Source organism: Falco biarmicus, chromosome 8, assembly GCF_023638135.1.
Source record: "Falco biarmicus isolate bFalBia1 chromosome 8, bFalBia1.pri, whole genome shotgun sequence".
NCBI lineage: Eukaryota > Metazoa > Chordata > Aves > Falconiformes > Falconidae > Falco > Falco biarmicus.
In genome coordinates, this window is record NC_079295.1 from 9,035,836 (window position 1) to 9,301,665 (window position 265,830).

At 46.3% G+C, this 265,830-nt stretch overlaps 2 protein-coding genes and 5 long non-coding RNA genes across 16 annotated transcripts; 6 read left to right on the forward strand and 1 right to left on the reverse strand.

The window, feature by feature from the left end:
- Positions 1 to 11,223: 11,223 nt before the first annotated feature.
- ACKR3 (atypical chemokine receptor 3) lies at positions 11,224 to 46,131 on the forward strand. 6 transcript variants are annotated; one of them, XM_056349927.1, is made up of 3 exons: positions 36,754 to 37,287; positions 37,750 to 37,961; positions 44,130 to 46,131. In XM_056349927.1, the coding sequence occupies exon 3, from the start codon at positions 44,157 to 44,159 to the stop codon at positions 45,249 to 45,251; it is 1,095 nt and encodes a 364-aa protein (XP_056205902.1). In that variant the 5' UTR covers positions 36,754 to 37,287; positions 37,750 to 37,961; positions 44,130 to 44,156; the 3' UTR covers positions 45,252 to 46,131. The 6 variants fall into 6 exon arrangements, with proteins under 6 accessions (XP_056205904.1, XP_056205905.1, XP_056205902.1 ...); XM_056349929.1 differs by lacking the exons at positions 36,754 to 37,287; positions 37,750 to 37,961 and adding an exon at positions 11,224 to 11,247; XM_056349930.1 differs by lacking the exons at positions 36,754 to 37,287; positions 37,750 to 37,961 and adding an exon at positions 12,498 to 12,522.
- A 532-nt stretch (positions 46,132 to 46,663) lies between these two features.
- On the forward strand, positions 46,664 to 48,293 carry LOC130153348 (uncharacterized). Its single transcript, XR_008823336.1, has 3 exons — positions 46,664 to 46,754; positions 47,546 to 47,728; positions 48,186 to 48,293. It is a non-coding gene; the product is annotated as an uncharacterized LOC130153348 (long non-coding RNA).
- Positions 48,294 to 64,402: 16,109 nt separating this feature from the next.
- Positions 64,403 to 66,285, forward strand: LOC130154357 (uncharacterized). Its single transcript, XR_008823715.1, has 3 exons — positions 64,403 to 64,551; positions 65,099 to 65,370; positions 65,502 to 66,285. It is a non-coding gene; the product is annotated as an uncharacterized LOC130154357 (long non-coding RNA).
- A 10-nt stretch (positions 66,286 to 66,295) lies between these two features.
- LOC130154356 (uncharacterized) lies at positions 66,296 to 85,469 on the forward strand. 5 transcript variants are annotated; one of them, XR_008823714.1, is made up of 6 exons: positions 66,296 to 66,451; positions 69,029 to 69,488; positions 71,285 to 71,580; positions 73,211 to 73,507; positions 78,903 to 79,128; positions 84,257 to 85,469. It is a non-coding gene; the product is annotated as an uncharacterized LOC130154356 (long non-coding RNA). The 5 variants fall into 5 exon arrangements; XR_008823712.1 differs by lacking the exon at positions 84,257 to 85,469 and adding an exon at positions 80,294 to 81,038; XR_008823713.1 differs by lacking the exon at positions 84,257 to 85,469 and adding an exon at positions 71,705 to 71,844 and having other exon boundaries at positions 78,903 to 80,284.
- A 6,778-nt stretch (positions 85,470 to 92,247) lies between these two features.
- Positions 92,248 to 172,063, forward strand: LOC130154262 (uncharacterized). The gene is made up of 8 exons (XR_008823663.1): positions 92,248 to 92,488; positions 111,423 to 111,535; positions 112,092 to 112,191; positions 112,304 to 112,445; positions 134,695 to 134,829; positions 135,896 to 136,124; positions 166,958 to 167,065; positions 171,236 to 172,063. It is a non-coding gene; the product is annotated as an uncharacterized LOC130154262 (long non-coding RNA).
- On the reverse strand, positions 159,323 to 166,938 carry LOC130154263 (uncharacterized). The gene is made up of 3 exons (XR_008823664.1): positions 164,454 to 166,938; positions 162,418 to 162,606; positions 159,323 to 160,177 (listed from the first exon to the last, which is right to left on the reverse strand). It is a non-coding gene; the product is annotated as an uncharacterized LOC130154263 (long non-coding RNA).
- Positions 172,064 to 175,539: 3,476 nt separating the features above from the next.
- Positions 175,540 to 186,687, forward strand: COPS8 (COP9 signalosome subunit 8). Its single transcript, XM_056349908.1, has 8 exons — positions 175,540 to 175,691; positions 178,628 to 178,698; positions 180,281 to 180,329; positions 180,928 to 181,060; positions 182,014 to 182,121; positions 182,599 to 182,661; positions 183,824 to 183,865; positions 185,222 to 186,687. Exons 1-8 carry the CDS (start codon positions 175,614 to 175,616, stop codon positions 185,299 to 185,301), a joined length of 624 nt encoding a protein of 207 aa, XP_056205883.1. The 5' UTR covers positions 175,540 to 175,613; the 3' UTR covers positions 185,302 to 186,687.
- Positions 186,688 to 265,830: the final 79,143 nt, after the last annotated feature.

The following is a 265,830-nucleotide window of genomic DNA, read 5'->3' on the forward strand; positions in this document are numbered from 1 at the left end:
CTAAGTCATATTGTTTTTTGAGGCATACGATGGTTATGCCCATTGCATAATTTCTTTTGGAGCATTGGATTGGTGGGGTGTTCTTCGGAGTAAGCGAGCTTGAGTACTTGTTGCTTTTTCTTTGCAGGGGTTGGAAAATCATGTAAATCCAGCTTGTAATTCGCTGTGTTAATATGAAAGTGGTTCTTCATGCTGGTGCGGCTTGCATCAGAAATTTGTCTGCTTCCTTTCAGTGCTTGATTCTCATCCATCTGCAGGTCAAGGGGGTCTGAAAAGCAGTAAGTATCTTCTCTTTTGTTCTTATTTAATACTTAAACTGAGTCTCTGCATTCAGAACCTCACTTTTTTTTTTTCCCCATTAACGCGAGCATTTGTATATCGCTTTTTTTGCCAAACTTTTTTTTTTTTTTTCAGCCAAGAGTTTTACCCACAGAGCCCCAGCAGTACTGTCTCTTTAAGTGCATGTGGTTTTAAGGACTGGTTTGGCCATAACCCCTAAGCAATATACTTTTTCCTGTAGACTTCAAGATACCATTCCCAAATCTCCAAGAGAAAGAGAGTAATGCTTGTGATTCAATAAGTAAAGTCAGGAATTGGAATCAGAATAGAAAATTGCTTTAGTTCTTTTGTTCTGTAATACATCACTCAAAAATAGCTTCTAAAATTAATAGCTGAGAAACCTATTGCATATGTTTGCCACAAAAAAGTAGGCAACTTTCGGAAGCAATTTGAATGAGAGCCACAAGATTGCTTGATACGATGTGGATGTTAATTATTAATCTGAATTTATTGCCCTCTATTAGCACCTCGGTGTCACAGTGCAAAGGATGGTCTTTATTGTACTGGAAACTGTATTAAAGATGAAGTAATGCCCCCTTCTCACTTCCCCTGGGTCTTCTCCACCACCACCACCCTCCACCACCCCCAAAGAAAAGAAAAAAGTAGGAGGAAAGCAAACATCTTCCTTTTAAAACTGAGAAATTAAGCCACAAAAAAAGTGCTGTGTGTGAGAGCATACAGGGAGTGTGTGCATGAGCCGAGGAGCTTTTTATTTTCATCAGTTTGTAGCGAACTTGGAAAAAAATAATGAATTGCATTGCTGGGAAAATTCATGCAGTAAAATTAAGTATGAAATAAGCAGAGTTGATATTTTTTTCCATGGGAAAGGAGCCTGCTTTGTAGCTGAGAAGGGAGTAGCATACGACCAAGAATAAGCAATTGGTTTAGCCTAAGAAAATAGACATAAACACAAACTGGGGGGTGTGAGATGTTCTGGTTTGCTGCGGGTTTCCAGTTGAATTGCTTGAGCTTTCGAATAATTTGAAGTGAGAGGATGCGGGTTTACCTGGGCTGTTCAGCCAGTGCTGTCCTCAGAGGACTTCCCTGTGATCTATTTTCTGCTGTGGCTGCATCTACGCTTTGAGTTAGTCACAGCCACTCTCTGTCCCCATCTCTAGCTGCTGCCTTTTCTTTCCTTTATCTCCCTTCTTGTCTCTTCCCCTGGAGCACTGCAGCCTGAATTGCAACTGAGATCCAGCAAACCACTGGTGGCCATTCAACACCGTGAAGTATCTCAGCCTTTCCAGCCTGGGATCATGCATGTTTGATAAGCCGTACAGGCACCAAAACATCTGAGGTCTGTAGGTACCACCAGAGATTAAAGGGATTTGTAGCTGTTATTCCATACATCATATATTTTTTGTGTAGCATTGATAGCAACTTCTTCATCTAGATCACGTTGTGTTAAAAAATAAAGCTGTTATTTAATTTATCCAGCAGGAATAGGTGATGGGTTTTATACAGCGTGTTCCTTCTGGCATCTGTAATTCCCTAGGCTCTTGCAAACACAAGCTTAAAAGTTCTGCTGCCTTGGAAACTAGGTGCCATCATTTTTCAAAAAAGTCTTTTATTACGAGCTTAAGAGGCGACTAGTGAGCTTACAAGGGGATAACATATAAAACTGGAGAGCCTTGTTCCTCTAAACACAGGTCCCTGGCAAAGAGCTTAGTGCACCTGTCTCTTATTGAGTAGGAGCTTAAGTAAAGCAAGGAACATAATAGGAAAAATGTTCTGCCTTTGCAACTCGTATTTCAAAGCACTTACAAAGGTCTGGGTTGTCCCTGGAGGCGCAGGATGGAAGATGTAGTGAGCTGGGGTTTTTTTGGCGTGTTGCTAGCCCAAGGAGCATGCAAAGGGAAAGGCTGTGGGTCAAGGTTTTCTCCATCACGTGAGGTGGGTGAACTGAGACTTTGGGCAACCGCTTGGGAGTCAAGGATCCTGCTGCTTGCTTGGCCATGGAGACAGGCGTGATATATCTGTGCTGCACCTCCCTGAGGTGTAGGACATGATGTGCTCTCTGAGGTGTCTCTTGCTGACATGAGGGATCGTTGAAGGGGCCAGTTTGCATTCTGCCAACGAGCTTGATGACGCTGGGGTTGTGAAGAAGGGCCAGGAGAGTGGGTTTTTCTGGATGTCTCACACTGAAAAAACACCTGGTTCCATAGCCATACCCCAGAGCGCCAGTGTTCCTCTCATCCTGGAGGGCTCGGTGGAGGAGCTTTCCTGCAAGGGACAGTGGCTGTGACAGCACTTAGAGCTGGACAACTGTTCCCAAACAGGGACCTGGTTGCAATTGAGTTGCACCACAGACCTATGAGTCCAGGAAAGCGAGACACAGGACCTCTGCTGGGCAAGCCTGGGGAGATGTTGCACAGGGCTTCCTTGCCAATGGGTGTTCGGTTTTCCTCGGATTAAAACATGTGAAAGAGCTCTGGGTGGCTCTTCGTGGCAAGCCCGGGGACTTAGGTTTGCCTTGTGGCTCCAGTGCTGGCTTCCAGCTCACGCTGACCCCCAGGAGGGATGGCTGCACCAGCTGGGCTGTGCTGACCAGTCTGTTTAGCCTTGTGGTCCGTCGCTGAGCTATTTTGCCAGTTAATGTTAACTACTGGATCTATGGGAGGTTTGCTGCCTACTTCAAGGCTAAGTGAAGGGGATTTGTCGGCAGTCGGGTCTGTTAGACTTTGATATAGCACCAGCACGTTCATCAAGCCCAAGCGTGGTACATGGAGGAGGAGGAGCAGAGCAGAATTAGAAGGTATAAAGTTCAAATCTAATTTGAAGAATTTTCCCTCTATCACTTAAATGTGGGAAATGTTCCTGTGGTTTCAGGTATAAAATGTCATACTTCATAAGGAGCGTGCGTTTTAAATCTCAGCCAGATATTAAATGCCATGCCACACTCCACTTCTCTTTGTTAAAAAGTAAAACCCCAAATCATCTCTCCTGAAATAATGTTGTTCAATAAATCTAGAGCTTTCAAAAGAAGCTGGTTCAAATAGCGTCAGCTCTCTATCATTAGAAAACATCAGGGAGTATATTGATTTTATTCTGTATTGACAATTGTTCGTCGGCATTCAGCTATTTAATTATCTAGGATGCTGTTCTTGAAGATGCCTACCAGCATAAATTAGCAGTCAATACAGATTGATAATTAACATAGACCAGATGTTATTTTTTTTGGTGAGAAAGAAACAGAAAGGGATCAGATTCTGGCAATTATCCAAGTAATTTGTTAGCAGAGGTTTTAGAAAACTGGTTGGCTTGAAGACTGGGCTTCAGCTAGCAAGTTTTTAATAAATTAACAGAAACACTGTGTCAAGCTTTAGTCACTTAGGGGTGCAAAGGTCACTTCTATTTTGTGCTGCAAAACAAATATTGGAAAGAAGTAGCATTTCTTTTGGTTGTGTAATGTGAAGATGTATGCAGTCTCCTGTGTGAAACGGCACTGCTGGACACACCCGTTTCAGTTCTTTTAGGATATACAGATCCTCTAGCCATGTTGTCACTTTATAGGCTCCCCAGTCAGCAATTTGAAATGCTGTATATGCTTCTCTCATAATTATGATGGAAAAATGACAAAAAGTTTAACTGTTAATATTGGCTGTGGGTGCACATCAATCCCGGAAAGCTTAAAAAATCCTCATGTTTTCAAGCAAACGAGCAAACACCGCACAATGTAAGCTGCTATCTGCTTCTTCCAGTTGCAGTGGGATTTGAACTGACCTGGACCCCCATGTCTCATGCTGTGGTAAACAGGCAGGAGGTCTGTGGGACCAACCTGTGGGGAGGCCCTGGGACGGTAAGAACTTGGAACAGCAACGTGCCGCTTGCTTTCCATAGCAGGAGGGGCATGAAGATACTGGTCTCCGATGTGGTCAGTTTATATGTGCACTGTTTGGTCTTCCTGTTTGTGGAAAAAAGTAGCTGTGAAGCATTGTCATCAATTTATGGGGCAGCAGTCCTGGCTTCAGCTGTCCTACTCAATGTGTAAGACATAGAGGCTTTTGGAAAGTCCTTTGTGGTCCAGCTGGAAAGCTGCTGTTTCAGAGGATGCCCAGGGTAGAGAAGACCATGAGTAAGGGGCAGGGGAGACAGTTTAACCCTTCAGGCGTCAAGCATGGATCAGGAAAATCCCCTTCTAGACCCACTGTCTGATTAAAGGGAAGCGTTTGAGCTCTGGGACTTGATATCTTTAAAGCCAGCAACGGGGAGTGACTTGGGTCTAACGGAGAAGGGGATGTTAGCAATCTGTTTTAGCAGTCCCTTGCCCAGAAGAGGAGGAATTCATCTGCTATTTGTGCACGTAGGCTGTTGTTTCATTGTGTTTTGTTTTGTTTTCCCTCCCACTCTCCAGTGAAGCACCTGTTGAGTTAATCTGCTTTCGTTCAACTCAAAAGCAAGAAAGTCAAACTCCTTGAGAGGCTGAGAAGCTCAGCGCTCACTTCCCCAGGTTTCTGGGGCAGGGGGGAGGCTGTAGCTGGCATGTTTTGAAGGCTTCCAGAAGCAAAACTATTAAAGCAAGGGAGGGAGGATATGAAGGGAGGGAATACTTAATTTTCCTGGATATAAGGATGACCCAAGCCTTGAAAAACGTTAGTCTGGAAGGGGGAGATAACTTGGAGCTTCCCAAGACGTTCTTGAGGATGGTGAGTAATGTTCTAAACACTCCGTTTTTGTGCATCTTCAGTGAAAACTAATTTGGTTTAAGCAAACAAGCAAAGTCTCTTACTAAATTGGATGCATCCTGCTTCATTTGTGCTGAAAAGTTAAAAGGAAGTAGAACAAAACATCAGCAGAAAGTAACCCCAGAATACAGTGATTTTGTGGGGAGCCAGAAGCCATCAGCAGCTGAAATTTGGTGGCAACTTTTGGTTCTGCAGATGTGCTTTTGATGCGTTGTGCAGGGAAAGAGGTTCCTCTAGAGGATGTCTTGGGAGGGGACCCTCTGTGTCCTCTCTGAGCTCTGGAAGAGCCTGTCTTATCCTGTTGGCCATCAGGATCCAGCCTTAAGTGCTGAAGGCTAAGGCAGATGAGCAGTTTCCATGATCCCTCCCCCATAATTGCTCATCCTTGTGTTTAGGCTCTAGGAACATTACGTCCAGTATGTGGTGACTCAGTTTCCATCTGGAGTGTCCCAGAATGAGTTAGGTTTAATTGACAGGGTTGCATCAATGAAGCAACAACTTATGCACAACTAATTAATTTAGTGACAGCAAGAGCTCAGGGGTTAATCGTGGCCCACCTAGAGCTGAAGGAACAATACAAGCCAAGCGCCTGGTTGTCCATGCCTTCCACATTGCACGTGCGTCACTTCTGCGTGGAAGTGAGTGTGAAACTTCTTTTTTTTTTTCTCTCTCCTCCTGGTTCAGCTTCTCGTGCTATAAATAGACCGGTGAAGTGTGAGAGAAAAATGAATAACAAGAGGCTGTAGTTTTTTAGGTGCCTGTGGCAGGATGTTTTCTTGATTATCCTGTTTCTTGTAAACACAGAGATGGCTTTTGTAGCCCAGATGTAGAGGCAGCCTGGGTTCATTGTTCGAACACCTGCTGCCCTTTCAAATGGACCTAATGCAGCCCATTGATAAAATTCAGACTCAGTAAACCTGCAGCACCAGGCTGAGCTCCTGTAGATAGCTCAGAAAAAAAAAAAATCCTTGAGGATCTGACATCCGCCCTGGTTTTTTTTGGGTTTTTTTTTTCTCCTCTATTATATTTGATTGGGAGGGGAAGGGAAGCTTAGGATTATTTTTTTCCCCTGCTCTTGTTCTCACAATAGCAATAAAAACAATACTCCCTGGCTTCAAGGTGGTGAATGGTGAGAAATAACAACAGATCGCTTTGCAAACATGCAGCCAAATTTATGAATGAAACTGGTGGCTGCAATTTAATTTCCAGGCCTGCCTCTGCTTTTGGTATGGTGAAATGAAGTAAAAAGGCCAGAGGAGAAGTAGCTCAGAATTATTGTGGGGTTGTAGCTGGGAGTGAGCACAGGGAAAGATTTTGTCTGAGTTGGAGAGGGGTCGTGCGGGGGTTTTCTGCTTCCTGCATCAAGATTAAAGCGGGAAGCAGGTGAATTTGCTCAGTTAAACAGGTTTTGCAGAATTTCCTTTATCTGACACTAGTGTATGGTGGTGTAGCACCTTTGAGACTGCAGTTACAGCTCTTCCCAAGTTGGCTACGTGGGGTAAATGAAGTCAGGTAGACCCTTGCTGGAACAAAACTGCTTTACAAAGTGTACAATAATGCCACCGGCCCTTGGAAGAAAGGAGTAAGATTTAGACCAAAGGCACTGAGTACACTTGTTTCTGCAAGCACAGGCCAGTTTTGCGCTTTCTATGCACCTGAGTGTTTCTTTGGTTGGAACTTGAGGTCTAAACCCTGCTTTTTGGGGAAAGGAGACCCTCCCAGGCTCTGGAGCAAGACATCAGATTGTTGAGGTAGTCAGTCAGGGCAACGGGTGATTTAGCAGCCTCTTCTCAGGTAGGAGAATTGTTTTCCATGGTGTTGTTCAGAGCAGGAGATATTTTTTTTTGTGTGGAGGTCTCTTGCATACTTCCCTGCCCCTCATGCGTCCCCCACCTGTGCCGTTGGCTGCATGAGCAGAGGAGACGTGCTGCGATTTATTTACTGCTGCTTTGAGCAGGGGGTTGGACCAAGTGGCCTCCAAAGGTCCCTTCCAACCTAAACGACTGTATATTTATCTTGCTGAGAGAGTCAGATGCCAACAGCGAGTCCTTTACAAAGACACTTAATAGATCGAAGGCTTTCTCCCCCGGCCTCTGAAAATGAGATCTGGGACTATAAAGGAAGCAGTCCAGCCCCAATATAATCGTTTTGTCTGAGACAGGTGAAATCGGGTGGCCTGCGTATGCCGTGGCTTCAGCCTGCTTGCCCAGATGTGAACAGCCCCTTGGCAGCCCCAGATGTTGTGCAGAGCAGAGGGCAGGGTTTGAAGGACTCCTTGCTCCAAGCTGCCTACATGTCCTCCTGCACACCCCACGAGTGGGTGCCAGGGAGGGAAGCACCTAAGGATAAACATTCATGCAAACCGTCCTCTGCACCTGCCTTTAATTAAGCCACACGCACAAATCGCAGAGCAGGGTGCTGGCGTGTGTCGGTGTCTGCCTGCGAGAGGAGCATGCGCTGTCTCTGGACTGCAGAGTGAGCAGCACGTGGCGTGTGTGCCGTTATCTGGCTGCAGGAGGGTGCCACCAAGTAGGCACCGTGGGCAGGAGAGCTGGCAGAAGCCAGCCTTTGCTGGAGCACAGGATGCACGGGGACACTCCAGGGCTGAAGGTGGGAGGAATTTGGCTCTTAAATCCGATTATATTTGCACACTGAAGTCTTTTGTACTCACTTCAGAACATGTCTTGGTCAGTGTGAAGTCCTGCGTGTGCAGCCTTTCCTTTTTATCCAGTGTTTTCAACTTTCTGTTTAATGGCTGTGTTTAAGAGCAAGATAGCAAGGAATTGGAAAGTAGATAATGTCCTCAGCTTTCTTATGCATGTGCTTTCTGAGAAAGATGCCTGTTTGCTGATATCATCTCATACGGCTCAATGTCAGAGCTTTGCTACATTTACCAAAAAAGCTGAACTAGCCACGTGAAATGCTTACAGGAACTTTTCTAGCTTGCATAGGGAGGTGTCCTTGATGACCTTTCACAGTAATTACAGCAGTTAGGAGATGTTTACCCCAGGCTAAACCTCTCTCTAGGTCTTCAGCATTGTGTTCGTAGTAGTTTTGGATTTTCCCTTCCACGTTATTCTGCAAAACAGCGTTGTGGCCACGAATACTTTCCTTTTCCCCCGACATCTATCAGTTGCTGTTGGGAGACAGTGAAAGCTGCTGATAATTTCACAAACAAACAATATGCTTTTGAGGAAGTGTTTATATTTTCTATTTATGTTTTGCTTTTAGACCCTGCCTTCTAGAAACTCTTTTTGCCTAAGAAAAACAAGACATAATCAGACTAGTATTTCTTTTAAAACGGGTCAAAGATGAAGGATGAACATGCGTGAGCGGCAAGTTTCCTTTCAAGCTATTCTGAGCAAAACTGAAGCCTTTTTGAAGTGGTTGACTGCAATTGTAGTTTGCCTTGCTTCCTGCTCATGCTTTCGGCAGTTCATTTCTTGGGCCCACCTCCTGGCATGTTGTGTGTGGTTACAAGCAGTGGGGGAAGTCGGAGGACCAACAAAATGTGAGGGGGCTTTAAAATCTTACTTCTGTATTTTTCTGTTTAGAATGCTCGTAATGAGACATTGCATTTTGTTCTGTCCTATCATCAAGGCACAAAAAATCCCCCAGCATCAGCACCGATGGAGGCAGGGAGGGGTGTGAAAGAATTGCAGATAGGAGATTTCATGCTGGATGAGTGTCCAGTTAGGGGTCCAGGCTGCGGGCAGTGTAAAAATAGCTTTGTTTAGTCTGCAGATGGTAGCTGGTGGTTGCTTTTAGCATGGGCCCTGGGCGCTGAGCTGGGAAGCAGGGTGTCCTTCTCAAACTGGTGTGATTTACAGTGTTGGGATATAGCTTTAGCACAGTTACAGGATCAATGGAGCCAAAGCAGAGGGAAACGTGTACTGGAGAACTTGTCTCAGTGCCAGAGGGTGAGATGCAGAGCTGCTCCTTCCCCTCACCCATGCTTGCAGGGACGTTTCTCTTGACGTCCTTCCTTCCTGCCAGGTCCTTCCTTCCTGCCACCCTCTGCGATACCTGGACCGTTTGCCACCCCATGGTTGTGTTGATGGAGCTGTCTGCAGGACATTGGGTGAGGATGAAGGAAAATTAAGATGGCTTTGAAGCCACTGGGGCACTGCTGGATGGTTAGAACGTAGTGAGTGATGAAGGCTGAAGACGTAGCTGCCCCACCAGCTGTTTGGCTGCATCTGTGAGAGCAGGAAGCACCTATGGAGCCCCTCCTGGCATAATTTCTTTAATAAATAAGATGTGTTGTCAGAGCAGGACTCTGCCAGCTCAGTGAAAAGCTGTGACTTGCAGCAAGGCTGTGGCTTTGTGTCACCACGGTCAGTCACCTCCTCCAGTGGTGCAGACTAATTCGTTGCCTTTGGTGCCATCAGTTTACACCAGCAAAGGAGCTGAATGCCTGAATTTTGCTTGGTGACTGTTTCAGAGCGAGATGCCATTGTCTCAGCTCAGTCAGTGTGCGTGTTAACCTATCTGTTAATTATGTTACTGTAATCTGGCACTAGGCTCTTGCAAAGGCCACCTCCTGCTGTTGAAGGTGGTGATGGACCATGCAAAACTCACTGGATGGTGAAGATCTATCAGCTCTCTGATGTCCTCATGTGTGTGTGTAGTCACGTTTGTGCTGGTGGTCTCATACTAGGCTCACATTGCCTTGCTGCAAGGCTCCTTGTGCAGGTCCTCACCCTCCCACAGCAGAGTGCCTTGGTCCTTGGCTTGTGTAGCATGTGGACAGGCTGTGGACCATCTCATTCCTGCACTGCTGGGGAGGAGGCCCCATAACAAGAGAAGAGAATACCACAAATGGCAAATGTGTAAATCTTGGGTGCTGCATCACAGAGAAGGGAGACTGGGCTGAGGTGGTTGTGCCTCCCTCTTGATGTGTGAAATGCGGGTTTGTCTCAGTAGCATGGGTTTCTGGCTCTTTTGAGCTATAGCTCGGTTAGATGTGGTTCCTTCACTGAATCACCTGTCTTCTGAGCAAGGTCCTGGGTTTAGTTAGAGCCTTAGTTCAGCTTTGAACCATTTAAACGCACTGATAAAGAGCAGCCTTGATGCTAGTTTTCCCATTGGTTTGTGGTGTTGTGTGCTGTTTCCATGCGGATGGTACCTCCAGGCTCCACTGTTGGTGTGAGGGTCTCTCCCATCCCAGCACGAAAGGACCACTTGTGTCCTGAAAGCCTCACGCATTAAGCGAACAGGCTTTGGCTCCAAAGTCGCAGGTAAATGAAGAGCATACAGTCCCTAAGGGGTGCAGCTTGTATTGCTAAAAATGTCTGGAAAACTGGATAGCAGTCTTTCCCTTTTACTAGTGCCTGGCCTGAGGAGGAGCAGGATTTAAGCACGTACTTAAATTTCAGCGTGTGTTTGAGTGTTGTCCTGAATGGAGACCCTCTCGAGCTTTTGCTGAAGTGCTGTTCTGAACAGTGGCCAGCAAGCTATGAAAGTCGCCTCTTGGTTGTTTCTACCCCATGAGCATATATGCTCATTGTGTATGCTGGCTGTTTACCACAAGGAGAAAACCACTTTATTTAGTTGTAGCTGAGTAACTGAGAGCAGGCAGGTTAGGAGAGCTGCACATGAGCTGGGAGCGAGACGTCTGACCTTGTCTCTTGTCCGCCTGGTTTCTATGATCCTGATTCTGCTCTAAATTAATTCTTTTGTTTAGCTGCTGGGTTGTTTTTTTTCTTCCTTTTTGTTTTCGCATGAATGCTTGTCTCTATATTTAGGTCTGCTGGGGCGGGATGTTATGAATAATTGTTGATTGATATTATTAAACACTAACACGCTTGGCTGTGTTGCACTAATGATGGGGCTTTGGGGATATGCAAATCAATTAATTGCAGTGATTGCTGTAATAGCTGTTTTGGAGGATGCTGTTGAAGAACTCTTGAGAGGGCGGACAAAGAGGGAGACATTTGGAAGCGGGAAGGAAAAAGGGTGCTTGAGAGCCACTGGAGGTGGCTCATTGAAGCTGTTGATTTGTAAAGTTGGGTTTGTTTTGCTCTCCAAAACCCACTCAAGCCAAATCCTCTCTTGCTTTGTTTCAGAGTTACCCCAGGGTGGCTACTCCTGGACTTTTCCCAGGTCCCTTTCTGCTGAGATGGACCTGAAGAATCTCACAAATGAGATAGAGCCTTTTCCAGGTAACCTTTTGGCTTAGAAATCTGGGAGACCTCTTTGGAAAACACCTGAGGAAAAAAAGGTATTTCCAATACCAGACCTCTGTATCACCTCGCACTGAACGGTTTTGGTTTGCCAGCTGATTCTCACTCATGAAAAAGCACTTTTTTCCCCTTCTGCAGCAACATTGTGGGGCCTCACAGTGGGCACAGAAGTGACGTGAGATGTCTCAGGAACCATTGTGGGGAGGTTGTGAAGGGAATGGGTTTTCAGCTATTGTGAGGATGGGCAGGAAAAAGGCTCTTCTGGCTTCTTCCCCATCCTATACGTGCTCTCCCTGCCTTTGTGTATGATTGTGTATTCTTTTGTCTGGGTTTCCATATGCAATGTGCTTTAGTCTCCACGCTCTGGGCTGAGTGTTCAATGTGGTGCACAGATGGTGCTCCCAGAAATCCCGTTATTTGCTAATGGGATTTCGTGCAAAGCGTTTCCACTGTTCTTTTCAAAAGTCTGCATGTTTGTGTAAACATACCCAGACCCTCATCTTGCTGAGACTCCCTCTCCTGTGCAGCAGAGAACATGGCTTTATTTTTTATTTATCTGGTTTTTTAATCCCCGAGAAGGATGTCAGGCCAACTTCTGTGGGATGTAGCAGTTGCAGGATCCAGGCAGTGCCGAGGTCGGTACCTTCGCGTTGCATGGTGAAAGAGGGTCAGTCCCTACCGGCTCTGCCAGATGTCACAGCCCTGCTAGGTGGCCTGGCCAGATAGGCTGGGGCACTCCGCTCTCATGTCCTTGCCTCCTTGCTGGTGGTCTTGTCCTTACGTTTTGCACTGAGGTATGGCTGAGATCTGCTTATCTATTTGGCAGCTTCCCCTCAGGTGCTGCAACATTTCTGTAATGAAATGTTCAGCTATTATGCAGCTGTTCCCCTCTGTGCCCTCCATTCTCCAAGTACTGCTCAAAATCACGATATATATAGCAAAAGCCTAGAATATGCTGCTTTTATTACTGGAGGCCTTTCAGAATAGGTTAGACGTGCGCCTGATGGGGATCATACAGCGCTGACTTTTCCATGTTGTGCAGAGCTGGACTAGGTGACCTCCCGAGGTCTTTTCCAACCCTTATTTTTCCGTTGCTTGGTGACGTTTTGCTGCTGGTGTTGAAATCTGTAAGTGGAGCTTTGTTTTGCGTCATGCTTACTGGAGGGAGGTCAGGGCTCAGCAGCCATCGTGACTAACAGACAGTTATAGGCTGTGTGTCAGGAAGTTCCCTGGTCGTCTGCGTGCTTGTGTGCTCCTCATCCTGCAAAATGCGCTTCTCCTAAATGCTTCTCAGGCTCTCCTGCGATGGGAAGGTGAGTCATATGAGGGCAGAGGTTCTCCTTTAGCTGGCCAAGGGCTCCAGGTGGTTCCTCTGGAGCTGACCTTAACTAGAAAAATCTTATCGCAACTGCGGTTCAGAGAGTACAGGCAGCCCAAGGCAGGCAACCTGCCAAGGGCTGTTCCCGTTGTGGTGCGGTGCCGCTGAGCTGGCTGGTTCAGGACTGGGGCTGGCGATGGCTTGCTGGCCAGGCAAAGGAGAACCAGCTGCGGGATACTGCTACATGCAGATAGAGGGTTGACACTTCCAGCCCTATTGTGCTTCTCTGAACATCCAAGACTGTATTGTCCTCTAGAGTGGGGTCCCAGCCTCAGAAAACCCTCACCTCCAGCTGAACGCCTGTGCCAGGGTCCTGGGGGAGGTGTGCAAGCAAAATAAGACTTGCGGTCACCTCCCCAGCACCAGCATCTGTCTCTGGTTTTTAATCTGGACATCACTGCACCTGTTAAGCATGGCCGGCTTGGTATCAGTCTATCTGTGGTCGGTTTGTGACCACTTTGACCAAAGTGTAGGAGCCACAGGGCATTCTGGAACACAGCCCTCTGTGTCTTGTACCCTCTTCCAGCAGCAGAGTATGGGAAATAACATTTTTTTAGAACCGCAAAAGACGGCAGAGAACCTGCACAGATGCTTGATTTTCAGCAGTGCCCCACTGTGATCTGATGCTCTCTGTGGGGCAAGATCGCTATGGGAAAACAGCTCTTCAGAGGTGTTGACTTTCTGTACCTATCGTGAAATACCTCCCTGGTGGCTTGCGTTTTTGTAGCCCCTCAGTGTTGCTGATTTTATCGCCCTTGTGATAAGGGTGATTAGATCTGATTTGTTTGAATTGCAGCCTGACGGCTTTCAGCTCTACAGACACAACACCGCGCAGTGCAGCGCTGGGTCCGCACCTTGGGGGAAGTGAGGAGGGGAGAGCCTTTCTCCTCTTCTGATAATAGTTAGCAGATGTGATACGGTTACCAGGTCAAGGATCTGAAAGCATCAAGCAGCGGGAAAAAAGCTGTGCTCGAATGGCTCTTTAAAGCTGTAAAGGGGAGGATGTGGCAGAGGCTGAATCATCCCGCGCTCAGCAGCAGGTCTGAGCGCTGCTCGGTGAGGTTTCACAAGCTCTGGCATAGTTAAGTAGTCCTGGTTTGGTGGTTTGGCCCCAGGAGCTATTTCTTTAGGTCTGCACTAAACCATTACCCATTTCTTCCTAAAAATCAAGTCTGCCCATGGCTTGTTTATGTTTTGGGAGCCGTGTGCAGTCACTTTGCTAATGTGCCTTGTTTTTCTGGAGGTGTGGTGCCCCCCCCCCTTTTTTTTTCCTTTCCCTTTTTAGAGGCTCCTGGGCCACTACAAAGACTTTCCCCCTCTAACCAGGTTTTGTCCGAGGTTAGTGACCTGCTGTGAGCCAGACCATGATGCACACAATATTAAAACCTGGCTCTTCGATGTTATTGGGAGTGTTGTATTTTTTCCTAAAGCCCTTGCAGTAGCTTTCCAGGGTAGTTAAAAAAATCTGGGGCAGGTCAGGCTGCAGGTTATTACTGTATCCTTGTGCCTTCATCCTTTGATCTAGTGGCTGAAAATCTGAAATAAGACACGATTCAGCTGTGGGTTTGGTGCCGTTTCAGGCTCTGGGAGGAGGCTGAGTTCTGCCTGTAGGTGCATCTTTTCTGCAGGGCCTGGCCAAGTGCATCCCTGGGTCTTGCCCTCCTCATTCCCCCAGTGCCCTCTGCCAGGTGATTTAGATCACAGTAGCAGATCCTTGTAGGATTGCTATTTAGCAAACAGACTGCTTTAACTTTGGCTAGTGGTCTCAGGGAAAGCAGTATGCTTTAAAAGCCGTGTTGCAGTCCTGATCTCTATACAGCCCTCGGAAAAAGAGCTTCTCAGGTTTTGGCCAAACGTGGTTGTCAGAAGGTAAGTGGTCACTCCTAGCATGAGGCTGGAGAGCTGCAGGAGTTTTAAAGAGAGAACTGAGTGTGCCTACAGCATCCCAACAAAGAACAAAATATTTAAAAGTGGAGGGAAGGGTCTTGAGGAGCTGCTGTGGGTAAGAGAGGGCTGAGCTTTACCTGAAGGTGGATGAGTTGCATCTTTGGGGGTTTCTGTGGAGGGGAGGTATGGGACTGCAAGGGAGGATGTGGCAGCTTCATCTTAGCATGGAGGTGTGTGTTGGGGAGGAACAGCTCAACCTAGGCTGTCTTTTCATTACTGCAGCGAGTGGCTCTTACATGCTCTAGTGGTAGCTTCATTGCAAAAATTTTGTTCCTTTCTCATTCCTCTCCTTCCCCCACCTACTCCTCTCACCTTCAACAAGGTGTCCTCCAAGTTAACTTTAGGACAAGAGAAGGAAATTCTGTGTGTTTAACTTAATGGCTGGTTTCAGTACATGCTGTGTGAATGCAAAACCAGGGGTTGCAAGTGCAGCCAAGAAAATACTGTGGGGACACAAGTGTGTGTATGCGTGGGAGAGGCTATAAATAGCATATAGATATCCATTATATTACATTGTAGTTTGCTTTTCTCTTATGCTGGTGGATATTTTCTGGAAGTGTGGATGGCAAGCCCTTCTGTGTGATATTTGCCAATATTGAGAGCACTCGTGAACTTTTATGCCACTGCTATTTGCTGCCCAATGGACATGGGAAGAAAACTGCAACGCTTCCAGTGCGCTTGCTCTCTCCCACCTCCCCCTACATCTTCTTCCCCAGCTGATTTGACCAGGTCACTCCCTATCTTTGATTCTTTCCTCTTATTTAAAGACCTCCTGTGGCTGCATTGTCTGGAAAAGCTCTAGTAGAGGCTTCAGAGCCGTACTTCCACCTAACTAGAGAACACGCTCTCATTAACAGCCCTCGAGGAGGGTGAATATCACTGCTACCTTCAAAGGAGAGCCGGAGGTGCAGAGCAAACTCCTGGCCCTCAGACGGATGGAGCTCTGCTGAAGACATCAGCAAGATCAAAACGTCAGCTGGTGAGAACAGAAGTGATGCAGGTATTCCTCTATGATGCAGGAGCTGCGGTGGCTTTGTGGTTCGTGGAGACATGAGGTGAACTGGCTTTAACTAGCTTTGGTACCGATAAAAGTGCAGCAGCCACCTGGGCAAATGGCCCAACTACTTGCTTAGCCTCTCGGGAGGGTTTCGGCGCACGTTCTGAACTCTGCCGCCGCTGTCAGCAGTGACTGCTAGTTATCTCAAAGTCAGCTTAGGACTGCCTGCACCATCTGCAGCTGCACCATCTGCAGAAGAGATGTACCCTCAGTTGCTGTCGAGTGAAACTGCACTGAAGCTCGGGAGCCAAAACCCTCTTCCCAGCTGCTCTCTGAACACCTTTGCCAGGCGCTCAGTCTCCTTCCTCAAAGTTGCACCTTGATGGATGAGCTCCAGATGGTTGAGTGGGAACCTTGCCAGGCATGGAGGGCTATCAGCAGTGTCATGGATGACTGTAGGCTTCCTGCTGGGAAGAATGTAAAGTTCTGTTGGCTTCTTATTTTAGTTCCCTAAAAGAGCACTCTCATAACTACTTTTGGCTTTCATTTTAGCCTAATGAGTTCTTCTCCCTTTTCCAGAAAGTCTGAGGCGAGTGAGTCCTAAGCTATCCACAGCATCTATTTGTCTGGTTCCCCCTGCTCTGGAAGCATATCAGATGAGTGGGGTGGGGTGGAGGTAGGTTGGACTTCAGCCATCCTTTGGCTCCTGCCACGAGCACGTAGACTTTTATCTTTTCAATGTTACCATTAAGGAGGAGGGAAAAAAAAAAAAAAAAAAAGGAAACAAACCACAAACAACTGGATTAAAATAATAATCAAAGCCTCATGAAAGCACACAAAACCCCAGTAAATGCTCTGTTCTTTGAAACCTGAATCTTATCTCCCCCTGTCAAGGTTAATTGTTGCTGGGTTCAAACCATGGACAAGCTTTCATTATGACGGAAGATCTGAGCCATGGCTGGGCCAGGTTCATCTGCCGGGTGGTTTGTAGCAGGGTTGATTTTGGTCCGCTCTGTTAAGGAGGGAGTTTCATCAGTAACTGTGCATTTCATTATATTTGTGGATTTAAATCTGACCGTTAATGTTTTTTGAATGTTTTCTCCCAGGGTTATAATCTGTGGAGCTATTTTAAAGGTGGTCAATTTTCTTTCCTTATTGTGTTGAAGGCTACAACACGGCAGCGTGGTCAGATCTGGAGAGCTTAGGAACAACAGACAGAAAGTTCCCTAACATAAAAGACCCCTTATAGTTTGTGTGATGGGGAACAGTCAGTCTGCTCTTGGAAAGAAGTCCTCCTTATTTCTCAGTCAATTAATCTAGTAGGAGCCAAAGAGTGCTTTTATTTAGGTTTTTTTTTTCTTTTGGACCATTGCAGAGTTGCTGTTGCAGCCTAACCTGTGTGTTCAGAATCCCAGCTCTTCTAGTCATGTGTTTTGCTCCTGCAGCTCATGTGCTTTTGAAGGGGTGCTTGGAGAAGGGCTATTTAGTATTTTTTCATTGTTAATGCTCTTAACTACATCACAGTATTAAAAATGCATTAATGAAATGGGCTTAATGAGTATTGGAAATAGTTTTATACCCCCTTGAGCCAGGAAATATAAATATATGTATACTAAATGACAGTACCCTCCTGCCCCTCCCCAGAGTCACATTTTCAACTGGCAAAGTTAATTTGGGAGACAGTATTTCACATGCAAATAAGTTGGGATTATGGTTCTGCTTGGGTAAATCACAGAAACTATTCAATGCCTCATTTGACTCAACCTTAAAAGGGGGTTATTGGTGTTCTCGTCACCTCTGTGCTGTCTCCTGAGATCCTCAAGCACAAAAGGAGGCTGAGGAGATATTAGAAGAAAAGAAAATGAACTTATTTTCTCATTTTCAGCCATTTTTATGAGGTGGGTAAGAGAACTGATGGAATCTTTCCTGGTGTTTGTTAATGGGGAAAAGCTTGTTTTGGAAACAACAGGTGGTGTTTTTTCTTCTTCTTTTTTTTTTTTTTTTTTTGTTTGTTTGTTTAGGAATTTTCATGACTTTTATTAAACTTTGCAAGTCTTTAATTCCAGACAAAAGTCACTAATTCCTATCTGAACTCCTTTCCCAGAATTGCATAGTAACTTTGCAAAGCGTCTTCGAAAGCATTGAGTTTACAGAGCCAAGCCTTTGGTGGTTTATGGGTTCGGCTAAGTGCAAAGCAATGGAGCCACGGAGCTATGGCACATGTAGCTGCCGATGCTGATGCCTCAAAGAAGCCTGTGTGGGGCAAAAGAGCCCAGGGTGATGCAGGACTGGGCAGGCAGGATTCTTCCTTTGCTACAGAGGTGTTGTTTTGACACGAGGAACCCTCAAACATGGCTAATGTGGCCAGTTGTGACTTGACACGGTTGCTCAGCATTACATCTCTGTCTTTTCCTCCAGCCCACTTCTTCCCTGGGGCCTGTTTTCATTTCTTTGCTAATTCAAGCATGTCTAATGTTAGCATGAGGAATTTTTGTAGGGTGCAAATAGGTCAGGGAGATCTGACTGAGACTGTATTTTACAGGTGACATTCATATATACAGGTGAGTGAGTAGGACAACCGAAAGGTCATGGAGATGGGACCTGTGAGAAATGTTGTATACGATGGGGAAGTCTGGGAAAGCAAAATGCATAAGAATAACTTGCAGCAGTGGGTGAAATGAGGTTAAATCACTTGCAAATGGGTGCAGTCCATGGGAATTTGTATTACTCTTTGCTGTCAGAGAACTAGAAGCGCCGGCTCCCTGTCTGCAGGCACCAGCCTTTGGCACCAGGCACCATCACCTGCTGTCCTTGACCAGGACAGAAGTGCTTGCGATAAGCAGGCATCCCTCACTGGCATGTGGAAAGAAGAGTGAACTTGCCTTGCAAATGCTTTTCTCAAAGACAACTTCAGTCGGTGCAATGGGGCTTAGCCTATTTGCTCTTGGTGTGAATTACAGAAACCAGACCTCTTGTTTTCATATGGACTATATCCACTAGCAACCAGCTGGTGCTGGTATGTGATATCAGCTGGGAACTTGGTCAGGAAGCTTTGATTTATTTGTTTTATTTTTTTATTTTTATTTTTAAAATTTCCACCACCTTCTCAGGCTTGCTCCCCACACCCTGCTTGGTCTGTCTGGTTCACCCACTTACATGTGCCCCAGCAGTATGCTGTGGGTAGGTGTGAGCTTGCTTGGCACGGGTACCTATGCAGTGCCAAGCTATAGGAACTTCCCTGATGTGTCTCACTTTGGGCAGTTTGAACTCAGCATCATTTCTATGAAGCTGAAGAAAAAGGCTGCATATCTCTGGAACAGCTGGTTTTTTGTTTTTCCTTTTTTTTTTTTTTTTTTTTTCTTTTTCCCCCCAGTCCAATGCATTTGCATGGCTGAAAATGGATAGATGTACAATGTATTAAAAATGATGCTTAGAAAGTTAAGTGCTGTAGCTTTTAAGTTTCTAGTGTGTGTATGAAAACATAAATGCCATGTTACCTCCGTTAATGGATAGTATTTACTTTAGGTACAGCAGAAATCTGATGTTGACCTTCAAATTAAGTAAACCTCCATTTATGCAAACCCTAAGTGCCTTTGTTTCTAGGTCTCTTCACGGTACGTTTAGACTCCATGTCTGTGTTGGAGACTTAAAGCTCAGCAGCCTGAGCCTGGATCTAGCAGGAAGGGATCTAAACGCTAGTCTGACTTGTAGGATGTATTGAAGGCTGGTGCCATAGAGGGGTGTGAAAAGCCTTTCATGTGGCCAGAGGAGGACCCTCCAGAGACAGTCAGAGGCCAGCCTTGGTGAAGGAAACTGCAGGAGCGAGGTGAAGACAGGAATCCAGACCGTTAGAGGCACAAGATAAGGTTTCACTTCTGGGGGCTGGTTCCTTTGCTCTAAAGCAAACAAAAACTTGGTTTTGACTTTGCTCATTTGTTTTTTCATTTTGTGGAAATGCATTGCTTTATCAAGTGGTGCAAGAAGCCTCCAAAAACTTGGTTTGCAATAGGACACTCGAGCAATTTCTTCTCTTTTCAAAAGATTTCCATGCGTCGGATCTGTCAGCTGAGGATGGACAGCTGGATCCTCTTACAGCTTTAGCAGTTGAGGCACTTGGTGTCACCAACGGCATCACCCTTGCAATATGTTTTGCATGGTGCTCATCACTTTACCCAGCAGCGGTGGCATGAGAAAGCTGTTTCACATGTATGTTTGCTGGATCAAAACCACAGTACTTGGCATTTTGCAGGATGGGGATGCTGCTCTCCCTGGTCTTTAGTTTATTAGCAGTCTCCGAGTAATGCAGTTTAAAGGAGAGGTGGCACCTATCTCTGGCACCAGGACCGTTTTGCTTTCTAAGCTTTGTATCCAGCTCAGTGTGACTGCCTTACAGCAAGGATCATTAGCAGATAATTGCCCCCTTCCGAAATCAGGTGAAGCCTTTGGACTTGCCTTTGATTTCTCCAGTGTCAAATGAGTACTGTAAGGTTCTCCCTCCTGTCCAGAGGTGATTAGTTCCCAAGGATCTTTAGATGAGATAATTTTCACAGTTGCTTTTAACCTGTCCTTTTTTTTTTTTTTTTTCCCCTAGCACTTGATGCTGTATTAGGGTGGATGCACTATTTTCAGAAGAGAGGAAAGCAATTGCTCTCTACTTGCACAAGCGGATCTGCTCTGTCTTGCCCTTTTGCAGTATTCTAGTGCTGGTATTTGCTGGTATTATATTAACTATTAAATTACATTAACTAGAACTGGTAATAATAAAACCAAATAAACAGCCAAAAGTTAGCCCAGCCCAAGAAAAGAGGAAAAAAACCCAACCCGAACCAAAAGTTCCAGAAGACATTCACATCTCCCCACCCCTCCCAGTGTTCAAAACGTCACAAAAACCTTCAGTGTATTGTGAGCTCTGGAAAAGCACGTTAGCAAATAAGCACTGCTGCTGTCAGAACATGCCTGGACTTGCATCCAGATGCCACAGGTGATGGTCCCGAGGAGTCTGCCGTCGGTTCTCCTGTGTGGAAGCCTCCCTGCAGCCATCTTCCCTTCCTGGAATCAAGAGGCACATTCCTGCCTAAGCACATCTCATTAATACCACACCTCATCCCCACCTTCTCTGCCAGGCAAAACCCACCCCGAAGTTATAGGCATTAGCATAAGCAAAGCTAAATCACTAACTTATCTCCAGCGTAGGTATAATTGATTTCATCAAATAAAATCTGTGTAATGTAGCTTTCCCTGAACTTCCAGAGCTTTAACTTAATTATAGTTCAGCCAAGAATCAGTTTCTTATTTTCTTTCTTGTTTTATGACAATTTCTGCTTGTTTGTGAGGGCCAGAAAGAATGGAGATTTTATTAATGTTGATATCCTCTGGCATTTCATAACCAGACTAAAAACGAAAGGAGAAATTTGCAGATATTTTTTGGATCAGCTACAGTAGGGAAATGTCTGGGTCAAAATAGTTGTACAGTAATGAAGAGCTTTACCCCTGCATAAAGCTAAATACAGTTTTTATCTGTAAATGTTTGTTTTAGTTCTTCATGTAGTTTCCCCTGAACACAGTTAGGGAAGAAATGGATTAAGACTAGCTTTTTTTATGATGTCTCCATTTCAGAGACACAATAAAAATTTAAAGCACAGTAAGAAGTTAAAACCTCAGCCCTCTTTTGCTGAGTGAAGATGTTTAGGAAATGTTTTGGATAAAACTTCTGCAGTATTTGAAGCTGAAAGATATTTAGCTTTTCTTTGTTTTCAGTTTAGAATAAATGCTGTATCCCAGAGGAAAAAAGAAGGATTGGACCACATTTTCTGGGATGCCTGGGTAGCTGGAGCAGTGATGGATGGATGGTCCAGGTGAACAGCTGTTGCATAGGCATATTCCCCGTGAAAATATATGCTGTAGGACTCCAGCCCATCTAAAATGCAACGTGTAACTTTTTCTCTAGATGGAACTGTTCTTTTCTGGGTGTTTTTTTTAGGAGCGGCTTGGATCTATCCAGTGGGTATGTCAGCTGCAACTTTGGAAAGCTTTATGAGGCTGATTCTCTCAGAAAACTTCTATTCTACTCCATCTCTCAATTTGTTGCTGCTTTTCATGACTGGAGCAAATACAAGATATGTTTTGGCCAGATAATAAATCTTAGGCTTTTCAGAGGAAGATGCTAAGGGGAGTGGTGAAATGAGAACTAGCGTCTCCTCTCCCTAATCTTGTCAGCCTTGGGATTTTGGCACTGGCTAAGTGGTGGCTGCTTAAGTGGAAGCATTATCTCCATTCAGATGGTAAGTCTTGCTGGGGCACCAGTTCCTATCCAGGTAGGCTGGGCATGCTAGGTGCAGCAGCCTGGGCTCAGTAGGGTTTATTTAAAGCAGTCGTAGCATTGCAGGCTTTTTATTTTGGGGATGTCTGATGCTTGTACTGCAAGCTGAAAGATTGCACAGATCAGGGATGGTCAAAAACAGAAGGAGCAGGAAAACTGAGGGCACTATCCAGAACCTCAGACTTTCTTTATACACCATCCACCTTGTTCTTGAGCTGACCTCCAGCCTGCATGCTGCAGAACTTTACCAGAGATGCTTCTCCTTACCCACTTTGCTTACACAGCTGTTTTTTAAGTATGCTCTTGAAAAACATACATTCAGTACAAATATTATCCCTATACATCCTCCCCTTGTTATTTCTTGCACGCAGTATCAGCAGTTTGCAGTGTGTGCCTCGAATCCCATAAGACACTAGAGCTACCCTGAGAAATATTGCCTACACTCACACACACAAAATTATATATATATATATATATTTATATATATATAAAATATCCTTCACCAGGCCAGCTCAGAGGAAAAAGCACATGTTGGCTGAAAGGTACGGTGTCCCTGGGATGGGCTGTGTTTAGCTGGGTTGTAAAAAGGCGATGGATCCTGAGAGACGTGTTGGACTGTGGGGAGAAATAGCGAGGTGTGAGCTGCTGGCTTTGTGCAGCTCATTACGCTCCTGGTGCCGATTTCTAAATGGAGTCCTGTCGCTGAGAGAGACCAGGTTTGCTTTTACTAAAAACATAGGGGTGGGTTTTTTATTTTTCTTGTGCCGAGGCATGTAACTTTAGATGGCCATCTCTGTGCCTGGTCACCTCTGAGATTTTTTTTCCACTGACATTCACCTTGGCGAGCTACAAAGAGGTAAAAACTACAGTGGCTTGCCGTGTCTTGACTAGCGTCTTGCTTTGATATAAATCCTCAGGGTAAAAAAAACCCACCTTGTGCAGTGAAAGCAAAGGTTGAAATAGCTTTCATGAGGCAGGCTTAGTTCCTCTGGAGGACTGACATCCCCATTTTTGAGGCCTAATTGCATGAAGTCTCCTGTGATAATTTCTTAGACAGGGATGAAAAGTGGCTTGAGCCAGCCTCCAGCATTGAGGGGTACAAGCCCAGCAGGGTGGCATAGCGTCTTGATGGGGCAACAAAGAGATCCAAAGACCTGGACAAGAGTGATCCTGTCGGATGTGGTTAAAGCCTTTTTTTTGTCCATTGCTAACGCAGATTCCTCAGGTTGATCAATGTTAAAATGCTTCACTTAAAGGTGCATTTCCCTTGCAACTTGTAATGATGTTTTCATGATAAAGCAATGCTCTTGTATTGAGTTGTGGGGTCTGAGTGGAGGCAGTGCTTGTAAGAGTCATCAGTCTGACACCAGGCTGATGTTGTCAGCTTAGCCACGCAGGGCTATTGCAAATACCCATCAGCAGCACCTGCCTTTGTGCTAGCCTGGAGGGACGGGAGTCCAGGCTCCCTGATGCTACCCAGATCTGCAGCAGTAACCTGGAGGAGATGTGCTGTTGGCTCCCCTCCTTCGCTCCATATTGCAGCATCAACTGGTGCTGTGCTTCCTGACCTGCACGTTATCCCATGCCGAGGGAGAACCATCTATGCCTGGGGCTGCTGACGTATCCCTTCATTCTTCGCTTTGCTGGTGATATAATGTCACGACCCCCTGGCTTAGCTTGTGGCAGTGTGTGGGGTATTGATTTCTGTTTCACAAAACGATAGCCTTCAAAGGATGGCTGGGCATAATGAGTTGGGCAGCTGCCAATAGCTCCGTGTGACCAAAAGCCTGTAACTCTCCATGTGTTAAAGCTTTCCTGCTCCTCAGTAGTTCAGATGGCTTTGTGTCTGTAAGAGCAGGCACGATTTCTCAGGTTCTTGGGGTGTGCCTACACCTTCTGAACCTTTTTTGAAGCTATTTCTGCATTTGATTTGACAGCCTAAAGCCTGCAGAAGGGAAGAACGTAGCTGGTTTGTAGGCTTGCAACCCCCACGTTTAACTTGGACATCATAGCCTGTTTATAAACCTTAAGTAAAAGCACTTTTGAAAGCCCTCTGCAGTATTGATTTATATTTTTCTGTAGCAGCAGCATCACTGTAAAGGACAAGGGATTTTATAATGCAGTTGTAAATTATTCCTATAAGTATCTTAACTGCCTCATGGGAGTGCATGATCACTCAAGATGCTTCATAATTTGTTTCTTTTCATGGTTTTCAGCTGTGCAATAAAACATTTGTAAATACCCAGGAATGAGGGTCCTTACAGATGGCACTGATGTGCATCAGGCTCACATGAAAACCCTCGTATCATCTACAGGAGGGAGAAAAGGAAGATGGGAATGAGTCTGAAAGTTTCCTGAACCTATGTGCCAAATGTGTGCCACTGAAGCTCCTGAAAAGGTTATAAAGGTGGTAATTTTGTTTCTTGAATCCTCTTTCAGGGACCCCCACTGGAATGTCCTCTTGCTGTGTTGTGGCTCATGCGCTGAAGCTAGCTGCTACCCTGGCTGGGTGAAAGTCTAGGCAAGTGCAAGCCAAGCTGTTAAGATTGCAAGCATCAGTGTTCACGTCCCCCAATTTGTGCTAATGTGTGTCCTGATGATGTGGTACAGCTGAAAGATTTGATGGCCCTGCTGTCCCTCTGAAAAGCGGAGGGCTTTGTGGAGAAGACTGTCTTTGCTGAGTCCAACTGCTGCTGGTGGGATTCCTAGCTGGGGAAGTAAAGAGCAGCTCTGGTTTTACTGTGCAAGGCTCAGTGAGCAATTCCTTGTCTCTGTGGGTGCGATCAGTTGTATTTTCAAACTATACAGCTTTACAGTTGCTGATGAGTGTGTTTGTCCAAGTCTAACCTTGGGTGGCTTGGACAGACATAACTTGTATTCTCTTCAGCAGAGCCATGTTTTGACTCTTGGTAGTGTTTTGCCCTCTTTCTGATGGAGTATTTGATAGGCTGTCTCATGTTGAGCTGGTAGCATCAGATCCTAAGGATGTCAAAGGCAACTGTCCCAAAATGTGAGGTGTCAGGTGTAACTCAGAGAGGACCTCAATGACCAAGTGTATGCAGGGGATGAAAAGCCTCAGTTGCCTCTTGCTAGTGAAAGCAGGCATATGTCATCCCAAATAATTTTTGAGAGTGAGTAGATGGCTTTGTTTTACATTATTTGGGAGAAGCCCAGCAGGAAATTTGCTGGAAGAGTGCTCTGTTGACTTCTAAAATGACAGGTGCCTGAAGCGACTTTACTGTGCAACAGCCTCGAAGCTCAACAGCTCTGTGTAACAGCTCCCCAAGATATGACCATCTGAGGCTTTGAATGAGAGCATCTGATGTGCTGTTTTGTCTTCAGTTGTTTTTCTGGATTCCTACTTTGCTTTCCCAGTGTTCCTTATCATCTGTGTTGTGTAACTTGTAACCATAATGACCTTGAAAACACTTGTAGCCACTTAATGTGGCTGCATTCCCCTGCTAAAGTACTGTGTTAATCTGTGTGGATTTGTTATGGGGATGTAAATGCTGGTCGAAATCTTACAAGGGTGTGTTTTTCTTGAGTGGAAAGGCCAAAAGATTCCTGTTTAGTAAGTAAACACGGGGAAATAGTCTTTAGTTCTGCCTTGGTGTCAGGATGTCTAGCTAACTGTTCCTTCAGGCACACTTAATGAACGCCAGCAAATTCTTGTAGGTAAGGCAGGGCATGGTGGTCCTTTGACAAAACAAATCTTGAGGGGTTGAGATATCATCAGCGTACCTCGTCTGCTTATATTAGCTGGTGCAGAACTAGTAGTGGTTGTATCGCTCAGGGCATAAAGTAAATACCAGTCACGGCAGAACATTGATCTCTGTAGCAAAGGAATTGTTCATGGCATGTTGACCTGCCCTGAACTCCTGGGCAATCACAAAGCGTTATTGATAGTTACAGCACAAAATGCAGCGAGCAGTACCTTTTGCTCTGTGCAAACATATTGTGCAGACTTGAGAGACCAATTATGAGTCCCAGTGACTGCCCTAAATTCATTCTTGTTTTGCTTATGACCTCCCAGCACATCCTCGCTCGCACCAGAAGTTGTTCTGAAGTGACTGGTCATGGGCTCCAGATGTTTGACCCGCTGTGGCTGGCTGTCCCAGCTACCCAAACACGTGCCTGTGCTAATAAATACTTCGTGCTCAAATCTTGAAGAATAAAACGTCTGTCTTGAAAAACCAGGAAAGCTCCCAAAGTGCATGTAATGCCTGCTTTGTAAGACCGATCATCCTTGATGTGTGGGCCTCTTGCCTTGAACAGTTAACGGCTCAGTGAAGATCTTGCAGACCTATTGGAAGTGCCTTTTGACCTTGCTTTCATCCATCTGACCATTAATAGCTCATTCGGGGATGCAGGGGATTTAGACCAACGGGCAGAAATTGCAGCTGGCCTGGTGGCAGTCCTGCTGCTCTCAGCTTGGTCTCTTGGTGTCACGTAGTAATTCCTAAGGAACCCTCCCTTGCTGCTGGAGCCAGCTGTGGGTGTATGCTGATTACACCGCTGCGGTTGACATCAGCATCTTGACTCTCATCACTGCAGCCTGGCTCAAAAAACCAAATGTATCTTTGCTTTTTCGTGTCAAGAACATGATTAACTCCTCCTGTTTCTGTGAAAGAAACACGACGGGTCTGTGCAAGAAAAAAGCAATCTGCCTGGAGCAGCTGCCTCCGTTCTCCTCTGGCCGGACTGTGTTTCTCAAGATACAGGAGAGATGCCAACGAAGCAATGTCTCTCCTGGGAGAGAGCTGGATGAATCATGTTAACAGAGCTCCAGCAGAAAACTTCACCCACAAAGGGTGGGGAGTAGTCGTTGATCTAGACCAAATGATCATTTAACCTTGCCTGAAAATGAAGACGTCCTTCCTTCAAATTTTTGGCCTTCTGAAAAACAGAAATATTTCCATGAAACCCAACTTTTTTTTTTTTTTCCTGCAGAAAACTTCTTTTCCTATCCAGGGCCTGCCTGCTGGAAAGCTTCCCTCCATCTCTATTGGTGGGCCAGGGAATTTTCCAGGACTACCCTGAAGTTTCCGTAAGGCAGCACAAGGCATTGTTGGGGTTTTTGTTTGTTTATTTGTTTGCTTTTTTAAGAAAGCCAAGCAAAACAACTGTTGTCAAGAACTTTGGTACCTGATTCATCCTTGTAAAATGCTCTATAAAGTGAGAAGGCATTTTCCAGAGCTATCTGCAACTTGCTTTTAAAACTGAATTTCCTCTAATACCACAAGCAGGAGTTAATAAATGGCTTCAGTCTTTGCTTCATTTTGGGTGCCTAATCAGTTCTCAATTTGTTTCAGATGAGACATTAAACTTATCCCATGACCCTGTAAATACAATCTGTCTTTCCATCCCTTAAATAGCCACCTTCTCCTTTCAAATGTTTTTTTTGTTCACTTTCCTGGCATCCAGTTTGAAGTAAGTATTTCAAACCTGGAGGAGCATGGTTCTCTGCTTTCTGCTCTCCTGGCTTCCACGAGGACAGTGAGAGCTCCACTGATTTACGCTGATAGACTTGAGATGAGTTCCAAATTTCTTTCTGGATTTTCATTTGGAAGCTGTTCCGGTGAACAACTTTTTGCCTGTTTAGAGAATGGAAAGGAGCGTTAGCAATCTGCTTTTTCTCTTTAACAAATGCCAGTAACGTCATGCTTGGGAAATAATTTTCTTTTTCTTTTCCACCTCATGAACTCGGTGCAGCTGAAAGGTGATGGAGCAGACCCTGGAAATGAAAGATCCGGCAGAGGAGGACAGGATGGGCCGTGCTGCTTCAAAGGGTGGAGCAGGGTGGCCTCTGGCTCCCCAGTAAATCACATGAAACACCACCCATCAAGTTCTGTCAATGACTTCACACTGGCTTGGGGATGGAACACCCTGCAAGGCATGATATTTTACTTGCATTTTTAAAGTTCTAGACAGAGTCTCTGCTCCAGATCTGGTTGGTAGCATGTCAGCATGTACTGGGAAGGCTTGTAACCGAGCTCATAACTTTTTATGTTTTTGAGAAGGAATGCTTGGCTTTCACTGCTTCACTAGGGGTTTCTTTGTATGCTTTGAAATGTGACTATCTATGAGGTAGTACTGGGTTTTTTTCCACCCCTTTCTCCTTAGTGACTTCCCTTCCTTGTATTTCTTGTCCTGCTTCAGGTTTAATTGCACCACTGGTCAGGGGAGATGGAGTGGAAATGGCCACAGCTTTAAGCTGAAGACTGTTTGCTGTATTAAAAGAACTGCTTAACTTCTCCATCAGGGTTATGATATTAAACCCAATAATTCTCCCCCTCTTCCAATTAGTTTTATTGGTGCTAGCTGCCACACTGTGCAGAAAGGGCTTGGATACTTTGACCACAACGCACTGGATATCTGAGCAGAGAAGGGGCAGGAAAATGGATAAAAGACACCGCAGGTTTCATCATCACGGAGACCTTGGCTGATCGGTGGAAAATCTCCAGAACTGGTTTTCCTCATGTTTTTGTTGTTCTAGGTGGAACTGACTTTTAAAAAGAAGGGTTAAGTTGATCCTTACAATATGTGTCCCAGGGAGGACAGGGGTTGAGAAATACAGCTACTGTGATGATGGGTACTTTTTGTGAAGGGAAAATGTGTCCGTTTAAAAAATACTTGCACTTCCACCTGTATAACCCCTAGATCTGTCCTCTGCAGAGCATCCCCACTGTGCTGCAGGTTAGATGAGTTGTGATTGTCCCAGAGCTCCCTGAGATAAACGGTGCTTGGACACCTAGCACTTCAGGGAGACTGATCTGTGTCTTTCTTCTCTCATTCCTGATCTGGAGGAGAGACATGGGCTGGGGATGTCTTTACTAGAAAGTGCCTGTTAGATGGCATTGGTTGGCTGTAAATATTCATGTGTGACTTGTTTTTTGAGCAAAAGTGTGAGCAGGGCTGTGGTACTGCTAATTGCAATTGAAAGTGTTAATTTTCACACGGTGGTGAAAGAAATCCCAATTTACGAAGATTTCACTTGAGCCAGGGGTGAAGCTCCTGACAGTTTTAAAGGGTGCAGATGTGAAATGCTGAGTTTGAATATTGCGTCCCTCTTAAAATACTTTATTTCGTCTGAAAGATTCCCAGGCTCTCTCAGCATGTTACTTTGACAAACTCACCTTTTTTTTTCTTGGAGAGGTTGGAGTCTTGACTTATTATTCAACTTTCTATTGCAGCTTTGTTTAGTGGAGTTTATACATTCTTAGATCAAACATCCTACAATCTGACCAGGAATCATGCAACCACAGCGGGAGATGGGAAGAAGCAGCATAATTTATTCTATAAACAAAGGGACCATCTACATTAGAGCGCAAGTTGGTTAATAAAATGGGTTTTAGTGAAATAAAAAAAAATAAATATGCAGCTTTCCCTGAGCTGTGTTTAGAAATAGTTGCACTCATATGGGGAATGTGGCACTTATGTCTTATGGCAGAGACTTCTTTCATCTCCTGAAAGCAGCTACCCTGGTCAGTCATGTCTGGGTTGATGTGTCCGTGGTGAAGCTCCCACACTGTCCATGTTGTCGGGGCTCCAGGGTACAGCCCCATGCATCTCTGTGCTCCAATGAGCTGAGCTGCTCTGCTTCATCCCTGGCAAAGTGTAGAAGGTGTCTGTCCCTTTGCATGTTTGGGAGAAGGGGATGGTGGAAAGACTAGAGGGATTTGACCAGATACTTACCGCAAAATGGGGAGATAATGAATGCAAGCTGAAGGACTGAACTACATTTAATATTTATCGTGAGACGAACCAGCTGTTTCAGGCTGGAAACACAGGCAGGCTTGAGCTGAGGGTAGCCCTGAGGACACTTACAGGCATCTTAAAAGCTGATGTTCAAGGATCATGAGATCTTGTTATTATCCACAGCTTGTTCTGGGGGTGCATGCATTAGATCCTTGTAGGACAGTTTTGCACTCTTAAAGTTTTAACTTTGGTAGAATTATCAAATTACTGTGATTTGGCCACTGGGCGGACAGAGGATCCTCCTGAGCATTTGCTGGACAACCAGCAGCTCCAGCCACGTTGAGAAGCTGGAAAATTTATTAAAATGGGTATGTTATGGGTCTGGGCAAAGGGCTGGTGAGTCAAACTGCTGCTTCTGGATCTGAGGTCTGGGAAGGAGGATAGTTGGGGGAGAGCGATTTTCTACTTTTTTCTGAGGATATATTGCAGCATGGGTAGGGAGCATCTCTCAGCCCCCCTGCAGTACAGACCTGGGAAGTTTCAGCTCGTTGAAAAATTGCTTTATCCAGCAAACATTTTTTTTTCTTTTTAAAAAAAAAAGCTCCTGGAAGAAGAGAAAGGCTAGCTTCAGTGAAGTTAATCATACAACTCCCCTTAGCACAAGCCAGGAGCAGGGTTTCATCTTGGAGCTGCAGCAAGTACAATGAGCATTTCTCCTGGACCATAAACTGAAAGTTGCTGAGAGTTACTACGTACACGTGCACACAATAGCGCTCAGAGCCCGTCCACTGAGATCTTTCCTTGGGGATCCATATAAAATACTTCTCACAAAAGCTTCCCTGTGTGCGAGCAGAGGAACTCCATCTAGTGACGTTAAAAAAGAAAAAAAAAAAGAAAAGCCCACAAAACCTTTTTCACACACATATACGGTCGCGTACCTCTTATCTTACTGCCAGTCTGCTGAAGATATCAGCACAGCTAAACAGCATGCACTTACCATATGGGATGCTAAAAATGCTGCCTGGGAAGCGCTTTCAAGCTCTGAATTCTGCCAATGCAAAAAATGTCCCCTTTGTCATGGTGGTGAATGAATTTTCTTGTTCCCCTTTCTCCTTGGATTTATGTTAACCCTGGGTTTCAGCCGAGTTTGATCTCCTCGCTTTATTGTATTGCAAACAGTAGTCAATAGGTCTTCAGCTTGAGATCGCCTGGATTTATTTTCAGGTCAAGTCAACTCTCCTTGACCTAAGTTTGAACCAAAATACATTCCCAGAAGATTCCCCCACAGGATATCGGATCCAAAGACAGAGTGACATTGTAATGAGTTCAAGGTTTCAACTCAGTACAACGGGATCCCTGTTGGTGTGGAGAAGGCAACCAAGCCATCCTTTTTATTTCTCAGCTGGGTCCTCTCCTGGGGCAACTCACAGCAGATTTTGTCATCCACCAGTCACTTCTTTTACTGAACAATGTCGTACCATAATTATAGAATGGCTTGGGTTGGAAGGGACCTTAAAAATCATCTAATTCCAACCCCTCTGCCATGGGCTGGGACATTTTTCACTCAACTTAGGTTGCTCAAAGCCCACTGCATTCCTGGTGTTTGTGGTCTGAAGGGAAGCCGGTCCTAGCTTCTTATATGTGTGTTTGCATGGCTGTAACGTGCGTGCATGGAATTTGGTGTGCAGGCTTTAAGCAACTGATGAGATGATCTGCATTTGTGCATGCACTCTTTCTCTCCCCTGCCCCTCTCTCTGGATCTCTTGAGGACTGCCTGGCACAGGGGCAGAACCAACTGATATTGCATCGTGAAGTAAAAGCAGCGCTTTGAAGACTTGGGACAAAAATGGAATGAACTCATTAATTTATCCTGGATGATAAATCTTCTTTCAAAAGAAGGCAGCCTTATGTTTAGTACAAAAGACTGTTTATTTCTTCTATGGAAAAAAAAGAAGTAGTGTAATCGGATAGGATTAACTTTCCAGGGGCCCTGGACAGAAGCTAAAGCACAAGCTGCCTCCTTCTTGTGCTCGCATTGGATAATTTGAGTAGTCCAAGACCTCTCTTGCTTCATACAGTATTGAGCTGCGAGCCGCCGCCAATGTGCCTTGCACCTAAAGCCAATTTTAAGGACCCCAGCAACAGAGGTTTCTACAGAAACAAAAATTGTCCAAGTTTTTGGCTAGCATAAACTGCTTGTCTCGACTGGGAACCTGGCCCAGGTATGGAGAAAAATACAGCCTTATTAGTGTTTTTCACCTTGAGCAGGTAGTTGAATACACATATGGCAAACACATAAATAACGTACGACTGACTTAATGTTGCAATAAGAGTCTTTGTGGTTTGTGTGCACTGACTTTGTTGTTTTGGCTGTTTGTGGCTGATGTTTCATCAGCCCTTTTTTATTTTACCTGGTTATTTCATTATCTAGGAACAATCCTGTCTGCAGTTTTGCCAGTGGGAGCAACGATGCCTCAGATTTAATGCCTCATTGGGACGGATGGGAAGGTGTTCAGCGAGATAGCTGGGTTGGCAAAAGGAAGGAGGAAAGTGAGAAGTCTGGCAGGAGTTTGCATGCGTGTGCTCTCTTGTGCAGTGTCCTGCAATTCAGGTGATAAGTGAATCCCGTCTTCTTTGATGGGCCCAGTAGAGTTACTTGTGCCTGAGTTTGTTCAGAGTGCGACGTGGTCAAACTGGCACGAAGTGTATTATGGTGCAAGAGCTGCCCAGCAGCCACCGTTACTTGGTGTGGCAAACTTAAGCTGTCTTCTTCCCTTGTTCCTCTGCAGTAAGCTACTTTGGATGGTGAGTTATCACAGAGGAACGACACAGCCGTGAACAGTAACTTGTATGTTTGCTGAAGACCTTCCCGTAGCTATTAGAAGAGCAGCCATATGGCAGAACAACACTGCTTGGGATGACTGGGATTGGGATTGTGGTGCGGTGTGAAGCTGGGCTGAGCTCAGGTCTGCACGTGTTTTTGTCTGTGATCCGCAGCTTTCTCACGAGGGGAGATCTGCTACAGGAGGCAGTGGGGCTCGATGGGTACTTGTGCACGGGGTGGGTGTCTGGAGAATCTGCACAGTGGGCAGGAGTCCGTCCCAGTGTCCTCCATGCATGGAGCCAAGCTGGAGGAGATTCGAACACTCACCTCAGGTATGGATGGAGAAAGCGGGGAGGGATGCTCTCATTACAAAGGAATACGAAGCTTGTGGGGTCGGGAGAGAGGTGGGAAGCCAAGGGTGACGTGTGACCACAGCTGTGAAAGGGGGCCGTGAGACCAGTGCCGCCCCAGCATTGTGCCGAAGCTGCCTGTGTGCAGAGATCTCCCTCACCTGTGCGCTGTGGCTGGCTGTGTGCAGGGTGCTCCTCAAATGCCAGTCAGATATGGTCCCTCACCGGAGTGAGGAGTGCATTGGCCTCGCTCTGATTGAATTTGGGCAGGAGATAGATGTCGATCTGCTGCAGACGCTTCTGGGTGTGTGCCACAGTAGGGCTGGAGCCTCCTGGAGAACGGAGACCAGGCATGCACGGAGTCCAGATTGGGCAGTGGCCAAGGGAGGGTGTGGGTGAGCCCGTGTTTTGCAGCTGGCCATCTAGTTCTGCCCAAATCCTGAGCGTCTGGCTGGATGAGAGCCAGGAGAGCTTGGCAGTTTCCACCGCCGAGCCAGAAGCAATCCAGAAGGAGATGGACAAATAGCTCCCAACTAATGAACATCAAACTGAATGCAGCTATGATGTCTTTGTCTTCTCACCTTTTGCCTGCTAGCACACAGTGACTGTTCACAATGGGCCTGGTAAAAAATTACCTTTTCTGTTCATTTACTTAACATTTTCAAGGAGCTGTGGCTAAGTGGAGGTGACCTTCGTTCTCAGCTCCCATGCATGGGCTTAGCTCCAACAACTCTAGTCAACTATGCTGACTTTCGGCAGCTGGGTCTTGGGCCTTGCTTTTAATGTCCCTTACTCAGTGCTCATGCAGTTGGTTTTCCTTGCCAAGATTATATTTGCTTTCCTTCCTAAAGGACTGCTCTAAATATCATACTTTAAAACAATATGTCTTTTTCCCCCGCAGAGAACAATATGATATGCCACCGTTGAATTAATATGTCCATGAAAAGCGAATATAATCTCCCCAGTAGATCCCCTTTCCAAAAGATTTATGATTTAATGATTTTTTTATTTCTTACCGGCATGTAGTATTCAGTCTATTACACCTAGCAGGACTCTTTCCCATGGAAGCAAGTGAAGGCGGGGGGGATCCCATCATCCTAATTCAAATTCCTTTCTTTCCTCTCTGTCCTCGGCATGCCACTTGCCAAGTTAGAGTCCAGCTTTCTGCAGCATGGCTTCTGTCAAAGCCTACCCCCGACACGTTAATGTCACCTTGCTAGTTTGAGACAGCAGTGTGCGGAGGGGAGAAGTTTATGGATAGTGTTTATGTAAAAATCAATGTCTCTGAAAAATCCTCACTGCTGGCTGCTTAGCTGCTTCAGGCAGGATTTCTGGCTTAGGGTCCTATTTTATCTTCCTCATGGTCATGCTCCAGCACTCTCTCAAATAAATGGCAATAATGCCTATGACAGTAGATTATGAAGCCGCAAATAACATCCATAAGTAACACCTTTATTTAGTGGAAGGGTAAGATGGAAATGAACTGTGAAGGAGAGAGCCATCTTCGATAATTATTAGCTACATGGGTAATATTCCTAATTACACCACCAATTGATTTCTCCTAAAAGCTCTCATCGCCTTGAAAATAGTAAATTGATTGCTCTGCCAGCCCTTTCTTCAGCAGATCCTGCTGGGATGCACGCAGTACTGGCGCTTGGCTTTTGGGAAGCTTGCTGGTATTGACGGAGAGTGCCCTGCCACACGGCTGATGGGAGCATTAACTTCTCTCCTGCTGCATCTTGCGGGGGAAAAAGACAAAAGAACAGTTAAAATCCTGGGTGGCCCAGCTGATCGAGACCCATGTAAAGTGCTGCGTGCTTTGTGTTGTCTCTCTGAATCAGTGCTGCTCACCATCACTTGTCAAGAGGTCAACACTGATGGCAGCGTCCCCAGGCTGGACAGTCAGCCTGGAAAACAGATTTCTACCAGCCAGTTTTTACAAGGCTTGCAGCGTGTGGCGCTTCAGACTGCAGATGCTGGAGGCCTGTGATATCCCAAGGAGCTCAGCTTTCATGCTCTAAACTTCCTCCTAAATGTGGTCCTTAATTGTTATGGTGGTGAAGTTGAAAATACAGCTTTGGAGCTACAGCATAGATGGAAGCCGGCCCATAAGGGGCTTTCTGCAAAAAATAAAAATATAAATCTCGTCAACCTTTAAACTAACGGGTGGGTGGTATGGAGTGGAAAGGGAAGTCCTGTACTGCAATTTCTCTTCTATTGCTTGATGTAGTGGTTTAGGTTAGGCTAGGGGAAGCAGGAGCCTTGCCCTAGGATGGGTTGTGGTCACTCTGGCAGCCTCTGCCTGCGCATGTCTTCCTTTTCTCTGTAGTTCTAAGAAGTCAACTTCTTTCTGCCAATTTTCCTAGCTGTAAAATAGGGTAACACCGTGTGTTTGCAAGTGTGAGCACAGCATGCCGGGTCATGCTGAGTGTCCCACCCAGCATCGCCACCGTGCCCTGTGCCTCGGCTTTCCCACCCTCTCCTCCTTCAGTTTGGGGCAGCTCTGGCTCGCTCCATCCTTCCGCAGGGGAGGACATGGGTCTCCTTGGAGCTGCCTATGAGTATGAGTGCCTTTCCTGTGCTGCGGCAAATGCAAGTAGTGCTTTTCTGCAGTGCAGCAGTGAGGAGGGTACTTCTGCTCTCTTCCCCTTGGTTTCCTCATCTTGCATCTCTTCCAAACTGGACAGGATGGAGCTGGACAGGAGACCAGCCCTGTGGCTTTCCTGACGGCTGCCGCGGGCTGCTGACGCTGCTTTAGGCATGGTTTGGCGTTACATGACTTGATTGTTTTCTGTTGGTAGGGGAAGTGAAGCTGGGCAGTACCACAGTTGCTGCCTGCTGGAAATTCGCTGCTCGTTTCCTTTCTGCCTGCGATTTCAGAGGTGACTCCTGATGTAGTCATCTATTTATTCCTTTTGTTAGTCCGGTGGCTTGTTCCTCCATCCATCATCCAACCAATGCAGCGAGGAACGTGACCGAGAGAGGACAGAGAACTAGCTGTCTTGGAAGAGGGAGGAAATGAGAGCTGCGTTTTCATCCAGCAGCCGGCTGGCGCTGGCTCCCAGGACTCCAGGAAGCTCTTTTTTACCTTCGTACACTTCACGGATCACAGCCTGATTTCCTCCAGGGCTCTGCCTGGCTTTATCGACTCAATGTGGGTGTTTGCACCCCTGGCCAGCACGTTGTTCTCTGCCTACGCGTGAGGTTGCTGCTTTTGGACACCCGCTTGGTGATGCTGCTCCTGCCTTGCTCTTGCTGCGCCAATCCTCTCTTGTGCGATGCAGAAATGTTTCCCTTTGTCCCTTTTTGATATTTGTTGTGCTATTGAAATGCTCCCTCACCCAACACATACATGCACTTTGCCTTATTGGCTTTCTCTCTCACCCCTCAAAAAATCTTTCCAGCACTTGAAGCTGCCAACTCACTTTTTTTTTTTTTTTCCTTTTAGATTTCTCTGTTGACTTGAGTAGGCAGGGCTGGGTGTTAGCTTCCATCTGCCTCTCAGTTGGAAAGGGAAGCCTTAAGAGAAAATGAGGATGCTTTCAGTTCACATTCCCAATGCCAGCAAGGAGACGCTGTGGGGACTGTGAGAAATTTCTGATTTTTCTTTCCCCCCTATGTTAGTAATAACTTGTGCTTTGGAAGAAAAAAAAAAGAAATACTGTTGTAGTTCAGGCAGTTAAACAAAATGTAAGTGCAAAACAATTGGATAAGTAGTTAAAACAATAATCTGACTTCCAGTGCTGCATTTTGCCCAACACCCTGTGCCTGCCCCTCCTGCTGTACCTATCTCCATGGGTCAGAGCTCACCCTTAGGTGTGTTTATCTGCAGCACTGAGCACAGTGGAGTGAGCCTTGATCTCGTGCAGAGCCCCCACGGTCTGGGGAAAGCAGAGACTCATTGCGGAAGCACCCCAAGAAAAACCCAGTGAGGCGTATCTGCTGCCCTGTGAAGGTGACCGGTCCCTCCCTGGCACGTTGCTACAGACTCAACTGTAGCAGGGTGAATAGCTGTGGAGCTTTGCTTTCCCCCTTTCCTGAATTACAGAATGCTTTGGGCTGGAAGGAACCTTAAAGATGACCTATTTCCACCCCCGTGCCACGGGCAGGGCCACCTTCCACCAGCCCAGGCTGCTCAAAGCCCCATCCAGCCTGGCCTTGAACACTGCCAGGGATGGGGCAGCCACAGCTGCTCTGGGCAACTTGTTCCAGTGCCTTCACAGGAAAGAATTCCTCCCTAATATCTATATCTAAATCTACCCTCTGTCAGTTTAAAGCCATTGCCCCTTGCCCTATCCCCACACGTCCTTGTAAAAAGCCCCCTCCAGCTTCCTCGCCGCCCCTTCAGGCCCTGGCAGGCTGCCGTAAGGTCTCCCCGGAGCCGTCTCATCCCCAGGCTGAACAACCTCAACACTTTCAGCCTGTCTCGTTTCAATGCGCAATGGATCACCTTGCCTGGATAGCTGTATCTACAAGGAGTTTCTGGTCACAGGACTATCAGAGATCACATCTCTTGGGACAGCTGCTTGGACCAGCAGCAGATACCAATTAATCATGGCAAGCAGGTAGCATCTCAACCCTCTGCTGAACTTACCTGGGGTGCCCAGCTCTGCTTGCTGTGCTTTAGGGAAGTGGTTTCTTATCATGTGGGTTTTCCATCTCTGAATGCTGAGCAAAATCTGGCTTTCATAACAGAAGGGGAATGGGCTCTGTCTGTCCTGCGTGAGGAACGTGCTTGCTCTAAAAAGATAGCAGCAGGGAGGAACCTGGAAAGGGCGGCGGGGGCTCTGCTCTCGGCGAATGCAGGAGAGGGGAGGTTGCCTACAACTCCTGGACAATCAGCAGCTTTGCAGTTACAGATACTGGCAGGTATTTTTGGAGAGCTGTGGAAGAGATCGTACTACTTGATGTTATTTTCTGGCACACCGAGTAAGGAAAAACTGCTCTGCTTGCTTTTTTTGCGAAGTGACTCTGGAGTTCTGCTAGAGTGCCTTTTTTTTTTTTAAATTTTATTTTTATTTCTCTAGGATTTTCAGACCCCGATTTAGCCAAGTGCTTCAGTACATGCTTATTTTTAAACCTAACCCTGTCGTTGTCTGAACTCATCGTGCTTCAATTCCACTGACGTCCACAGACTTGGGTGAGCGCTCAGAATTTAAGCGGATGCCGAAACGCTTTGCTCACCAACAGCTGTGAAGCTTGGAGGACCTCCTCCAGGGAGAGCGGGGCTCAGGGCAAGGTACTTTACATCTCAACCTCTTTATTCGTGGGATGGACAGAGAATCCTGTTCCTCTGTTCTCCTCTTTCCCTGGCACCTAAACCCCCAGCAGTGTTGTGAGCATGGTGGTGGATGGGATAGTCCAGGTGGCCTGCTTGGTGGCCTCTTGTGCTCTTCCTGCAGGGTGGCACTTGGAGCTGGTGGCAGCCCAGATCTCAGTGAGGACAGAGGCACCACCACATGCCCGACAGGTCAGGCCTTTCTCCAGCACGTTTTTTGCCACGTGCTCCCCAGGACACCCCAGTGTGATGTCAAGCTGGGAGATGCTGGACATCTCTGGGGATGCACAGGGGCCCAGCTGGGAGACAATACAGGGTGAGCACCGGGCAAGCTTCACTGCAGGCTTGGAGCTGTGTGAGGTGTAGCATCTACAGCTTCATCTTCTCTTTGCTGGCAGCAGAGCTGCGGCTAATTGTGCCTTTACTTGCAGGGGTGTAAATTTGACTCTGCTCCTTGATGGGGGCAGAATTAAGGGCTGAGAAACAGAGCTGTTAAAATAGCAATCTCTTCACCCCTCCAAGAATTAAGACTTCTCTGCTGGCAGCTAGGAGTCCTTTTAACCTCGCACCCTTGCTCTGCCACGGAATAAAATGTCTTGTTTTGCCACGTCCCTGACTTGTTTTGAGCTTGAGAACTTGTGCTAGGCACTTTTGTGGGAAAACATGCTGTCTTTTTAAGCATGCGTTTGCCAGCAGGTTTTAATGCAAGCTTTTAATTGCCTGTTGAAATAGGATTAAGCATCCTTGGGAAAACAAAATATGTGCTTTCCGGGGGTGTTGAAGCCCTCAGGATGCTAGTGCTGAAATGCTGCGTATCTTTCAAAAAGTGCTGGATAAAACGTGTTAGCTAACCGGTTCCTCCTGGCTGGACACTGGCTTGGTAAAGACAAGGTGATTTAGGCTCTTGGAGCCATACACGTGGGTGTGTGTTCAGCGGCTGGGTTTGGGTGGGGGGAGCCAGGCCCCCGCCCCGGGTTATCTGGTGTTTCCGGAGCAACCCGATGGTATGTGTGTCAGATCCCTCAGAGCTGTCAGCACTGTTGTCAGGCTTCAGCAAATTGTACTACTGGCAGGTAGATTATAATCTAATCCCAGCATCTTCCCGAGGACAGGCAGACAGGCTGACCCTGCTGGAGCTGAACGCAGACCTGCCCCTCTCCACCGGCCGGTTTCCTCACCTGCCCCTCCTGTGCGGAGCCGCGGTGTGAAGCAGTGGATTTTCAGCTTTAGTTAGTGAGTTTCTGGCTTCTTGTCACTTTTCCTTGCCGTTAATTTTTCTCGCCCTGGTTGAGGGAGTAGAGGTGAGAATCTGCTGCCTCCCCTTGCCTTGTCTTCTCAGTATTTTACAGTGGTGGTGGGGAAAAATCAAAACAGAAAACAGCTAGAAACCTGCTTGTATTTTGTAATCCCCTCCCCCCTTTTCTTCCCCCCGCCTTTTCTTCCCCCCCTTTCTTCTGCCCCCCTTTTTCTTCTCCCCCCTTTTTCTCCCACCCCTTTTCTCCCCCGCTTTTTCTTCCTTTCTCTTCCCCCCCCCCTTTTCTTCCCTTTTTTTTTTTTCTCTCTCTCCCCCCTTTTTTTTCTTCCTTTTCCTTTTTTCTGCCGACCTTCCCCCCCCAAACCCTCGGCTGCGTGACGCTCCCGTACCCCCCAGCCCTCCAGCCGCGCCCCCGTGAGCGCTCAGAGCCGCCCGCGGGGCCGTGCCGTGCCGGGCCGTGCAGTGCCGTGCCGGGCGGGGCCGTGCCCGCCCCCGAGAGGCGGTCCCCCGCCGCGGATATAGGGGCCGGCGGCGGCGGGCAGCGCTCAGTCGCTCCGCCAGCGCCCGGCGCCCAGGCTGCGGGAGGTAAGGGCGGGGGAAGCCGAGCGGCAGCCGGGCCGGGGGCTGCGGGGCGGGGGTGCGCGGCGCCCCCCGGGCCGGGCGGGACGCAGCAGCGGAGGGGCCGGAGCGGCACGGCCGCCGCAGCTCGGGCCACGCTGCCCCGCCTCGCCTCGCAGCCCCCCTCGGCTGCTTCCCACCCGCTGCGGGGGTCGCGCCCGGGGAGGGGGGGCTCCTCTGGTCGCCCGCCGGCCGTGTTTCCCGAGGCCGCGGTAGGGGCTGGCACAGGCCGCCGTGGCGGGGCTTGTGCCGCGCCGGGAGGCGCCGGGGCCGGGAGCCACCTGCTGCGGGGCGCCGAGCGCGGCGGGCCGGGGAGCCCGTGCCCGGGCGGGCCGGAGCCCTGCCGCACGCCCCTTCCCGCAGCTGCTGCTTTTTATTTCTCCGCTCAGAACTGCGGGAGAGAGTTTAAATGTGCCCCCTGAGGGCACGGGGGTCCTGCGGCGGCCAAGCAGCCTGGCAGGGGCCGCGCTGCCCGCTGCCCCGTGCTGGAGACCCGGGCCGCTCCTTTTGCCACGGGAAGGGCGAAGGTGTGTAGGTGACAACCCGACCAGCTGTCCCAGCTTCTCCTGGTGTAGCTTGTTTCTTTCCCCACTCGGGAAGGGCAGCGCCCCGTTTGCCCACACCCCTGAGCTGCCCCAAGGCAGGTCTGAGTGCAGGCAGGATCTGGCCGCAAGATGCTGTGGGTGGAAGAGGGGGTGCTGAGAAGTTCCCCAAAGTGTCAAGGGCTTGAATGCTGTCGTGTGGTACTGGGCTGGCCTCCTAGGCTGGGATGCTCATGCCTATTTACCTTTTCACAGCCTGCAGCGGGTCCTTGGCGGGAGGTGGGATGGGGAGGGTGCAGTCCTGAAGGCTGCCTTGGCGGCAGGGCCATCTCGGGGTGTCCCGGAGCAGGATTTCGGGTGCATCTCCTTTCCTTCACACGGTAACTCCTGCGAACTAGCAGGGACTGGCTACAGTACACGTGCCTGCCGGGTGACGAGGTGATGGCCTGGAAGAGTTTTGCAGTGTAGCGAACACAAAATGCAGTTGCAGCTGCCTTCCAGCTGCCTTCGCAAGTTTTAAGGATATTGTGCTGTCTGCAGAGAGCGCTAAAGGTACTTTTTTTAGGAGCGCAGAGTGGCTTTACTGAGTTTGTCTGGTGGGTTCCCCCTATACCTCCCAGCTAATCTGGCTGGGGATCGGATCTCGGGTTACAGCAGCTAATCCCAGACTATGGAGAGCCTGGTTTCCTAAAGCTGTAATCTCTGAATGTAGCCACCCTCCCCAGCAGGGCTTTGAGCTGGGGGTGGGGTGGGGGGTTGGTTTCAGTTTTTTATTGTGCTGCTGGGGATGCAAAAGTGCATGGGCGTGTGGGCGGCCCCAGATAGATGGATGGATGCACGTGCATGCAGCGGACCTGTTCTTGGAGCGGAGGCAGGCTGAGGTTCAGGCTGTGTTTGATAACATCCCCAGGGTGGCTGCGTGAGCAGCTGGCATGGTGGTGCCCTCTCCTAGCTGCTGTCCTGGGCTAGTGACTGTGGTGTCCCCAGCACTGGTGTAAGCCCCTGCTTCAAGGGCTTCTTATTGCCCTGTTGCTGCCTCCCTGCTCACTCTTGCTGCCTTTCTGTCAGCACTGGTGATCTGACACCCCACAGCCAGGTCTGAGTTTTTTTCTCCATTAAGGAGAGACGACTCTGCTGGAGGCTTGGCGCTGGGTGGTCACCGAGGGTGAGCAACAGGGGTTGGCTTGAGTTGGGGTCTTGAGATGTGGAATGAGCCCACTCTCCTTGGTCCTTGGTGGACCGTGTGCCTTCCCAGAAGATGCCCAGGCCCACTCATAGTACTTTCGTGTGGTGTTGTGGGGTAGCCTGATGTTCTTCCTGCTCTGCTTGCCTTGCTGTCCACAAACACCAGCAGGAGACGGTGGCCCCTGCCAAGGGGCTGGGAGTTTTATGGCTTTTAGGGAGTTTGCTTTAGTTGCTGTGGGGTTTTGAGATACAGAGATCTCAAATGGGATGGTGCTGCTTCTCCCCACGCTTGAGAGACCTTGAAATGCATTTGTGCTGGGGATGCAGCAGTAGTGGTGGGACTCTGGGTGAGGCCTAGCAGGAGAGCCATACCTCCGTGCCACTTGCAGCCCTGGGCTGAAGCAAGCATCCTGGGGAGCTGCACCTGGGCAGTGTGCATCCCTGCTGCCTGCACCAGCCGGGTGGTACAGGCAGCTTGCAGGTAGCCCACATCCCTGCGAGGGAGCAGGATCAGCCCTTCTGCCCTGTGCATACATAGGTAAATCACCGTCTGCTGTCCTGAGCTGGAGACGGGGGACCGTCTATCCCAGGACAGAAAGCTGCCACTGTCTCTGCTCCCTTAACCAGCGTTATAACAAAATCCATGCTTAATTTGGTTTGAATCTGAACTCTGTCTTTCAGCAGGCCAGCAAGATGAAAGCCTGGAAGGCTCTATAGGTTTGAGGTGGTAGGCTACTTTGCAGGGCCAATTTAGGCCCTGTTTGTGGAGAGATTTGATCTCCCCTGGATGTGTGTATGGCCCCCCTCATTGTTAGTGCCACCAGCTTCCCCTCAGCTGGGACAATAGTGCCTTGAGTCCTTCCTGGTAATCTCCCCACTTATCTCCCTTCTCTTCAGTAGCCTGTATCCCTGGCAGGCAAGGAGGGTGGGAGGTTTGGGAAGAGCCAATTATGCAGATGAAGGAGTGAGAGGTGCTGTGTCAACCAACATCCCCTTTCCGGGGAGCTGGGATGAGAGAGGAGGATGCTCAGCACAGGAGTCTGTCCGAGCTCTTCCCTGCTAGCTGTCCCCTCTGTGCTCCCGTAAGCCCCACCAAGAGGTCCTGTGGTGGGTTCAAGGATGTTCAGGGATGCAGGTGGTCGCAGGAGTTGTTTCCCCCTGTTGCTCTCTCTGGCTGCTTGCTTGTGCTGGCATTGCCCCCAATGTTGGAGCAGCGTCAGGTGCTACCTCTCACTGTGGGGGCTGCGAGTGTGGGGGAGGAGAAGCTGGCCACCGTTCAGGATACTAGAAGTGTCCACAGTGGGGAGTACGGGTGGGCTGGCTGACCCAATGCTCCAGCTCCAGTGAAGCCTTGTGGGAACAAGATGGGGTCCATCCCTTGGAAACCCACCTCTCCATCTTTATTTTCGTGTGCCCCAAGCCAGAGCTTGCGGACACAGGGCTCCAAAAGTTGCTTGGCTGAAGTGTGGTGGTCGTGGGCCAAGGCGGCCGGCTGCTGCTGTGGGTGATAGTTGGCCCTGTGGGGTGGGAGAGCCCCAGCAGGAGAGGCAGCGTAAAAATGCTGCCCCAAAAGCAAAAGGGTAATTAGCAGCCCAGCTTTGGATTTTGAGTAAGCCATGCGGGTCTACTGGGGCCTTTCCTTCTGCTGGCGAGGAAGTTAACAAGCAAGGAGCCCCTTGCTTTGCCTGCTGCTTGTGGATAGAAGGCAGCACTGGAGAGGCAAGGAAAGTAGATGTAGAAAAGCAAAAGGGTGGGAGGAAGCATGTGTTGTGGAGCCAGCTGTGATGGGGGAGTGTTTTGTAAGTCAAAGTGCTCTCCTAAAAAGAAAACTTAAGCCCAGCAAAACTACTCGGTGGTCAAGCTCTGACTTTTTTTTTTTTCTTTTGTCAAAGCTACGTGATAATCGTTAAACACAGGGGATGATTTGTAAAATAGAATTCAAGGGAAGGGGGGGAGGATGAAGCCAGATTTAAGTTTGAGATTGGATGAGGGCACAAAGCCCCTTAGTTCCCCATTTCTGCTTAATGCAGCTGGAGCTGGGCTTGACAAGATGCTGACCAGAGCTTGTGGTAAATGTTTTACGGTACCGTGTATCAGCCAGATCAATTCTACTACGCTTGAGGGAATGCAGATAAAATGGCTTAAAGATTCCCCTGCTGAAAGTGATAGTATCATCATTTATGCTGGAGAAGACAGATTTAGTTGCCTGACATTTATTTGGCCACGGTGTACTTTGCGGATTTCACACCCGGGGATGATAGCCAACCTGATGATGTCAGATGTGAGCTAAAAGAAAAAAAAAAAAATCCCACAAAAAGCTAGTGCTGTTCCTCTTTTGTCGACCAGATGAGTTTGGCTATGTGTCTGTTTTGGTTGTTTTACTCTATGGATCTCTTTCATGGAAAGTGCCTTACGAGAGCAGGGCACTACTAAGGCAACGCACCCTGCACGTGCTTTGTGGTGCAAAGACGAAAGCAGAAATACCTCTGTTAACTTAGGTCGTTTCTTTTGATCCTATTTTGCCTGTAGGTCACTCAAACTCCAAACTGAGCGAACATGAGCGCGCTTGATTTTACTTCCATCCTTGATTTTCTGGAGACAGCCAACTTGACAGAGATCAACTGGACGTGCAACAACGGTGACTGCATCACAGTTGATGCGACAACATGCCCTGGCACGCTCAACAAAAGCGCCCTGCTATACACCCTGTCCTTCTTCTACATTTTCATCTTTGTCATAGGGCTGGTGGCCAACTCTGTTGTAGTGTGGGTCAACCTCCAAGCCAAAATGACTGGCTATGAAACCCACCTCTACATCTTCAATTTGGCTATCGCTGATCTGTGCGTTGTCATCACCCTTCCAGTGTGGGTCGTCTCCCTCGTCCAGCATAACCAGTGGCACATGGGAGAAATCACGTGCAAGATAACTCACCTTATATTTTCCATCAACTTGTACAGCAGCATCTTCTTCCTGGCTTGCATGAGTGTGGACCGCTACCTCTCAGTTGCCTATTTCACCAATTCCAGCAATCGCAAGAAGAAGATAATACGTCGCTGCATCTGCATCTTAGTGTGGCTGCTTGCCTTCTCCGCGTCTCTCCCAGACACCTATTATCTCAAGACTGTTTCTTCCAACAACGAAACCTATTGCCGTCCTGTCTATCCAGAGGAGAGCTTCAAAGAGTGGTTGATTGGCATGGAGCTCATCTCTGTCGTGCTGGGCTTTCTTATCCCTTTTCCCATCATTGCTGTCTTTTATTTCCTTCTTGCGAAGACCATCTCCACCTCCAGTGACCAAGAGAGGAAGAGCAATGGGAAGATCATTTTCTCCTACGTTGTTGTGTTTCTCGTCTGCTGGCTACCCTACCATGTCGCTGTCCTGCTTGACATCTTCTACAGCCTTCATTTCATACCTTTCAGTTGTCAGATGGAGAACTTCTTGTACGCCACTCTGCACATCACTCAGTGTTTCTCTCTGGTCCATTGTTGCGTCAACCCCATCCTGTACAGCTTCATTAACCGCAACTACAGATACGAGCTCATGAAAGCCTTTATTTTCAAGTACTCTGCCAAAACCGGTCTCACTAAACTTATCGATGCTTCCAGAGTGTCGGAAGCAGAATACTCTGCTCTGGAGCAAAATGCCAAATGACTGCAACTCTGTAAAGAAACCTCCTTGACTCTCCGACCTTTGTTTTTTGTGTGTTGTGTTTCATTTTTTGTTTTTAGTTTGTTTTGGTTTTGTTTTTTTACCATCTCCCCTTCCCCCTACCCTTTCCCAGTGCTTTTTATGAACGGGGCATGAATTCCAGCCTACAAAAGAGAAATAGCAAACTGTAATTTAAGAGTAGAATCAGGTGCAGAATGGATGTGGTACCAAAATTAAGCCTTTTCTCCTCCTAGCCCAATCTGGACTTCTTGACAATGCTATGCAAATGGAAATTACTTTCTAGCAGACAAAGCCATTGTGTACCATAGATAAGATGCATTTGCAGGATAAGCTTTTTCTTCCACGTGTAGAATCCCTCTTGTCTCTGTATATATGTTATAAATATAGTGTGTTGTATTTAAAAGCTCGAGACTTTATTTTCTGGCTCTTGGTGTACCTTATACAATTGTATTTGAAAGTGAAATATATTTTTATCATGTATTTGAAGTATATTGCTGATGAGTGTATCCAGAGTGCTGTAGTCTGAGTGTTAGATTGCCGTTTGGTTTCAACTGTCATAGGTGAGAGGGTGCCGATAAATAGCAGAATGAATATGATCTCCTAGGTGCATCCTCCCTGGCTGGCACGCTTTTTTTGGACCGTAGCTTTATGTGGTGGTCATACCCACATGTCTGGAGCATGAAATGTATGTAGTGTAATATAGATACCATCATGTTAAAATTAACAGTGTTGTAAGAGTTGTTAACTCCTACGCCCATACTTCACAAAGCTGTATCCTTATGCACAGAATGAATGATCTTACTTCTGAGAGTTGTCTCTATTTGTAAGTTATTTTTGTAAAATAAAGACCTGGGGAAAAAATGTCCATGCCTACCAGTGGTTTGATTTGCCATCTTCCTCCTCCTCGGGGGTGGGGGGGGGGAAGGAGAGGGGAAAAAAAAAAAAAAGCCCCAAAGAAGAAATCCCAAAGCCACCTTCTCTGGTGCAGGAGCAAACAGGTCAGTCCCTGTTTTCCTGATGTTTGTTGGGTGGCCAAAAAACATTGACCGGAGGAATGTGAGGCCGAAGGAGTTGGTGAGAGGGGAAGGGGTGGGAGGAGTGAGCCTGCGGAAGGCTGCGCTGTTTGGGAAGGTAAAGCTGATGGATTTATAAAGTGAAAGCTGCTGGGAGTGATGAAAGGCTGTGTTTGTACTTAGAAATAAACACACGGAATAAAAATACGGAAGTACACAGATGGAGCGGATATTTGGACTAATCCAGGTTCAGTCCTCTGTGGTTTTTTGCCTGTGATGGAATTTGGGGGTTAGTAGTCCTGACAGCATTAAATCCCTTTTTATCTCTTCTTCTCTTTGTTATGGTTTGCATTGAATTTGCAATGCTGTATCGTCAGAGTGTGAGGAGAGATTCAGCCATGGCAGGATGTATGAAGTGAATCTTTAAGCCGGTGCAGCACCTGAATTGTGGTTGTCTTTGTCTCAGAACAAGGTAACTAATGTTAAATCAGTGGTGCCTCACAGCCATCCCTGACTTGCTGTTGTTGGTTCTTGTGTTTCGCAACTCCGGTGTTGTGTTAACACAGCTTTTCTGTGAAGGCTGCACTTCAATTCTTGTTAAATCAAAGCATGCCCTCATTCCTTTGAGAGCCCAACTGCTAAATAATTTTATAACCACTGTAGTTTGTTTCTAGGTGTTACGTTACTGCCTTTTCAAAGCTGGTCCTACAAAAATAGATGTTTGCCAGCTCTGCGAAGTCTTACCATCCCTTTTTTGTGCTTGGTGTTTCTAAAGAAGCACTGCTTTCTCCCTAAATGGAGGAGCTGGTTGCAGAGAAGGGCTGCCGGTGTAATTGTCACAACATCGCTGCGCAGGTACAGCCTTTTGTGCTGCCATCTCTTACAAGAGATGGGTGTTTTGAGCTTCCCATAAGCCTTGTCTAGGGTATTGTACTGCTGAACTGCAAGGAGAGTGCTCCCCCATGCCGATAGTTAAAATTGGAGGTGATGGTTTAGTACTGAGAAATTCAAGTTCCTCATTTAGCTGGGCATTGCTTCCCCAGCCCTAGCATCTGTACCGCACGTATGTTCTTGCCAAAGGTGCTGGGTGCAGCTCTGGCATCCCGCTCCTGTGTGCCTGCAGCGTGTTCTCAGTTTGTAGCAGCGTAACTATTCCAGTTCAGGTTGTGCCTTGGGCAGTATGTTGTTTTCATGATGCTGTAGCTGGTTTGGAGGTTTGAGTTGGCAGAAGCTCACAAATGTATTTTTCTTCTCTCTCTGCAGTTCGGTACTTGCAGTGTGGCGTCAGCCCTGGAGATACTGTGGGTGGTGCTGAGTGTCGGGGAGGTCCTGTGGACCCGCTGCGTAGATCAGATGGATAAAAGCCTCCAGGCCTCTCTTCCTTGGGGAGGTGAATCGTGGCAGGATGATGCCTGTTCCAATAGCAGGGTCAGACTGAGGGAGCAGGTAAAGGTCGGGACCCTGACCCTCGCTGTCAACAGCTGTAGCGTCACATGTGCGGGTCCTTTCCAGCTCCTCGGATGGGAAGACCTGTGGCTGAGCACCCACCTTGTCTCCTTGGTCCCTGGAAGGACGGGTGGGGCTGGGAGGCAGCACCCCCCTCGCCAGCAGCTCTGGAGCTTGGGAAGGGTGCACGAGGTGCTGTGCGGGGATCAGCACTGTCTGTCTGGAGGCAGGTGGCCCCAAGGTGGCCGTGACTGTGCGAAAGGTGGTGGTGAGCAGATGATTGGAAATCAGTGAAGGGCAGAACAGTACAGAAAGACAGAAGGATAGAGTTTGTCTCTTGGTGTTGCATATTTCTCATTAGGGCTTTTTTTTTTTTTTTTTTTTGTGCAGAAGATTCTCAAAAATCAAACTTTGGCAGAGGTATAATAAGAAAAAATCTATATGTATTATGTTCTAGGAGGCTTTCCTCATGGCTTTCCACGACACAGTACCCCAGCTGGTATTTTCACTGAGACCAAAGAAGCAGATTTGGACCCCTCGGAGTGTGACATTGAGGGAATTTGTCAGCAGATAACAAGTGAGTGAAAATAGGTGTCTTCAGGTAGATGTGGCTGTGACTTACAGTGATGGATGCGATGGCTGGTGTCCCCTTGTTTGGCCAAAGGTCCTGACCCTGGAGATGAGGGTGTTATGAAGGGTCCCTGCTTCTTCCCGCTGCAGGGCTGTAGCTTGGGGCAGGGCTGGTGGGCTGGCTGCCCGTGCCCAGGGATCTCCCTGGCTCCTCTGACAGCTATGGGTGTACACAGGGGTTCGGGTCTTGCCTTTGCAAGGAGGTTGAATTCACTATGTTAAGGCTAAGGTGGAAACATGAGTGAAAATCAAGCATAATCCATGCTAGAGCAAGTCTTCTTGCTTAACTCTTGGGCTTTACGGCTGAAAGCATCCCAGCGCTGTCAGACTCCACGTGCCTCGGAGGCAGACACTGAGCAAATAAAAATACATCTGCTCTGTGAGAAAGGAATTATTTATTTATTTATTTTATATATAGGAAGTGCAGTCCTGCTTTATTGTTACTTAAACACAGATTTCCTTTTATGAGTCATAAATGACATTCAGGTGTAGCACGGTGACTTTAAATCAGCTCCTCTGGCAACCATCTAGGTAATGTATTGCAAGAAACATCTAACTGGCCTGTTTCTCCTTTGGCTAATTCATCGTTTCAGTGCTGCTGACTTTAGACACTAGCCTTTCCTGAGTTCGCTGAGCATAAAAGCCATTTAAAGTTCCTAAGAAGCAAGAAATAACTCGGCTGTGAGCAATATCCAAGCACGTGGTGGTGGCAGTGCTGCCAAGGCTTGCTCTTAATCTTTTTCATAGAGCCTCTGGATGAGAAGAGTTGGGCCAGCACTGTGAGAAGTGGGGTTCTGTGTTGGGTTCTGGTGCTGAGCAGGGCATGCTGCAGCGGGGATGGGTTTGGGGGGAACTGGTGTGTATGGAGCCCAGGGTTTGCTTTTACCTTTCCTGCTCCATTATGATGTGTGGCTGAAGAGCATCTGAGCCAGAGTCTGCTCTGATTTACACCCCGGATTTACAGTAGGATAATGCTGCTGATTTAAAGGGGGCTATCCAGGATTTACAGGGCTTTTTGTAAGTAGGATCAGGAATTTTAGCCATAATCCTGTGCAAATGTATGGGTGTGAGTGCAGACGTGTGCATCTGCATCACTAATGCAATGTAGTACCCACGTACGGCCATAATGCAAAGATGTCATAACAGCAACACAACAGATAATAACAATGTGAGTTTGCTTTTGCAAAAGTACTTGCTTTATAAGGTTATAATGTGATTCAAACCAGGCTCACAAACATCCTGTGATGGATAATCCAGCTGTAACCCTAAAGCACGTGGCTGACTTTTCTAACACCCGCTGTCATGAGAAAAATCAGTCTCTTTCCATTTTGGTAGTCACTGTCTGAAAGCAATTTAGTTTTTGCATGTAAGTTTTGATCTATTTGGTTTTCTGGGTTTATGTAGAATATAAGCAAGGCCTTAGATAAAGGTCTGCGTCCTGGAAATGTTATAACTTCATAGCACCGAAGAGATACCAACATGCCAGTGATGCTGTAAATCCAGGGAGACCACTCAATCCTGAAATATTGAGTCGGATGCTCTTTAGCACTGGTGTGAGAACATAAGAATACGACCTTTCTGGTTATTTACCTTACCGAGCAGGTATAGAGCTTTACAAGAAAGTGCTGGGAAACCAGCTGGAGCCTCTGCAGATGCTGGTGGGCTTAGCTCTGATGCAAAGTATGAAATCAGTGCAACTCAACACGTCCACTTCAACAGAGGTTCTGGGCTGCTGCGCGTCGTACGCTTTTTGACATCATCTGGTTTTAAGCCAGCTCTGATGATGGATGTTTTTGCCTCTCGCCTCTAGGTTAGTGGGGGGAAAACCCAAACCCCTCTCGTGTTTGCTGCCTGTACAGTGCTATTTCCAGACTAAAGAAAAAGAATTAAATTACATTTTAACAGAACAATACCGACAACAGCAAGGGTCAGGAAACTTTTAAGTAAGGTCACCCTATCAATTGCAGCAGTGAAAGGATAGACATCAAATAGTTTGCTGTGAAAGGCTGAAAAGAAGTAAATTCAGCATGATATATTGAAACCCAAGTCTCTTTCATATGTTGCAGAGCCTCTGACGTAGCAGGTTTACTGTTCAAGCTGAGATAAGTTGCCTTGCCAACATATATTCTGAGTTACCCAAGCAGATTTAATGTTTTTGCAGTAGTGACTTTTCCCTTTTTTGGGGGACACTTTTCTTTTTCTTTTCAAAAAATTGTTGCAGAAGATTTCAGACCTACCTAGGAAATGACCATAATCAATTTAGTTCCACCGATGAGTATGAAAACTCAGATCTTTTTTTTTCCTTTTTCTAAACATTGTCTTGCTTGCATTGAGTAGGGTGACCGAGTCACAGCTTGATAGAAAAGTGCGTTTTGTTTGTTGTTTTTTTTTTTATTCCATCCAAGTGGCAGCTCTGTTTTGTCCAGAAGGATTGACGTGACTGACAAGTGTTTTGAATTTCTAAGCTCTGAGGGCTCAAAATGCATGAAAAGCGAATGACATGCACACAAAAATGTAAATCTTTGGAAAACAAGCACCAACTACACACACACACACAAACAACCCCACCCCCCACCCCCCACTCCCCCCAATTCTGCAAAGGAGTGACAGACGCTGCATTCATTCTTTTCTTCCCTTCCTTTTTAATTTTAGTAAGTCAGTGTTTCTGGGCCACCGACAGGCACATTTACGTCTTCTGCAGCAGGGAATCAGGATGCACAATAAGCCAAAGTCACCGCTGTCCTGCGTCAGGGTGGGTCTATAAGCATCTCAGGGTTACAGCTCGCCATCGCCACCAGCTTGCGAGGATCTGTTCCCATCAGCTCCCTATCCATCCGGGTGACACTGTGGGTCTTAGTCTGGTGGACGCACGACACTTGAATATCATCGTTATTTAGGGCTTGGGTTGCAGGAGTCCCAGGAGAGTGAAACAGTCGAGCTGGGCTGTGCAAAGACGGCCGGAGGCGCTGCCTGACTCACGGAGCTCACATCCCAACCCTGTTGAAGGTGGGTAAGGTGGGCTTGGAAATGAGGCAGCCCTGCTGCTCCCAGCACTTGCCTGATGTGGTTGGGTTGGTGGGGCATCCCAGACTGGGGCTACGACGTCCCCTGGGCTGTGTCCAAAAAGGCTTTGCTGGAGGCTGCTTTGTTTTAGGTCTGTGAGATGCTGTTTCCAGAGAGCAGAAGGTGTGAGAGGGAAGGCAAGTCAGATTCCTGGTCTCTGCGAGCTGGCATCTTCCTTCCTCCAGGCACCCCGTTGCAGCCTTGTTGTCGCGCGCTGTCCTGGGTAATGACTGGTGCAAAGTGGATTTTCTCAGTTTGGGATTATCCACGAGAGCCACATGAACCTCCTCTGGAGGACGTTTTAATCATTTTTGCCTCCTTTCATCCGAGACTGGTAAAATATCTGAGACCACACCACCTGCATGCAGTGCGTGACTTCACGGAGCAGCCCGTGAGCCCTCTGCGGCACGGCCATGCTCCCTCCTCGCTCGTTTTCCACGTGGCCTCACTCTAAAACCGGTGCAGGATGAAAGGTATGGGAATCCCGCGCTGTGCAGAGGATGCTGAGCCCTTGAAGATGTGGTCCAATGCTCTTGTCTCTAACCCAGCCGACTTGTTCCAATGGCTGGCTTGAATTTCAGAGTCGCCCTGTTGCTTTGGGTGGGAGGCGGGGGTGGCAGTTTTATAAAGAAGAGTGGTGATGGAGAGAAAGTTTTTCTTCCCGTTTCCCGTCCTGTCTGGCCCGGTGAATGCGGTGTTTTTGGTTGAGGGGTTCGAAGGAGCGAGGGAGGCAGTCAGTTGGAAATGCCGATTCTGCAGGCTCCCGAGAGCCACTGGCTGCTGCTTCCTCTTGGTTCAGCTCGACCGGTTCATCATGGGCCCGAGGTGGCCGCTTCAATGGGAAGTTGGCCAGCGGAGGAGAATCTATACTTTCCCTTTGCAGTGAATCAATAAAAAGCTGGAGTGTTTTGGATTCCTCCTTCCAGGAGAGAATAGCCCTTATTGTAAGCCTGGAGAATGAAATAGCAAAGAGAAAGAGAGGAGGCTCTTCCCCCCGCACGCTCCAACTCTCTTGGCTGAGAGGCAGCTTTGCTCGCTCTGCATATCTCGGCCACGTTTGATTTTGGCATGACTTGAGGCTGTCTAAACCTAGCTTGAGAGTTATGTCTGTGGAGGCGAATGCCAGGCATTGTTTGTTCAATCTAATTATGGGATGAGGGTGATGGAGCGAGCCTAGGAGATCCCTGGGAAAGGATGAAAAGTGGCTGTTTAGAGAGGAAAGCATCAGCAGCCCCCATTGCTTGCTATCAGGAGCTGTTCTCTGGGCACCATCTCAGCTCTGCCTGTCAGCTCCATCACTCCTTTGCACCCGGTGATCTCTTGGTCCTGCTTCTGCAAAAGATGCTTCAGGATGAAAGCCTGTATTTCAGGTTGGAAACTCTCTGACAGGTGAACATCCTGAGTGTCTGAGAGGGGTGGCTGCTTGGCTCAGCCCCTGAAAGTCTGGATGCAAACCTGAGGTGCATTAAACCTTCTCTAGGGAGTCCGGGTATGTGTGTGTGTGTTTCACACTTGGAAAGCTTTGTGAGGTTTCCAGCGTTTTCTGCTTCCAGTCAGGCTGAAATCCAAAAGTGCAAAGGCCCATGAAAATGATTAATAAAGAACAAAAACCAGACCCTGAGACAGGTTCAACTCCGCAGCTCCTCTGAAATTGTAGGCTTGCAGAAGTCTCATGTTTTACTCTGGTAGATTTGCTCTTGTGTAGCCAAAATCCCATTCTTCAAACTGGATTCCTCCCCGAGTGCTGTTTGTATAAAGGTTAAGAGCATCTCTAGGTATTAACTGCCAGTCTCCATCAGCATCAGTAGTTTATGCTCCTTTATGTAGCTGGAAAGTCTGATCCAGGTAGTTTGGTAGAAGTAAATGGGATTTACTTGCATGGGTAATGCTTCTGTACGTGTAGCCTTCTCCCCACAATTTGTTGTTGTTCTTGATGGCAACCTCTTTTATCTTATGTCAGCAAGGAAGTCCCGGATACCTTTTGGCCTGGATTGCTTTATACAAGACTTCTTGTTTTCTCACTGCAAGACCAGCTGCTTGTTCCCTGTGTTGTGTGTTGGACCTGGAAGGTGTTTGGGAGAAAGACAGACTGTTTGCCATTTGGGCCATGTGTGTTGCGTGTAAGAAAATTCTACACAGGCAAAGACACCTTTGGAGATGATACAGCCCCAAAAATGAGTTATTGTCACGTGGAATGTAAAAAGAAGCAAATGCTTGGGATGAGTTAAGCTTTGGTGATGATTTAGCATTGGCTGGAAAGCAGCCTTGGCTTGAAGGGTCCTTCTCTTTGGCCATGCATCTTCTGATCCGCTTCCATGTGTTAAGTATTATTCCAAAGCAGAAATGGCTTGTGTGAATAACGGGACGTCCCGTACATCAGCGGCTCATCTTCTCTGCCAAGGAATGCCCACTCCAGGGTTGCAGGTGGTACTCCTGCACTCATGGCTGATATTCAGGGCAAGAATTCTTGCCCTGGATGAAGCCAGCAGGATGTCAATGTGATCTGATCTCTGCTCTGCTAATTCTGACTTGTAAGAGCAGACCCTGGGGCCTTCAGGAGGCTCCCTGTGACCTCTCATAATCTTCAGCTGTTCAGAAAGTTGGGGCGTCTGGCAAAGGTACAGTGAGCTCTCTTGAGGTTTGTTGTGTGCTTGGCGTAATGAGGTCTCAGTCTGGTGTACTAGGGTAGCAGCAATCATGAATAAGAATTGTATAGTCATCCATAAAGGACACTGCTGGCACTTACGGAAATTGGCTTCATACTGTTTGTACTATATATATATACACACACATACATATTATGCTATATATTTATCTTAATATTGAGCTAGTCCTGGGGGTGGAGAACATGGCAACATGAAATACTACTTGGGATCTCATAAATCCCTTCTTTCCTTAGGTGAGTGACCAGCTGCTTCACTTCACAAGGCATTGGATCACATCCGTGTCGCTTAAGAGCTAAAACTGTTTCAGCTTGCATGGTGATGGAAAAGGGAACTTTCAATGAACTGCAAGTTGTCAGATATGTGTTAGACAAATAGTTTCTTCCTGCATCAAGTCATCGTTAGCTGATTTAGTTGCTTTCCTCCCCTTCCATTGACAGCTGAAGTTAGGCATTGGAGGAAGACAGGTTCAAAACAAGACTCTGAAGTAACCCATCATCCCATGCCTCATAGGAGAAGGCGGCTGGAGACAGCTGATGGGGGAAGAGCAAGGCCATTGCCTGTTGTGGGGACCTGTGGTGCACAGGTGAGGAAAGGTTGGTTTTGTCCTTTGCTGCTGTATGATGTAAGTTAAGCTGCCATCTTAACCAGAAACACCTTCAGTTCTGATTTTGAGTCAGCTGAGGTGGTGTTTGAAGTTTTCCACAGTGCACAGCCTCTCTGTTTTGTTGCTCTTGTTGTTTGTTTGCAGGGGGTGAAGATGAGAGTGTGGGTTTGGGAGAACCAACTTGAACTGGTAGCATTTTGCACCATTTTTAGCAGCAGCATCTGCTCGATAACCAGCACTGTGTTTGTCAGGATAGATAAAACTCATCCAGGTTGTTTTGTTGGGTTGGCTTGATGGTATATTTCCTCTGCTTCATGTGGTTGTCGTCTTCTTCTGCAAACCTGGAGCTGATTCCTGTGTTTCCTTCGGTCCCAGGGGCCTTATCTCTGTCTTACAGCCAGGAGCAGGACTCTGTCCTATCTCTAGCACTGCAGGCACAGCTCCACACAAGCCGGCATGTGAAATCCTTAAGCAGGGCTGGTAGCGAGCACCAGGTTCTCCAGTCATCTCTGGCCTTAACCCTTGCAGGTCCCTTCCTGTTGAGGTCATTTCTCTGGGCCCCTTCAAAAACATGAACAAGTGATGATGCTGTGTCAAAGCTGTTTTGTAGCCATGCGGCTGCGGAAGCAAAAGCGATGTGTGTTTCAAGCCAAGCTCCCTCCCTTACGAACTTGATGGTCTTGCTGCCTGCAGCGCTCTCACAGCCGAGGCTAGGAAGTAATATCTCTTGTTAAATTAATGGATACACTTGGAAAAAAACAGACAAAAGCCGTTCTTCTGTTTTCCTCCAGTTGTATCAGTGCTGTTTTTTCCAATGGTATCTGTGCATCACATGTAGCCAGCTGATGAAAGACATGTGCCGTGGTCCCCGTGCTATCAAACGCTGCGAGACATTGCAGGAGTTGTATGCCTGCTGTTGGCAGCAACCTGCGGTGTGGTGAAGTCAAATTCTTTGCACACCTCTGTCTGAAAGCCCCTTGGTAGATGATCCCTGCTCGGATGAGGATCCGTACTCTGTAATTCAGTTGCTTACAAAGATGCGAGGGTCTCTTCTCTTGGTAGAAAGCATCCCTGGAAGTGCATTCCCCAGGCAGCTTGTGAGAGCCGGGATTGCAGGCAGCCCCCTTCCAATCCACATTTTACAGAACTGTCTTGTTATGAAACTCTTCCAAGATAATACCACAGCTATTTGAAGTCTCTTTTACTTTATAATGTAATCCACTTACTTCCCCCCGCCTCCCCAGCTGCAATAGCAGCCAGTTTCTTCTATACGAGTCTAATATGGGTTGGTAATATATCATGGGGTAAAATTATGGGTTCTTCTCTAGTGCCAGACATTTGGAAGCATCTGGTTAGTTAGAGAAGTACCCAGCATGGATAAATCATGTTTAAAAAGCTTGTAATTTTTTTTTTTTTTTTTACTGCTTTTATTTTTTGTGTGTGTGTGCTTCCACCTCCTTGGGGCATCTCCCCAGCTGGCTGTGAAGGAGTGACTGTCAGTGAAAGCCCAGCCCAGTGGATGTTCTGCTGGAAAGACAAGAAAGTAGTGGAAATGCTCTGAATTCAGTTTCATACCTCATTAATAGGGATTGCCTTTAAAAGTTAATTCTTCAGCTAAAGTGGGTTTCCTTTTACTCTCTTGGCAAAGGAAACATTTCGCACAGGGCTCTTGTCAGAGCATCTGTTCCTCTCATTTAAAACCTGGCTTTTTAAGCTATGCTTTGTAAGTGTGTAGTATAGCAGTGTTTATATAGTAATTCCCTGCTCCTCCTTAACGACAGAATGCCCTTCTCAGTTGCACATACCTTTGCCTGTTGGGACTGGAGTTTTCCAGCTGAGGTGTCTGCCTTGGACTGAGTTCAGGGGAAATACCAGCTCAGAGTGAAACAGTCACTTCTGAGAATAAGACTCTGGAAAACCAAATAATTTGGTCCACGTTGAAGCAAGCCTGGCTCTCCATTGTGGAAAAGGCAAGGGGAGAAGAACAGAAGACATATTAGAGCTTTTTAGTTAATTCCCTCCATATGCCTATGCATGGGGCGTGGTTTATCTTCCCGATGTCTTCCTCTGCACCCAGGCATACAGGGCAGAACCATCCTTATATTTGTGTGAGCCTGAGGGCTTTGACCTGAAAGAGATGGATGACTTGTTGGGGGAACTTGGTCTCCATTTGGTGGTTTCCAGTAGCATGGAAAGCAGCAGTGAACTGGCTGGAAGCATGATCAGTTTGCAGTTTCTGCTTTTATCATGTTTGAGACATTTTTGGGTTTGTGTTTTGTTTTGTGTGTGTGTTGTTTGTTTTTTTGTTTTTTTTTTTAAAAAAACAACAAAACAACAGACCATATAAAAAAATGGAAGGAGTTATATGTTTCCCAGAACACATAAAAATCTGGGACAGTCCATCATCCTAAAACCACTGGGGATGTAAAGTTGCCTACTAGAAGGATGGAGCTGGTTTCATTGAGGCAGCAGTGATCCAGCAGCTCATTACTAGCAAGGAGCAGCACCAGTGAGGAACTAGTGTGGCTGCTGGGGAAGGAACATCCAAGAGTAATAGATGATGGGCAGCTTGGACTGCTGGGCCACCTCCAGCCTGGGACTTGCAGTTTAGGAAGGAGAGGATGGTTCTTCTGTCCATGTCCCCTTTGCTAGTTGCTACTGAGCCAGGCCATCCAGCGTTTGCAGGAAGAAGATCCTCTCTGTCAGTGTCTGTGTTTTGGGTGCATTTTCCTTGGTATTGTAGAAGGAGGGGTCCAACAGCTGATTGTGAGAGACACCATCTCAAACTTCAGTGATCCCGCAGCACACATGTGTCTTTGCATGCAAAATGACCATGGATTGGTCAAACGCAAGGTCAGAGATGAATGTGGTGAGACTCAGAGTATATTTCCTGGTCTGATGTGTTTGGCCAGAGTGGAGTCCAGATGCAAACCACGAGCTTGCCCAGCAGTAAGCTTGTCTCTGGATTGTAGGTGAGCAGCCAGGCAGAACCCAGCCACGCTTCTCTCCTTTTGCATTTGGAGAAGATGCAAAAGGGCAAGTGGCCATGGGAATAGTCCCTCAAGGAGCCATGTCACCCTGCAAATGAGTGCAAGCTGGAATCATGTGCCACGTCTTCCAGCCTCTGATAGCAGCGACAAGGTGGGGCCAACAGCCTGGGGTGCAGTGAGCTGGCTGGCTGCTATCCCAAAAAAGAGACTGTGGCATTTTATTCTCCAGGGTAGCCCTGAAAGTGAAGATATTCAAAGCTAAAAAAAAAAACCCCAAAACAAAACAACCACCAAAAAAGTCAGTCATGTTTACATGAGCTAGAGCCCTGGACCGTTGTCTGTCGGCAGACGGGCAATTAAACTCTCCCAACAGGTGGTCTGCCTGTATGTGATAAGATAGGAGTGTGCGAGCGGGTATTAGTGATAGTTTCTGGATGCACTGTCCTGGGGATTTAGGCTGGGGAGTGATGCAAGGGGACATCTCCCCTGGAACACCCTTTATGTTCAATTCACAACCGATTTGCTTTGAACAAATGAAGACGTGTGTAATCTGCATGAGAAAAGCTTGCAGAGGGGCAGGGGCTCGTCTGGCTTCAGCTGTAAGATCCGATTCGATACCCTATGTGTGCACAGGGTAACTGGGTGGGCTCGCAAGGGCCACCTTGGCAGCAGCCCAGCTTCCAGGGAGAGTGTGAGAGGCAGCTGACTCCCAGAGTGGGTTTGGTAGCTGAGGGTTGAAAAGCTGAGGGTTAGTGGGTCCTGCAAGCCCGACTCGCTAGGCAAAATTTGTCTGAGCTGATTTCTGCAGGGCTTGATCTCAGAGTTTATATATCTTGGTAGAAAGAATGGCCAAAGCCTGCAAAAGCCATCATTGTCACTAGTCATACAGAGCAAAAATGAGCTTCTGCAATGCTGCTCTTCCTGGAACAAAGGCAGGGGTGCTGTTTTGGTGATGCAGAGGATGCCGGGGCAAGGAGGAGATTCCTAAAGTTTATAGGCGTATCTGTAGAAAGGCAAAGAAAATGCCAGAGCTTGTAGAGGCACTATAGTGAGAGATGTTTTTTGAGCAGTGATGTGATGTATGCACCTGGGCCATGAGGACACGGCCATCTCTTCGTTGTGCACTCGCTTTGGTGGGACGAGTTTGTGTGCTGAGCTGCCCACAGTGCTTCACGGATTGAGTCAGTCTTAGGGAGAGAGGTTTGGCCTTTCTTGCCTTGGGAACAGTGATGGAGAGGACCAAGCCAGGGAGGAGGATGAGGGAAGGTTGCGGAGGGTCTTGTTACATTTGAAAGGAGACAGACAGAGGATGGGGGCCTTGGCCACTCTCCCCAGATTTTGCTGTTCTATCCCTTTCCATCACAGCGCCAGATGGGTGCTGATGCTGGCAGGAGAGGCTGGTACCCCAGCTGCCGTTGCCTATGGCAACCCATTGCCCTTGGCAACATCCTCTCCTGCCTGTAGGCTTGTGCCCTTCTGAACAAAGTTTGGTGTGATAGCAGAGCAAAAGAAAGGTGTTCTGCTGGGGTTACTTCACTTCTGTTTCAGCTGACCTTTCCCGGTTCACTCATCTGTTAATTAATCCATTCCCTGCTTCTTTTCAGTCCTGGAAATCTTTGTGTTCAAGGGCGTTACTCAGCAGAGTGTTAAGCCCAAGTAGATTAGGGAAAGGCAGGAAGAGCTTCTGATTGTGCTGTATCTGTATCATAGGTGTTAAAGATGTATTTGTGAGCCAGTCAGAGAAGAATGCTGAGGAAATCCTGTTTGGGTTAATCTTGTTTAATTTTATAATAAAAAACAGATGGCTGGCCATCTGGTGCTTCTTGCAATCAAATATCTCACAATTAACAGTAATTTACTTGCCCTGAGACTTCCAGATCTTCATGTGCCTTTTTTTCCCCCTTCACCCTGAGTATGTGTGGTCCCTTCCTAGAGCAGTGCTGAGCATCAGCCCAGCCCTGGAGCTGTCTGTAGAAAGTCATGATGGAGAGCGGTGTGGGGGTCCCGGGAGGCATCTGCTTTCCTGCTGGTCTTCCACTTACACCCCCGAAAATAGAGGTAGGCAACATATCTTCTGCTTTTCTAACCCTGTAGGACCCACGTTCAGGTTAAGCTAAGTGAATGACTGTACGTACTGACATATTCATCGTTGTAGGGCGTGGAAGGCGACACTTAAGGGGAATATACAAATTAGATCTACATTTTCCACCAGGCTATGGGATTTCTTCAGAGCTCAAAATGATTATGGCTAAAGCAGGTTTTCTCCAACAGTTTAAGTTGCTGAATGTAATTGAACGAGATACAGGCGATCCTCTGCACTAGGAAAGCTTTCCGAGGGGATTAGCAGTAAAATGGGATGCAGAATAAAACCCACAGGGCAAATATGCTGTTCTTCTGTGCAGTCTTTCCTCCAGGAAGTTGAGACACCCCCAGGATTCATCCCACATAAGCTGTTTAGTGGTAATGCCAAGTGTGATGGGCAATTCCCAGCTGCAGAACCAGACACCGCCTTGCTAGCTCATCTTGGTCGATCCCAAGGATGAATTTGGACCTTTGTGACTTGTGGTGTAATAGAGGTGCCTTCTATTTCTGGTAACACTAATGAATTTGTAGACAGGAGGCAGAAGTATCCTGTCTTTCAGGCTGATGGGAGCCATATCTGTTTGATAAACCTGGATTTTTAGGTGGTGCTGGTTTGGTTACATTATTTCCAGAGATGTCAATGGCAGTGGAGACTGGCCCCTTCAGTAACTTCAGGTCTCGTTTGAATATGTACTTCCCCACCACCTCTGTAGTTTAATAGCATCAACAGTGAACATGAATAAATGAATTCCAGATGAGAGATCTGCATGCCAGTAGGTAAGAGCTCTCCCAGGCATTCCTATGTGATTGCTAGCTGTTTACTATCCTAATATTTTTTTTTTTTTTTTTTTGCTAGCAGATGAAGAAAAATAATTGAGCTCTTCCCTTCCTCCTCCACAAAATCACTGGCTCTGTATGCACTCAGTGTGCTGTTGCTAGCTTCATCGGGGAATCAGGTCATGGAGCTAAAAGATATATTCAGATACCAGGGTACATTAGGAGTGCTGCTATGCTCCATCCTCCAAGTTGATTATTTAAATTGTAGAATGGAATCATAGAATTGTTTAGGTTGGAATAGACTTAAGTTCCAGTCCAGCCATTAACCCAGCAATGCCAAGTCTGCTACTAAACCCTGTCCATAAGTGCCACATCTACACGTCTTTTAAATACCTCCAGGGATGGGGACTCAGCTACTTCCCTGGGCAGCCTGTTCCAATGATTGACAAACCTTTTGCTGAATAAATGTTTCCTAATACCCAATCCAAACCTCCCCTGGTGCAGCTTGAGGCTGTTTCCTCTTGTCCTATCACTGGTTCCTTGGGAGAAGAGACAATCTCCTTGCAGGCAGTTGTAGAGAGTGAAAAGGTCCCCCCTCAGCCTCTGCTTCTCCAGGCTAAACACCCCCTGTTCCCTCAGCCGCTCCCCATCAGACTTGTGCTCCAGACCCTTCCCCAGCTCCGTTGCCCGTCTCTGGACATGCTCCAGCACTTCAATGTCTGTCTTGTAGTCAGGGGCACAAAACCAAACACAGTATTTGAAGTGGAGCTATCTGAAGGGCAAGAGCTCATTTTAACAGAGCTCCCAAAGGGGGCTTCAGGCCCTGTTGGTGGGATCTGCAGAGCCAGCAGCTATAGGGTTTCGTGCTGCCCCAGTTGCCAAATGATCTGATCTCAGAGCTGCAGCCTGGGAATGGATCTGACATCCATCTGACATCCATCCAGAGCAGCTCACCATCCAGTCTAGATAACGGCAGTTAGAAAAACAAAGCGATTAGTGGAACAGCATGAACACACAGGTCAATAAAATGGTTGTTATTATTAGAGCAGTGGAAAAATGCTGTGTATGACGATCCAGGACCTGTGTGCATGAACGCTTCTAGACGAGTGCTGCTCAGCTCAGCCCAGAACACATTTTGGAACCTCTCCACCGTGGCTCCCCACTTCTCTTTCTCCCTTTTTCCTGGTGGGACCAGAGCAGATTCTTTTGTCCTTCAATGCTTATTTCCCCCCACCTAGTGCAGCCTGTGTCTACAATGTCTTTTCCAGAAGAAGGGTAAGAATGGATGATTCAACGATTAGGACCTGTATCTGGCAGGTAATCCCACAGAGGGTACTTTCTTTTTTTCTGGGGTATGTATCACTTTGAGATGTCACTAAGGATGCAATTACTTTGGTAATTTTTTTTTGCCAAAAAAACTTTGGTCCAAACTCTGCTTCAGTTCAGGTTTTCCCACCCTCCTGATTATTTATGTTGAATGGATGGAGGCCTTGGGGCTCTCTGGGTGGGATCGCTCCCACCTCAACATCCTCCATCCTTGCTGCTGCTAGCATGGCACGGTCCCACAGCGCTGGTGGAGCTTGGCTCCATCTCCTCGGTGTGCATGCTGCCCCAGGGGTGTGCAGGCCATGGGGCTTGGTCATGCCTGCCTCTTCACCTTACCCCTTGGACTCTTGGAGTCATTGACCCTGCAGGGCTCATCGCCCCATTGCTGCTGCTCCCCAGGCTGGGAGAAAGCCTGAATGTCCAGCGGACCCCGATGCTGCTTTGAAGGGTCTGCACTATCCCAACTAGGCAGGGGAAACTCGAGAGGCACTGGGGACAAATAAAGGATGATGAATCGGCCATGCCAGGAAGAAAACCTTGTTCTTTATGAAAGCTGGATCTTGCCAGCACAATAGCTAGATTACAGAGCCATTTCCTCTAATTACCTTCTCTGTCAAATCTCTGTGTTGTCTGGCACTAGGAAAGCTTGGATCCAAATTCATTGTGAATTGGGGCAACGACACCAGAGATTTCTAAATTAATATCCTGCCAAAAGGAGTTGAGCTTGTTTTTTCCAATCACGTCAGTTCTGATTCCTTTGCTTGTCAAAGAAAACTTTGGCTTGCCATCTGGTTTCAAGGGCACAAGTTAGGGAAATCGTAGGTTGCTCAGCCTGGCATGTTGAGCTTGCTGTGCAGCAGCTGCAAGGAGCTTTGGGGGGTGGGGGTGGGGAAGAGAAAAAGAAAGTAAAGGAAAAACAAAGCTTTTGTGAGCCCTTCTTGGCACCTGGCAAAGAGCAGAAGGGGAGACCAGAGGCACAGGGTGTTGGTGAGAAGGAAAGAGAGAGCACAACCTCTTCCTTGAAACAGCGGGAATGTGCACAGGTTGTGCACAGCAGAGTGGACTGGGATGAACTGCTTCCCTCTTCACATCTTCCCAGTAGAAAACCATCAGCCATTCTGGATGCATTTAAAGACCATGGTGTGTTTGCTCCACACGCTGGATTAGAGATATTCAACTGAACGTCAAAGGACTCCTTTGCACTGCAAAACCCATGGACCTTAGAATTGGCCGTTGGCCAGCTACTGTGCCACCTAACTGGGGTCTGGTAGCTGCATTATGCATTATCTGAAACGCATGCTTTTACAGGCTGGGATGGCTCTGGAACAGAGGTCTCCACAGGTAATGATGGGAATGCTGTGGACCCAGAATGTGAGCTGTGGTGGAGTGGGAGGGAATTGGGAGGGTCTGCGTGTCCTTGCCCCATTGCGGACAGACTGGGACAGCCTTCAGAAAGGGGAGGTGCAGGTCACTGGTGGGGACCATGCAGTGGCAAGGGACAGCTCTGTGCCTGGCACACTTCCTTCTCTAGGAGCGGATCTGGGGTGCTGGTGAGCCAGCTGGCTCCGTTGCCAGAGCGCGCTGGGAAGGGTCAGAGCTGGGGACACAGACCCCAAGTGCCAGCTGCGCTGCTGTGAAGGGGACTGGTGCGTGTGGCTGGGGGAGAGAAGTCCCCAGAGAAGAAATCCTGTAGGAGCCACTAACTTGAGCAACATGTGAAGGGCTTTATAGGGTTGTGAAGCTGATTGCCATGTAGGTGATGGTTTATGTCCCTTCTGTTAGCTTTCTTAATGGGTGAAGGAGCCTCGTGGGATGCACCGGAGCTGAGCCCCCCTTGGCCAGTGCTGCTGGGGATGCACGGACGGCTCCTTTGTCAGGGCATCAGACGTTGGCTGTGGGCACCCAGCCAGCGGGTCGCATCTCTGCAAAGGCACCATCAGCCCTGGGTGCCAGTCCCTGCCCAGCCGTTGGGAAGGGGGCACCTGCTTCCCCTGGGCATCCCTGCTGTCAGCTGCAGCTGCCAGCATGGGGACCATCCCCATGCCCGGGGCTGTGTCCCTCCCCTCCCAGCCCCTTGCAGCTGCAGGCAAAAGCTCTCAGTGCATGCACCGTCTCAGGGCACACGACACTGTCGGTGCCAATTGCCAGCCGGGCGGGGGGAGGCTGCTGCTGTGCTGGCGGGGGATTTGGAGAGATTTCCAGACCTCTCCCCCATGAGCTATTTGTACAAAGCCATCTGCCTGCCCTGGGTACCGAGCTGGGGTCCAGCACAGCCGTGGTGGAGCTGGAAAAAGGCAGCAGTAGCCAATATCCCTCTTCCCTTGATATTAAACCCACGTCCTGCCTGTGGCTGCCTGCACTGCTTGGCTCCTTGCAAAAGGACGAAAAGATGGGCAGCCTCACGCTCTCCAGATGAGCCAGCAGCTGCAGAGGTGTTGGTGGTCAGTACTGGGAGCGCGGGGGCTGTGTGACCCAGCAGCCCATTTATCACCCCCTGCACAGCCAGCAGCACGGCTCCTTATCTCTCTTCCCAGCACTGGCAGGGTCCGTGGCAAAGGCTGGAGCGGAAGAAATTGGTCTCTGTGTCAGCTCCGAAGCCCTCTGAGCTGGTGGAGCACGCTCTGCGTGCCTGCCATGCCGTGCTGCGGGGTGCTGGTGCCTCCCGTGCTGTGCCTGGGTGCTGGGGTGGGTTTGGATGCTGTGCTGGGAAATGCTGCTCACGGCGCCTTCGGCAAGGGGCTGCTGGGGGCTTTCTCAACCCCGGCTTTATAAATTTGAACAGATGTGTTTTTGAAAACTTTGACTTCGAGGCATGCTCTCTTTTTAAATGGTTTAGGGGAAAATCTGCACTTCAGTGGGAAAACGGTGTTTTCAAAGTGAAAATGAAATGAAAACACCAGTCTACCCCCTCCTCCATTGAAACATTATTTGGAAAGTGAGGCCTCTGTTCTGAAATATTTGAAGCACTGAGGCGTCCTTCTTTTTACTTCCTCCACTTTGCTGTTGCTTTCTTTGCTTCTATTTCCCTTATTTTCTTTATGTCTCAAGTGCATTCCCAGCCAGCTCACAGCTCCCCTCACCCTCCTCGTTACTCACAGGGTGTACGGTGCCTTGAAAGCTCTGCTGAAGGGTTGTCTAGTGCATTAAGTCCCTATTTCTTCCTTTTATTTTTGGTGAGAGTAAAATATGCTCAGAACTGAAACTCTCTGTCGAAACTTTGTACCTTTTACAGAAATCAGGCTTTATAATTTATGCCTGCTTCCCTGGGATGGTGTCTGTGAGCCAGCCGCCTCTGGTCCTGCCTGTGCATGGGAAGGAAAGCGGATGGCTTCCCAGGAGCTGGTTTACCTGTGGATGGGGAGCCTCTTTGCACTGGCAGTTTGCTAAAATCCTCGCGTTCCTGCTGCACGTCCTTCCCTCTCTGGCTGGGGAGATGATGCCGTGTGCTGTGGTCCCCTGTCCGCAGGGCAGCTTTACCACAGAGGGGCCGTGCTGCATAAGCTTGTGAGTGTGTCAGCTTGGATGTGGTGTCCTGAGCATCATGTCTGAGAAACCCTTCGTATTCAGAGGTTGTCCCCTTTGCTGGGGCAAGTCTGTGAATGGAAACAGCTGGTACCGGTGCCTAGTTCTTCCAGCTCACTGCTGCGTGGCCGTGCAAGAGGAACAGGCAAGACCTCCAAGGAGGGATGCAGCTGGGGTGATGGAGGCTGCGATGGATGATGCAGTGTCAGCGCTTTCATAGCCATCTAGACAGAGAGGTGTGAAGGGCACGCGGATGCTGGCTGCACATCATGGAGCTGGGCTGGCGGGGCTGAGATCAGAGGGATGCTGCTGGCTGCGGGGGAGGATGGACCCGGCGCTGCGGATCGGTGGCGATGAGACGCTGCGGCTGTCCATTGTACAAGGAGCTGCTCACGTGGTTTCAGGCGAGCCAAAATATTCTTTCAGAAAGAGAACGGACCAGATGTCTTATTATTGCTGCTCACAATGCTGTCCTCCAAGTACAACGATCCATCAGGGGGCTGGGCACAGCCCTACAGAAAAGTCCCTGACACATTTTTACAGCAGGGCCAGGTTCTCACCACTTGTGTGCATTTGTACCCCTTGACAAATAGCTGTTTGACTTCAGTTTTGTTCAAAGTCGCGGCAGTGTCAAGCACAGGGCTCCTATTCAAGTGCCCACCAACGGTGGTCCACAACTCGCTGTTTCCTCTTCTTTTCTTGCTTTGTTTTCCTATGACAGTCACTTGGGAACTTTTTCTTTTTTTATCTCATAGGAGTTTTGAAAGACAGTTTTAAAGGATTTATCCACAGCAAACAGCCCTCTAATAAGGACTGTAAAAATGGCTTGGGAGTATATGGTGTGAGGAATTCCTGTTTGCTGACATGACACTTAATTGCCTTTTTTTTTTTTTTGTAATTTTTCCAGCAAGTTGATTTATAGGATTGGCTGGCAAAGCTTTGCATACAGCTTTTTCTACAGTGGACCAACCAGCTCATCCTTAATGAATGGTTGCTCTTAAAGCTGAGAGATGTGTTCCCAACTGCTCTGAGCACCTTGGGCACGGATGAGAATTAGTACCAGGTAATGAACTGCAGTTCTTATCCTGCTGTATAAACTGGTATAGGTAGGGTGTTGACTTTAAACTGCTTTCTAAGTCATGTGTGTGCCCAAAGTTGTCTGTAGAGAACAGACTCCAGGTGTGTCATGGGCTGTAAAACCACGTAGTGCAAGGATGTCCCAGGCTGCAGCAGCTGGCAGTGCGAGCTCCCTGGGTGCTGGTAAAACCCGTGCAGATCAGTCCACGCAACTCCAGCTGCACAGTGCCGATATGACGTTTCTGTCTACATCTCCTAGTTATTAAAACCTTGGTTTTATAAATGAGGAGTCCTGTGTATTCTCCAGACTGTGACTTTCTCCTGTACTTCTCTAGCTGAAGTTCCCCTTTGACTTCAGTGAGTATTTTGTGTGCTCAGAGAGCATTTTCCATCACTTGAGCCTGAAAGGGAGGAGGATTTATGGAATGGGGAGCATGAGGCACCAGCTCAGCAAATACCAAAGAGTGTATGTAAGTGTTTGTAGGTTAGAGATGTAAGTGCGCAGTGGTCTTGATCTTCTTAAGCCACGCCGTATTGCTGGGTCCAAAGGGTGAGCTGAGAATGTACATCAGTTTGCATATTAGTGTTTTCAGATGTCTTGCCGAAGCAGAGCTTTCCCTCTGCTGTGACCTTGCATCTTCTTCCAATTGCTCCCAGTCTCAGCCTGGTTGATAGACTTACAGCTACTCAGCACATGCTGAGTGTCATGTTGTCAGTGTAGTAGATTCATTATTTTCTTACGGTCTTAGTCTCCATTCTCTTAGAGTTTGGTAAGTACGTTATGATGTATCTGACCTATTATTTTTTCTCTCTGCTTCTGACCTGTTGATAATACCCAGCTATGGGTCATCGTTGTGGAGGTCCTTGGTGGCCCTTCCTATGCTCTTTGCCTAGAGATTCAGCTTTCATTCCAGTCTTTGGAGCCATGTCTCAGCACATGGCAAGTTTCTTTCTAGCCAGGTAAAGCCTGGGGAGGTCTTATGGCAGATAATGTGAGCATCTCAACTGGTAATTGTAAAGTCAGGATCTGTAATTAATTTTTCTATAAAACTCTCAACCTTAAGGTAAGCCTTTATCCATCTATTAATTAGCACAGGGAAGAGATGCTCTTGTCTAGAGGCAGAAGACAAAAATGGGAGCAGGGAGGAAAGAGAATTGGCTGCTTTGTTGGAGTGATAAATATTGTTCCCTTCATGCCTTGAATAAAATGAGAGTTTGGCTAAAACCAGTGAGGTTTTAACTTTCGGAAACAAAGACTTACAAAGGACTGGAGAAAATAGCGCTGGAATAGGCACCAGAGACCCCATCCAGCAGATTCCTCTCATTCCAAGGCAAGCTCAGTGATACCTGTGTGATTCTTCATCAATGTTTGTTTAACCTGTTTCTGGGACCGTTGAAATGTTCTTTTTTGCAAATGCAAGGCTCAGGAGCACACACAATTACTTGAGTTCTGCTGTTTACCCCCATGAGCTGTGGCTTTGGGAAAAGCACCAAATATTGCAAGAGCTGTTAACACTTCATCATTTGCATAAATTATTTATTTTTTGCCCTTTTTTTTTAATAGCAGCTTGGAGGCAGTTTAAAAAATCCTTCTGTGGAAGGCTCTGTCGGAGAATAGATTTTTTTCACAGATCTTCATGTGGAAGTGATTATACAGTCCTATGTACTGGAACCCTCCATGGAAGGAGAACTTGATGTACCTCCATATAAATCTATGGGCAGTAGGACTTGTTCTGCTGGATTCAAAGGGAAGAGAGAAGTCCCCTAGGGATGAGAGTAATAGCTAACAAAAGCAGATAGTGTCTGACAGATTTTATTAACATTGAGGATGCAAAGTCTGCTGAGCTGGAGAACATGGCAATATGCCCCTATATTAATTAGTAAGGATACCTGCTTGAGGACTGTGCAGCTTTCCCAAAGAAGAAATGTGGATTAAATAAATGTTGAAGCAGATAGTTGAAGTGTTTGTTGGTTGGCTGGACTAACTGAACAAACACAGCAATCAATAACCAAAAGCTATTTCAGTTGACCCTATTGAAGGCTTTTGGGAAACTCTTAGCAGAAAAGTTTTAAATGCTTTTGATTCAGTAGCTTTCATTTGCCCTGGAGTGAAGAACTGTATTTTTTTAAGACTAACATGTAAAAAAACCCCTCACCAACGGGTGTTGTTTTGGGTTTTTTTTTAGGCAGAAAGTAGCCCATAGCTGTGTTTGGGGTGACATCTATTGCTAAGCACTGCCTGGGGTGGTAGGCTGACAGCAGCCCATAGAAATGCCATCTCTACAAGTGATGGCAAGCTGACTTTTCACCTTCTGATCTGGGCGGATGGCTACCTCTTGAAGACCCTTGGGGCAACTAAGGGATGCACTGTGATTACATTTCCAAGCCTAAGATACTCACGTATCCTATTAGAAAGCCAAGGGGAGAGTGCCGTGTTGTAATACCATGAACTGCTTTGGGGACATTTCAGTGTAAGTGCCTTAAGACATGATTTATATTCACCGCTGAGCCTTGAAATTTCTTCCAGGAGATCCAAACATGCTTGTATGTCTTGAATCTGTAGGTTACAGGGACGTCGAGAGATAGCTGAGCTATCGTGGGCAGCTGTGATTTGTGGGGTACCTCCAGGCAGGCAGCTTCCCCGGGGGGTATGATTCTTTTTGTTTGTTTGTTTTGCTCGTTACACAGTTCCTTGGCACATCACCTTTTACCTTGTCTCCAAATGACTGTTTTTTCCTCTGCATCCCACTCGGTGACTCAGATTGAGGGCGTCTTATTCAGTACGGTCTGTTTCTTGGTTTGGGGGTTTTTGTTTTTGGTTTTTTTTTTTTCTTCTTCTTCTTTTCCAGATGTATGTGAGCTCTAGGATGATAACTTGAATAGAAACAAGTATTATGAGTGGCTTTGGTGCTGTGCTCAGCTCTAGTTCTCCCAGAAGATGAAAGGGGACAAGGCTTCAACGCACTACAGAGGACCCTCACTTTCCATCCAGCGACAGTTGATGACTGTACCCTTTGGAGCAGGTAATCATTAAGATATTTTATTCTCTAGCAGTGCCAGCGAGCACTTCAGATGAAACCACCACCAAAGCAGCGGCTTCGGTGTATGTTCTGCAAGACACAGTGATTCAGCACAGACCCTCTCTAGAGACAGCCTTATGAAATGAGGGTCTAAAGTCCAAAACTGGAAACTGCCCAGGCCTCCCTACTTATCTCCCAGCTGATGCTGTGAGTACCTCTACTCATCCTGGTTCGTCTTGGAGTCTCTAGGGTGGCTTAAGGTCCTACCTCCGCATTGGTCTCAACATCTTGGAGTCTATCTACTGACCGAGGCTGAACAGGGCAGAGAAATCAGGCTCCTGCATGTCTCCGTTTGAAGGCTAAGCTTCCCCAGTATAAACTCATAGGATGAGACCTCCTTGTAAATCCAGCTGTGGCTCCATCCATAGGCCGTGGAGCTGCAGGACGTGATGAGCCCTCACTCTCCCCGCTCTTGCCCAAGGGAACAGGCAACATAGGCTGCTTGCCTTTTGTTCCCCAGCCTGAAAGATCCCCACCACAACACCTCTGAAACTAGGCTACTGTGGAAAAAAAATAAAAATGTGGTGAGACTGATGGGCAAGAAAAGCAAACAGCACCTCCTCCTCATCCTACCACCTGGAGCACTTGCCTCTCCCAGGGCATTACAAGGGGGCTGCCCGCTGGGTCATGATTCCCCTTTGGAGAGCCCAGCACCATTCATGAACCCCTAGAAGGAGTGTCCAGAATCAAGCCACAGAGACTTCTGGCTTGGACTCTCCACATCGAAAGCAAACCAAACTCTTAAATGCTATTGAACCCATGAAAGACCCTCAAGAATCATCAGCTCCTCTGATGATGAGCCCGGGAATACTTGGCTTACTAGCTGCTAATAACCGTGGAGGTGTGCCGGTGGGGGGAACAGCTCCTGCTGTCATCACAGTGTGGGGCAAAAGGCTGGCTGAGCAGCCCATGTGGGTGCTTCTGAGGAGCTATTCTGCTCAAAACAGGGCTTTAGCTACATGGCTTTTGTGCAGATCCTACTAATTTCTGATCCAGCTCTTGAAACCCTGGCCCATATGCAAGTCAAGCTGGCTTTATTTGCTTTACTCTTTCCTATATGGCTGGCAATGCCTTACTGTGAAGTGGGAAGGAATGTGCCTCTGGTATGCTGAGACTATGGATTTCTGATGATATCTTGTGAAAATGTTTCTGACTGGGGTTCTGGCCTCTTGCTTCCTGGGATACGTTTCACTTTGCAGCGAGAAATATGCAACAGCAGTGTGAAGAATTGTGCTTTCCACCCTGCTACCAAACCAGATGCTTTTTCCCTAGGCAGATCTTTCTTTTTGTATTTTTCGCTCCAAGCTAAGGTTTTTAGCTGCATTCCTACTGGTAGAGTTTCCTCCCTTTCATGTTGTGGAAAGACCTGGCAGTGGGGTCAGGACTTGTAATCTGCAGCTGGCCTGAGGTCTTGTGATCCAAAGCACCATCAAAGAAGCTGGAAACGGGCAGGGGGAATTTCTGTGTGTTTCAGAGGGAGCAGTGTCTGATGTGGAAGCACATATGCTTTTGTCTAAACTGAATTCCATGCAGCCAACCCCCTTCATATTGGAATTATAATGTTAACTAGACCTGAGCAGGGATTTTCAGATGTTGATATATATTGATTTTTGCAGATTGAAATTTCCAGCTGAAAATGCATTGCAAAACTGGAGAGCTTTTGCCAAAGTACGTCTTAAACAAACAAACCCCAAAACCCCTTTTAGCACACATCTGACTTGGCCACATTCTCCTTTAAGTGACGTGCCCAAGGTCCCACAAGAAGTCTGTGGCAGAGCAAGAAGCAGGAGTGCTGCTTTTCTTTTCCTCATACGTGCATCTGGTGTTACAGGATCACTTGTTCCAGCTGGGAATGACCTCAGCCAGAGCCTGGCTTCACTGAAGCAGGGTTAGTGGTGTCCTCACCAGCAGGGCTTCCACCAGCAGAAACAGAGGCGGGGAAACGGAGCTGAGATCGTGCAAAGTGATCACTGCAGGAAAAAGAGACTGAAACCACATCCATTTCTGTCCCTTGTCTGTGACTTTTCAGCTGTTGGTGAGTAACTGGATGGCTGTTGGGAACAGCAGGAACCCGACCGTCATCTCTGCTGCTCTCTATCAAGACAAGGCAGCTCTGAAAGGAATTAGAAGTACATTTTTTTTTATCTTGTTGCTGTAAGAACTTATACAAGGGCCTCTTCTGCGTTCTGACTCCTGACTATTGGTGAGGAGGTCACCATCTCACTGCTCGTCTGGCATATCATTACGGTACAGCTTTGCATAGGTGAGAAGAAACATCCTGGTGACACCTCTTATGGAGGTGAGCCTTAAGGGAACCAAAACATTAAGAAGCCTGAAGGGCTTCCTCAGCTGATCAGCATTTCTAGCTCATTTTACCAAACAAACTGTACCATCTCCCCTCATCCGAGGGTAGACAAGGCTTAATGGGCCTTGCAAATAGCAAGGTGTTATTTGTGTGCTGCAGCATATCTTTAGTGCCAGACACTGGTACTGATGGGTGCTATAAATTGTGTGTAACACCGTTGCTGTAGTTCTTGCTTGTTTCTTAACCATAAGGAGAGCTTTAGACGTTGCATGCAGTTTGATTATAACTGCTGCAGATGTTCATAACCTACAAAACTGACATTTTTGCAACTCTCTGACCTTTAACACATGAATATCAAAGCAATCTTGGCAGCACCTTGCTTTTCTTAGCACTTTGGATGTAATAAAATCACAGAGCAGCCCAGGCATCTCAAGAAAATCTATGTCTTAATTTATTCCATCCTTGAGAGTATTCTTGGGCTGTTTTGCTAATCAGCCCTTCAAAGGACGTGCATGAACCCTCATCCACCCCCTCCCACCGTCTCTAAACCTTGGCTTGGTGAAGGGTGCTTGTCCAATATTCAGCTGTCCTGAGCCTTGAGTTGAATCAATGTTCCTTATCTTCTGTGGATGATGATAATATCTTTGCAGACCATGTCCTCCTAATGTTTCTCACACAGAAAAAAAAAAAAGTCACTGAAGTCTGGAAAGAGTCTCCTTAATGTTTCTATTTATAAGCCCAAATGAATGAGGGCTTTGCAGGGATCATTGCCTCCTGCTGCTTCTCCCAGCTCCAGCCTGTGTATTCCTTGTCTGTCTTTGGCTTTCCTTCCACTTTCTAGAGCAGTTGTCATGCTTCCCTGAAAGTCCTCAGGATCCTGTGTTCAGCCCAACGCAGGTTCTCCTTGAAAGTGTTTGTGCACTTGTGCATTGTTGGTGTTTGTCTTCCCAAGTACCCATAAAGTGTGATGGAGCCCAGCTTTCCTGGGGTTGGCTGGACACCTGCCTGCCGGTGGGAAGTGGTGAGGGGATGCTGCCTTTGGCTTTGCTTGTGTGTGTGGCTTTTGCTTTGCCTGTTAAACTGTCTTTACCTCGACCCTTGAATTATCTCTTTTACTCTTCTGATTCTCCTGCCATCCCACCGGGGGGGGGGTGGGGGGGTGGGGGGTGCGGGGGTGTAGTGAGAGAGCGGCTGTCTTGATTAAATTAAGCTAAGCATTGTGCATGATGAGCAAATGCAAAATTCATGCTGTCAACTTCCCTCAGTGCCTTTTTAGGTCTTTTAATTGTTTTTCACCCTTTTCTGCATGTTGTGTTAAGTGTGCCTAACATCAGGAACTTTGTCTTCCTTTGTACAATAGCTGGTGGTGGGTTGTGACCGGTGGAGTCTCAGCACCAGTCTTCTGCTTGGGGAAATATATCAGACCATCTCCATGAATGAGCCAGAAGAAGTTGGTGATATTGCTTTGCCCAGAGGCTGCTGCAGCAGACGAAGTCTAGGCACAGACTGCAACAGGCTTTGGATCAAGTCTACAACAAAGCTGTTCTAAGATGACAGTGTCAGCATACTGCTGTTTCCTGCAAAGTCAGCCTAGCCTGGAGCAGGAATCACAAGATTTCTCATTCAGAGGGCTCTAACCAGCCCTTCTTCTGGCCTGGTAAGTGGGATGCAACCCAGAAGCTCTATGATTTCAGCCCTTACATGGGTCTTTGATATCTGCTGTATAACTCCTTTAATTTATTTTAAGCATTGTTTCAAGGATGGTCAAAGTACTGCTGGTGGTGGAAGAGCAAAGAACTTACGCCTTTCCACATGAAATGTTGCTTCAGTTTCCAGCTGCTTCCTACTCAGGGAAATATTGTTTGCAGCTGGTGCAGTCACAACACAGTTGTATGCTGCTCCTTTACTAGCAAGATGGATTTATAACTGCAGAGAAGACTTTCTGCTATGTTTTTTCCCTTCATCCCTCTTCTGAGGTTCACTTTCCCCACCAACATGTGGAATGGTTCTGCTCAAAATCCATCCAGTGGCAAGACATGAAAACTCAACATCTATAAACCCGAAAGACTGGTTTGCTGCTGTTTAAATCCCAGCCTAGGCTTGGCATGCTGGACAGAAATGCCTGGAGCTCTTTAGTCCTTTTGAGGCCAGATATGTAGATTTCATTCCTTGCAGGAATAGCAGTTGCCATGGTAGATAGCAACCTTGATGTGAGGTGTGTCGACCTTTGTCACATCACACCTCTCGGAGGAGATGGAAAAGGAAAAATGCTCAGTTTTTTGGAAGGAAGGGAGGTTGAGCTGCAGCAGGTCCCTGACTCTGATTTCTTTGCTCACCTGCTGGCATGAGTTGGTTCATCTGCTTGCCCAGACCTGCTGGTAGAGGGCAATACCAGAGGTAACTGAGGAATTTTTGAGAAATAATAAAGGATATGGATGTTATGGCATGAGGTAGACCAGAGCCAGCAAGAGCTACCTGGAAATCCTAGGGAAGGGCCCTTTCCATCTCATAGTGTGGCCATGCCCAAATGGTGTAAACATCTGGCTATGGTTTTCCTTGAGGCCACCTATGAGGACACCCAGTTTTAGGCTCCTATCAGCCTGCCTTTGAAAGCTGGGGCAGGTCCAAAAGACTGTTCTACATTCAAGCCAGCTGGGACGTCTCACAGGTGAGGTGAATTTCTTTTTGGCCACCATAGTGGGGAAAAGCAAAATTATCCCAGAATGCCATGACCCTGAAACAGCAGTTCTCTTCTTTTTCGCCCAAAGCAGAGATCAGACAAGCAACAGTTACGTAGGGTTAGAGCTCCAGGCTGGGTCATGTAACTCCAGCAGGTTATTTCTGAGCGTGTGCGGGTCTCCATGCCCTGGTTATGCTCTCTTACGTTTCCAAACTTTCTTGGCTAGCAGCAGTACTTTTGAAACAGCATCCACGGAAATTATGTTCTTGCTTCACTGCACACACTTGGATGATAGCTGGTTACGGCTCTTTCTTAGCTGTAGCTCTTTAAATCTATTAGCCTGCAATTAAGTAAGTTTCATTTATTAAAATTAGTTGAAACATGACTCTTTCCATAAACAATCACTGTTTCTCTTAAGACCTGCTCAGTGATTTCATCTTTTTCTTTAATTTAACATTTCAATTCATTTATTTAAAAAAAAAAAAAAAAGGGAATATGTACTAGTTATTTATATGTGTACAGACCATATTTGTGTGGGTTTGGTGCTGATTGGCAGCATGTGTGTTTACAATAGCCCTTGTATTATCCCAGCCGGCAGCCTAAAAACACTTCCAAATTATTCCACATCAGAAGCAAAGAGGGTTTGGATAGACTCCTAGGGGAAAGTCTTGAAGTGGTGCCCAAACCTCAGTCCCAGTGCTGTAAGTCAGGCACGTGGCTGATACTTTATCCACCCCAACTTGGACTTTCACAAGCTGTTCTGTTTGTGGAGGAAATGGGAACTTGGGAGCAATTTTAATCAGTGATTTCTTGGAGATGGGCTTCCTCCATGCCTTTGTCCTCTTTTCCTCTCTTGACACATGTGTGTGTGCTCTGCGCATGTTTTCTAAGAAATAATGGGGAAAACGCACACATAAGTGCAAGGGCTAGGCTGTAGTAAAAGAAACCCCTTGGTGGATAGGGACTGACCTGGTTATAATTTGTGCCTTTGGAGTGACACCGATTTTATGTGTAAAGAACTGGAATGACTGTAGGTGGATGAGCACTAGGGATTTCAAGTCCAGCCCTGTCACCAAGGTTTGGCGTTTGCTGCTAACCTCAGAGTAGGCTGGGAAGTTCATACCTAAACGGTGCTGTAATAAAAAACTGGAAATGCTCTGGTAAATGTTCCAGGCTTTGTCCTCGTTAAGTGTCATGAAGGTAATGATCAAAGTTTTTAGACTGCAACTTGTGTGAAGGAGAAATCGGAGAACTGCTGGTCTTCAGCTGTCAGGTGGCTTTGTTGCATGGCCACCCTGGGATGGAGCACTGATGGACTTCCTAGGTCTGAACTTCCCAGGCAATGTCCTAGGATGTGGCGGCCTAGGTCAGGCGTCTCCCAGCCAAACTGAGCTCTGCAGCTTGGAAAGACAGCTGCCTTTGGGACCAGACAGCCCCGGAAATCAGCTAACCTGAAAACTTTGAAGCCGCCTTCCAGTAGGACAGGTTGTAAGGTAGGAATATAGGACTGCCTTGATGTTTAGGACCTTAAACTGTAATCCCCAAAGTGCAATGCATGGACTAGCCACAGCCAGTGAGGCTTTGGATGCAGCCTTATGCTCTCCTACCATGCAGCTATTTCACTGCAAATGCATTAGTCACCCTGAACCAGGAACAACCCAAAATCTGCAGTGGCCATTCACGAGAACATGAGGCATCAGTTTTGTAGCTGTTTCTTAGGCTGGGTCAGCAATGGGCAAGGATGTTGAGGGGGGAAGATCCTACATCATCTGGAAAAAAGCAGTATTGTCTCAAAACCAAACTTCTACAGTATGATTTCAGTGCTAGAGTTCATTACTTTTGAGCTGGACTAAGGATGACATTGTTTTCCAAAAATGTTGGCATTACTGTGGTTTGGAATCTTGGTAACTGAGCCAGCTCTGGTCGTGGACCTTCAGTTACTAATATAATAGCCCACTTTAATATTGGAGTAAAGATCACTTTTAAAAAATGTAATTTAAAACCAGCACATGCATTGGTTTGGGAATGCAAAATTATTTTATTACTATCTCATCTCAAAACCTTTTCCTTTACTGTCTGCAATTCTGAATTGCAAAATGTATTACAGAAACACATCTGTCATACTTTATAATGTGAGGTAAGGCATTCTATGGTTGTTTGTCTCAATTTTTTTTTTTTTTAAATCCAAAGCAATGCAAGAATAATATATGCAGTATGAAAGCTAAAATCAGATGCATAACATTTTGCCCATCTGAGTGTTGGCTAAAAGCTTGGGAGGAGGATGAGCTTTGGATGGAATGGACGAAGAGGTGTCTTTCTTACTGAAATTGTTAAGTCCTCCAGTTGAATTGCCTTACATAGGTCATGCTCCGAGGCCAAAAGACCTAAACTCCTCCTTCCTAGGTGGTGCAGCAGTTCAGAAGAGTATGCATGATGCATGCGATCACTTGCCTCCAGGATCTGGAACTTTCAAACTCTCATCTTTTCCTCGGCAACCTTATAAGAGAAATTCAGTAATCTGGCGACACTGAATGACCTTACAGAGAAAAGCATTAACCACTCTGGAACTTGGGCCAATCCTTTTCCTCATTAGGGCAATGAAGCTTTTATCGCTCCTGCAGTAATGATGCATTTTTAAAGCATTTCACACCTACTTTAAATCTCAGTAAAGACCATGAAACTTCTTTGGTCATGGCCACATGGTATCTATTGTTAAGCAGACTGTTAAAATGAATCAATCCAGATTAAGCAGCCAAAATTACCACTTGCTATCGCTCGTCTGAATCTGTTCCCTCAGAGACAGCCCCGTAAAGAGGCTGAATGCTGATTAAACACTTCTCCGCCAAGTGGAGTCCGAAAAATTCTGGCAAGAATTGCCTGTAGGAAGCATGGGGAAAAAAAATGTATGAGACGTAAAAGGCTCAATCCATCGGTCTGCTTGAATCCAAACCGTCCCCTGCTGCAAAGCTCTTCGTTAGTGAGCCTTCCATCTGCCTGATGAGAGCTTCTGTATCCTGGCCCTGCATTTCCTTGCGCTCTCCCCAGGGGCGTTATCTTGTGAGTTCATTATTGCTGCTGGCTGTAATTCACAGTGCTATTAGCAAAAAAGATTTAAAAAAAATAAAATTGGTAAATGGCCTTGATTTGCCTTGGAGCTCAGACAGGAGGCTTAAACTCTTCCTTGGAGGCAACCATCCAAGGCAGGACTATGAGAAGGAAGCTCAGCCTATGTACCTTCAAATACATTTGTTGGCAGTGGAGGACAGGAGGATAAGGAGCAACTTGCTTGTGACCTTTCCCACCGAGCTGCTTAAACAAAAGCATCTGCTCCACTTCTAAAAGGTCTGTTTGACCCCCGGGCAGGCTGGATCCTTGAGTGAAAGGGCACCGCTTTGTGCTAGCTGAGTATGTGGCTCCACAGCCTCCAAATAAAGCTTGTCTCTTGTGGAAAGCTGAATGGAGAGTAGCTGTCTTGCTTGCTGGAGAACTTTATGGCTTTAATTTCACCTTCCACCACTGGGCTGGTTGATCTTGAGCCAAGGGATATACCAAATTCCGACAGTCTGCTGGGTTACTGCAACCCAGTTCCAAAAAGAAAATCAATGCTTTGTTTAGATTTTCCTTTTCAACCTCTTTCCTTCTCTCCTTTCCCCTGGTCTTCCCTCTCTGAAAGCATGCACATCAGTGCGTCTTAAAGGAGCAATCATGCTTGTTCACAATGAAGGAATTTAATCTCCTGGTAATTATAGGTGGAAAATCACAACATTGAGAATGTTTTGACTTGAGCAGAAGGGCATTCCTGCCCAGGCTTGGATTGTCTTGGGAGAAGCAGAGTGCTGTAAGGATCACAGGATGCTGAGCTGGAAGATTTTGGGGCCAGATCCTGTGACTGGAGAAAGTGGGTGCAGTGCCACCGACTTCAGCAGAGCTCTGGTTTGTGTCAGCTGGGGATGCAGCTCCTGTGCAGCTGTGCTGGGATCCTGAGAAACGCTGCTGGGTGAAGGAGGCCTGCCTTTCAAAACACAGCAGACGATGTCTGAAACCTAGTGGTCTGTTTAATATCCCGTACAGTTCCCCTCCACCAGCTCTGTGTAGTCTGGCCCTTCAGCTGAAATGACAGCTAGTGTCAATAGCCGCCTTTGACTTTTTTGTAGTTTAGTTAAATGCAAATAACTGTCATGCAGGGCTAGTGGAGGAGCTGCCATCTCAGCGGATGGATGTGTCACGCAGCCCGAAGCTGAAGAAATTGAGTGAAACACAAAAGTGATCACGGACTATAGATCTGCACCTCTAACAAGACCTGCCATATTGCAACTCTCAGTAATGTTCTTTTTTAAATTATTATTATTATTTTTTTATTTCCTCTCCCTAGCAAAAACTCATCCAGAAGCTGCCTTGGGATGGTTGTAAAACCATCTGGTGCCCAGTATGTCGGTCCATGAGATCCACGCTGGCTGCTTCTACCCAGGCGGCTGCCACCAGCTCTGCCCAGCTGCAGCACTTGCACCAGCTTGCCCAGTGGCAGGGACTGGAACGGCCCTGATGCCAAAGTCTGCGGTACTTCTTTGCTTGTGCTTATGCCGGAGTCATTTATTTCGGTAGGTTATGCTTTTTACTGAAAACACGCTCTATTGAAATAGGGACTGCAAGCAACCGTGCCACGGGGGCTGCTGTAGCAGATGTGCAACTGCATGGGTTGCTGTGGGTAAGGTTGTACCCCCTCATGTAGCCGAAGCGGTGCAGTTTGTGTGCTGAGGTGTGCCCAAGCTGAGAATTTATCTGTTTGCCTGGCTTCGTCTGTCCCCTCCAGTAACTGCCTGGAAGGCAACAGCGGGTGAAGGGCACTGCAGCTGTGCAGCGGCTCTCCCCTCCCCGATGAGCCAGCAGCGCTCCTCTCCAGCCTTTGATTGGGATTGCTTAGCTTTCCAAATGAAGTTGAAAAAGCAATTTGAGTGTCTCTTTGGGAGCCATCTCAAATAAAATTGGGATGACTTGGCATGAAAGTGGGTGATGGGTTTCACATGGGGCTTTGCCTCCTTTCAGCTGCTCTGGTACTGCTGCCCTTTCAGTAAAGCTGCTGTGGTTGTGGGGGGAAGGCTTAAAGGAAAAGGGGAAGAAAACCAAAAAAAAGGAAAAGAAAAGGATGGAAACTGCTCTTCTCTAGCATGTTACCCAGCAGAGGAGGACTGAAAAGCTCTGCTCCTGGCAGCCAGTACAGGCCCTGGCTAATAGGTGGGAGCAGGACACCTATCTGAAGACAGAAGGCTTGAGGGGCTTGGTAGTGTTTGAGATATTTTTAATTCCTTTCAACAATTTGCCTCTCCTTTGTTGGCAAAAGCAAGTTGGAGTCTGGAAAGAAAAATATCTCACCACTTGGCAAATTCCCTGAGAGAGCCAGTCCTAGCTTTTTGTCCAAGAACATCTGAAGGCTCCCTTCTTGCTTGCCATCATCTTTTGGCAGGAAAAAGCAGCGATGGAGCCCCAGGAGACAGCGTATTAGCTCCATCGGCGGGGCCAGCAGCAGGTCCCTGCAGCTGGAAGCCAGGGCAGCACTCGGGTCTGTGCCTGCTTTGCATTGCCCTCCCCGAACCTCGGGCCCATTGTTGGCCCTGCAGGGGGGCTGGGGGGCTTCCCCAGCCTGCACGCCAATCCGGAGCGCCTGGTGAGCCATTTCTGGCACTCTCTAGGGCTAATTTGCATTTCTTTTTGTTGCACCAGCCCACCTTAATGAGCAGTTCTGCCTTGCATTTGACTTTTTTCCAGGATGCCAGATTTTGGAGGTTGCAAAGAGGCAGAATATCTGCAAACTTTAATAAAGAGGAAAACATTCAATAAGACCCTAAACCAGCGCATGTTCTGTGGTGCTCTGGGAATGCTCCTGGGATGTCCCGGTGTGATCAAGCAAGGATGGGCTAGCGAACTCTGCTGCACCTGCCAGATGCCATGTTGTCTTCTAACGCCAGATTTTACTAACACAACTTTGCTCCAGGCTGAATATCCCATCAGAGCTATTACCTTATAAATAGAGAGGTAATTCGTATGTTCCAGCTCTCTGCAGCTGAGCTTAGGGAATTATTCAGGGGTGGCTCTGGTCTGCGGTCCCACGACATGGCAGTGACCTGTAGTGAGGAAAACCAGAGCAACACTGCAGTTGGGTAACTCTCCCTAAAAGAGGAAAACAGAGATAAACAGGTGCCCGGTAACAGATATCATTATTTTCCAGATAAATGCCAGTTCTGGCTTTGTTTCTTCCAAGCTCTGCCTCGGTATTTTATAACCTTTGGAACGCACTCTGCTGGTTGTGTGTCATTACATCTTTTTTGTAGTGTTGTTTTTATCTGGTAAAAATAGATTTTTTTTAAAAGCAGATTTTTCTTTGCCTGTGCTTCGCCTCATAAAAGGCTCATTGCAAAATGTTTGAAACCCTGTGTCAATCACCAGGATTTTCTACATATGAAAAGGAGGATAATTTGAATTCAAACGTGACTTCGAAACTTAGAGGTTTGGGTTTTTCCCCCAGGGAAATAGGTATAATTTTAGGAGTATTTCTTATATGTATAAATGTCAAAGTGAATTGTAACTACCTTTTTTTTTTTTAAGTAGAAAGTTGAAATTATTGGTAGTGACACTTTTGAACAACTTCACTTGAAATGTTGATACTTTGAAAGATGTGAAAAATCTGAGAAATGCTGTCAACTTTTTTTAGATGCTTAGTTAAAAAATAATCGTGATTCTGGGAAAGGGCTTACTTATCCCTGCTTCGCATCAGTTCTCTCCTCTAATGCCCTGTATTGTCACTGACGATGAAAACCTATCCCAGGCTCTTCTCCTGGACCTTGCTCAGGACAGGACTTGCTTCTAGAAGTGCTGTCACACGTAACTGAAGCTTGTGGCTCTTATGACTTAGATGGAGCGAGCCAGCCTTGCATTTTTGTCAGCAGGCTAATGCCATACTAGTTATAAAAGCTGCAATGCTGAAAGGCAAACAAAGAAGAGGATTAGATCAAACTAGTTGCAGAGCACACATTGTACATACTAATGTCTTGTTGAAACAGGAGAAGGCTGAAAAAAATACTGCCCATGCTTTAATGGGAATGCAAGCTCGCTTTCTGGAACCTGCCTCCTTTTGCCAATCAGATAGGGGGTGTTCTGCATCACTAAAGGAGCCAAGCTAATGAGATTATGATTTATCACTTTGCAAAATAAAGCTGTATCGCTGGAAGAGTACAATTTATATAGGAATTGTGCTAAACTCTCAGTCTGACCGCTGGACTCTCCTCCTGAGGTTGCTTAGAGGAAAGCACTGAGCTTTGCAAATGTTTCCACATAGATGGCTCTGCATCTCCAAGCAAAAAACCTTGAGCTGCTTTACGGCCTGAGTTTCATCTCAGCTAAGCAATGGCCCGAGCAAAGCTGGGCTTGGTGAGAAACAAGTGTGCAGATACGGTATTTCAAATGTGGCATGTCACAGGTCATCTTGTATTGACCTAGCTGCATACACTGTGCCTGCTGCATGACAGAAAATGTACAGTCCTTAGGATTTTCCCCAAATGCTGCCACCTAATTGCACTGCCAGATGTGGGGCAGCAGGAGCAGACTGTCTGCAAGCAGAAGAGGAAAACCTCTGCAGCAGTCATCTTTAGGAAGAAAACCTCTGCAGCAGTCATCTTGACTGATGCTATGCGCATCTGTAAGAAGAGCTGTAGCATCCACTCGTGTTTCTCCACCTCTGTAGCTCTGTGGTCTCCCTCCTTCCTCCGGGCAGTGACTGCCCTGCCACGCGGCCGCAGCACTGGGACCCCAAAAGGTGTTAAGGGATAGGAAGCTTTTCCCAGCTCCGTGCCTGTTTCTGGCAGGTTTTAAAAGTAGTTTTACAGTTGTATTTCTGTATCTTTGTTCCCTGCAAAATCCCCTGCTATGCAGAGCAGACAGTGGTGCCGGAGAGAGAGCTATCTCTGGAAAGAAAGAGTATTCACCCACTGCAGTCGCTGCAAGGTAGTAGAGGGGCTATCTCAGCAACCCTTAAACTACTACTAGCTCAGTAGCAGTTCAAGTGGGAAGAGCAGCTGTCAGCCTAACGCATCTCTGTGGTGGGCTTGATGGGTGAGGATTTAACGCTCTCCGCTTGGTTTCCCCATTGGTATGCTAAAGGTCTGGCTTACAGGGTCAGGGGATACAGCAGCAAGCTGAACTTAGCCTTTAGCTCCTTTCAACCCCTCTCCCTCCTGTTTTGCTTTTCACCAGCAGGAAAATATTTGCAAGAGGGCATCGGGCAAAAGGTGGCTTGCTTTAGCTGTGACACAGGCCACGTAAACATCTCCTTGGGGCTGGCTTCCAGGACCACCAGAGTCAGTGGCACAAGTCCCACCATCACTTCGGGCTTTGCCAGGGTTGCTCCTAGCTGGTTGTTGGAGAACACGTGGGCTGTAGTTTCTGTGCTAGAAATTCCTTACGTTTATGGACTTCTGACTTAGTTATTTTTGGAAAATGTTAGTGATGGCTTGGCATCCTGCCTAATCACTCCTCCTGGAGTATCGGTAATTTGCTGTTTGGGGAATTCAGAGGCTTCCCCCTCCTGTATCCAATTTTTATTTACAGAACCTTGTACCGATCTAAAAGCTAACTGCGGTGCCAGTTTTCCATTAGAAAGCTAATGGTAATCCCCCCTTCTCACTTTATCCAAACAAACCTGGTGTGCCACATTCCTCCTGTCTGCTGTTACAGTGGAGAAGCAGCCCCAGGAAAGCCTAAGTGTGATGTGAAAAGAAGCGAGATATGAGAGAGGGGGAAAAGATGGAGGTCTTCTGCTTGGAGAAAAGTTGGTGTTCTGGTACAAATACCTGGCGATGTTGGTCCTGCCGCTCCCTTGGGTGGCAGTTTGAGTGCAAATCCTCCAGTGAAGCTCTTGGAAATTCCGTTTGGGGTTCAGGGTTATTTCAAATCAGTTTTGCTTGTTGGTTTGTGGTTGTTTTTTTTTATTTGCGGTGTGCTAAAGCTGAGCCATGAAGCCGTGGGAGTCAGCTTCCCCTTGAGGACTCTCCCCACTTTTAGCTCAGGACCAGTGTTTAATATCCCAGAGTTTTAAATACGAATACATGTGGGTTCTTCATTTTCAGTTCACAGCTTTCAAAGAGGCAGTTTAGAAAGATTCCCTGCTGCCACTTTAACAGAGAAAGCCAGGCTTCTCACCTGCAAGTCAAGAACAGAAAATTTTAAGATACAAGTATCGAAGCAGAGTTTGGGATTTAAAGGCTCGGTGCTCTGCTCTTAGCTTTTCTCCCCCTCACCCCCATCCTCACTAGGCACTTGGGATTTCTCAGCGTCTTCCTAAAGTCTGATGCTCTCAGTGGTTTATCCTTGCCAACCTCACTACAAGCACCACTGTCCTGCTTGAGCTCTCCTGGTGCTTGAATCCCTGGGATCTATGAGGTGGGGATGGGATTGGAGGTGATTAAGTAGTGGGTAGCTGCTAAAACTGAATTTCAGCTAGCAGGAAGCAGATAGGGCTGAAGCATCTTCCCATGTGACCCACAGGCGCCTGCATCAGTTGGACCTGCCATCAGTGAAACCTGCGTCCCGAGGGCTGGTGTTCGCCTTGACATGCACCCCTTCCATCTCCCCCCTAATGAATGGGAGGTTGCAGGGTGCCCGTCAGGGCAGGATTTTCCCTTGAAAGTCAATAACTTTTCTGACGGCCTATTTATGCTTTCATCTCCCGGCTATTAGTGCTGATTTATGCAATTTGTGACACTGAGCGATGCGGCAGCTGCAGGGAGGAGGAGATGAGAACCAGAAACCCCGTCGGCTTCCTAGGAGACATCTTCTCCAGTAATAAATCTGGGATGGAGGAAAGCCTGCTTTGATCCTCTGTGTGTGCTCCAGTGTGTCAGGAAAGGACCGAACACCCGGATGATGCTCTCCAAAAGGAGATGTTGCCTCTTTGTTTCTTTCATCTGCAGCTTTTTGGGATGCTGGAGTCTTACAGCCACGTTGGCTGGAAGATGCCATTGACTCAATGATCTCCTAACGCATTCAGCTGTCAGCGGCTCGCAACATTCTCCCTCCGTCACGCATGAGCACTTGCATGTAGAGCTCCCCAGGCACGGGCTGGAGCCCATGGGGATTACAAAAGGAACGGGGATTATAAAGAAATGTAATATCTGTCAAGCTGGAGACCATGTGGCTCTGATCAGTGATTAGAGCCACACAGTGCAAGGGGCCGTACAAATTGCTACTGATGGAGATGTTCTTTGCCCTACAGATCTCGTGGTGCTTGGCTATTAATCTCACCGTGGGGGCTCCGGGTCGTTTCTGCTGCCGTTGTTGAATGCAAGAGATGTTTACTGACTTATTCCTTGTGTTGCAGGAGTGAGCGTGATGGAAATGATGGGCAGGATGAATTTAGGGTTGATTGCCTGGTGCCTCCTGATGCAGTGCCTAATAAAGGTGAGCTGCTGTCACTTGAGGTGCACCCCAGGTAGATTGACAAGGTGGTGGGACGGTGACCACCTCGCGTTCTCCTCCTACAGCGTGGAAGGGGATGAGGTGCTGTGCCACACAGGCCTTGACAGCTCATCTGTTTTCATTATGTAAATGAAACAGGAGGACAGCAATAATGTCCTTTAATGGAGAAGCACACTGACAGGGCACAGCAGAACTGACACCAAACAAATCAATTGTCACTGTGACAATTCCCTTTCCCATTTTATCTGAAATACCTACTGAGAACTCACTAAATTTGCTTGCATGCTGAAATAACCGAGTAATGAACCTTTTTTCTGCAAGGAAATGTTCTTTTTCTCTAAATTGGAAGGCCTTCTTCCATTTGTGGCTTTCTCTATCAGATTACCAATTTACTTTCCCAAAGGAATTACAAGCTATATAGCAAAACCTCTACTTAGTGCAGCAAATAAACAAATGAAACAGGCAAGTTATGTGAATTTTCAATGGGTTGTAATATGCTGTAGTCAAAAGAAAAAAATAAAGGAAAAAAAAAGGAAGGTAGTTTTTTTCAGGTTTTTGGTTTTGGGGTTTTTTTTTTTGCAAGCTTCTTACTGAGGTCACAATCTGGTTTCTGGCATCTGAACAGTTAATGTGAAAGGTAAAACCTGCAGCTGTTAGCCCACAGCCTGGCAAAGGGCTTGCTTTCTCTGCTTTCCAGTGTTGTAGGTCTCTAATCTCCCAGGGTGAGAGGCTCAGCTCCTCACCCTGTCTCTTCCCCATGGCATTCTCCAATTCTTTCATACAAATGATGAGATTTTTCTCTGAGTGAAAAAGCAGCTTTTTCCAGATGCCAGGTGGACATTTAGACGTTTTAAGCAGGACTGCTCTGGTGAGGTTCGTGGGGAGGGTTTGCTTTCCTTTGACAAGGAACAGCCAAGAGGTCTGACTTCATCTGAAACTGCCTGAAACCATCCAGTGAAGTATGCTGGATTTGGAGCATGTCTTTGGCAGTTCTGGTGATGGTTTTGTGTTGTATGGTGGTCCCAAGGAGACTAGGATAAAACCTGCATCCTAGCCACAAACTGCCTACCTGTGGCTGAACCAGGCAGGGCATCGGTACGCATGTCTGTGGATGGGGTGTAGATGGTCGGCGTGGTGCCCTCGCCTGCTGTCTGGTGAAAACCAGAAGACATTCATTGGGACTGAGACTGAACACCTGCCTTTTGCTCAGGATTGCTCAACCCATGAGCTTTAGACATGGTTACTTGTGGTCTGTCCCCCAGCAAACCGTTCCTGTGCACAAGACGTAGACCTCTGTCAGAGCAAGTCTGAAGACCTTGAGGACACCCTGCTGAGGCGTAGGGCATCCTTCAGGGCGAAAAACCTTCTGCTTGGGCGAAGGCAGGGAAATACATCTTCTGACCCCTGCACGGGTGCTTTGGAGGTTTGGCAGTAAGTTGATAACGTGTTCAACTATAGTCTGTCTATGCTTTTTGTGAGAAAACTGCTGGCGTGGCTTCAGCGCGTGAGTTGAAGTTTAGAGTGAAGCAACCAAGAGGAGTTAGTGCCCTGCTGACTGCTGGTTCCTGAATGCCTGCGGTCCATTAATTTCTGAGGGCGGGAGGGGCAGGAAGAGAAGTGAATTGAAATGAAGAAAGCTGGCGCAATCCTGCCTGAGCCCCATGCCTGGAGAGCCATGTCCCATCTCTTCATGCGATGCCATGAGGCAGATACAGCTCATCCATCACTCTGAGGCATGCGTCCAAGCCTTCTAATTAGTGAATATAACTGGAGGTTTGGAGCTTAAACTAGTTCTGACCTGTATTTTTTAATTAAGGCATTTTTTAATACAACCCCTGCTTCAGGTCATCTGATAATACTAATCTGAATGTAATGCCTAACTTCTTAACCCTGAATGGTTACCTCTGCACTTTAATGCCAGTCTTAAAGAAACATTGTCCCATAAATTAGACGCCAGGTACTAAACAGGAACAGAACCGGCTGCGAATTAAAAGCTCTCAAGGAATAATTAGATGGACCCTGAAGACTGGCTCCCAGCTGACATTCTTTGGCCTCTCATAAAAACACAACATGCTTATGTTCCCCTTGTTAATGCTGCCTTGCTCTCCTTTGGTCTGCTTCTCTGTAGGATCCAAGGGGGTGTCCCATATTCCTATTGCCAACACCACGCCTGATAGTGACTCAGACCAAGCAGGGATCGTGTCTCCCGATACTTTTTGGGATCGTTGTTTTTAGCTGGCTGATGGCCACCTATTCCCCTTGTCTCTTGGAGAGCAGAGATTTTTGGTAAGTGTACGAGCACTGTGGAGGAGACCCTTGTTCCCATCAGTAGATGGAACAACTGATGAAGTCAAGAGATTAAGGAAAGAAACCCAAGCACTGCGCAGTTTTATGAGAGCCTTTTTTATGGGTTTTTACTTATCCTGTATTGTTCTGCACACAGCAATATTACACTGAGAATCACAGGGAGAAATGCTAATTCAGTGTTTTTATATAGGGGAAACAGCATGGTAAGTGCATTCCTTCAGGCAGTCCAGAAACCGCCTTCTGCAAAAATTCATGAAAAGCACATGTAATGCCTTGTCAAGCTTGGCTCCTTTATCTAGGATAGTTAAAATATTTTCACTAGGGGAAGAAAGGTTGCTGAGTCGTTTGTTTGTTTGCCTGTTTATGGATAAAGATCTTCCAAAGGTGGGAAAACACCCGTCTTCCATCTGACAGGCAGAAAGGTGCTCTCCAGGGCAGCCCCTGGCCATGTTCAGGCCAGGATTTCCTAAGGGAGCCATTGTAGAGCCGATGACAAAATAGGTAGAGCCACAATTTTTTTCTTGCTTACTGATTGTGGTAGCCACCTTGTGAGTAACCACTACAGCATACCAGGAGAGTAAGGCAGAGGAAAAGCTCACTCGTCATCTGAAATACAACAAAAAGAAATTGAGGAACGGAAGGAACAAACAATTTGACTGAAGAGCCTCAGAACTCCAAGTCATTCCCACCAGTTCTCCAAAGTACAGTGTTTCAAACGTTCATGGCTCAATTTACCACCTATTTGATGGGGGGAGTGTTTACAACACATTCTCTGCATTCCTTCACCAGAAGTGCTGTAAAATTGGACTTTTCCCCCCATATGTGATGCAGAGAATGACTCACATCTGGAAAACTTACCGTACAGCTCAGCACTGAGCTCTTCCAACAGCAGCTTACCTAAAAGGAAAATCAGACATGACCCTGTGATATTGCTGCCCTGCAAGCATGAGCGTGCAAATGTACCTTTGTATGCTTAGGGTTCAGTCGAGCCACGGTAATAGCAGAAATGGAGAGATACGGGCTGATGGGGAGGATCTATAGGCTCTAAGGGGGACAACTGGTTAAATCAACAGTAGGTCATGCTGAAGGGCGTTTCCATGGTCATGGTTATCTATACTCAGCGTGACAAGAGTGGGAAGGAGAAACTGAATGTTACAGTTGATGAGTTTATCTGGAGGCACGGAAAAAGTTGGAAATGTGGTGATAAGACAAGGAAAAACCACCAAACATGAAATGTTTGGTACCTGGGCTCTGAAGGCATCCAGGGGAAGAGCAGGAAAGCGTGGTTGGTGGCAGTCCTTGAACTACCACTTGGAGGTGGAAAGATCTCAGAGGAGGATGTTGTAGGAGGGAACGGTGCTACTTCTAGATTCACGGGGCACTTAGAAAGTATCTCTGGATGTCCCTGCGCTCATGGCCCCACAAATCTGCTGCCTGGATCAGCGATTTGCATGTCACCGAGTTTTGGCTGTGGTGTCCTCAACCAAGCAGGGGACCTGGCGAGGTACACCGACTGCAAGGTGAAGTCAGAAAACTGGCATTAGGTTAATGCTTTCTAAAGATGAGAGGGGTTTAACCATTGGAATACATGCCCAAAGGATCTTGTGCCTTTTTTCTCAGCTTTGTCTTGAGCTTCTATCTGTCATGCAGTGGCAGATTCCTCCTCAGCCCTGGGTTATTGGACTTGACAAGGAATTTCTGTGTGAAAAGTACAACCTGCTCTAACACAGGAGGCCAGGCTGGGTGTTTCTAATGATTTCTTCCTGCTTTCAAAGCTTCTGATTAAATCTGTGTCTTTTCCCACAAGTTGGGAGCTGAGCCCAGAGGGTGAAATTCCATACGATTCACCGATTAATTCCACCTCCTTCGTTCCTGCATGCCGCTTGATTGCAAGGTCTTAATTGCTACAGAAAGGAGAATCTCTCCTTTCCCAAATACCTTCACGACAGTAGCCCCAGCTTCCCATCAAACCTGCTCCTACGACACGACAGTGCTATAGCTGCTCTTCTCAACTCTGGCGGAGTTGCTACCATCTCTCCTGATGATATACGAGGGTGTCATGACTCGTTATGTCACGTCAGACGATGCAGTGGGATAATAAGAGCTGATCGGATGTGGCAGTAGTCATTTTGAAATTGAAGAAAAAAGGTTCTCTGTGCACCAAAGAACACATCTGTTTTGTGGCATAATTCAAATTAACTTGGGGGAATTCACTACATCTCGTGTGTCTTCCATGGTGACACGCAACATAGAAATGCAGTCTTGGAAAGCTTTTATGAAAGCTCAGCAGCCAAAGCGGTTTTAAATTGCCTTTCTTTTTTTAAATTAAAAAAAAAAAACCTAAAAACTTCTGACGGCCATTTCCTACTCTTGACTGATTCTACCTAATTTGCGCTTGCACTGATTGCAGTTTTATAAACAGGAATTCCAGGGCTATGTATCTCTATACATGGGGAGATGTTTAGCTTTTCACCTTTCTCCCAGATGAGATGTGAATCGCCAGCGTTAAACCTCTGCATAGAGCGATGCTGGGAGACCAGGGAGCAGCCATGCCTGCTGTGCCCAGCTCACATGGAAGCACTCTGGTCCTTACTCAGGGACCTCCTAGAAAATCCGATCTGTTCACTCCCTGTGCTCAGCTCGCGCCCAGGGGAATGTGATCCAGGGGCCAATGTGTGCAAATGGACCTCGGGACCCTCCGGAGGGAGGTGAGCATGCTCTGGTGCAAACTGAACTACATGAACCGGCAGCCAGGCAAGAGGCATCTCCTGGGTGATTAAAACTTTACTCCCTAAGGATGCAGCAAAGAGAGTATTTCCAGGGTGAGGAAACATGAGGTGGCTGCCATTTGGGCTGCAGTGGTATCTTCAAGCCCGGTCCAGATGACACCCATGCTCGCAAAGCTCAGCATCTTCCTCTCAAAGACAAAGATGGATGGAATAAGGTTTCAGTGGGGACCTAAAGGAGAGGGTGTTGCTCTCCAAAAATATGTCCCTCTGCTTGCTGAATACATGGTTGCCCTACCTGTCAGTGGGTACTTTGCTGTTGGGAGCCAAAATTGTTCTGATACATCCCCTATGTCAAGTGTTGATAAAGAGCTCTCTAAGTACGAACCCACCCACTCCCACCTCCCAGTCTTAACTGAAATATCTGACTTCTGGATATAATCTGGAATAAAAGTTTTGAGCTCTCTGAGCTTTGTAGATTGCAAAATCCGACCAATCTTCCTTGCAGGAACATTTGGCAAAGAGGAATCCTCATGGCTTGATCAGGGGCAGTCTGCTCAGAGTGGGTCTCCACCATGGGCTGTTCACTACAGGGAGCTGCAGAAAATGATGGTTTTTTGTCTTGTGGATCTCAGGTTGGACCGTAACTCTGGGAAGATGGATTCTCTGCCATGGGCCAGCTGGATGAGCAGGAATGGTCACATCACCTCCCTGCCTCAGTTTCCCCCGTTGCTGAAACAGCAACAGTGATGTTCTTGCTTATGCGGCGCTTCAAGACCCCTGAGGAAAGGCTGGGAGTTACAACCGTACTCTGCCTTTAGGCTTTCAAGGGGCCTCGCAATTCAATTAAGCGCTGAATCTTGCTAACAGCAGTACAAAACGTGTGACTTCTTGTTGCAATTAATCTCAGACTTTGGTACTACCCAGGGGACTGTGTGGGCATTACTTACTGGAAACTTACCCCGTCTTAACTCAAAACACATGTGGCTGATAGAGCTGACCCAAGGGAAGGGACATTGCCTGTGCTTTTACCTGGCCTGCACACTAGCTGCGTGGGGCTGGGGGAGCCCCATAGTGAGCACCCAGAGCTGCCCCTTCAAGGGGAGTGATGGGGCTGAGCAAGGTGGGACTTCATCCTGACGATGGGGTGGAGCTGCCTCGGGAGAGGATATAGGGCAGGAGCTGAGCCAGCAGTAAGTCTGGGAATGGGGGTAGCAAAGGAGGAGAAGGAGGATTTTTATGGCTGTTTGCATTAGCATGGGGCTACTGAGGACATCAGCTGAGCTTGCTTCTTGCTCTTCCTATCTCTGCCTGTGCTGTCTCAGCTAGGCTATGCCTTGTTTTTTCCTGTCTAGCTTAACAAGCCTAGAGTTGGGAAAGGTAGCAGTAATCTTCAATAGAAGTGAAGCTGTGGTAACTAGCTATGGAAAGCAAACCTCCACGGCTCAGGAGGCAGGCAGAAATCCCTGGCACAGTGGGGACCACCCTATTTATTGCCCAGCCCACCGTGTGTCTGATTGCTTGCATTTAGGAAGGCCCTGTGTATGCACGCAAGGGAAGCCTGAGCTTGGTGTAGGGGCCCTGGGGATCTATATCACTGCGTTAGAAACCAGGGGTCTTTTAGAAATGAGAGGAACCTGTACAGTCCTACACCCACAAGAAAAGGTAACTTTATGGATTGAGTCCTGGTGATATCCAAGCTCCAAGTCAGGAGGTGTTGGTCCAAGAGATGCTCAGTAGTAGCAAATGCAATGGGGCCCCAGGTGCTGGGAGCAGGTGCTTTAAGACCTTTAGCCTGCAGGAGGAGGGTGATGAGAACAAGGCAGGGTGCCTTTTGCCAATAAATAAAGCTTTGGTGCTCCTTGGTCTTGAGCACTGGGGGCACTTCTTGCCTCTGCAGCTGAGGAGGAGCATGGTGAAGGTAGGTACAGGTGAAATGGTGGGAGGCAGGGAGTTAGAGACTGGAAATGTTGGATTTTCTTGCTCTGGAGAAGGGAAGAGGGGGTTTTACAAAATCACAAAGTTGTAAGGAAAAGCAGTTATGGGCCTGTCCTTCACCAGCCCCTGTGTGTGTTAAGTGGGTAGACATGGTGAAACCAGAGGGAGCCAGGTAAGAGACGCAGCTTGCTCCATCTGCTCCAAGAACATTTTTCTTCTGCTTTTCCTACTTAATTTTTCAAGTTATTTCACCATTTCTCAATCATTTTTATTTTGTTCTCTCCTGCTTTACCCATTTCAAATGTCACAGCAAATGCTGTGAATACAGCCCAGCAATTTTTGCTCACAGGAAGAAGCGCTACATGAGAGCATCTTGTCAACGCTTCCCCTAGGAAGACTTATCTATGCAGGTGCCAGCACCTGGAAGAGGAGTAACTGTTGGATTCCTCATTCCCTCCTTGTTCCAGGAGCCTGTGCAAGACCATCTCCATCATGATCATCGGATACCAGCTCTCTGTAACATGTGAGTAGGTGCCTGAGGATGTTTCAAGAAGGTTATTTTAGGGTTTCCTATGTTCTGTCTTTGAGGATCAACCTGAGAAGTGGAAAGAGCCTTTCACCTTCTGCTTCTGAGTGGCTGCTTTCTTCCTCTCCCATGCAGAGTCTAGGCTGGAATTTGGATCTTGATGACAAAGGCAATGGTTCCAGATAGCCCCTTTTTTTTTGTGAATGCATCTGCATGGGCAATCTCTTCTAGCTGGCTTTATCAAGCTCTTAGGCTGCCCAACCCAGAACTTGACTCTTGGGCAGGTTGTGTTTTGCTTCTTTCCCTTATTTTCTTAAATCTCTGCATTTACTGGCTGGTGGTTTTGGTAGCAGCTGGCTGTCTTTTGCTATCCTGGCTCCTTCTTGCCATCCTAGCTCCCAGGGTTTGAGTTTAGGAAGGCAGGTGGAGGCAATCTTACTGTCTAACAAAAGAAAAAGAAGTGAGGTTTCCCTTTTTTATCATCTTTGCTCTAGTCCTGCACGTTCACTCTTTACATTGTGCTGGCTTCAGTGCTTGTTGGACCCTGATTTAAGTCAGTAACCTGGCAAAAAAAGGGATCCAACAAAAACAAACACTGAATTATTTCTTTTTTTTTTTTTTCCCCCTTTTGATGGGTTTGTGACTTAAAACACCTCTGAGTGTCTGGATGAGAAGCCCATTCCGGAGCCTGCTGCATTGTTGGCAAATGTCTTGCTGGCTTCAAGAGGGCCAGGACCCAGGGCAGGACCTGCTGTGCGTGTCCTTTGGCTGCCCCGAATTTACGGTGGGTGGCACTGAGCAAAATGATGCTTGAGCAGAGTCCTAGTGCGTTTGCTGTGTAGGAGCTTCGGTGTGGTGAACCCTTCTGGGTTCATGGCAGTCCCTGCTCCTTTCCCTTGCTCTGTTCCCTCCCTCACATTGCACCCGCTCTTCTCTTCCTGGTTTTTGTGGATTAGGGGGTGAGAGGTCTGACTGCTTTGGATCCGTGTTTAGCCCTAGGGCATTTGCCGTGTGCAGACAAGAGATTTATGTTAACAGCATCTGTGTGGTGCTCAGCTTCACACAAAAGCTGGGCTTTTCTGCAACATCCTTTGCCTCAACTGGGAGAGAAATGTCTTCAGCTTCACCTTGAGCTGGTCTGGAAAGAGATTTCTGTTGACTTATTTATTTTTAACTAACATGTATCTGAGTGGTGCTCTTTGTTTTGTACCATGGAAAAATACCCCTTAATCTTGCACCTATTTCTCAAAATGTGGGCATGTCTCCAGTGGCTGGGTATCTCAATGGTCTGCAGCTCCTGACCCCCACCAAGGGCTTTTCTCAAGCACAAGGAATTTAGTCAAGTTGTTCCAGCTCTTTTCCCCTTTCTGCTGTTACTGCAGCATGGTCAGAGGGATTGAATGAGGGGGGTTAATTAAACTGGGAAAGGTTGCCTTGCAAGGCTTGAGGTCTCCACTGGGCAGCTGGACTTGGAGGCAAGGAAAGGGGTGTGGATGGGTGCAGCTCATGTCTGCAGGGAAAGGATTTTGTGTATGGGTGTGTAAACTGGTGGCATGTGGAGCAGAGTGAAAAAAGGACTCTGATCCTTATGTGGATGACTGTGTAGAGGGCCCCCTCCTCTCAATAAAGAAAGAGGAGGAAAATCTGCAACAAATAGGTTTTATTTTCTTGAGGGCCTTTCCTGGATGGAGTACTTCATAGGACGGGTTGGGTTGGAAAGGGTCTAGTTCCTATTACCCTGCCACGGGCAGGGCCACCTTCCACCAGCCCAGGTTGCTCCAAGCCCCATCCAGCCTGGCCTTGAACACTGCCAGGGATGGGGCAGCCACAGCTGCTCTGGGCAGCCTGGGCCAGACCCTCACAGCAAAGAATTCCTTCCTAATACCTGTATGTAGACCTACCCTCTGTCAGTTTAAAGCCATTGCCCCTTGCCCTATCCCCACACGTCCTTGTAAAAAGCCCCCTCCAGCTTCCTCGCTGCCCCTTCAGGCCCTGGCAGGCTGCCGTAAGGTCTCCCCGGAGCTGTCTCATCCCCAGGCTGAACAACCCCAGCTCCCAGCCTGCCCTCACAGGAGAGCGGCTCCAGCCCTCTGATCATCATTTCAGATTCACCTTCCTCCTGATTGTTGACTTCACTTTTCACAGCCGTCTCCCAAGGCTTGGCCATTCAAGTCTTCCCAAAGAAAAACTTTGCTTTTTCAGGACTACTTTCCCCGTTAAACAAAAGGGATGTTGTCCAGGGAAGGATTTTGATTTTATGCTTTATAAGTCAGAAAACTTATTCTGCAGAAGCTTTCTAGCTGTCTTTCACAGCAAGTTTGCTCTTGCCACCTCACTAGGGGTGCTTGGCAGTGCCCCAAGCACAGCTCACTGCAGTGAGCTATACCCCTGATCCTTCACATTAGTCTAGCTAGCTTGTGAGAGCAAACTGACTGCAAAATAATCCTCAGACTGTAGCATCCACCCTGTCCCTGGTGCATATATCTGATGCCAAGGACTCATGGCACATCCCAGCATATTGTGGGATAATTTGTCTGCCCTTTCTGGGCCTTTGTGAAGAGCTATCCAAAGGCACTGAAGAAGAACCAGCCTTGTAGACAAAACAACTATAACAGCATCTGTTATGTTTGTTCAGCTCATCTTCAGGTCTGTGCTCTTAATAGACCACCCAATATGACTTCATTGTGATGGTTCCCTTAGTCCAAAGGAAGAGGGGCGTTGGGCCAGAATCAAGAGTCAGCTGCAAAGAATGAGTATCCTAAGTAGAGGTAGTGTTTTGGGGGTGGGTTTTTTTTTATCCCCACATTTTTGCCCCATCATATGCCTCTAGGCAGCCTGAAAAGAAAGCCCAAACTTCCCTCAAACGGATAACAGAAGAAAGGAGATCCTGCTTTGTTTTATTCCTAGGAAAATGGCACACATTTTTCATTCTGCAGAAGCCCAGTATAAGTTAAGCTGCCAGACATTTATGATGGGAACTTGCAAAGCATGTATGATTCATGGTTTGGAATGCCACTTAGCCCCGGCAGGGATTTCTGAGCATGGCTTGATGCAAAGGAAGGGTGTGCTTCTATGTGGCTTGGCACCACCTCCAGAGCAAGAGAAGATGTTTGGTATCAATCTTTTCCTGCCATCATGAGAATCTGATCTCCCAAACGAAGTGGTTAGGCTTGAAGTCAAGCTGTGATAGCTCTCCCCTTCTTTGGGTGCAGCACGTACTTGCCTTTGCTAATGTAAGCTCTGTTTCTGGTGGTAGCCCTCTCCCTAGGGCTGATGGCCGTCCACTTAACCTGTCATGCAGCACCAGATGCTGAGATGTTTTCTGAACATATTGAGCTTTATTAAGCTTGATGATCTCCAACTCCCTCCATAAGAGTATTAAAAAAAGATTAAAAGTGAGGTGTCTCCACCCATATTCAGATACAGTCAGGAAATGGTGAGGATGGAGGGAGAGAGATCCAGTGTTGGTGATGAAGCTTACCTTTGGCCAGTTTTGGCCGAGGGGTGTCCCCAACCCTTTAAATCAATGTGGCAAAGGAGCAGCAGACAGAAGCTGCAGGGAATGAGCACAGTTAGCTCTCCTCATCCATCCAAAATCAAGTGAGCACCCTACCAAAGCTCAGCCTTTCTGTGTGGTGCCTGTTTGTACTCGTGAGCCCTTTAGCTTTGCTGGAAGGTCATGGGTGACAGATGTTAGAGATCTTGTCTTGGAGGGAGAAAGGGGGAAACTGTACTCTAAACAAAATCCTCCCTTGTGTCCTGCAGTTTCCTAAAACTGCTCATTTGTGAACTACAGATATTTATCTATCCCCTCCTGTGTGTCTGAGTGTACATCTATAAATATGAGTGTGTGTAAACATATGTATAGAATGCTTTATTCTGTTACCAGTACATTCATGTTATTTCAACAATAACAGCAGTGCTGGGGCCAGAAAATGCATCATTATCAGAGCTCAGCCTCACAAGTATCATAAATTTCTTGATGTCAAAACATTAGTGACTTCTCTAGTGTCTTGTAAGGACACTTGATGCTAACCATCCTTCTTACATCATCCATATGCTTGCCAGCTATCGAATCATTTTACTTTGATTTCGTGCTTTTTAGCCCACGAACAGAAACCACATGCCTACGTCCATTAGAATCACAGGGTGATGTTGCAGGTACTGAAGGCTGGGCCAGCAGACGGGTGGGAGAAGGCAGACCCAGCCTAGCAGTCTGTCTCCAGTGACTCTTGGGACCAGCCTGTGGTCCTGTGGGGCAGCAAACATGGGATGGGGCACAGCAAGGCAGGAGAAGAGTCAAGGGAAGGAAGCTTGGAGTATGGATGAGCAGCAATGAGCTGGAGAGAAACCAGAAAAACCTTTGTAGACCTGTGGGCTTATGGTTTGTGACACTCTGGCCCTCCTCTTTTAGCAAAGAAAATTTGAGGGTTGGCTCAGGGATGTCAAAGCAGATGTCAAATCAAGGTGTTGCCAAGGGCATTTTTCATGTCTGAGCAGCCTCCCTTCTGCTGGGGAAGATGAGGGTATTTTTCCCTGACTTTCCCTCTGGATCTGAGGTTTGTTCTTGTGGATATTGAGGCCAGTTTGTTTATTGCAAGTAATCTAAATATTGTGTTGTATGTGTATTCAAATTTATATGCAAAGTGACAATTGCTTGCCTAGTCTATTTTTTTTCCTGCAGACAATTTGCTTGCTCACTTCAGTGTAAATCAGGAGTACGTTCTCGAACATAGATAAATTCTGGTCTCGTATAACCCCAGTGGGGGAAGAACTGGGCTCTGTGTTTATAAACACTGAAAGAAAATATATATCTCTGCGTACAGCGTTTACATTCCACATGGGCTTTCTTGCCAGGGTGTCCAATAAAAGAAAAGATGCATTTCTTTCCAATGTTGGAAACATCTGGCTGGGTGGCACCATCACTGAGTCCCCTGCATGGAATCCAAAGGAGGTCAAGCATGATGCAGCAGCCCCATTAATGTGGGTGCTTGCTAGGGACTAACAAGCTCTGTGATTAAGTAAAAATCAATCAAAAGCAGGAAAACTGGGCCCTGGGGCTCTCAGGAGAAGGCTTGGTGGTGGAGGAACTTTATTAATTAATTCAGAAGGTGTTGAGAGACCTTTTTTGTCATGGTTGTCTATACACAGTTGTCACCCTATGCAACTCTTAGCTCACTTGGAATAATTTTTGGCAGGTTCCTAATAGTCTGAGATTCAAAGAAATTACTTTAATCATTAAATATTACCACTGTCTGCTTTCCTGTCCCAACATTTTACTGTTCCTTCAGAAGGTGTCAAGGCTGCTGCTTAGCAGTGATCAGAAACTGACTGGAGATGGGGAAAGGGAGCTATTATGTATGAGAATAAGAAAACAAACAAAAAACATAATTGGTGCATGCATTAGCTTCTGCATCTTAGGCTAAAGGTTCTGCAAGATCTTGCTGTGTTTCTGATGTGACAAGTCCTTTTTTGTTGTTTTGTTTTGTTGTTTTTTTTAATGTAACATAAAGGTGGTGTCCACATTGCACTGTAAAATTAGCCAAGTAACCTCTTATTAGATTTGAAGGGTGAAAGGCAGCCAAAAAATCCAATTCTGTGCATAAAGTACCAGGTCCTCTGTAGTCCAGTGTTGAAATGCTCTTTCCAGCAAAAACAGGTATAAGGCCATATAACAGACTTTCCTGAATTATTTTGAGAGCAAGTGTTGGAAAGGGTTGGAAAATGGACATAATATTTAAGCCCCACAAGGAATTTTAAACAGTTGATGATCGGCCGTCTAGAGGACAAACCTCTTGGTGCTCACCCCGAATCATTCCTCTGGCAGGATCATTAAATCCACAAACATCAGAACAACTGACTCTTTTGAATACTTTCTCTAAACAGGCTGGAATCCACCGTCCTTGATTTTGAGATACCTGAGGAACAGAAGCATTGTTAACAGATTTCTAAATATTCAAAGCTAGCAAGCGTATTGGGTCTTTCACTCAGCTTTTTAGGCAATGGGTGAGAGAACCTTTCTGGGTCCTACAGCACTCTCTCTCCGTCAGCACAGTGACAGGTTAATTCACTTGTACCTAACAAGTCTCAAGTCTATTTTTCCTTTTTTTACATTTCTGCAAAATAAAAATAACTGAAGGGGGTGGGTGTACATGTCAGTATTCATCTTTCACCTCTGGGGAATCTTGTTCTCTGTACTCCATCATTTGGCTCGTGCCTCTTCTTGGTTCTTCATTGTACGATGATGTGTGGCAAGTTGGGGTGGCTAGTGATGGACCCTGGAGGTGCTCAGTGGAAGTCTGTTTGACAAACAAATTAGGTGATTGTTCCTCCTTCTCTAATATCCTTGGTTTGGTTTTAACAACAAACGGACGGGAGGCAAAGATGATGCTTCGGCTGGTACACCCTTCCTGCCACCAGCTCCCCCTATAATATCTTTGATAAACGAGCCTCAGGGCCAGCTGCCTACTGTTTAGCCGGGATTGCTGACCTGACCATGCTCTCCCTTTTAGGAATGAGGACAAAAGCAAGATTTAGGGGAAGTCACCAGTCTTGTAATTCTTCCCACGTTTTCCCCATAGCTGTTAAACGTACGTGGGGCATGCTGTCGGTCATGAACCCTACAGGCCAGTCCTTGGCTGCAAAGCTCCCTAAAGGAGGAGTTTTCCCACTGCTAATCTTTTTGGCAAGGAGCATAGCCTCACTTAATGCAATTGTTATTTTTATCCATCACTGAATGCTCTGCAGCTCAAGCTGGGTGGTCTTTAAAATGTTATGCACAATTAACGTGGGCCGAGTCAGGGAGTGGAGAGGTATTCTCAGGGGGGAACGTGTGAGTGTGGGACCAGCCAAATTCCTCTGACGCTGCTGGGACAGTGGTGATGGCTGACAGTGAACTGAAGCTGCTTCTCACATGGTTCAGCAGAGGTGAACTGGAAGGGGCTGTCTTGTTCAGAGGTCCGCATCTACCCGCTGCTCACGTCTTTGAGGAAGAGCTATGTGGATCTCAGTCCTGGCACGACTGCATCAGGTCAGCATGTCTCATTGGACCGATCTTGTCAGAAATGGGGCTGATGGATTTATTCCCAAAAAGCCCATCCAAGTAGTGCTGACTAAACCCATCTGTCATGGGCAGAGCTGACCAGAGAGAGCTTCTGAACCTGTGGGGAACCAAGGGAAGGCTGAAAGGACTGACTGAAGTCAGGGCATGGTCTCTGATGCAAATAACACCATGTCTGGCTGAGAGCCCACCACAGCTCATGCTTCGCTGCTGGGCAAAGCCAAAGGGAGATCTTCTGGTCCTCAAGGGTGGCTCTTTTGCCTGCAGTGGGGTTGTATGTGGCTGGAAGAACAGTGATCCCATAGTCTGGTGACCAGTGGGAAGGGCCAGCAGCAATGGCATTGCTGGAAGGAGTTTGGGAGCCTTCTCTAGCAGAAAACCTAAAGCTGTCATCCATGGGACACACTTTGAGGACTTCCACTTCCCCAGGCATTTCTTCAGAAGAGAATTGAGAGGGAGATGGGGTGGAAATTATCTTCAGCAAGGGATTGCTTTTTTCCCAGCTTTTTTCCCCTGCTAGTGAAGGTATTTTACAAACAACTGATTAAGTTTTGCATCATCCCGTGGCAGCTGTAAATGGTAATAGATTATTGCTTTATTTCCCTCTTCATTAATTCAGTCTGGAAACCTCAGCTAGTCATCAGCAAATCGGGAGGTGCAGACAGTTAATGAAACATGTAATTGAAAAAGAAGGGAAAAATAAAATCTCCATATGCATGAAAAGTTACGGAAATCCCCATACACTGAGAAATAGATTTGTGACAGGTAGGAAAAATCACTCTGTTTGTTTGGTGGTGCCTTGTGGATGGGTGCATTTGCTGCCACCGACCTGGCCCAAGAGCTGTAGGTAGCACTAACTTGTCTGCTGGTGGTGTGGTCTCGGGAGTGTTGCCTTGCCTGAGGTGGGACAGCCCACCCCACTGATGTGCTGGGGTTCAGCTTGATTGAGTTGCGCATCCCATTTTAGGATGAAGGCCTAATTGGATGTGACATAGGAATTTAAGCTGGGCTGATTAGATCTTGCCTGGTCTTGGACTCAGTCCTTCATTTCTTTTGCATGGTCTTCTTTTGGGAAGCTCCCTTACCCTTTAAGGAAAACAAGGGAACATCTGGCATGCACCCAGGGCACCATCTTCACCATGCTGTGGGCTACCGTGCATTGCAAAAGAGGGCTGGCCACCTCTGCCCTTCCTCAGGGATGGCGAGGGCTTGTGCATGTGTCCCATCTCTGGATGCTCTCTCTGCCCAGCAGACGCTGCTAGGACATTCAACAGCTGCCAGCATTTTGGAACAGAGGGTCTGAAGGTTGGATGTTTGCCCATCGTTGGGTGGAGACCACCAGCTCATTTGCTCTGGAGCAATGAGCTGCAAGAGGCTTACAGCCATCCCAGTTTCCAGGAGACAGTATTTATCTTTGGAGGGATCAGATTTGCTCTTTCCTCCCCTTCTTCTGTCTGCAATCTCTGCCTTTTCGGTTTAAATCGTCATACTGCAGGAAAGCCCAAAGGCTGCAGCATGAGCAGGCGTGCAAATATCTGGATCACTGCAGGGTGAGAGGCTTAGAGGGATGAGGTGACCCCAGGAGAAGCATGGCAATTCAGCTCTTTTTGATTAATTTTTTTTTTTTTTTTTTTAGTTTTTCATGCAGAAAAGTATTCTAAATAACACTTTCTCCTTATTTTTCTTCTGCCTCCCATATAATTTTCCATCTCCTCACCAGGGAAAGGGGAAGGGGGATTTGTGAGAAAAGCAAAATAATTTTGCTTTTGGTTTCATTTCATTCTTTAAAAACTGGTTTGGTTTGTTAGTAGAAAACCAGAGAAAATTAGCATGGAAGAGGAAAATACTCTTCTCCCTCAGCTACAGGGATGCTGCATGGCAAAATACTTTTCTCAGAGCAGCCACCGGAGACTGGAGGGTTGCCAAATCCATCCTTTTTGTGAAAATGAAGTCCCTAAACATCCCCATGTGCCAGGAGCTGCCAGGACTGCCCAGAGGCTGCCGAGTGCGTTGGTGCTGTGCTGTTGACCTTCCAGAGGTGACATTTCAATTCCAGCTGTAGGGCTGTGATGAGTGCCGTTAACATGTCCTAAGGACACCCAAAATGGGGGAAACTGGGATCCTTGGTATCTGTGTCTGAGGGCTTGAGGGAGATGGTCGTTTCCCTGTCAACCTTTAACTCTAAACCTGAAAATGATGATCCTGGAGGCAAGTTTTAACTTTTTCACCTCTTCCTCCCATGGCAGAAATGTCCAGCTTTACACTCTAAGTAGAACTGGTTATTCCCAGATGCTGCACTGGGCGGTGGTGCCTGGCTACTGTTCCAGGATGTATTTGACTGAATTAAGTGCTGGAGAGAAATCCTGAGGGTATCTGAATGACATCCTATAAACTGACAGGAGCATTGTCACCTTGGGGGAGCTCTGCTGTGCCCAAGCCAGAGGGTAACGTGATTGGAGTGGGGCTGGCAAAGGCAGGCAGAAACGATGAGGAGCTTGGAAAGTCTTCCACAGGTAGAGGAGGAGGTTAAAAAGATTAGGGCTGTTCAATTTACTGAGGAGCAGAGTAAGAGGTGCCTTGATGGTGTTTATGAAATAGGGATCAGTGCAGAAAAGGTCAAGAAATCACTGTTATCTGCCAGCTTGTATGTTTTACGGGATACCTCATGCTGCTTGAAGGGAGGGGTGGAATATTAAATAATACTTATATTAATACATAACATTAAATCAAGTGTTTAAAGTAAAAAAAAAAAAGCAATGTTTTACAAGTATATGTCAGTGCTCTAGCTGTTCTTGAGTGATGATGTTTGGATGATGGTTGCCAGGCTTTGGTAGGAGCACTTCTCTGGTCCACAAGAGGCTGCAGGATAGCCTCCTGCCTGCTCCGTGAGGCAGCTGGAATTATTTCTGGTGGATATGGGAAGTCAGCCTCTACTTGGCAAGAGTTTTAGGATTTAAGCCTGTCTAAAGGCTGATCCTTGAAAAGATGGTTTAGATGGGTTTTTTTACGCCAACCTGGTAGTGTCGGGACAGGGTGAATGACATATTGAAAAAATGGGGCTCGGGAGTGAGCACCAAGGGTGGCTGGGCACTGAGGGGCTGCTCCCAGGGGACCTGTCCTGGCTGGGGGTTGCCCAAGGGCTCTGGCAGATGAGCCCCAGCAGCGTATGGCCCCCAGGTCAAAGGCAGCAGGTGTCTGCTGCTGTAAAACTGTCATCGTCTTCTGGCCATCGGGAGCTGAAGCAGTGGTTTGCTCTGTAGGCTAAGTAGCATGATTTGCTGTGTGATGCTGATGTTTCAAAGAGACAAATGAGGTTAGGACAAGCCGTGTCACCAGATCAGAAACAAAAAAGTGTGGTTTCACTCACACTTACAAGCTGCACCTATTTACCCCACTGAAGAGCTAGCCAAAAGTATTTGCTGCTTTGGGATGTTTCATGAAAGTGTTTCTGTTGCTGCAGAGTGGTGACCGGGATGTTGCGGATGGTGTAGGGGCTGCTGGCATTGTGAGGGTCCTGCAGCTCTGGGGTGGAGCTCGGACCTCTGCGGACTCCTCTTGGAGGGGATGGATGGAGGCTTCTTGGAGAGGGAAGATGGAAGGAGAGGGGCTTCTTGGGCTGGGTTCCTTTGTTTCAGATGTGGGAGCCAGCGTGTGGTGCGTTGCTTTGCTAATGATGCTGCTTTGACCTCTTCCATTTCCCTGCTGACACCGGCGACCCTCTGCCGTTCTCCTGGCTTTGACTTGATCTTCAGTAATAACAAAAGAAAACAAACTGATGCTTCGCGTTCACCCCGGTCCAAAGATGCTTGTTAGATTGGGGATGAGGGACAGATTTTCTCCAGCCTGTCTCAAATGCCCACGTGCCAAAACTTGTGAAGACTTTGCTGGGTGTTGCTCTAAGATTCGTATCTAATGAGTGCTCCCTGGGGAGGGTTGTTTAAAGTGAATAACCAGGAGCTTCTTGAAAGAGGTTGTTCAGGCAGTGAGTTGGAGCAGCAGGGCTAGGAGAGGAGCACGGGGAAGAGGGATGGGATGGAGGTGGTGGGAACTGCTTGGGGAGGGCAAGCCACCGTGCCATGCCATCCCGTGTCTCTTCCATGCAGCCACCATGCCATCACTGCCTGTCACAGCACCGTGCTGGCATCACTGCGTTTTCCCCCTCTGGGAAATCACCATCTCTGCTGAACCGGGTGTTTTACAGATTACTGAGGCTTAGTGCGAAGCTGTGTAAAACCAGGATGGGATCAGAGGGCCGGGGCTGCTCTCTGAAAGGGTGGAGGTTGCCATGCTTGGGGGCCTGAAGACCCCAGGGAGGGTCTGGCTGGTGCAGCCCTTGAGCTGTAGGGGGAAACTTTACCCCACAAGGTGGGACTTCACATTGCTCCCCTCTGCCTTGCTGTTTCGAGGGGTCACTCTCCATTCAGTCATTCTCATGCCAGGGCAAATATTAAAAAACGGGATAGATAAGATTTAGTGGCTTCTCTGCAGCCCCTGACATTGAAATCTCTCCCTCTTGCTCCTTCCTTCCACAGTATGGCTGGCATCTGCTGGCCTGGCAAGAAGGGATTTCCTTGTGGTCACTGTGCTGCTGTCATTCCCCCAAATACAAGTGACAACAAGGCATCCCACTGGAGCCCCAAATGTGCAGGAACTTTTTTGTAGAGGAGCCAGCTGCAGAGAGCACCTCAGCCACGAGCCAGCCTACTCCGGGTAGCTGCACCCCCCATCAACCCTGGCCACCCTGCACAGCATGGGCCTTAATACCGTGATAAACACGGAACTGAGATTTTGTTTTATAGAGGAACACTAAAGGACCGTTACCAATGCCACAGCGAGTAGGATTGTGCCCATGGGGTTTAGTTAAGCTGTGAGATGGGGGGATCCTCTCCCACAGGACTGGGATGCTCAGACCACATTCCTCTCCTTAGAAAGGACAAGGCAGCAGCAGCATCAAAGGTTTTGGGTGTATATTTTCAACATAGGACAGCTGCAAAAGCTTAAGCCAGGGAAGTTGATCAGAAAGTCAGAGAGCTACTCTCTCCTGTTCTGCTGGGCCAGCCAGGAGCTGGCAGAGCTGGCTGTGCCTCCCCGGCAGCTTGCAGTGAGAGTGGTACCTTGCTTTTAAAGGGAGTCATGGTATGTGACAGAGAATTTCGTGCCCTGTGCATGGAAAAGTGATCATGTCACCAGGAATTTCAGGTACTTTAATGTTTTTTCACCAGTGTTGTGCCCAGCCTCCATAAGAGAGGTGTCCATTTTGGGGGGTAAAAGCATCCTCTTTGCCAGCTGCTCATCAGGAGTTAAGTCCTGTGATGTGACGGTGCATGCACAGCCCTGGATGTAAACAGGGCTATGGTATACAAACCATTAGTGCTGGGAGGGAAGGGTCTGAAGGCAAACATCATAGTTTTTTGTTATTGAATTGAACAGAATTATATTGAGCTCTGATCCCCTGCTGAATACGAGGGGGTGCTGTGTGTGCGCCTCGCTGTGTTGCCAGCTCCGGCAGGTCCCCTCGTCTGCAGCCAGCCTCGCATGTGCCCCCCTTGACTGCGTGTTGTCAGACAAGACTGATCTGATTATCTCTGTAAGGAAGACTTATTCCAGTGCCAGCTCAGTGCTGACGGCTTGCCCTCATTTCACTTTCTGCAGGGCACTTCTCCTGCCTCTCTGTGATTTCAGCCCCAAAACCTGGGGCCAGGCTTGCCTCTGCCGCAAGGATTTGGGTGACATGGGCCTGTGGGGGCAATGGCTTGCAAATCATTGCAGCTGGGTGATGGAGAGCTGAAAGATCCTCTTTGCAGAAGCACACAGTTAACTTGCTTTTTCACCACATTGGTCCAAGAGAAAAATCACATATACGTGTAAGCTGCAGGGAATCGGCAGTGCTAAGACCATTCGGGTTGAGTTAAACTGAGCATGGCATAGCCTGTCATATAATATCTTCTTACAAAAGCCAGACGTAAATCATTTTGATGAACGTATTTTAACCACCTGGCCCTGTTGTTCCCATAGTGCGGTTAATCTAACACTGGAAGTAAATAATTGAGCTGTGTTTCATCTCCATCCCTCGGAAAGCTCTGCTCTTTCCCTCTTCCCCACGGAGTTTTGTCAGGAGCAGAGGTGAAACAACAGGTTTGTCCATAGTAACTGACCGATGATTGATTGATTGTAGAATCATAGATCCTGTGTTTAGGCACAATGTGTTCCATGGCAATGTCTCTTTTTCCTACTTTATTACCCAGAAGGGCTTACCTTTGCTCAGAGGATGCTCAGCCTGCTTGCCTTTCAGCTTAGAAAAACCAAAGATCACACACTACAGTGGCAAATGTGTGTTTCTGTAGGTCAGTTGTTCATCAAAAAGCATTAGGGATAAACTTCTGCTCTAAAAGTAAAAAAATTCTTCCCTTTGGTCATAAATACACAGAGCCAGGTTAGTCCTCTCAATAGTACTCAAGATCTACTGTAGATCATGGGGCAGATGTTGGCTTTTGGTGGCTCCGTCGTCAGTATCCACCTGTCTTCAATAGTAAAACATTAAGTTGGAAGAAAAGATGCACGTTCTTATAGTGACCCATGTTTTGTTTAAAAACAAGAAGCATGTGCAAAGTGCTATTTGTTACGTTAAAACTTAAAAAAAAATAAAAAAATGTAACTGAGCCTTTGAAACCTCGAAAAAGTTTTGGGATTGTTTCTGGCAGGAATTTAAAAAAATTCCTTTTCCTTGATATTTTTGTCTTTTCTTTAATTTTTTTTGTGTTTTTCCAAAGACGATGTAATTTCCTGACTATCCCTAATCTGAGCTGTATAATCAAAAGGTGGGGAAGACAAACTGGGATAGCTCCTTCCTTTAAGGAAATGATTTTCAATCTTTATTTGAATGTGCTATAGCTTTGTATGCCTTATCCTTCAGATATAGCTAGAAGTAGTATTTGGCAGAGGCCCTTGTTGCAGAGATAGGGGCTGGGGCTGGACGATAGGGAGGTAACGGGGTTATATGCAGGCAGCCTTGAGGGTATGTAAGACCCAAAGTTAGAGAGAAGGCTCCAAAGTCAATTTTCCTTTGTTTTATGACACGTTCGTATAATCCAAACAGTGCTTTAGGTTTATTTTTTGAGATCATACCCTGGTTTGTGTATTTGGGAGTATGGTACTCGGAGCAACTGCTCTCATTATCTGATTAATACGGTTGGCTTTTCCCTTCCAGGCAAAATTATGGGAGTAATTAAAACTTGCTCAGTTTGCAAATGGAAAACGTTTTGTAGCTTGCAAAACAGACTGGAACATTTACAGCAGTTACTGGAAGGAGAGCCAAGTATACGAAGAAAATGTTTGCCTCCAAAACCATCTTTCCAAAAGGATACAAAACTTTGGGCTTGAGCTAGCCTCCAAGAAAGCTATGGAAAGCTGTCGTGGGGCAGTTTGGTTGGGAATTAGGTTTCAGAAAGGCTTGTAACCTCATTGAAAATGTGGTCCTAGACTTGACGCTGACAGATTTTGCTAGCAATGCTCATGCTCCTTGGCTCAAACTAGGACTTGCAGCCATTTTGCAAGCAGGAAAACATTGGAAGCTCCGTTGCTCACATGAATTTTTCAGCCACATCTGAAGCGGTATTATGAAACCAATCTGGTTTGGGTTCTCACATCAAAATGGGAGTCAACTGATCCAGATTCAGGGTGTCTCATCCAAACCGCAGCTCAGTTTTTAAAAGGGTTGAATTTGCAGCTCTAGTTCTGGTTTGCTTGTAATAGGAAAATTACTTTTTATTTTGGATGATCCCCAGGAATTTCTCTATCTTGCAAACTGCCGATTTCCAGATTTGTGCATAGCATAGACCTGGGGCGAGGGAAACCTGACAACTTTTCAATTCCTATATATGTTCTGCATAATCCAATTGCTTCTGATTTCGGCAGAGTCAAGTTTACTGCTAGAGAAAATCAGGAAAAGTTGCATGTGTTGTTTGGAAATACAAAGAATTTTGCATATGAACAAAGCCCATCTCTTATGAACTCCCCAAACAGCCCTCCATTCCCAAGCAGAGGGTCCACAGCATCTATCCAAGGTGTAAGGACCATTTCTTCAAACCCTGGTTCTCATTATCACTTTTAGCCACAGAAGTTTCCCCCTGCTGCAAGAGTTATGGCCTGATCTAAAGGAAAGAAAATGTAATGCTTACTCAACTTCTTAACAACATGGTTTTTTGGTCATTTACTTGGTGTTCTGTAGGATAAAAATGAGCAAACACTCGGGAAATGTTTGCTTTAATACCCTTGTGGAACCATGTTCCTGTCCCTGGAAAAAGCCAGCAGCAATTAATACGTGTTGCTTACTTATGAGCACGGGCAGGCTTATTTGAACAGCATGTTCCATATCGGTAGATGCTGTAGAAATATTGTATTTCAGACTAGAATGATTTGACTTGTAAAACTTCAAGAAAATGTTGAAAACCATTCTGAGGTTTGCTTGAGGGGAAAATGGAGTCTTTGAGCATGTATTGGGATTTTTTTTTTCTTTGTTTTTACAACAAATGGCAGCTTCTAATGCAAATATTCATGATTCCTTGGTACTTATCACTGCCTATTGAAAGATCATTTTCAGGTCCTTCGAAAAAGCAGAGAAAAAAACCCCACCAACAGTTTCTGGTTTAAATCAGGGCCTCAGAGTGGCAGCTTTGCACAGGAAGATGTGACAATCTTTTTCCAGCAGAGAAAAGCAGGTCAGTTATCAGTCCTGGGCCCTTTTGCACCAATGTGGCACAAAGAGGTACTGTGAGCAGGGTTCTCCTGAAAAAAAGCAGATGATGGATAAGCCTGCATCCTTGCTGATGTGAATTCCTGACCTAGTTTCCGTAGCAGACTAGCTCAGGAGCATAAAAGAGCTGCTGGGGATGGAGAAAATGCCTTGCAGGCAAGCTGGCCCTTTGGTGCCTGTGAGCATAAGGCAAGCATTGCCATGTTGGAAGGAGCTGCTGGGCACATCACATTGCAGACTAGCCGGCTCAGACCCAGTCCGCCGTGGATCCTGCCCCAAGGCATTGCCACACGGTTTGAGGATGAGTCGATGAAGAAAAATACCATCTAATGCGATAGATGGCAAAGGAAGTCTTGTAGTCACTGGCTGTGGAAGGAAGTGGGGTGGTGTTTTGTAATACTTTCCACCAATTCCACTTTGTTGTTGTTGTTTTGTTTTTGGTGTTTGTTTTCTTTTGTTTTCCCACTATTTTCTAACTGCCAGCCTATCTTCTGCTCTCTACCTGGCCTCTTTCCCTCGTGACAGTCTCCATATACACCCGTTTGTCCCCACGGCTTGCAAAAAGCTGGCACATCCTTCCGCCCATCCCATTTTGGGTTCAGAAAACAGGAGATTGGTGAGATCCCTGCCCTTGCAAAAGGCAGCATATGGCTGCTGGCATCCCCATCCCACCAAAAAAATATCTTGCAGGGTATCAGGCTCCCAGTGTATTCTGTTGCACAGCAGTGGGGAAAAGTGAGCTTGTGTGGATGCCTTAGCTATCCCTGAAGGCTGGGGTGAGGATTCATGGCATCCATAGGAGCTACTACCTCCACAGGAGGGCTGACAGTCTGCTCCAAGCCATGGCATGTGGTGAACTAGGGGATGAGATGAAATGTTTGTGATAGTGTGAGTGTAAATAGCTCCTGAGTCAGCTGCCCTGGGGGCTCGAGGCTGCTCTATCACTTGAGATCACTTGGCTCACTGCTTGATGTGCTCTTCCAAACCTAATTGCTAGCTCAGGGCTGCGTTGTTGGGTTTTGCTGTGTGCGTTTGCGTGGCAGGGAGGATTAATTCTCTCTGCCGCAGGGGTCACTGGATGGGGCCATGCAGAAGGTCTTCTGAGGATGGGGGTTCAGAAAGATGCAGGGGCATCAGACACCTATCTCAAACATGAAAGCAAAAAGGGAAATAAGTGTTTAACCTCCCCGCCCCCGGAGCTGCCACAAAAATTCTGATTTACAGTAATATGTGGATGCCTTTTGGATCTGCAGTGAAAAAATCTATGGTCTCACCAAGGGGAAATACTCCTTCAAGTGCCTGTTTTGTGCTTCGGTTTATCCCATCCAAGTGTATTTCAGTCCCAGCAGCAATCTCTCCCCTGACAAGGATTTAATATTAGGAGGCAGTTGGCCCTAATTCAGCAAAGCACCAGGTCATCGGCAGTGCTCGCACAGTTGTGGCTTGCTCCCTTCTTAATACTGTATTTAGCCTGGGTTCCTTGGGAGACAAATGTTTGGAGCAAGGACACAAGTTGGTTTTGTTCCTGTTTGTTTGCTGTCCAAATTAATAATAGGTTAAAGATGTCCTGCTGATTAGCCGTAACATCCCAGCAGTGTTATTTGTACTGTCACAGTTGAGGTCGGGGTCCTGGGGTGCTAAGGGAAGAAGACACCAACTCTGCCGTGGAGATGGAGAAAGGGGAGGCTTCTGGTCTTAAGGAAAGAAGTGTCAGTGTTCAAGTGGCCTTAAAAAAATGGATTCACAGCTGGTGGTGTGGATTTCCCTGGCTGATGAGAGCGAGATGGCTGAAAAGCAAATATGGGGAAAATTGTGAGTGAATTAGAGGTCTGGAGTTAAAGAAGGAGGTGCGTAAATGCTAATGGTGTTTTTGAAACTAAGCAGAGGCATCCCCAGGCACCCCGTTTCCATTGAAGTGGAGCAGGACAGACTTTGCTGGCCAGAGAGCAGCACTGGCTCTGCTTTGTGGGCATCGGGGCACGGGCTGGTGGATCTGGCTGCATGGCAAAGCATTTGTCTCGCCCATCCCCAGGACCTGCGCTCTGCGTGCAGCTTAGAAAGTTCACATAAACTTATTCAACACTTCACACCAGTCCTTCTGCTTTCTGTCCCAGGTCCTTCCCTGCCAGACTCAGGGGTATCTGGGGTTCCCCTCTGCTCCCCAGCCTCTCGCCATCCAGCAGCATGCAAGGAATAGCACTCCACAATAAATCACTGCTGCCCAGTGGGGCCAAATGAGCTTTGCAAGCTTCAGAAAAGAAAATATTGAAAGCTCTTTCTTGCTCAACGTCTATCTGCGTGTATATATTTACACATATCTATAAAATGGATGTGTATGTGTATATATATAACATATCTATAAAAGAAGGTTGTCTAGAACCACAGCATGCAGCTTTTCTCTGTCAGCAGGCTTTCCACGAGGCTGGGCTTACACATGGGGACCAGATGTGACCATCCAAAAAGGTCTGTTCACTTCTATACCCACTCTTATTTTTCCATCCTACTTAAGTACAGCATGAGACATATGGGCCAACCATCCATCTGAGGTTAAGCGGAAACCAAGAGTGATCTCTTACAATGCCATAAATAGCTAAATAGCCGTTTTCAATAGTAAATAGGGATATGTGAATTAAGAACGAACTCTGAGCAGTTTAGGCATTCCAGTTTCTTGTTTTAATATCTTCATGTGGCTTTTTCCCCCCCTCCCTTCTTCGCTTCTCTTGGTGGGAGGTGACACGTTTAACAATGCTTCCCATGAGCAAGAGGCCCACTCTGGTTATCTAAAGCAGAATAAAAAAAATTAAAAAAATAAAAAGAAAAGAAAGGGCTAGGACTCTTCAAAAGGAGCCTAGCAGAACTGGAGACCTCAGGCGCCTTGGGAACCATATATTCAGTTCTTTGAGGGGACCCTGAAAAATCCCATCCACACGATATTGGCAGTCAGTGCAAGGGTTGGGGGACACATTGCCAGCTTAGAGCCTTTGTATGAACTTTCAAAGCTTTCATGAGCTGTCTCAGCCAGCCACCCTTCTTGACGGCAACAAAAGCTGTCCAGAAAGTCTAATTTCTGTCACATGGAATGAAATTTTCTGATGGTTTTCTATTTGCTTTTGTTCCAGAACAGGAAGAAAAGTTGAATTTTTTCCAGTGAGCGGAAGCTCTTGTGAAACATAGTCAGAAACACGGGGCGACCTCATCGAAGTGGACCATTGAGTTTCAGTCTAAATGCTAGGTAAAATGATATCAGAATGAACGGAAAGGATAGAGTAACCAGCGTGAAAAAGATGAAATAAAGCTTTTGGTTTCAAACTTAAATGTTTCTGAGGTTTTGCTGTCCAACTCCTTCAAAATCAAAATGTTCCCACAAGTCAAAATATTTTGGATGAATCAGGACTTACTGTTGAAAAGCTGCTCTGGGAATTTCAGTGGTCTGCCCAAAATACAGCCTGCTGTCACATCTGTGCTCATCTTTATAGCACACAGTTCATATCCACATGCAAAACTTGGGATCCAGCTTTGAGGTGGCCCTGCTTTGAGCAGGAGGTTGGGCTAGAGACCTCCCGAGGTCCCTTCTGACCTTGGTGATGCCCAAGGTCTTTGTCATGGAAAGTAGTAACCTTGCTAAGAGGTAATGGGGCAGGAAGAAGTGGGGAGGAAAGCAAAACAGAAGAAAAACAGAGGTACAGGAATGTGCTTTTCAAAGCCATTCCTAGAAGGGAAAAAACAGGAGGAATATTTGTATGTTTTCAGGCTGCAAATTTTAAATTTCTTCCCTACTTTTCTTCCAGAACATCCCCGAAGTAATCCCCTCCAGCCACTCTACAGACCTGATCTCAGTTCAGTGGTGGAGAAGGGAATTTCCTAGATGTGTGAAGCGTCTTTGGGAAGGTAACATCTCCCAGCTGCAGGGAGCAGCCATGAATGGGGAAGGCACAGGAGAGCTGGCTACTTAAGCGATAAACAAGTAAGCGTCTTTAACTTTACCCACTTTGCTTTATAGACAGGGGAGAAAATGACAAGCAGAAATATAAAATCATACAGCGGGAGCCATTGCACGAATCAAGAGAGAGGAGCGGTCCTGGTGGCTGAGGGTCAGCACCCTGTGGCAGGGGAAGCACTCACAGACCAAGAGGTTTAGTAAGGTAAGGAGCACTTTGTTTATCTGGTACTGATGTTCTCTGCAAACCTAGGAACTGCATGAAGTCACTTGGTAATTCTTGCTTGTGCTGCTAGCTGTACTGGTCTTCCTGGAACCTGGTCTGCTAAGGAAATTAGAGCCTACAGCCACCCCTGACCCGGTGGGACAGTGGTACAGGAGGGATAGAGTGACTAGTTCAGCCACTGCACCTGAACACCTGGTGTAGTTAGGCTAAGTAATTTTGGTACTAACACGGTGCGAGGTTGACGGCAGAAGTCCTGCTGCAGAGAGCTGCCCCCGAGCCCCGCAGTGGGCTCAATAAATAGGTTGGACATTTGGTGTCGTAATTCCAACAGTGCATGGTATTGGCTCAGCTCCGCTGTATTCAAAGTCAGTGGGAAGCGCTGACGGCGAGCCAGCATGGCTCTTACAATCCCTTTCTCTCACTAATTACTTCTGGCTGCCGTGGAAGCCCTGAGGACTTCAAAGGGATGACACTGGATTTGCAAGAGGCTGTCTCTCTGGATCTTCCATCCCAGTTTCTCAGCCCATGGTGGTCCATAAGGCTTCAGAAGGGGACTCACTAAACAACTGCAGAAAACATTAAAATATATTGTGCGTTCCCACAGATGCACATTCCCACACAGACAAAGGCAAGTTAAATGGAGAGAAATCAAAGTGCTAAATGAACAATTGAAATGCAGCTTTTTTTTCTCTCTTTGGCTGTAAATGAAAAAGTATGCACACAAGATGGAGTTGGGTTCTCCGAAAGGTGAAATGGTTCTTAAATAAAACGTGCAGAAGTGAGTACTCCGCCCCACATCAAGAGCACCATGGGATGCTGCAGAGGTGGTCCAAGGCCGGGGGCACCATCCTTCGGGGCAAGTCCAAGCTTGAGGCCTTGGTGCTTTAGACATCGTTCTTAACTAGCTGCACATCTTCCCTTATGCCAAACACTGTGTACACCCTTCTGGTTGTGTCTTAGGACCTTGTAGCCTTCCTACCTCTCTGTTAGTACAAGTCCAGGGATAGACTGCTCCAAGGAGATTTGTTTCTTAAAATTATTAATGAGTCTCCAAGGAGCTTCATGCACCTCCCACCTAAGCAACTGCATCCCTGTCATTTTGCTACTCCATTCTCAGGGACCAGGTTTTGAAGCACAGCATTGATGCATCAACTTTGCTGCAGTAGTTCTGCCTTGCCTTGGGTGGGCATGTGCTCTGCTTCTCTGTGAGGGAGCAGAGAAACACTGAAGCAATCTGTAACATCCACAGCCATGCCAGGACACCCACCAAATCAGTGCAATCCCTCCCCCTCTCTCAGAGGCTGCATCAAAGAGGAGAAACTTTGGTCCAGGCTGAGCACAAAAGGCATTTTTGGTCTTGGTGGAGGTTTGAAGGAGGTGCTTGTGCCAGGGACGGTGATGCCAGCCCAGGGGGACAGGGGAAAGTAGGTGGGGAAGTGATGGTCTCTGTGCCCTATGAAGGGGCAGCAGAACATGGCACTGAAACCACAGCAGTGAGTGTGTCTTTTCTCTTCTAGAGAGCACTGCCCACCTTCTCAGGCTCTTTTGGGAAAAGCGGTATAATAATAAGGGTTTCTGTAACAAAGGTTGTTGGAGCTATCTCCAGCACCACTGCATATCCTAAAAGAAAAGGAGAAATTGATTTATTTTTTCCCCCCCGCCACTAGAAACAATCAACCCACAGCTCTTCTGGGCAGTTTCCTGCAGGGGGGGAGCAAAGGGAGTGCGGGGCTATTTTTCCCCAGAGCCTCCATCAGCCCTACTCCCAGGAGGCACCCCCCCTTGCCACAGGGAGATTCAGCCCTTGGGACACAGGGCTTTTTCCACCCAACAAGGGGGCCCCGAGCCCTGGAGGGTTTTCCAGTCACAACACTTAAAAAACACATCCCAGGGCTGGATTAACCCTGTCCAACGTGGAGATGAAATATAAGCAGTTTTCATAACACAGGGAAGTTTTATAACTAGTCAGTGAGCTGATGGGACAGCTCTGGACGAAGTAAATAAATAGAATCATCAGACAAACTTAAGTGATTTTGGCCAGGCTCTTCTCCTGGATGAAACCATGTTGGCTCCATTTGCTCCACTCCTGATTTTTGCCCGTTTCAATGAGTGGAGAAACAGAGGTTTCCACTAAACCGTTAAGAAAGTGGTGATTTCAAAATAGCCAGGCAGATCTGACCATACTTATTTGAACGGGCTTTTAGTAACCTTCAGAGACTGGCAATTCGGGTGGTAAACCCACTTTATGATCTGTTATTACCTGTGCTCTGCTCAGAGGCAGCAAAACTCATTACAGGCGTAAATGGCTGGAGCGCTCCTGCATACCCGTGCAGGCAACCTTTAATGCTCTCCCTTTTCCGGCTTCTCAGCGATAAAAATTCATTACTGGTAAAAAACAAAAGCCACGTAGTTAGCTGCCGGCTTGCTTAGTGGTCAGGCTTCTGTGCTTGGGGCTTTATTTCGCTGCTGACGTCCCATGGATGACTGTAGAAAAAGCACTTCGTTTTTAGGAAGTTGGCCAGTACGGTATGCTTTCTGTTTTTTATTTAACTGCACATTAAATGTTCCCCTTTGCCCCAAGTTTTATTAAGGAGAAATTAAAGAGAGCCTTGTTAAGCTGGAAACACAGAAGGAAAACAGTCCGTCCTGCTGGGCCAAAGAAACAGCCTCAGGATCAACCCTACATTAGCCCAGTTCTCCAGACATGATATAATTATGAACATGGCAGTCCGCAAAGGGCATGGGAACTGCAGACATTCCTCTTATAGAAAACTGGGGAGAAATGAAGGCTGAAAGGAACCTCGGAGTTCAGAAAAAATCACAGCTGGTGGATGTTGGTGCAAGCTGACCATGTTGGGTGATGGAGATTCCTCAACAGCTCTGCACAACCTCTCCTTGCTATTACAGCATTTGCCCTAAAGTAGAAAATGTTTCATATCTCTAGCAAGCAGAAATTGCGAAGTCCACTGGTATCCCAGCCAGTTCTTTTGGTTGTGGGGAAATAAATAAAGTTCAAGAAACTGGTCTGTGGAGAAGGTGTTCAAGAAATGATGGACCAGAGGGTTTCCAATGAGCTTACAGGTCCATTGGCATGTGGAATCATTGTCCTGAGTGTTGGGGCATGCTCACGTTCCCCACCACCTTTGCTTCCCTCATCTTTCCCAATGCTTTGGCTCAACATTGTGCTACTGGTAAAGGCCCATATATTGCATTTGGGCTTGAAGGCACGTTCTAGTGCTCGTAACCCACCATCGCCTCCAGATGCTTCAAAAACATGTTTCTGGTTTTTGAACCATGTTCTGCCTGGGATGAAGCTATGCATTCTGGCTGGTGCTCTAGGAAAGTGCAGAAATCTGTTGCTTTTGGTGGTGTTTCTCCACACCCCACCTGTGCTGGAGTTTCTCAGTGGAAGGAAAAGGTGTGGATTAACTCGGTATTAACTAATACCGAGAGCACCATCTGGTGGGCTGCGGGGCTGGATAATGCAGGCAGTAGGAGCCGGGGATGGGCTTGGGGCTTGAAAGCAACCCAGAAGTGCATCTGGTCGGGGCTGTCAAATGGTTGTGGTCCACCTGGTCTGGCTTCCCACAGCCACCAACTGGCAGCTTGAAGGAGATGGAAATAATCCCCATGGTGGTGATGAATAACTGACATTTCTTATTGCCTTTGGATTGATGGAGCTTGACGTGCTCCTTGAAGAGTGGAGAAATCCCTAGCTGGGATGACTAAGTTCCTACCATAAATATCCATCATTTCTTCGAATATGGATAAAATCTTTAAATTGGTTATATTGTGGCAATGAGTTCCGCAGGTCTGTGATCTTTAAATTTATATATGAGTACATATATATTTCTGTTTTGTGCATATATATAAATATATATCTGTTTTAAGTTGGCTGACATTCGATGTTACCATCTGCAGCTTTTGCTTCTCTGAGCTGAACTCCTATCCCCAGGCTCAGGCCATGTGATTTCCCTTAAAATATCCTCTGAGCAAAGGTGAAAGCCGTTTTAGCCCAGCTTCAGCTTTCTGCTTCTCTTGCCTGTGGGGTGCCTTGTTGGGCTGGCAGTCATGGCTGGGTGATGTTAGGTGGTTTGTTTTTTGTTTTTGTTTTTTTTTAGAAAATACACAAATATGTTTGCTATAGTCTGCTCTGCTCCTGCACCTTCAAGAAGTGAAGGAAATGTTGACAGAAGTCTGACTGGAGATGTGACTATAACCCACAAATTTGTTGCTTCTTAATGTGATGGCATTGCTGAGCATGTGCTGTGACTGTCTCTGGGGCTCTGCAGGACAAGTTGGTTGATGTTCTGTAACATGCTTACAGTGAATTTTTTTCTCATTACTTATGTTTCTATACAGCCATCAGATACCTCATAGAATCATAATTGATGTGAATTATTTAATAATGAGGGTAGCTCATGGTATTTTATCCTCAGCATCGGCACTGTTTTTTGTTGTGATGAGATTAGATCAAACATATAGAGAAAAATTAGTACCAGGGGAGTTTGAGTTTGCAGCTGCAGCTCTCTGGGATGCCTTTCTGTTGGTTCTTGGTGCTGGTTGGTTCCCAGGGCTTGCTGCTTCATCGTCTGTTTGTCCTCCTCGTTGCTTACCCTCCATACACTCTTCTTTCATCTGAGGCAGCAGATGAGGACCGGTTCCCACGTTTTCTCAGAAGGAAAAATCTCATAAGAAAACACATGAGATTTTCCTCTAAGTTTTCATGTTGTAGCAGGTGGAAACATGCAAACAATGTGGAAAAAAAAGCCAGCTGGGTGGACCCAACTCTGTTGTCAATGTGTCAAAAGGTAGTTAATAGAAACTCCTACTGTTGCTCTTTTTGAGTAAATACTCCCAAAGGCTCTGCTGCCAATAACAAACAAGTCCCGCTCGAGAAACACTTGTTAGTGTGAGCCTTGGGCAGGTTTCCCAACCAGGAGGTAGATGTGGGCTTTCCCCTTAGGGCTGAGAGTCATGGGAAGCACTAAAAGTGCCTCGTGGAGATTTTCAAGTCTTTCCCCTCTTGCAAGTGAGAACTTGGTGGAGTTCCAACCACTTGCACAACACGCCCCTCCCTGGGTTTGCTTTTTCAAGTGTGAGCCAGTATGCAAACTTTTTCTTGGAGGTATGCCAAGGTCCTCCTTAGGACAGGGGCAAATCTCCTCCTTTTCCCCAAACCCATGCTGGTGTTCTTGGGCTGGCATCACTGTCATTGTCATTCTGGCCTCAACAGCCATGCAAAAGCTCCATGTGCATAGAGCGCCAGCACCATATTTTCCCAGCCATTATGACCCTGTTAAGGTGAACCACCCCTATGCAGCCCTGCTGCTGCAGGTGCTGCTCACCAGCAATCAGGTTTGCTTGCTGCAGCAGGGTGTTGACCCTGCTGTGTTTTGCAACAAATGGAAAAAATCAGAGTTGTGCCCCACACCAGTAATCTCGGCCACAACCCCTTATTTTCTTCCACGCCAACAGTTTGGTATCATCAGCGATGTATGTGGGAAAATGGATGCCTTGGTTAAACCCGCTGGCTGTTGATGCCAGCCTGTTGCAGTTGAAACAGGCATTGATTTCTGGTGGTGTGCCCATGCAGTGCTTCCCCAGCAGCTACTTCCCATCGTCACGGAGGAAACTAGGAGTGTGGGCACAGCACCACTGTGCTGCAATTTAACAAACCAAAATAGTAAAAATCCCTCATGCAGATGAGTTTTTCCTCATGACATTTCCCTTCCCCCTCATCTCCTGCCCTTTTCTGTGGGCTCTGAATTGCAGCACCTGCTTGCTTCAGCTGCTGTGACTAAAACTGGAAAATAAAATGATCAGTGAGGCTTGCTTTCTTCTCCCCAAACAATACCCAAAATCTCCCAAAACTGGCATGCTCTGTGCAAAAACCTCTGCATTAATAAGTGCGCCTTTGGACTCTAAGAAATATCTTTTGTGTGGGGTTCCCCCTGCATTTTAATAAGCCTGGCTTTTTACAAAGACGCCCCCGCAAAAAGAAAAGAGAGAAACAGACACATACACAAAGACAAATTTCATTAGGCTCTAATCTCCTTTCTGACAAATACACTCCTGCCGATCTCTAAGCCCTTTCAGGCCAGCAATGCTTTGCTTTTTTTTTTTTTTTTTTTTTTTTTAAATCTTGTTGTTGTTTTGTTCCCCACCAAAATAAAACTCGTCTCAGGAGGGGACCCTGGTGCAAAACACCGGGTACTAGCATTAAGCTCAGCAATGCTGAAATGGATAACACCACTTTTTTTCTTCTTAAAGGTGTGAAGTTGTTAATGAGGTGCCCCACACGGTAGAAACCCAGCAAATCCTTTGATTAAAACCAGTCCAAGTGGTAGAGGCTGAATTATTTGTACTTGGTCCCTTTGAGGGATGGTAGTGGCAGTGGTTGGGGGGAGAGGAGAAAAAGATGAGAAACAACATATGCTGGACAGTGGGGTTTGCTTAATTTGGCAGTGCAGCTTAAGATAATGTCAGGAAAAGGGAGGGGGTTGTTAAATGGCATCGGTACTTGATACTGTATAAATAAAGATGCTGGCAGGAGGATTTGCTTTGAATTGCAGCATTTTTGGCTGTGGGGGAACTTTTAGCAGAAGATCTCGTGTCTGTATTACGGCAGCAGGACTGTGCTGCTCTCTAGCAGGTCAGATTTTCTATTGGGATGGAGGGAGATCAGTGTGTTAATCCTCACATCTGTACATTTTCTTGAAGTGCTATCTCCTCCCTTGCTGTGGGGTGAGATGTACAGCAAGGGCTCAGTCGTACGCGGTGCCGTGATGGGGCTGATGTGAATTCCCTCGGAAGATTTCTCCCGGTGGCACTCAGGGTCCCACCTTTGAGCTTGGATCCTCAGAGCTAAGGGTTTGGGGTTCTACTGTCATCTTCTATTTCAGTTGGGTCCCCAAATCCTGTGTTTTCCCAGGCTCTCAAGACTTTGGCTGTAAGGTGCCGTACCTATAGTCATGCCAAGGAGCAAAAAAGGGCTGAGCTTTCCCTTGCTCTCTGCTTCGCATCTACTCACCTGCACAATACAAGCTCTTTAACTCTGTTTTATTCCACTTTGATGACTGAAAATATGGCTCCATCATGTGCATATGGGAACTGCAAAGAAGGGGTAAGTACGCTTGGATTACTGAGGTGCAGAACCAAGGCAAAACCAGCACAAAAATAGAGAAATTGCAAGGGAAGGAGCAAAACACCCAATGCAAACTACCTAGTGCTGCATTGCAGGAGGAGTTGACGTTTTTGGCTGGTGGCCCAGCAGAGCATTCCTGGCATAGCTGCTCTGGTCCCGCGGGTATTTAGTTGCTTTGGGGTCCAGGCATATTGGCTGGCTGTGCCAGAGTCCCCGGCTTGCAGCATCCAGGGCATGGTAAGAAGCCAGGTTGTGGGTGTCTGAGCACTTTCGTGGGAGGCAAGATGCTGTGGCTTTGGGATATTGAAGGCTGACGAAGAGTCAGTACCCTGTCTTTAAAGAAATGCCATGCAGGCACCCCGGAACAGGCAGGGCACTGCCTGCCCTGTGGCAGCTGCCAGCCTGAGGCCATCCATGGGGATGGAGTGAGGGGAAAGAGCTAGCAATGACCGGCTGTCCAACGGGAGCAGCTAGGAAAGAAAAACATCTCCTATTTTTCTCGCGTTGGGCTGTTGAGGCTCAAACACACTTAGCAAGTTTCCTAGCCTGCCTGGAGCCGTGGCGGGTGCCGGCAGCTGCCTGTGCTCGTGTGTGTCGTCCCGTTCCCCCCCTGCTACATGTCAGGCTGACAAAAGCTTTTGCAGGGAGCAGCGAAGGGCACGCAGGCAGACGGCTGGCAGGCGGCAACTCATCCGGCTGCCGCAGCTCCGTCATCCCCGTGGGCTCTTGGGTGTAGCACCGCGATCCCCCTGGCTTGATCCCCAGCAGCTCAGCACCATGTAGTTAATGTGGTATGTAAAGGCTTTCCCATCAGCCCTCTCTGGAGCCCAGCCATCAAAACAAGCAGCCCCCCCCCCCCCGGCCAGGGGAGGACAGGAAACGTTGCAACTTCAGCCCCCCCCGGCAGGGCTGGCGTCTGTGTTCCCCAGGGTTTGACAGAAAATGGTCTTTGTGCCCTGCAAAAATGTCGTAATTGCAGACAGTCTGTCCAGCCTGCAAGGAATTCACGGTCTGAGAAATACCCTCTCCCACCCAAAACGTGAGGAAAGGCGTGTCGAGGATGCATGCTCCAGCAGCTGCATTGGTGCCAAGGCTGCGCGCTGGTACGGCTGTGAAGAGCCTGAGTGATGCCAGGGATGGTAACAGGTTGCTTGAAAAGCCAGGCAGCTGGGATGGGTGCTCAGTGCCTTCACTGTGGAGGTTAAAGCACATCCACGGCCCCGCAGGACCTTTCAGTAGAGCCAAGAGCTGTGCAGAGGCAGTTGCAGGTCACTCCTTCACTCTGACAGTGGTGTTCTGATCAGAGAGCTGGGGGGCATAAAAACAGCCGGCTTTTTTCAACATTTGAGAAAACAACCCTCATCGATTCACATGCTGAAAAGAAACCCCATGCACAGGGGGAGCAGATGGCCAAGCTCCTCACCAATGCTGCTCTGCACTGCTGCTTTGCGCTCCCTCCAGCCCCGACGAAAAGCTGCAACAAGGCTCTGACTCTGAGTTACTTTTAGAATTGATTTATTTACAGTTTTTAAAAATAAAAATTTCAAACCCCAGCTAGGGCTGTGAGATTTCCCTTTTCTCAGGGGACAGGTTCAGAGCAGAAGCATGGGGTCCTGCTCCCGGTCCATGTCCAGAGGATGCTCCCGGCTGTTCAGCAGAAGGGGAACACAGCTGCAGCTCTGTGCTCTGCGAGACCTTCCCAGAGGAAACTTCTTGACTACTCACACAGAGAAACATTAGGAAGAAGTCTGATAATTTCAAGTATTTGTGAGTGGGAACTTTTTTGGGGAGAGTTTCATCGGTGCAGTAAATATTTGGTCACCTAAGAGATTTCCTGCACATCATTTGTCTTCTGATTGAATGCTCTGGCTTCATTCCGTAGCTGTTAGTGCACACAGCCAGTTTTCCCTTCTGGGTCAAAAAGGAGTAAAACCAGCCATGCAACTTAATCTTTCTGTGCCACTTTAGGGGTGGGCTTCTGTACAAATCAAATAAATCAGGGGATGCAGCAAGTGGGGAGGTCTTAAAATTTGCCACATTCGCCATAACAGTGACTCCTTCAAATGTGACAACTGACTGCTAGCAAAAATCTCGGCTGAAATCACTTAATCACTGCAAGCAGCTTGAAGCCGGGGAAAAACCCCAAGCAAATAATCCTGTGGTCTTTGGGCAAACAGTCAGATACAAGACTTGCAGAAGCACTGTTGCACTTGGAAGTGCATCTGGTTATTTTACCCAGTGTTATCATTTGGGCTAGTGAAAGCTGTACCCAGCTCTGTAAACGCTCAGTGCTCAGCTATTCAGACTACAGTAATGCTGCTTTAAATGTAGAAGATAGCAAAGACTTCCAAGGAGATCATAGTGAATGCATTTGGAAAATTGCCTACTGCTTACAAAAACAAAAACTCCTCTTGATTCATCTTTAAAAAGAGGAGAAAAGCTGCTGGCTACCTTCTTCACCTCCCTGCAACCCAATAGCATGCTCTCCTTCATGCTATACAGGGAAACAGCAAGTCTGTAAAATGTGAATTAAACATCAGAGATATTTTGGGAGAAAAATCCCAACACCAAACATCTGTTCCTGGGTTTCCCGTGGCCAGAAGGGATAGGTCAAGCTTAGTTGGAGTCAAAGTGCCTTTTGCATCCTGGTCCTCCATGCAGCTCTGCACAAGCTCAGCTCTGAGCGGGTGGATAGCCTGTGCTCTTCAAACTAGATACACGCAGGAGCTCTGCCAGGATCCGTGCACAGGGTTTTGAGCTAAAGCAAATGATGGGTTCTGGACCAGACCTCAAAAACTGAATAAGTAAGCTTCTGCTGCAATGGCTGCCTTTATATTTAAGGTGAAGACAACGTGCAGAAATGGCACATTACTGTGCACAACCGTTGCCATCATGAGAAAATAACTACCTGTCCTTACCCAGCTACCAGGCTCACTTTTAATGGAGCCTGTGTGGGGAGGTCAAAGACTCCCCGTCAGAGAGATTATTACGGAATAAATCAGAGCAGCTTCAAGCGAGCAGCTTTTTTTCATTAGCCAGGGCACAGCAGAGAGATCAGGTATCAGGCACTCCATCCTGGCTCATCCGCAAGGGAGGGTGGAGGAAGAGCACACCAAAACATGTATCTGCTCTGGAAAACTGTAGTGGACACAGTTAAAAAAAATATACATTTTTTTCAGCTAGATAGAATGGAATGATTTACTGAAAGTGGACATTGGATGTAGACTTCTCTCCCGTCTGCCCTGCCTATAAAGTGATCTTTCACATGCTTGTCTTTGGGAAGGTTTTATGAGAGTATGTTGCAGCCTGGGCTTTGCTTGCAAGTCCTTTACTGCCAGGATGATCAGCTTCCCTTCCTCCCCAGGAGGTGTGGTGCAAGGAAGAGAAACAATAATTCCATGGTCCCTGGAGAAGCCAGGGCTGTGCTGTGCCTTGGTCCCTGCCCTGCAACATCATGGGCATTGGGACCCCCTTTTTGGGGGGGAGCGAGGGCAGGCTGGGGGCTCCTAGACAAAGTACCATCCTCAAGTGGATAGATGCCTTTATCGTGGGGTGAATTATCCACTTTAAGGTCTCATTTGGGCTGTGATTCAGGAAAGAGTGATTTGCACTGTCTCTGCCTGGCTGATCACTGGCAATACAACCTCTGCTGCAAGGATGCACGTTGCTTTAGGCAGGACCGAGGTGGTCTGGATGGAGCCGCAGAACCAGTCGCTGCTGCTGAGAGGTGCTGGTTTCCCTGGGAAATCTGAGGTTATGCTGTGGTCCTCGGGAAACTTAACCTAAATTGGAAAAGGAATAAACTGGAAGAACAATAAAAGCGAGGGAATGGAGCGAAGGGTAAACAGAGCAAGAATCATGCGTAATGTTTCCCTAAATCTGGGTCTGAAAGGCATCTAAATATAACAAATATTGAAAACTTTAATCCTGTCCAGTATAAACAACAACAAAGTGTTGGGTTTTTTTTTTCCCCTGCCTGGCAGAGAAATAGGAAAAAATTCCTTTCCAATCCCACAGGCAAATCGAGGACAGGATGAAACCCTGCCCCACGCTGTGGCATAGCCTTTCTTAACCTTTCAGGATGCTCGGGGCAGCGTCTGGGCATGGCCCCATTGAGCCCAGCTTCCCAGTTCACACTGGTTGGGCTGGGAATATCTGAGCATCTGCAGACTGCTCTCGCCAGCACAGCCTTGAAGGAGCACAGAACCAAATCCACCCTATATCATTAAGCAGACCCTTTTACGGCTGCAGCTCAAGCCAGAGTTTTCCCCTTAGTGAAGGAGCACAGGGCTGAGGAAATTTGCGGCAATAACATCTGGCTGCTCTGACCAGCTGTGAGATTTTTAACTGTGTGTGGTTGTCCAAGAGAGCTGGAAAGACCCTGTCCCAAACTGCGTCAGCTCAGAGTTGTAATAAGGGTGGGTTTTTTTTCATTATCTTGAGGAGGGCAGTGGAGGTAGAGCAGATATCAGGAAGGGCAGCCAAAACCATGGAGAGGACAGAGCCCTTCCAGGATGGACTGGAAATGCTGGGGCTACTCAGGCTGGAGGTGGATGATGGAGATCTGCAAAATCGTAATGGCAGTGGGAAAAGCAAATCGGGGAATATTGCTTCCTCGGTGGATGCAGGCAGGAGCTGGAGCTGCTGGAGGCGTCTGAGGGGGAGGGCAGCAGTGCTCATGGATCACCCAAACAAGCATCTCCTATTGCTGTAGAAGACCGAGTGCTGGGCTGGGTGGGCCCTCAGGCTGTCAGGGGCTGGCAGGGTATTTCCCACATTGTTAAGTCCTCAAGCTTGAGATGGCATCTATATTTTTGAATACTGAAGGTCAGAGATCTTTGCACTCGTTTTCCAAACCTTGCTGGTTCTTCTTGTTTTAAAAGCTCACCACGAACCCCTGCAATGTATTCATAGTACCGTGCTGTGGCCAGTTAATCTCCCTGCATTGTATATGGGGGGACAGAGGTAGCAGCTTCCCCAGGCACTCATTCCCCTGAACAAAGCCCTTCTCTGCATATCTCCACTGAGCCAGCTCACTCATTTTAGTAGGTCATCGGCTGGCAAAATGCCTTCCAACCTTTGTAGAATATTTCAGATTGGAAGGGACCATAAGGATCGCCAAGTCCAACTCCATTAAAGGAAAACAAACCTACCTTCTCTTTAACCTCAACCCTTTGTTCTAAAACCATTTGGTTTTGTCTTAGCTCATCCTCTTCCTCATCCCACCACCCCTGAGGCATTGAGCTGAACTCTCTGCACTGGGGCTGGGCTCTGTGACCCCAGTCGATGACTGGGTGTAGGTCCTCTTCACACTGCCGATGACTTCGGGTACTGATGGGTGACACGCTGCCCACCTGCAGAGGGTCCTGCTGGGCAGATCCCCGGGGCTGAGCCTGGCTGACTCATGGTGAATGCAGAGGAGAGGGGCTGATTTGCAGGGTGGAATTCAGCATACAGCTAACCCGCAGCAAATGTTAAACTCCTCATGCTGTGTGGTTAATACAAACTCCCCTGATAGAGGCAGTGCTTAAAACTGTATCGGATTAGGTTGCAAAGACCAAGAGCTAATGCGATACAGCAGAAAAGTGGGGGTGTAGAAGGAGCTCCTTAACTGGTAAAAATGGGGGTGGAGTAGTAAGAGTTTACACCCGAAATCTTTTTCTCCTCTCAGCTCAGAAGTTTTGGCTTTTGCAATAGCCTTCCTCCTCTAAGGCCAAGGGTATGCGAAAGAAGGAGCTGCCAGCAGAAGCTGGTGACCGGCTGTGGACTCAGCTGGGTAAAGAAATCCCTCAAACACGAAAGCCGGAATTTGAGGGTCTTTTCGTGTCATCTATTTCTGATGTCCCAGAGCTGATGGTGGGAACGCTACCTTGATGTTTCCAGCATATCTGGAGGCAGGAAGAGAGTTTTTAGGAGCAGATGAATTGCTGCTGTAAAATACAGAATGTTGTGAATGAATCATGTTTACAGTAGTGCAGATGTTGGCATGTTAATAGCGTTGGAAGAAACTTAGAATGCGTGCAAACTCCTCATTTTGGTAGATTTAATTCAGGCTTAGAATAAACTGCCAGGTAGAGATAAACAGCCAACAACCAAACATAAGCTGGTCTTCGCTGTGCTATGTAGAGTTAGGCTGCAGATTTGTCCTGCGCTGGGCTGCATCGCAGCAGGTTTGGTGCTTAAAATAGATGTGGCTTCTTGGTAGGAGAGAAATTCCCACCTGCAGGTAAAAGCTAATAGCAAGCTCCTAGGCATCAGAAAGAAACCTTCCTGGAAGGGCGGAGTAAGTGGGTTTGTACCCCAGAAATGCACATCACCCTTAGGTTTGGGTTTGAAGGAGCTTATACTGCTGATGGTTAGAGGCAAGGGACTCGCTGTCGCATGGTTTTGGGGGGACAGGAGTGGTTGATGGGTGGTGAAGTGAGAGTTTTTCCAAATATGTGGCCAAGACATTGAAGATAAACAGTGTTAACAAAGCAGTGAATAAACAAAGGATGTCAATATGACCTGATTTCTATCAGTATTCACCAGTATTGAGTCAGTTCCCTGCCATGTGGCCATGGTTTCCTGTTTATACACCGCTTGCAGAGGAGATAGTCACAACAAAAACTGTACCAATCGGTGTCTGTAATTTTCTTATTTCTAGAGCTAAAACCAGCCCCCATTTCTGCAGACATGATGGAGTGGTGAAACTCTTGCTGCCTGCTGTGATCAAGCATGGGTGACTGGGCATCAGTTCTGATTCCCAGGTCCTGTAATCTAGCCACATCTTGTTAAAATCTGAAATAATTCAGTTAATTTAAATAGGGGAGAAAGTGTCATATGCTTGCAAGAAAAAAGACAAGAAATTAATTCTCTGTAATTTTTGTTGTTTCTTGTTTGACATCTGATGACAGGCGTCTCTGGAGTCAATCTTAGGAACATATGTACAAAGCTGTTTAAGGGAAAATTCTGCCTTATCATCTGTAATAATTTATACTCCCAAGGCTGCTTATCTTGTGCTGACTGGTGGGACCTCTGTGTGCAAGCTGAGCTTCTGTAATTAACCTTATTCCAGAAGATGGATACTTCTGGTACCTCCTTTGGTGCTCTTGATGGGAGAAACCTAGATCGATCAGTCATCGCTTCCCTCTCCCGCACGGCATGAGGGAATCTGCACAGGTCTTCAAATTTCCCTGCCAAAAGAAAGTGAAAACCTCACGCAGTTTTGACAGAGGATACTTGAAAGAAAGAAAGAAGAGAGTCTTTGTGGGATTATGGTAATGCAAGGTCTCTCAGAAACACCCAGCCCCAGTCTACACTACCCATGCCAGGCTTGATAGGACTTGTGGGGATGACTGTGAAGGGGTGATGTTACTTTTAAGGCATTATCCCACAGAAACATCTGCTCTGGGTCTGGTAGTTGCTCTGTATTTACTAACCCTCAGTGGAGCCCTCATTGCATGAACCTGTGCAGACCTCACAGCATGACCACCATGGGCTGGAACTGTTTAGTGCTGAGAGACGTAATGGGACATGTGGAGTTAGATGCTCCCCAGGCTCCTCCCAGCTCTGCAGCTGATCCGTCTCCTCCATCTGCTCATGAGCTGTTGTGCAGTCCCTCCCAGTCACACCTTCCCAGGGCAGGAATCGCCAGAAGAGAGTTACGTGCTTACAGCTCCTCTTTTTGGCTTCTGCTGTCTGGAAACTGAGTGACATAGGTGATGAACCAAAGATGGTTACAGAAAGGGAGTGATCACAGAGCTTGCTTTTTCAAAAAATAAGAGATTGTCATATGGGTCCCTTTCTTGGAGATCAGAACTGCCACAAAGTTTGGCAAAGCTTTAATTGGAGCAATGAAGGGCAAAATAAGGAAAGATGAATCTATTTTACTTTTAAAAAAAATAAAAAATTGAGTTACTTGGTGAGGTCTGCAGTAATTTTATTTTTTTTTTACATTGTCCAAGTTTTGTTTACCTTTGTGTCAATCTTGTGAGGATTTTGACTCTATTTTAGTGGCATATGAAGAATTTCCTGTTTGTTTGTATTTTAAGGAACTTGATGAGTATTTCCATATAAAGAAGCAGGTCTGAAAGAGAGGGTTTGTCTCAGGGAGGAGAACATTTTCCATTTTCCAGGATACCCTGAGATGATGCTACATACTCAGCCACAGAGATGTTGGCTTGCAGAAGCACTGGTGGCCAGATATGGAGGCAGGCTAAGATGCTCTCTTTCTGCTGAAGCATGCATGCTGCTGTTCATCTGCACACAGAAAGTCAAACCTTATCCTTGCCAAGTGGCTTTAATACGGTATCATCAATCCATACCGCAAACAATTAGCATTGTGGCAGTGCGAGGCACAGCTTTGACAAGGTCATTTATGAAAGTCTAAATACGGGGAGAGGAAAGCAGCAAAACTGTCAAGCCACCCCATTTCCTCTTTGTTCCACAACAAGAGCCAAGGTTATGGCTTGAACAATGGATTAACTAAAAAATTACAGGCACAGAAAACCCTGGAAAAATGAGGGAGGAAGAAGTTTCACTCCCACCTTAACAACATCTGATGTGGGGCTGCTGGGCGAGGCAGAGGATAGGCAGAAGCCACCTTCATCAAGGAAGGCTTTAAAAAATTGAGGAGTTCTTGTTGGAAGGCTCAAGGAGAGAAAAGAAGAGCCAGAAGAATGCTCATCCTCCGCCTTGGTGGCTTTAGGAGTCACCGGTCCGTGCAGCCAGTAGGTCAGACCAAGTTCAGCAGTTAATGCCTGAACTCTCCCCAAAGTGACTCCTTGCTCTTGCATATGCGTTGGCTTACGATAATCATTTCAGTTTGTTTTTATACACCATAATTACTTTGCTCTGCGGAAACACGCCTGAAACAACTGCAAAAATGCTGGAGTTAAGGCATTTCTGGAGTGGGGGTTTCCGAATCACCTCGATAATCCCTGAATCCCAAGAGATGCGCTTAGTTTTTGAGGCTCACTCTGCTTTTGGCCCCAGGTGAGGATAACACTCAAATCCATCCCTGCTCCTCGCCTCTCAGCCAGCGTTGCTGCTGCATTTCACCTCGCTGAGACCAGATGCAGTGGGGAGGACAAGTCAAAAAGCCAGAGCACCGCTATGAGTTAAGCTGGGGCTCAGCATCCTTGCAGCCGCATGGTTGAATTCCAAAGATCCCTTTTCTTTCTTCGGCGTATGCTGTGTTAATTTGTCAAGTTTTATCTATTTCTGCTACCCTAGCAGCTGCAGCGTGTGTCAAATACTCCCGGCTCCACCAGCCTTGGGCTGGAAAAGCAACAAAAGCGGAGGCCTTCAGCCTTTTTCATGTAAATGGTTTTTTCGGGGTGTAATTGTCTCGCAAACCCAACTGAAGGCACTTAAATTGGTTTAAAGGTTTGCAGTTACATGATTTTGACAGCTCCAGCCATACCCAGCTTGTTCTGGTATTCGTGGGCTCGTCACATGGATTTTTACTGTCAAACGGAGCTTTTTTTTCTATCGCCTAACATCAGTTAATAGGCACTTAAGATGAAGTAATTTCCTTTTTATTTTCTTACTCGGTCTCTGCTGATCAATGTGGGATGAGATCACCTGAATTTTATTTGAGGGGTCAAAGGAAAAATTGGCAACATCTACCTAGGGCTTTCCCGCTCCCCACACCACACACACCCCCCCCTTCTCTTTCAACAGGGTGGGATTTTTGCAGAACAATTAACATTCATTTGCTAAGTGGTTTTGCAAGCATATTTACAAGAAATGCAAAACTCCCAGGACTATGGTGGCTTTGTTTTCTACCCTTCACCTAACTTTAGCCCCTCGATTCTGCAGTTTTTATGTACGTGCCTAAGTCTCAGCTCATGCCAAGGCAACTGAGAGATTGCATGCCTAAAGCGGAACGTATCTGCAAACCTCCCTAAGGTGGAAGTGCTAAGATAAAAGAGATCTTAAGCTTTTTGAAAATGCTGATGTATCACAGCTTAAAAGTAGAGGCTGTTTAGACCTCTCAAGGTGTTGTGCAAGGGAATTTCAGTTGGAGGTGAAGAGCTTGAGAATACCACTGCCCCAGCGGATAAAGTGGGTCTCTGATGTTAGCCTTCCACTAAGATAACCCAAGGAAGCTGACGCCTCCAGGACTGTATTGTTTCACATCAACCCGTCTGCTGGCAGAGCAAAGGCGATAGCAGGGGTGTTGATTTATGAAGTGGTGGCTGAGTTCCCAACCAGAAGCAGCAGAGATGTTTCGTGTGTGAAATATGATGGCTTGGAGGCGTGCGGTCTGCCTTGAGTCCAGATGCGTGTTGAGTTTCTCCAGCCCGGTCAAAGTCACTCACTGATTTGGGAACATCAAAAAAAAAAAAAAAAAAAAAGCCTCTTCCCAGCTGCCTGTTTTTCATGTAACTTGTAGGCACAGAGTGACAACAAGATCTCTTTCTTTCTGTTGGGTTTTGCATGAAGTTGGCCAATACATTCAGTAATGATTAAGGGAGCACAGGCAAATACACATATGCTCTCCCTAGGAAATGAATAAAAATGGAATTACTCCTTCCCAACCAATTCATGGACTTCAAAGAAGAAACCCAGCTGAGGGTTGTGGCTATGGAAAAGATTGACAAGGGATGGTGAGAAGGGATAAATTTAGCAGGATGGGACAAGCCAACCTGAAGACCCCCTCCCACATCATGAATATAGCCCCTTGAGAGCATTCACTGGGAGAGTCTCCACTTAATTACAGCCTAATTGCTGCTCTGGGTGCAGTTCTCATGCCTTTTGAAGATGTCTTGAGACTGGCCAGTGGAAAACTGCTCTAAAACATGGTTTTTTAAGATATCAGGCCAAGTTAAAGGAAATGTGCCAAGGAGTCATGGGTAGGATTGGAGCCTATCAAGATGCAGAGATGAGAAAACGTATTATCTTGCTCCCTCAAGTGGGAATAATTAACTGCATTTGAACACGGGTATTGTGAGTCCTGGAAATAGTCATAGGGACAGAAGCAGCAGAAGCAAACTCAGGTATAATTTAACGCTTCTTCTCCTTTTATCCATCATACTTCAGAGCAAAGGGATTTCCGCTGCAGGAGTAACCAAGTCAGAGGCGTAATACTGGGGTGGTTTAGGAATGACCTTTCATAATATTAAAAAAAAAATAAATGTTTGAAAATTAAATATCAGAAGAATTATGATGCAGAAATTAGAATTTAATGCAGAGTTTTAAACCTGATAGAAATAAAGAACTCATCCAAAGGACCTGGAAGAAATGATAGCTAATAAGAATTATGGTGGATAACTGCTTTAGTAGATCAGCGTGCTCAAGGAGAACATACAGGAGGTGGGCAAAAGCTTCTTTAGTCTGTAGCTGACCACCTAGCGTGTGGAGAAAGAGATCCAAAGGGGAGGAATGGTCAGGGCTGCCCAAGGTCAGGGGCAAGAGGATCCTACCATGACCACCCAAAGCACCACGTGGCCCCGACCAGGGCTGAGGATACTGCAGGTGCCACCCGCGAGGCAGCGGCTTGGGCTCCAGAGTTGGTGCATTAATAAAATCACCCTTGTTCAAGGTTACGGCATGAGTTGATTGCTTCTGATTAGGGATTTGTATTCAGTTGTGACATCCTGCAATTTTTATTACCTTTATGGTAATAATTGCAAATAATAAAATGACAAACTATTGTAATTGAACTTTAATTAATTACAAATCCATTACTTTTAAGTTTATTCATGGTAAGGACAATGATACTGAAAACAATTCATTAAAGCACTTGATATGTAAATTGTGAAGTAAAGCATTAATATCAGGCAGCTCATGTATTCACTTTCTGCATAGCAGTAGAGGATTTGTTTAAGGAAAGACAGCTCCCCTGGCTGATTTTAAGTGCTTGCTTTAGGGAGCAGAGAAATAACCGGATACTCACGAGCTGAAATTATTCCCAAAGTCAGGGTCTGCATCCTCTAAAGCAAAACGCTAAGCAAGCAGAAAAGATATCCCTGCCCAGGCTTGCTACTGTGCATGGCTAATCACTTTAACAGCCGCAGGGAGACGTGGCAATGCTCTAGTGAGGTGGGATGGAGGGCAGTTCTCTCAGTCTGCATGCTTCAGTCCCAACAGGTAACCCTACGTAGGCAGTGCTTAGGGAGAGGGTCAGCATTGCTCTTGTAACACCAGGCAAGCAAAGCACCCTTTTCTTCAGCTATAAACACCTCCCCACCTCCCCCCCAAACCACTACATTTTTATCCTACAGAACTGGTCCTTTTCTGGCAGGGCAGCAAACCTTTTATCCTGGCACTCTAAACTGAAATAATCTCATTTGTGATGGTCTATTTGTCTTCAGCTTTTGCCGACTTAATTCAGTGTAACAAGCTGAGCTGGACTCTGCTTCCCCCAGATAAGCTGAGCACAGACCGCTGTGTGTCACCACAGTAAGTGGTCCGTGTCAGGTACAGGATGCTAATGGTATGATACAAGTCCGTATCATACTATTCACATTCAGAAAGTCTCGTCCTTGGCCCTAAAGGAGTATCTTCTGCAGCAGAAGTGCCCTGTGTACCATCTCCACTGTGGCTCCTTCTCCCCAGGCAGCAGAGACGAGTCATTGCTGCTGGGTCAGGCCATGTGCTGCAGGCAAATGGCACATGGGTATTTTATTTGCCTCCTCTACTCCGTGGGAATGGGCTGCAGTCTTCACACAGAAAAGCAAAAGGATTGAGAAGTGCACAGCAAAATGCTCAGGGATGCTCAGCCCTGGAAGGCGCAGGCTGCACGATACAAAGAGTGCTGGAGGGATGCGTTGCTGCTGAGCGCAGCCTTCCCCGGAAAAGCTGGCTCGGCACCATCTCTCACAGTTAGCAGCTTTGTCCACCTCCTTCCAACAGCCTGCGGCACGCTGGCCTGGTGGAGGTCACTGTAAAGCTCTTTTCTTTCCTCCATTGCTATTTTCAGGTGGAGGCATCAGCACCATGCTGGGAAGCACAAGATAATATTAGAATTCTGCTAAAGGGGTCTGGCATTTTACAGCAGCACCCTCTGTGCTCCTAGTTGTCTGCAGCCCATGTGTAATTCTATCGAACTTTTGCAAGCTAGTGGAAGAAGAAGCTTTTCTGTCAAGGGGGAAGGCAGGAATAAAGGGGAGACGTGATCAGACAGAAAGGCACCTCCAGCTCGGACAAGGAGAGCCTAAAGCAGGGAGGCACACCCAAGGTTAATAACATGTTGCTCCACCAGCTTCTATCTAATCTTGGAAAACGTCCTCTGCTGCAAAGAAAAATGGGAAAGTGATTATGTGACTTGAAATAAGGTCCTGCTCTACTGTCTAGACAGCTTTAAAAAACATCAAGCTAGGGTGTTCCTATTTATGAAAAATGCAGCTGTACTTCTGCCTTCCTCGAGCGAGAGAAGAAAGTGGTGCACTTGAGGTCATTTGGCTGCAGTGCGCTTGCTGAGCCTGTCCATGGGAATTTATTCCTCTCTCTTTCTTTATTTGTTTTATTCCTTGTGCTGCACAGCTTGTGCTTCCAACCTGCCATCTCCAGCCCTCTCGGCCGCTGAGCTCGGTCCTCAGGGAGGCAGAGGGGGGGGCTGCCTGCACCCTGCTGCCAGCCCAGTGGGGCTGCCTGCACTGGGACAACCTGTCAGACCAGCGTCCCTGCGAGGGTCCACAAGCCAGGATGGCTGCTGGGTGCTAACCCAGGCTTTTTTCTTGTTGTACTATCGCAGTAGGGATGGCTGCCCAGAGCAAAATTGAAGGCAGCCTCCAGGTCCTTAATAGAGTCTCTTACAGACTCTCTCTTAAATTGGAAGGATTTCATTTGCCCTAAATGCAACCTCGGCAATTCCCTTCTGCTTTTTTTTTTTTTTTTTCCTTTTTTTTTCCCCCTAGTAAATTATGTGCATAGGGTTTGACCTTTTCTTTTTCTGATGGGATCTAGGCAGGTGGAATCTGATGCCCAAATTGGCTGGGCAGGATTTTCAGCAGTGCCCAGCACCAGCAGGAGGCCTGCTGCTCAGCATCCTCTGTTAATGGGACTCAGCACCACATCACTGCTAAGGCTCAACCTTGGACGGTCTGAAAAAAAACTCTATTGATCATGGGGCTGTGTCCTACAAAAGGGGGAAATGGGTCAGCAGATATGTTAATCCCAGCTTGATCTAAAGTCTTCGGGACAGGTGGCAACCTTCATTTAATGGAACAATGAGATCATTAGGAATTTGTAATGAACTGTACCCGCAGCCATGAAAGTAGGTCACCCTTACCCCAGGAACACTTCAAAATGAGTCTGTCCCCATTCATGTGCAGCAGCAGAGATGGCCGGGGGCAGACTGACAGCTCTGTCTTGGGATTTGCTAACCAGACAATTTTAGGAACAAAACGGGGCAAATGCTAGAGCTGTAAAATGAGTTATAAGTTGACTTAAAAAGTGGGCTGATTCAGTTTGAGGCGTCAAGTCTCACTGGTCACAGGCTGTAGCCCTGCTGCCCTGGAGGGTGGCCAGTTTGGGAAGAGCCAGAGTCCCAGGTCAGGGATGTTAATCACCCAGGAAGAAAAGGGAAGAGATCCTTCCTTTGTCCCCAGGGGAAGCTTCATTCACCTCTGGGCATCATGTAGGTAACCCTATTTCCATGCCCCGAGAGCCTCCCAAAAGGTGCCTCCTCCCTGCAGCACTCTTCAGCTAGAGGTGATGCCTTCGCTGGTGAGCTTGAGGCTTTTGGATACTTTCTCCGCTGCCTTCAGGGCTGAAGTTTGGATGCTTCTGGGATTGATGTGGTACTGCTCCCATGTCAGGACACCTGAGTAGCTAGCTGAGACCCAAGGAAAAGAAGAAATGACCCCTTGACCCTTCTGTTATGATGTCCAGCCCATTCCCAACACAGAACTGGCTGGTAACTGACAGTTACAAACAATGGAGGTCTCCTGTGCCCAGGACTCTTGGAGCAGCCCTTCAGCCCTGCCCAAGGTCACAAGACTTGCAAGTCAAATATGCTGCATGTCAGTAAACCATCTATGAACTTTTCCCTTCTCTTACTGACACTTGTGGATGTAAAACCAAGTGCTTGTGATAGGACTACAAATCTAAAAAGCTTCTTTTCTTCCCTCCACCTTCTTTTGCCCCCAGATCTTGACATTCCTACAGTCCTATGTAACTTATTAACCACCAAGCAAGCAGCCTGCTGCCCTGCAGGAGAACAGGCAGGCTGGGGTACGGGGAGGAGAGAAGTTTGCTCAGCTAGCAGAAGTCCCAAGGCTGAAGGTAGGAAAGGTTAAGAAAATATTTTGCTAAAGATGCAATAAGCAGTAGTGGGGTTTGGAGGGTTATTTCATTTTATATTTTTTTTTTTTAAGAAGGGTATTTAAAGCAAGCATTTTACAATTATTTATACACAAGAAACTGTGCTAGAATAATACTTTGAGGCTGGTTTGAACTCCTCCAGGAAACTGAGGTGGTGCACAGACACCACATGGACCTTGTGTGTTGCTACCAAGGATCCTTATCTTGCACCAAGTTTCCAGGAACAGGGTTCAGCTGTTGCCCATATTAACTACAGCTTTTGCCATTGCACCACCATGGCTGTGTGATGCCAGGTGGTGGTGGGTGCTTGAGTCACCAGCCTCTCCCAGCGCTGCTTAATGTGCCCTGGGCACCCAGTGGGCTGCTCGCCCCACCCACCCCACCAGTGCTTCCCAGCACAGACCTTTAGGCCGGGCTCTGTGCAATGTGCTGGGACACCCTGAAAATGCAACAAAGCTCCCTCTTTTCATGCACACCAGCACTGCCAGCTCACACCAAAGCCGCAGAGCAGAGCAGGGAGGGGAGTTGGCAAGCACCTGTGTTAGTAAGCATTGCTTCCATGGGAGAGGGGAGCTAACGATCCTCACACTCCCCCTAATTAAGGAAAGAGCAGCCCATTTCCCTTCCTAATTGTTTTTTCAGATTCACTGTTTCCACTCCAGCTTGTCTGCACCTGAGATGTTAGTCCCATAAATTTAGCAGAAGGCCCTGTAGTCTTGACTCACAGCCCCATAAGAGGCTATTTAAAACCCAGACCCTACCACTGAGACTGTCATCACTCCCTGTGAGCACATCAGGGGACCAGGCGTGCCATCTCCTTTTGTCCTCCTTTGCTGGGAAATGCTCTACAAACCCTCCCTTCCCTCTGCAGCTGGAGGTGGTTGTCCATGTCCTTTCCTTCTGGACACAGGTGTCCATAGTCTTTACCAATGCACAGAGCTTCAGCAGTCAGGAGGGGAGGGCTCCTTCACCTCCCCTCCTGGTTTTCTATTTTCACTTACATTTTCCATGCCTCTTCTGCACACAGCTCCAGGCCTCCTTTCCATACATGCTCCAGCGCTGTCTGAGTTGCTTCACAAGGACTTTCTGCTCATGCTCTGCCAGACAGTCTGGAGACAGTTTGCTGGAGGAGTGGGAAAGAAACCAGGAAACACTTCAGGTCACCTCCTTCCCCTGCCACCTCCCTGCGAAAAGCTAGAGGATGACCTTGCAGAGAACTGCAAAGATCTGTGGTCCTGGTGAAGCTTGATGAGAAGGTAAGCAGAGGGGTTGAACCAGTCCGCTGGTGGCCCACTCAGCACAGTGAGCCAGGGTCCCCCGTCTCAAGCATCTGGCTTTGGAGGCAAAAGGGGCACTAGTTGGGGAAATGTTTGGGGGAGACACATAGGGATGAAAAGGAAAATAAGTTTGGGAATTCTTGAAGAGAAAGGGATATGATTCCCCTCATTAGAATGGCAGATTTCTTTGTATTATTTGGGAAAAGGCAGCCTCCTGAATCGGTACCCAGTCCAGCCGTGGTTCCTTCATGGCTGAGTTAGTTTTGGGGAAGACTGGAGAAGCTCCTGTGTGTGTGTCCTTGGCTGTGATCAACGCAGGAAGACTGCCCTGTGATAATGCAAGTCCGTGGCCCCAGCCCTTCCTCTCCACTCTTAAAGTTTTGAGGACTTACATAAAATATAATAACCCTCTTGCTATGTAATGCAAACATTACACCATGCCAGGCAGCTGATAAGAAATATGAGGAAACTTGACATAGCTTTAAAGAGTGTGCAGGAAAAAGGAAAACATTTCAAAGGGTGTCTGCAATGGAACATTTCTGGTACTTGAAAAGGCACAAAGCAAGTATGGTTCATGTCAGTAAACATTTTCAGCTTCCTTTTAATGAAAATGTAATGACTATAAAACTTAAATCAAAAGATAAAGGCTTTCTGTAAATGTACAACGACTTAAAGAGCAATTTGGTCTGGAAAAGGAAAATAGTTTTCACCTGCTTTACTAGCAAAGCAACCCCATGTAGGTTGCAAGGGTAAGCAAGCCCTTGGTGGTGTTTCACCTGTTCCAAGGAAAGTCAGTGACATTACCATGGTTCTTCAAGCTCCAGCCAGAAATGCAGGTCCTGATGTTTGTCAGCTGGACACTAGCCATGCTTCAAGGCAGCCATTGTATTGTTGGGTTCCTTCCCACTGTTCTCAACAAACTGTGTGCCCAGCTGGCAGGATGGTATTGTTGGATTACTTAGAGATGTCCTTTTGAAATTCTAATGCCTAAATGGAGGTTTTTATTGAGATAATTAAAATGCCAGCTCGAGCACTGGGGTGCCATGGTTTTGTGGGAGCTCTCCAAGGTCTGTCTGGAACAATGGGGTCCAAACTTCGATCAGCTCTTGACCATGAAGCCCAAGACCCTCACTGGTGCCCCTCATACGCATGAAGAGCTTATACCTGAAAGCAGTAGAATGATGTCAGTCTGCTATTAGATTTATTTTTTTTTTTATTAGAAAAGGAAATAAAACTGAAGGATATTTTCACAAATACGATAAATACACAGCATTGATTCCTTGTGCCTTTCTGCTAGAGTCTTCGGTAACATCTGATTTTTGTCCTATCCTGGTAACATAGTCTCACAGTAATAAAGCTTACACCTTCAGGAGGCAAACAATTTGTGATGGCCTTGTTGGTGGGTCAGAAGGTCTGGATTTGAATCACACCCTGCTAGAAACCTCCTGTGTGGTCCTCAGGAGAAATCTCTTACTTTTCTCTTGATTTTCCACTTGGACAGCCAAATTCTTGTTGCTTCATTTTCAGTGGGGATCCTTGGGACACACAGTGGAGACAAGCTGTTGTTCCACAGCTTTGTCACTCATGGTGGTTGGAAAGACGATAAAACCCCAGTCATACAAAGCTTGAGTAAGATGGGAAGAGTTCTGTAACAGGCAATGCAGTTGCTGTATGTATGTACCACCACTGTATATAGTGCTAAAGCTACTTCCAGAACACACACGTACGGGAGAGTAACTCTAGTTATTTATGTCATGTGAAATTGCCAGGTTCTTAATATTCTTGCTAAAGTGTGTTTCCTCTTTGCATGCACACAGAAATTTTGAGCGATGCTATCTTACCTTCTTTTGCATTCTGGCAGGCCTCTTGCTAAGTCAGCCCCTTTATAAAGATAAAAATTGGCAGCAGACTCCAACAGCTAGTGTGGTGGGAGTGGGGGTTCAGGGCTGTGTTTTCTCATTTCTGTTTGGTTGCCTCAAAGAGTCTAATCTCCTGCAATCACTTAGACTCTCCTCTGACTCAAGAGGGTGTTGGGTTATGCCCATTTTCCTTCATCTAAATGGCTTTCTATCGTTCATCTCGGTCATTTATTCTAATGTTAATCATGAGTAAAAAACCCTTCTTGATGGGGAAAACTGTAGGAGGTGTTGGCAGAGCTGGAGTTACCATTCACTGGGAAGATGGATGTAGTGGACTACCTCGGTAGGTGGCCAAGCCAAACTGGAAATTCCTTAGTTTCTTTGCAAGAAAAGGAGAAAGACAAAACCCTTTCCTTTAAGTAAGTCACTCCAGATTTTCTGTGCAACCTGGAAAAAACCCTTTTCTTTTGATGTTAAGATTAGTCAGTCATCTTCAGTTTTATTTTAATAGGATGTTGGTTTGGGCAGAAAAATGTCCTTTAGAAAAAAACAACCAACAAAAAAACCCAGCAGTGTTTCCACTTCCTCAAGAATGTCTTTCCCTTTATAACAAACAACTGGTTGACAATTTCAACTCAAATGCATAAACAGATTCCATCTCCAAAGCAGACTTTTCCAGCAAAGTTACCATTTTCTGAAAATAGCTTGCCTTATGCCTTGTATTTTGCATATGCTATACATTTCAGAAGCTAGCTTCTCCAATAGCCTCTAGATTTCATCAGATATTGAGCAGTGTACTATACACTCTGGCAGTAGAGCCTGGTTGTATTTCCACAGATAGTGGTAACATCTTCTATAAATTAATAATTTATAGGACTGACAAATAGGACATTTTGTGGTTCTGTTCAATGCTTTTTATGTCAATGGGATTTCTTCCTCCTTGGGCGTACTGGTTGAAAGCCTTAAAGCATTAAAGAGAAACGTATTTTTAAATGTTTACATCTGGGGACGTGTAGTCAAATCTTAGATGTGCGTTTTATTAACCAGATGGTAATGTCTTATTTACATTTCCCATATAAAACCATCTGTGATTGAACTGGGGAGATGCTGTCTCTTGCTACAGTTGGGAGTCTGGCTGCAGGGGGTGTAGTGTTGCTTTTGTTAGCATCCAATTTTCCTCTCTCAGAACAGAATATGTAACACTAGTTTTATTTAACCTTGTTTTAATTAGAGGGTTACAAAACTGCAGTTGGCTCTTTCTGCCTCAGTTAGCTGGCACTCTGGATTTTGCTGCCTTTAAACAAAGCTGAAGTTTCTTGCCTGTTTTCCCTTGATACTGAACTTGCAGTTTGCCTCCTCTATTTTCATCCCATGGTTCCTGCATCTAGACTTTTCCACCACTAAAAAATTCCACTTCCTCCTCAGTGTGAAATCCTGGCTCTGCTGAAGTCAATGAAAGTCTTGACATTGGCTTCAACAAGGTCAGGATTTCTCCCTGGGTGTTTATTTTCTTTAAGCACTCACAGCCTGTTACTCTGTCTAACCTTTCCTTGAGCCAAGTTCAACAGCTCCATCTCCACCATCTCTGTCGCTCTTCTATGAATTCCCTGGAAATTATAGTGTTAGGTGCCCAGAAGGGACCGTGCTATTTCAGGTGTTGTCTAACCTTATGGAAATACTACATTTTTGTTATCTTCCTCACTAGGTTTTGGGGGGTTTCTCTTTTTTTTTTTTTTTTTTTCCTTGTTTTACTGGCATATCATGTTGCATTTTCATGTCATTAGTAAAGATGTTAAAAAAAAAAAAAAAAAAAGTCAGACCTAACACTGACCTCCCAATGGAATCCACCAGCTCTGCCAACAGTATACTCTCTTGGTTGCCTTTTTGCTTTTTCTCCCATCTAGCTCTGGGCCTTCATGGACTGTTCCCATCCAAGCCAATTTGAGTTAATCTTGTGTGATGTGAAGAGACACCATACCGAAGGCTTCATCATGGTAAAAATCAGATACATGTGGGAACCAGATGTTGTCTTCTATGAAAAATTTCATAATTTGAAAAGGAATTTGAAGGAAAATTTGTTTCCCTTCCATGTCAAAGTGGACTGTGAAATTTGCCCACAAAGCAATCTTTTTATCAATGAGGAAAAATAATTCACTGATAAAAATTGTCTGAACTACATTTTTATGTTAATTCAGATTATCTAAGCTTATGCAAAACGTAAATGAAAAAGGCAAAATACTTGGATAAAATTAAGCACGTAAACTCTGGTAAAATCAAGCTGTACTGACACGGTGATCTCAAAAAGCAAGGTAACTCCACAGAACATCATTTCCCAGTAGAAAACTTTCTAACAAGGACAGTATTGACTAGCATCGGTAGCCTACCTTACGTAATTTCTTCCCCCAACCCAACGAGTACCTCTCATTTCCTGGAAAAAAACACATTTGCAGAATTGTGTGGCGTTTCGCATACTAAGGATCTTTTCTGCTACAGAAAATATGAGTGTCTTCAGGAAGGAGGGGGTACAAGCCAGGCTGTGGTTGTCCAGTGTTCAGCACGGAGCACAGTTTCTTGGGGCTTTCCCATCTCATTGACTTTATTTGTATTTCAGGATGATTCAAGTTTCACTGCAGCTTGCTTGTAGAGGGTTGTGCTGAGAATCTCAGCTAGGGTCAAAGCAGCCCGTTTGCTTTGGCAAGCGTGGCGTGAGTGTAGTTAGACAAGCGGCTGAACACCGCCTTCACACCACGTATGGATGGTCCTGGCCATTTACCTTGGGTGATGGCCAGCAGTTCCTGCTAGACTCGTGTTACAGGGCTGTGTTTGAACTCATCTCTGTCATCCCAGGTATCCAGATGTATGACAGACACACACACCATGCTACAGATGCTGTATATTGGCTGCAGCTGAGATAAATATTGTTTCTATATCATGATGAGGATGAAATTCTATCTCTGGAGGATTTGGAAGACAGGCAGAGGAGACTCCGTTTGTCGTGGTCTGCCCTTGGGCTCCTTTTTTCTTTCCTGAAAACCAGAGGAGAAAACCCAGTCTGCTAACGAAAGGGATTTCAACTCTTGCTCGGACCCCAGTCAGGAGGACACAGCACATTGTTTGTGATGGCAGTCTCCACCAAAATGGCTCAGGGGCCAAGTCAAGGCTGAGGAGGAAATTCAGCCTCTCAAAAGATAAAAGGTCTGCACACTTTCTTCCCTTGCCTCCACTTGTTCCCATGCATGCCTTGCTCAGCTTGCTGTGGCCACATTTTCTGTGAAGCAAGGAGAGGCTCCAGGGCTGGTCGCCATCAGTGGTTCAGTGCCAAGTTGTTCATTACCAATGGCAAAATGTCCTTTAGTGGGCATACAGGCTGGGTGCATGTTTGGGTGAGCGCTCCTGAGGAGAGAGCCCAGCACGGGGTGTGACAAGGTTGGGTGGGATGTGAGCCCAGAGAGATGCAATGAAGCCAGTCAGTTGTGCTGGTGAACACAGGGCTGCTCCTCAGAATGGTTTCCCAGGCTGGGTGGCATGGGGCAGATGGGTGGAGAATGAGGAGATGAATTGGAGCCACCACAGTGGACCTTGGGCGAGCTGGGCAGGACTGGCATTGCAGCCCAGGCATCTTTGCAGACCTTGAGCCTTATTCAACACAGCAAAGTGACAGCAGCACAGCTGTGATGCCTTAATTCAGCCAACACGGCAAAGCCCTGCTGTAGTGACCAAAAAGCCCATGAGGTACACGATGCAAACTCTTGTTATTCTCTGTCTCTCTCTGCTGTGGTGGGCCCTTCGGGACAGCATGGTTTCCAATCAGCTAAAGCTGTGGGGAAGAGGGAGGGAAGCAGGCAGGGATGATGTTTCTCAGCAGCCAGTTTAAGACACTCCTCCAACACTTGAAGCCTGCATAGCCCTGTATCAGCTCAGGCCAATGGCCCTGTGTGTTACCGGAATTACTTGTCTCCCTAGCCTGCAATCTTTGAAGAGCACCCCAGCATTATCCCCTTGGGAGGACATGGGACTGTAGGCACGCCAGGCGCTTACAGGACAGGCAAGTAGCTTCTTGCGCACCGAAGCTTGTTCTTGAATCCCACCAAGTAGCTTCTTGCGCACCGAAGCTTGTTCTTGAATCCCACCAAGCTGCTACCCCCCCAGCTCCAAACCAGGATAACATCTCTCTTCTCTCACCCTTGTCTTTGCCATTAGACAGCTGCCTTCCCCCTCCAAAGAGTTTACAGCTGCTCAGCCATGGTTTACAGAGAGCCTGACACGGGAGGTCCTCAGCCTTGAGGGAAGAGCAGGAAAATACAGACTAATTTAATTGGTAAAAAGCTTTCCATGAATTTAAAGTTCAGGCACCCAGCTCAAGTTTTTAAACTCCAAGCACATCTGGTTTCTCTGCTAAAGATTCTCACTCTAGTAGGAGACCTATAGTATGTCAAAATCCCATTTAATAGGGAAAAAGAGAACACGTGGTGAGAGCATGAGGTCGGTTTTGGTCCTATTTCTTTCCCCATACCTGGTACCGCTCCCCATCACTGCTGTGGGATTGCCTGTCACCACCTGGCCTCCGCATACCCCCAGCTCTGCTCCGTGCATGGTGTGCACAGCCTGAGGCATCCCAGCCCTGCGCACGTGGGCAAGACGGTGTGTTGTAGCACAGATGGTGGGGGCTTGATACCCGCTGCAATGACAATGTGCCGGCAGGTCCCTTTCCACTGTCCTTCCTTTGTGTAAACATAATAAATTACGTGTGACATCCCACACTAGGTTTGTAAATAAGGTTTTCTGAAAAAGAGAGGGAGCCTTACTGTGCAGGAATTGCAGCTAGGGTGGACGGGTGGGTGTTTTGTTGTTCTCCCAGCCAGATGCGCTCTTCTCCTCTTTCCAGTGCATCCCTTCTGTGTTAAGTTACCCAGGGTGAGTAATACTACTCCTTACCCACATCTTTCCAAAAAAAACCCCCACAAACCCCAAAAACCTGAAACCTTCCTAGGCTGCTTTAGACATGCTTGTCCTTTAAATAAAGCAGGAGTAAGTCAACTTGCTGTGCTTTCACTCCGTGCTCCTATTTGCACCCATGCTACTGGAGCTGGGACTTTTAGTGCCAAAGGTCTCTCCCAATCCAGGCTGTAAAGCATCCTTGTTTACACCCTCTCTTTCCTGCTTCCCTGAACCTCTAACGCACAAGACAGGCCTTTCCACACCATTTCCCAGGAGTGACATCTTTGTGCTGTGGGGAGGAAGCATTTCTTTAGAGACTTTCCCTTCCAGCGAGATGTTTTTGTGATGAGCTGGCAAGACTCAACAAGCTGTGTGCTTGTGCAGGTGGGCAAGCAATGCTCGATGGGACCCTCTCCTAGCTCCTCTCATTTGATGGCTTGATGTACGTTGTTTTATTTGAAAATATTGCGTTTTGGGGAAGTTTTCAATTCTTTTATTTGAAAGCTTGCACAGATTGTGGAAGAGCTCAAACGTCGGTTTCAAAACTGAGCTGGAAATCCTGCTTTGGGGCAGATCTGGTTCCCACCTTGTTTACTACAGTTAATCTGTCCTTTGTTAACCTTAATCTTAAAGTCTTGGGCAATTTGAGATACCACATTTATGCATGAACCCAAACTGGAAATAGAAGTAGCCAGACACTTCCCACCATAATGATTGCTGCTGGACTAAATTCACTGTCAAAATTTTCTGCCTGTAAATTTTGTTTTTCCCTTTTTAGGTCCCATAGCCCCTTCTGTTTCAAAGGGGTTGGTAGTGCAGTCTGATCCTCAAAGAGCTCAAGAACTCAGGAGCTGGAAGGCTGAAAAGTTCTTCCCTGAACTGTGAGAGCATCTTATCCAGCTTAGGAATTGCTCACAGGCAAAGTGATTTTCACCATGCCCATCAGATGACATTGAAAATCAAGCGCAGAAAAGACATAAGACAGCAACAGGCAGAAATCAGTGTCCCAAAATCCAGCGCCCTCCAGTCTGTGTTTGATCCTGTTACTCACGTGGCTCTTGTGACTGTGGGTTTTATGTCCCTGGAAGCTGTGGCCACAGCTTTGGTGGGCAGGGTCCTGGGCAGCTGCCACGACATCCCGCCCCGGAGAAACCAGCAGAGCCACCCCCATGAGGTCCCCTCCAGCTCTGAGATCATTTGTTTTGCTGGCGTCCAAAGCTGACTCAGTGCTAACACGTGCTGCTTCTTGGCCTTATTTATTACTATTACATGACATCCAAAATAAACAACGCCTGAGGTCCTTCTACCCCTTACCCTGCACAGGGCTTCACAGGAGAGTTGTGCTTGTTCTGGAAGGACCCGTGTTCCCTGGGCTCCATAGATGACCATAAATCACCTGGCACAGCAATGTCTTTCAGCTGAGCCCTAACCTATTTAGTCTAATGGGCAAAGCGAGCCGAAACGAAAGGCTGGTTGGCAGCTCTTGTTTAAGCACCACGACTGAGGCATCCCCCATCCTCCTCCACAAATAAATCAAAGTTCAAAGCAGATGGTGTTGTGGCATCTGGGGTATTTGACTAAATGACGGCATGTGTTTCCAACCTATCTCTCACCACTCTTAAAACACAGAGGGAGAGCACAGAAGCCACTAGAAATGGGTCTCAGCTCTGGGTGGATGTAAGGGCAGGGCTGGGCTGGCAGTGGTGGGTGCAGGGGGATGGAGGGGAGGCAGGAATAAGGAAAGAGTGGTACCACGACTCCAGTTTGCTGTTCTTTAAGTTGCAAATCCGTCCCAAAGGGCAGCTTGATAGGTTTCATTTACAGCTATTCCTGCACTACATAATCTCTGAGAAGTGCCACTTTCAGTTTGTATATCTTTCACTGACATGTATATTTAGCACTTATTAACCACTTACCTTGGGCTAATAATTCAACTGTTGTTCCAAACTCCAAATGTCTTCGTTTGCCTAAGTTCTTGGAGCCAAAGAGACCATTTCTGAAGGATTCATTTCAACTTTGTTTGAAGGTTTGCTGTAGTCTTTTAGTTTATTTGAACAACGTTTTTCATGGTATTTTTTAGATTAGTCATAGTGAAACCATCTCATTGCTTTAAACCTGTAAATGATTCTTATCCATTTCAGGTAAAAGCAAATTCAGAACACTGGTTGCTTTTTACAAGGAAAAAATAGTAATTTGTCATGTCTAGGTGCTTTAGCAAAGCTGATTGCAATTAACAGTGCTGTTTCTGTCCGGATTTTCTCCTGCTCCAGTTTCTGGGTGCTTTCATTATTTTGTTCTAGATTCAATGGCCCCATGGTTTATTTTCCATCTATTGACCCTTTGTCAGCCCATAAACTCCTAAATGACAGGACCTGGAGTCCATAGTTCTTGCACAGTATTTTTTTTTCTGCTCATTTTAACTCAAGTACACCTAAGCACGTACTTAAACCTGACTTCAGTGTGATCTAAGCCTCTGTGTCAAATAAATGCAAGCAGGATTACAGCTGTTCCCTGCAAAAGCACCTGAGGCAGGAGGGGTTATGACCGTGGTGCAGTCGTGGTGGGGAATACCCAAGCATCCAAGTTCAACTCTGTATCACCGCGATTTCCTGCCTATGCAGAAAGTAAAATCGATGCAGTGAGTCAAAGCAAATGCAGACTGCAACGCTGGGTTTTCCCCCCCATAAGTGGAAACTGAACTCAGAGAGGATCACAGCCAAACAACCCAGTCTGCAGCTGAACCCAAACCAGAACCAACCTTTGAAGCACAGTAGTTAAGAGTTTAAGTTGCCTGGTGGTACCCAGATTGGGTGCAGTCCACAGATCTCTTCAGATGGGGAGCTGCAGAGCTCTTGAACATGCAGGGTCCCCAGCGGGGGAGCTGGCATCTCCCCTTCCTGGCTGCTGGGCACGTGCCACCAGACCATTTGGCCAGGAACCTGCCTGGGCTCTGTCAAAATTCCTTCATCCCACCTTGGAGGACTCTTTATTTCAGCAGATCAGCAAATTTCTGCAAGAAGTGCTTTGCTGTTGGGTTTAGTGTTTGTTTGGTTTTTACTATTATTATTATTATTATTATTATTATTTCCACTGCTTAGCTGTAGGATGAGGCATGTTGCACATGCACAAGAAATCCTCCACGGGCTGCAGGAAAACATTAAGCAGCCCAGGCTGAGTAGGAAGCGGATGGAAAGCCAACCCAGAAAAATGAGAAATGAAGCATTCAACTTTGGCTTGACTCTGCACCCAGTGATGCTGACAGCTAGGCTGCCACTGATTGCAGCAGGCTTAGACTAGTCCTGGGGGCTTCTGAAAAACCCAGTCCTAGAGCAATGTAGGGCTTATTCAAGCCCTTTCCAAGCTTCCCCCCCCAGGTTTTTTTCCATTACCCACCCCCCCCCCCCCCTTTTTTTCCAGGCAAATTCCATATGTCTCCTTTCACATAATTCCCATTGTAAATAGCTGTGCCAGTGCCTCCAACGAAGGACTTCTAATTCAGGTCGAAGGTTTTGTCCTCCTTTCCCAGGAGCTCAGTGGCAGGCACTAACATCCTAAAGGCACAGGATGAAGATCTTTTCAAAGTCCTCAGATGCAATAAAAACAACAAAAATATTGATTTCACTTTTTTGACTTGTCTATCCGATGGTGGAACAAAACAGAGCACCAGAGCAAGTGAAGGAGGAGGGAAGATTTCTCCCTCTGGTTCAGGTTATGCCTTGGGCAGAGCTGGCACAGGGGAGGAGAAAAGCTGGAAGCAAAACTCCCTGAGCTCTGAGGGTGGAGACACTAAAAATCAGCCTGCTGGGCTGCTCCACTCCAGCTTCTGGCGAAGATCTCGCCCCCAGGCTCCACAAACACGAGTACCAGTGGGATCCTCTCTGCGGAGCGTGTTTTCAAGCAATGTGCTAATTTGTGTTTTTCAGGAGAAACTGTTGGATAAGAGAGTAGCAGCATGAATCAAAGCCAAACTTGCTAATTTTAGCTGGTCTTCCTTTTTCTGGATTCCAGTTGCTGTTACATTTTTTGTATTTTTGCTTAAAACCATGGAAACTTGGGAATAAGAAAAAACTGAATTAGTTTATGAAGATTTCCATTCACTACTATGACTACATATAACTCAGTTTTGTGTAGCTCTGCAAGGACAGGATATCCCCTTCCTCCTTGCTTTTTTTCTGATACTGAATGATGTTCCATAGTGATGCTGGATTGTAGGGTAAAAATCAAACCTGAGTATTGGACACCTCAAAATATGAGTTTAGTCACATTAAGCCTAAGACTAGTTTCATATTTTGCATGTTTAAAACCAACCTCTACCTGAGGTCAGCTGTCTCTTTATAGGAGAAACCCCAGCATTTTTAAACTCACTTTACATTGACAGGGGGCAGGAAAATATTATTTGTGATTTTTGATGCTGACAAAAGCCCCTATTAAATATAATAACGGCAATCCTCGTAAGCTTTGAGGTGTTTATGGGAGCTGGGGAACTCATGCTCGATGCATCCTTATTTTGGCTATAAGTTACTGATTCTGGTGCAGACTCAGATGCAAAGCTTCCGTTGCCTGAAGCATGGGCTGCTGGATGGATGGTCCAGGCAGTGGGCACCTCGGCCGAGCTGTGGTGGGTAGAGGTCCATGGTGTGGTGCCTGGCAGTGTGGTGCAGCCACTGAGACACAAATTCCACTGCAAAAACACAGCAGCTGAGCGTGGCGTTTGTTGGACTGAGGTTAAGGCTGCATCTGCTCATTGAAAACAGATTTAAGAAGCAGACGAAGGATGCAGCGAGATGGCAGGAATATCAAATCTGTTTGCTCAGGGAAGGGTCATTTTCCATAACACCTGCTTGTTATTGTCTTCTGCTCAGTGTGGAGTCCTTTTACAACCTTGCGTTTAGGGAGCTTGGCTAGGCTGCCAAAAAAAACAGAGGGAATCACTCTTTTATGAGCCATCCCTTCCTCCCTTTTATGTTGTTAGGAATTTCCCCGTGTGTCTCTCTTTCACAAATTCCTTTTAATTATGTTGCATCCAAGCGAAAGTAATCCATCCCGGTTTGGCTTCTCTAACACTAGCAAATGGAGCTCTTGGTCTCCTCTTCTCTGTCATCTTTTTTTAAGGTTTCCGATACATCAGCCCAATGGCCTGCAGAAGAAAAATTATCTCAGGTGAGAACAAATTATCACCGCTGCCCATTCTGGCTGGAAGGTGATGTTCACCCTGAATTCCACTTAGCTGTGAGGTTTCAGTTAGGAAGCAGCAGCACATCTGTTGAACATACACACATGAAAACGTGGGTGAAGTGTTATTGCACCCAGCCTAGGTTAGAGCCTGTCTTCACAGCTAGGAAAGCAGAGACATGGCTTTATGGGTGACATAAGGAGTTGACACAGCAGTGATTTGGCGGTATAATCCTGGCATCTCAGCACTGTGTTGCTGCTGCGTCTGAGATTGCAGTAAACACAGAGCTGAGGAAACAAGAAGCGGTTGAATGCTTTCCAAGGGAATGATTATTTTTGGTTTTTCCCCCCTGTGGTAACCTCCTCTTTGTTAAAATGAAATCTTTCCAGGAGAAAAATCAGCTTACAAAGATTTGGTCAAGTCTTTCATTTGTTTGTTTCTAAATGTCTTTTTAACAAAGTCAAAGAGCCATATCAGATTTTATAAAAGTCAGAATGAAAACAAGATGTATCCATTTCACCATTAAAAACAGAGCTGGAAAGGAAGATTATACAGCCCATTCCCCTGCCCCTTCATGAGTTTGAATATTTTCAGGATACAGATAAAATCCCAAGAAATGTTAACAGAATGTTCCTTTCCCTTTCATCCCTTTCCCCAAACTGCAGTCTTCCTTTTCACATCATTTCGCTACTGCACATTAAACACCCTCTGCTCCCTCTGGATTGTAGCTGACCTGAATTAGAAACTCACAATTATAAATCTGCATTAGAGTATCCCCTCCCGGAGCACAGCCCCTTGCACAAGATGCTGTCCGGCAGTGTTGCCCTGGTCCCTGTCCCAGGCTCTGGCCCTGCTCTGGTCCTGATACCACACAAGATCCTGCCATGACCTTTCCGTGGCACCTTTATCACCCCCTTTCTCACCAGGTTTTTACCAGTCGATCTAAGAAGTGATTTATAGCGATGCTAGAGAAACTCTTTTATATCTATTAGACATTTAAAACAAGCCCACACTGCAGCTACTATTGGACCTGGCCATTTAATGAAATCCAAACATTTGGGGAAAATGTATCAATTTCACCTACAGTTTCAACAGGAAATTATGGAAATGTTTCCATCCCGTATAGTCAAAATGTTTCCGTTTGACCACCACATTGGCTGTTTTTGTATCACAACTATAACATGCAGAGCACTTGATGTTCATATTTCTATCTGACTTTTTTTAGTGTAAAAGACAAACTAAACCAAACATTTCAGTTTCATTGGTAACTTGCTGTCATTTGTATTTGGAAAAAAAAAGAAAGTCACATATTCGTACGCTTGCTTCCCTCAAGACAAATGCTTTTGAGAGTGCTCTTTTCTAACTTTATTGCTCAAAAGTGTCAAGGAAATCTGAGTCACTTGCCTGCTTTGAATTGTAAAGAATAAATGGGCTTCTCAACCCCTTGGGCTGTTTCGAAATCTCAGCCAGAGGCCTCTATTAATAACCCAGTGAGTTCTTGTATGACACTTTCTTATCCACATCTTGCAGATGGGAACGCAGCATGGTAGTGCTTCTCCAAGGTCACTCAGCAGCAGTCACGGCCAGAGCCCAGTCTTTCTCCTGCTGCCCGCTGACCTACTTGAACTGGATAAAATGCATCATCACCTTACACAACAGCTTTTCCCTTAATGCACACCAGAAAACTAGGGATTTTCTCATGGAAATTTCCAGGGGAAACTCTTACTCTCCTGGTCAGAAATGTCTGTCTGAGGAAATTCAGCTTTTTCTGTAAGGAAGCTTGAAAATGCAGGGAAGTGGGGGTTACCTTCCAGTCTCCCCCACATTTCCCAGTTAGAGAGGAAATGTGTACAGCCGTGCAGCTGCAGGAATTTGATAATAGATGGTTTCTGCAAATATATGATCCAAGGCTACAAGACTTACTCGCAAGCCAGCAGCACCGACTAATGCTAGCTGTGCCAAATGAGTGCTAGTAAAACCTTCAGGCTACACCCAGTTGTCATGTGTTGTTGCAAATGCTGTGGCATGTCCTGCAAATCTTCATGGTTTGAGAATCACAGAAAGCACAGTGAAGTCACCCTTTCAAACTCCCTTGCCCAAGAAGTCTGCTTGTTATTGTCTTCTGCTCAGCAAGTTTGCTGGTGATACAAAACTGGGAGGAGTGGCCGATACACCAGAAGGCTGCAGTGCTGTTCAGCGAGACGTGGACAGGCTGGAGAGTTGTGTGGAGAGGAACCTAATAAAGTTCAACCAAGGCAACTGTAAGGTCCTGCACCTGGGGAGGAACAACCCCAGGCGCCAGCACAGACGAGGGCTTGACCTGCTGGAGGGCAGCTCTGCGGAGAAGGACCTGGGAGTGCTGGTGCCCAGCACATGGTGCAGTGCCCGTGAGCCAGCAGTGTGCCCTGTGGCCAAGAAGGCCGATGGCACCCCGGGGGCATGAGGAGGAGCGCGGCCAGCAGGGGAGGGAGGTGATCTCCCCCTCTGCTCTGCCCTGGTGAGGCTCATCTGGAGCGCTGTGCCCGGTGCTGGGCTCCCCGGTTCGGGAGAGACAGGGAACTGCTGCAGAGGGGCCGGCGGAGGCTACAGAGATGGTGGGGGCAGTGGGGCATCTCCCTGGTGAGGAAAGGCTGAGGGAGCCGGGCCTGTTCAGCCTGGAGAAGAGAAGGCTGAGAGGGATCTTATCAATGTACACAAATCCCTTAAGGGCAGCGGCAGGAGGATGGGGCCAGGCTCTTTTCAGCGGTGCCCAGCGGCAGGACAAGGGGCAACGGGCACAAACTGCATCACAAGAAGTTCCATCTGAACGTGAGGAAGAACTTCTTTACCCTGAGGGTGACAGCACACTGGGACAGGCTGCCCAGGGGGGCTGTGGGGTCTCCTTCTCCGGAGACGTTCAAAACCTGCCTGGATGCAACTCTGTGCAACGCACTATAGGACAACCTGCTTTAGCAGGGGGTTGAACTGAATGGTTTCCAGAGGTCCCTTCCAACTCTGACCATCCTGTGGTTCTGTGATTGCTCCAGTGTGTGCATTTCACAGTGACAGTAGATAAAACCAGTCTACTGTGGGTCATCAACACTGGTGTGACTGTGACCTCTGAGCATGGTGGGTCTCTCTTATGAACAGGAACATCCTTGCTTCATGTCTCCAGCTGACCAGTCTCTTGGTGGCCACGAAGAGACTTTGTTTCACAGAGCAGAATGCAGTGTCAAAAGCCCCAAAAGGACCATTGTGAGTGTGTTCAAACATAAGATTGCCAAACAAGCCCCTGGGACACCGGCAATGGTAGTCCTATAGAAACTGTGGAATGAGCAGGGCTCTGAGATAGCGGTTTGACTCAGAAAACCTTAATACAGCAGCAAGGGAAGAGGTGGCTACACCTCACCAGGTGTTCTGCATGAGGGCAGGGCTGGGCAGAGCCAATTCGGCAGCTGCAGCTGCCTATGAAAGCCTGGCTGGGCAGGTAGGCTGGCTGTTTGGATGGGTGCGTAGGCAAGCAAGCAAGCAAGCAAGCATGCATGCATGCATGCATGAACACACAGACAGACAGACGGACGTGCAGATGGACGGATGGAAGTAGGTGGGTAAAGTGAGCTTGGAGCAGTAATTTTCTACTCTATTTTCTGCCATTTGCTTTAGCAAAAAATGCTAGGCAGAATGTGGCCTGATCTGGGGCTTGACCAGATAAGGGTAATTCTCCACTGGCAGAGATTTAGGGAACTTGTAACATGTGCTAAAGGTGATGGGACTGCTGGGGGCGGGTGGTGGCTATTTAATGTATCGACTGCTTACTGCTAGTTAGTACTGAGCGGGCAGTGCTGTGGGCTAGTAGCTGATGAGATTTCTTTTGGTGTGGAGAGAAAAAGCTGCTCTGGATGCAGAAGTGCTCTCTGATCACTTCTTCAGCAAATGCTGTTAATGGAGCAGTTTTTTCCAGAGAGCCTGCAGGACTTCTGCCTCTTGGATTAGGGATATAAACTAGAAGGGAGGGCACTTCTGTGTTGTAGAAAGTTAAACCTGAGTGACTGATGGGTCAGGTGCTGACCCACTCCTTGTTTCACAGAGGGTGGTAGGGAAACAAGTGGCAATTAGAATAGCCATGTAACCTTATATTGGTACTGGGCACCCAGGGATGCCCCCTGGGCTATAAATCAGCGTAACATATATTCCTCACCAAAAGCAGACCTCTCTTCTCTGTTATGCTGGTACCTCGTGTGAGTGGAGTCCCAGGATAGGAATAGAGATTTATTTTAAATCTCTATTCTGAGATCAAACTGAGATCATCTGCATGGAAATAGTTATTTGTATGCCAGGATAAAAGTGTCCGTGTGGGAAGTTACACCACTACATCCAGATCACAAAGAACTATATCCACTGAGCTAACCCAACATAAAACTCCTGTCCTATATCCAGTGAGCTAATAGACAAGTACACAGCGATGACATCCCATGCACTCTGTTGTACACTGAACAAGGCTACCCATACCTGAACAAGTGTCTTATGACTCTTCTTCTTGTTCCTGTTTTTTATATCGTTTAAAACAACGGTTGTTTCCTACTTGGTAGCCAGTGGCCCTGTTGGACTAGTGTGTGATTCCTACAGTGTCGCCATCAACTGATCTAGATAGCCTTTGCAAGGCTGTGGGTCTGGTTAAATACAACAAAATAAGTAAAAACTACCATCAGTCCCATGGGTTGTAGCTCTTTACATCACATCTTCTCATTCTATATCATTTAGCAATTAGGAAATTGGGAGCCTCAGTTTTAAGGGCTCTTTGTATCCCCAATCTGTAGCAGACAAAGGCTTCCAAACCTGACTAAATATCCCCTATACCTCAGATCAGTGGGATATGCTATGTTTGCCATATTTCACAAGGGCCCCAGGTAAACAGAGCTGTGGAAATTATCATGGGAAATGAACCCAGCCTGAATAACAGCTCATGAATGGCACCACAGCAAAATTTTTGCAGATTCTGGTTAATGCCAAACGGGGGAAACTTAGCATCTCTGTTCTTTACTAACTGCAGGGCATTCATCCCAAGGAAACTGAACTGAAATTAAATATTGCTTGGCTTGTGGAGTTGTTGTTTGTTCCCAAGGGAAAATGAATTCTCCAGAATGCTTTCCTACAGAAAACTCAAAGCTTGCAGAATTTGCATTTGCCTACCCAAAAGAGTTATTTCAGTGAAGAACTCCCGGCTGGCTCTGAAGCTTGGTTATTTAGGGCTGAGCCTATGTAGGGACGTCAGCGATGCAGCCAACTATTAGCTAAGTTAGCTGTAGAATTTGATCTCTTACATATTTCTCTTTAATAGAAACAGAGCCATCGACAGACTTCATGGTGATTTATGTTTCAGATAGCTCCCTGCCCTTAGTTTGGGGAAACTTTTGTTGTTACCTTATGCCCACGGAATGATTTCTTTAACATAATAGTCTCTCCGTCTGATAACTACTGTGAAATAGTATGCTGAGGTGGCAGGGACCATATCCATGTCTTAGAAGCCCTCTCCTTGCTGTGCTGTGGGACAGCGTGTGGGCAGCCACCCACCTACCCATCCGTGTGGTCCAGGCTGCTTTCCTGACCCAGTGCTGCCTCTCCTCAAATTCCCCAGTGATGACCTTACTGCAGCTATTTCCATGCCTGTAAATCACCTTGCCCATGTACGGCTATGCTGTTAATTATGTCATGTGAAGACAAATTTACAATGTGGACCAACAGTAAGAAATACTCCTACTTGAAATGATGCAAGATCTATACTCAGCAGGCTCTCTGTAAATCACAGCCAGCTCCATGCACCAGGCGGATGGGCTTTTCCCACCCACTGGCAAAGGTTGTCATTATTGGTTCTGATGGGCCAAAAGAAGGGAGTGCTCCATGACTTTGAGCCAGAGCCTGAAAACTAACCTACGTCACTCCAAGTGGATGGAAAAAGCCTGTTTGTAGATGCCCATGTGCTGAGCGACCTGATTTTCTGTGTGGTTCTGGTGAAAAAAAGAATAATCTTCTATTGGCACCTGAAAACATTACTTATCTGGGAGGAAATTTGCCCCAGATGTGCTGGCTGGGGATGGAGCAATGACTTAAGTGCTTGGTGGTCTCTGGTGCACTGTCCATGTCCCTCTGCACCTCCAGGTACTCATCTGCCTTCAGTCACCCCTTGTCTGGAGAGGACCAGGACAAGTGATGGTGCTGTGGCTTGGACACTGGAGGACCACCTCATAGTCTGGGGACAGAGCTCTCACCTTTTGCAGGTGACCTAGAAAGTTCAGAGGGGAAATAAGAGACATGGAGTGACACTGGCATTTGCTTAACGAAGCCAGTAGCTATGCTCAGACCTTTAACTTCCTGAAGATCAAATGTGCAGGTGAAAGCATCTGTTTAACACAGAGCTGGAGTATTTCAGCATGCATTTCCCATACCAATCTCATTTCTTTCCATAGAAAAGGCAAACTGACCTGAGAGATCTCCTAGGACATCACCAGAGCTGGGCTGGGTTATCCCTGTCCCCGACTGATGGCTTTCCCCTCCCAGTTCCTGCCTCTGTTGACCTTTGCAGTTCAGCTAGAAGAAAAGCCAAAGCAAAGTTTCCAGTTGAGGGGATGTCAGCCAGATGCAGGGGCATCCTGGTGGGACGTGCCCAATATTTGGGCTACTCTTGCCAAGAGGAGGGAAGTCCAAGTTCAGCTGTCTAGGAGCAGCTGTTTATGTCTAAGAGACACTCAGTGTGGGCTCCAAAATTTGGGAACATCTTCCATCCTTTCTGTAAAACTCTTTTGCAATTAATGTTCTCAGTAAGCACTAAGTCTGGGTTGGGTGCCAGGGAAGTGCTGCTAAAGGAAAAACCAACAGTTCATGAATGATCAGTTTAAACAACAAAAATGAAATGCCCACCTTGGCATATAGTCATTTTTCCATTTCCTGGCTTTCCAGTAATTTCCAAGGCCGTTGCCATGTAAATCCACTGAACAAACATCTCACATTACCGCCCACTTGCTCCCTGCGTGGCGTCCCAGAGTCTGGACATCCATCCAGGCACCCCCGTCTTCCTTTCAGGTCCAGCTTTGCTGGCTAACCACCCTATGTGGGTTTTCAGTGCAAACTAAGCATCCCTCACAAAAAAATTATGGCATTTCATCTCTCTGCTGTATCCAGTGTAGTCCTAGGCTTTTCTCACAACAGGAAAGGGCATCTGTGACACCCGCAGGCAGCACACCAGTGGGCAAAAAGCATGCCCGAGTGGGATGATCCTTTTTCTCTCCTTCGTCTCACTGAGAAATGGTGGCAGTCCAAAGTAACGTGGGCCTCCTTCCACCTCTCTTTTGCTAAAACTGTGTTTCTAGCTGACCCTGACTTTTAGCACAATAATTTCACTGCTTTTTCCAGGTGACAAAAAAAAGCTGGGGTCTGCTTCAGCGGGGCTGTCTGCTTTACTGTTCAGTGCTGCTGAGTGGGCGCTCTCTTGGCAAAATGCTGTGTCCCTGATGCAGAGCAAGGGTGGGTTTCAGGGCCTTGAGGTGGTGGGGACAGGTGGGTCACTGCCACTTCCAGGTCAGAGGAGCCCAGAGGACCTGCCTGGATGCAGCAGTTGCTCCTGGAACCACGGTTTAGGTGGAAGCCTTCAGCTTTGCAGGGCTCCCATGGCTTCTCCAAGGAAGGGCAAGTCCAGAGAGTGGTTGCAACTCTTGTCATCATGGTAAAACTTGCCTTGACAGCTCCGGGGCAGCCAGGCAAACACCTGCAAGTGTGGTCCCACAGGTGGTGGGAGGACCTGGCATGTCCTGAGTCCTCCTGCGCACCCCATCTCACTGCTTTGCCAGGGCATGGCATCCCCAAAATCAGAGCTGCCTTACATCATATTGGCTGTGGTGGGCTCATGTGACTGTCTCCCTTCTCGCGCTCCTCCGCATGCCTGACAAGACAGCCCCGGTTAAAATTACGCTGGTGTAATGCCTCAGGGCTTTTATTTTTTGACAGTGCATATGGAAGGCAGCTGTCAATTAGCAGCTGAAAAAATAGCCTGCAGGGCTAATGAGAGCAAACCTAATAGAGACCTCTTCCAAATTGTTTCCATCCATTTTTCAGGGCTTTTAATTGCTGTCATATTAGAAGGATGCCAGAAGGAAAACACGGGAGGGAAAGCCCCGTTTGGAGGTAGATTTCTCTGTGCCAGGACCGACTCAGAGGTAACCGCCTTCCCTGAACTTCATTTACAGGAGTTTCTCAAGTTGTTTCCAAAGCTACGTTTGGAGCTGGGCCCCAGCCAGCTCCTGCAATCCCTTTTTCCCTGCAGTGAGGATGGAACCAGGATGTGATACCAGCCGCCACAGCCGGATCGAAGGCTGGGGACAGATGCTGTCTCCCATGCACCTGCAGCACTTGATTATTTTTTTAAAGGAATATAGTCAAGAAGGGAATAATATGTACTAAAACAGCAATGGTAAAATATTTCATATTTCTAAATTCTTACCAAATAAAAGGCTTCCTATTTATTGTGGGCGAGGGCTGTGATGGAGCCCCACTGCATTAGGTGCTGCAGCAGAAAGTGAGGGGGAAACAAGGCAATGAATGAAACATGGAGAGGGCAGCAAGGACAAGAAAACAAAGTGATTTATGAAACTGTTATATATAGACAGAAAGACTTACCTTTCATCCCTACATGGATTTAGATGAATTCATTTCCGACAGTGGATATATTCACCTGAGGGGCTTTTCTTAGGCTCAGCCTTTGAAACGAGGGGTGAATGGCTGCTGTCTCATGGTTACAGATGCTTTTTTTTTTTTTGTGGTGAGATCAGCCCTCCATGCATGATGTGGGTATCCTAAGAGGTGTTATGTTGCCCAGCATTCATTCTTTTCCTCTCAACAGCTTGTTGCTCTGTAAATACTATCTATCTGCTTGTCTGCCTGGACCGCATCCTGGTTCAAAGGTATCCATCATCCAAGGATCTGCTGCTGCACTGTCTGGTGTTGTACAGCTGTTTGCTTCTGGATCCCAGCTGTGGTGGATGTGCTTTGTCCAGCCCTTAGCTAATACAAAAGCTGCAGAATTGTGGAGGGCAGGAGAGCACATGCACTTGAAGATAATTGAGAAATAAGGATTGAAAGCGTGTGCTAAATGGAAATAAGGGGTTGTACTTACTTGTGGTGTTACCCAAGAGTAGGCTGTAGGAGGTGCTTGACTTGGTAAATAGGCTGATGAAAACACAGATAATACAGGGGTCATCAGAGAAGGCATGTGGCTGGCCTTTTGGATTGATACCTGCTCTTTGTTATTAATCTTTTTCACAGTTAATAAGGTACCCAAGGGTTTGTACAAGCATGTTTGAAGAGAGAACCAAGGGTTCCTCTGGATGAAGGCACTATCAGCCCTATGCACAGGGTTTATAAATTAATATATGCCAGTACCAAAATCTTGAATCAAACCGGCAGATTTTGCAAAAGGTTGGGCTAAGGGTGAGCCAGTCCAGCATGTCCTAACGCGGCCATTAAAAGCACATAAAAAATGACCTGGGAGGCTTGCGACGGCAGCCACAAGACCATGTGCTGCAGGGCGGCCCCGCCATGGGAGCTTCCTGCTGCCTGCAGCAGATAAGGAAGCCCCAAGCAAACAAATTCATCTCCTTGCCAGTGCCACGAGTGCAACGCCTCTGCGAGGCCTCAGCCACCGCCAGGGTCAGCTGCGAGCCCTGAGGGATGCTGCAATCCGTAAAGGGGTTTCCCAGGGTGGATTGTGTTTTGCTCAGCCCCACTCACTGTAAATCACTCGGCAGGAAAGGGACTGGAAGGGAGGGGATGCCATTTCCTGATGTGCCGGAGCCTGCTGGGATCGAGTTACATTAATTAAAGCCTGATGCATGATTTCAACCCGTGGGCCAGTGCACGCTGGTGTCAAAGGGCTGAAGTCCCACCCGGGGAGGCTGCTGCCATGAATTTCCCGGTGCAGCGCTTGTGGTGCTGCCCCTTCCTGGGGACAGGGGCCCAAGCCATCCACGCAGCGGGGCACAGCCCCTGCGGGCAGCTGCTCAGGATGCTGGGACGGGGGCCAGCTGCAAGGCTGTGGGTGATGGGTCAGAGATGCAGCCCTTGTAGCGATGGGGCAGTGCAACTTTTTTGAGGCTTACTAGGCAAAAAAAAAAAAAAAAAGCAAGAATTTCTTCCTGGCTTTGCCGTGATGTTTGACCCATCCTGTGTTTCACCAGCATGGCTTAAATAGGGGCTAATGCACCAAGTGTGCCTTTAATAACCCTGGGACAGTAGCAGCTTAGCAAAATAAACTTTCCCCAGCTGCACTGGTCTGGAAACAAGCCCACTCAGCTGCTTCCCATGCTGGCTCTTCTTTCTGGACCCGCCTTGCAAATCTGGGCCAGACTGGGACAAACCAGGGATGAGCCTGACCCAGGGAACATGCTGTTTGGGGAACACAGTGTCCTGCCTGGGGGCACTGCAGGGACAGTGTAGGATCAGTGGTTTTGTTCTAGCTCACCTGCCCCGGAGCCAGCACGGGGAGTTGCTCGGCACAGCCAAGTGTCAGGCTGGGAAGCCCTGGACATCTGGCCTGAGGATGGATCTTTGCCCAGCTGCAGTTGGATATGCTTGTTACGGGAGAACAAGCTCAACAGTAAAGGGAGAAGGGAGGAGAAAACCGGAGAAGGTGCCATCCATGAACCTGATGCTCTCCAGGACCACCATAAGTACCTTCACCACCTCCTCTTCCCTCTTTGGAGACTCTTCCTGTGTTTGGACACTGACAGCTTTCAGTGCGGGTGTGAAACATACTGGCTAAAACTCTTGCCTTCACATAAAATAAAGATGCAGCATGATGGCTGGTTGCTCACCTATAAGTCCTAGTGAGATGAAGCCCTTTTTGCCCCTCAGATTCATGGAGTGCTGAATGCCTGGCCACCACGTGCAAGGCAGGAAGGACCTGGAGCATCTACCCCATCTATCTATCCATCCATCCTGCTTCCCCAGACCATCTGTGAGGTCATGAACCCCCAGCACTGCTGCAAGCCCGCGTGTGGCGGGGTACGGCAGGGACGCAGTGGTCTGAGCACCGAGCCAGCCATCTGTTTCGTTAAATGCCACGTGTGCACTGTGTTTTTAAAAGGGAACAAGGCAAAACAACCCCTCATGAGATAATGGCTTGCAAAGTCCTACAGGGTCAGCTCCTTCTCTGCAGTGTGTCTGATGGCTGGGTCTGAAAGTCAGCTCTGAAGAGAGCTGGGCACACAAAAAGGGGCTCTGTTTGTCTTTCCAGGACAGGCAAGGCCCTGCACTAGAAGGGAAACAGCAGGAGGAGGCTCCAGGCTTTATTTATGTTCAATAAGTGCTGAGAAGCAGTGAACAGAAACCCAGGGATGGGGGCAGTTCAGGTAGGCAGCGCTTAGGGACAGGGAACCTTAGGAGACAGCTGGGAGCAGAGAAAGGCTTCAGGTATGTGCTGATGTTTTGGGGGTTTTTTTGCATATGATTGTGAAGGTGTTTTTGTAATTGTATTTCCAGTTTTATACTCAGCTGTCTTCTTTCTGAGGTTTTACACCTGTGTGTGGTTGGTGTTTAATGTGGTCTTAGGTGGTACCGATGAGCTAGAGGAGGGGAGACGTTGTCCCTTAGTGCCAGTAAGCAACAGGACAGGTCCTGGTGCAAAAAGGGGATGCCCAGGACATTGCATCCCAAAGGGCATTCCTTACCAGGACTTGAGCACTACATGGGTACGGCCAGTTGCCCACATTTGCAGGGAGAACCAAAACTAGCAGGAGGATGCATAGTAGATGGTTAAGGTCCATCCATCCATCCCCAAAAGGAGCTGGTATGTCAGCCCTGTTAAGGACTCACCATGGGACTACGTTTCCTCTCTCTTCCCTGATGAAGAAGCTGCTGGATTTAGGTGTGAGGTGAGGGCTTCTCACTCCTATTGAACACAGAGTCTAAATCCCTTGTTTTCTCAAACTGAAAGGAAACGTTTTCTTCAGCCAAGCTCTTGGCGGCTTTCCTGGGGGCAGGTGGTCAGAGGCATGGTGTCAGCTCTCACAGTCCTCCTTTGCACGCAGTCTCCTTGCCTGCAGAGATGGAAAACAAGGCAATTATTTCCCTCACTTGGCTGCCTCACCTTCAGTTGACAGGATGCAAGCGAGCTCATCCCCCTGGCCACGCTCTGCCTCGACACCAGGGACTGACATCAGGGTCGAAACATCTCGGGCTCTGTGCAAGCTAAGGCATTCCTGTGATGCCTGGGGCCTGATGCAGTCCGGAGGGGACTGAGACTCACAACAACACAGAGAAGCAGCATCAACTACCCTTTTTCATTGATATGTAAATGCAAACCCATCTTCTCACTTTCCCTCCTGGGGATTTCTGACCTGTGTCTAAATCAGCCTTGGGCTTGGACTAAGCCTAACCCAGCACTCATCTGCAGGCTGAGCTCCTGAGGACTTAGTAAACCCTTAACCTTGCTGGCAAACACGGAGGAATGGGCTACTGTGCCAACCCTATGGAGGAGTCAACAGGAGCACTGCTGGTCCCCTGCAAAAACAACAACCTTGGTGGGCTTCTTTGAAGCAAATGAGGTTTTAGTACATAAAGAACCTGGGCTAGGTGAGCTGCCCCTCAAATTTATATCAGGACTGTCACTGGTCCCATTGGAACAGGTTTGGGGCTTCCATGATTGCCACCACCCACAAAAGCAGACTCCTCTAGAAGTGCTGGAGGGGGCATCTGCCCAGCTTTTTTTCTTCTTTTTTTTTTTGGACAGGCATTATCCAGCAGGTGATGATCTCCCATCATCTGAGAGACCTTTCTCTGCCTTTTAAGATTAATCTTGAAAGAGGCCTGCTCAATATCAGTCACAGGTAGTTTCAGAGGTGATGGAGAAGACTGTAAAAAGACCTGCCCATGGCTTAAGCCCATGGCAAAAATTATGATGTGATGGAGAGACACCTGCGTGGGGAGCAGGACTTGTTGGGAGATGGCTGTGCTGTGATCTCAGGTACGCTCCGTCCTCCCCTCTGCCCGGCAATGGTGCAAGGTGTTCATCCCTCCACCCACCCTCCAGGCTGAAGCCTCTGCAGGTGTTAAAGACATCAAGTGACCACCCTCCTGCTGGCGTTTTTCCATCTGCCTCATAATTTTTGAGCTGTAGGCTGGGTGCAAAAAGTAACGGGGCATTTCTGGGGCACCTGGAGATGAGAATAACCCACAGGTGAGATAGAGCTGGGTCTGGGACTGCACAGCGCTGGGATCTTCCAAGGCATGGGCTTGGAAGTGACAACTCCAATAATGTTAAGTGGGGGGGGGGAAAACACAGCAAGCCCTCTAGGCTTATGTCAGCTGAGCAGCAGGAGAAAAAGTGATTTCTTCCAAGAAACATCCCTTAAACCTCCAGTCCAAAATACTTTCCGTGCCTTTGTTGCTCAACAGCACACCAGCACTCTCCTGGGGAATGTTTTTCTTTAAAAGAAATGCAGTGGTTTCGCAGGGAAGGGAGAGGCATGGGTGACAGCCAGGTTCACTGAGGGGTGGGGGTCTCTGTCCAACCTGAAATCTAGAAACCTCTTTACCTCATCCCACACAAAATAGCCTCCCTTCAATTGTCCCAGGTGCCCTCAAGCTTGTCAGGCCACTGATGAAATAATGTCAGGGAGACGACAGTTTCTTCCACCATCTCCAAGCTCCTGGGCACCGTCACCTCAACCCTACCCATGCAGCAACAGTGCCTCTGCAACCCTTCTGAGCCTGGGTCCAGGCTTGCATGAGTGCCCCTGCATTCAAAAGCGCATGGGCAGAGGTCTAAATCCCTGCACTTCATTAAGGGTCAGGCACATGCTTAAAACTAAGTGATTCTGGATGTTGTCCACCTCCTGCTGTGCCCTTTCACGGCAGGAGAAGGCTCCTTGCATCAACAAGATCTTCTGGAAACACGTTGGGGTTATGTCATCTCCCTTGCCTCCTCTGTGGGTGTAAACTGGCATGACCTCATCGACTTCGAGAGAGCCCTTGGCTCTGGATGCGCTTCTATAATCAGCTCCGTAAATAAAAGAAGAGGGAAAATGATGAATGACACCCAAAGTTATCCAGCCAGCCAGGGCAGATTACTCACAGGCACTGCGCGTAAGTGACCTTGAAAATAAATTCCAGCTAAATTCTTTAAAAAACTTCAAGGGGAGGGTGGGGAGGTGAAGTAAACTGAACTTAAAATTCACACTTTCTGACTTTTTAAGTCCTATCCAGCAGAAAAAGGAGAGATTAGTTCTGTGTGTGTCCTGGGAAAGAGCAGAACATGATGTCAATCAATATACATCACCTGTGAGGGCTTCCAAAGGTGATCGGTGCTAGCCAGCCCTCTGAGGGTGTCTTCCAGCCATTTGGGGAGGGATGCTGCAGCAGACGTAAGGGCTTTGAAAATCCAGCTCTAGAAATGTGCTTCATCAGGACAAAGCAGAACTTAATTAGGGCTGGCTGGAAGTTTTTTTTTCTTTGTGAGGCTGCTCTCCTGCAAAACAGATCTTTTGTCAGAATAGGAATATTATTAGGAATTTTAGAAACAAGGCGGATGCTGTCATCTAAAATGCATTCTTCAAAAAAAATGCTCCTTCGAGGGCTTTGATGTGATTCAGTTATTTGTTCATTTGACTGTCAATGACACATTTTATAACAGAAAACTGCTCTAGAGATGGAGCCTTTCCAGGTGGGGTGATGTATGACTATTTTGGATGAAAACAATTTAAAATTTTTGCAGTCTCCCATTTGAATGGGAAACTTCAATTGCTGGCACAGCAGCTGATCAATTCACCCTTGTGCTCTAAACTCAACAACCTCCAGTAACCTAATAAAGATAAATTTTAAATATAAGTTGCTGGTTAAATGTCAGTAACAAATATATTCCTCCTGGTCCTTTCCCTTACTTTCCACAGAAGACATTTTAACAGCTTGAGTGATGCTGCTTTTATGATGCACAAGTCATTTTGCTAAACAGCATGATAAAAGTTTGTTCAGGCAGGAATTTCATTAACTTCAGGGTGCTTGTTGCACTTAGCGGCATTGGGCTTGGCGTGCAGGAATAATGGGTTCCAGGGCCTGAAATTTCCATTATTTCCCATCCAGATTATTTAAAAATCATTGGATGGATTATAAAAGGCTGCTGAACAATGAATGTACTGTTGTTTCTTATTATTCGTTGCTGTGCCCAGATGTTTGGTGTTTCAGGGTTCCCTAAGAGCACTTCAGGATGCCATAGAGGGAAATACATCCTGTAAAACAATTCCTAAATCTTAGTTTTGTCCTCATAAAGCAAAATTATGAGTGTTTGCGAGTGGGGTGAAACAGCAGTAAGTTCCTGCCAGAGCCAATGGTGCTGCTGAGTGTTTCCATCGCATCTTTTCCTCGATGAGGCTCTGTGCAAAGCAGGACCATCCTGCTTCACAGAGGGGGAAACTGAGGCACGGCAAGGAAAACTGGCATCCTGCAGTGCCATACAAACCTGAACACGGGATCAACCCTTCTTTTCCACCCCCAAGCCAGGGTTTCCCATGTGCCTATGACCAGATCCCTCCTGAGTGATACCCATCATGGAGATGTGCCTGCATCTTTTCTCCCCCAGGTTTGCACACCCTGTGGGAAGAAGGTGATGCGGACCGGCGGTACGCAGTTACTGGCTTTATGCCTCCCAGCTAGCTCCCACTTGTGGGATGTACATTGAAAAAAGACCCACCTAAATCCAATTTGCTCCCAGGCCGCATCTGTCTGGGCCATCCGGAGCACAGGTTTATGGGTGAGGGATGCACAGGACCTTATAAATGGCCATTGTCAGAGCCCATGGGCTGGCTCTGCTCCGCTCACCAGCCTTTTTATGGGTGCCAGCTCCGTGATTAATGCAAATTGGACAAGGCTCCAAAATAAATATCCTGCCTCTGTGCTCACAAGCAGGTTGTGTGCATGGGGAATGCCACGTACTGTAACTAAATTGCTAATAAAAACACCGTGTTCTCACAGAATAAATAGCCCTGTGGCTTAAATTAAATAGTTAAGTGAAATATGGAGATGCTGGGTGCATCCCAAAATATCCCCTCTGAGAAGAGTTCCTGGAGGGTCCCATCCTGAGCAGTGGTGGGCCTGGTCCTCCCTGCCATGTGAGGTTCCCCCCTGCTCTCCGCCCCTGCAGCCATTTGGAAAGGATGGATGAGCTCATAGGGCAGTTTCAGCCGAGTTTTGCATAGTTTTGCGAAAGAAATTCCCTGTTCAGAGCATTTAAGTGTCAGTAACTGTGACGGGAAGGGTGTGAAGAGGGAGGAGAGTGGGATGGGAGGTGCAGAAAGCAATCCCCATCAGGGGAGTACTCACATCTTTCATGGTGGCAGCTTCATTGCCATCTCCACAGGCTTGGTCAGAATTAAGGTGTGATGGGTATGACATTACTAGGCTAAACCACGTCAGTGGCAAAACACAGGCTAAGAGAAGCCTTTCCCAGCACTAGTGACATTCAAAGAAGCTGAGGATGTGAAGATTTAGCAATAATTTGCAAAGCTTATACAAAGGAAGGGAAACAGAACAACTTTCAGTTTCATTTTGAGCGGCTATTTTTCCGCTGGCATTGCTCTCCGGAAGATCTTACAAGTCAAAAAAAAAAACCCCACACCCCAAGGCCTCAGTAGAAATGCTTGCATCAAAAGGTAATTCTGTTTGCAATGTTTGGCAGGTGAAGAAAGGTTTTCATGTCTCAGTTGTCTCTGCTGACGACTGGGAGATGTCTCCTGTGACAACGCAGAGGCTCGGATGGAGTTAGCTGTTTTTTCCAAGGGCAGATGGACTTTTGCATTGAGCTTTTCTGGAGGTTAGGCCTTTCTACAGGGCTCCTGTGGTGTTATGTGCCAGTTCAGAGGTAGAAATGAAAGCTGAATTTAGGGATCTCTTTACTGGTGTCCTGCCTCAGCCATTAGTCTGGAAACCATGTGAGGAAAATGGACTAAATTATATTCTTGATGCTGTTATTGTCATACAGTCTTCCAGTTCTTAATTTATGGAGTGTGGACGTCTCTTTTTTTAGAAAATTATTTCAAAGCTGGCTTCAGTCTTTTAAAGAGCCAACTTTCCTTTACTGTTTATTGTTATATTCCTTTTAAATTTGATGGCCCAGCCTGTGCTAAAAGCCATTCTCCCTATGCTGATGTCACATTGCTGATGTAAAAAGGGCTGTTTCCAGCAAGAAGCAGAGAGCAGGACTGTGGTCTGTATTCCCCAAATCCTGTACACATGTTCTCCCATCAGGCCAATTAGGAAATTATTAAGAAAAGCAAATTCCTGACTTTGGACCAAGGTGAGCCAGCGGCCGTGCCTCAGTTTCCCCTCTGTCAAAGGGCAGTGATGGCAGCAGCCTATTTCACCCCGAGGCAGTGCCATGCACCCAGACTGGGCTGTGTCAGTGTGGGTGATGTGTATGAGTGACGCTAATTGCATGGTGAGCTTTTACTCAGTGCTCTGGGGATTTTTTCCAGCTGGCTATTTCCAGCCTTACTCTTTCCAACACAGAGGCAGATTTACAAGGGGAATTACACTGGCTGCGGCTCACTGCTTCCCTTGCCAGCTCTCTGCTAAAAGCTCCTGTGGGGTATCTCACAGCACTAGCGGGCTCACGTCTGTCTAGTGATGGAAACCCACCCTTAAAGACCTATGTTTAACCTCCTTTTTAATGCCTTTGCTTCTCACCCGCATCTAATGGTGCTTAGTCCATAGATGCATCTGATGATGCTTAGTCCACGTATGAATTGCACTTTTTCCAGCTCAGCCTCCTCTTTAAGGCTCAGGTTTTACTCTCCTCAGGTGACTTGTTTTAGAGATTGGTTTTTGCCTGCTTCAGAGCCCTGTGCCATGATGGCCAGCAGCAGGGAGCTGCTGTAGCGGATGGCAGCAGTTGCCTCCCCACTTGCACAGACTGCAGGTGAGATCCTCTGCACCCTTGAACATCCCTCCCACATCCCACTGCACCCTGGACAGGTCCTCAGTGTTGGCCACCTTGGCAGCAGCATTGTTATTTTGGGACATGGGGAATTTGCTCAGACTGGTGCTCACTGGCACAGCAGTGCAAAATGGAGTGGCTGTGGAGACTACCCAGCTTGGTCAGGGTTCCTTTGATTATTTCTTTTTGGCACATTCAATGTCACAATGAAAATCCTGCAAAAGCCTAAGAGAAAATGTCAGGAGGAATTGGAAGGATGGTCCCGCATTGCCAGCATCAAGGATGCTCCTGCATCAAGGGATGCTCCCATGGTGCTGGCAGTGACTTGTAGAGGCACATCCCCAGCCCTGCTGAGGTGGCTTTGGTTCTCGTGCACATCCGCCAGTGCAGGGTCTGCCCAGCTTGTGGTCTCTGTGTCTGCACCTTTTCCTTTCACTCTCCTTCATCTTTTATTCCCTGAGAAAACATCATTTTACATAAAAGTTTGATCTTACCCAGGACCAGCTGGCCAGCCTGTCCTTCCCAAGAGAAATGAATAAAGAATAAAACCTGACTGTGTGGCAGATAAAGGTACATCCACAACGTTTTCAGCTTTGAGGGGGAGATTTGCACTTGCCTGGGATATTGCAGAGAGCAAGGAAAAATGCCCAGCTCAGCACACAAAACACAACCCCGAAGAGCAGGGCAGCTCGGGGAGATTTCTGGCTCACACCTCCACCCCTCGTAATGGGCAAAGATCCCTGTGGTTTATGGAAGACTTGCTTTTCAGCTAAACAAAATGTCTCCCAGGGTGTATTTGCCCTCCTTGAGATCCAAAATATTTATAAAAACGTATGAAGTTGTTATACATCCCAAACTTCTGTAATGAAAAACTTTTGCTCTCCTCCTGCAGCCAGTGAGGAGCATCACTCCGGGTTAAGGGTGGGCTGCTGGGATGCGTGGGGAGGAGATCCCACCCTTCCTCTGTCCGGGTGCCCAGTGAAAATCATGTTGGATCATGGTAAGAAACATGTTTTTTCCCATGAGTGGAAGGTGTCTTTGTCTTTTCTTCTTGGATTCCCTTTCTTCTGGGTTTTTACATGAAAATAAAAGGGGAAAAAAAGAGAATGGGGTTTGGGTTTTTACCCAGGAAGCAAACTTTAGGGACAATCTGAGCAAACCATGAGCCTTGTGAGAGGGTGCTGGGGAGCTGCGAGGGTCTCGTGGCCACAGCCTTTCCCCTGACACTTATCCCTTTGGAGATGTGCAGCATATCAGGGCTGATCCCCATCCCCACACCCCCATGGAGGTGACAGACTCCCAGCAGCAAGGAAATGGGGCAGGACCCTCTCCAGACCAACACAGGTGCTGAGGAACAGAAGGAGGACCTCCCACCACACATGTCCAGGCTTAAAGCAAAGATGCTGCAAAATTGTGGTCTTCAAAGTGTGTGGGCTCTTCAGGACCTTGCCTTTGGAGGCAAGAGGGGTCACTGAGGACATCCTCTCCTCCCAGCACAGGAAGCCACCGAGTGATGGGAAGCAACCTCTTCACAGGGGCTCAGACTGAAAGCCTGGGGCGTGCCTGCCTGCACCGTGAAATATTTATTCCGTGTGGCATGCTTGATTTCTTTTCCAAGTCCCCCCCCTCCCCCCCTTGTTTTTTATCCATCTCTCTTCCTTTTCAGACCTGCCTTATTCCAGTATTTATGGGCAATACATGGCAAAAGACCAGAAGGGTTTTTTTTCCCCTGGACCCTGTTTTAAGAATTACTTCCCCTCGCCATCCTGCCCAGAAAGACCCATGGAAATTAGGAATGGAAAGGACCTGCAACGTTGGGTTTTGTGCTGCTGCCAAGGCGAGACTTCCCAGAGCGATGCAATCTCTAGCGCTTCGGTTATTTGATGTTTAACAGACCCAGGTGTATTGCTGATGCAGAGATGAAAGCTCACGTTTTCCAGGACAGGCACAGGGCAGTCTGGTGGCCTGGGCTTGGCTTTGGGCTGCCATTCCCTGGTTCCTCAGGGAACACAGTGGCCACCAAAGGGGTTGGCTCAGGCTGAAAGCCACCATGGGAAGCCACAACCTTCCCCCAAAGTGAAATTCTGCTTTACTGATGCTGACATAAAGCCAGAGAAAGTCTCTTTGGATGAAAAATCAAACGTCTTGTCCCGCCATATCCCTCTCTGGCTCTCAGCTTGCAAAACAGAAGTTGGCCACCAGTACCCCAACTCTACTGCTAAACGTGCTAAATATGACTTTAATTTCTGCTCTGCTTTCTTGCCACAGGTTTTGAAAGAGCAACTGCTTGCAGCCCAGGCCAGTGCATTCCTGGATGCAAAGTTGGTATAGTTAATAGGGGAACAAGAAGTCTTTGGCATGATGCACTGTCCCCATGGTAGCCCAGCTGCAAGGCAGGGTTTGCCTCAGGACCCTGTGATGAAAGCCTGGGGTGCTTGGGGGAGCTAAGAGCCCAGGGGGCTGTGATATAACTATATAACCTTGGAAAGGCTTAGAGGGAAAAGCTAGTATTGAAAATGGACAGCAAACTGCTGGTTGCAACAAGGTGTCAGCATCTCACTCTTGCTCCTTCCATACCCAGAGACACCCAGGCTTTGATCTAATCATTTCTACAGCCCCTGGAAGTCAAGGTACCATTTTCTGGCTTTTTGGTCCTGCTCATAGGACACAGGTTTCAGCTGATCCTTGGAAATCAAAGAGCAAACAAGCATTTCCTCTTTCAGTCTCACAAAAGCATCTCTCATCAGAAGCTTTAATACTCAATTTCTTCTAGGTCACCACTTTTGCTGACAGGATCCTTGTGCAGGATGCAGATCAAATGGAGAGGGGCTCTTCTGCCCAAGCAAAATGGGAAGCACCCCTCCCTCAGGGTCCCCAGAGATGCGTATAGGGGGTCCTGTGTGGCGACCCACATCCCGGCTGCCTCCCCGCTCCCTCGCCTGCATCCCAGCACAGCTGGATGGAGAACCCAGCTGTTGGCAGGCGAGGCTGCGGGAACAAAGAGGCCATTGCAACACGGGCTTTGAGTAATCGAGAGCAAAGCCCGGCAGCTCTCAGCAAGCGTCGGGGCCGTGAAATCCGATTCGCGCCCCTCCACTAGCAGCGGTGGGGAAGGGACCCCGAAGGCAGCGCGCTTGGGCGGTGGGGAAGGACAGGTGGCCGCGCACTGGGAAGAAGGACTGTAATGAGGCGTCACGGACACAAGATCTTCTTTGTTAGGATGTTACCAAAGTAGAAGAGTGACTGCAGGAGAGGTTTCGGCACAGCTGCCTGAACTCCTTACCTCCTGGAGATCAAAGCCTGCCTTTCTAATTGCATCTTTTATTACAGTCACCCAAACACTCACCCAGTATCCCGGTGGCTTTGCAGGGGGAACAGGTGTTTTTTAACACGCGTGCGATTACGGGAGATTAACAGATTTAAAAGCGTGCCCCGGGAGACACAGCCATGCATCATGTTCCTGTTAAGATGGGGGATGCTGAGCCGGGCAGGGAGGTTTCTGCAGGAGCACCTCCCTGCCTGGCACCTCGCAGGCAGCCGATGCCATGGAGCAGATTGGGGCAGAGGTGTGTCCCCAGCCAGCCCCAGCACAAGCTGGGAGGCCGAAGGAGGATGGAGGACAGGGTGCCTGAGGAAACCCCCAGGCTCACAGTGCATGTAGCCCCCCTGTGATACCTTGTGCATCCCATCGTGCTGACAGGGGCATCGGTTGAAGAGGGGCTGCAGCCTGCTGAGGGCTCCTGCACAGGGATGCTTCATCCCTCAAATGTCCCAGCTGGACCAGGGACCCCCTATTTTGTTCCCCAAATGCTTCCTACTGCACCAGGGATCACTTCCCCCGCATTTCATACCCTCCAACACCCTGTGTTGGACCAGAGACCCCCCTGCTCCATCCTCCAAATGCTCCATATTAGACCTAGGACCCTCAATTCTATCCCCCACCCACCCTGTGCTTGACCTGGGATCCTCCCACTCCATCCTCCGAAATGTCCCACGATGGATGCTCGAATCCCCCAAACACCCTACACTAGACCAGGGATCCCCTGCCTTTGTTGCCCTAAATTTGGGGGATTTCAGGGATTTTCAAGCAAGGGAGCAGTGTGGTGGAAGACACAGTGAGGAGAAGAGCTGTTACGTTGCTCAAAGGTACCAAAGGTCTTTGCTCTAGAGGATTAAAATTTGCAGAGACCAAGAACTGCTGGCCCAGGAGCCAGGGAGGGGACAGAAACTTGGCTGAGGATCCTGTAGAACAAAGCAAAAACAGGAAAATGCACAGACATGCCTAGAAAGCCATAAAAACAAAGTTTAGGTTAAATACGCACAGGGTCTCTTTTTCCCCTTGGCCAGTTAAGAAAGGGCAATCTTTGCCTTCAGAGCTGCTGGCAGAAGCCATCGCTCTTGCTTGCTCCCAGGGAGGTGGGTAGAGGTGTTCGGGGTGGGCAGGAAGGGGCTCAGCCAACCCCCAAATCTCAGCACTGGGGGGGTTGGGGATTTCCTCTGGAGCAGCAGCAGAAGGACACACAGCCCGATGGGTGAGGACAGCTGGGTGAACAACCCTCAGCACCTCATACCACAGCGGTCACTTTGCCATGGCTCCTGTGGTCTCCTACGCATCCTCCAAGCTCCCCAGCCTCCCTGATTTCAGGATTTTTCCTTTGATTATACCACCGTGCTGTAGTAAAATCCTGTATAACCAAGACCTCAGGTCTGAGTTGATAAAACAAGGATGAGGAAGACGAAATAAAAAGCAATATCCCAGAGAGCTTCTTGTTTATTGGAGTTTAAACCAACGCCCCTAACAAAGTGAAATGATTAAAAGAAAAAAATTGTTTGGGATAAAGAAATGATAATTTCCCATCATCTGCTCACGTTTCCTCTCCGCTGGGCACAGCTCCTGAAAACGAGGCATTTGCCCCCTTTGATGGCTGGTGTAAAACGAGCTTTGATGTCATGGAAGGAAATAATGTATTTAGAAATGGCCTTTGCTCATATCAGGCACAGCTAATATAAATCAGGGCACTGAGGGGATCGGGAAGGGTGTGGAGAGCTTCAACTTGACCCTGTAGCACCGTTTTCTTTAACTTTCACATTAAATTAACTTTCCTGTTGTTCCGTATCACCACTTAACATCTTATTTTCCCCAACATGATTCTTTTGTTCCCCTGAAAAGCTTTTGAAGCAGATGACAAAGGGAAACTTCTTGCAATCATCTTTCCAGAGGGTACCTCCAGATCACAGGCAGCGCATGGAAACAACTGGGAAAATAAAGCCCTGCCACAACAGCTTTGCTAATTTTTCTTGGAAATGCCTTGGTATTGCTTTGAAAACTACTATGAAAACAACCGATGGCTCCTTGGGACTGTCCAGGATGGCAGAACTGGAATCCATTTCCATCACTGCATTAAAATTCATGGAAGGCACAAATGAGTTGCTGAGATTTTCATGCCACTGTCACCAGGAGCTGAATAAAAATCATATTAAATTTACTTTACATTCTGCAACAGCTGGCAGCCATGTCTTGAAGTGTTTTTCAAGCCAGTGGGCTAAAGAATAATCAGGATCCTTTCAAGTCAAGGCGTTTTCCTGTTAATTTAATGTGGTTGGCTTTGCCAGTGGGACAGATTTTCCAACATGCTCAGCTGTTTTCTGAGTCTGGCCTCTTCTTTTGGTGCCTGAGCTGAAGAGAAGTTCCTTAATAAAATAAATGACCCCATGATTTCCTGGGATGCCATCTCAGGCAGTCTCAGTCACTGTCTGGAGGTGCTGGATGATGCCACCACACAGGGACCAAGCTCATCCTGCACCAGCCCAGCACAACCCCAGGAACAGCACCCAAACCTCCCAGATTTGTAATAATCCTGGAAATATGACAGATCTGCTGTATTTTATTTTGGTGATGCAAAAAGTGTAAAGCATGCAAAAAGAAGAGTATTCCTCTCTCTCTGTTTTTCCCCTTTCTTTCCTCCCTGAAAATGTTATCCCAGCCTAAAAAAGCTTTGAAAAAGGGGGAAAAGAGAGAGGGAGGATGCAGCACATGCATGCAAAAGGGCAGGTTTGGGCTGAATTAATCATTTTTTCAAGAAACGTTTGACTTCAACAGAAGCCACGGGGTAAGAACAGTGCCGACAGGGCAATGAGACATCAGCCTGAGCCATGTGATTTGACAAATTCTGCTTGCAGAGGGCTGTTGCTCCTATCTGGAGGAAAACTGTTCAGCAGGGGGTGATGCAATGATGTCAGGGTGCTGGTCTAGTGTTTTAATGTATGCTTTCTGGTCCTGCCATGCTCTGGGCTTTGCAAATCCACACAAGGGTGACCACAGGGATGGATGGAGCCACTCTGTGCCATCTTTGGGATGGGACGGGAGCTGGTCTCTGCGGGAACAAGCAGCTACAGTTTGCCCATGTACCCAGGAGTTTCCTTGTTTGCAAAGGGCTGGCTTTGTTGTAAGTTGGCTGTTTACTATTTTAATCTGTCAGAATTAAAATATACTCAGACTTCTTGGCCCATGACCAGAACAGAAATCTCCACAGTGAAATTTGTCTCTATGAAATTAGATCCTCATGCCGAAACCAACCCGCTGGTGACAGCTCTCCAGGTACAGCTGTGCTGCCTCGCTTTCTGCTGCCTGGGGACCCAGGGCTGGGCTTCCTTATTAACCAGCCCCAGCCCCTCTCAAAGTAAATATTTGGGCTCTTTGAACATCCCTGGCAGATGGCATCTCCTGGCCCACAAGACACTGGTTAAAGCCCTTTGCAACCAGCCTCTGCCCCAGGACTGAGTGAAACCCTGTTGGTGGTGGTGTGGAAATTGCTCTTGCTCAAGACAGGAAGGCAAGAGAGGCTGTTACAGCACCTTGCTCAAAGGGTTGACCTCCCAGCCGTGATGCCAGGTTTCCTTTTTGCTTATGGGGCAAGGAAGGGTCCTGAAGACCCCGCCGAGCTGCTCTGGCAGCATCCCCAGCTCTTGCAATAGCAGGGTTTGCAGCTGATGCACATGGAGGAAACAATATACCAATAAGCCAACACGGAGCACTGAAATTGGTGACACAGAGGAAGTTTCCCCCAGCAGAGGGATTTTTCAGTAGGAAACCCCACAGGGAAGTACATGCCTCTCAGCAGCTGAAGTGTGCAGCTCAGCTCGGTGCATTGCTCTGGCTGAGCCAGGGCAGGCGCGGAGCATGGTGAGCACAGCACCTGGGGCTTGCAGGGAGATGGCCTCTGGGGCATTGCAGAAAGGCGAGCGGAGAGGGATGGAGGGAAGAATAAAAAAAGAGAGAGGAAACAACTTTTCCGGCTGCCCCCACACCGAGGCATTGCTTCCAGAGACGTCCTGGTGGCTTTGGGAGGCTCAGCTAACCAAACTGGAAAGCAACACTTCCTTTGTTGTCCCCAAAGTTTAATGAAATCCTGCAAAAAGAAATATAAAAAAGAGCCTGACCGCCCCAAAATGGGAAGAGTTTCTTGCACAAAAGGGATAGTGGGATGTTTGGAGGTGGCCACAGCCCCGCTCCGGTTGCCTTGGCCTTTTAAGGTTGTTTCTCTTGCAGCTAGTGCCCTCTCGCGGAAAGCTCTCATCTGCTCCATTTTTACTGGGTTTTTTTTCCCCAAAAAATGAAATTGCGTCCCTGCAGAGAGCAGGAGCACACACAGAGGCATCGGCTCTGCCCATGGCCAGCAGTGCCAGCGACCCGCTTGTGCCTTCCCACCTGGCACCGGGAAGGAGGATCACATCGGGATGGAGGATTGCCACCCCATGACATCCCACCACGGTGAAGCTGTCCCGAATCAACGTGCTCCATGGTGGCAATCCAGGATGCTCTGACGCCAGCCCCGCCAGTGCTAAGGGAAGGTCTCCCACTGGCACCATCGCAAGCTGCCACCCGCTTTGCTCCCTTCCTTGCCTCCCGAAAAGCACGAGATAATTGGGAATGGGAGCAAAAGGTGAGGCCAATGTTCCTCTCAGATGTCCGAACGTCAAAGTGACACCAGCGTGGAGCTGGGGGCAACGAAGAGCCGTCGGGATTGATGCGGCTGGTGGGGACGGGAGCGGGATGCGAGGTCAGTGGCTGGGAAAAGCGATGCCTGAGCCGGCGGAGCAGCAGTGCCATCACCTGGAGCCCTCTGCCAACGTGCTCTTCCCCGGGAAAATCCCAAAGAGAACACAAACACACATTATTTTTGTTTTTCGATAGCCAAGACCTCTCCTGGAGCACAAAGCCTCCCCAGCAAAGGGGTCAGGCTTTATGCCAGCCTTCCTTTATGCCACAGCATCAAGAGGCTAAGCATCCATATGCTTTTCTTTTTTCAACCCGAAAGCATGGGTGTTGTGGGGAACACCTCCAGTGGGGTCAGGCTGGCATAGGGCACCCTAATTTTGCATCGGGGTGGTGCAGCTCTTGAGCAGAGTTTGGGGAAACTCTCTTGTAAAGGGCTGGAGGGGTCCCTGGCCGAATGTGAAGAATAAATGGTTTTGGGGATGGTGTTTGGGGCAGTGCTGGGGATGGAAGGTGACGGGGCAGTGCTGGGGTCAGGCTTTGTTCAAGGGATATGGGGCTGTGGGGGGTAGTGGTGGAAAGCAAATTAGTTGTATAAGAAGCTTGGGTGGCAGGTGGAGGGAGGGGATTCTGCCCCTCTGCTCCGCTCTGGTGAGACCCCCTCAGCAGCGCTGCGTTCAGTCCTGGGGCCCCCAGCATAAGAAGGTCCATGGACCTGATGGAGCGGGTCCAGAGGAGGCCACGACGACCATCAGAGGGCTGGAGCCGCTCTCCTGTGAGGGCAGGCTGGGAGCTGGGGTTGCTCAGCCTGGGGATGAGACGGCTCTGGGGAGACCTTACGGCAGCCTGCCAGGGCCTGAAGGGGCGGCGAGGAAGCTGGAGGGGGCTTTTTACAAGGACGTGTGGGGATAGGGCAAGGGGCAATGGCTTTAAACTGAGAGAAGGTGGATTTGGATTAGGTATTAGGGAGGAATACTTTCCTGTGAAGGCACTGGAACAAGTTGTCCAGAGCAGCTGTGGCTGCCCCATCCCTGGCAGTGTTCAAGGCCAGGCTGGATGGGGCTTGGAGCAACCTGGGCTGGTGGAAGGTGGCCCTGCCCGTGGCGACGGGGTGGAACTAGGTCATCTTCAAGGCCCCTTCCAGCCCAAACTGTTCCATCAGTCTGTGATTCCATGCAGGGTATGTCCCTTACGCGTCACACAGCACAAGCACGCAGAAATTTTATTACACACAAGCACGCAGAAATAATGCGGAAAAGCGGCATAACCGACCTGTTCCCTAAAAGATGCGGGTGCCGCACGTGCTGCCCAGCCACGCCCCCACCGCCGGCCCGGCGCGCCGCGGTCTTGGCCACGCCCTCCGCCCGCCCGCCCGCCCTGGAACCCGGCCCCGCAGTCCTCCAGAGCATCAAAAAGGTGGTGCTAGATCGGCTTAGCGTGTTCTATGCTGCGGGCGGAAGTGCGTCACGCTTGCGACGGAAGTGATGTCAAGGCGCGGCCGCCTCCTAAGGGGAGGCGGTTCTGGCTGGCGGTGGGGTGCCGTGAGGGGAAGATGCCCGTGGCGGTGATGGCAGAGAACTCCTTCAGCTTCAAGAAGCTCCTGGAGCAGTGCGAGACCCAGGAGCTTGAGGTACTGTGGTGCGGGGGGACGCAGCACCGGGAGGGGCCCGGGGGCGCCGGGGCCTGGCTGAGGCCCCGAGTGCCCCGGCGGAGCTTCGGGGCTCGGTGCCGCTCCGCCGCGCTGGTGGCTGCGGGCCCGAGGGTTTCTGGCGTCGTGGGTCAGGGTTAGCAGTAATTCTGGTCGCGGTAAATGCGGACTTTTGTCTGAAAGCGCTGTTTTGAGAGGCCAACCTGATCCTGCAGGGACAGGTATTCATGATTCTGCCTTTGTGAGGTTGATAAGGGTTCAGTGTTTGAACTGGCTGCTTGTGTGAAAGCCCGCCAGAAAGCTTTTTAGAAACTTGCAAGTTGCAGACAAAACGAGTGCGTCTTAGTACAATTATGAGGGTATTTTTGGAGGGTGCGTGTGAGAGAGAAGTTCATGGGTCTCTGTGTATCTCACGTTGTTAAGAAAAAGAAGATGTTGAACAGGTAAGTGGAGCACTGACCCAGGCTTGGAGAATTGCTATTAGATTGATGGTACGTTTATTATGGGAGCTCACACCAGAGGCTTCCTCTGCGCTGTTTTGAATTTTATCACTTGATGAGTTTTTAAGTCAGACTGCGTGCAACGTTAGTGTGCCAGACTGCACCCTGGGGTAAATCCAAGTGGCACCATGTTAATGCTAAAAGCTCTTCCCGAGTGATACCCAAAGAGCCTTTCTCATCTTGCAGCGTTTCCAGGGCTTTTCTAAAGGGAAAATTTAGGGCTCATGCGTCCTACTGTAGTGATTTGTAAGAAGGGAAAACTGGAGTTTTCCTCTTTCATGCGCTCTTTAATGATTCTGGCTTTTAGATCCTGCTGCCCTAGCAATTGAAGGGAGACAGTTGATCCTGTACGTGATCACTGGCACAGCAGAACTTTGGTGTTAACAAACCACACAGCTTTGCAGTGAAAAATCCAATCCCTAAATGGAAGGGGTCCCTACACATATGGGTGTGCATCATCAAGCATCAGCTGGTGTTTCTCTGCCCTGTTTCTATGCTGAGCCCACATGCCTCTCATATGCTCAGCATGGTGCTGTAGCTTCTTGTTATGCCCTGAGTTCTGTAGAATAATGTTAATGAAGCTGGAGGGAGATCGTTGCGCTGAAAATGAGCTATGTGCTTCCTCAAGTAATGGGCACATAAGCATAGAGAAGCAGAGGAGTGCCCTTGTACCATGTGCGAGAGTTGAGTGTGTCTACCCCTTCCTGGTGGGAATGGTTCAGTACTCCCTTTGGAGGAGCATATGCACAGCACTTACTGCTAAGGCATGTATTAGATAAGTGTGGGTAGAGGGATATGTAGGGTTATGAGATGGTGTTAGTCCTCTGACCACAGCATGTATTAACAGTCACTGAATGGCTTGATGTGAGGAAATTTTGGTTCTTATACATTGTATTTCTGTAAATGGAGTTACCTTTTTGCTCCCCTTCACATGTTAAAAGCTTCAAAACATGGGTTGATACTTGATTTGGGTAATGGTTTGAACCTATCTTGCAGTGGCTTTGCCTGGCCTTTTGGCCTCTGGAGTGGTGGGAGAGTTGTGTCAGGGTGAGTTCTGAATGGTGTGGGTAGAGCTTAGCAGGCTTTGGACTTTTTCTGCAGCCACCCGAGGAAGTGTAACATATCCTTCTCACCTCCCTGCTGCAGAGCGTGTGGCGTTGGACCTCGATGGGTCACTGGACTTCAACTGTGCTCTGCTCAAAGTTTCTGCTGTGTGTGCGAGCAGAGTCTTAGAGTAAATGGTAACAGATACACCCCTGGCAAACTGTTCCCAAATGCTTTATAAAGGCCGATAACTTATTTGCTGTGCATGTCTGCATCCATATGAAGATTCTTATTGGCACAATAATATATGCTGACAGGCTTCATGTTTTAGATCGTGAGTTGATACATAAACTGTGCTTTTTGTTGCAGGATAGGTGGAGCCACAGAGCTTCCTTCAGTAAGACTAGATTATAAGTCTAGTTGTTTTGGTGGTAGTTAACTTTCCCTTCTGTTCTGCTAGTCTTCTGGCAGAGAAATTAACGAGTTTTCTCTTTAGTGTGGAGACACTAAAGGTGAACTTACACAGTTAAAACAGGTGGTGTGAATTAATTTGCTTTGTTTCACTGGGCATAATCCAAGGAACAGCTGCAGAAACAGTTGTATTTTTATGTAGGTGATGAGCCCTGGGAAGTGTGAGAATGGCTGGGGACAATGATATCTGCTCCATGACATGGCTAATCACCTGCTTTTGGCTTAGATGAGCCTATAAATCACACATGTAATAAAATCAAATAGCTGCATAACTGGCTTCCTGTGAGTGCTTGCTACACTATCCTTTGATAAATTAGTAAAATCTTATTGGAAATCTTTTTAGCTTTTAAATGATTATAGACTTTCAAAATTTTATAATTTTATTATAACTCAATTTTTTCTACTTGTATGATTTGTGAGGTCTGAAGTGTGTCAAGTGTCAAAGCTTAGTTTCGACTTTTAAGAAGGGCAGCTCAAGTGAGTGGAGAAGCTGTGCTCTGGTGGAGCATCCTGAATTGAAATGAAGTTTAAGTCAAATGAAATCATGAGTGCCTAAAAACAGCTGTTTGTGAGGAACTGTAAAGTGAGATGGTTACTGCTTTCATGAGCATAAGCTAGAACATTAGAGTAATGAAAGATACAAGCTTACTTTATTCATTCAAAAGAACAAACTAAGTTTTCTAAGTAAAACTTCTAGCATGTGCAAGTTAACTCTTCATTGTAAGATAAACTGCATTGATACAACATAGCAACTGTGACAATTTGTCCAGACTTATTATGGGTGGTTGTGGGTGTGGAAATTGTCTTGAAGTGTTCAGTTTTCATTAAACTTGGCTTCCAGCTGTATTTTGTGAGATACTTCTCTTAAAATATGTAACCATATTATTTGTACTTGTTTTTTAGGCCCCTGGAGGAATTGCAACACCCCTTGTTTATGGCCAACTTCTAGCTTTATACCTGTTGCATAATGACATGTAAGTGGCTTGTCTTAATCTTTAGCTTCAGATACTGAATTTGTCATTGTCAGCTTGAGCTGCAGTTGCCAGAATATTAGTAATTGGTTGCGTGGCTGACAAAATAGGCATTATCAATCCTAGGCAGTACTGTGGTTTGGTTTGTGGTTTATTGTTTTGTTTTGTTTTTTTTTTTAATATTAATGAAATTAAGTCTTTCACCCCTTGCTCTGTCAGGAAAATTATTCTCTGCTGTTTGCTGTTGCCCACTCTTTTGAGCTGTAGGAAAACAGATCTGCTTTAGGGAGAAAGTTCCTTAAATAGTGAAGTTGGCTCTTTAGAAAGTGTTGAACATGTCAGTGTTTTGATTTGTAGCTTTTCAAGGCTGCATTTGCTTTGAATAGGATTGCGAGATGCTCCTTGTGCTTACATTACAGCAGGATAACTCTGAACTGTATGTGTTAGAAATGAGGGGTGCTCTTGGCCTGAATGAGCTAAAGCTGCATTAAACTGTAATCCTTTGAATGCAATCTGATGGGTTATTACAGTGTCCCTGTGTGAACTTGATTCACTGTGTTTAGGGTTTTATGTAGTAATTGCCAATTATTTATTCAGGCAGAATATTCAGCCATTTTTGGATTATCAAGCCAAAGTAAGCATTGGTGTGGGGATTTGAAGTTCGGAGTGTGTTATTGCATTGTAGATGTATATTCTTCCAGGGCAAGTTCCCTGAATGCTGATACCGAGTATTAAGTTTAATGCAGATAGCCTTGGTTCAAATGATGGTGAAGTTTTAAATTGTGCTTTAGTGAAAAGCAGTGAGTCTTTTTCTCTACTTTGCATTTTAAACCTTTTGGGGAATTTGTAACCATTTCAGTTTGACTGCTATGCTCTGAAGATCAATGAGTAAATATCTCAATATGTCCACATCTCCAGAATGTATGTGACAAAGCTGGGTTGGGAGGAACATGCACAAAACAGTTTAAATCTTCGGTATGCAAAGTGAGGTGTGGGCACATGAAGAAAGTATTCTTTTACTGTTAATAAGTTAAATAAAAATATCTTTAAATGGTGTTTATTTAATTCTTTTTAATTTCTATATTTGTTTGCTTTATAATGTGCATAATATATTAATACAGTTGTACATGTATGTAACTTATAAATACATGTACGGGGCGGGGGGGTGCATGCTCAAAAATGTTTTTCTGCTGGAAGTGCATGATTGAGATTTGGAGACCACTGATCTAAATGACAATTGATGCTATGAAAAGTTACTGTTTGTATGTGTGTTCCTCAGAGGCAGCTATTCCAAAGATAAAACTGCAAAACTAACTCTTGTGAATTGCTGCCTAGGGTAGATAAATGAAAAACCTTTTCTAAACTTGGGTTAAATGAGGCAGTTAATGAATTATTTGTTGTTTTGTGGCAGTCGTGTTATCTACTCTAAGAGTAACTTTGGTTTTTTACTTCAGTAGATGAAGAATGAATCTTTTTAAAGCACTGAGATGAGACTGTGTTAATTACAGCATCTGAACAAATCTTTTGGTGTCCTTGTAGCAAACATTTGGTTATTGAGAAGTATTTTTAACTTAAATTTTTTTAGGAATAACGCGCGGTATCTTTGGAAAAGAATCCCTCCTGCTATCAAATCTGTAAGTACTTCATGAAATGCTGTTTCATACTAAAAAAAAGTTTCATAAAGCTCACAAATAATGACTTTTCCGCCAAGGACTCTGTTGGGTGAGTAGCCTCGGGTTTGGTTCTGTGCAGTGAACTACATGCTCAGCAGATGTGACCTGTCATCAAGATTGCAAGACTTTCAAGTTAAAAATTCGCTTCACTGTGCAAACCGCATCTCTACTTTACAAAGCCTCTACTGAAGAGGGAAGTATCTTTAAGCAGAAAATAAGTTGTGCCTGTCTCTTTGCAATTCCAGTCAGTAGCCTAAGTGTGGATTATCGTACACGATTGGTTTAGTTGGTATGTGAGCCTGGATTGCTATAACTGATGGGAGCAGGCTTTGCTTACGTGGGCGATAAAATTTTGGTAGAGGATGGACCAGGGAGCTTGCAGCAGTGATACCTGCTAGAACAAGATTTGCCAGTGCTTGCCTGTTCATCTTTACAGGTGTTGTAGTGTTACTTTTGCAATGGGAAAGGGAAGGGAACAGAAGTAGGTTTATACAGTATGGTCACTATAGAGTATATGCTGTTCTGGATTAATTGGTGGGGGATTTTTTTGTCACAACAGGCAAATGCTGAACTTGGTGCAGTTTGGTCAGTAGGACAAAGGATCTGGCAGAGAGACTTTCCAGGAATCTATACAACAATCAGTGCACATCAGTGGTCCGAGACTATTCAACCAATCATGGAAGCACTTAGAGGTACAGAGTGAACTTCTGTAGGTAGCGTGGAATTACATGTTACCATAAATTATTTCTCTGTGCTCAAACACAAATAGGCAACTAGACAAATGACTGTCATGAAAAATCAAAGTGCTGAGGAAGATTGTTGCCAAGTTTTTGTAGGTTTTACTTAAAGGATTTTAGGTATTGGGTGTAAATAAAAAGCTCATTACAAAACCTTGTAGAAACAAACTGAATTGTTTTTATTAAGATTGTGTATGTGATTGTATATGTTCTTTCATAGTGGAATTTTGTACACTATACGTTTTGTTCTATAATAGCAAAAGGGACCATTAGTTTACCCAGTTTTAACCAGTAATCTAGGGGACTTGGCTTGGCATTTCAGCACTCTGCAACACTTAGGGAAAGATTTCTCTTTAAATGTGGCTGTAGACAAATGTTTTGTAGACTATGTAACAGTAATATGCAAAGTCTTGCTACCAGAGGGCAGTACAGACTGCTGAAAAGCCTTCCCAGTTACTTTGCAATAGCAAATCCTCTGTAACTTCAGAAACAACTGATTTTTAGAGGCCTTGTTATCAAAGTAATGTGGAAAAAAAGACATGAATAGTTTAGTTGTTTTCTCTTTTTTTCTGATTCTGAATTGTTTGATGCAAGTTTACTGCAAATGGAGAATGCCATCAGAAGCAGTTTCCTTAACTGGTTTACATACTGGTGGTTGTACCCAAGATGCTGCAAACTGCATTTGGAAGTTAAATGTGGTCTCTGAGGGGGTTTTGTCCTGGCATAGAGCAAGCTGTTGTCTCTGGCTGCTGACTGTAGTATTTCAGTGGGTTATGGGAAGGGAGAGGGAACTTTTAAAGTGCTAGCTTTAAGGGTGCTAGTGGTTTTACAAATGTGTTAAATTTTTTCAGATCTCCTAGTTATGGAGATTAGTCTACTGTCTGCTCACAGTGTTCATCTCTTCTTAGATGCAACTAGGAGACGAGCCTTTGGACTGGTTTCTCAGGCATATACCTCAATAGTTGCAGATGATTTTGCAGCCTTTGTTGGGCTTCCTGTAGAAGAAGCTGTGAAAGGTACTTTGTATTTATTTACTCAATAGTTTTTCTACAGATGATTGAGATCAGAGGGCTGTAAGTGATGGTAAATAGAAACGTGTAGAAATTCTGAAACTGCTATAAAGAGAAGTGATGGGGCAGTGAATAGAGACAAATGTCGTCTTTTGTTCTGGATAAGTGTTCATTTTTATTGCCACTAGTTGCCATTGGTTATCCTCCCCTTTCTCTGTGTGGAAATGTTAAGGCAATTCAATGGTGAGGGAAGAGTGAAGGTAGTGGATTAAGCTAGTCCCATGTGCTATTACTTTCATGATGATATTTGTTGAACTACATGTTTAAATAAAAGCATTTTTGTATGAAATACATGCCTTGGAGCTGTGGTGTACAGGCAGTGAACTGAGGTACTTTTCTACTGGTCTTAACGTGCATCTTTATTTTGCAATTCTAGCAGTCATTAAGGTATTTGTTCTTACAAATGTAAAAATGCCTTTTCAGGTGTGTTAGAGCAGGGCTGGCAAGCAGACTTTTCAACTCGTATGGTAATGCCTAAAAAAACAGGTAGGTGGAGCTGTTATTTCATTAGACATAGAGTTTAGCATTATCTAGTAATTAGGTGTTAGTTTTTAATTAAGAGGTTTTGCACAATACTTTAGATATTTTTTGTGGAGGTTTATGGCACTTATCAACATAGAATATTTAGAAAATGTAGGAAGTACAAAGTAGTGGGTTTGGTTTGGGGTTACAAGTAGTTTGGATAAACTACATCCTCAAATTAACTGTTTTTTAAACAAAAGCAGACAGGATATGCTATGATTTCTCCTTCTCCTCCTCTGCTGCTGGCTCTGACTCAGTGGAACATAAGTTGGGTGACCTCAAATGACATGTCTTAATCTAATAAAGATGAGTTAAAAAAATATACCATTTTGAACTTGAGGATTTTTTCAGGAGAAGTAGAAGGTCTTTTGGCAGGAATCTAGTGAATCTTTGTGTTTTGAGGAGCTCCAGTTGTTGGTATAATTCCCTTTGCTTTCCGAAATTTATTCTACTCGATCTTTTCTTTGTCATGGTGTTGATAACAGAATATCTGTTCCTGCAGAGCTCAGCCTGCAGAAATACTTGGCTTTTTTTTGCTGAAGGTATAGCTGTGGCTGGCTGTGGCAAAAATAAATGTTAAGCTGTGAAGACAGGATGAAATGACTGCTCTTAAACTGCACAGTGCAGCTCTAGAAGAGGGAGCCAAGTTATGGCATATCCAAAAGGGCAGCATCTAATAGGCTAAGAAAATACACTGTTTGTATGGGCAGAATTTTTAGGTGTTCAGAGCCCAGAACATCATAATAAACATGTGCCAGGCAAGGTGTTGAAATTTATCCCTGAGGGCACATAACCAACCAGAGCCCTGAGCTTTTTATGTGATTGGGTTTTTTTTATTAACTGGTTGCAAAATATGCAGTGCTTATGAGTACTGGAAACTAGATACATGTGGGTTTTTTCCAAAAGTGTGTGCAAGAACTACTATTGAGGCAAAAGGAAGAGGCAGGAGTCTGTGATCTGTTTGAAGCTGCATGTCTAACCGCCTAAACCTTGGGTATTGTGCTTTTTAGCTATGAAGTAAAACATGATAATTGAACAGGTTTAACCTTTTCATCCAGTTTTGGCTTGCTGTATAGAACTGTTTAAAATGGATCTATTGGTCTAAATTCTATGTGTTTTTCTTCAGGTGTGCTGGAAGCTTCCTTTAACAGATTTATTCCTTCATCAGGTACTTTCTGTTTATATATAATCTTACTTGCGTATGTCTAAATATGATTAATTAAATATGTCTAAATGTTATTAATAGAAACACAATTTTACCAGCATCACAAAATGGGAATTGGGTCCTAGAGAAGTGAATATTGTTACTCCCCACCTCAAAAAAAAAAAAAAAAAAAAAAAACAAACCAAAAAAACCCCAAAAAACCAACCAACCAAAACTGCACCCCACATGTGAACATGTTTCTTACTCTGTCTTCTCTTTCCCTCACATCTTAATGAGTGCCTGAGATTCCCCCTCCTATAGCTGAAGTAGGGAGCAGATTCCAAGAAGGGGTAGATGGCACCTGTAAAACAGTAAGATTATGGCTAAAACATCTGACTCCAGAGGCAATTATTTCACAAAGCAACTCTTAAGTAGGTTTCATTGCTTTTGTGTGATGTGGGAGTTCTGAAGTCTCCCCTGCAGAAGAAAGCAATCTTCTGGTTTTACTCGGAGCTCAACTATAGATTGAGGTGTAGTATGTTGTATCATGCTGACTCTCAAAATGCTGTTGTCTCTGTCATTCACAACATGGTGACCGCAGATCTGAATTGGTGACTTGCTGTGTCTTAACAGTTTTCAAGTGTCTTAAATTGACAGGTTTAATTCTAAGCCAATTTCAAGAGCTGGGGTCTTGCTTTTTGAAAACATTCTCTTGATTGTCAGTCTGTCACATACTTGCAGCCCAAAGCAGTATGTCTACTTTAACTGTATTGTGAATGCTACTCTGTTAACCCCTTCAGGAAGGGTAAATGCAAATTTCCCTGCTATTTTTATTTCTGATTTTTAAATCCTAACTTGCCTCCCTGGCTTCAGTCACTTGTCTTCCAACCTATTGTTAAAATGTAGTCTCAGATTAGCTGGCATTTATAGAAGGGTCTGCATGTGCACTGTGTTCTCCTGCAACCCGTGCAGCACTTTGCTGTGCTTTGTCAGATGACCCAGTAGATTTATTTGGCATCTTCTGTATGGCAACTTGTAAGGAAAGGAGCAACTGAAGAGCTCCAGGAGCATTCTTGTCAAGAAGTCTTCGTTATTCAGACTCCAACGTATGCATAAAAAATTCTGGAGACTGCTGACAACTGGAACTTCTTACAGCTATATCTGCTGTTACTGACTTTTGGACTACTTAATGTTGCAGATAACAAAAGTAATGTCAGCTAAAGCTGTGTAGGTAGGAGGCACAGTTAAAGATATAGCCCCCGTAAGACTGTTTAACAGTCTGATGCATTTAATTTTTTTCCTTACTGTTGTGATGGATGGTATTGCAGATGGATTTACTTTCTTGTTTTCGTTAATGATGCATTTGTTTTATCTTTGTAGAACCTGCTCCGGTTCCACCAATTCCAAATGAACAGCAGTTGGCCAGATTGACTGACTATGTGGCTTTCCTTGAAAACTGATTACCCTGCTCCTGTATTCAGAACAACTTGGGAATCCTGTGTACTGACAGTTTTAGAAATCTAAGATTTACTTCATTTTGTATCTGTTAAACATTGCAGCATCCCTGACTCAAATGTGTGAAGTATACAGTGTATGTTAGCCCAATTCATGTTTTGCCAAAGCCAAGCTAGCAATTGAAACAGTCCTTAACTCTTGTAATATTTATTCAGTAGGTACACAGCAGTATTATATAGTAAGGTTTTTTTTATTATTGACTCATAGCAGAGAGACAGAACATTTTCCAGGTATGTTAGGAATGGAGAAGAAAAAGTGAATAATGAAGCAGGTTGGGTGTGTTGAGAAATTTAGGCTAGTAGGTTGTGTGCTTCTATGGGGAGTACTGGTTTGCTTATCACAGATCAGTTGCCTATTGAACTGAAGTACAAAGCGTGGAAGACTGCCCCACCCCTATCTGCATAGAGAAAATATTCTGATGAAATAGTAACTTAAAGAAGAAAACAATTTACAGTAACTCTTTTGCAAGTATATTTGTGGCATATTTACAATGTTTTCTCATTGGTCTTCCTAGATTGTTAAATCTTCTGTTTTGATGGGAGAGATTTCACATTGGGCATATTTTTATAACAGAATAATTGGAGCATTTAAAAAAGGCAAATCTTCGCTTTGAGGAAAAATTTCTACTTTTGGAAGGTTTTATTTGAGCTATGTAGGACACCAGATAATTTGCTGGGTAACCATACACCTTCTTGAGGCCTGTCATGTCTTGGTTCTGTAGTACAGTGTGCCAGGATCTACAAGAAACAACAGCTCTTCCCTGTCTTTAAGCTTTCTGGATTACACCTGCAGTTATTGGAGAGGAATTTTAAAAGTAAGAGTAGGTGTCCCTGAGTAGAGACCAATTGAGATGGGGATGATATGTTATCCTGCAATGTCAGTTTGAGATATACATTTTCTATATCGGAGCACTGCTGTGTGAATCTTTGAGTTAAGAGTGGATTTTTAGAAGCAGAAAGATGACTTGTATTCCCAGGCTTCTTATTTCTATTATGCTGGTAAAAAGACTATGGGAAAATAGAGGTGCTTTAAAAGGCAGTACATGCCTTCATTTGCTTCTCCCTCCTTTTCAGCGTCATATTCAGTGGTATCATCAAAGATGGCAAGTGTGCCCTGTGTTGTGATTGTTTTTGTTCCAGTGTGCACTACCTACTGTACATTCTCTTGTTGGAGGGATGTGTTAGCAGGGAGGAATTATAAACTGTGCACTGCTGCTTTGAGAGCTCCCTTTATATGTAAACACTTACTCAAAATGATTATTTATTTGAAACCCACCTGACTTGGATTTCTAAATTTATCTTCAGTGATATTAAAGAACATGTTTACACTGACCTTGTGTACTTGATTTTTCTTAATTTTCCTTGGGCTACAGTTGTTCTCGTTTGGCTGGTTTTTTAATGAATTCTTATGGGGCTTATTTGGGTAGGGCTAGTTAAAGATTAGTACAACACATTACGCTTAGACAGGTATTTTGAACAGCTTTGTGTGCAGTATTTGTATCATTTTATATCTTAAAAAAGGTACCCTTCAGATGTCTTCCAATATTCAAAGGTGTAAGGTACTTGAAGAGCTAAGTGAAAATTTCCCCTTGTGTGTATGTGTTGTGCAGCTTTGCAGTTGTTTGTAGCACACAAAGACAACCCTGCTTGCAGCCATGAAAATTAGACGTGATTAAAGGATTACTAACCACTTGTACTTAATAAATGGTAGTAGGAGAGGAGCAACGTGGACACTGGTAGTTGAGGCTGTCTCAAATCTGGTATCGACTCTATATCAAATATAGTAAGTTTGACTCCTCTCTGCTCAGTTCTAACAAGCTCATAATTTTGAGTTCTCTGGTCTGCTGTAAAATTTAAGCTGGCTTTTAGCTTTGGGTATGGCATTAACTCGTAACTTGTCTTGAGTACCATGCTCCTAGCCACATTTCTTTGTTTGTACTCGTTTGGAATCCAAACGATCTCAGATCTTTCATCCTCATTGCCCTTTATCATGGTTTCTGGTTCACAAATACCCTTTTTCAGATGGGCTGCTTGTTGCCACTCTTACTAGTCATGTAGTAGCTATAGCATGGCTCATAACAGCAGCAGAATATTTTCTGTTTGTTTCTGATCCTTTCCATGATTGGCACTGTTCTAACATCTCTTGAGTGCCTGTGTTCTCGGTGTTGTAATGACAGTGACTTGAGTATCTTTCGTCAGCAGTGGTAACTGGGTTGGTGTGCATTGTTGAACGTTCTTATTCAGGGTTTTTCTCTCTGGTTAGTGCAGTGCATGCATGGAAAACAAATGGGCAGTGAACATTAGGTGAAATTTCAGCATTGTACGACACTTCCAGTCTTTGTCACCAGACTTGCTTTTGACTTCTTGAATAACTTTATAATCTTGGCTTTGTTGCTTTGCTAACCTGAAGAACTTTATCAATGTTGAACATAACAGGTATTACAGTAATTTATGGTAGCTTCCTCCACTCAGAAAACAGACTAACAACTACTTACCCTTAGCCAGTCCTTTTCCTTCTAGTCTACTAGTTTGTGTAGTTTTGTAAAAATCTGTTGTATATGAAGTAGATCACTTAATCCGTATTTGTTGATTTTTTTGTAGAAAAAAATCAGTAGATTTGAAGCTGCCTACAAAACCAAACCACACTTCCTCAAATAATCTTTGATGTATTTATAGTATTTCTCCTTTCTACTAAGGAAAACGCTGCCTGATTCCTCTATGTAGATATTATTCTTGGGTTTTTTAATGGGCATTTTTTAAATGGGCAGGTGAAGAGCAGGCTGAGTTTAAGACTTTGTAAAGTAGCTAGAAGTATTAAGTGTTGGAGAAGTAGGGATATTACAGCCAAATGGAATGCTGTGCTTTGTGTCTGGGAAAGACAAATGGGACAAGGTGCTTTAAATAGGTCTTAATCTACTGCCAGATACAGCTTAATACAAACGGTTGAGGGATGTTTTTGTTGACTGTCAAGAGACCTTTAATGGACTTGCTTGGCATGTATTAAACTAACAAAGACAAATTTTAGTTTTCCAACATGTTCTTAAAATCAGTGAATGATTTGATCTGGCAGCAGCTGGTTCACAGCACCTATAAATAGGAAACATACCTAGTGGCAAGTTTGTTGTAGTTCTTTGTGGAGGTTGTTTGATAGGTTGTCAGGATTGATTTGGTTACGGAACTGCATTGTGCCATGGATTCTCAAAATGGGGATGAGGGCCATCTCAAAAGTGCTATGAAATGATGTGCTTTGTTTTAAAAATACTGGATCAGTTACAGTAGGTCAGTAATGGAATTCCCAATTGCATTTAATGGTTACAGACAAATGTAGCTTTTCCATACCAGCAGAGGGTCACTAGGTAGAAAGGCAGATGTTATCGTAAAGCATAGTTTAGTTAGATGAAGAAGACTTAATCAGTCTCTGAAATGTAGGTAGAGGTGTTCGTAGAGGTGTAGTTAACTTAGTAAGCAAAGATGCAAGATGAGCTTGATAGAAAAGCTAGGAGAGTTCAGTTATCTTGCAGGCAGTGAGTAGTTTCAGTGCAGTAGCAATTTTTAGGCTTGCTCTAACTCATATTATAGTCTTCAGTTAAGTGTACTTTGATACTGTGGAGAGGTGTAAACAGCTTTGTGACACATGGCATTAAAAAGCCAAAATCAGCCATATTTGTAGAAAAGTTTTTCTCTTTTGGCTTAAGCCTGTCTTGTGCTAAAATATTGCTGTCTCAAAGGGGACAATAACAAAAATTCTGCTGAGCAGAAATGTTAGTCCATTTGTTAGACATGATCTGTGCTAAAGGATTTCAGTTTACACTTTACTGCTCTGGCAAGCCTAGCATAGCTTTGTGTTTCCCTGTCCAGAGCCCTGTCTTGGTTAAACAGGTTGTGTAAATTAGCTCCTAAAGCAAGATCTTTCAACATTCGAATACTTACCTGGGCTGCTTTAACTCTGTGCTTTCAACTCAACAAAGGGGAAGTATTTTTGTGGTCATATTTGCTTTTTTAGTTGAAGCAGCTGGTGTGGGTTTTGGAGTTCTTCCAAATGCTTTTCCGTCCACGGTGCTGGAGTGGGAGGAACTTTGGGTTAAGAAACCATTAAGAATTCAGTTGGGAGCAGAGGTTCATGAAGGATTTGGAAAAAAAAAAATCCATTTCAATTTTGTGTGTTCCATTTTCATCTGCATCCCACATGTAGTTGGACGTTGTTTCTTTGTGGTTTATTAGCTTCGTCAGTGATGCTCATTTACCTGCAGTTCCAGTCTCTGTAGGGAAAGCTGTTTCACCACCTCAAAGGTGATTAAAAAAGGAGTAACTGGGTATGGCAGCAAAACGGTAGAGTATGCCTTCCCTGCTGAAGATCCTCATGGAAACCTTCCATAGGCTTTAATAACAAAGCCTAGCAGATTTTCCAGAAACTGACCAGAGCTGTTAGTAACTCAGTTAAGAAAATGAAAGCAGAATGCACATGTAGAAAACCATCTTTTATTGGGTATTGCAGGAGGACAGTAACTGACGTTGCCATAATGCATTTTGATCAATCCTGCTGCAGATACCATGCTTAGGTAACTTTCTTCCCTGTTTTAGTGATCTGTATTCATTCTGAAACCCGGTGGAGGTTTTTCTGCATTACTGAAGTACGTGGAGAAACTGGCCAGTCCAGTTTCTCAGCATTTGAGAAGCTCCTTTTAAGGGTGAAAAGGGCATCAGCTCAGTCTCAGTCTGGTAATCATTCTTCTGGTGGCTTGAGTTTATTCAGGTGACTGACTACAGTAGTAGCAGGCAGGAGATAAAAACCTCTGTGCTTTGTACATCTCATTAGCTTCTTTCCTCTCACCATAAATATCCTGTGGGGCTTCCAAAATGAATGCTGCAGATCAGTTATTCAAGTTAGTCATAGAGCTCTGCCTAGGCAAGGAGAGAGCTAATAGTGCTGTCATTAAGTCTGCATTTCAGCAACCTGGTGTATGTGTAATAAAACCCTGTGTAAGACAGCATGGGAAATCTGGAAAAAGATCTTGGGTGGGTGGTTTGTTCTGCTTGTGTCCTCTCCTACCCTGCTGGAGCTGGCTGGGCCATCATCCAGTGTGTTGGTGGTTTTTTACTTCTAGGAAGCACTATCTGGGCGGGCTGGCTTGGCCCTTCAAGTTCCAGAGCCACAAGCATTTCGAAGCATCAGCTGCCCAGAGCCTGGCTTCCTTAATTGAGAGGAGCAATCCTGAAGCCTTTGTAAGGTGTCTGAAAGTACTTATTAATGTGTTGATGAAGTCCAAGAGTCACTAAAATATAAGAATAAAAAGAAAGCATTAATAAGATTATACTCTGAATAGGCTTAGCCTTGTGAAGACTAGGGCTTGTAAGTCACTGTGGAAGTCCACAGTGAAGCTTTCCTCTTCAGGTCACAGCTGACATCACTAATCTGTTCCAATGCACTTAAATGCTTATCTTCTCATATGTAATCTATTGGAACTTTTTTGTAATGTAGTAAATGATTGGCAAGCTTCCTGCAGTCCACTTAGAAAAGCTAAAATCAAAGCCTAGTTTTATTTGTTATAATTAAGAATAATTTTCTGTTGGAAGTAATGGAAACAAAGTAAATGGTTATGCTACCAAGATACCTTGAAGTACCTAAATATTGAATTAATAGTCTACTGTACTTTGACTGCAGCTGTTTTAAATCTGAGAAATACTACTGAATGGTGGTGGTGGGCCTTGTGATTTTGGAGCTGCTGCACTGGGAAATGGTGTGAGTTACTGGCCACCTTTGGCAATTCAGTGCGTTGAGGTTTTGTAATTTCACCTGGCTAGCTGTGAACACTTATTTAAAACAAAAAAACCAAACAACTCAAACCCACCCAGAACTCCGCAAACCTTTGCCTCTGTCTAGTGTCACAGTCAAACAGGGTTTTGCAATTGACTCTCAATGGACTGTGACAAGTGAAAGACAAATGTGTTGCTGGTTTGCCATGGGAAGCAAACTTAAAAATATTTTACATTCTCAGATCATACCACTTAACTTGGGAAGCTTGCAACTTTTTTAAACTAGTTGTGTTGAGCAGCACAATATAATGTGCATTCCTGGTTTCCTAAACTTAGAATTGATTATTAAATGCTAGACTCTTTTGTGCTTTCACAAAGAACTTCAGGTGGGATGCTAGGGCTGGCACTCACAGGTGGCACAACTCAATGTAAGTAAAGTCAGAGAACATGTTAAGCATTAAGAATTAGGATGCTTACAATCAGTTCTGAAGCATTGCAGTAAATGTGGATATCTTTCTTTTGAACAGGTTCTCATGTAGTAAAAGTACGAGACTGAGAAGGAAAGAAGATTTCACAAGTAGCAGCCCAATTTGTTTCTTCCACGTGAGCCTTCTGTTATGCTAGGATAAGCGATAGAACCAAGTGCTGCATCATGACTAGCATCTTACTTTGTATTGTAACAGCCCATCAAAGCTGTGATTGGTGTAAAAGTATGTGATGAGAATCCATCTGAGGTGATGAGACTTGTAGATCACTGACTTCACTTGGAACAGGACTTGGCCTCTGGTTCACAGGGTAGGGCACACTCTTGTAGGCATTCAAAATCTTAGGTTTGAGGTATGAAACCAGTTTTATTGCTCTGCCTTTTTATGTGGACTTGAGCCTGTCTGAGGTAGAGCATATCAGCTCTGACCAGTCCTGATCTTTACAGACTCAGGATGGGAAGAAGAGGCTGTGCTTTCCTATGCTAATTGAGATCTGCTTTTAGGCTGAGTTTATGAGTAGACATGTGGGATATGTACTATACGCAGTGGAAGTCTCACTGTAGAAGTTAATCATAAAGCAAAGGGAACTGTATTTAATTCCAACACTTTACTTCCAACTTGTGTGTTGCATTATTCAGCCTGTCAGTATGGTGCAGCTGGTAGAAGGTAAACGGTATTCAGCTTACCTTGCCCTTAAAAGACCTACTATTTGGAAATAACTGATACCTTTGGTATTTATTTTTTTTTACCAACTGCGTAATTACTAACTGCTCCCAGGTATCTAATGCTTAATGTTGTTTCTGTGGTAAATCACAAAAGCAAATGGGTTCAGCATTGATCTGATGCATCAAGAGTGCTTAATCTTTCAGAGATGGGCTCTTGGGACTTAGCTGACTTGGATCCTAAGGAGCTGCTTACATATTTGGCCTCCCAGGCTGGTATGTGCTAAACTTTGGGAATGTGGAAAACACTGGAGATTGACTTCTCTCCTAATGTGTGGAAAAGCACCTGCTTGTGAGTAACGGTCCACACAAAGCAGTATGTGTGGATGGGATAAAGTGTGACAGTGTACAAATACTGGGTGTGTTTTGGGGTTGGACTTGCTATGAAATCTCCATAGCTGGAAGTCCTGTACTGCATTTTTATTACTGGGACATTACAATTGTGTCCTTCTCGAGATCAGAAAGGTAAGTGATTGGAACATGTAATAACAGTGGTAGACTTTAGATACCTTATGTAGACAGACCCAAAACCCTGACTGGGGTGAGATGCAGGGAGAACTGAAATGCAGTGGTGGTGACTGACTAGAACAACAAATAACTGACAAGAGAAGACTCTTGATTTATTTTTTCAGTGCTGCTTGGGAGAAATGTTGGCTGGAGTACTCTGGCTGTCACAATATGAATAGATTTCAAATGTGAGAGAACAGGCTAAATAAATTCTCTACATGGACATTTTATTTTAGGAAAGGGACCCATGCAAAAAATGAAGCAGTTAGTTTAAAAACAAAAAACTGCAAAAGGAACAAGCAAATCTAGATTCCTACATTGCCTGTGTACAAGCTGGAGACTTACACCTACTGTTGTAGAATCCTGGGTGAAACATGCCTCACTGCAAGTAAAAGCTAACAGCCCTGCAGTGGCTCCATGCGAGAACTGAGGAGGTGTTTTGGGGAAAAGATTGGCATTTAAAGCAGAAAGCTTGTGCAAGCAAGGGGAACAGAAAAGCCTGTAAAACATGGGAGATGAAACAAAAAGGGGCAAAACCAGAATCAAGCAGTATTTTGCCAAAGGATGCTCAAACTGTTGGGTTGTAGTTTCTTAAATGTATGGCAAATGGGAAGTCAGGAAGAGATTTGGTAGGTTTTGTTCTTGACAATGGGGGAAATGGCAGATGCACAATGATTTTTGCATCAGTCTTTGCTGTTGCAGATGCTGGGTGGATTCCCACCCCAACATGTTCTTTTCAATGGATAGACCAGGATACATACGTCAGTAAATACTCAGGAAACATTTGTATGTGCAAGTAAGAAATCGGGAAGCTACCAAGACAACAGTATTTATCAGAGTCCTGAAAAGCTCTGATATTAAACTGGAAAGTTGCAGGCAAATGGTGTCTAACTTTCTATTGCAAGGAGTTACTGTGCCAGAGCCCTGGTGGGTTGTCAATGTAGTTCTTTCACATAAAGGTCTCTAGGGAAAGCCTGGGAACTAGAAACTGTTGGACATCTTGCTAGGAAAAAATATTAGTGGTAAAGATGATGAACCACTGAACATATAGATAAAAGAGTCTTTTTGGTAAGAACCACTATGGTTTCTGGGGAAAAAAACCAACAACACAAAACCCCCAAAAAACTTGCTTTGGCTGGAACTCTTACCAGTGTGTGTTCAGACGGGTGGACAGAGGTGATCTAGTGAACATAATGCTTTGTGATGCCCCGCACCAGACACTGAGAAAATAATATTACCGCAGGATCAGTAAGTTTGCCATTTCAGTGAAGTCTTTGAGGTGCGCTACTCCAGCAGATGTGCTCTGGAGTGGAGGATCACACTAAGGGACTGTGGGAAGCTTTTTGTGAACTGGCATTTTGTGAACAGCTCTAGAAGGAGACTGGAGAGTATCAATAGCTTTCCAAAATCATTATCAATGTGTGAGTGAAAAAAGCCAACAGTGCTAAGCATCCTCAGGGAGGGTACTGAGCTCAAGAGGGAGTCATTTTCTTGTTATATAAAACTTCGGTGCACTTGCACAAAAATTTCCTTTGAGTGTTACTGTTCTGACTTCCACCTCACAAGAAAGAGAGTGGAGTTGGAGAAGATGCAGAAAAGGATCTGCAAAATGAGGAAAGGGATAGAGCAGCTGCCTTCTACGCAGAGAATGAAAATTCTGGGACCCTCCAGTTTAGAGAGAGTGTATAGCAGAGGTATGTCTAAGGCTTGTGAAATTATGAAGGCAGTGGATAAGCTGAATGCGAAGATTATATGGTAAATGCCACAATTCTAGAGGTAGCGGACGCTTGGACATTGGTTTAAAGCAAACGAAGGAGCCTAATTCTGCATATAGTACAGTGAGCTTCTGGAACTTGCTGTTGCAGAATGAGACAGAGGCAGAGTATATCTGTATACTCACCAAGGGATTGCAAATTCACAGGTAACAGGTCTGTAAATAGATAATAAAAAAATATAAGTGAAGATGTGCCTTCTGACATCCTTGTTCTAGTGGATGCTGGAGGAGTCTCGAGGAAAGAAAGGATTGTTGAGAAGAGCCAGGCCTAAATAACGTCTCCAGTTGCCACCAAGCTGGGCAGGCTGTTGGGCTACGCTGACTTTTCTGACCCAGTGTAGTACTTTGTATGTTCCTAACTTTGAGTCCCTTTCTCATGAGGTAGTATGTTTTTCTTCTCATCTTTTACTATGCTCCAAGTGTTGGTTGACACTTTACTTGGGCAGCATGGGTAAGGGTTTTTTCAGTGTAATTATGAAATAAGTGATGGTGAAATGAGAGTTGTGAATTTCTGATGTCCTTGGGAATGTTTTATGTATTGAAGTATGCGCTTATATTCTGCTAGATCTGAGAAGCTCCTTTGTCTGCTATTCAGAATGGGTTTTTTTTCTATATTTTAGGCAAAAAGCATCATCTTGCTTTATGTCCAAGCAGTCAGTGGATGAAAACTTGGTTTAGAACATTCAGACCCAAAGGGCACAAATGCTTCCTGATTTGCATGGTGCATCTTAGCTCAGCATTTTGTTTGCCTCCCACGGCCCTTACTAATCCTGAGCTTTACTCACCAGATGTTAAACAGCTATGAACATGTAAATGCTCCCATGAGGTCCTGAAGATCAAATCCTGCTTTCATGTTAAAATACTAGCTGATTTGATTACAAGAAAAATGTCTAATTATGAGGGAAAATCCTACGTCTATTAATGGTTTGGATCCATGCTGAAGGTCTTGTCTTGGTATACATTTCCAGCCCAGTCTCGTTACTGCTGACTACTTTGTGCAACTTTTAAGTACAATCAGTGTGAGAACCTTTTGTATGCTCCTTTGGATGTTTGGAGAGGAAAATTTAGGTTAAAGGGAACTGATTGGATACCATCCAAAGGTTTGGAGCGTCTCTGTTAAGTCCAAGCATAGGGGAAAACTCTGACCACAGGAAAGTATTTAACCTTTTAACACACAAGTTTTATAGGCTGTTTGTCAGGGGTTACCAGTTCCTTCTTTCTCTTGCTTTTCCTCACTCTTTTTTTTTTTTTTTTTTTTTTTAACCCATATCTCTCCTGGGAACGGGCCATCTTAAATGTACAGCATCTAGCACGATGTAGTTGACTCCTGGGCTGCTTAGGTTCCAATTAATGTTTTGTAAAAAGTGAGAAAGCACGTGGGAGTAGAATTGAGAGTGGGAAGAACTGTCTGATATGCCAAAAATGTTGGTCATCCATTCCCCCCATGCCCCCCCGCTGCTTAGTGACTCATCAAAACCATGTGTTGCATATCCAGTTGTTGCTTGATTTTGCAATAGTTCCACGGGACAGCCTTAAATGCTATTTATCTGAGGGGGGGGTTATCTAGACTCATTCTTTGATGCTTTTTGGCTGCCTGTCCAGGTCTCAGCTGGTTTAAGGATTTAAGAGAGCACAGCTGAACTGTTAAATTGATTGTAATGAGATTTCTTTGGATGCTGGAGGTGAGCACACCTCTGGGAACACAAAAGAGTGTTACTTTTTTAATGTATGAAGGCTAGCTTGGAGATTGCAGTAGGAATGACCTGAAGGCCAGGTAGATGATGCATAATTTTGAGACTAAACTGTCAACTAGTTGATGGACTGAGGTTGCATAAATTGGGATGAAGTGGGGAGGTGATTTTCTGTTCTTCAGAACTTTGAGGGAAAACTTGTTTCTCATTCAAGAAGAATGGGATTTGTCTTACTGCCTTTAGGTATGTGCCAGACAAGCTGCTAAGACCACCAGCAGTACTAGAACTGAGCGAAAGTTTTATGAGTCTCATTTGGAGAATAAATCTTGTGGGGTTATGAACATGGATAAGCCTGTTTGCAGGTATTTTTGATCTGTCTCTCAGTTCAGATAAATCCTTACTAGAGAGGGAGGGATGCATTTACCTTATGTGATTACTGGATGGTTTAATTTTCCCCAAAGTTTAGTCACAGTGATGTTTGTCTACCTTAAGGCATATCCATCATTATCGTAGTATCTCTTAACTAGCACCTTGGCCCCAACTTAAGTTGAGTGTCTTTTAAAACACTGAAATCGGCCACCAGCAGGGAAGAGGAGGCTGACAGCAGAGATAATTTGCTACTGTCAGCTCTTGAGCAGTTTGTAGGAAGTCTGTGACCTGGGGAAGCAGATGTGCTTTACCGGTCTCTGGGAGGTGAGAGGCCTAGACTGAAATTTGATTCAGCTGAAAGTTTTGCACAGCTTTGGTTATGGAGTGCCAAAAGAGTATTTATGACTTTCCTTCGGTTAACTGTATCGATTCTCAGCCAGGGAAGAAGAGGGGGGGAGCTGTACTTTATTGGCCAGTCAGATATCTTTGTACCAGAGGGAGAATTATTGTTTTTGCAATATACTTATTTCAGTTTGGGATGCTTTTGTAACACTAAGTGAACTTTAATCCCTTGAGAGCTTTTTCCCTTAATAGAATTTGTAATTGAAAACAGTTTGCAAACCAAACACTGCCAAGTTGCGCCTGATTTGGGTGATAAAATAATGCAAAACAGGTAGCTCTTCCTATCTTCATGACCTGCCCAAGTACCATAATTCAGCCAAGGCATAATTGAGCCAAAGCTCAGCAAACTTCAGTCTGAATTTGTGATTCTGAAAGACAGATGAGCTTCAGTGCTTGTTGCAAAAGACTGAGAAAGCTGAAGTTCTTGGCTAACAAGTAAACCTGGTAGTGTTACACTAAGTGGTATCCTTTCAGTTGCCCCGCGGAAGGGCCAGTGCCTGTGACGGCAAAGCCAGGGGAAGGGAAAAAATTAGCACTCTTCTAGTAGCCTGTGAGCCTGTATGGTCTGCAAATAAATACACAGGCCCCAGAGAAGTTACAGGTAATGTTACCAACAGCTTTCTGAGTATACCCGCTTGAGATTTTCACCCTTGCCTATTTTTTTAGATGGTGAGAACATGTGTTTCCCCTTCAAAAAAGGGCTAACTGTAGAGTGAGTGGTTAACCACTTTTCTTGATGGATCACTCCCAGATGGCCTTGGAGAGGGTGGCTGTGTCCATGAAGCAAATGGACAATGAGTTATGTGCCTTAACTGCTCTCCTGTGCCTTTCTGTGGCACGCTACCCCTTGTGCAGAGGATTTTCCCTTCCTTGATTTGTGGGAGGTTGTAGATGTGCCAGCTAAGCGCTGTAAGTAATATCAACTAGTCTGCTGCTCTTTCAAGGGAACTTTAGGATTTCTCTTGAATCAACATCACCTTTAAACAGCATTGCCTTGAATTTGCAGAGTACATATGCAGACATCTCAGGGTGGGGACGGGTTATTTTTAAGCTATGATGAGGCAAGGCGTGTGCAGCATGGTGTGGTGGAGTGATGCAAACCATGGCTTGCGAAGTTTATTTATTACTGCCCGCTTCCTTTTCAAAGGAGTAAGAGCTGAAGGGTGGGGAAAGGAGAGGTGGAATAAGTTTAGGCTTTCTGCAGCTGATGATACAACAGAAGGTCCTACCCTCCTGAGTGTTACAGAGATGCTGTTGTATGTTCTTCCTGGGAGGCAACAGAATAAAGGAAGCGGAACTTGGCCAACAGCACTATTTCTGTTGGAAGGCATCTGGTAACCTGAAGATGTGAGATCTACAGTCACACCAAGTTTGGTGTAGGTAGTTGATTCATGAGTAAGGTGCCCTTTAAAACAAAAAAACATGGCGTTTTCAGTGCTTACCTGAAGATGCCGATGGTGAATGTTTGGCTTAGCCTAGTAGCCAAGGGAACAACCAGACCTAATTGCTGGAGGCAGGCTTGAGATCAAATGTGGCTTATGGGGCTTTTTCCCCTTAGGCAGTGAAGTCTACTGAGATCTTATTTTAGTGGTAGAGCTGTAAGTGTATGTTGTTCTGTAGATGTGCTGTGACACAGCCAGTGTTGCTGGACTTGGTGTGGAAAATGGTGCGTGCCAGAAACAGAGAGGCTTTTAGCTGTGTGTTGTTTGGTTTTTGGGTTTTATTGGGGGGGGGGGGGGGGCCTCTGGAGCAGTTTATACCTCCTCAGGATACAGCATAACTCTTTTCTTACCTTTGAGATCTGAGTGAGTATAGGTGTTTGCATAATCAGAAACCACAAATGACTGGCAAGAGCCAAAGTATCACCTCTGTAAATAAGTATTGCTCCAATATAAAGAAAAATATTTTTGGATGGTAATGTGATCACACCACTGTATCACTAAAACTATTCATAGAATCATAGAATGCTTTGGGTTGGAAGGGACCTTAAAGATCACTTAGTTCCAACCCCCCTTCCACAGGCAGGGACACCTCCCACCAGGTTGCTCAGGTCACACTAAATTTGGTTTCCTCAAGTACTGGCTTATACTGAACGTTTCTGAGTGTAGTCTTAGCAGATGTTTGCCCATGTGTTTGTGGAAATGAGAACATATGCTCACTGTTAATTTTCCCCTTCCTGGTAATATCAAAGTTGTTTTGTTTTGGGTTGTTTTTTTTTTACTGTTGCTGTCCGTACTTTTATAGTTAAGGCTCTGTTTTTTGCCATCAAGTCTAGTACTTATTCCTGCTTGATGCACTAGCAGGACATAAGAGTAAGTTCTGTGGTGGCTCTGTCACATAATCAATGATTTTAGTGTGGACTGAGAGGGTTGTTATCAGCAGCCAAATTCTCTCTTGCTAGATATCTGTGAAGACAAGCTGTCAGGGAGTATTGTTCTCCCTTTTTGGACTCTTTCTTTCCTGACAGAACATGCTGGGTGATCATAATGAGAAAGTAAGCACCACAGCAGACCCTTTTGTAATCTCGTTAGTTCCTAGATGTGCAGACATGGATGGAAAGGATGTGCAGAAAAGGCAGGGGTAGGAGTTGCAAGCTGACAAGACTTTTTCTGGAGCAGCTCTGATGTAAAAGAGCCAAGACGGCAAGATTAGAATCTGAAGGCATTTCGTAGTGGTAAAGAGTTCATTGTTTCCATCTGGATGCTACTAAAGGAGAAAAGTCATGGTACAGTTGATGAACCTCAAAAGGAAAAAAACATGACAAGAGAGTCTGTATGTGTAGTCATGAACAGGGAGGGAGTGAATTGAATCTATTGTCTTCAAAATTCTGCCTGTTCCACCAAGCAGCCCTTTTTGGAGTAGTTGTATTCAGCTCGGCAGAGAACAGGTACCCAGATATTTGTCTAGCCAAGAAGTCGGTTCTGAACTCCTTGTTGGACAATCGTGACTTTACTGCAAGGACCTGATTTATTCTTCCCTGTGAGAAATCTTAAGGGCAGCCAGATCTTTGAGTCCTCATCCATCCTGCAGCCTGTGCAGTCACACTGCAAAAAGAGAATGGTGCAAAAGAAAACCATGCCCAGCTTGAGGAAACGGGGAGATTTGGCCTTGAATGAGAAGTGAAAACACGTACTTGAACAGAAAAAGACTGAAGAGCAAATCAGTGGATTATAGTGTGGTTCTGGGGAGGCAGTTAACTTACAGAAACAAGACCTAGCTTGGCTCTATTCAGAGTGACCTAGTTCTATGTAGGGGTTTTTACCCTCTGTGTTAGAACAGGGAATGTCATTTGCTCAGATTCTCCCTGTTCCTGTGCAGATAGGAAGGCAGGGTCCTGTGAGAATTTATTATATGCTTTGTGATATTCAGATCTGTAGAGTTAGTGTGCAGTCTGTCTGGACTGCTTTGGAGAGCAGCTTCACATGTTTGTCTCGTTCAGTGTTAGTATGTTGAACATGTGTTTTTCTTGAGAAATGGGGAGGATTTGTGTTCTCAGATCTGCCTGCTCGTGTGGCTTTTACTTCCATTTTGAGAGATCCCTTAATATTTCCTTGGAGATTTTTGTTGTCACTGTGTTGATGGAAGCCCTCCTCCTTCTTATAAACTTAGATATCTTTCAATTTTTCTGAAGTGAAGATAATCCCCCACAATGTAACACAAGTGCTGAGTGGCTGTTTGAGACGTTTGAAGCCTTTTTTTTTTTGTGAAGAACTGACTCACATAGAGCATTAGGGATTTCCATTCCCAGGCATGCTGCAAAATAAAAATTTTCATTTCTTCTGTACTTCTAGCTAAAGCTGGAAATACTCTGCAGTGATAGCAAAAAGTCAGTAGTATGTTTCAACTGAGCTAATGTCTGGGGGAGGAATGGAAGTCTTTTCCTTGCTGTCTTAGATCCATGTTTGTTTTAAATCTTTTGGCCTCGCAAAGGCTGAAAAAGAACAATGTGTTTCTGTAGTTTCCTAGGACTGTCTCGCCTTGGGGGCAAGAGGTCTCTCTTTAAAAACCATTTCCCATTCATTTTATCTCTTAATAGTTTCATCCAGTTCCCACTGTAGTCATACAAGTCTTCTGACTTCAGTGCAAGTTGATTTGGGTCAAGATATGCAATTGTAACAATGTGGAGGAGGTTAGTAGAACTGACTAATTAACACTTCAAGGGCCCTGTGGGCTCTGCTGTGGCAACTAAAATGGATTTTTTTAAATTTTTTTTTTCATTCCAGCTGCGGCAAAGATGGGCAGTATTACTGACTCTGAAAGCTTCACTCTTGGTGTGATTCTCATTAGAAGTGACAGATGATCAGATTCTCAATACTTGGTATAGTCCACTGGAAAATTATTACATTTCCCTGTTTTTTCCATAGAAGGGTATAAGTTGTTACCACAGTGCTGCACTTTTTTTTTTTTTTTTTTTAAATAAGCTATTTCACTGTCTTTCGTTAGGAAAAACACATTTCAGGGTGAGTTGACAGAGCTGACAAGCTAGGAAGAATGTGAGACTCTGGTCAAGCTGAGAAGGATTTTCCATCTTAGAAGATTCTTACTGGAAGTTGTACTTACCCAGTTTTCAGGTCTTTGTTGGTATCTGAAGAGCTTTTAAAGAAGATGTATCTGGTTCTTCACTAGAACGTGACTCTCAGTGCAGTATTTTCAAAATTTTCTTACAGTCTCAAGGAAAAGTAATTTAGAAAGGATTTCCAGTTTATTTTAAATCTGTCCATCTTCTGTACTTAGTACTCAGAATACCAGACTGTAGAAAGGTCACTGCAGTAGCTGATCTGTCTGAAGAAGGTGGAAAAGCCTTAGGAAGTGTTGTAGGATGTCTGGTGAATTCCTTTGACGGCAAGGTGTTTCCCTCTTAACATTATCCCCAGAGAAGGTCTTGAAGACCAGCTGTTCCACAGTTGCTGTGCCTGTGTCTCGAGGCCAGAAAGACAAACTTACGGTGGGAGTACACTGCATCTACCAAGGTGTTATGTTTAAAAGAGTTTGGGGGAAGGCCTGCTTGTAAGCTGGACCCCAAGTGCACCCTAGTGCCTTTCCTGGAAGGCACTGAGGTACCTTGGTTGCAATGCTTGTACCAGATGGGTGGGCATTCCTCACCTCACAGAGTGACCCAAGGCTGCTTCGATTTCACAGTACCACCCTGGTAAAGAAAAGGAATGACAGTGGCACCGGTCTTGGCAATGCAGCATGTCTGCAAGCAGAGAAGTGCACTTATGTGTATGCTGAGGTCTACACAAAGTGAGATAGAGCAGATGGGAATCTACGAAAGAGAAGGAAAATACATTGAAGTGATTAGTTTCTGTTACCCAGTTTCTTCCAACGGCCTTGCAAATACTGACAGTGAGTCATTCTGAAGCCTTGTCATTTTTCCTGTGGTTAAGGGTTCCCAGACTTTTGTAAGATGCGTCCTGTTAGAAGCATGGATCTACTCCAGACTTGTACAGTGATCTAGGCTATTATAAACACAAGTCAAGAAACCTTAGTGCAAAGCTTTTTTTTTTAAAAAAAAAAAAGAAAAAAAAAAAAAAGGCAGTGTAAGTGTAAGGGGCTCTGTCCTGATTTAGGCATGGGTATAAACCAAATTCTGTTCTTCCTAGACAGGAATTAAGGGATATATATTTAGCTATTGGGATACCCAGCATTAACGCCTCAGAGAAACAGTCCAATGTTTACTTATGCTAAGTTTGTAACATATGTGTTTTGTTGTGTCCCTCTTTTTAAGAAAAGAATAGAAACTGGGAGTTGGCTTCACCATTTATTTTTCGAGACCTAATCAGATAGTAGACACAATACATCTTTGAGAGCATGTGAGACAAAATGTGGGGTCCTGTTTCCACTGAAGCCCACGTGAGATCACCCACTGACTTCAGAGGACAAGGGTCCCACCTTGATTTTACCACAACATCTAGAGAACAGATCCAGCCAAACGGCAAGAGGAGAACTGTGGTAGGGAACTTTGCAGGCTCTGCCTAGAAGCCACTGAGAACAAGACTGCCTAAAGCATAGAAAACAGCAGAGAGGGGAAGGAAAAATAAACATATGGATGTGTTTAACCTTTGAGTCAAATGTATTTTTCTATTTTTCGGTATCTTTTGTATGAGGACAAGGTAGTCCTGCTTTCCCCTGTGCCTCTAAATTTCATGCTGTTTTTAGGCACCTAGTACAGAGCTTGTATTCTACTAAATAAGTAAATTTCCCAGATATAGGCACCAAAAATACTGGCATATCTAGAGTCTGATCAGTTTAACAGTACACCACAAGACCACTTTCTTTCCTGTTGTATGGTATCCAACACAGTGGCAAATGTTTTTCCCAGTAATAGCCTTCCTGGGCAGCAGTCATGCAGTGGGAGGGATGACTTAAAAAAAAAAAAAACAAAAAAAAAAAACAAAAAAAACCCCACCAAACAAAAAAAACCAAACCTGACTCCAAGAAAAGTCTTTGTACTCAGAGTTACTGGGGGACTCTCCTTGTATGTCACAGATGCAGCTGGCAAACCTAAACAGCTCTTAGTTTCTCATCCCTGTAGCATTTGTAATGGAATCTGACATGCTGCTCTGACATCCTCAACATGGATGTTTGAAATCTCACGGTTTTTTAGCTGCTTGTATTCTACATTTGTTGGTGGAGCTGATATCAGCCCATGCCAGTGCAGCGCTTGTGTTGTCATGTGTGATCAGCTCTAGTAGCAAAATCAGTCAGTAGGAATAACAGGGGAAATCCAAGTAATCACGTTTAAAGCTTTATAGGTTTAGTATTTTTGCCTGGCAAACTGTTTATTCAGGTAGACCAAATTAATTAAAATTCATAAAATGTAGTAATAGTTGCAGACAAAGCAAAGAGATTGGGACTTTGAGGGTGAGCTATGATATTTATTAGTGTATTCACAACATAAATATGCCATTGGGGGAAAGAAGAGGTGTAGAAGGAAATGTTAAGAAGTCCTATAGTTTGCAGCACCTCCCTCACATTTCCCTGCACGCTCCCCTCCTCCCCATCCACTTTTTTTAATGATACATCACATTTTTGTGTGCCTATTTGCTCTGGACCCTATGGAAGAATACACCTGAGATGACAGTAAGATGGATTTAGCCAAAAGATCCTGGGAAAGGAGCTTAGAATTGAAAAGAAGATAAGATGGTATGGACCAAGAATTCCCTTAGCAAGTTGAACTCCTCAGCAAAGGAGGTTGAAATTTAGTTTAGAACTGGTTCCTTTGATTGATTTATTGAAATTAGGTCATGAGCATTTTTGGAGTTTTGCAGCCCTCTTAGATGCACACTGGGGACCAAATAGAAGGCCTCAGTTTAGTAGCTCAGCGATACTTTCCTGTGTTTGCAACTATGTAGAAACATGAAAGGGAATGTTTTGTTTAAAACTCTAGATGTGCTTGTGTTCAGGTGGAGAGAGAAGCGTGCTGAGTGAGTTTGATTAGCTGTAGCATCTTTCTGTCTGCGTACCATGCTGGGGAGTGAATCAGTGGGGCAAAAAGCTGTAACAGTTTGTGATGATGATTTTTACCCAGTGCAAAAGGGAATAGCTCTTTCATCTGTTTTGGAGCTGTGTTGACTCATGCCAGGAGGAGACCCTTCTTTATGGTTTCCCTTGACTGCCTCTTGGGCTCATTTGTTTTTCTTACAGTAGTGGTTTATGCTGCAGGGACTGCAGTCTTCCTCTGACACATCTCTGCCTTGCACCCGTCCTGCTCCTGGGGACCGCCACTGGCACAAACCCCTCCTTGAAGAGATTAATGAAATGGCTGTATTGGATTCATTGCAGGATGGGGCTGGTAGGAAATTGAGTGGTGTGCAGTGCCAAACCCATGATGTGTGTGCTCTTTCCATTGGGAACACTGAGTCATAAAACGAAATAAAGCTGTTACATTTCTGCATGATGAAAAAAACGGGCCCCAGTCTAGCATCTTGTGCACTCACACAGTCTCTGTCCAGTGAACACTTTCCCTGTGACAGGTTATGAAACCTGGCTCCCCCTGGTAGAAATTCAATTTATTTCAGCTGAAAAGAATTGGGTGTCACCTTGGATGGGTCTTTTCCCTTACCCCCAGTCAGGGCCAAGCACTAGTCTTGTGACTTTCTAAATAAAACCCACGTTACTAATTTGCTGCTGTTTTAACTCAGCTGAGAAGAGCTTGGCAATGTCTGCATTTGGTTGTGCTGTCAGCTGGTTGCATGGCTGATCAGTTGTCCAAGGTATGCTCGTTAGAAAATAGAGAAGGAAGCGCTTCTAATAGCCATGGTTTCCACTTCTGATTCCTCTTTCAAGTGCAGAGTAAGGGTGTTAGTTATCGACAGGAGAAATAGCTCAGATAATTAGAGGCAAAGAAGCTTAGGAGAGGATGTGAGAATTCTCCCTGTGTCTGGTGTAAGGTGCAATAGCACCAGGTTTGTTGCATCATCAGTTACAAAGTGACTGTGATGAGAGGTTAGATCTGAGTGGTTTTCTTCATAAGTAGGTAAAGCTTAGGGGAAAAAAAAAAAACAACCCACAAACAAACCATTTATTGCAATTAAGAACTGAGATACACAGTTATGTTACAGTTTATATTACTGTGACCATTGATGAGCCATGGTATCAAACTGAGTTTTCTGCAAATGCCTCTTTATATTGCCTGGGATACAAAATTGCCTGGAATATGAACAAATCAGTATAATTTGAGTTGTGTGACAGAGCTTGAGCTGCCTTTGTTAGAAGCATCATAGTTATGATTAAAAGGTAAATAGAATCTGACAAGAGTGAGTAAGGAATATTTTGCTTTGTTAGTGCTCAGACACAGCTGAAGGAACAGCTGCTGTGCCTGCACACTGTAACAGTTGAGAATTGTGTGAGTTGTCCTGTGCCTTAGCTGAAACTTGTTTCTTGTGTTTTGTGCAGTCTGGGCATGGATGCTTCTTGGCCACTGTGGTTTTGCTAGTGGGGAGGTAAGTTGTTGAGACAGTGTAACTTGATTGTTTGATCACTGGATAGTAGGATATCCCAAGTTATGCCATTTTGATGAGGTGGAAGCGTGGCCTAGTCATGCAGTAACTAACTAGCTGGAATACTTAATTGCAGCTACTGTCTGTCAGGAGGTTTCATGTTGGGAACAACTTCACAGATGCAGACTTGCAAAGGCTCTCATGCTTCACAGGTTGCTGGTTCTGCTTAGGCCAACCTGATGAAGCTTGTGGGTGAGCAGGAGTGCCCACTTCACAACCCTGTCTCCTTGGCCCATGCAGAAAGTCAAAAGAACAGCCAGCTGCATAGCTGAGAAAATCATCTGGGGAGCCTGGGTGGTAGCACTGTACTCTGGCTACTGGCTCATAGGTAGGTATTATGCTTGCACATTTGCGATCTACTTGTAATAGCCACGTGATATGGATGAGAGGCATGGCAAAGTCCTTTCTCATCTGAATCCAAAGTATCTGTGGCAGTCGGATGCTTCATTTTGTGCAGTTGGCTCTCATCATAAGGCACAACTGCCTGCGTGCATTTTGGATATATTTGAGTTAATGGGAATGAAATCTAGGTGATGTAAAGATGCATTGCTTTTTGGCAAGGCTGATTCTTTCAAGCAATGTTTCTTGTGATGTGTATGCTGAAGGGGATTTCTGCTGTTCTCCCCTCCAGTGGGATGTATGAGCAAGAGTACAGTTCCCTGGTGACCATTGGATTTTTCTCCAATGTCCTGCTTGGGCTACTAAATTCAATTCTAGCTAGCTTAAGTTGCACTTGTGAAAAAATTCTTTTTGCTTTGTTTGGACGTGATGCACTTTAACCAGCGTGTTTTTCATGTGCTCTGGAAAAGCATCCTCGCTTTTCAATTCGGTGCTCTGGATAAAGCACTGAAGTTATCAGTGCATGTGAATTTCTGGAGGCAGAGTGTTTTTCTGCTCACAATGGGAACAGAGTTAAGAGCCAGGGACTCTGTTTAAATCCCTTTGTTATTAGCAGAGTGCACAGTGGCCTTTGGCATTCCCTAATTGTGCTTCTCTGCCTGCAAACCGAAGGTAATTATGGTACCTACCATTTGCAGGAATGTGGAGGATTAGTTGAGACGTATGCAGCCTCTTTAAAAATGTGAAGCAATAAATCTGTTCAATATTAATAGTTTGTTAAATTTATTGAGCACTTTGGGACTGTTGAATGAAAGACCTTACATAAATGGCACTTAATTATTGTTATTACTAGAGAAGGACTAGCACAAAAGCAGCAGTTATCTGAGAATCCATGAAACAAAGGTCTGGTGCATACTGCCAACATCTGCTACCACTTAAAACTTCAACCCACTTACAACATGAGGCACTCTTAACTTGGAGACACACACGGAGGAGTAGTTTTGCAACCACTGAGCTGTGGCAATCCTTCTGTCAGGCTATTCATATGATGAATATATTCTGTACACCTTACCCTGTGGGAAGTACTCTGCCCTGGTAAGGTTGTGACAGGGATCGTGTGATACTGTTATCACAAACCTGCTTTAAACATTGCTGTTTTTTCCTCACAGAATCAAACAGAAATGGGCACTGATGTTTTTCATTCATGACCTTAAGTGTCCTACAGTCGTGGGCAGGACTGTACTGCAGAGCACAGAGCAAAGTTTTCCAATGCAGGTAATGGAGCTTCCTATTTCTAGGAGTCCTAACAGCCCTTTCAAACTGTCTTGGATTTCAGCACGTGGAAAAATCCATTAGTGTGTGGTGTTTGGCTCTAGGTGCACAATCTGCTTTGCTTCTGGAGCACTGGGAAGCTCCAGCCCTCAGACTGAAGAGAAACTGATAACCTTGCAACACCAGCCTACTGTGAGATACCTGCCTCGTGGCTTCAGAAGAAAGAATGAAACCACCTACCCCTAATCTTGATTGCCAATGATTATGGCAGTCTTATTAGTCCCATTTCCTAACAATTTCACTGATATTATGATGAATGCACTGACAAGCTTGCTTTTTTCTAGCTTTCTGTGGGCTAAGAACAGCAGAGGAAATAATTGGGGCAGGGCGAAGAGTTTTATTTTAATGGTCCTATGTATGTTCATATTGGGAACCAATAAACCATCAACTGGCTTATGACTATGAGTAAAGCTGTTGGTCATGAGGAACAGGTAGTGTAAATGACTGGTGGAGAAGTTTTGTCTGGTGACTGAACTGAAATAAATTCTTCCTGTAACAGCTAAAACGAATAGATCACTTAAACATTTTGAGACTATATTCAGCTGAAACCAAAGTCTATAATTATGAAAGAAGGTGCTGCTGCTCTTTTTAACCTACTAGTTAAATATAATCCTGGGGTATGGGAGCTTCCAAATCTTTTCTGATAGCTACTTACGGATTTTTATATCGTATAGGACCAGGAGCTGTAGAAAGAGGCCTAGACCAGACTATCAGGTGTGTGAGCAGCCCTTCTGGGACACAAAAGATCCAGCTTGAAGTTTAGTTTTATCTTAGGTTAAGGAGGAGTTTGCATTTCAGAGGTCTCCCATGTCACATGGACTTCCTAATCACAAGATAAGGAGAAGGGAGGACTCCACCTCCATCCCCTCTCTGGTCTGTCAACCAGCCACAGATTCCCTAGGAGGCTTCATTTAGATCAGTCTGCTGTACTTTTTCTGGCAATGGTTATAATGGCATTTTAACTATTTTATACATAAATGCTTTTTTATTCTTCTGGTTTTAGCAGCTTAACTATGAATGGAAGGAAAAAATAGAAGCAATGAATAATCCAAATACTTTTACTCCTGTTTGATCTTCCCTGCTTTTACGTCATTTTTATTGCTCTTTCCACCCTGCATAAATGTAGACAAATGTTTCCTCCAGCATCTGCCCACCCAGGAACCGATACCAACAAAGGCTTGTGGTTGCTCTGCACACTTGTATTAGTAATATTTTGGCTAAGAGTAGTGCCAGTCGCAGGAGCGTCTTGTGCTCAGGACACATCTGTGATTGCTCTTGCACTTGCTTTGCCAGAATGCTAGGAAGGAAGATTGCCTCAATAGTTCATAGCTTCATGGCTCAGGAGAGCGTGCTACCACTCCTTTTTTTAGACCCATCTTTTGTGCACCAGAGCTGAGCAGCCTCATTCACTCTGTATAAGAGAGAGTCCTGCAGGAGTACAGTATGCCAAAGATTAATTGGCTCCCAGATAATTTCATGGTGACGGCACATGGAATTTCCACGGATAAATCTGTGGGTTCTGGTTTTGACCGTGAGTCCGTGGCTTTCCCATTTGTGTACTGGACTGTAAGAGTGCACAGTAGGGGAAATGTTAATTTGGGCATGGAAGGTTATTCCTTTTGCCAGTGGCTCAGAAGAATGGAACTTAGTATTTGTGCATCAATGTAAACTCTCGTTTTGCAAAAGTCTTGTTTCTTTATATAGAGCAGTGGATACGCCTTTCCTTCCAAAAGGCAAGTGAGAGAACATTGCACTTATGACTTGTCTGTTTTTGACTAGACTTTGAGAATTCGGTACATTTCAAACTGTGCCAAGTAGTGTGTGTCATGTGTTTGAATTCCCAATTCAAACTGCTTGGTTTCACAGCTTCATCATTTGCTCTATACAGTTATTGATGTTTAGTGGGTTGATTCCCTCGGGATAAGGGAGCTAATTTTTTTGCTTCCTAGTCCTAAAGTTTCCTCTTAGGAACGATAAAAGCTGACTCCTGATACTTTGACATTGCCTTTGATACTTTTCAAATCAGACAAGGTCTTAAGTAAGTATTGTTTGTCCCTAGTGGTTTAGAAACCCTAAGTCAGAACCTCAAAGACTAAAACATTAAAACAAAATTCCTTTTTCTACATCATCTCTTTCTAAATCTTGTAGGGCTTGTTCGCTCTCTTTCCCAAGGCCTTACTGAACTGTAACTTCTAAACTGTTCTTTCTCACAAGATCACTGCCAGAGCAGTATCTTGAATAAAATATTAGATATTGCAAAAGTTGACAATGTCGATTGTGTGGGGTGTTGTTGGCTTATTGTTCCCTGTGCTGATTCTAAACATAAGTGGTGTTGAACATTGCTCAGAGTCTGATTAAAATATGGATGTGCTCATCCTCAAGGTGTCTATGCAAGAGGAAACTGCCTAGGCTGAAGTTCAGGCAGATGGGATGGCCTTGCTGTGAGTTTTCCAGCTATCAAGATCTAGGCTGTACGTAGAGCACGTTGAGCTTCTCCCTTGCATGCGCATTCTCTAGCAGGGGTAAGGTCAGGACAAGCATCAGCATGCTTGAGAAAGATTGTTTCCAGTCTTATGCTGAAGGTATGTACAGCTACGGTAGCCCATGATGTCAGGGAAAAATAAATCCTGTGCTGCTGTAGCTCAGTTTGCACTTTAGTTTTCTAATGGTTGCGATCTCTCAGGCCCAGCTGCTGCTGGATTTGTTCCTCTGGACCATTTAATGTATCTATATTGGGGATTTTATTTGGAACTGGAGAGAAAACGTGATCCCTGCATTTTCACCCCCTTGGATCGAGGGCTGGATGAATTTTCTATCTTCCTTTGCAGTAGTTTCAGGAAACTGTTTTGTTCCTGGTATTGCTCCATCAGAGTTGCTCTGAAAAGGCGCTCTGGCTGACACGCAGCTCGAGTCTTGGCACTTGCGCCATAAACCCTCCTGCCAAATGCCTGGCCACTGAGTTACTGCTCCTGAGTGCCAACTGTTTGCTCTTTGCAAGGTGGGGAACTTCTGGGGAGGCGAAGCACTTCATGAATCACAACTCCCACGGCTCTGCATACCCACTAAGTCCTAGCCAAAATACTTTCACCCTTACTCACACCAGATACCACCTTTACTCCAGAATCTTTTCCAGCCATCCTGTAGGCTGTTGTGCATAAAGGAGATGAGACTCCAGGGCTTCTCTGAAAAGACAGATGGCTGACCTGAAGCGATAGATGCGTGTGTCTGCATCAGACACTTGAGTTACCTTAGTGACTTCTGTTCTCTTCTGTTCCTGCTGTCAGCTGCCATCCCTGACACAGGGGTGACAGCAGAAAGAGGACTGAGTTACCCATCAATTTGACTGCAGGACTGTCTTGCAGCTTGACAAGAAACGGCAGCAATTCTCTAAGTGGGTGCTTGGAAAAGCTTTCTCAGCTCTGCTAGCTTTCAGTGGGACCATGCTAATCTTTCATCAGATGTATATTTGGTAGTAAACCAGAAAGGGTATTTCCTTTGGGTCTTTAGGTAGTGGTGGGGATTTGTTGCAGTATGGCCTATTTTAAACACCTTAAAGCATGTATTAACTGGTGTAGGACACTCTAAAATGGCTTGATTTTAAGATTCATGTGTGATGCTGGACAGGACCCATTCAATCATTTGTCTGAACTCTTAGACACTAGAAAAATCATACTCAGTGAAACAGGCTGTGTTGTGTTTGTGCTACTGGCATGAGTGGTTAAAATCTGGGTTTCTTAAAGATAGGACAGGTCTGAGAGGAAAGCGATTCCTCGGTCTGCACAGAACTGACTATCAGAAGTGAGACTGTATAGCATGCGGTAAGCACATCAGCTTCTGCTGTGGCCCCTGGGCAAGTGAAGGGAGTGAGGTGGGTGCTGTTTGTACCACTGAGATTTGAGGGAGCAGTACAAGGTCCAGGGTGGAGTGAACATGTGTGGAGACCCACAATCCGGAAACACCAAGCCTGAAGCTATGAAGATTGATCTGAACCCTTCTGCTGGGCCAGACATGAAAAATGTTCTGGCACACAGTCAATGCCAGCACATGGCACCAGTCTGAATCCATGATATTTCATGGGCTGGAAGCTCAGCCTCAGACAATAGGGAGCACAGAGTCAGATCAGATATTCTCTTCTCTCCAAAACTATTGATGAGCTCCGTGTGTAGAGAAAAATCAGGTAATGGTGGTCTTACTTGCACAGAGCATTTGAAGGACCTGGCTGTGAGTGTCAGGCAATCCCTGAAGTTCTTGTGCTCTTAGGACATAAGCAGTTTAAGCAGTGCCTGGAAAGGAAAAGATTGTGGTTTTCTTGCTGGTGTGAAGTGCTGAGAACTAACCACCCTATTGTTGCAACACTAATTGTGAAGGTGTAGGTATTGATAGCCCTTTCTACCATATGTCCCGATAGTAAGAGTGGTATTCTTGCCACAGTCCTTTTCTTTCTTTTCTCATCTCCATGAAATAAGAGTGGTCTGCTTGCTTGTTAATTTTCCTAGATGTATTGGAAGGATATTTGTCCTGTCCTTTGAGTTGGTATTTGGATACCCAGTGAAATGGATGGGCATTAACGAGCCAAATCCCACTAGGCATATCTTGTCTTCAAAGAGAATCCCAGGGCTGCATCTGCTAGCTAAAAGAAGTATTGCTCAAATATGAATAGGGACGCTTCAGTTGGTTGGTGATGTTGAAGGCTGGTAGGAGTGACTGCAGCTGGCTCATGCTTTGAGGAGGCAATGCCAGGCAGGAGTTTGTCACTAAATAAGTGACTGATACTATTACCTCCACCCTGCTCCCCTCCCTCAAGCTAAAGCTTTCCATGGAAAGTTTAGCTGCGTTGGCTCTGGCTGAGGCTTCAGGCATAGAAATATCCTTGCACTTCGGCTTATATTCAGGTCTTTAATAAAACGCAGCAGTGAGCCAACCCCTGTGAGCTTACTGTCTGCTTAGCATGGCCTTCCAGTGATTGATGGAAAAAAAAGTTGGCCTTGGCCCCTAAGATCGTGGTAATTATTTTCTTTATGGTCATGCTTAGTAGTCTCCAGGGTGTTCAGGTTACAGAAAGGGGGTGACTCAGCTATATCAACATCTGAACTGCCTTACAACGTTGTCTGTCTCCTTCGTTAACCGTGTAAAGAGCTTGAGCAAACGGGGAGTGGAGCTCAGTGCCTGTGGTTAGCTGGGTTAAATCTTGGCCATGGTGAGAGGCAGCTTCTTCTCCCTAACTCTATGATAAAGCATTCACAAGTTTGAGTGGTACGAAGGGTTAGGAACCTTTGTTTTGGAAGGAAATTTGGCATTAGAAAACAGAAAGAGACAAGATGCTTGTTTTGTTCAGGACTGAGATACAGATAATTTCAGGATGTGGTTCTGACTTTCTCTCAACCACAGAGTAGCATTGTATTTTACTCACAGCTTTAATGTGATGGCTACTTGGACTTTAAAGAGTTGATTCAGACAGAGACAGATCTTCAAGAATCTGCAGAAATTCACACTGGGTATCTGTGTCAGAGCTAGAAATAAAACCCATGTCTCCAGAGACTTGGTTGTCATCACTGCAAGGCAGTTCTAGAGGTGCTTGCTTATCCTTGTGTTACAAAAAGAAAGCTAGACTAGAGTGTCTGCCTTGACAGTTTTTCCTTTCCCAGGGAATGAAGGGAGATTCACTCCTTCCAGTGGTGATGAGAATCGCCTCTGTGTTAAAGTCCATAAACTGCCAGAGATTAAGCTGGACATTATGTACAGATTAGAAATGTCACTTTGCCCAAGAACTGAAGATGCAGGAAAAACTGAGTCGTGGCCTTGGCAGCAGCCTGGAACATACAGCAAGTACTTAATGCTGGGTGTGGGATGCAATGCCATTACTTATTACCATTGCAGGAAAAGCTTCAAGTCTGTCTTGCAAGAATTGGTGGAGTCTTCCTGGGAGCAAAGAACTCAACAAGGCCATGGGGAATGCTATGGCATTTGTCTAAACCAAACTAGCCACTTGCTAGCCATCACCTTAAATCTCTAAACTTGCTTTGCTCCCCAAGCCAAACGTGCTCCACTGCTCCAGGTGAAGTCATGCAGCTTAGGCACTTGAATTAGAAAGTAGGAGACACTCCGTTTTCTGTTTGGGAGACAGAGGTAGAACACACCTAGTAAAAACTTTTTTCATTTCACTGTGTCTGGGTAGGGAAGAATTTTTTTAATAGGCATGACAAAAGATGAGCTGTAATTCTTTTCCCACTTGCAATCTGAGGGGGTAGAAATCACACCTCAGATAAAAAAGGAAAAAAGTGTGTTATTGGACCTGTTGAGGACGTGAAATACTTCTTTCATTTCAGTTCAGCTTCAATGGCTGAGCTTGGAAAAAAAAAAATCTGTAGAAGAAAGAAACATTGTTTTAAATGAAGCCATTCGGGCTCTAAATTTGGAACTTTTCCCTTGAAAAATGTTACAGCGAAACATCTTGAGAAATATGAAACTTAAGACTCATCTGGAATAACTCTTTCCTATGATTTTTTTCATTTTTAATGAGGGCTCTATGTGTTCTGATGGTTTAGTGAAATATTCCTAAACTCTTATGCACCTAAAAAGGTGTCTCTTCCCTGCATTCAAACCAACTTATTCAAAGAATGTTTTTGATGAGGAGAGAAGATATGTGGAGGTATATTTGCATCAGGGAGCACTTTAAAGTACAAAGCCCCATCCAGTCATTCTGATCAGCTGGGTGATACAATATAATTTGGCTGAAGAGACCAGCATGCTGAAGGCTCAGTGCTTTGTGTTTTTCCTTCTGTTTTCAGATTTCTAGCTATGAACATCTCAGAAATTGCTGCCATACTTTGAATGCTCCTGTATCAGAACCTGATCAAACTTTCCCATCACTTATATTCAGGTACCCAAAGTACTTTAGGCCTGTGTGGGGAAAGGTTCTTGGCCAGGGCAATTTGGAGCATCTAGAGTAGGTTTCTGCTGTGCCTTGCCCTCTGCAGCGATCTTTCTCTGTCAAGTGATTGGAGAGAGATTTTGACTGGCTGCATTAGATCTCTAGATGAGTGTGATGTGATAATATCCCTGTGAAATCCAGGCTTGAAGAAGTGAAGCTGACATCCGTGCACCCAGGGTTTCACCTACAGTGAATGAGCATGACACATATATATATATATTTTTTTTTTCTATCCAGTTGTTTTGAGGCCTCTATTTGTTAAAAGCACAGCCACAAGGAGGACATCTGGCACCATGCCTCCAGGGTGACATCATGGACTGTGATTCTTAAAAGGCTGCTACGTGCATGGCAAGGAATTTTATCGTGTACAAACGAGACAGTCACACACAGTTACGGTCAACTTATGTGTTCTGTTTCCCAGTGAATATATGCTGTTCAGCTGAGATGCATCCCTCTTGGTTTCATTTGCCAGCAGTTTTCAGCTGACATCACGGTCGCACGAAGGCAACACCAAATAGGAACTGTATTAACCAGTTCATTTTTTTCCCCCCTGTGATCCTCCAATTGTATCCTCTTCTGTTCCTCTCTGTGTGCTGTTTTATATAAAAAACACCTTAGGCAGAAGCATACTGGGGGTTTGGTTTTACTTGCCATTGGTTGAAGATGGTGTAAGACTGTAAGCATGCAGGCAGAGAGAACGGACTCAAAGGTGGTGCAGGGGATGACGCGACTATGATTCTTGTAAGGTTTTAGGCCAACCAGGTTGCCATTATATGTCTAACTTCTCCCAAGATTGCCATCGGGCAAGAGTTAGAAGCAGGACCCTGTGTAACACTTGATGTGTATATGAAACCAATCTGATCACACAGTTAAGAAAGTGACTGAAAAGTCCCTGATGAAATGCCTCTGCTGCAGAAGGGCCTGTGTGTGTCCCAGCAGCCAGAGAGGAGCAGTGCTCCACACAGCCAGGAATACTTGGTGTCCCCTGGTTTCCTGGTGAGCTGGTAACACAGTCCTGTCTGGGTACCAGCAGCGGAATATTGATGGAAGCTTTGCGGATCACAGCCTGGGCAGGGCTAGACTAAAGTATTAACTTGCAAAGGCTGTGTATGAATTCCATTAGTCAGACTCAGCAAAGCAAAATTAGCGTGAAACAATAATGGGAGAAAGCAGAAACACTTCTACATTAAAGAACATAAGAATGGCTCTGCTGGGTCAGATCGCAGATCAACCTGACTTGGCATCTTGTTCCTACCATGGTCCAGGCATAGAGGTCTGGAGAGGGCATGAAAGTAAAGCTTGTGCATAGCAACACTTTTCCCAGATACTCTCCAAATCTCCAGCAGTTGTGGCTGGGAGGCTTCCTGAGCCAGAGGTGGTGTCTTTGTGCCAGAGGTGGTTCTGTGGGGGTGGTGAGACACTGGAACAGGTTTCTGGGGGAAGCTGTGGATGCCCCATCCCTGGAAGTGTTCAAGGCTAGGTTGGATGGAGCTTTGAGTAACCTAGTTTAGTGGAAGATACCCCTGCCCATGGCAGGGGGGATGATCTTTAAGGTCACTTCCAACTCAAACCATTCTATGATTCTGTGACTAATTCTCATTTGTATTTCAGAAAACATTTATGCTCTCCTCTAGCACAGGGAACTGTGGGGGACTTTGGTTGTGGAAGGAGTGTGGTGTAAGTAGCCTTCCTGGTGAAGCTGTCATTTGCCAGGCAGCTTGTGATCATGGGGTGCAGGAGGTGCCAGGCTGCTTTCAGTTCCTGCCTGTGGTGCCAGTGCAGGTCTGAAGGGTCAGCGAGTGGGCTGGAGAGGAGATGCTTCAGCCTTATTCAGGATTATCAGGCAGGGAGAGGGCAGCACTCAACCCTTAAACTGGTAAGTAAGGAAACTCAGGCTGTGGTGTATCTATTATCGTAATTGAAAAGACTGCTCTTTGCAGAGGCTGAATTAGCCCTTGAATTAAGAAATCCAGTTTACTGCTGCCACAAGCAGCCTTGTGTGTGCTGTCTCGTCATGAAGTTACCTCGGATGCCCTGGCTTTCCATGTCTGTAAGATGGAACATAACTAGGCTTTGGCTTTCACCAGGACAGCGATGTCCCCAGGGCTTTTACAGGTACTTTGCTGTTCAGACCAAGTCTTGCATTAGGCATCACAGGCTGATGAAGTCAAACACATGTAGGGATAATGCCAAGCAATAACTCTTGCCATATCCCTGAACTGCGCTAGAAGTCACTCTTGTTCTGTGTGGAGGTTTTTCCAGTAACTAACTGGCAGTTAGTAAAGAAATATGTCACCACTAAAGATGCCATTAAACCTAGCCCATTTGTCTGCTGATGGAGACATTCCTTGTCTGGCTTCCTTGTGAATTGCAGCGAGAGTGAAAACTTACTTGCCAGACCTCCTACTCATTTTTTTTTCCTGAGAATATTACTCTGGGGTCCTGATGCTGTTCTCCAGAAGCCTCCGAGATGGCCAAGCCAAGAGATCATGAGGGACTTCAGGAGCTGATCCAAAGTCCTACAGTGTCCAGCCTTGTCTGCACCATGAAATTTCCACTGTGGTTTTGGAAGTCCAGAGAGAGTCCAAGCACCAAAGTGACTAGTGTGTAAGGTGCAGTTCACTAGTTTCAGTGGATCACGGTGAGGTCAACGGGATCCAGGTAGAAAGGCACACGTTGCCCCTCTATGAAAATAGTGATATGATGCAAAGAGCTTCAGATATGATTCCCAGAAGCACTGCATACCTCTCTTTTCCATTTTAATCACCGTGAAATCAGCTCTATTTATTACCCTGTTTATCTGCCTCTTTTAGAGGTACTGTAATATTTACTTCCCAGCATGAATTTAGTTGTTTCAGTGCTTAGGACTCTTTGATGGAAGAGTGGATAAGGCTGCAGAACTGAACGGACAGAAAGGTCTTAGGATCAGAGTTTGATTCCAGTATTCAAGAGGGTGACATGCATTTTCCAGGGTGGTTCCAGGAAGATTAGAGTAAGTACTTTGCAAAATAGGTGACTTAATCTTTTAGGATTTTTCTGTGTCTTGGTGAGCTACCATGCTAATAGCAATACTCTTATTTGAAGATTGATGCCCTGCTTTCCTTTTTGTACACTGAACTAAATGCTAGAGCCTCAACCACAAGTCTTGCTTTAATTAGGTCTGCTTCAAGCAGCAGACATAACACACATGCTATGAAGAATTATGGGCTGTCACTGCCAAGGATGCCATCAAATGACTGAGTGAAAGGGAACATTTACAAACAAATAAAACCTGTAATTAAGGGGATTATTAATGAAAAGCCTTCAAACAAAATAACTCGCTCCCCCTCAACGTTTGAAGTTATTTTTTTGTAAGCTACTCTTATTATTCTTTTTTTCAGTAAGCTTCATGGGAAGATAAATATCATGCAGTTCCTCTAAAAAGTGGCTGAAGAAGTCAGCTTCATATGGGTCAGTTCTTTGGGACCTGGAGGTTTCACAACAGCTCATGTCATGTGTCTGTCCACTCCTGCCATTTTGCACAGATGTATTGAAACTTCAGTCTGCTCTAATTAGCACCAGGCCTGATGAGGAGCTGTGGAGTGGGCCTTCAGGAGTAAGGGGGTGGAGAAAAATAATTCATACAGTTATTTGGTTTTGGTTAGCTAGGGAAAATGTTTGCAGGGCTGGAAAATATGACTTGGCATTTAGTTTCATCTAGCAAATGAGGGTGAATAGCTGGGAGAAAGGGGAACTGGTCTGTTTTCCTGGGTTTTGGATCACGCAGGCAAGAGTTTGCCTGTCATGTCGTCTTTGCTTGCCTTGTTAGGTATTAAGGCCTTGCTGTCCTGAGCACTGAGCTGACAAGGTGAGAACAGTGGTTGCTTACTTTGTTTTGCTGCTGGGAGGTCACTACTTCCTAGCAGAGCTGCAGCAGCGTGTGCCCTTCCCCAGCAGCTCCAGTTCCTTATCCAAAGTAATTGGTGCTATTTCCTAGAGAATCTAGGAACCTAACATCAGCAGGCTGTGGACACCTAGTCTGTGTGCCAGAGAGAGCTCTACGTATGCTGGGCTGCATATATCGGTGCCTGAGGAGCAGATGTTTTCTCTTTTGTACCATCTTGTTGTGGAAAGTGCTGGGCAGACAGCACTCTGCGGTCACTGGAGATCTTCCTTCCTGTGAGAGCCAGGTCCTGGCTCAAGGATGGCTAAACAGGTGAGAAATGCCAACAAAAGAGAGGAGGAAAGAGAAGCCCTGAGAAAGGAGCTGATTTCTCTGTAAGCCCTTTCATTGGGCAGGTGGCAATGTTGAGAAAAGAGCCCCCATCTCCTGAGGGTCTGTCCTGGTTTGCTCTGCCAGCTGCTTGTAGCCCAAGTTACAAGGTGACTACATCCCTTGTCCCTGTTATACAGACCAGGAATGTATTGCTGTCATCTATGTTGAAACCAAGCAGGGCTGAGGGACCCAGTTCAAAGACACTTTTGCTTGTGGTAGCACCTGGTTTACCCGAGTGCCTACAGTAGCGTATGTTGCTGCTGAGGAAAAGGACAGGTCCTGCTGTGCAATTCTGACTGTTTGAGGGTGAGGTGATGTTCCCCTGTGCTGGTGTGCTTATAGGCAGGGCAAGGGAAGCGTATTTCTGAGCTGGAGACAGGCTGGGGCTTTGCTGGGAAACTCAGAGCAGTTTGGCAGATGCTTGGGGGCTGGAAGAGGTACCCAAGAGAGAAAGGCAGAAGTTGATCAGTGTGGAGAAGAGGGAGGGCAAGCCCAAAGTACCTGAGATGGTGGAGGCAGCCTGTACTCCATCAAGGGACCTAACCTTGCTTTGCAGCAAAGGGAGTCAGGGTCCTGCAGCTCTCCAGTATTGCTCCTGGTCTGATTCTGGTCATGAGCTCAAACAGCTGGTAGAAAATGGATGATGCAGAGGAAGCATCTTTGGCGTTGGAAACAGCAAAAGGCTTGGCTTTTTCCACAGCAAATATTTCCGGGAATCAGGATGGAAAATTTCAGCTGGATTAGGTATGTGCAGCTGGGAGCAGGGACCCTGCCAGTTCCTCCCTCCTTTCTGTCAATGCAAAGGAAAGCAAGGGAATGTGTTTAATGGGATTTCACATGATGCAATTGCATCTTTCTTGAGGTTTGGGAGGCAGAGACCTTGCTGATGACTGTCTTGCATCCGATGCAGATTGCCCCTGAGGGCCACATGCTGCTTCCTCTCTGCCTATGCACTCCAGCTGCAGTTTGCTCCAGATGAAAACCTCTGGCCTAAGGAAACCAAGAAGCTGGGCTGCTGCTTTGATTAGTGAAGCACCTATCTCATGTGTGGCACTGGACAGCTTAGTGGGAACCTGTGAAAGGGAATAAATGGGATTTGCTCTCAGTTAGGGCTCACCGCTCTCTTCCTGCCACCTCTGTAACCTGGTAGTGCCCCCATAAGGTCTAACTCAATGCATAGTCCTCTCAGTACTTCTGAGTACAGATGTCCTGTGTCACCTACCCTGTGCAGCTCCCACAAATGCCTGGAAAATGCACCTCCCGAGTGTGGCTGAGCTGGCATTCGTAGGAGCGCTGTGTTCACCAGTGAGCAGCTTGCAGTATTTAGACCACGGTCTTCGGTGACTGAATACAAAACTGAGATCCTCATCAAGTCCTCCTGGTCAGGAGCTGTCTCACGTCAGAAGCATGGGCTGATTGTGATACCTTCCATGTTGTACTGTTATAACTCTTGCTCCTGGTGTGGCGTGTGCCCAGCATGGCTGCTGCTAGGAAAGGAGGTCAGTGTTTAAGAGTTTGGATGAAGCTGTGGCAGAAGAGGTCCCAAACCTCTGCAGCCTGGCTCCATCCCTCGCTGTACCCAATAAGGCAAGCCCAGAGCACAGGATTTACCTTACGGCTGAGGTCCACCACCAAATCTGCTTAAGAGAAGGCAGCATCCTCCCGCTATTAGGTGGTTAGCTTATTCGGAGATGGAGACAGGCCTTTTGCCTTTGCTGTTCAAACGCTTCCATTGCTGGGAGCGTGCCCAGACAGACTGCAGACCAGCTTTAGCTTTTCCAGCCCAACATTTGTGTGGGAGGCAGGGAGAGCTCGGCCTTGCGCCTTGAACACCTGCCTGGTCTGAAGGGAGGGTTCAGTCCCAGCTTCTGCTCCAGCAAATGGACTTTGTATAAAGTCTGTATGTTTGAATGAGTGCTCCTACCATGTGTTTAAACCCCTTCTAGTGAACAAGAGGATCTTAAGGAAGATAGCAAAGCAAGCACTACGTAAGCATCTTCACCTGGTAGGGCTTTTGACTTGCACAGGAAGTAGGGAGTAGGTGTATCAGGGGTATGATCAGTGGAAAATGTGGACAGAAAGATCTGTAAGTAGCTAACTTCTTGTTTGGAAATGGTTTCCTGGTTGCTTGCTCTTGACTGTTGGCTTAACTGGAGGGGTTGCTGTCTTCTGTGCTGAGTAGGAGGGGAGGATCGTCAGCGCAGCCTGCTTCCTCTGAGTGATGAGAAGGAGCAATACTCCAACAGACATCTTTCCTTTTTCTCTTAATAGTGTAAGATGATCAGGGCAGCTGTGCTTTATAGTTTCTGGTCTAAACCCATGCCACATTAATTTTGAAAGCTTTCCTATGTCAAATGCTTGTGGTCCCGCCTGTAAAACTCTTGCTTCCTGAGATCCTTGCTTCTAATAGTCCTCTGCACTTTTTTCCTTGGTGGTTGGTACTCTCCAGTTTTGCTTCTACGTTTGCTTTCGCTCTTTCCCCCTGCTTTCTGCATACCCTCTTTGATAGCCTTATGTTTGCTTGAACCTTTCCCACCTGTTAGTATGACCGATGTCCGAGCAGCATGCAGTTTCACGTGTGACTTTGACATACGGTCAGCTGAGGTCCATATGCCTACAGCACTGTGTGATTGAGGCTCCTTGTAATTCCACTACTGAGTACTCCATAGCAGGCTGGAAAAAAAAGCAAGCCTTAATGAGAGGCCATAGAGAAAACACTGCAATTAGATACTTTTTTTTTTTTTCCACCCCCACCTCAGGTTCAGCCTGTCCACTATTTCTTCTAGTCTGCATATGCAGAAAAGCTCTCCGTGGCAGCGGGTGCATACAGCAGCTCTCTCAAACAGATTTAAGTTAGTACACGGGAGGTCTGTGGGTTCCCCTTACTTCTGGGCTTGGTTCTGCCACCTCGGAGGACATCACGGTGGGTGCATAGCTGAGCAGTATCCATGGACTTATCTGTGTAAGGGTGGCAGAAGGATGGAGGCATAGTAGGCAGTAACTGTGCCGTTAAAGGCTGTGATAGACATATCCGTAGGAATACACAGCTTTGTATTGTAGTCAGATGCGTGAAGAGGGAAAGTACTGAGAGAGAATGTAGGATTTGGGTGATTCCCCCCTCCCCACCCCCCAGTATGGTTTCTTAAGAACTGTTATTTAAAACCTTTTGGATTTAACAAAACACAAAAAGAAAGGAAATAGATTTTTTTTTAATTGCATCTAAGCATCTAATAATCTGGCTGCTTTGGAGAAAAATAAGTCTTAATGTGAAAATATCTATTTTGCTCAGAATAAACATTTTCCAGTGCAGTAAAGACAGATGGAATGTTTTGACCCATTCCTGCAGCAATGTCTCGCTCCTGACTACATGGAGTTAGGTTGAAAGAATAAGCTTATTTAAGGGTTCAGACTATTAAAAACATCTGCTTTCCCATGTAGCCTGAAACACTGCAGTATTTGAAAATGGAGAACATGTATCATGCTTGTCCTAGCCACCATAAAACATCGGCTCCACCGTTTAAATTGTGGGATTTTAATTATGGTTTGGATATATTATTCAGTCCTATGTAACGCACTTTTGGTTATGGTGCTGTGATCTCTTTTCCTTGATTGGAACTGGGCCAGCTGACCATATTTGCAGTGTGTGGCCAAACATCAAATGCATCCGAATAAGCAAAGTAATCACTTCCAGACTAAACACATTTCAAATTTGTTTAAAATACTGAACAATCTTCATCACTGGGAGATGTCTCTTCTGTGACATCAAGCAACGTTGATGTGTAATTGCTGATGCCAATCTTTTTCTCATGTTTAGGTCTAAAAACACTGAATCCTCTGAAATCTTACTTTGAATGGGGTAACTCTTGGCTGAGGGCCAATCTCTGTCTTGCGTTTGAGCATCTCTAAGTATTAATAGCTACGTCTTCAGTGGCCCCTGTGGAGCAAAAAGTTGTAGCAGTTATCCTCTTTCAGATGGGAAAACTGGATCATGAACAGACAATACTCCTCATCTGTTTAGCTTGGAATGACTTGGGGGAAGCTGGTGGTGGTGCTAGAGGAAAGCAGGGATTTGGCATTGGTTGAGTTCACTACAAGACCTTTACTTTTTTAGCAAAACTGTTTGCTGGCGGTTATGGAGAAAGGGAAGCAAAGATGCTTCAGAACTCAGCTGCCCTGGAAGAGCAAGTAGGGCCCATACACATGTGACTTCTATCCCTTTCTACTGGTACACAATTTCATGGTTATGATTTATTTATTTTTTAGGCTTCTTTCTGTTTTGATGTTTAGTCCTGGTGTTATCCTGACAGCATGCTCTTCACTGCTTACTTTCTTTGCCTTTGTATTTAATTCTTCAAAGCACTGAGGTAGGATTTTCTATGTTTATATTGTGTTTTGCAACAGAGCAGTGAGCAGCGAGAGCTTCAGCTGAACAGCACATATTCTACACCCTTTCAGGTGCTGCCCTGGTCGTGTCTCATACTGGTATGTCTGGCACTGAAGGCAGTGAGGGTGTCCAGTGCTCGCAGGGTCACTTGTAAGTGGTCCCACAGGGAGAGGGCATCAGTGCCACTGTAGATGCTGGCTGGGAGATGTGATGCTTGGCTAAAGGCGTGCTCACTTTACAGAATAGGGGTACAACAGCGTGGCCCTCCTGCCTGCATATATGCTTTTTTGCTAATTCGGCTGTCATCTTGCTGGGTACATTTCTGTAGTTGTGGGAAGAGTTTATAATGCATCTGTGGTCTTTAAAGATTCTCTGGCTCCCTGTTTCTCTGAAGCGAAGGGTGCTATTAAATATAGCCTCCCACCAAATTCCAGCCAGTGATTAATCACACGCAGACCATAGTTCCAAACCAGCCATGACTCAGACACCAACGACCCTCTGAGTAATGCTGCAGAAAGATCTAACACGCTTCTTCCCTGGCCTAGCACAGGCAATGGGAATGCTGAATAAGAGCAGACCAAACAACAAGGCTGGTTCCTGAGCCGGAAAAAAAAAAAAAAAAAAAAAAAAGGTGCCTGTAGCCACTAGGCATTGTCCAGTGTTAAGGCTGAGCTTTCGCATGGCCACAGCTGAAGCACAGTGGAGGGGCTGAACATGGATGCTGTAAAGGTCTGGGGCAGAGTCAAGAGTCAGCTGGCTGGCAGTGTGATAGAAGAAGTTTCCCATCGTGAAGCTTTTATTTAATAAGACATTTAAGCACATATCTCAGGGCAAAGTGGAGTGGCTCAGTGACACTGTGCTTAAGGTTAGGTGTAAGTTTGAGCATCCTACTGGAATAGTGCTTTGAATGAAAGTTAAAGGATGAATTCCTGATTGAGCTTTTTTCCAGCCAGAGATAAATTTTTCATCTTAGACTTCTTAAGTTCTTAACAAGTGAACCCTGCCTTCCCCTTTTAAAGTAATTTATCTTGAACAGCAGTGTAAGTTGGTCATTTCATCCTGCTTCTGTAATATTTGTGCTTGCTGCAGTTATTCTTGTGCACTCAAAAGAGTAATTATTTTTTCCCTCTGGTAGTATCTAAATAGTGAAGGACACATTGAAAAGGATAGCATACAGGGTTTTTGTCAAAGTTATTTGAATACAAGAATGAGGATGGAGAGTTCATGGCAAGTTGCTGTGTTTAAGAACAGATGGGCTTAAAGGAATTAGCTTCCCAAAGCAACTACAGCTGTTAAAAACTCTTTCTAAATGTTTCTGGCTTTTCTGAGCACATTCTTATCAGTATGTTTAGTTAGAAAAATACTTTTTAATCTACTAAGAAATGTCTATTCTGTCTTTTCAGAACCTGAAGTTTTGAAACTTATAACAAGAGAAAGCCTCCGTTTAGATTCCAAAAAGAATCAGGATGTTCTTTAAGATGGTTTTGTCAAGGTTTTTAGTTTAAGAACAGGGCATTCGGAGATGAGGCTGGATGTATAGTTCTGCTATGTTTATGAAGTCGTGAGAGCATCTGGATACAGTATGGAAACCCTCAACCAAAAACTTTTTGAAGTCTCTTTTTAATATAATCATCCAGGCTTACTCCACTTCAATATGTACTTAATGGATTTTGATGGAAGAGGAGATAAGAAACAAATATTGTTGAATTTAAGTGTAATGTTAAGATTGCATCTCTTTAGGGATATTAAATTGTGAATGTTAATTGTATGCACTTTTCAATCCCAATTGCTACTTCTACAGTTGATTCACAACCATCATGCGCATCAAACAAATTAACTAGAGAGCCGTGTCTATTCAATGTGCACTTAAAGCAACATTGTGGCACGCCCTTTTCGTTAAGGCAAGCAAAGAAACAGGGTAAACTCTGCGTGGCTCTGAATCTGCAACACATCGCTCAAGCTTGACTTCATTGAAATCGGTTCCTTAATTACAAAGTGGGCATATGTTTGTAAAATAAAATATAAAGTTCTTGTTTCTGTTGGAAATTTAAAAAAGATTGCTACTTTTCTCACATACCCTCATCTTTTTAACACCCTCCTTTATCTCATTATAGTCTTCAACTATAAACTTAAACTATAAAAATTGTAATCCCTTGAGAGTTAATTTAAAGAAGAGCTCCCCCTCTGCTTTCACAGACATCAGAATATTTGGAAAGACACTGGACAGCACATCTGTACAGGCCTGACTGATTAATTTGTCACTAACTCTTCAGTGTTTTAAATTGCTTCTGAATAGCACTACAAGTATTTCCAGAGAAGCCCCTTGAAGTAAACTACTTGAAATGATAGAACAAAAAAGGATTGTGATAGCTATAACATGTATTTCTTCCTGTTTGCAAGGCCTAAAGGTGAGCATAAATATACAGGAGTGTGACCGTTGGTGATAGTGACTTTGTTCTTCATGTTGGGAAGTTTTCTGCTGTCAGCACACTCCAGGATAGCTGGCAACACCTCATGTTCCCTGCATATGTAAGCCCTTCACTGGATGCAACACAGGGTGAGACCCTCGGTAACCATTAGAGAAATGCTGATGGCAATGAAATGGTGCCGGTTTGCACCAACTCACCTTTGGTTCTAGGGTTAGTCTCTGCTTTTGTTTCTTTTGAACCAGTGCTGAAACTTCCAATCAGTGAAGGAGCTAAATAGTAGGACGGGACACTTTGGAGCTATTATTTCCCCTCTTTACAACACTGCTGATAGTGAGAACACCCCTGTTTTCTGTGTTACACAAGCAGTGCACAGGTCTGGAGTGTCTGAAGTGTTTCAGTTTCTTGCAGTCCAGATATACAATGGTGTAACTTTCTTCATTGGTGCTCTGCAGGGAAAAGAGATGGTCAAAGAGTAGAAGTGCATTCCTTACTACAAGATGGGAAGTAACCTGGGATGCTTTCCAATGATCTGTGCCTGAAACTGAAGCCAGCCAATGATTAGAGGAGAGTTCCCTGTCTTACTCTTGAAATCCCTCATCTTACTCTAGGTTTGGGGAAGTGCCAAACTGTAACAGGTAAAAGAGACCAGAGCAAAGGTAACGGCTACCTGCAAAGCTGCTGTGGGAGAATGGCTTGTTTCTGAGCTGAGAACAGGTCAGAAACTGGCAGATCAGTGCCCAGCAGCAGCCATGCAGATGGCCTGGAGAAAGCAGTTGAAAGCAAACAAGCATTTCCAAGAGCTGGCTACATCATCTCCTTATCTGTGGTTTATATATCTTGTGAATAGGCTGCTCAGCTATCTGGATGAGAGGACTCATCACCTTGGAATTAAAGCTGGGAAATGCTTTTGGAAAAACAGGAGATGTGCTGGATGAGGATACTGTTGTCCCTCTAGCCTGGCAGGTTCGTATAGGGTTTTTTTTCCATTAAGAGAAGAAACTGATTGTATTATTTGGAGAGAGGTATTCCTTGGAAAAATCATTATTTACTTACATGCCATGTATGTGATGTCCTGTTGCTATGATCTCAAAAGAAACAGTTTTCTTGTAAGAAATCGCTAACTCTCCTCAGCAGGCTGTGTGCCCCAAAAGCTCTCTCTGTCTTCCTCCTGGTACAGGCGTGCCTCCTGCTTCTTCCTTTAGGCTTTCTCCTTTGCTTAGGTACCTGAAAGATGCATTACCTCACCTTTATTCAGGTCTGTGATTGTCTGTGGATCTCAAAGTCAGTCGTTACCAGCTTCCAAAGTAATTGTGCGTTCATAATATTCTGGAAGGACAGATTTGGCTCTGGAGTAAAGCAAAATGACATTTCTGCTGAGTTTTGTGTTTTAGCTTTTTGGACAGCGTATAGCTTTTTTTACTTTTCACTAAATGGCAGATTCTCTACCCCTTGTGGACCCAAGACGATCAAAAGATAGGCATGATGAAGGATAATTGGATTAAAACTGGTGTTTGGTTGAGGTAATGTGATGCTTCCTTCTGGATTTGGTCTCTGAATTTATAACTGAAGGAGATGCAGTGCCTAGAGTCACAGTGGCAAGTAGCGAAGTGTGGAGGGCAACAAGAATGTAGCACTGAATTGGAGAGGAAAGACTATGCTGTAGCCCGGTGGGATGATCTGGTCCAGGTGGGAGCACATGTGCTATCAGCAGTGTCTCAGAGCACTGTTACTGCATGAATGACATTCCATTAATTATTGCATGAGCAAACCATGCTCATTCATTTCACCTCTTGTTTTTAGCTGACAGCAGGGAGAAATTTTGTGCCAGCTGCACCTCCCTGGGGATTTCTTGGCTGTTTGTGTGATCCCTTATGTTTTGGACCAGAGGATCTCCAGCAAGGTGAGGCCTCCCCTTCCTGGGGCATCTGTTGTTTGCGCTGGGTATTTCCTAGCATATTCAGTTAGCAGTGAGTCTACTGCCTGCATGGAAGGCTCAGACCTACTCTGGATGCACAAACTGATTGTACGGCGTATGCACAGCCCTCAGAGCTGGATTTCATTGAGCTGCCGTTCACTATTGTTCAGGTCTGTCAGATACGTGCTGAAATCCTTGACGAATGGAGAAAAATCTTAAATACCTTTTGCACTCAGTCTGTGGGCAGGAAAAAAGCACAAATGCAAGGCAATGTGACCACATCTGTCAGAATGCAAAATGTGACTGATTTCTGTTCCGTAGCGCAACCTGGCCCTGCCTGAGCTGCAACAGAAGGGAACCTGCCTCGCAATCAGAGAGTTGTTGTATGTGTATCTATTCGTGTCAAACCAAGTGGGAAAACCTTTGGATCCTATTCAACAGGTTGAGAGAGAAAGAGATGGCTCAGTTACCAAAATTTGACTCCCAGCTGAGTCGGTCGCCCTGCCCCAGTACATACAGCATTTGACACAAAGATTGATTTCTGGTGGCTCACTTACTGGCAGTTTTTTTGTTGCATGTTGCAAAATCGTGTCCTCTTCATGCCCTCACAGCTTCTAGTCTCTGCTGTTCACTGTGATTGCAAGTTAGACCTTCATTACTCTCAATCTGTGATGAGGAATGGACAGTTTCTGACCTAATTGTGTGGTCTCAGTCGTCTTGTTATTATCATTGCCAGGTTCCATGGGACATTTTTCAAAATGTCTCATCTCTGATGCATGACCTGCAATGGGAGACAAGATTTTCATAAACCCTTAGCAGATGTGAGATATAAAATGAGATTTTCCCAAAGGACTTGCCCTATGAACTCTACTTCTCCTGACATAAGTGGTCAACGATCTTGATTTCCGCTGTGGTTAGAGCAACAATAGGAAATTTTTTAAATCCCACAGATGAAGCCAAGATTTCAGCATTCACCATCCTGAATTCTCTTTAAAGACAAGAAAGAAAATCCCAACAAGAGACCCTAAATGAAAGTAAAAGTTCCCCCATTCATTTTGGCCCACAACATGGGAGCAGAGAGCTCTTGTGAACTTGCCTGAATGTTCCTGCCTCTGTTTATCCTGTAAAACAGATATAAAAGAAATGATCAGAACAAAAGATAATGGGCTTTTCAGATATGTGCATGTGTCATCTTGAGTTAAATGAAACTTGGCCTTGAAGTATCAGGACTTTTTGTGAATGGCCTCTGCTCTCAAGTAGAGAAAGTGACGTTGGTCTTAGGGGAAACAGGCATCTGCTAAAATTATCATCAGTAACAATCTCTGTCATTAGGCTGTAGAATTAACACCCAATCAAAATGAACTGGGTGGATTGTATTTCTCTTCTTTTAATCAAGAGATTGGGATTTTTCATGTGAGACTGAGACTTGCTGTAATAAGCCCTGAACAGGCAGATAAAGGGAGTGATTCCTGCCCGGAGAGTTCGTAATGCAAATACATCAAGCGGATGGTGGTGAGGAGGGAGGCATAAAACGATGTGGTTGTTTGAAAGGTAAGACTGCAAATGGTTACTGGGTTAGAATTCCCACCAGAATTCACCCCAGGCTGACTTGTCTGCCTATGGTTGTCTTCTCCACTGGCTTGAGGAATGACAGACAGCACGGTATGATGCTACATCACTTCCTTGCTGCTAGCTAGCCCAGAAGGCCAACAAGCTTGTATAACTGGGCCCAGTTCTTGGAGAAAGACTGAACTTCCATTTCACTGCTCCTGGGGCCCATTCCTCAAGTCCCAACTAGAAAATGTGTCCCCTCTAAAAGAGGTAATACAACTTTTTCCTGTAGCTGATTAAAATACTTCAGTATCCTAAATATCACCTGGCTTGGCAAAACAGTGAAGTTAGAGTGAAAACTCCATTAAAGCCATTTTTTAAGTTCTCCATCTCCCAGATGTACCACTGTAAAGACTCCAGCTGTCTAAGTACACAGAATAGAGCTGCCGCTCCCTGTCTGTGTTCAGTGTGTGTTCCTGGCTCTGCATGTTGGTGTGGTAAAAATAGCCATATTTTAAATCTATTGGAAATATTAAAGGCTTAATTATCATCTGCTTTGGAGCTTTTTTCAGCCGAGACTGAGATATGAAGAATTTGGCTGCTGTTCACGGCTCCTGCACCACCCAGCCATAACAAGAGCTAAAGCAACTGGGTGGCTACTGTATTTTTAGTGGCCCCTCTGGCAGGAGGAGATTAGAGGGAATGCAACTGCTTCAATACCCCCTTGTTCCCGGTGTGTATGTTTGTCCCCAACAGACCTCTTGGCTGTGTAGTTGCTGAGGGAGCTAGCTTTATGTGAAAGAGGGAAAGTAAAATCTATTTATAGGCAGTCTGAGCGGCACATTATTCAAGGCAAGGTTGTTGACTCATGCCCATCTGATATCATTTAAAGGGTTAGATATTGCCAGCAAACAAAAATAAGTGCTATTCCTCCCTTCTAGTCAATAGAGTTAACTGCTCTGAAGCTGACATTTGCTTTTACACCAGAAGAAGCAATGTGTCTCAAGGGTCCTGTTACAAATGTGTATGTTGCTGGAAAGGTGCTAATCTGGATTTCCTTGAGATTATGGTGATGGGAACAGAAATACGAGGGCAGCAAAATCGGCAGAGCGCCTTCATCTCTGTTGTCTGTCGCTTATGTTCATCTCTATTTAAAGGACCTGTGGAAATTAAGACAAAAGGCAGCCCTGTTAACACCGAGGTTTCCTCCTTTTCCACGGTAGAGTCTTGGAAAGGCTCTTCCCTCCTCCTCCTCATCCCAGCCTGTCTTGGGAGTATTTTCTTTGTTAAACAGAAACCGTTCTGTTTCCTGTCTGTCTTGCGCTATTGGCTTTTGGCGTCAGTTTTCAAGCCCTGAATTACCCTCCTGGGATGTGCGCTGGAAAGCTGATGGGAACTGATTGCCTATCAGCAGCTGAGATGCAATTCTTGGCTTTGCTCTTCTTGGGAATCACAGTGTGCAGACCTGGAGAGCATCATGCGCATAGTGTAAGAGACCAAGCACCTCTCGTGGGCTGAGTGCATGGAATCCTGAGGCAAATGCTTATTGCAAACTTCAGGGCACGAGGGAGGTGGGAAGGGAAAATATCAGCTCATAAAGCTTTGCCTGCTGGCCCGGGAGTGGAGTAAGCAATACAAAAAGAATGAATGTAGTTCCTCTTCTTTTTTAGGTCACAGCTGAAATTAACCATGAGATATTTAACACTGAAGTGGAGGAGAAAGCTGAAAAATCAAAGTAACTGCTTGAAAACTGGTGAGCCAAATCTCTCTTTCCAAAGAGAAAGGTGCAGAATTTGCTTGGTGTAAGGTCCTGGTTATCAACAAGATCCCTTTTTCCCACGGCTGGGATAAAGAAACTGAGGCCAAGGCTCCAAGATCCCACTTGAAACGTGACATAAAAGGGATGTGCAAGAGGCAAGTGGGGAAACCTGGCTGTGAAACAGGCCTCCCAAATATACCTTACACTGCTTCTACTGTGGCTGCTCTGGGCCGGGCTGACCCTGTGAAACCAGAGTAGCAGCCATAGATGATGGAATGAGGAGATAGAGCTGAACTGCTCCTTGCAGCTATTTTAATTCCCTTTGCTGCCCAAGTCCCAGCAGGATGGCCATCTTCTGCCGTTGAAGGAATGCTAGTAAGCTGCTCTGCAGGGTGGGTGCACCCTTTGGCTCAGAGCAGTGGCAATGGTAACTTGATTGCACTGTTATAATCAAGGCCAATCAATGCCAAATGGTGTTTTGCCTGTAGACAGTTTTTCTGTATCATGACAATAATAGCCATTTCAGAAATATTCCTGGAAAGGTCTTGGTTTTCTCGCAAATGAGAACAGGGGCAGAGAATGTCACTCATAAGAGCCAATAGGCTAGTCATTGGTCAATCCCAACCCTTCCTGGGGTCTGGAAAGCCTTCTTTAAAGGGCTGTTCTGTCTCATTATATGCATAAAGCAAAATTCAGGCTGCTGCTTTCCAGGTTAGCGCTGCATATGCTGGGCTGTTCTTCTGTCTAACTAGGGAACTTATCCTGGACCTGAAAAAACAACAACCCTTCCCTGATACAGATAAACTCCCTTCTAATAAAAACGCATTCTTTTTTTCCTGACAAAACAAGATTTTTCATGAAGTGAGTGGAAGAAAACTGCATCCAAAAACATGCAGCAAGAAAGCACATCACAAGAATGTAGGCAAAATAGTCATCAGCAATTAGAACAGCCTCTTGGAGAGGGACCTGAAACAGCAAAAAAGCTGCTGTATTTGTGATGTGTTGATTAATGATGTGCTAATAGCTGAGACGTGTCTGTAATAACTAATTGGTTTAAAAAAAACCTAAGCAGAGCCAGGTTCCTCTTTGGGCTGAAAGGGCATTTACAGTTTGCCAGCAAGACAGACATTAGGACTGTACCCAGCAGATCCGGGAAATCACAGCCATGTTCAGCAAAGCCCAGAAAGCACTTGCCTAACCCTACCCTTCCTCCAAAAAACTTGTGGTATATATTGACAAGACAAAGCAAAAGAAATATTGCTGCCATTGGAGAAAGGGGGAAAGTCTGAGTCGTCCAAGTCAGGCAGGAGGCCCATGTCAGAGCCAGGAGCTGAAATCACCTCTCCTGAGGACGGTCTTTAATGTCATTGCCAAAGGCAGGCTCCTCTAATCGACAGCTGACCTCCCCGCGGCTCCTTGTCAGAGATCCCATGCTCCACAAGACCTGCCACTTGGAGCCAGCTTCTTACTTTTATCTTTTTCGCTCATCTGCCCTTGGTCAGCTTTCTGAGGGGACCACGCTAGAGTAAGCATCACTAGTGCAAGGCTGTGAGAGGGCTCTTCTTATTGGAGAAGAACAAACAACCCGCCCCAACACACACACGTACACACACAAACCCCAAACATGCAAACAAAAGGATCAAACTGCTACCAAAAACCTTCTATGAGGTTCTTTTTAACCCAAATTCCCAGGGAAGTTTAGTACCCCGATGGAGGACTAGGTTGTGTGGTGTTGTCCGAAAGGTGGGGGCGGGGGGGGAAGGAAAACCTGAATTAACCCTGTGGCATGTGGTGGGCAAAGACCCCAGTGTGAGGCAGGGACTGCCAGGATCTGCTCTGCAAAGCCTGGGAGAAGCAGACAAAAGCTCAGGCCTGGCTGCAGGCAGGAGGCATGGAGTTACTCAAAACCAGAATTTTATCTCTTTGCTCTTCTGCTCCTCCTTGGTGTTGAAGAAGGGAGCTGGTTCACAGAAACAGAGGTGACCCTAGGAGTTGGAGGGACTACTGGAACAGTCTGCCTGCTGCAGCAGAAGCTGCTCCCTGGAGTAAAGTTGGTGAGTGAGCAAGTTGAGTCAACACTGCTGTATTTGATGGTGGTGAGGAGCATGTCAGCTGCAGATGGGGTGACCACTCCTGCCAGCTCAGCTGTGTTCAATAGGAGGGGTGGGTTCAGGCCACTGGTGGTGAAACGTGTGCAGGTCTGCACCCTGTACAAGCAAGCAGGTTTTGGTGCGTTGGTAACAGACTATTCACAGACCACTTGGCAAGAACAAGAAGCAGAAGGAGCAGCGTGAGAGGAACTAATTTAAAAGGGAACATTTTCAGAGGAGCTAGCCCAGTCCACCCTGCCCCAAGATGTTCACCTTGAAGACTGATGCTTTTCAGCAGTGAGCGGGGATGCAGTCCCTGCCTAGTTGTGTTTGCCCAATCCCCGACCTTTTAGGTCAGTAGGAAGAGTCCCAGGCAGTCAGCAGGCTTGGGAAAAAGCCCCAAATGACAGAGAAAATTAGACTTTGGGATCTTTGAATTGTTATTGCTGTTTGACTCATGGTTGTGGGTATTTTCTTCTCTGTGCAGCTGTTGGGAGAACTGGGGGTGGCTACTGGGAGATGATTGAATACATGTGACATCCCTGAGGTAAAAGAGCTCTGTGGTGAAGCCTTAAAATGGTAATGGCAATCCTAACCACCAGCAACTCTGACAGGCACTGCTCTCTTGCAGGACTATCTGGGGGAGTAGGCATTGGCTCTGTTGTGAAATTCCTTGAGTTATTTGCACAGTGATAGCATTCACTTCCCCCAGTGTTATATGAGCAAGGTCAAAGGGATGGTCTGTTGCCCCCAAGAAAACTACTGCTTACAAAAGGAATAAGAAACAGAAATAGAGGGTCTGTTGCAAATCTGAAGTCCTAACAGAAACAGGAGGATTGGTCAAATGTGGGTGCTGAAGGCCAGGCTCCTCTAGCTGCTTTTAGGCACCTTCTCAAATGGAGCTGGCCCTCTGAGGAGGGTTTTAATAAGATCAAAAGGAGCTCATCTGCTCCAGAAGATAGGAGTCAGGGTTACTGCATCCTTGTCAGTCAGGTCCTTTATCCGTCATACAGAGAGAGAGGCACCTAGCCTCTGACTGCTGTCGGGCTGCAGCGAAGGAAGCTGCATGGCCATGCTGCTCATAGCTGCTAGCTCCTCTCTCTTCCCAATTCTGCTTCTGAGAGGGGTCAGAGTCAGGGCAACAGTCAAAGTGCCAGGGAAAATGTTCAGTTGTGATAGCTAGAGTTTCTCCTCCATCTGCAAAGCTGAAAATGGAGAGAAACCAAAAAAAAGTCTGAAACACCACAATGATAATAATAATCCCCAATTCCCTCATCATCAGTCTCATCTTACCCCACCCTTTACTTTCTTCTCCAGCAGGAAAATGTTTCCCCGGCATTGCTGGCACCCTTAGCGGGACAGATCCGGTGCAGGAGTTATGCTGGGGGTCAGGCAGAGAGATAACGTGAAGGGCTGGGCTGGGATGCTGGGTTTCTTTCAGGACAGTGAATTCAAATCATTGCTCTGCCAGAGGTTTTTCCATGTGACCTTAAGCCTGCCTTTTAAGCCCCTCTGTGCCTCAATTCTCCAGCAATTAAATGGGATAGTTCTTTTCTCTTTACTGTTTGGATTGAGAGTTCTCTAAAGCAGAGAGGCTGTTCCCTTTTATCCTTCTGTGCATCAACTAGTATGCCTGCTCCTGGCTGTAGGTGCTCCTGTGATACTGCTTTTAATGAGAGAGAATAAGCGTGTCCCCTTCTCTCTGCTCAGGATCAGCCAGATCTTCCCCTTTAGGTTTCCTACAACAGCAGTTGTGTGCATGTCAAGAAGACAGGATTGCACACTAAATTGTCCAAGTGTGAAAGCACAGCGTGTGTTGTACCAAAGTGTGAGGCAACCCTGAACTTCGTGCAAACCCATTGCCTGAGCCGGAGAGGAACACAGCAGCTTCTCCAACATATGTCTAAATAGCATCGCTGCGCAGCACAAATGAGCCAGGCGCCTTTGCAAAAAACATGGGGCAGCCTCTGCTCAGAGGCGGAGGTCCCTGAAGGTTGCATGTCAGCCCACAGCATGCCTTGGGACAGGCTGTGCGTATGCTGAGCAGCTGGGTCCCTCTGGACTGCTGGGCTCTCACTAGCAGAGCTGGCCATAGGACCCTGAACAGGTGTTGCAAATTTTGCTTTTTTTTTTAACAAGCAGGGCAAGACCATCTGTTATGCTCTGAGGTCATTAATGATTTCCAGGATTGCCAGGAAATAGAAAATACTTCTGCAGCTTACGATGTGTAGGGCAAACAAATAATATGCATCCATATGCAAGAAAACAGACCAGGGTGTAGTATTTTATGAAATATTACTGTGGAGTGGCTTCCAGCAGTTTTGCCTTAGGAAGCTGCACAGCTGTTTCAAGCTGTTGAGCACTTGGGGAGATGATCTCTATTTGCATGACAAAGGCAAAAACAACATAGTTGTCTATATTACCTCTTTCTTGGTGCGCCACGCTGGGGTGCCTTCCAGCTCCTTGCTCAGGTAGGGGATAGGACTGCCTCCGCCTGCAGCCGAAGATCTCCAAGGCGTTATCTTGTCACTCAAACCTACCTCTTATCTGGAGACCCTGGTGTTTTGGGCTGTAGCCCAAAATTTCAAATGAAAGCCTGCTGAAGCCAATAGGAATCTTTCCATGAAATGCTCCAGGGTTTGCCTTGGATTTCATTTGCTTTCTGCAAATCTGACCCAAAGCCAGTGGAACGACTCCGTTTTGGAATACTCATGCTGTCAGTTTCAGGAGTGTTTCAGAGGTTAGGAAGAGCTCGCCTCCAGGCGGGAAGCAGGGCCCTACCAGGAGCGCGTGGGGTCCCATGGACCTAATCACCCCCGAAGCCTTAATGAAGTGTTTCTATGGGGCAAGGCCACTTTGTGCTGGTGTCGGTGCTTGTCTCCAAATCATCTGGTGCCCTCGAGGCAGCTGTGCGTGCTCAGAGGCCGACTGTGATGTGCTCTGCTTGCACGGTTTTGCAACTGGCCGTCAACATCTGTCTCGAGAAAGCCATTGACTTCTCTGGGACAGGCAGGATCAGGCTGTACTCCTGAATCCGTTATCAGGAGTCTGACTCAAGTGGGAGGCAAAAAAACTTGTGATAAAAACATCTAGATGTTTTACTAGCAGCCAGGAAAGGGAACTTGGTTTTTCCTAGGCTGGCGTAGGTTTCCTACGCTTTGACAGCACAGTTTTTGTTTTGATACTATCAAAAGCATTTTTATGTGCCGCTTTGCCTTTTTGATGGAGAGCCTTTTATTAGAATATGACATCAGTATGCTATATACTGTGTTACTTTTATAGTATATTGGTAGTCTGTTGTATTTTTTTACTGTTATTGCCACAAACTATTTCCACATCATTGAAAAGGGAAGAGGTTTTATGTGATCAGAAAAAAACATCAGCATTACTTAAGCAAACTATACTGATATTTCGGGGGGTACTGGGGTGGTTAAGCAATTCATTGATGAATCTCTACAATACAATTTTTATTTGATTTGCCCTATTCTATCTAGAAGGTTATACAAAAATATTGGGGCTTTCCAGAGAACAAAAATTCACCTGCTGGCCCACCTAATTGTGATTCTTTCTGCAGAGATAAGGTTGCATTCATTTCGCTAGTATGCAAGAGTCCCTTTATAAACTTCTTCCATGATCCATGTGGTCTGGCAATAAGAACCTGCCGTAATTTAACATTACCGCTTTTGTATCAGTTTTTAAATGTGCCTGAATTACAACAGCACCCAGGGGCTTTGACTGACCCTGAGGCTGGATACCATACAGGCAGAATCAGAGAGTCACTGCCTAGTGTAATAGTGTGAAATAGCCAAGAGAGATATTGTTAATCCTCCTGTTTTATGTCTGGGGAATTTGTGAACAAAGAAGGGAATTCTTTTCCAAAGGTTGTTCAGGGAATCAGAGGGAGATGAAATCATGAATACTGGTCCCAGCACTCCTACACAGCAACAGGACCTTCAGCAGGTGCTACCTGTGTTTTCCATTCTGTCTTGCCGATGGTTTCTCCAGATCCTCACCTTCTGTAGTGAGAAACTTTGTGAAGCTCTTTCAGGAGCAACCATTCTGTCCTGTTGTTCAAAATTTTGCAGTATCCTTGAAGAAACAGGGGTTTTCCTCCCTCTCTTGAGACTTGTGGTATCTTCAGCTCTAGCATCGCAGGAAATCAATAACATCCTGCATAAAATTGTTTTCTCAACAGCATCATTCCATGCAAAATTCTTATCTTGTGAAGGTTAACCAAGGAATGATGGCTAATATATGCATCTCTTTGAATTTGCCTAGAGTTAGTGGCTTACCAAGATTGTTCCAAACTTAAAAGCCAGACTTAGGAGTAATAAAGTGCTTAAACAGGTTATTGTGGTTTGATGGACCTACTCAGGTAGGTAAGTGCATCTTCGCACTGTACGTATGGCCTCTACTCCTGTTTATCGAAAGAATAGCCTGATTTCACTGCCAACAAATGTTTTACTCCATCTGGGTAAAACTGGATGAAATAGTGAGGACTGGCCAGTCAGATTGCAACATGAGGGTGGGGGTTGCGATATTCATGGTATGCCAAAGTAGAAATCTGGTTCGGTGTAGCCTGGCTTGAAGCAGAGGCTTGAAGCAACTCCTGCCTGCTCTGGAGATGTGCCTGCAGTCCATGCAAGGAATTAAAGCGTGCGTTACCCAGTAGATGTACAACACTGCTGGTGCTTTAGGACAGACCTACACATAGGGTGACTGGAGACAGACTACTCTGCAGCATGATTTGTTGGGTTTACAGATTTCAAAGTGTTCTAATTGCCTATTAAACAACTGTTCCTTTATTCAAGGAAACCTGCCTCAGGCTTTCCCAGTTAAAATTCCAGATTCCCATGGAAATACAGGAGTCTGGGAACATTTCAGACTGACATTTATGCTTTGTGATGTCTTGCCTTAGTTCAGAAGCGTCATATGCTACATGTAGAGCAAATAAAGATCCTAGCAAAGGGTTTGCATTTAATTTTGTTTACAAAATGTGAAATATAGTCCAGCCAGCCATCCTGTTGCAGTTACCCAGGCTTAGAATAAACAGTCTGTTAAGATAACGTGATGGCATGCAGCTTGCCAGGGGTCTGGTTCAATCAAGTCTCACCTACCAAAAGTTTGGGGCAGGCCAGCTCCATTCTTCATGTGCCTTTTTTTTTTTTTTTTTTTTTTTTTTAGCATTCTGAGAGCTTTCTAGGAAAAAAAAAGTTTCCTGTTACAAGGTCCTGCAACTAAATATAGTTCTAACTCCTACACTAACAACACTTTTGATGTGCTGTTCAAAGCAAATCCATTGAAGCAGGATACTGTTAATAAAACTTGGGAGATACAAGAGGTCAAGTGACATGAGTAAATAGACCTTTCAGTCTCTCTGGAGCTCCTATTCAAAGCTAAGAAGAATTTATCCTGACAAAAACACTAGTTTTAACTTTGGGGATTGCTCTTTGAACCAGAAAGGACTACTTCATGCTAGTGGATTGCATGAAGACACTTATCCACATCTTTTCAGTGTTCCCGAATGTATCCAGGGACAACTTCTATCTTTCTTTATATACTCTTCCATCAAAAAAAACCAAAAAACCCAACACCCAAACCCACATATTTAAACCTTTGGTGTCCTCTAGACTTGTGACAGCATTTTAGTGGGTCGGTAGCAGAATTATCTGTAACATGAGCTCAATTATCATTGTTTATATTTATCACATAATAAAAACTTACACTGGAGAGTTCTTGCGGTAATACAAGCTCTATTATTTGGGCAGTAGGAAAATTCAGTGAATTTAAAAGAACTTCAGCTGGTAAAAGCTGATTCTTCCTGAAGTCTGTCCAGTTTCACCTGGCAGCCTTTTGAGAGAGTATGCAGATATCGTATGTGGACTTGTGGCTTCATACAGAGGTGAGTGTCAGTTGATACCCAAGTCCTAGACCTTTTTTGTTTTTTCTTAGATTCATGTGTCACTTCTGAATGTTGTCTGAAGTATTTAATCTGAGGAAGAGGTGCTGGTGATATGCAAGTGTTTACATGGGATGGCAGCTGGCCAGGGCAATCTTTACCGAAGGAACCTCTACTTCTGAAGTCTGCTAGGGTTTTTGGTTTTTTCCCTCCCCAGAGAGAAATCCATGATCTCACTTTCTTTTGCACGTGGCCCAGTGCTTTTAGCTGACTTTCCACCCTCCCCTGCACAGAACTGAGATAATGCCAACATCTCAAAATACTGCATGTCTTGCAGAAAACTTATGCCCCAGACATTTTATATGGGAGTTACACATGTGAGGTTCTGATCTGGAGCAGCTGCTGCCTGCCTTTGGAATGTCTGCCCTGTATATTTGGTAGCGGGTAGGACTTGACCCACTGGGCTGGCTTCTCCTTTTCTGCAAGGTTTTCACCAGCTGTATCTCTGTCCTGGCTTCAGGTCGGTGCCACCAAGATACACATCTTCCTTAGCTGATGAGGAGAGCTGCACGCAAGGGAACCTGACTGTACCCAACAGCAACGACCCGTCCCACTCCCTCTTAATGCAACATGTTGGGAAACGGTTTACTGATGCTGTTACACCCCTTTTTTCACCAGGATGGGAACCCAGAGGTAAGGAAGATGACTGTGGCTAAAAATTTCATTTCACATGGCCCACCCGGGCCTGTGGTTTGTCTCTCCACCTCTTGTCATTCAGTAGCCTTGTCCTGCTCATCGGTGTGGGGGCCACCAGCGGTGACGGAAAGTTGTGCTCATCTCTTGGCAAAGATGTTTTCACATAACCACAAACGCAGAGCACTCCCGTAATGCTCGCTGCTCCCTGCCGCTTCCTGCCTGATCCCAATGTCCAGAAGTGACCTTGCAGAGGCCACTCACAGATTTTTCAGGCCTCTGGCAAGGTTACCCAGAAACAGGAGCACTTTAGCAAAAAAAAAAAAGCATGCCTCACCAAATTTGACTTTCTCTCAGAGTCTTCTATCTAATTGAAATACCTCGTTACAGGCACTGTGTCAGCTTTGTGGGCTGTCATCCTGGCAAAATACGTATTGTGTGCAAGCCTCTGCATGCCCTGAAACCTCAGCCCCACTATTTCCATGTAACCTGAACTTTTAATTTCTGCCAAGGGAGATTTGAATTAAGAGAAACCTGTGGTATTCTTCAGGAATGAAAAGGAGCATATCGGAAAACCTGAGCTGGATCCAGCCTGTTGAATGTCCAGTGAGTACTTGCTGGCGGGAAGATAGTATGTGGAATATACTCTGTGTGGACTGTCTCCCTTCACTTCTTTGGCTCTGTGCCTTTTTCTAGCAATTTCCATGGCCCTCATCCTGGTGACATTCTTGTCAAATTTCTCCCTCAGCTAATGGACATGGTCATCAGACTCACTGAGTAAAAATCTTCTCCTGGTTTGGCTCCAGACCTAACTGGTCACTGTTCCCAGCCCTCCCCCAGCTCCTGCGTGGATTTCTGTGCCCATGGACGCCTACAGCTTTTTCAGACTTACGAGCAGCCCTGTGAACCAGTTACATCCTTAGGTCCAAGGGGCTTCCCTTTCCTCCAAATGACTCATGGTGTATGTGGATAGAGGCCCTTTCTTCCAGAAGACTCCCAAAGACATTGGACATGTTGCAAAAAAGGGAAAAAGTCATTTGGAAATTACTATGTTGTTGGGATAAAATGTAAAAAAAATAATAATTACAAAGTGGGGTTTGCCTTCCCAAGGGAATGGCAAACTGGCTCCAACATACATCCCTCCCACCTATCTTTGGACAGACTAACTCACCCTGTGTGACTGCTTCTTTCTTTCCATCAGCTACGGAGTCCTGCATGCCTAGCTTAGATGGACATTTAACTTACAGCATCCTGCAAAGAGCCTAGATTAATTTGTCTTTTCAAACGAGTTTGCACTCAGTAAGTCACTAGACAGCGTGTCAAATGAGTGTTCAGAAATACTGCTGAACCATAGGCTGAGCTGAGTCTAACACAATGCACAGAGAAGTAAAGAGCATTAAAAGCTTGCCCAGGCTCTTTTTACACTCCTGATCATAGTGAGTGAGGATGGAAAGAAAACAGCTGCTGCAGGGGTGGATGCATGAAAAATAGACATCTAGGTAGGGACGCTGGACATCCCCAGTCCCATTCTGGGGGGGGAGGCACAGGTAGAGGCTCCCGTGGTTTGTGAAACTCCAGGCTTAGTAGTCTTCAGTTACACTGAAAAAGCTGTTATATCTATGAGAAGTCCCAGAAGTGCAAATATATTCTCATTTTATGAGTCTGGTCACTGTCAAGGCAGGATAAAGTGACACTGCTTCCCTGGTACCTCTGTGGGTTGGTAGTAGCTACCCCAGCTGCTGAGCAGCTGGCTCCTGCTTTAATGCAGTACAAGAATAGAGTAAAACATGTAAAACTTATTGGTTTAAGCCAGCACAATTTTCTGGGCACCTTCAACTGATGCTTGCAAATTTTGGTTAATGTGTGTACCTGAAGGCAGAGTTTGGTTTTAAAGATCAATTCTCTACAATTCTGAGTGAGAGGAGGCTAATTTTAACAACGATACTTTTCCCATAATGTTTTCATATTTCTGTGCCTGCACATCCCTATTTACTTAAAACTACAGTCCTCACCGCAGTTATTACATCATGAACTTAGGATCTCGCCCTGGGAAAAGAAACACTTTTTAGGAATTAAAAAAAAGGGAGTTTATAAAAAAAGAAGGAAGTGTTCGAAGAAGTTCAGAAAGCCTCAGATTCCTCTAGGGTCCCCAGCTGTGCTGTATGTTGTCCCAGCTGAACGCCAGATATTTCCGTTCTGCACATTAATGCATTCAAGAAGAGATCAAAGCGGCTGTCTTGAGCCTGCTTTGGGCCAAGTGTGTATGTCCTACCTCAAAACAGCCTGGATCCCTAAGGTTACAGCCCTTTATACTTCCCTTCTTATAGGCCTGGGGCTGAACATAAGCTCTCTGGAGCTCGTTATGGCTACCTGCCCGTCAGCGTGTAAAGTGATAGTCAAGTCTTCAGATGCTTTGTGGTCCCCATGGCCTGGAAGCCACATCCTCTGCTGGACTGTTTCTTGTGATGCAGCAGTCTTTCCTTCCCCGCTGAGGGGGAAGAAGGGAAGTACTTCTCTAATGGTCTTATTACATCAGGTGTCCTGTTGTTACCATTCTTCACAAGAAGTGTCTCCTTTGAGGGATGTGCTGGTGGGTGGCCAAGCGCTGATGATGTTGGGGCATCCCTGGGTGGCAGTTAATCCAGTGTGGTAGGACAGCTCTGCCAGAAATGTTGCCCCATGGGGTTGGTTTATTGGTCTTATAACAGGTGGGCCCAGCTGTTAGCATAAAGCCAAGCTTTGGTGAGACGTACCTGCAAGAAGAAACCCTTGTCACATTCCCCTTTCCTCATGCCCCCGATGAAACTCTGTGTGGGGTTGTGAGCATGGAGCAGAGCAGAGCTATGTGCTGCAGCATCCTTGGTCAGGAAAGGTGGCAGGAGGCTCTGCAAGGCGGCAAGTTCTGTCCAGCCCCATGGTAGCATCGCTGCGGAAGTGTTGCAAAGGAAAACAGAAGTGCAACAAACTCAATAGCTGACAAAAACTATCTGGTTGCCTCCTTGGTGAAGTGGAGATGCTGGGGGCTGGGCTGACCGGGACTGATCATGCACGTGCTTTACCTGGTTCACAGATCTTTGAGTTCAGAGCTGCTGCAGCTGTCATTCATTCAAACACACCCCTGCCGTTGTGTTATTTACTGTCCCTCGGCCTTCAGTGGGTTGGGGGGAGTTTTTGTGTCTTTGTTGAGGGACCATTTCTCTGTACGCTGTGTCTTGCGATTGCTCGCTTAGATGGCATGTTACGCAGCTCAGATGAAAGCCATGTCACCACCTAGTAAATGATTCAAAGCAGTACTTTGTACCTTCACAGTAATAGTTCACTCTATAAGAAGATTGCTCTGAAGTCAGTCCTTGCATCTGCCTTTCTGTTTGTAACTCCTCTAAGCAACCATCATGGAGTGTAAAGGAGCCAGGGAGATCTGCGGAAAATTGAAAGTACTGTAGACAGTAGAGTGTGTTGTGCAAGGGCTCTGTCCCTCACCAGTGCCAAATTGCATAAATCAGTGTTGGCCAGAAGTTAAGTAACAGCTCACTTCCTAAAATGGAAATATCCCCATGTTGGTCCTGGCCAAGGACTGCTCTTGGGGGCAAGATCAGCAAGCAGACGGTAGTGACTGCAGCGTGCCCCTCGCTGCTGCTGGCCCCCATGGTGCTTGAGAGGAGAAACAGCGCTATTTGCCATCAATCTGATAAGCACTGGGGGACTTTGCACCCTGTACAATCCTCTTAATTTAACTGTAACTCCCAATAAGTCAACTTTAACCTAAATGATGTATGTCTCTTGAAAAGAAGCTACTGTTTTCTGGGATCTAACCTCCACTGGTTAGTCTGTTACTGCTCATGTTGCTTCAGTATTTCCTAGGGCTTAAACGTTGTGGGCATGTTGTTAGCACAACGAATTAAAATAGGAACATGGAAAATCCTGTACTGGGAGTTTATTTGCACAGTTTAGCAGCAAAAGACTATTCTTCAATGGCGGAGAGAAGTCAAGGGCCCATCTCTGCAGTGTGGGGAAAACGACTGGTAGGTGGCAGTGAAGGAAACTCAAGCGTACCATGGGACTCCTCACCCTGAGGATGATCCATCAAGGCCAGAGGAATTCATTAGCTGTGGACTGGGATTCTCTCTGCATGGCATCCCAAGATTGCAAGGGTTTCTTGATTTTGGTTGTAACTACTCTCACCATTTTTAGTCCTACCCCGAAGCTTTGGGCAATCTGACCTACCGGAAGGCTAAAGATGCTGGTCATGTTCTGCTGTCACAATTTTTACATCTTGTTTTTTCCTTGGAAATGGCTGCAGAGGTATTGACAGGTAAGTTATTTAGCCAGATAACATATTTGTTTAGCAGTAGCTCTAGACACTAGTTCCTTCCAAATGTCCTTGAAGCTGGCAGAGTGTCTTGTCCACAGCTGTCTATCAATTGTGCAGTCTCTGCTTTGCCAGAGCTTGTGAATGCCGTTTATCCTGATGTTGCTTCCGATGTATCTGAGCATTTGCATCCATTGAACGAGGGGATTGAATTGCTTGTCCTTCCATGATTTAATATGTCCTTCCCCATAATTTAGCCATTTGACTAATGCAAGCTCTTTTGTAGTAAACTTCTCTCCACATCCATTCCCCCGTTGCGATTTTTCCCAGCTCCTCATCTCTCCGGAATTTTCTCTCCCCCATGCATCTTCTTCCCAGAAGCTCTTTGAGTATCTGCAGACCTGTTGTCTTGGCTTTCTGGAGCCCTTTGGCAAAACTTCTCTCTTGCTCGTGTGGAGTTTCACTGGGTGCCCCTGCAGTCTAGCTCAGCTTGGCATTTCATGTGTGTTTGTCACCCCAGCTCTCAGCCCTGCCCTGCCTGCTTTGTATCACCTACCTCTTACATCTCCTGGAGTCTGACCCTCCACAGAACTCAGTGGAGATTTTCAGGGCCTTCAAAGAAGGTCTTCAAAAATCAGTTTTTCTACAGAATCAATGAAAATTGCATCCAGTCCCATAGCTTCCTTCCATAGCTTAGTTTCAGAACCAAACCTGGCACCAGCACAACCAAAGTTATGTGTCACATATGTGTGGGAACATCGCTTCCATGCAGATGTTCCCACTGGCGTGTCAGGCGTGGCTGTGCAATTAAACCAGAGCTAGTTAGCAAGTCACCAAGCTTCATTGTTCTCTTACATGGTGCACAGTTCTCATTTGCTCCTGTCCTGAATGCGTAAGCAAAATACAATTAAATCAGAAGAGATGCATATCTCATCCAGGTTGGGCTGCTGCTAGCAGGGTGCAGGCAAGCAGCAGCAGCAGGGATGTCAGGATCAAATAGGCTGCTTTCACATTATTGTTCCACTTATTTTAAGATCAGGAGCAGGGATATTTGTTCCAGAAAAAAAATTAGTGGAGTCATTCATGCACATCCGACCCTGCTTACTGAAGTTAGTCTATGAATTAATATATTATGTGTCTCTAAGTGTAGATATGTACACATGCATTATATAAAGTCAGAGTGGGTCTTCAGCAGAAAAAAGGGACAAAGTTTTGCCCTGGTTTATGCAATGGATGTTTGCAGCCGTGTCTTCCAGCACAATGACCTGGCCAAGCTGGGCATGGAGCCAGAGGGTGGAGGAGTGACGTTACTGTTGGGAGACCTGAATTTCGGCTGCCCTTGCTCCATGGCAGACTTCAACACCCTCCGAGTACTGCAGCAGAGACTAGTTTGGCTGGTGTCAGCAGTCAAACTAGGAATTTCTGTTTTAAAATCAAGGGAAGCATTTAATGGGTTTTTCTTTCAGACATAAGAAAACTGAGAGTGAAAGCTGTAGCCGTCACTGGGATTGTGGAGCTGTCCGCTTCTAAGATACAGCTCACAGGACTGGGGTCTGCTCTCAAATCCTAGCTCATGGGGAGTCTCCAGTCTTCCTGGGAAAGGATTCACGGGTAAGCTTCAGTGTGAAGCCCCTAAAACCCACAGGAGTAAGTGAAACAAAGATGGCACCAATTTTTCTTTAAGAACCCTGATTTTGAAGGTAACATCAGGGTTTTCCTGAGGTTTGACTCAGTTTGGAAGGGCTGCAGCCAGAGATGGAAGCGCACCTTCCTGAGGGGCGGTTGCAAGGCTGAGGTGGGAGAGCAGAAGGAAACGAGGTCTCCAGCATCAGCTGCTGCAGGGAGGGAGGATGATTTCTGTGTCCTTGAGGCAGAGCTCAGCTCTCTCGTGCTTGGGAAATACTCGATAACACGTACTTCTTTTCAAAGTCCTCACCTTCTGGGTTTTTCCTGTTCTCTCATTGACCTGAAAGAGGTTAAGTTTTTTTGGAATTGGAGGCTTCTTTTACATAACTGAGAAGGTGGCTGTGTGGCTAATGCTCTCGTGCCTAGGGTAAATGTCTCTCTAGCTCATTAGCTCTGGGCTAGGGTTAGTCTATCAGCTGGCTTCAAATGTGGTTGTTTTCTGTCTTCCTTGGCACAGGGGGGGACAATAGGCCATGACTAAAAATTTTCTGGCTTCGGTGCCAGTGCAGTCATGTAAGAGGTTTAGGGGCTGAAAAAAATGCTGAAGAATCACATCTGAAATAGGAGAGCTTTTTGCATGTCAGGCTGCAGATGGAAATGAGTAACCTTGGGCAAAATTCAGTCAAAAGCTGTTTCTCTTCGGCAGGCCAAAACCCATCCAGTGCTTTCCAGTACTGGTCAGAAGTAGCAGCAAGAACAAAGGGCAAATGCAAAAGCCATTTGCAGCCTTTCTCCTGGACTAGCCCAGAAACCTCTACCCTGATTCACCAGCCCGACTGGCCCATCACTGGAGGGTGGGAGCCCCGAGAGATGCAGGTGGGTGGGTGTTTAAGGACTGAGGAAAGGTCTGTTATTCTCAAGCTGCCCAGGTCAGCTGGGTGTTATCTCAGAGCCACTTGGTCAACAAACTCTGTGAGCTGGGTCCAACAGGAGCTGCTAGTCCAGGAACTCCCAGCTGGTGTTTAGCACAGTGCAGGCTTGGGAGGCTTCAGCAGCAACTTGAAAATTAAGAAAAGGCTGATACTGGTAGTGAAATCACAGAGATAACAGTGGACACCTCACTTCTGCATTACTTAGCTAAATTAGTTAACCAAGACACTTGTGCATGGGTGTGTATGTGTATATATATATTAAAAATACAGCACTTATACACACTCTTTTCAGAAACCACGGTGCCTGCTAGAGCCAGTGGCAGTAGTCACTCTCCCTTATAGTAATTAGCAAAGGCATGTCTCAAAGCTGTCATTGAAGCTGGTTTCTTCGTTGTGCTTCTGTTAATGAGGCTGGTTTTGATCTTGGAGGGAAATGGGGAGTTGCTGTTTCATGTGCGGTACGGGAGCACCCCAAAGCCAGTGCAGAAACCCACCGGCAGGACAAAGAAACAGTCCTGCTCCAAAACCCTGCAGTCGTAAGTCAGTGATTGCACCCTCGTGATAGACTTAGCCTAGCTGCAAAATAACAATTTAAAATGCCCTGCTGTCTTTCCTCCCTGGTGATGCAGGTTAGGTTTGCCTGAGAGAAGCAGAACTGTTGTCCTTTCTGTGCCCTGAGAGGCATGCTGAGGATTGCCAAAGCATTAAGACAAGCGTGTCCTCACTTTAGTGTACTACCCTGACAGCCTCCCTAGGGCTGACTTCCCCTGAGCTCCCTTAGAGTCCTTTTGGATGTGGCTGGAGGAACGTGTGGTGCATGCTAGCAGTCCTCCACGCTGGCCCAGGACCTGCTGTAACTCCTCTCTTTTGTTCATGTTTTCCTAATAACCGGGAAGGCTTGTAAAAACACTGTCCTGGGACTTTCGTATTAAACCAGGTCACACCTCTGCTTCTTCCAGTGGCTTGGCTCCAGCTGAGCTCAGCTCAGGCCACTGCAAACACTGTAGAAAGCACCCCAGCTTTGCCAAAAGAAAAGGCAAAACTGGCTGGTGAGGGGCCAAGCATCACCTCTTCACGTCTTAGTCCAGCAAGCTGGTCCTGAATAGGGACGCAGAAAATCCATGTCACTCCAGCGCTAGCTCATGCCCTGCCTCACTGGACAGCTTACTCTCTGCTACCAGTTGATTAGACTGTGGAAGCTGACCTGGGGGAAGGTTTCTTGCCTTGCTTAGATGGTCATTGCACCAGCAGCAGCACCATGCTCCTGCTCTGGATGCAGGCACATCGTGCCTTGCACCTTCCACCTCCTACACTTTGGTTTCCCCTTTTGGTATCTACTTGGCTGTCCTTCATCTGAAGGAGTTATGTAGCTGTCCGATATTGCCTTGTCCTCACCGTGGTCAAGCCATGTCACCTCTGCCACCTCACTGACCGAGCTCAGGCTTGCTCCTGTGGCTCTGCCAGTCACTGGGCAGGATGTCCCTGTGCGTGCTCAGGATATAACAGCAAGTAGTCCCCACCCAAGTTGTCTCAAACTGTTATTTTGCAAGACTAGAAGTACCTGGCCAAAAAGTTAATATATAAATGGAAGAATTGTTTTTCTTTTGGGTTTTGGGTTTTTTGCATGTGTGTGAATATTTTATACTACTCAATAATATGAAGAGAAAATGAAGTGGAAAATGCTACAAGGTGCTATAAAAGCAGCTATTACGTAAGGTACTAGTGCTTTAAAGCAAGGACCTGACATTGCTGCACCGCACTGGGACAGTGGAGGGTGGCAAAGCATGAGGCAGGGATTTTTGCACCTCTCCAAAAATCTCAGGATAGACAAGGAGAGAAGAGCATCGTGTTCTGCTGAGAGTGCAGAGGCTGCTTGTGGAGGTACTGAGCCGTGTGGAGGAGATGCCATATGCTTAGATCAACGTGGACTTAGAAATCTTGCCTTTTTGCTCTTTTCCTTCTCTTTTTGTTCCCTGTTTAAGCACGAGAGACTGATTCTTCACCACCAGCGTGAACAAGGTCTGTGGTGTCCTGTGATAGGGGGAAGGAGAAGGGAAACACAAACCCCCCAACATGTAAGCACTATTGTTGTCTTCCCTTGGTGAGACAAACTGTTAAAAGCCCTAAATGAAAGGCATCTCTAGGGAGAGGCTTTCAGCCAGCATATAAATCAAAAAGTTCACCTAACTTTTCCCCTCCCATTTGTGCCTGCGTTTTAATTCTGTTTGATTTGGCAGCCCACGTTCATTTTCAGAATATTAAAGACCTGAATTAAATAATTGAATCTTTTCCTTTGCAAGCTTAATTCCCTGGCTCATCACGAGGTTTCTACCAGATGGGGACCAGCTACTTCTTTCAGCAACAAAAATACACAGCAAACAGCAGGCTGGCTTCTCAGTGATCTGCCTGGCCAACCAGCACAAGTTTCCCTGTTGTTAGTGTGCCTGAGGGGAATGTAACCCAGGTTTGGAGGTTCCAGATCCCGGTGGAGGGGTGTGTGGACAACCAAGCAAGCTTTGGCATCACTGGGGCAGTGTGTGTGGGCTGGTTGCAGGGTGCATGCATGTACAAGGAGTAAACTCCCCAGAGCATCTAGCAACCTGACATTTATTTAATTGTAACTTCTTTTTTTTTTTAATGGACCACTTATCCCCTGGTGTATTTCTGCCCCATAATGGAGCTGTTCTTGGGCATCAAGGAGATTCCTCTGTGCTTTGTTCAAAGGCTTCTCTGACAGGTAGGTGGGTGCTCCATACCACATTGCTGTCCCCTCCGCCGGCACGGGGAGTCCACACACCATGCCCATGCCCACCCCCTGCTCGGGCAGCACACACAGTCTGCTCCAGCTGTCCACCTTGGCGACCATCACCACCTCTCTGTAGTCTTTATTTTTTATCCTAGTGATCTTCCTCTTGCCAAAATAACATCAGGCTCTTGCCCACAGAAATATTTCTTCATATTGTTGCTGCTGTTTGATGATCATGTAAGTGAAGATGAAAGGGCAGCTGCTGGATATATAGGAAAGCAGGATGGTAAAAAGAGGAGTCAGGAGAGAGAGTTCAGTTCTCACACAGGATTTTGGGTCAAAGACCCATATGTTCCAGCCACACTTACCAGCCCTGGTTTAGTAGGTGCCCAGTGAGTGTGGAACTGAGCAGTGCCCACATGGCTCCGAGGAGGAGGAGGATTTTAATGGATTTGAAAGAGCTTTGCAGGACTGTTGTGCTCTGTTACACACCTGATAACATTGAAGCTGGGCTCAGCAAGCTTAAGTCTATCCCAGAAAACAGAGAATGCAAACGCAGTTTTGCAGCGGTATGAAACAGGATCTTCTGTATTGGTGGAAAGGGAGGTCTGTAGTGACATTTAGACCTACAGTGATGGTTTCCAAACCATGCTTTCTGAAGTCCTCCCGCCATCCCCCAGTACCGCACATTATTGTAGATGCTCTTTCTTGAAGAAGCTGCTTCTCCCCACCAGCTATGTAAGCTGTAGGAAACCCAGCTGCTCCAAGGGGTACAGATCTCTCCGCTTCCCAACCATGCTTATTTTCTTGCCCTTTACCCACGTGCCAGCTCTCAGCTTTTTTCTCCCTCCTTGGGAGACAGGAGAGTCAGCCTGAGGTCGAGTTTTCACATTGTAAAAACATGTTCCTTCACCCATCAGCTGGGCCTCGGTGCCACATCCCTGCACGCTGTGTACTGGGGTTTACCTGCTGCTTATCTGTGGCCATGGAGGGGAAGGGACTTGGAAACCTTGCTGCCAGCCAGCTCAGCATCGTGCCTCTCTCCTCAGGGTTTGGGCTTTTTACTGCCCCTGTGAGAAGTAAGTCGGGTATTTAGGATTATTTTTTTTTTTCTTTTAAGCTGTTTCATAGAAAACCTTGTTTTCTCCTATCTGGAGGGTTAGGGGAGGGAGGATGAAGTTTCTCAGCTTTGAATCGGTTCAGAACTAAGTGGGACAGGGACATTTTTTCCAGTGCAGCCCAGCAGTGTGTGATTACCTGCCAGCTTCACGCCCCAAGTGGCTGCCAGGAAAGTCAAGCTCTCACGCCTGGCTTTTATTTGCTGTGAAGTATCGCCTGGATGTTTCTTGTGAAAAATGACAGGGAAAAGAGCCAAACAGCAAAGCTTTTGAGGACACGTTTTCAGCCCAGCAGTCAACCCTGTGCCGCTGGGAGGTGGTGGAGGGATTTTGGACAAGCAAAGGGCTCTGCTGTGTCTTTTCATACAGCAGAGTCCCCAGGAAATCAGAGAGGGCAAAGTTAAAGCTCAAAGTTTTTCCCATATTAAGGTATTACTAGTTTAAGGTATTACTAGAAAGTGCTGAGTTTCTTTAAGTCCAGTTTGGGCAGTCGGTTGCTGTTTCACAAAGGTGTTTTGGCTGTCCCTGTAAAACATGAGAAACTGCACCCTGTGGTAAAGCTTTCTGCAGAAAATTGTGTAAATGAAGTAAAGGAAAAAGATACTAATTGGAGGAAATTACTAGAAATTCTGCCTTGGATCAGCTGTTAGCAACCCCTGAGTTTCTGGAAAATGTGAAAGCCAAGGTCTCAGCGTGCTGGATGGGTTATTGGCTAATTTTTACCCTTTCCTGAGGATTAGCCACGTTGGTAAGGCTTTAACGGACATCCAGTGTCAGACTGTATCAAAGCTAATTTAGTGGCTTGGTTAAGGACTGGGATAGTATGAGCACACTAGGTTAAAAATATAAAAAAAAAGACTTTACATCGTTTTTGCATATAGCTTCCCAAAAGTAGCTTGTGGCCAGGAAAATGAGACTAGTAGATAAAGTAAGTGGTAGCCATCTGAATTTCTCAGATTCCAACTGAGTATGTTTTTCATTTTTCACCTTGGGACTGCCCTGGAAAAGGTGCATCTCCAGGGTGTCCTTGGGGTGCTGGGCAGGGAGGGTCTTGCCACTCATGATTTATCTCGGGCTGCATCAGCTGCACTTGGGCTGTGAGGAGGTTTCCTCCCTCTTGAGCACTCTCCCTTCACCAGCAGCGGACACCTGAAAGCTTCCTCAGATGCCAAGAGCCCTACAAGGACCAGACCATGACTGGGGTAGAAATGGGTTGGGGCATTGTTGCTGTCCTTGCCTTGTGAAAAGTCAGTCTGTAAAAGCTGTAAGGTCACAGCAGGGGGTTGCGTAGTGGGCCTCCAGCAGGACCGGGCCTGAAAGGGTCATAACCTATTTTCCATTTTGAACCTAGAGTTCCTTCTCTTGCTCCCATCCTACCAAGGCTTCACTCTCCCCACTCTGTGGGGCAATGCTGATAGAGTTTCAGCTCTGCCTTGTGAGCCCTAGAACCTCTCCAGAGAGTCACTCAGCCTCTCTGTATCAAAAAAAAAATAAAAAATACAAAGGTACCACCAGCTACAAATAAAAGCCCTTAAAATGTTCTACCACCAGCCAGGCCTATTGGCCAGAGGTGGCTGTGGCACGGTGGTTCTGCTCCAAAACACTTTCCCCACCCCCACCCCCCCTCCATTTTACAGCTCTTCTTTTTTTTCCCTTGTGGATGGGTCCAAAATCAGAGCAGCCACTGTCGTCTTCTCCTGCCAGGAGCTTGAGGACCACCATCACCAAGTGGTGTTACCTTAAGGCAGATGCTGGCTGGACACAATGGATGGCTTTGCCTTGGGCGTAGATGAGGTGAGCTCAGCAGAGGTGGGATTAATGTATAGATGATGCTACATAATCTCCAGTGTCAGCAGGTGGCACTCCTACTACTTGCTCTCTGCACATACATGACTGCATGAGAGCTGAAACCTACAGGATTTCTGGCCCCAGAGCAGGGCAGGTATCTGGGGGTGGGAAGATCTCAGTCCCTGAAGCTGCAGCACTCACTGGAACCTGAACTGCTGAACTCTTTTTGCCTTCTGTTTCCTAGCAAGGTTGTTAAATAAGTCCAAAAAAAAAAAAAAAGGTATTCATCCTAGGTCTAGGATAGTGTCAGCAAGAGTTGGATGAATTTTGACCTCCAACTTTTCAACACCAATTTATAACCCTAAACAGTAACATACTTCTTTTTCAAAGCTCTCCCAGCCCCAGGACGTCTGAGCACAGAAATAAACCAGCAGCAGAAGGGAAGCTGAGAAAGGGCAGCCGGCCCCATCAGTGAAGCGGTGCAGCTGGCATGGCAACTTGCAGTGCAAATGTCCTGCCACTGGCCTGAAGCCTGCTAATTACAGCTAATTGCATTACATGGTGGCTGGTTCATAAGGGAAAGGGCCCTTCACCAAGGGAAGGAGGTTCCCTGTCCATCACAGCCCTGTGGGCTGTGTGAGACATTGCTCTTCTGATTCCTATCAAATAGAGAAACATTATTTTAGGCTCACAGGCTGATTTTGTTCTGATGGACTTTGAAGCTGGATGCATAAAACTCTGGCCGACTCGCACACCCTTGACTGCAGCCGGAGCCTGAGGGATGTGCCTGCCCTCACACTTCATCCTGCTCCAGGCTGCAAAAAGTTTAGGAGATGCTAATGCAGCCCTCAGCATCTCCCAGACATCTGGTTTGGCTGGCTCCTTATTTCCAGCAAGCTGGTAAGAGGCCTGGTCCTGGTCTATGAACACAGCCCAACCGACAGCCAAGCCCTGAGTTTCTTCAGTAGATCTATGTAGTCCCGAGGAGGGAAACACCGCATTCGTGGAGCCCAACGGGGTAATGCGGGACCACCTGCTCATACCTAAAACTCCCCCACTGTAATTTAATTGCAGTCTAGTTAATCTCCACTCCTATGCAGAGAGTGATTTACTGGTTTTACATGTGGACTGGGAATACACAGGAGGAAAAGTATCAGGGTTTGTCCTTGATTTGGAGGCAGAAGAAGCATTTTTTAAAATCCAGTGAGCTTAAGGTGAGTGCGGGAGTGAACATGATGCTTACCTGGGTCACGGTACCTGCTGCTCATCATTTGGAGGATTAGGTTCACGTTTTTAATAGGAAATGTGTGCTGGTGCCATAAAACCTTGAGGTGATCGCATCTTTTTCTGTATCAGCATGAGCCTTTTCCAGCAGGCTTCCAGCTCGCTGTGCGTGTCCATGGCAGCTGGGCTGCTACCACCTCTCAGCTGATTGCAAACAGGCCGATGCACTCGGTCATGCGTCTCCCTTCCTCAGTAGCTGGCCTATGCTCTCACATCATGCTTCTCATTCCTCCTTTTTACTCTTCCAAAACATCTCTGCTCCACTCCCTTCTCTGTGTTCCCACCCTCCCATCTCTTCTCATGGGTGTCCTGCCCTGACCCTTTGCCACACACAGGGTTTGTCTCTGGCACATCACAGGGGCTTCAAACAGCAATGACAAGCTGCCTATGAACCTGTTTTTTTTACCTCCAGCCCTGGGTGACGAGGTGTGAGATAGGGCTGTCCCTGCTGGACCCTCAGGCCTGGGGAGAGAGCTGCAATGAGAAGAGTTGCTATTGCAGAAGGATGGAAAAGCCCTGTGCCAGCAGGGCTTGGTGTGCCATCACCCCATTTTAGGGTAGGGTAGCATCCCTGCAGCTGATGCACAGAGAAGCAGCCCCCCTGCTCCACTCCCCATGGCACACCTCTGGTTCCCATGCTAATGACAAACAGCTTAAAACATGCTCGAACCTCACTTGCTTTTGGCACATTTTCAAGAGATTGGTGGGGCTGGGTTCACCGTCAAGAGGAAAGTCTCCTTATCTGCCTTGCCTCGCTTATAAAATCACTTCCAGGAGATCGCAGCACAGCTGGGGCAGCCGTAGCTACGCAAGGGCTGGGTTTTTCTCCGTTGCTCTGTGTTGGCAGCATCAATTTTGTTTGCATGGTTTGCTGGGTCTGGGGGTACAAGCCATCTCCATCACCGTGCTCTGCCTGAGGACAAGCCAGCCCATGGATGTCCTCTGAGTTGGCTCCCACAGGGACAGTACAAATAAAATCTGGTCTTGCAGATGCTTTTGCAATTCCCGGAGGATGGTTAAGAGGCTTTATCAGTGGCTTATTGCAAGCGAGGTGAGGAGTACTGGGGTACCCAAGGTACAGGTGAGGTACCAAAATAGATGATGCTTCGGGCCATGTTGTAGCTGACCTGGGGAAGCAGGTCATGAATGGGGGCACAAAACACGGCCATCGTACAAGGCAATGAGAGGAACAGCTGTTTTGCACAAATAGAGCAATGAGGCGTATGTGGGGTTTTGGTAACAGGGTTCATCTGTGACTGAAGCACGTTGCTGTACAATTTGTGCAGTTTTTCTGGGAAAATGTGACGGTATTTTTCACTGGATGGACCAGATGTGATGTGGAGAGGTAGGGGACAAGCCACCCCACAGGCTTTCCCATGGGACTCCATCCCCGCAGTGTGGTCCTGATCACGTTGCAACCAGAGCAGACAATGGCTATGGCACAAGTATTCAAGTTGTTGGGCTATTAACCAAATTCTCCTTTTTTTTTTTTTTTCCACCAGCCTGGAGAGCCCTTAAAGCAAGAGACAGCAGCTGTAACATCAGCAAGGGACCTTTTCCAAATCTCACATGGGGATTCATGGCTGCAAATCATCCTTCTGCCTTAAGCAGCTCCGAGAGCAGACTGGCCAAGCAAGGTCTTTCAAACATTTGCATCTTCAAACGGTGGGTTATTTACTTGCATCCATCATTGTCTGAGTACATGCTGCTGTTGTTCCCCACCACGAGCCGCACAGTTAGCAGAGGCAGAATTACCTGCTCGTACTTGTATTATTTACATGCAGGGTTCAAAAGGTGTTTAAATTAATATGATTTTCCCCCTCATTTCTGGGTTTGGCAGGTAGGCTGTTTTCAGCAGAGAAGGGGCTCCCTTGGCTCCGTGGCCTGCCCTGGTCCCCAGCCCACCCCTTGTCCCTTCTGTGAGTTGTTGTAGACCCATGTGCACTTGGCCTCAAAAGGTTTTCTTTCTTTTTGCTTTTTTCTTTCTTTTCCCTTCTGTTTTCTTTTTCCTTTCTTTTTCCTTTTTTTCCTTTCTTTTTTCCTTTTTTTCCTTTTTTCTTTTTTTCTTTTTCCTTTTTTTCCTTTTTCCTTTCTTTTTCTTTCTTTTCTTTGCTCTTTTCTCTTTTTCTGTTTATTTATTTTTATATTTTTTTTCTTTTTCCCCTTTTCCTTTTTTCTTTTATCTTTTTCGTTCTTCCTTTTTCTTTTTAGCCCTCCTTTTTCTTGTGCTGCCTTTTTTCCCTTCCCTCCTCAGTCAGGCTGGCAGCACCCCAGTGATGAGCTAATGAGGCTCGCCGCTGGGTCCCGGATCTGTGTGGGAGGCAGTGAGACGATGCTTAGCTGTGGCTCAGCCGCGGTCGGGGTCCAGCCCCAGCCCGGCGAGCGTGGGGCTACCGTGTGCCGTCAGAGCCGGGGCAGCCAAGGAGCAGATCCAGGCAGCCAAGTGCTGGTTTTACTGGTGGGGCTAGGAAGGGATTGCAAAAGTCAGACGGTATCTGAGCTTGGGGTTCGTCCCGGCTGCTGGATGAAGGAGAGCAAGGGAAAAGCATGACTGTGCCCTGCAGAGGGGAGAGGGGTGGAGTGGGTTGACTGGCCACCCTGAGGCTGGGGTGGTGGGTCCTGAAGTCTGGCTCAAACCCACCCCATTGCAAGGAGGTAGAGCCTGGGGGAGGGTGTTGAGGTGATTGTGTTCTCCTCCATTTCCATCCTATTGCTCATATCCATCATCCTCCAGCTGCTCAGCAGGCTGGACAAACATCATGTACATTTTAATGTTAGATTTCTTTTTTCCTGTTTTCAGCCTCCAAAATAGCACAGTTGGATGTTATTCCTAGGGGATGCCATCAGTAACAAGTTTGGGACCATACTGTCTCCCTTGCAATAACCATATTAATCCATTTACAAGTGGCTTTCCAACATATCCATAAATGTTCAGCAACAATTCTTGGAATAATTGTGTGCTTGCTTTAAAAAATGCAAATATTTATCTTCTTAAACCAGCCTTATGCCTTGCCTGAAATCAGGTGTCCAGCAGTGCCGGCTGTATCATACAGCAAAAGCTTCTGCCGGGGCTCTCCGCTGAGGCCAAAGGTGGGTGAAATTGCGGTGGTCTGTGCTCAGAATGGTGGCGGTCACCAGATTTCCCTGCCAAGGCATTTTATTGCAACATATATCCCCGTTGTGCTCCTTTGAGCAAGAGAGGCATTGCATTACATTGGGCATAGATGTGGCGATGCACAGAAATGTACATAGAAAAGGTAAAGAAAGTACCTCCTCAGCCCCTTTTCCACTAGACCATCTCTCTCCTGCATCTCTTGCTCCACATCTGCATGACCTCCCCGCCACCCATATCTCTGTGCAATACAAACCGGCTCTGGTTTTATTTCAAAACACCTTAAGAAATATAATTCTAATTCCCTGTTGTCCCCAGGCACTGGGAGCTCTTTGAAGCAAAGAAATGATCAGAAGGAGTCCTGTAAGATGCCTTCTCCTTCTCTGTCCAGCCTCTGCATGTTCAACTTCCAGGTGTTGGATGTTCAGGGCAAGCTAATGACTGATGAAGAATTATTTTGTGCTCTGCAATACTGAGCTGCCAGAGTCTTGCAATGGCATTCAATGGGAAGTGTGCTGCAAGATGCAGCTTGGGCACTGCAGCATCATCTTTCCAGCTCTTCCAAAGTCCACCACGGGCCGCTAGTGATGTTCCCAGGGCTTTGCAGCTGGGAAATAGCAGCGACCTCCTGAGAGGGCCTGATGTCACAAGATTTTTCAGCTTGATTTCCAGAGTAGTGGTCTGGATGTGCTTCAAACTTCTGACTGCTTTTTCCGAGTGTGGAGTTGTTGCTCAGGGTTTTAATCCTTTTTTTTTTTTTTTCCTCTTTTTTTTTTTCCTTCTGGACTCTCCTTTCCCCAGTGCTCAGACCATCTTGTGCAATTGGTGTCCCTTTCTAGACACATCTGTGAAAAATGCAGAGAATTCCTGAGAGTGGTGCAGTGGAAATTCCTGAGATTTCTGGTGCGGACAGACACATAAGGAGCTGGGGCTGGGGAAGAGGAGAAGGCAGGAGTTTGGGAGGTACCTCTTCTGCAGAAACAAATCCTTTCTACTCATCCTCTCCAGGCTGCACCTGCAAGAGGGTTATTCAACCCATGGTAAACCAGAACTGCAGGTAGACTCACACATTATTTGTAGCTACGCTGAGTTTTTGTAACTACTTTTGTGCCTCTGGCAGGCTGGGGGCTTGCAAATGGATCTTGGACCTCTCCCTGCCATGCACAGCACAGTCAGCTGGAGCCAACCCTGCCCATGCATGCAACTCCCTGCCATGCAGGAGATGCTCTCCCCTGCTTCCAAACATCCAGGTAATTTCCATGCATGGCTGAAAAATGCCAAGGGAGCAAAGACGTGATGAAAGCTCATTGGGAGGCAGTGGATTTTGGCGATGCCCAGGAGGCACAGCTGCCACCCCCACCCCTTGTGCCAGCTACTCCCATGCTGCTGCTGAGGCAGGGAAACTCATCACATGCAGCCTGTCTCATGGCTGGAGGAGCTCGGTGGGATGCGCGGTTGTGGGGCATGCAGCACCCCAGGGTAGCGAGGGAGGTTTTGCAAACCAGGTCAGGATGAAGCCCTGACCCAGGAGCTGCCCCTGCACAGGGAAACCCATCTGGGAAAATGTTTGAGCCCACGCCTGCAAGGAGGGGAGCCAGGGGCATGGGTGCCCAGGGATCAGCACGGCACTGGTTTGCTAAATCCTCAAGCTCTCATGGAAGAGGACTGAGCTTACCACTTACAGGCACAGGCTATCAAAGAAAATTTGCAAGGGGGATGTTCTCCTCCCCATCTTTACGTGACCACCAGCATTAGATGGCCCTGCGATGGAACACAGCTGTAGGGACAATGCACAGGGCTGACCAGAGTACAGCCTGCTCTTTTGCAATGAGTTTGGCTCCGGACCACAAACAAAAATGCCTTTTTAGTCCCAAAAACAAAATTAAAAAAAGAAAGAAAGGAGGCAGCATTCCAGCAGCTGCCTGTTGCAGCGGCAGAAGAAAAGGCGTGGAAACGAGGTGCCGTTTTCAGTGTGCTGCTTCCTAATGGAACTGGGATCTCAGACTGGGGGCTTTGAATGAAAGGGGGGGGGTCAGATGGAGGAGGGATTGAAAAAGCTATTGAATGGCACCTAAGCGGGGGGGGGGGGGGGGGGGGGCAGATGTGCAGGTGATGGCTGCTGGTTCCCGAAGCCGTGGGGTGCTGCAAGCCCAGCATGGGAAGGGTCACTATCCAGTTCCCCATGCTCACACCCCTTCCCAAGGCAGCTGGAGCTGGCCTGTGTGGGAGGCAGAAAAACTGGTCAGATTGGGGGAAAAGTACAAAAAATGAGAGGTAATCTCCAGTCAAGCTCTTTAATCTGGGGTTAACCCCATTCCCTGAATCCACACAGGCACGGTGCCTGGCTTCCTTGCTTGCCTCCCACTTTCAGGATTAAGCTGGCTTTAGTACCAAATACTTCAGAGCTCATTAAGCTCTTCCAAACAGCAGATATTTTTCTAACACTAACAAGGCTTTTGCACTTGGCTGCTGAACCTGGCTAATCTGCCCTGTCCTGCTGGGAAGTGGGTGAAAAGGGGCTGTTTGGGCTGTGTTGTGAGGGTGCTGTGACTGGGCCTATTTCAAGAAATAGACTCCCTTGGGAGGAGAATTATAATTCTTGCTATGAGAATTAGCGCATTTCCTAAGATTAGAAGCAATATGCAGATATCACCTAACGCAGCTACCATGAGCTCTGAGGTTCCCAAGCTGCACTTAGTCTGTTGTACCGCTGTGTAATGAGCTGTTACTGTTCTCAGAGGCCTGTGGGCTTCTCCGCTGAAGTTTTTTCAGGATAACATTTGCATTTTTATGTTTCCTGTTGGACAGCTTGCTGCTTTAAGTCCCGGATTGGCACCTACAACCTGCTTTGCATCTGCAGGCTTTTAGGTATGAAGATGGAGTGCAGCTTCCAGGCTGCTCTGGAGGTGCCAATCTGCCTTTCTCCCATGACTGATCCATCCTAGGGGAGAAACAGAATTAAATAAAATATCTAAGCTTAGTAAGCAGCCAGCCTGGGACCACCTGCATCCATTGCTGGGGTGGCATAGAGGGTGATGCAGAGCTGCTGTGCTTTTGCCCATGGTCCGCATCCCAAGGGAAAGGGCTGGGGGATGAGAAAGCATGGAGGAAACGAAGGAATCTTACAACGCAACCAAGGTCGGTGGGGATTTTGAGTAATTCTTTTGGAAACAGCTACAGAATCTGGCAACTTTTTGCTGTGTGTCAAACTGTCAGCCAGTCTGTTCAAAATCCACCCCTGCATTTCTCCGAGCACCGCCAGCCCAGGAGTCCAGGGAGCTGGATGTTTCACCCGGCTAGCCGTGCAGGGACCCCAGCACGCAGGGCAGGAGCGGGTGCTGGAGCTCGTTGGTTTTTCCAAAATAATTTCTTGTTTCTAGCAGCCTTAAAAAAATGGACTGAGTCAAAATGCAATGCCCTGAGAGCAGCAGAGGTGGGGGTTAATGGGAAATGTCAGGCTCACTGTATTTAATCTTCCTGCTGCAAAACATCTCTTGTAAACCATTGATCACCATTCGCTTAGAAAACCATTCTTGCCACAAAAACCTGCCAGATTTCCGGGGGGAAAAGTGTGAGCAGTGTGTGAGCGTATTTAGCTTTCCTTTCCAAATGGCATTTGTTTAAACTTTTAGTTGCTAGACAGTAAGTGGTAATGCTTCCATCTGAGATTCATGTGTGCTGTAGTTAATCCATCAGTAAATACAAGGATGCTCTAAGGGCTGGAGTAGGGAAGCAGCAGCGAGCTGGGCAGGGGAGACTGAAACACGTATGCTGTAGAAGAGTGGCCACAGCGGGCCAGTTATTTCCAAAGCAGGCTGTGTCATGCCCTTTGCAATATTCCCGTCAATCTAAGGTTCATTTTTTTTCATTAACCTCCAACACAATCTTCCCGTCTGCAGAATTAATCACTGCTGGAAAGCTAGACAAGTATTTTAGAAATAACAAACTACTTCTTTCATCCGTAGCAACTTTTTTGCGGGCCTTTCAGTTCCATTTCAGTTTATTGACCATGCTCCCAGTCTTGCAGATCCCATTTATAAGCTTTATATAGTGCTTACACTCTTAAATAGTTTCTGCCTTTTATTAAGAGTGACAGCTTATTTGGCCTTTGCCCACCAGGATGTCCTAAAATTGAGACACTCGCATCTCAGGTGAGATTCCCAGCAGCACACTGGGGTGCTTTCATCCCAGGTTTGGAAACTAATTTTTGGTAGGTTCAAGAGGTGGATGTTATTCCTAGGGTATTTCCCTGCTTGTCTAGGCACTGAGCTAGAAGGGTGAGCTAGGTCTGGAAATCCCCACTGCTCACAGTGGGCTTTTGAAGCCGTGCTGTGTGGTCCCCTCTTGCCAGAGCCTTCCCAAAAGCTTTTCATCACAGGTGGAAGAAGTTGCCCCATCCCTGGGAACACAAGGCAGCACCTGCCTCCCTCTCCCATGTCTCTCTCCCATGTGTCTTACTTGCTCTCTGGGTGGGAAAAATCCCAAAAGATGGGTGCCTTGACCTGCTGCTCTCATTCCCCCTATACCTGCCCTTCCCAGCCCCACTTTCCTGAAGACCACTGCAAAAGCTGTGCCTATGTGCAAATCTTCAATCATCCGCCTGGGTTATAGCTTTATAATATCAGATTTTAATAATGCGGTGAGGTCATCGCAGCCGGCTGCACTTTTATTTCGGTGTGGTCGCTATAGCAGCGAATGTCAAAACAAAACATATAGTTCACCAAAGCAAAGTTTCCTGGCTGATGGTGTTCATTTTTCTTTATGAGCAGACTTTGGAAGACAGTGGAGTGGCAGCTAATGGAAACTCCAACGTCTTTCTCCTGTCGGCTCCTCTGTCTCCGCAGCAATCGAGATAAAGGTTAGACATCTGGTTCAGATCTGCTCTGTTTAACAAAAAAAAACCAAAACAACCCACTCCTGCCGTCTTGTAAATCATCCTGCAGCTGGAGGGCAGGCCCAGCTATTCGCTGGGGCTGTTTACCCCGCCATGTCCAATTTAGCCCTGGGTTTTGCTTTTGGAAAGGCTGCGCTTCCAGCGAGCTGCCTGCTGCCATTTTGTGAGCGGTCCCCGGCTGGGCTGGGGCTCCTTGTGGGTGGCAAGGGCTGAGGAACTACCATGGGTTTAGGATTATCTCAGGATTTAAACCATCTGGGATGCTGGTGCCAGTGGCAGGCACGCAGCAGCTGAGCGGTCACCTCAGCTTCTGGGAATGGTGCTTGCTTGCGGGGAGCTCCCTGCGAGATGCTGCTCCCCAGGAGCGACCAGCCCGCCCCAAAGAGCTTGTGGGCACCCAGGGACTGTGACACGTAGGCAGAAAGCAGATAAGCACCTACAAAATCTGGCATCTTCCAGATCCCTTTATCTCATTTTATAATCTCCCTGTGACTCAGAGGTTTAATGATTTTAAGGTCGAGTGATGAATTATTTCCATCTCACAAGCAGGAGGCTGAAGCAAGACGGGACAAAGGGTAGGGTGATGGCCACGCAGAAGCCCTGTGGCCAAGGAAATGCCCACACTTACGTCTCAGCTATCTGAGGATCCTTTTCTCCAGGCTCAGCTGCTTCAAGTTTATCTGCATCTGTGCTGAGGTACTTGGATACACTCCTAATTTCCAGGAATGCCCGGCGTGGAAGACAGCCTTAAACTCTTGACCTTGCAATGTCAACACTCGTGGTGTAGGGCATTGCTTTGGCGTGGTGTCGCTGGAAAACCCGCTTTAACTGAAAGGAGTGAGGCAGGTACATGTGTACATCTATATACTTTTAGATTGGCTTCTTTTACTGATGTAATAAATTTAATACTGGCTAGTAAAACGTGTCAGAGCCACTTTGCCTCTCCTTGTAAAGATTTCCGAAGAAGGCTATGCAAAGCTACAGCATTAAGAGAACCTAACCAAGCATTAAATGCTGCTGCTATCCTAAATTTAAGGGTCTTGCTACAATGCTTAACTCTGCTACATGTTCTACACTTAATTTTTATTATACCGTCAGTATTATAAGAGGTTATGTCTCTGCTCTGGTGTTAAACCCTGTGGTTTTCACCAGTGGACTCGTAGCTCGCTTGCATCCAAGGGCAGCATGTTTATCCAAAACCCCTGGATTTCAATAAGAGCAAGTGAGATTTGGGACTGGCTATTGCAAAAGCGGTGTTTGTTTGTCCTAGGGACTGTCCACTCTCACACTTTAGGGCAATTATAGAATTGTCTTGAATTTCTGGAGTTTTCTGGGAACTTTTGCAGGGCTGACATAGGTTGGGCTGACCCTGCCTTGGAGATCCTCATGAAGTACAAGTGAGTGTTGGCTTTAATGCTTTGTCTTCAAGTCCTAATGCTAATTCTGTCCCAGTCAGCAGAGCCACCGGCCCTTGTTTTACTAGGGACCCTTCTCATGGAGTATTTCACAGTGGGGTTGCCCAGGGGAAGGCACAAAGTCCTACGTCGCCTGCTACATCCACACCTCCATTTAGGAGCGCATCCTGGTTGCCTAAAATGCATGCCCTTACTGCAAGCGGAGATGCTCATTGGTGGCTGACGTTATCTGCGTGGGGTTGGAAGGTGCAGTAAAGGTTAAGGTGATCCCACGTACATCGTGTAACTGGTGCCCAAGCGTTTCTGAAATGACACATCATGCCTAGATGCAGGCAACCATATCCCACCCATACTGTCTACATCAATGGTCAGACCTGCCTAGTGTCACTTCAGGGTGCCTCAGGGCGTTAGTCTCACAGGCAAGTTTTGCTAAAATGTGTGGCCAAGCCTATCCAAAAGAAGATGCAAGTAGGTCAGAGTAGGAGGCGGCTGCCAGGTTACCATCTCCACGGACACTGAACCTTTTCACGAGATATCTTGGCCATTAGTAGAAGTGGTGTAGCTGTGGTGGTCTGGCAATGAAAGATGCAGTTTATAGGCAGTGATAGTATCTGGTATTAGCTGATGTGCCTCAAGAAAGCAGACTTCCAGGCACACAAGCCCTTTTTGGGCCACAGGCCAAGGATCTGAGAGTATCAGCCAGACCATGGGACATGTCCTCCAGCAGCTCACTCAGGACTCATAATGAAAGATGGAGAAACTTTCAAAACAGCATTAAACCACAGAACCGGTCTTCACCAGGAGACTTTTTGCTTCCAGTAAAGTTGTTTTTTTTTGTTTCACAGCGTGCCTTCAGCTTATAGGAAATCGTTGTTCTTGAGTCCAGCTTTTATATCTTTGCTGTCTCACTTTCAGGCAGGGGTGGAAGACTGATGCTGTACTTTTTAAAGCAAAGTTGTGGGCATTTTTGATGCAGCAGATTCAGATGGGAATTCTGCTTAAAAGTCTGTGTCCTCTAGACTACAGCAGATACCTCCATCACATCTGCCTTGAGTTCACCAACACTGTCTTTATTTCTTCTAGGATGCTGCAAAGAAATAGTTTCACAAAGGGATGCAAACTGTTTAGCCAGAAGTAATTTGTCTGCAGAAAAAAACACCTTAGGGGAGCATCCCCCTCTCCTAACATGGGGGGACTTGGTGACTGGTGGGATGACAGCCAGATCCACAGCACAGGGATGCTAACAAATGGTGAAGGCCACCCCAAAAGCAGCAGGGCACAGCTGTCAGGGCTAACCATCAGCAGCCAGGAGTGAAGCACGCTGCTTGGGGCTCTGCTGGGCAAGGCTGAGCTATTTTTACTCCTGGCCTGATCCCACAGCCACGCTGGCAGATGTGCTCCCAGCTGCAGATGACTTCCATGTGTAACCCCGCGCAGCCGCTGGCCGGGGGCCCGGGGTGTAACGTGCTTCCTTTTCCTTAAAAGGCTTGGGAGAGGCAACTGCAACACCCCGCAGCCCCGGGATGGAAGGGGATGGGGGGGGCCTTCCCAAGCTGCCTGCTCCCCCCAGCAAGCTGTGGAAGCCTGGGCTGCACCTTTGCATCCCAGAGCACTGCACGGTCCATTGAAAGCAGCTTTCCTGGGAAATGGAGGCGGCACTGGTGTTGGGAAAAACCTTTCCCATGGTGCAGAGGGAGAGGTGGGAGGCTGGAGGGAAGGATTTGTGAGTCACTTTGACCTAGCTGCCACTTTCATACCCTGTGAGAGCAAAAAAATGGGGGCCTTGGCCATGCCCCCGTGCACTGGGAAATGCAGGGAAGGCTGCTCTGTCCTCTGGTGCAGCCACAGCTGGCTGCAGCCATTGCAAAAGGCAATTTTTTAAAAAGTTACCCATTCCCCTCTTTTTTAATGAAGCCCTTGTGATGGGCTTGGAGAGGGTGCCAAATAAACAGCACAGCTTCCCTAGCACGGCTGTCAGGGCTAGGCTTACCCTGAGTCAAGCAGCGTCCCTGCTGTCCCCTAACCCTGTGCAAGTGGCTTGGTATTGACGGGAAATTTTGGGATCTGGGCTGCTCTGCGTGCCAAGAATGGTATAAAAGCTGGGACACCCAAAAATGTAGATCCCCATGGGGACAAAGGCCAGAGCAGCCCTATGCACTTCCTTGCCATGATGAATCCACAGCCTCGCCTGCTTGGGCAAGTCACGGTGGGGCTCTCGGGCCCCTGTGAATTGTCTCCAGCATCGATCGGGGAACCTGAGGTGTCTGGCCAGCTTAATTTAGTTTCATAAATGGTGTAATGGAAGGCCAGTTGTTCTGCTGGGAGGACTGCTTTCAAAGAGATCGTGTACAACACATGCGGCATGTCTTGTGGCACGGTCCTTGAAGATCTGCCTGAAGTGCTTCAGAAAGGAGCACCCCAAAGTTTGGGGCACCAGGTTGCCTTCTCCTTGTGGCAGTCCCACCCTGACCCATGGAAGATGACACTGGGTAAGTCCTAAATTGTAGCCTTGGTCTGCTTTTTAGGATTTAGCCAGTGCCCTCTCCCTTGTGGACCTGCTCTGGCTGTGGCATTTGGCCGCCCTGTTGGTGGGGTGTGCCTGCAAGGCTCACTTCTTCCTTCTGAGCATCCCCACCGGGCTGTGGGCAGCGTCATCAACCCCTGCCTGCAGAGCACGGCTGAGGCTCGGGGAAATCTAGGACACCAGCCCCACCGCCCAGAGCTGCCCTGTGCCCAGAGGTCGAGTTCAGCTGCCTCTTGCTTTTGGGAGGGATTTCTGGAGGGGCGGGGGAATGCGCATTGTTGCTGTGAATGCAGCTGCCTTGGGTGAGCTCAGAGGACAGGCATAGCCTAGGGTAAAATAGTCATGGCTACGGGCAGCAAAGGAGACACCCGAAAATGCCCATAGGGTCATTGAGTCACGCAGGTTGGAAGGGACATCCAGGATGGCTCTGATCAACACCCTGCT

Coding starts and splice junctions, on each gene's coding strand:
- ACKR3 (XM_056349929.1), top strand. CDS start 44,157: ATGAGCGCGCTTGATTTTACTTCCATCCTTGATTTTCTGGAGACAGCC.
- COPS8 (XM_056349908.1), top strand. CDS start 175,614: ATGCCCGTGGCGGTGATGGCAGAGAACTCCTTCAGCTTCAAGAAGCTC. Junction 181,061..182,013: donor AATCATGGAAGCACTTAGAG/GTACAGAGTGAA, acceptor ATCTCTTCTTAG/ATGCAACTAGGAGACGAGCC. Junction 183,866..185,221: donor CAGATTTATTCCTTCATCAG/GTACTTTCTGTT, acceptor TTATCTTTGTAG/AACCTGCTCCGGTTCCACCA.